This window comes from Diceros bicornis, chromosome 3, assembly GCF_020826845.1.
Source record: "Diceros bicornis minor isolate mBicDic1 chromosome 3, mDicBic1.mat.cur, whole genome shotgun sequence".
Classification (NCBI taxonomy): domain Eukaryota; kingdom Metazoa; phylum Chordata; class Mammalia; order Perissodactyla; family Rhinocerotidae; genus Diceros; species Diceros bicornis.
Genome location: NC_080742.1, coordinates 48,946,228 through 49,234,585, shown reverse-complemented (window position 1 = coordinate 49,234,585; position 288,358 = coordinate 48,946,228). Strand labels below are relative to the sequence as shown.

Genomic DNA, 288,358 nt, shown 5'->3' with positions numbered 1-288,358 from the left:
GCACACATTCACACACACACACACATTAAAATAACTGTATAATAGGGAGGAAAACACCATCAAGATAGAGAGATCACTGACAAAATAAAAATCACATGTGGCCACACTCAAAGTAAACATGCTAAATATTGTAAAGATCTCTGTCTGGAAAAGTCTTAAGTGTGATCAATCTGGGAGGCCTGACGTTAGTTGTTAGACTTGGTGAAGTGGGTAAATTCTAGGGCATATGTATCAGAGCATGAATATAGTAGGTGAGATTATTGGGCTTGGATCCCAGATGAAACTAGGGACATTTCTTTCTCCTAGCTTTACTAAGCAAGGTCCATAGCCTTAAAGATAGACATTTTGGGGGGCCGGCCCGGTGGCACAAGTGATTAAGTGCACACGCTCCACTGTGGCCGCCCGGGGTTCGCCGGTTCGGATCCTGTGCGTGCACCAACACACTGCAATGTGGAGGCGTCCCATATAAAGTAGAGGAAGATGGGCATGGATGTTAGCCCAGGGCCAGTCTTTCTCAGCAAAAAGAGGAGGATTGGCAGATGTTAGCTCAGGGCTGATCTTCCTCACAAAAAACAAAAGATAGATATTTTGGTACAAAAGTATTTTCGGTATCATTTTCTGTATTTTTCTATATGTTTCAAATATTTCCTAATTTTTTAAATGAAAATAACTATTATTGTATTATCGGCAAGAATGCTACAATACAGACTTTCATGTTGTGCTGATGGGAACGTATATTGGGAAGCAATGTGGTAATATTTATTAAAAGCTTCAAAAGTACTGATACTGTTTATTTAGCGCACTAATTACATTTTGAGGAAATCTATCCTTAAGAAGAAAAATGTAATCAAAGGAAAAATGTAGTCAATATATTTATTGGAACATCATTTATAATAGTAAAAGTGGGAAACAACCAAAATTCAAAAATAAAAGAACCATTACTTAACTCAGAAATTGGCAAACCATGACAGCCCATGGACCAAATCCAATCCACTGTCTGTTTTTGTAAATAAAGTTTTATTGGAATACACCCATGCCCATTTGTTTACATATTGTCTATGGTTTCTTTCAAGCTAAAAGAAAGAGTTGAGCATAGTTGAGTAGTATCAATAGAGACCATATGGCCCACAAAGCCAAAAATATTTACTATCAGGCCCTTTATAGAAAACGTTTGCCAGCCCCTTACTTAAATTATGGTATATCCATATAAGACAATATTGCAGCCATTTAAAATTGTGTTTGTTAGAGAAATTTTCATGACATGAGAAAATATTTAGAATATAATATTAAGTTAAAAATGTATGTGCACCATGACTTCAACCATGGAAAACAATATGCATATAGTTCATTTATATCTTCAGGAAATATTTATTGAATATCCACTATGCATCAGAGATTCTGCCACGTTTTAGAAACACAACTGTTGGGGGAAAGAGTCTCTGAATACAGACAAGTAAACAGACAATTATAATGCAGTGTCACAAATGCTTGAGAAGTTGAATCAGAGGACATATGAGTGTACATAGGAAGGTGTCTAACCAGTGTTTGGGACCAGGGAAGGTATTTGGGAGGAAGTGGTATTATTCCTAAATCTAAAGGAAAAGAGTCAGCTAAAGGGAGGTGGGGGATAAAAGGTCCCAGGCAGACAAAGCTGCAAACCAGGGCTTAACACAGACAAAACTAAAGCCCGAGAGCAAGAGTGGCTATGACACGAGGAAATCTAAAAGTAGTCCACGTTGACCAAACTACAGACTCTAAAGGAATACCAAAGAAATCCTATTCCTGAATGCTGAGATTATGGACCAGCTTCTAAGGATATCAGGATAAAATTTAACATTAATATTCACAGCCCCCCACCATCACCACCATCCCTTTGTCACTCAGCGCCTTCCTCTCCATCCTCAAAAAGAGAATTTTATGCACAGTTGAGTCACTGTACATAAGGAGAAGATGGGAACAAAAGGGAGAGAGACATAAATCTGTGTGTTAGCAGAGAATTGGAGGGAGTGGGCAGTTGTGAAGTGATCACACACACCTTTGCTTTTCCATGAGAGAAACAAAATATTTTAGTTATTTTTAAAATTTCTATTGATTATTGGACTGTATTTCCTTAACAAGGACACTGGGGCTAAAACAACCTCGGTCCCTGGAATTATAAAGATCAAGTATGCTACGAAGAGTGAACATTATATTTATCATCATACAAAAAGGCTTTTTTTAAAAGATGGGATTTATTTCTATAAATGGCAAACTCTTTGTCTCATAAATCCTTTTACAGACTTTAAAGTTAGATATTCTTTCTTGAGGAATAATTTCTCTAAATGTAATTTGGCTGGATAAGCCACTCTACTATTTACTTAGCATCTAATTATGAATCACCTTGATGTGTCACTAATATCTGAACTGGTGGACCTAATCCCATAGGCCCTCCTCATTTGTCCTTGTTCCTATGTTGCACCTAACTATGGGGACGATAATTTCCTCACGTAATCTTGCTTAAGTACTTCTATCTATCTCATTGTAAAGTCTCATCTAATTGTTAAAAGAAGTAGTCAGAGAGTTGTGGTTTCATTTTTCTAAGAACAATCTCTAGAGGATTGCTGTTCCCATTATTAGATTTAAACTTTGGCACTGAGTGTCCCAAATCTGGCACAGGTTGTAAATGATGATGCCATAAATTCTTCCAGATTCACACTTGCTAAAGTCATCATCCCTCTGTGTATGTGAGTGTGTGTGTATGCATATTTCACCTTGTATCACATCACAATTAGATGACTGCAGTCACCTGCTAAGTTATTTACTTGCTCTTACCTATCTTACACATCTTTCAAAAACATCCTTTCTTCAATCAGTCCTTTGTCTTGAAAACCTTCAATGGTTTCCCATTAGCCATGGGATAAACTCCAAACTCCTTACCCTAGTACTTCAATGTTCTTCAAAATCAGATTGCAATCTATCTGCAAATCCTTATTTTTCACTTGCCCCATTACTATAACAAAACCAGACTACTCAGACTCCTTTATGCTTTCCTATACTCCTTACCTCCTACTGCCTAGAATGCCCCTACTTCTATTCTTCCATCTGAATCCAACCCAGAATCCAAGGCCAGGCAAGACCCTTGGCCACACTGAAACACAGGGATCTTAGTCTTCGTCATCTGTTACTCCATCACTCTCTTGGCACATTTCACATTCTGACATATTATCAAATTTCTTTTTCATGTGTACTAGTCTTATCTCCCCAGCTAGATCTTAAATTCCTTACGAACTGAACGATGACTCATTCAACTTGGACCAAGTGCTCAAAAAATACAACTAGCAGGGGGCCAGCCCCGTGGCCTAGTGGTTAAGTTTGGTGCACTCCGCTTTGGCAGCCCAGGTTCGGTCCCTGGGCGCAGACCTACATCACTCATTGGTGGCCATGCTGTGGTGGCAACCCATATACAAAATAGAGGAAGATTGGCACAGATGTTAGCTCAGGGCCAATCTTCATCAAGCAAAAAAAAAGAAGAAGATTGGCAACAGATGTTAGCTCAGGGCGAATCTTCCTCACCAAAAAAACAAAACAAAACAAACAAACAAACAAACCTGGCAATAGATCATTCATTTTATAATGGAAACATTCAAATTTGACCCACCCTTAGCATGGAGGATGGCCTTCTTTGTACTGCTGTTTCCCAAAGCTGCAAGAGCCTCATGACCGGGCTTTCCCCAGGCTGCTACTGAGGCAAGGTTAATGCATTCCATTTCTGCCTGAGCTACTCACTCTACCTCAGGACTGAGAGGACATCTGGTGCTGACTGGCTAAGAGCTGAGAAGCAGTAAACATAGTATGCTCAACTTCAATTTGGGAGAAAATGTATTTAACTTTGAAAGACTGATATTTACCATGAAACTGAAAAAAAATTGCTAATTATTGAACTCTTATCATATGCTTATATTCAAGACACTGAACTAAGTACTTTATATACATTAATTTACTTAATTCTTATAACAGCCCTCTAAAATAGGCATTATGGGCCCCATCTTATAGATAGAGAAACCGAGTTTCAGAGAGGTTAAACAGTTTGCTCAAAGGCACATAAATAGAAAATGGAAAAGCTGGAACTCAAATCCAGGTCATTTTGACTCCAAATCTAAGGTCACTTTGACTCCAAATCTCTATCAACCACTACATGATATTGCCTCCCAATCATAGTCTGGTCTTCCCTCTTCTACCTCTCTTTCTTTCTGATGAAGATGTGGTTCCCAAAGATCCATATAAACTATTAGAGTCTCACTTTATGTCAGATATGGTCAGATCTGCTAAGCTGGAAATCAAGCACTTCTTAGCAGGGTCATAACCTAGGATATCTGTGCTATTTTATAGCATTTATAATCCCTTACATTTGTGATCTTCTGGACTGAAGGCAAATTAAAGGAGGCAACATCATGGAGTGTGTCACCTTCCCCTGTCTTCATGTCTCTCACATGGACATGAGTGATTATGATGATATGTTGGAGAGGTATAAAATATGTAGGTAGGGGATTGGGAAGTGTCTTATTGCTGAAAGTCACAAGATCTTTGCAAAAGCTTGTCTCTGAGGCAGGCTTGGCCCAGCATACTGCTTGATTCCTAGGGCTTGAGGTTGACCATGAAGCCAATAAAAATGGTTAAGAGTCTGCCAACCAATGTAAGCCTCCCATTTTCTTATTTTTTTCCCCAAGGACTTTAGAGGCCATAGATACAGATGCATTTTGTGATGCTGAGTGGAAAGGAATCCAGCTAGCTATAAAAATGTGTGCATAAATATAGCTGAAAAAAGTGATGTTTGTCCCAAGTCTACTCCATGAGCCAGGGAGTGACATCATCAAGATGGTGTCATAGGTCATTCCCAACTTCAGTCCTCCTCACAAGAAGGCCAAGTAGCCACCATCCATAGACAAGAGACCATTGTGAAAATCCCAGAACCCAAGGGTGAAGCTGAAGTACCCCCCGGGACCACAGAGACCAAGAAGGACCACATTAGAAGGGTAAGAAGAGTGACCACATTCTGACTACATCACCTCTCCCCCAGGCTGGCACAGCTGTGCACCAAGAAGGGGCCCCTGTGCCTATGGTTTCTCCTGTGGGAAAAAGAGAGCCCCAGGTGGACATCTAGCTCCCTCAGCATTGCAGGATGCTTCCAGGGAGGCCAGCTTGAGTCTCATCTCATGGGGATCACTGGGAAAATCTTCAGGGCTTGACAACTGGAAATCAGATACAGATGAAGAAGGGGGTGGGCCTTACAACAGTCAGTGCTCAGATCTTGACAGACTACATTCCTGCTGCAACACCTGAGCAGAGATCCCAGCCAATGGCCCTGCTCATCTGCAGAGCTGAGCTGGGGGCCTCATTGGTCAGGGAGCTTGGTTGGCAATTCTGCCCTACATGGGTCCCCAGCCAACAAGCTATACTGGCCAAGGAGCTTGTTCTATCGTCCTGCCTAGGCAGGGAAGCAAATTTACAGCCCTGTCCACCTGCTGAGTATAGCTTCCAGTCCCATCCAACTAGGATGCCTGGCCAGAGAACAGTCCCACCCAACCAGGATGCCTGGCCAGAGAACCTGGGTAGCTATGGAGTCCATCCTACAGCCCCACTTGGTCAGGGAGCCAAGCCAGCATCTCTGCCCAACTGTTAAGTATAGCCTCTGGCCCCACATAACCAGGGAGCATGAATAATAACCCTGGGCAGACTTGGAGCCGAGCCATGGTACCACCCAGCCACAAAGCCCAGGCTACAGCCCTGTCAAATTGCTGAACACAGTCTGCAGCCTCACCCAGGCAGGAAGCCCAATCTTCCTAATTGCAGAGCATAGCCAAGAAGGGAGCCCAGACAACAAGCCTGGAACATAGTCTCTAGCCCCACCCAACTACAAGATACAGCTGGAGGCCCCTCCCAACAACAGAACCAAGACAGTGGTCTTGCCTAGCAGCAGGGCACAGCCAGTAGCCTATGGTTTTGTGAAGCCCAGCATGCAGCCCTGCCAACTTTGGGGCATATCTTGTAGCCCCCCCGATCACAGAGCATAGCCTGAGGCTCTGTTCAACCATAAAGTCATGCCTGCAGCCCCAACTGAACATGGAGTCCAACCAGCAGCACCATCTGGTTGGGGATCACAGCCTGAGACCCAACTTGACCAGGAGTGATTACAGAGCCCAACTTATAGCCCTGCCTGATCATGGAGTCCAACCAGTGGCACCACCCTACTGGGGAACACAGCCTATGACCTCACCCAACCAGAGGTCATTGCAGAAACCACTTAATGGCCCTGCCTAACTACAGAGCATAGTCAGCAGCCTCGCCTAATCAGGGAGGCCGTCCAGTAGCCTCACTTGAACATGGATCCCAGTCAGCAGGCCCACCCAACCACAGAGCTCAATGAACAACACCACCTTGTCTTCAAAGTATGGGCAGTGGTCACACCCAAAGAGAGACCTCGATAGTAGCCAACCTATCCAATACTCCAAGCTGAGCTGACTGGTGATGGACTTTCTCTGCTGAAGCAAACCTGTAAAGTCCAGAAGAGGAGACTACTTACTCAAATGTGCAGACACTGACACAAGAAATCAAGGATCATAAAGAATAAGGTAAACACAACATCACCAAAGGCAACTAATAAAGCTCTAATAACTGACCCTAAAGAAATGGAGATCCATGAACTGCCTGACAAAGAATTCAAAATAATTCTCTTTAAAAAATTCAATGAACTACAAGAACACAGAGACATACAACTAAACAAAATTAGAAAAACAGGGTATGAACAAAATGAAGACTTCAACAAAGAAACAGAAACCATCAAAAACAAAAATAAACAAATCCTAGAGCTGAAGAATACAATGACTGCACTGAAGAATTCAATAGAGAGTTTTAACAGTAGAATCAACTAAGCAGAAGAAAGAATCAGTGAACTAGAAGATAGGTCATTTGAAATTATCCAGTCAGAGGAGCAAAAAGAAAAATGAATGAAAAAGAGTGAAGAAAGCCTATGGGATTTATGGGGTACCATCAAAAGAAACAATATATGCATTATATGACCCCCAGAAGGAGACAAGAAAGAAAAAGGGACAGAAAGCCTATTTAAACCAATAATGGCTGAAAATTTCCCAAATGTGGGAAGAGAAATGGACATTCAGATTCATGAGGCCCAAAAGTTCCCAAATAGCTTGAACCCAAAAAGGGCTACACCAAGACACATTATAATTAAATTTTCAAAAGTCAAAGACAAAGAGAGGATTCTGAAAGCAACAAGAGAAAAGTGACTTGTCACATATGAAGGAGCCCCATTAAACTAGGCAAACTTCTCAACAGAAACTTTGCAGGCCAGTAAAATGTGGGATTATATATTCAAAATATTAAAAGGAAAAAAACGTGAACCAAGAATACTATACCCAGCAAAGCTGTCCTTCAGAAATGAAGGAGAGATAAAGACTTTCCCAAACAAACAAAAACTGAGGGAATTCATCATCACTAGACCTGCCTTAGAAGAAATGATAAAGGGTATTTTTTAAACAGAAATAGAAGGAAGCTAATTAACACAGTAAAAACATATGAATGTGTAAAACTTATTGATAATGATAAATATATATAGTCAAAGTCGGATTCTCTAATATTGAAATAGTAGTGCATAATGCATTGACAACTCTAGTTTTACGTTAAAAAGCAAATGTACTGGGGCCAGCCTGGTGGCATAGCTGTTAAGTTCATGTGCTCCACATCAGAGGCCTGGGGTTCACAGGTTCGGATCCCTGGCGTGGACCAATGCATCACTTGTCAAGCCATGCTGTGTTGGCGTCCCATATAAAGCAGAGAAAGATGGGCACAGATGTTAGCTCAGGGCCAATCTTACTCAGCAAAAAGAGGAGGATTGGCAACAGATGTTAGCTCAGGGCTAACCTCCCTCACACACACACATAAAAATGTACTAAAAATAACCATAACTGCAATAATTTGTTATTGGATACACAATATAAAAATATGCAAATTGTAAATAACTTAATATGTGAGTGGGGGAGAAGTAGAAGTATAAACTTTCTGTACGCTATTGAGAAGTAAAGTTGTTCTCAGCTTAATATAGGATGCTATAAACCTATTTTATATAAGCATCATGGTGATCAAAAAGGAAAAACCTGTAGTAGATACACAAAAGGTTATGATAAAGGAGTCAAAGCATACCACCATAAAAAGTCATCAAGTCACAAAGGAAAACAGCAAGAGATGAGGCAAGGAAAAAATAATCTACAAAATAGTCAGAAAACAATTAACAAAATGGAAGTAGTAAGTTCATACCTATCAATAATTAATTTAAACATAAATGGATTAAATTTTCCAATCAAAAGACACAGAATGGTTGAATGAATTAAAAAAAGAAAACAAGACCCAACAATATGCTATCTACAAGAGACTCATTTTAGCTTTAAGGACACACATAGACTGAGAGTAAGGGATGGAAAAAGATATTTCAAGCAAAAGGTAACTAAGAGAAAGCAAGAGTAGCTATACTTACATCAGACAAAATAGACTTTAAGCTAAAAATGGTCAAAAGAAACAAATAAGATCATTATATAATGATAAAGTGGTAAATCCATTAAGAAGATATAACAATTGTAAATATTTATGCACCAACATCAGAGCACCTAAATATATAAAGCAAATACTAACAGAACTAAAATAAACAGAAATACAACAATAGTTGGGGACTTTAATACCCCACTGTCAACAATGGATAGATCATCCAGACAGATAATCAATAAAGAAACAATGGATTTGAACAACACTATAAACCAAATGGACCTAACAGTCATATACAGCATATTGCATTCAACAGCAGCAGAATATACATTGTTCTCCATTGTGCATGGAACATTTTCTAGGATAGATCATATATTAGGCCACAAAACAAGTCTCAACAAATTCAAGAAGATAGAAATTATATCAAGTATCATTTCTGACCACAATGGTGTGAAAATAGAAATCAATGACAGAAGGAAAGCTGGAAAATTCACAAATATGTGGAAACTAAACAACACATCCCTGAACAACCAATGGATCAAGGAAGAAATCAAAAAAGAAAATAAAAATATCTTGAGACAAATGAAAATAGAAACACAACATACCAAAACTTATGGGATGCAGCAAAAGCAGTTCTAAGAGGAAAGTATATAGTGATAAGTGGATACATGAAGAAAAAAGAAAGATATCAGATAAACAACCTAACTTTATATAGCAGGGAACTAGAAAAAGATGAACAAACTAAGCCCATGTTAGCAGAAGGAAGGAATTAATAAACGTTAGAACAGAAATAAATGAAATAGGGAATAGGAAAAAAACAGAAAAGATTTAAAAAACTAAGAGTTGGTTCTTTGAAAACATAAATAAAATTGACAAACCTTTAGCTAGACTAACCAAGAAAAAAGAGAAAGGAACCAAGTAAATAAAATTATAAATGAAAGAATATTACAAGTGATAATACAGAAATACAAAGGATCATAAAAGACTACTATGAACAACAGTATACCAACAAACTGGACAATCTGGGAGAAATAGATAAATTCCTAGAAACATACAACCTACCAAGACTGATCAGGAAGAAATAGAAAATCTGAACAGATCAATAATGAGTAAGGATATTGAATCAGTAATCAAAAACCTCCCAAGAAAGAAAAGCTCAAGACCAGATGGTTTCACTGGTGAATTCCACCAAACATTTAAAGAAGAATTAATGCCAATCCTTCTCAAACTCTTCCAAAAAATTAAAGAGAAGAGAACACTCCCAAACTCATTTTACAAGGCCAGCATTATTTTGATACCAAAGCCAGATAAGGACACTACAAGAAAACCACAGACCAGTATCCCTGATGAATATAGATGCAAAAATTCTCAAGTAGGATTCACCCATGGAAACAAGGATTGTTCAACATAGGTACACCACATTAATAGAATGAAAAATAAAATTCATATGATCATCTCAAAAGATGCAGAAAAAGCATTCAACAAAATTCAACATCCATTCATAATGAAAACATTCAACAAACTGCAAGGAATAGACCTCAGCATAATAAAGGCCATATATGACAATCCCACAGCTAATATCATACTCAATGGTGAAAGGTTGAAAACTTTTCCTCTAAGATCAGGAACAAGACAAGGGTTGTCTTGTTCTCCTCACTCCTATTCAACATAGTACTGGAAGTCCTAGCCAGGGAAATAAGGGAATAAAATGAAAAAAAAGGCAGCCAAATTGGAAAGGAAAAAGTAAATTATCTCTTTTTGTAGATAATGTGATCTTGTATGTAGAAAATCCTAAAGACTCCACTGAAAAACTGTTAGAACTAATGAACAAATTCAGTAAAGTTGCAGGATACAAAAACAACATACAGAAATCAGTTGAATTTCTATACACTAACAACAAAACTGAAAGAGAAATTTTTTTTAAATCCCATTTACCATAGCATCAAAAACAATAAAATACTTACCAATAAATTTAACCAAGGTGGTGAAAGTTTTATACACTGAAAACTATAAGACACTGATGAAAGAGATTGAAAGAGGAAACAAATAAATGGAAAGATATCCTATGTTCATGGATTGGAAGAATTAATATTGTTAAAATGTCCATACTACCCAAAGGCATCTATAGATTCAATAAAATCTCTATCAAGATTCAAACGGCACTTTTTACGGAAGTAGAAAAAAAATCCTAAAATTCGTAAGGAACCATAAAAGACCCCAAATAGGCAAAGCAATCTTGAGAAAGAAGCACAAAGCTGGAGATGTCACACTTCCTGATTTCAAACTATATTACAAAGCTATAGAAAGTAAAACAGTATGGTACTGGCATAGAAACAGACACATAGAATAATGGAACTAAATTGAGAGCCCAGAAATAAACCCATGCATATACAATCAATTAATATTTGACAAGAGAGGCAAGAATACTCAATGGAGAAAAGATGGTCTCTTCAAAAAATGGTGTTGGAAAAACACCATTTATTCACATGCAAAAGAATGAAACTGGACCCCTATCTTACACCACCAACCAAAATTACTCAAAATGGATTAAAGACTTCAATGTGACACCTGAAATCATAAAACTTCTAGAAGGAAGCAAAGGAAAAAGCTCTTTGACATGGGTCTGGGCAATGATTTTTTGGATATAACACCAAAAGCACAAGCAACAAAAGCAAAAATAAGTGAAACTACATAAAACTAAAAAGCTTCTGCACAGCAAAAGAAATTTTCAACAAAATGAAAAGGCAACCTACCAAATGGGAGAAAATATTTGCAAACCACATATCTGATAAGGGGTTAATATCCAAAATATATAAAGAACTCATACAACTCAATATCAAATATACTAATAATCCAATTAAAAAATGGGCAAATTGAATAGAAATTTTTCCAAAGAAGATATTCAAATGGCCAACAGGTACATGAAAAGGTGCTCAATATCACTAATCATCAAAGAAATGCAAATCAAAACCACAAGATATCACCTCACACCTGTTAGGATGTCTATTATCAAAAAGAGAAAACAAGTGCTGGCCAGGTTGTGGAGAAAAGGGAGCCCTTGTACAGTGTTGGTGGGAATGCAAGTTGGTACAGCCTCTATGGAAAACAGTATAGAGTTTCCTTAAAAAATTAAAAATTGAACTACTATATGATCCTGCAATTCCACATCTGGGTATATACCTGAAGGAAATGAAATCCCTATCTTGAAGAGATATTTGCACCCCCATGTTAATTGCAGCACTGTTTACAACAATCGAGTCATGGAAACAACCTAGGTGTCCATCAACAGATGAATAGATAAAGAATATGTGGAATGGAACATTATTCAGCCACAAAAAGAAAGAAATTCCGCCATCTGCAACAACATGGATGAACCTTGAGGGTATTATGCTAAGTGAAATAAGTCAGACAGAGAAAGACAGATACGATATCATCTCACTTATATGTGGAATCTAAAAAAATCAAACTCATATAGACAGAGAGCAGATTGGTAGTTGCCGGGGGCGGGGGACAAGTAAGGGGACGGGGTGAGTGGGAGAAATGGGTGAAGGTGGTCAAAGGGTACAAACTTCCAGTTATAAATTGAATAAGTTCTGGGGATATAATGTACAGCATGGTGACTATAGCTAACAACACCATACTGTATATTTGAAAGTTGCTAAGAGAATAGATCTTAAAAGTTCTCACAAAAAAATTGTGAGGTAATGAATATGTTAACTAACCTTATTGTTGTATTTATCTCACAGTATATATGTATATCAAATCATTATGTTGTACACCTTGAACTTACACAATGTTATATGTCAATTATATCTCAATAAAGCTAGAATAAATAATCCATGAGCCACATTCCACAGGGACTATAACTTTGCAGCTCTTTTTCTTACCTCCTATGAGACATGACAGATTTGCCAATAAGGAGACGCATGACTTTTGAACACTGGTTTCTTGACTCTAGTCACTTCTTCAGTCTTCTGTGAAGTAAAAATTCTTCAACCCACTTTGCAAGCAGCTGCCTCACCTCTTGGAAAATTTAAGGACATCAATTCCTTATAAGTACGTCGAAATCAGTACAGTTGAGTTATAGTGTCCCCGAAAATTAGAACAAGACAGAAAAAACAGATGCAGTCAGACCAAACCTACCTCATCTTGCCACTTGAAACTCCATAAACTTTCCTGCATTCATTTTTTATTGTAGTAAAATATACATAACATAAAATTTACCATTTTAACCATTTTTAAGTGTACAGTTCAGTGGTATTAAGTAGATTCACATTGTTATGCAACCATCACCACTATCCATCTCCAGAACTTTTTCATCTGCATTTATTTTTTTAAAGGAAATAATAGTATCTAACTTTTATTGACTATTTGCTATTTGCCAAGCACTGCTCTGAATAATTTAAATGCATGAACTCATTTAATGCTCACAAACCCTACCCCGTGAGGTAGTTATCACTTTCTCCATTTTACAGAGCTAAAATTAAGGCACACAAAATTTGAGTAAAAACCTGACGGCACATAGTTAATAATTGTTAATAGTCACATATTCTGTCTCTCCTCCTGTACCAATGGATAAACTGTCTGCGCTCCCATCTAAGGTGATCCCTGTACCTGTATCCTGGATCTCATCACTTCTCATCTCCTCAAGGACTTTACTCAGCCTCTGTATTCTTTCTTTTACTTCATCAGTTTCTTCTTTCCTATTGCATGTTGCCTGTTGGCATACAAATATGCCTACTGCTTCCATCTTGAACAACAAAAGAAAAGTCCTCCCTTGACCCTACACCCTCCTCCAACTACTGCCCTGGTCTTCTGCTAATTTTCACAGTAGAAATCCTTGAAAAAGTTGTCTGTACTTGTCTTCACTTCTTTTCATTCCATTATTTCCTCAACTCACTTCAATTTTGGTTTTCTCTACCGACATAAACATGAGACAAATTTATTAGTGATTACTTTTACACTTTTCAAAAACATTCCTAAATCTGTATTTATCTAGCTATTAAAGATCACAAGTCAAACAACTTTTGTTCCCTACTATATAGAAGGCAAGAAATTGAGAACTTTTACTTTGTGTTCTTTACAATTTTCAGATCTTCATTAACTTAATTTGGGGTTTTAAACCCCATCATCATTGTTCTCTTTAACATGGTCTTTTATGATTCTTTAAAATTGTTACATTCAACCTTGCAACCATTTTCACACCAGTTATCACACTTATTTCTGCATATTTAGTAATTGCCAATTCTCCCTACTACATCTTTTTTTCTATTAGCACTCCTCACAATTTAATATGGGTTCATCTCTCATTGAACTGATGGATGATTACAAATATATTTTTTCAGAAAGAATACCTATATGGTACATTTTCTAAAAATCTTAAAGATATGGGAATGACATTCTGTTGCTTTCACCTAAAAATTGGGGTGGGCTTAGAATTTTTGTGTTGCAATCTTTTTTCCTGACAAATTCTGTATAACAGCAGACATCAAAACTAAGTGATTCTACTTCCAGGTTTGATCTGTCTAGGATGAGGATTACTCATCTGTGATTTTTAAAAAGCCCCAAAAATGATTCTGATGAGAAGACAGTGTTAAAAAGCATTGTCATAGGCATTCCTCCAATTATTCTGGTGTCCTGGATTGCCAAAAAGTCTAAGAACGACCTGAAATTGTTCCCTTCTTAGGTAACTTGTTTTATCTTTTTGCATGCCTGGGTTTAAATCTAAACTGTACTACTTAGTGTTACAGCGGTATGATGCGGAGAAGGTTATATGTAACTTCTCAGAGCCCCAGTTTCATCATCTCGTTGCTGAATAAAGGTATACTTATGTCTTATACCATTCTTGTAGAGAATGATAATATTTAGTGTATAGCACATAATAAATGATCAATAATTTTGCTTACCCTTGAAATTCATAAATTTCATCAAGATATATCCAATCATAGATCTCTTAATCTTGCCTGGAATGCAAGAAATTTCTGAATCTTTAGATTCAGACTTGTTTGTTTGTTTATATAAGGAATTTTCTTCTATTACAACTTGCATTACAAATTAATTCTACCTTAATTAATCATGCAGTCTCCTCCAGGAATATCTATTATTCATGGGCTAGATCTTTGTGGTCATTCTCCCATATCTTCCATCTGTCATCATTTTCAACTTTTAATTATGTATTCCAGGAGTACCTTCTCAATTTTATCCTCTACCTCAGTGGTTTTTAGTGTTCTAGAGAAACTTCAGCGGAAGTTATAGAGAACTCTTTTAGGATCCACTGTTTGGGTCAAGGATGAAAGTATAGTAGATGGGGCTCTACGACCCTACCTGCACTTCAACCAGAAACTCATTCATCACCTTTACGTGGTGAGAGTTTATATGCTTTCATTAAAGAAAGAGATGGACAGCTTTTTAAGAACATTTAAAACTGCTGTTATAAAGTACTTATTCAATTTTCCCTACTGATGAATTTGTTCATCAAATATACAAGAGTATATTCATAAATATAATATTCATAAATATTCATAAAATAAAATTCATAATATTCATAAATAAAAACCATCAAACAAATATCTTGTAAAATTTTCTTCTAATTCTTATAGTAAATCTCACTTATGTTTCATGTTTTTCTTCTGTCTTTAAAACATTGCCTCCTTTCTTTGATGTTGTATGGGCTGCTCTTTTAGTTTTTTATTTATTTATTAACCAGGAAGACCCATCCAAGCCCCATAGTGAAGAACAGACTATGCAGGTGTGCTCTCCATAATTTACTTACTATCTCCTCTGCAGCCAGAAGAATCATCCATCAAATATAACACCACGAGCAAGTTGATGTGCACAGCTCTGAGCCCAGTCCAAATAGGTCAGTCAACCAGGGGCCTTCACCAAACTGAACAGCAGACCACCCTCATCATTTCCCTAGTCATGAGAGAAAAAAATGCAGTTCCTAGGGAAACTGAAGCCATTTGTGGTCCAGTCCTCTTTAATGAGAAAAGCGATGAAAGGAGGAGTTATATCTTTTAACATCCCCACTCTTGAGAGTTCTCAACGTGTGCCTCTGGAGCTTCATGTCTAAAGGATGTGATGCTTCATTTCCATCGCCCTCCATCTCCAGCCACATTACATCTGGAAACCGTAGCCTGAAATGAAGAGCTGCTACTTATAGTACAGACATCATACCTTCCTGTTTTATGACTCCGTGTTTTTACACATGCATTATGTGCTGGCTGGACTGCCCTTTCATACATGAGCCATCTAGAAAACTCTAGATTATTCTCCAAACTTCTGCTCAGTGTTCCCCTCCTCTGTTAAGGCTTTCCTAGCTAACCTTTCATTCAAACAGAACTAATCTGTACTACCTCTTTCCATGTACATACTTCTACTCTATTTACTAGTTTAAATATGTCTCCTCTACTAGGCTGTCTCTAGAGGTTGAGACTCAATACCTAGTAGAGTGCCTAATTAGTAGTAGATAATTACTAAGTGTTCAGCTAAAAGGCTATGGTACAGAGACACATTCCAGTCACCTCTAAAGCTGGCTTTCTAGTTTCTAGAGCTTTCATGAGGATGACCAGGAGTGGTCACCTCTGAATGATCCATGGTAATCTGCTTTAGTATAGAAGCAGCCATGCCAGAGATAGTATGGCTGAAGTTTCTTAACCCAGTCCCACCATCAAAGAAAATAGCAAAAATTCCTCCTGGATAATGGAATATGGTCAACTCTCAACCTTAATTTCGAGACAAATCACAGATTAGATCAGGAGCAACTTGAAGGAAGGGACAGTATTAAATATCTGCATCTCTAAAAACTGGCATAGGGCTTTGCAGTTCACAGGAACACAGATTTCAATGAATTAAATAATTAGATCAAGCACGTGTTTTTGTAGATGTTTAATGGGGATTTGGGACGAGTCTACTCAGGATGAATAACATTGCAACAATTTTTTTAAAAAACTGAATTTCAGGTAGAAGGTTTAGTGTAAATAAAGGCAAAGAGTCATACAGAAACTGCTTTCAAATATAAGACCATTTAAAACCTTTTATCACTACCTAAAGAACTGCTCAGAACTAGAAGTGCTTTTGTTCTTGTTGTTATCTGCATTAAAAAATATTCCATCCATAAACTAAATATTCTTGGCATTAATTCTTGGCTACCTAGTTAATTATTTCCAACAGGGAAAAGGCCAGACATATTTAAGCTACCCTAGTACAAAATCACCAATGATCTGAATTTTCGTGATAGAGAATCTATCACAATAAGGCAAGCTTTTACCATAGGTATGGAATCAAATTTATCTAAATCAAAAGCCATTTTGTATGTAATTAATGTTCTTTGTAATTTTTAGGAGCTTATGAATTTATACTATTAAGGTAGATAGACGCTCTTCATTTGTCCATGCAGGACAAACAACTGAAAATAATTTTTGGTGTTTATTAATATATCTTAAAATGGTGTCTTTCTTGGTCTTCTGGCTGAATCCAGCCTCAGTGAGCTCTTATTATTAAAGTTAGCACAGGCCAGCTTCTCTTTTGAGACAATATTTAAGATATCATATAAGGATTCTAATCAATACCCAGTTGATATATGGAATTCCTCTCCTCGGGTTACCTCTGAGCCCTCATGTTGGTTGCTATGTCCAACTTTTCCACACTCTTAGAGGATGCTGGTGAGGGAACTTTTATCATTCTCTGTGGTTCCTTCTCATTCCCTGATGCCCACAGGCCAAAGATGACTTATCTGGTTTGTAGAATAGGGACAAACATTACTGCTCACGCTCCACTTCCTTCCTACCATACAGAAGCAGACCAGGCAAAACTCTTTAGCTGTATTAGTCAGGGTTCTCCAGAGAAAAAGAACCAACAGGAGATATACAGAGTACATATTTAATATATATTATACACTTATTATATACTATATATTTTTATATATATAAACAGATTTATTATAAGGAATTGGCTGACGCAATTATGAAGGCTTACAAGTCCCAACACCCGTAGTCGGCAAGCTAGATCACCAGGAAAGCCAGTGGCGTAGTTCCAGTTCAAGTCCAAAGGCCTGAAAACTAAAAGAGCCAATGGTAAAAGTTCAAGTCCGAGTCTGAGTCCAAAAGTAGGAGAAGATTGATGTCCCAGGTCGAAGACAGTAAAGCCAAGAGAAAGAATTCTTGCTTACTCATCCTTTTATTCTATCCAGACCTTCAACGGATTGGATGAGGGCCAAGTAATTAAGGAAGGCAATCTGCATTACTTAGTCTACCAATTCAAAGGTTAATCTCATGTAAAAACACCCTCACAGACATACCCAGAATGATGTTTGATCAAATATCTGGGCACTCCATGGCCCAGTCAAGTTGACACATAAAATTAACCATCACAGAAGCTAAGTCATTTCAGTTCAGGGGGAGTATTGTATAGAGAGCTCCATTTCCACCTGCAGTACAAACCACCTTCTCTAATCCAGCTTTCCTAGTAAAGCTCAAAGTAGAATAATATGGCTGACACTCCACTTTTATCTTCACATGAGAACTGTGTCTCTAAAGTTGGTCAAAACCCATGGTAGAGGAGGGTTTGCTTAACTGTCAAGCAGTCTTATATGACAGTTACTGATGTTTATTTTTCCTAATTTCTTCTGATCCTTCCCTCCCACTTTCTGACTAGAGGGCTCAAGAGAGGCTTCCCTGTTTGCTCTGATTTTCTGTTGGTTTCCAGCCCACTTTGAAATTTGTCCAGCCCTCTGTGGCCCAGTTAGAATCTAGCTACATTTTCTGCAGTTAGTCTGGGGATAAACAGACACCCAAACAATAAAATGCCCATCCAATGATGTTCTATCAGCCACCATCTTGCTTTCTAAACCTGAGAGAGTGTAACAAGAGACATTGGCCTTCTATTTGGTAATTTTCTGTACTAAAATGAGTCCAATACCACAGAATATCTCTTTGACTTCAGGCACTGAATATATGCCCACTTTCCCTCAAAACTTAAAAAAAAAATCCTTAAAAGAACTGACGCTATACAATAAAAAAAATACACATCATCTATTAAATATTCTCATCAAAAGTTTTTTATGTTAATCTATTAGTTAAACCTCTAGTCTTAACTTCCAGCTTGCAGGAAATAACAAGGACTAGAGGAACAAGTTAGATCTTCCATGAGAAAATAGTTAGACAAATCAAGAATCTATAAGACAATCAGGCTGGACTCTTCAAAGAGTTGAAGTGCTGAAAAACTAATAAGACATAACAACCAAATGCAATGTGTGAATTTAGCCTGGAAACCGATTCAAAAAAAAAGAAAAGAAAAGAAGTAATAGGTTCCTTTATAGGCTTCATTTTGGGATAATAGTGGAAATTTGTATATGAACTATAGGTTAAACGTATAGTATTGTATATAAACTATAGGTTAAATAAAGATATTATGAAATCACTGTTAACTTTGCAAGGTAAGATAATTATATAGAGAAAGTCCTTATTCTTAGGAGAAATATGCAGAACTATTTAGGGCCAAAGTGTTAAAAAATTTACAAATTACCTTCAAATTGCATGCCCCCCCCAAAAAAAATACATAAATATAAAATAAATATGGCAAAATCTTAGTTAGCAATTGTTGAATCTACATGCAAGATCTATAGGTGTTCAATATACTGTTCTTCAAACTTCTGTATGTTTGAAATTTTTCATAATAAAAAATTGAAAAAATACTTAGAAGGAGCCCAGTTTTTATCTGAATGTTCTGGCCACCTACACACTGAATTGGAACAAAACAGTTTAGCAGGGTATTTAGTAGTAATAATACAAATACATGGAGCTTCCATACTCTAGTCTTGGTGAAGCTTCACACAGGGAGCTCACTCTCCTTCCTGTTGGGTCCACAGCACATTGCTTCTATCTCTTCCCAGCCCTGATGTGATCCTGCCCTGTGAACAAGGGGATGTTTACACAGCTATCCCTCATAGAATCTCCAGTCACCTTTGGATGGAAGCTCTCCCATTCATCTTCGATTCTCCCATAGCTTAGCCCATAGTCAGAGGTGCTCAATAAATAGCTGTCAGATGAGTCAGGAAGTGCTTATCCCTTCTTTCAACATGTTGAAATGCCGAATGGGGGCAAGAACAGAGGCTCATTATGACATGGTAGTATAAATTCAGCCCCTTTCCTAACTTTTCAAAATAAAATTTATGAAGATCCTCCTCATCTCACAACCAACATCTTATGAACTGAATGTTTGTGTCTCCCCCAAATTCACAAGTTGAAATCCTAACCCCTAAGATAATGGTATTAGGAGGTGGGGCCTATGGGAGGTGATTAGGTCCTGAGGGTAGAGCTCTCATGAATGGGATTAGTGCCCTTATAAGATGTCCCAGAGAGCTGCCTCTCCCCTTCTGCCATGTGAAGACACAGTCGTTTAAGAACCATAAAGCAGACCCTCAACAGACACTGAATCTGCCAGAACCTTGATCTTGGAGGTCCCAGTCTCCAAAACTGTGAGAAATAAATGTTTGTTGATTAAGCCACGCAGTCTATGTATTTTTGTTACAGCAGCCTGAATTGACTAAGACATAACCCAATATTCTGCCCAGAGCATTATCACCTCCATCCTAGTTTTTGAGACCATCTGGAGGAACTGAGAAAGCAGAATATGGAGTCTACTAGGAAATACCATGATCCATGTATTATTTTCCCCTCAGCATTTTAAATTGGACCATCATATCCACAAACTAACCCCAGAGCAGTGTTTTCCAAAGTGCAGTCTCGATTGAAACTTACAGATTTCTTAGTTCCTTACTCAGTGATTCTGACTCAGTCTGGAGTGGGACCTGGATATCTCTTTCTCTTAACTTTTCCCAGGTGATTCTGATGTGTAGCCAGGTTTAAGAACTACTGTCCCAAATAGCAAACATTTGTTCTAGGTGATCACTCATACACCAACACACACACACAGAGTTTCCTTCTGATTTGATTATGCTTACTTCCCCCTCCCCGGTCTCATTTTTGCTTCGTGACTCAATTTTGACACCACCCAACTCTTTGGGTCATCCTCCTGCCTGCCCTTCCTTGTTGGACCTTGGGCACGTCTGTGCATTTGGTAGCTTTTCTCACTCCTCTGTTTCTCCCCCAGGGCCTTGGAAACTCCCCACTCTGCCTTCTTGGCTCTGTAAAGCAATTCAGGTCCCAAACACCCCTCCTATACCCCAAGGAGAGGAAGGAATTCAGGTAGAGCCCATTAATGGCCTAACCAAAACTACAATGCCAAAGCACAGGACTACAGGCAAGCCTGAGAGAGCAGGGGGCAGAGAGCTACCTCCTGCTACTTTCTATGAAGCCCAAGGGGCCCCTCCCACCACTCTTCAGTAGTTTAAACACAATCCCAGTTTGATTTTTTATTTATTACACAGGTAATACATGAATGTAATCTCACAGTGCAATAATTTAAAACAACACTGATAAGCTAAAGCCTAAACACCCCATTTCCAGTCCCCTCTCAGAAGTAACTGATAACAAAGCAGTTTGGTGTACATTTTTTCACATCTTTTTGCACATACGTATGTTAAGTTAAATAAGTGCTTCTCACGTCAGAGGATTTTGCCCCCCAGAGAACATCTGGCAATATCTGGAGATATGTTTGGTTATCACAACTGGGAAATGACACCAGCACCTAGTGGTTAGAGGTCAGTAATGCTGCTCAACATCCTGTTAACGCATGGGACAGCCTCTCACAACAAAGCATTATCTGGCCCAATATCTCACTAGTGCCATGCTTGAGAAACCCTGAGTTAAACTACATGAAACTGCCCGTGTCCAATCAATTCTGACCTTTAAAAAGGCAATTTTGTATGGTACAACCTAATGTATTTATACACATGTGGAAACATATAGTTTTGTTTGTGGCTGTTTTACATAAATGCATTAGACCATATGTCTTATTCTGCAACTATCTTTTTTCCTTTAACAATATGCCTAGAAGATTCTCCATGTCAGGAAGGAGAGCTCCATCTGATTCTTTTCTAGCTGCTGTAAGATATTTATAACTGAGAAGGCTCCGTGTGGTCCTTTAACCACTCCTTTTCAGAGGGGTGTTGGATATTTCCCGTTCTTCGCTGTTATAAACCATGCTGCAGCAAGTACCCTGACTCATTCTCTTCTCCCCACATTGGCCAGGTCTCAGGTCTGGCTGAGAACGGGGGACACCAAGGACCAGAGAGGAAGGGGCTGGGCTTCGGGGGAGGGCAGGGATCATGCTCTTCTGGAGGTGCTGCTTCCTCCCTTGGCCCTCCTCAAGACTAGTTGCCACCAGCTCACAAAAATGCCTGCTCCCTGCACAGCAGTGGCCATTTCATGCCATGAGTGTTTACAACGGAGCAGTGTGAATTCTGAAACCTGTTTGTTAGACTTTCCACTCTGTTACATTCTCATGGGGTGAGTAAAGGGCTCAGGGAGTGATTTACACCATTTGCTTGCCCTCCAGTCCTCTCCCAGGGCTGCTAGGAGTTTCTGTCACACCTCTTTGAAATCTACTCAAATGTCAACACATCACTCAGCAAAACAAATCCCCCATATTTTCTAAGCATGTAGCATCATTATATCCAAAGAACAAGAGCCAGAAGAAACTTTTGCTTTTCCACAAATGGTTTAAGAGCATTAATTATGATGGAAAACTACATACGGACTGTTCAGAGACAAAAAGACACCCCTCCCCACGTGTTCCAAGAGAATAGGGTATTGTCATCTGAAAGAGTAATTTATTTCCACATAATTGGCTCTATAAAGGGCATCTTTGGTGTCTAATTCCCTAAATAACTCAGGGCCTACTGTTGCCAGAACTGACCCCACATGGGAAGGAGAGGTGTAATTAATTGACTCATTTATGATTAATGCATACCAGCTTTCCTTTGCTGCCACTCTTCCAGGAGAAAATTGGCCAGCCCTGTGACTCTATTTCCGAGGACCTACTTCATTTAAAATAAATAAAGAAATCTGGATGACAAGCAAGAAGTTGGTAGTTAACGGAAGACCCCTAGAGGCCACACCTTTGCTGTGTGTTCTGTCCATCTCAGAAGACTGTCTGAGAGAGGAACTTTGCTCGTCTCTCAGCAGTAAGGGCTGTAATACACAGTAGTAGATGTCTGCTTTTGTGTGTGTGTGAGGAAGACCAGCCCTGGGCTAACATCCAATGCCAATCATCCCCTTTTTTTGCTGAGGAAGATTGGCCCTGGGGTAATATCCATGCCCATCTTCCTCTACTTTATATGGGACGCTGCCACAGCATGGCCTGACAGGCGGTGCCTCAATGCGCGAACAAGATGCAAACCTGCGAACCCCGGGCCGCTGAAGCAGAGTGCGTGCACTTAACCGCTGCGCCACTGGGCCGGCCCCTGCTTTTTTTTTTTTTTTTAGTTTCCTTGTTTATTTAATGACTTAGGTACCCAACAGAGTAGGTAGGAAGGGAAGAGGGGAGGGAGTAATGGAAGGGAAGAAAAGAAAACCCATAAAAGCACTTTAAGTGGCCCTACCCCTCCACGTGGTATAAAGGCTACCTATCTTAGATCACAACCAACCAATGTGTTTTAATGAGCAAAGACTATGATATAACACAAGCTGCAAACATTTTTTTCTGGTTATTTGTGAACATCCTATTGTGTCCTTTTAGTTGTTATCGAGATCAAATTCATGGACAAGAGTAACTCAATAACTTAGGAACCAAGTTCTTCATTCATCCCACACCATTTTTTTAAGCAAGGTTAGATACCAGGCACTCCCTCATTTTCCTCTTTTTCCCTGTTTCTCTGTCAAAACCATCCTGTCTTTTGTGCCCCATTCTCTCAGCCTTGTAGACAATTGAATTCACATTTAGAAAATTGTGCTGCCCATACATTCTATGGATGAATTATATTCACCAATTCCAAGTTATATTATTCCAAGGGGGGCATATATTGGTGTCTTTAACAAGACACACTGGTAAATCCTTTATTATTATCCTGTTATTCTATTTCCAAAGTCATCGTTCTATTCCCCTCACAACTCTGACTTTCTCAGGTCCATGATGACTGGGTTGAACTTTTAGCTTTTATGCATTTCCTTACGTATTCTGGAAAATCCCAGCGTGATCTCAGGATCTCCAGAAGCAGCAGATGGGGTCTTCAATGTAAAGATTATAACTAGAACTTTTCAGGACCTTCTAAAATAATGACAACCTCCAACGACGAGCCTCCAGATGAATAGTAGTTCGTGTCTCAGTTGATACCTACAGTAACCCAATGAGAAAAATGTCCATGGAGAGGTCATTCACAACCTGCTTCAAGAAGTTTACTTAGATGTATTATTATTTACACTCTATAGATGAGAAAATTGGGGGTCAGGGGTAAGTATCCACATTCATGCAACCCCATCAATGACACAAATGCTCACTGAGCACCAAATTTACAATTCTTTTTTGTCAATACTGATTCAGTTCAAAAGATGTGCAATTTGAGGAATCAAGGAGGTAAGGAAGTAAGGCATGCATGAGCTGCACGTCAGTGCATTCAGTTCCAATTGATGATAATGCTCTGGAAACCCATACAGTTGGGTTTCAAGGGTTCTTGGGTGCTCACCTTGGCAAGATCTCCAACCCTCAATGGTTTCAAAGACCTGGACTCTTAGCAGATGCCCCAAATCCTTGATATAGCCATCATTATCTCTCTATAGCAAAAGCTCGCAAACGTGGGCTGCACATGAGGATCACCTTGGGAGCTTACAACAAATAGAAATGTCCAGTTCCCAAGAGATTCTTCTTTAGTTAATCTGGAGTAGGGCCCTGGCATCAGTATCAGTTAAAAGCCCCTCAGGTGATTCTCATGGTCAGCCAGGGCTGAGAACCATTGGCCTACAGGCCTCCTCGGCCTACAACTGCCATTAATGGTCAGGAATGCTCCTACTCTCTCTTCTCTGCCTCTTCTGGGACCTATCCTCTCAAGTTCCCTCTGACAATTCCTTCTATGAAGGCCTTTCAAAACTGTCCTCTCAACATCCTTTCCAGCTAACAAATAGGAGCTTTTTCACAGGGAGCAGGGAGTAGCGAGAGGACTGTGGACAAAGGGAAATTCTGAATTATTATTTATTACTGAAAATTTATTTAGTACCCACAATGTGCTGAAATAAAGGATTCTGAGATTGCCTTATCTGTTTTTCAGCTGCTATGAACACAGTTAGTCATGGGGTTTTATATTTCTCTATTTAACTGTCTGTGAAGTTAATAGGTAGGTGCAATGCTGGAGTTGAGCTGGTTCAACTCTGAACTCAATATACAGCTTCTAAAGAAAAGAGCAGTTGTTGCCTCTAAGATTGCAAAAATCCAATTAAGCATCACTTTCCCCTGCTGCTAGATAGACTTAGACCCTGAAAGTAATGTTGACAACACCACATGAACATCCAGGACAATCACCATGCCCCTCTTACTGAAATCGCACCCCAGCCAGCAATTAAACAAAATGCAAGAATTTTAATGCAACCTCCGGGCTTTTCGTTGTCAAACAAAATACTATGAGAGGCAGGGGGTGATGAGGGCCAGACAATAAATCAGAAAAGAAAAATGTACCATTATTCTGTTTTCTTTTGCAAAGAAGAAGCATTCAAGGTCAGCAAAACAGATTACACAGATGTTTTCCCAAAAGATGTGTCTTTTGGGATCCACTGCCCCAGCCCATGTGCCCCTCTATGCTTTCTCCACTGTAATTAAGATATATGTGCTTTTCTGGGCTTTGGGAGTTGCTGACAGACAGCTCAGCTGCCAACAAAATGTAAATTGCCAAAGGCAGATGCTCAATGTTAGATGGTGCCCCGGGCAATGCCAGGCTGTGCAGCTATACCTGGGACCTAGGCAGACTACAAAGCAGGGTGTTAAATTAGATAGTTTTAAGACACATAAAAACTGGTGTTTGATTTAAACTGCTGTCTTTCCTTTAAAAGATAGGCATGAAAGGGTATTCCCAAGACTAAGCAACTTCATCTAGTTCTTGCCACTTGCCCCACCAAGCCCTAAGAGTCAAACCCCCAAACCTCCTCTGGGAACTCTTTCCTCTACAGACTGATTTAGGATGGGCCTGGTTCCTTTTCTGCTTCAAAGCATAAGCCTGACTCCTCACATTGTGAGTAAAAGAAGACAGAGTGGCCGTGATGGGCTGAATTAGGTTCTTCCAAAATTTGTATGTTGAAGCCATACATATGTTGAAGCCCAGTACCTCAGAAAGGATTGTGTTTAGAGATACGGCCTGTAAAGAAGTAGTTACACTAAAATGAAGCCATTAGAGTGGGCCCTAACCCAATCTGACTAGTGTCCTTATAAGAAGAGGAAATTTGGACACACAAAAGAGACACCAGGGATACACGCATATAGAGGAAAGGCTACGTGAGGACACAGTGAGAAGCGAGCCCCCTGGAAGCCAAGGAGAGAGGCATCAGGAGAAACCCAACCTTGATCTTGGACTTCTAGCCTTGAGAATTGTGAGAAAATAAATTTCTGTTGTTTAAGCCATCCAGTTCGTGGTATTTTGTTATGGCAGCCCTAGCAAACTAATACTGTGGCCCCTATACTTACGTAATTGAACATTGTATTGACATACGAATCAGAGAATATTAATCTTTTGTTGTTGTTGTGGAAAACTGAGTGAGTCCTCTCCACCTGACCACTCTGAACTATGCAAACAGCATTGAGCTTTGGCATCTAAGCCAAGGAAAAACTTCAAGAGTGTTGGCTACGAGGCGAGCTGGCATTCCCACAATGAATTCTTGAGTCACACCTGCTCATAAATATCATAAAGAATCCCAGCTAGCCTTGGAAAGTATTCTTCGGTGTTTGCTAGACCTTGAAGGATCCAAGCTTCATCATGAAAGTGACAGCTATTTCACAGACCAGGGCAATGCTCCATTTGGGCTAGTTGGGGCTGGGGAGGAGTCCCATAATCCTCATCTTATCAGTAGTTAAAAGTGAGACATAGCCGATTGTTTCTGAGAACTTTAAGATGAAGTTCCCTCAGAAGAGTCTGTTGTCATCCCTTGAACTCAAGAACAGCTGGGGGAGTGGGCAGTTGCAGCCCAGTGCTGTGGAGGACTGGCACCCAGCACACACGTGACCAGGGGGCCTGAGGGAGAAATCTCCCAGAGACCTGTTGCACATAAGTCCATCCAGACCCTGTCTCCAGAAGGGGTACCTCACCTCAGACCCTAAAGTCACTTCTGCAATACTAAAATTTCTTACAGGGGCCGGCCTGGTGGCATAGCGGTTAAGTTTGTGCACTCTGCTTCAGCGGCCTAGTTCGCCAGTTCGGATTCTGGGCATGGACATACACATGGTTCATCAAGCCATGCTGAGGCAGTGTCCCACACAGAGCAACTAGAAGGATGTACATCTATGACATACAACTATCTACTGGGGCTTTGGGGAGAAAAAAGGAAAAACGGAGGAAGATTGGGAACAGATGTTAGCTCAGGGCCAATCTTCCTCAAAATAAAAATAGATAAAAGTTTCTTATAAAACTATTATCTTGTAGGACAAAGCCACAAGTGATAGAAGGTGCCATCTGACTCAAACTTGTCTATATTTAACAACCAGAAAGTATCTGCCAGTCAAATGTAAGTTCTAGTGACCTCTGCTCCAGCGCTGGAGTGGGATAAGAAGGGAGTGGTGGGAGTGTTGAGGGGGTCCTACATCAGCCTGAGTGAGGCACACACAGCTCACCAGAGAGTCATTACCATATTTAATCTCCCAAAGTATTACTTCACCAGATTTTCACAAAAGCTCCCTGACTCCCTATAATGAACTTCTTTGATGCTACAAGTCACAAAACAAAGAATTCACCACATTCACAGCTAAGCCAACTTCCTGCCATTCATGGTCCCTTGGGGGTCTCTTATATAAGCTACCTTCTCCACCTGTCAGGGACTTCTTTTCAATTTAAACAACTTCTACTGCTTAGAGTTTTCTACATTAAATTACAGTAAAATACAAGCTGGCCTCATTCTGTTCTCCAATTTCTCTCTTCACTTTTCCTTGGATTTCCATTATAGCTTTAAATATTATTATTCTTAGTTTTAACCAGTCTTCAATTTGTCATCACTTCTAAACTCTAGTTTTCAGTTTCTGGACTCCACATTTCTGGCTACCCCTTAGAAAGAGAAAAATGAACCTTTAAATGCATCAAAGAGGTCCTATTTGAAGGATCCTTGGAGATCACCTTAAAAGGTCATTTTGTGCTGTGCACATTCGCTCACACACACAACTATACGTGCCCTATTTGCCAACTTTGAAAATTGGCTTCTCTGTATACAAGGGTTCTTTAAAGAAGAACCCCTTTGTATTATTTTCTGTGAAGAAAAAGTGTTTTCCTCTTTAGCCTTCTTGGAAATCAGTTCTTCTGAGAACACTTAACTGGGGGAGGGGGTACAGCTAAATTCTTTGAAACACTTTTTTACTGGTTTATCATTTCTTTTTGATTCAAGTTCCCTTTGTTTGCTTGTTGATTCTCCACTACTATACACTTTCATAATTACTAGCATAGAGTATGGCAGTGGCAAAGAGAGAAATATCTCTACTGTCAAGCAAATGTATTTCATCACCCACTTGATTGGATTTAATCTTATGTCACTTAAGCAGCCTGACAAATCCTTGTCAAAGTTGGATGGTTTTTCTTAGAAGATACATCCTTGGTTTCTAAGAATCTCTGTCCCTTGATCTCCCCAATAAACCATCTTCCTTCCCAAACAAAGCTGTATCATCCAAAATATACCTTGTCGGTATAACTAGACATACATAAAAATATATGTATTTTATTTCCTGGACTTTATCACGTTAGTAAGGAACAGCTTTCCTATTTATCTGAAATATGCAAAATCTTCACTCTGCTTTTCCTAAACATTTCATGGTAGTGATAATTCAAATAAATGGCAAGATTTATCTCACTTGAGAATTACAAAAAAAGCCAGTGGGAGAAGTACTATTATGATCATTCTATATTAAGTAACTGAGGGGTCAAAAAAGGGAATTCACTTTCCCAGGATAGTGAAGTCAGAATCCAAATCCAAGCAGTGGCACCAAAGCCTGCATTCTCTAATTCTGGCTTGAACACCATGATTGTGGAGGGCAGGATGTTTAAGTGATCAGATCAACCAACTACTGATAGAAGCTTAGCGGTTGTCTGAACACCCAACACAACATCCACTCAAGGCAACCCAAAAGAAGCATGACTGGAGGGTAACTGGACAAAGAAACTGAAACTCAGTAATTGCATCGAGCTCTGTGAAGAAAGAATACGCTGACAAAAAGAGGGCTGTCACGTCTGCTCTTTATCTATAAAAAGAAGTCCAAAAGAAAAACATTATCAGTGTGTAGCCAGCACTATCCAGAGGAGAGATTGCCCAGACCAGGCCTAGATCCCCAAGAGTTTATGAACATCAGCATGGCAGGCAGATTCCATAGTGGAAATGGGAACAGGCAGATGCCTCCAGACCAGCCTGGGAGCACGTCACACCAGATATGACCACCCTAGCACCATCCCAGAGACAGGCAGGGATGCTCCTGGAGGAGTGAAATCCCCCTCAGGAAACCAAGGCCAGGAGTGGTTGGGTGAGTATCCCAGGTGCTGTGAGAAGCACTAGGCACATATTATCTCATTTAATCATTTCGACAACCTGATGAAGTATTATTATCCCCAAACTAGGGTGTACCTACCTAAGTTCACACAGGTAAGAAATGGCTGCAACTCTGTACTTGAGGTAAATGTATTGACTTTTTGGGTGGATTGTTTGTGTGTATCTATAGGCAGAGAAATAGAGAATCCTGTGCCCCCAAATCTGCTTGTTTGAGAGAATCCTGCAGAATCCTGCAGTATTCAAGAAACTCAGCCCAGGACTCCCTGCTCAGTTCTACAGGGGATCAACGTGAGACTTAGTCTCCAGAAGAAGCCAGAGAAGTTCGTATTCTACAAAAAAGAGACTTAACAGAAAGACCAACCTGACTTAAGTCACCTTTGTGCTGATCTAGACCTTTCTGTAGATGATTTGGGAAGTTTTAAAAATACTGAGGTCTGCCCCCACCAACCAGAGATTCTAATTTAATTGATGCAGGGTGTGGTCAGAGCATGGGGGATGTATTAAAGCTCCCCTGCGGTTCTAATGTGCCCCTATGGGTGAGAAATGCAAGGAGTCATTCAGATTCCTTCATCAAGGACAAGATAGGCCTCCAGAAGCTGAGAGACAATGTCCTTAGCTGAGGGGCTCCAGCAGCTGGAAGGGGAGAGAATGGGATAGGGCAGGGAGCTAAGCTGGTCAAGAATGAAAGGTTCATACCCCAGAGCTCTTATTTTCCTTCCCTCCAAAAATCTTAACAGGTGTGGCAAGAAATATTGATTAAGCAGAGATATGTTTGCCTACCAAATTGACAAAGCTGTATGATACTATCCATTGACATTGGTGAGAAAACAGTGGTGAGGGCCCCCTCATTTACTGCATGTTGAAGTCAAACTCTACAGCCTTTAGGGAAGGAGACTTGCCAACCCATATCAAGAGCCTTAACAATGCCTGTAGCCTTTATGTATGCATAAAAAAGAGGTAAGGAAAGATATGCACCAAATTAACAGTGGTTTTCTCCGGGTTGTAGCATTTCAGGTGAATTTTATTTCCTTCTATATTCATATATCTCTATGTTTTCTGTCTTTTACACAATGAGCATGTATTGCTTTTGAGGAAAAAAATGTAAAAATAACATTTTATTAAAAGTTTGACATCTATGACATGAATTTTATATTCATGTATTTCCCACCATTTCTTCCCCACCTCTCCAATTTTGCTTCTTTGGGCTTATAAATCATATCCCGCCAGACATAACTGTATATTAATCCCTGTAGAACTAAGCTTGGAGCCCTGGGCTATGTTTCTCAAATACTGCAAGATTCTCTCAAACAAACAGATTTGGGGACACAGAATTTCTCCATTTCTCTGCCTACAGATACACATACAAAAATAGAAAGAAAAAAAAGTCAGCACATTTCAAAACGCCTTGTTCAAAAGGATTGCTTCATTCTTAAGTCCAAACATTCACTAAGAGCATGAGCTCTGGAGTCAGAAGTTTTGTTGGAATCCAAGCGGTGTGAACTTAGGCAAATTAATATCTTTGTGCCTCAGTTTCCTAAAATGTAAAGTGAGATTGAGAAGAAAAGCTACCCCAGGGGCCAGAGATGATTTGCGTTGAGTTTAGTGAGTTTCAGCCCTTGTTCTGCCACTTGAGAGCTGTGTGACCTGGGACACGCCTCAGTCTCTCTGAGCTTCAGATTCCTCATTAATAAAATCAAGATGACAATAATAAACCTGCTACTCCCACCTTAGTGTGAGCACCAACTGAAACCTTGTATGAAAACTGTAGAGGGCTGTGCAAATGTCAATTATTTTTACAGAAGTTTCTATTTCATTCTGTCACATCTGATCCGATCGCCCCCCTCCCGTGACTGTATGAGAGCTGAGAACAGGGCTGTGCTGCTTGCGTTGTTAGGAAAGCAAAGAGGCCCAGAGCCTTCAACTCCCCCTCATCACTGTCAAAACAAAGGAGTGACTCTGGCAGCATTTCAACCCCATGATGTCTGCTGTGCCCCAGGAACCTGGCAAGGCACCGCCATCCAGTCACGCCCCTGGGGTGACTGCTGAACTTTGTGGATTTTAAATAGAAACCCACGTGGTTCTGCCAAGACAAGACACGCCACCATAGCAGGCATGGATATAACTCTGCAACACTTGAGATTTTTTAAATGTCACATTTCTCTAGCTTTCTAAATCAAATATAAACTGCTCTGAATGCTCACCCACCAGGTGCTGGCAGGAATTCAATCTCAGTCACTATAGCATTGCCCTACTGCCCTCTCTGGGATCTTACAAGATTCTCCAACTAACAGGGAACCCAATGCAAAGGTCATGGGCCTCTGCCCCCTGAAGCTGCAGTCAAGCCCTAGACCTCTAAAGCTTTGAGCTGGATTCTGTTCTACATGGATTCAGGGAGACTCCTGGCCTAGGTGTTGTGGAATATAAGACCACAGACTCAGCATTGTAAACAAACTGTCATTTTTTCAAAGATCGCTGTGCAGAAAGGCAAGAAGATCAGCAGACCTCACAGCCAGCAGCTGGGCAACCACCACACTCAGTTCCTTAACAGAGCAAAATTATAGACTTTCTCTTGCATCATGGTACCAGCCTAATATCTGCTGAAGAATTGCCTGTAGTCAGCAGAGGAAGAGCTTGGCCACTCAAGTGAGAGGAAGGTGACAAGATACTCAGATGAGGGGAAGAGGTGCCTTCTGATCATACCTCAGTAACCTATAAAAGGGCTATTTGTAAGGGGTGCTGATAGCGTGAATTTGAAGGAGGACACAGTGTTTGTCCAGTAAGACATTCAGGATCCGCCATTTTATTGAAACTAACATTTTCTCTATCAGTTTATGTAACAAGAGGTTTTGTCTACAGGGAGTGGAACAAAAATCCTCTAACGGTCAGTTCCTGAAGGAAACTTCATAATATTTCCCCAGATTCAAGAGGGCATAATTAAGTTGTGCCAAAGTGGAGATTTGAGTTATGTACTGGCCTCCTGTTTCCCTGACTTTCTTTCTCATCAGCCACCTTCCCCAAGCAGCTACAAATCAGACTATGCTACTATCCTACTTAAAACCTACCAGTGCGGGCTGGCCCCGTAGCTTAGCGGTTAAGTGTGCGCACTCCACTGCTGGTGGCCCGGGTTCAGATCCCGGGTGCGCACCGACGCACCGCTTCTCCGGCCATGCTGAGGCCGCGTCCCACATACAGCAACTAGCAGGATGTGCAACTATGACATACAACTATCTACTGGGGCTTTGTGGGGACAAAAAGGAGGAGGATTGGCAATAGATGTTAGCTCAGAGCCGGTCTTCCTCAGCAAAAAGAGGAGGATTAGCATGGATGTTAGCTCAGGGCTGATCTTTCTCACAGAAAAAAAAAAAAAAAAAACCCTACCAGTGGTCTCCCACACGGTTATAATAAAATCCAAATCTTTTCCATGAGGTGGTCCCTGTTACCTCTCTGAGTTTATCTCCTATTGTTCTCTTTCCCTCAACCCCATTCACTTTGTTCCAGATACTCCTCCCTCCTTGCTGTTCCTACAACACCCAGGCATATGCTGCCTCAGGGCCTTTGGATCTGTTGTGCCCTCTGCCTAGAATGTTCTTCCCCCAGATATCTGCATGGTTTCTACCTTACTTCAGTCAGATCTTTATTCAAATGTGACCTTCTCAGTAAGGACTTCCCTCATCACCCTTTTTAAAATATCAACCAACACAGACACGCATGCATATATATACTCTCTAACCCCCTTCCACACTTTATGTCTCCACAAGGTGCTTACCACTGACTAACATACTATATATCCTACTTATGAATCTTTTTTGTTGTCTATTTTGTTTACTATTATATTCTCAGTACCTACCATAGTACCTAGCATATAGTAGGTGCTTAACAAATATTTATCACATGAATGAATGACTTCGTGTGACTGTCTCCTCACCATTCAGGTCTCAACTCCAAGGTTGTCTCCTCTAAGAGTTATTCCCAACCATGCCTACTTAAAGATGCTCAACCTACCCACATACACTATTTTGTATTCTTTTTAGCACTTATCAGAACCTGGATTATCTTGTTTGTTTGCTTACAGGTTTATAGTCTGTATCTCAACCTTAAAATGGGAGCTTCCTGAGGACGGGGCTCTGTCTATCTTGTTTACAGCTATCTCCTTGGCACCTAGAATAATTCTGGGCATGTTGGAATGCTCAATAAATATATTAGGAATGAATGAATGAATGGCCAAATGAAAAAGACCTGAGCAGCTGAACAAATTGGCCTTCCAAATGAAGTTGTTGGATGTAAACCAATACACTTTTAGGAGAACAAAATTTCATAGTCACATTTCAATTATATTCATAGCAAATTTATAAATTAAGAAATGGAAGGTTCCCCTCCATGGGCTCCATTCCTCTAATAAGTAAATTTCAGTAATTGGACTATATATGGAATGATAGACCCTTCTGGTTTAAACAAAAATAAAAACCCTCATGGACCTTATATTATAGCGAAGAAGATAGACAGTAAGCAAATAACCACGTGTGGTGAATATGTGCATGGGGCTTATAAGCATACAACATAGGGCTCAATTGGGTTGGGAGGCAGGTGTGGTTGTAGTAGACATCCCTTTGAAAGAGATATTTTAAATATTTGTGCTGAGACCTGGAGTAGCTGTTAAGGGGAATTGCGGAAGAGGGTTGGGAAAAGAACGTTGCCAGCAGAGGGGGCAGCATGCAAAGCCCTGGGGAGGGAGAGAGCCCTCCATGTTAGATTCAGAGGGCAGCAGGTGCAGCAGGAGAGGTAGGCAGGGCTGCATCATGCAGGGCCTTGTTGGTTATGGCAAGGATTTGAGATGTTATCCAATATACAATGGGAAGCCTCTGGAGGGATTTAAATAGAAGAGTGTCGATAAAAGATCATCTACCTGCAGGAAAGATTGAGAATGGATGGGAAGAGGGTAACACTGAGGTCAGCAGTTAGGAGGCTGAGGCAGTGATCTAGGAGGAGGACAACCCTGGACAAGGACTGCAGCAGTGGGACGGAGAGAAACAGGGAGATTCAAGAGATATTTTAGAAAAAAAATGAACAGAACTTGGTGACTGACAGGTGATAGAAAGTAAAGAGAATAAAGGGGCAAAGAAGACTTGACATTTCTTCCTTGTGCAACATGGTGGGTGTTGTTATTTACTGAGATCAGGATACTGGGAGGAGAATCAGATTTGAAGGAATATATGGTAAACTCAATTTGGGCCAAGTTTGTAAGGCATCCAAGTAGAGAAGCCAAATATGCAGTTGGATAAACAGGGTTGGAGCTCAGATAAAAGTCTGAGCTCAGGGACGGCCCGGTGGCGCAAGCGGTTAGGTGCGTTGCGCTCCGCTGCGGCAGCCTGGGATCGCTGGTTCGGATCCTGGGCATGCACCAACGCACCGCTTGGCAAGCCATGCTGTGGTGGTGTCCCATATAAAGTGGAGGAAGGTGGGCATGGATGTTAGCCCAGGGCCTTCCTCAGCAAAAAGAGGAGGATTGGCAGATGTTAGCTCAGGGCCAATCTTCCTCACCAAAAAAAAAAAAAAAAAGTCTGGGCTCTGTTGTCTCCTAGATGGCAAGATTAAGCTTAATAGATTCTAAGTGCCAGTATTAATCCAACAATCAGTAACTTGGCCTTTAGCTCATGATGGAAAGTGCCATAAGCTTTCCTAAAAGCAAAGAGGCTTAAAGTCCTTAACATGTCCTCCCATGTGCCTCATGACAATCAGGCAATGATCTATCCTGGGTTCTCTAACAGTAGAGATAATTCCTTAGCAAACCAAAGATCAACAGGTTGTTGTGGAATAATAGCAGCTTCTATTTATTGAACCAATATTATGTGACATGCCCTATGCATTTGTAATATGGGGATAATTACTTTTAGTAGTTGTTGATATAGCTCTCAGATGGTGTTACCTACCTTTTTGTTGTTGTTGTTGTGCATGATCTCACTCAGTCCTCAAGACAACACTGAAGTACTCATGATGATCATCCTTATTTTACACGTAAAGAAACTAAATTTCAGAAAAGTGAAGGATTCACCCAAGATCATTCAACGAGGGAATGCAAATGCCGTGACCCAAAACCAGCCTTGTCCGACCCCAAGGCCCTGCTCCTAATCCCGGCAACAAGTTTCCAGAACGTTAACCGAACAGATGGTCTTTTTCTTTCCCCGAGGCTTAGGAAACAATTTCAGAGGCAAAAGAACTAATCGTTTGGTTAAGCCTCTGATTATCCTGTCCATACTGCCATTTCATACTGAGAAGTGAGGTCTGGGGAAATGCCATTAGCAGAAAAAGGTCTACTTCACCATTATAGGATGGAATTGCCAAAAATCAAAGTTCTCCAGCCCACCACAGCATATGGTCCTATGGAGCTCAGGGCCAAAAACAAGTCCGTTTATCACTTATGTTGTCAAACCCTTCCACACCTAGAGCTAGCCCTGGTGGTCTAGTGGTTCAGATTCTGAACTCTCGATGCCGCCTGGGTTCGTTTCCTGGTCAGGGAACCACACCACCCGTCTGTCAGTTGTCATACTGTGATGGCTGCATGTTGCTGTGATGCTGAAAACTATGCCACTGGTATTTCAAATACCAGCAGAGTCACCCATGGTAGACAGGTTTCAGCAGAGCATCTAGACTAAGAGAGACTAGGAAAAAGGACCTGGCCATCCACTTCCAAAAAAGTTGGCCATGAAAACCCTATGAATAGCAGCAGAGCATTGTCTGATACAGCGCTGGAAGGTGAGAGGATGGTGCCAAAACATCAGGCAGGGTTCTGCTCTACTCTACACAGGCTCACTAAGAGTTGGAATCGACTCAACAGCACTAACAACCCACACCTAGAGACATTATAGGCTGACAGAAAATATTCTCCATTCCTCATCACAGCAGTGGGAGAGAGTGTCACTTCCTTGGTAGGTAACCTTGAGCAAGTGACTTATTTTAACCTTTGTTTTACTCATGTGTTCAATAGGGCTAACAGTGGTATTACTTCATATCAATAATGGCTAACCATTATATAGGGCTTGATATAGATCAGGCACTGCTCTAAGCACAACCCCGTGGGAGAGGCTCAGTAGGACCTATTATTACCCTCACATTACAGAAGAGTAAATGAGGCACAGAGAATTAAGTAACTTACCCAAGGTCACACGGCTTGTTATAACAGAACTAAGACTCAAACCCAAGCAATCTGAGAATGTCTCACCACCAAGTCATACAGATTCCTCATGCTGTGAGGACTAAATGAGATGATGCATATAAAGGATTTCTAGCACAGCACCTGGTACATAGTAAGTGCTTAGTTAATGCTTTGCCATTAGTTTTATTGTAATCATCATCATCATTTAAACACTGAAGAAGACAGCATTTAAAACTGAGGCATAATAGCACAACTCAAAAGAGCAGACTTCCAACCATTTTAGAATTGTCTTATAAAAAAAGAAACACTATTTGCAAGACAGGATCTTAAAGCCCATCCTAGAGTGATAGCACTTTTTTAAGCGTCCCATTTACGCAAGCAGTTCGATAAATGCCAGGGAAGCTGAATAGCACTACAGACCAACCGTTGAGGGAATACTCCCACAAAAGCCCCCAAAATCATTTGGAACACAGTCAGCAGGGGATCATCAGTGCACTCATCCTTGCGATCTCTGCCTCCGGACCTGACGAAATTACCACATCCTTTTTAAAAAGGAGAAGAAAATAAAAGTAATTAGAAAAGCCTTACATTGCAATGAGAAGCCTGCCTTAAATGCTAAACTCAGTCGGAAGTGGTAAGAAGGAGTGTGAGGCTGTGAGTGGAGGTTTTGATGCTCTTCCCACAGCAGTCTCCTCCTCAAAACCTAATGAAACCATCTCAGAGGGGCATCCCCCGACAACCCCATTTAAAGCAAGTCCCCCACTCATCCTGTTTTCCTCCATCATGCAATGCAATCCATGATGTAATTATATCATGTAACTTGTTTGCTTCTTGTCACACACACCTCTGTAGAAAAGCCCATATCCCCAGCGTCTACTAGATGTTCAATAAATGTTTGCTGGATAAAGGAGATAGAAATTCCAATCTCTGTTCACACCTCATCTCTGAAAAACATTTAAGGGTGTCTAAATATACAATCCACAGCAATCACTACAAAAATTCCCTTTCCTCTCCTACTCTCTAGCACAGTGTTGTCCAATAGAAATATACTGCTAGCCACTTGTGTAATTTCTTTCTTTCTTTTTTTTTTTTTGGTGAGGAAGATTGGCCCTGAGCTAACATCTGTGCCAATCGTCCTCTACTTTGTATATGGGACGCCACCACAGCATGGCTTGATGAGCAGTGTGTAGGTCTGTGCCCGGAATCCAAACCCACAAACCCCGGGCCACTGAAGCAGAGCGTGCACACTTAACTACTACACCACTGGGCCGGCCGCCCACTCATGTAATTTCAAATTTTCTAGTAGTCACATTTAAAAAGGAAACAAACAAAGTTAACTTTAATAATGTATTTTATTTAACTTAATATATCCTAAATATTACCAATAAATAATCAATATTTAAAAGTTATTAATGAGATCTTCCACATTCTTCTCTTTGATACTAAGTCTTCAAAATCCAATGTATAGTTTATCTTCACAGCACACCTCAATTTGGACTAGCCACATTTCAAGTGTTCCGTAGGCACACGTGGTCAGCGGCTGCCATATTGGACACTGCAGCTCTAGTACCTTAAAACTCTCAAGAGCCTCTCTTTCTTATCTCAGGAAAGCTCTCTCTCTCTCTGCACTTGCTGTTCCCTCTGCCTGGAAATTTTCCTCCTCCCCCAATAGGCACCTTCTCATTGTTCAGATCTTCAACCTGATTATTTATTACCTATCTGTTGTTTAATAGCTGTCACTTTCCATTAGAATATAATCCCCATGAGGCAAGGACCTGATGGTACCCCCAGAGGCTAACACAGTGCCTGACATATTATAGGCCCTCAATGAGTATCTGTGAATGAATGAATGAACGAATAAATCCATTAGGTCCCATCCCTTCCCTCCTTTGCACCAAGCCTTCCTAGAGGACACAGACTGACCCTACTCTAGTGTTCCCCTGGGGAATGTGAATCATGTTAGGCCCCAGCTGCTTTTGTGAAGGGTCTTAATCATTTTTGGGCCATGAACCCTTCGGCAGTCTGTGACACCCATGGACCCTGTCTCAAAATAAGGTTTTTAAATGCATTAAATAAAATTCACAGAATTACAAAGGAAACTAATTATATGTAATTACAGTTGGCAATTTTTTCTTAAAATTATGTATGGTAATATAGCACTCTATAATGCATAAAATAGCAAGATGTAGCAGTGAGTAATATCTTCCCTAATTTTGAAGCAGTAGTAAGTGTACATGCTATATTGAGAGATCTGTCAAACTATAATGTGACGCGAAAACATTTGTAATTCTGTGGCTGACAAAGTGTTAGGTGCTGCTGTATTACTCTATTCCTAATTGAAGAAAATGCTACCCTTCAGTTAGAAGTTAGGGAAAATAGAGAGGAATTTTTTTCCCATCCAAGTTCACAGACACCTTCGAATTCTATTCACTTAGTACCCATCGACCCCAGGTTAAGGGCCCTTATTTTAGTGTAAGAATCCAATCTCTCAACTTTGTCCTTTTTTTCCTCAGAGTGAAGAATTGAAAAGATAATTACAAAATGTTTCAGTGCTCCTTTTCCACTGCAGCCTGGGGGCAGGGGACGGGGGTAGGGGGTGCTGATGCATTAAAAATAAAAACATTCTGTCCAGGCATCATACACACTAGTCAGAAGCATGAACTTTAGACTCACACTAGCCTGACTCTGTCACTGCCGAACTCTGTGGCCCAGGGCAAATAGCCTCTCTGACTCTCAGTTGCTTCACCTATAAGACAGGTGAGACTTTCTACTCACAGGATGGGCAGCAGGATGAAATACAATAATGAACTTACCAAAAACCAGGCACCACGTGTGCATTCAGTGGATGTTACCTGGAGTGTTGTTGCTGCTTCTATTGGCCCATCTCTGCCTCACTCCTTTTCTCTAATAACAGCTCCGGTGTCCAGCAGATCCTCCACGCTAAGTTTCCCGAGGTTGTCTAATCAGCACCGCCTGCCATCTTTGCTCTGCATTCAGGTCAGGCTTCTTCATTGGCTCCTGTCATGCTGCATGCTCTGGTGGAAAGGGACTGGAATTATCCAGGCCTGAACTAGCATCTTGGAAGTCTGTAGATCGGTGAGGTTGGTCAAGTTATTTTACCCGTAAGGGCCTCACATTAACACGGTAAGTAATAGGGCTCCCTCACAGAGCCACAATGAGGATTAAGTGAACGCACAGTTTTGCTTAACAAATGTTAGTCGTCTTTCTTAGACATTTCTTCAAATGGAAATTAAGTACTAAGAGGAGCATTCAGGTAGAGCAAAAGTTGTTGAGAGAAGGAAATAGAACAAGAAAATAGGCTTTCACAAAAAGTTCATTTCATTTTCATTAATTCTAATCTTTTTTCTGACTCTAAGTTTCCTAGCCACAAGCCTCCAACCAAACACCTACATTTGAAAAGATGAGATTCTCCAATAAGAAGATAAGCAGCCCTCTGTCCCTACCCCAGATATGATGAGGGCCAGATTGTGCCGCTGGCAAGTGGAATAGTGGCTTTGTTATAGGGGAGAAAGAGGGAACTCCTGTTGCTCCTACATGTGGCCAGAAACATCCCCATGAGCAATGTGACCCACCCTGAGCTGTCCTGTAACCCAGAGATTTTTTAAGGGTTTCCGTGTAGAAGATGGGAGAGTATAAATTGAGGCTGGCTCTTAGGGGCCAATTTCAGTACTGTGAGCATTCCCCAACTATAACCACTACCTCCCCACCCCACCTCTCCATCCCCAAAGTATTGGGAGAAACAACGCGTTCTTGGGACAAGTGTGGGCTTGGAATGAGACAGGCCTGGATTTATATCCCAGGTTAGTCCCTTACCACCTGGATGGACTTCAGCAAGTCAATTTTTCTCCAAGCCTCAATCCTCCTCATCCATGAAATAGAGAAAATACCGCTGTTATGGAGGTACTGTGAGGGCTACAGAGTCCATAGATAAAGCACCTGGCACACAGTAGGTGTTCAGGAAACAGCAAACACTATAATGTGGTATAAACCACAAGAGTTGAAAAGAGGAGCACAGTCTGAAAATGGAGGTGAGAGAAATTAAAATATAAGGAAAGGAAGCAAGAAATCAAATGAGAGACCTGATTGCTGAAGGAATTTAGGCTTGTTCAGTGCTGCTGTGAAATAAATGATAATGTAAGGATGATTAGAATGTAACTTTAAGTAATACAAAAACGACTTATCCATGAGCACAGCACAGAGGAAGAGCTGAGAAGTGATGTGCGCAGGAGGTCAATCATGGATATCATTCCCAGCCTCTGAACAGGTCTCCTGCACACATCACATCTCACGACAGGCCAGTCTCGCCCTCCCTGTGCACATCCTTGCTCGCCAAGAGACTTGGGAGGGAAAGTCCCTCTGCTTCACAAAGTGATGACAACAATCAAAATGTAAGAAAAAAAATGACTGAATTGTCACTATTTCTTTGGCGACCAGGTTATTTTTAACTTTTCAATTTCCCTTCCTTGACACTTGGGATCCTTGTAACCAGTGACAGTCGAAAGCCCTAAGCATACATGAAATTCATTAATTGCTTATTACTTAATTCCACTTCCAAGTTCTCTTTTCCCTTGGAGATAGAAATAGGAAGATATCAGTGCCAAATGGCAAAGAGAAGGCTTGATTTTGCTGTCATATTCCACCCAGAGTCCAGGAAGCTCTCTGTTCTCAATGAATAATATTTCTTCTTTCTTCCTTTTTTTGCCTACTCCCTACCTCATCCCTATCCCTTCAGTCACACTCCCTACTCTCCTCCCAAGACAGGTATGTCTGTCCAAGATATGTCACCTTTCAGGATTCTGTGAAGGAGAACCAGGCCTAGGACCCACAGTAACAAAAAAAGGGAAGACAGAGAGGTGACATCAGCTCCTGCCATGTGCAAGGCATCATCCTAGACGCTAGGGGAAATGATACTGATGGCCCACCAGATACTTGCAGTCTACTTGTTCTACACAATGAAGTCAAATGTCTTTGCTTAACTCAGAACACAAGGCCCCCATAATCTGCCCCCAACCCTCACTTCTAGCCCCATCTTTCACCTCTTTTGCCACGACCACGCAGACTAACTAGTCACTCACCACTAACTCCAGGTCCTGGTCCTTTACATGGAACTACATTTGAAAATATGGGATGAAGCTGAGTTCGAACCCAGCACGACCATGTAAAGCTGTGTGACTTGGGCAAATTTCTTAACCTCTCTGGACCTTGGTTTCCATATTTGCAAAATGTGGATGATAATACATTTTTTATAGGATCACAAGAAGATTAAATGAGATGACACATGGCAAGTGCCTGATACGTGAATGACAGAAAATTCCCACCGGATGCCCACCCCTCCCCACTAGACTAGATTTGGGTAGGAACAAGGGAGGAAGAAAGAAGCTCCCTGTCGAAAAAGTTTTTCTCCCATTTAATATACCAATAAGAGGTTCACTTGTGTCAACAATCTCTCATTACAAATGCAAATCACCTCTGTGAGCATTAAGCTTATCGAGTCTCATCTTTGTATAAATTATTTAAATCAGATCAGTACCTTCCAGAGTTTGAGATTTCAATGTTGTGATTACGATGCAGAAGATCAAGGTTATTTTAAAAACCTTTTTAGGAAGGAAAAGGATGGTAAGGAAGAACTTTGGACACTCAGAACACAGAAAGTGGGTGGCTGAAGGTCAGGGTTGTGTTGAGGGAAAGGAAAATAGAAGAATAGTAGAGGGTAGAAGAAGGACAAGGATCCTGAAAGGGAAGCAGAAGGCCATTACATACAAATTTGTCCCACATTGTCACTGTGCCTTCGGCTCTGGTGGCAGCTGGAATGTCACTGACAATCATCCAGCTGCTGCCTTTGGCATACTCGCAGTGGATTGAGACATCAAGAGGCATTTGTCAGGCTGCCTTGTCAGCTTGCCTCAGTTCAGCCAGACTTCTTAGTACATTCTCTTTCCGCTCCTGTCCAACCCAGGTATCTCCCACACAAAACCCTTCCCTCTCCCCTGGCTGAGATGATCAAGAAAGGATGGGAAGAGAAATGAGGGAAAGGACGGAAAGGGATGAACAGACATAAAAGTAGATCAGGGGGCCGGCCCGGTGGCGCAAGCGGTTAAGTGCGCGCGCTCCGCTGCGGCGGCCCGGGGTTCGCTGGTTCGGATCCCGGGCGCACACCGATGCACTGCTTGGTAAGCCATGCTGTGGCGGCGTCCCATATAAAGTGGAGGAAGATGGGCACCGATGTTAGCCCAGGGTCATCTTCCTCAGCAAAAAAAAAAAAAAAAAAGAGGAGGATTGGCAGATGTTAGCTCAGGGCTGATCTCCTCACAAAAAAAAAAAAAAAAAAAAAGTAGATCAGAATCCTGCTTCCTCTACCACTCCTCCTGCATGAGTACAATACTTCCAACCAAAGGACTGCAAGAATTTGTTCCTCGCCACTGCCCACATTCTCCACAGCATCTTACACATATACGGCATTTCATATGTTTTCAAACCATTTGATTTTCATAACAGATGTGTGAACAGATTGTGAGCAGAGCAGGTAGGAGTATCCCCATTTAAAATAATGAGGAGACTATGGTCCAAAAATGTTGGCCTTTCCCCAAATTCCAATTGCCAGTTAGGAAACAGGCCACTTTGGGACCAGAGTCTCTTGACTCTACCCTCCAAGACAGTGGGTCAGGACTCAAATTTTACACTAGGCCTTTAAATCACTATGTCACGGGAACCAGGGTGGGACATCTTGGCTGTGTGAGGCCGTGGGCAGGAACGGAAGAGCTGCAAGTTTCAAACCCTGCCTCTACCAGTGACTACCCATGAGACTTTTAAGACCTTCACTATTCAGTCCTTGATTTTTCTCATCTGTCAAATGAGGCAGTGTGGACAACCATCTGACCCTCAAGTATACGTAGGATAAATACTTTTATCTATTTCACAACTGTGCCTTTGTACAATCTCCTTCATCGACCATATATGACATCCTATCAAATGTTCTGAGACTCTGCAAGAGCTAAAATAACCTTAAATATGGGCAGCATTGCTAGAAACCCACAGTGAGGCCCATCTGCCTTGTCGTCCCATACAGGGCTCTGTCTCACAGCCACCACCCACCATCACCTCTAAAGAGGCAGGGAATTTTGGGTCTCAGATGCCATAACAAGGTCTAGAAAACGGGCATGCTCTAGGTGAGCACGTCCATTTAGCCCTGCAGGGAGAAATGTTGCAAGAGGGCCAGACTGGGGCCTCTAAAGCATAGGCCCAGGACAGCGGCCCAATGGTTCAGGTCTAAGGGCAGTTTTGCCTATCATTATTCACCCTTCTCCTCTTCCAAATACCTGCTCCCCATTCCTGTTGCTGGCAAAGCCCATTCATTAAGACTTCTTCACTTGTAATGCAGATAAGGATAAAGAAGGCACTTTGTGTCCTATTGTAATGATTCTCAACCTGGCTTTCATAGGAATTCTCTCATTACCTTGAAGGGAAAGGCATGGAATTCTCAAAAATCATTTTTACCACTTAAAATTAATCTTAACTTAAAAGATAAAATGCTTATTCACAATAGCCAAAAGGTGAAAATAACCCAAATGTCCACCAACAGATGAATGGATAAACAAAATGTGGTATATACATACAATGGAATATTATTTAGCCATAAAAAGGAATGAAATTTTGATACATGCTACAACATGGATGAATCTTGAAGACATCATGCTAAGCGAAATAAACTAGACACAAAAGGATAAACATTGTATGATTCCACTTATAGGAAGTACTCAGACTAAGTAAATTCATAGAGACAGAAAGTAGAATAATGGTTATCAGGGGCTAGGAGGAGGGGGAATGTAGAGTTATTGTTTAATGTGTATAGAGTTTCTGCTTGGGATGATGAAAAAGTTCTAGAAATGCATAGTGGTGATGGTAGCATAACAGTGTGAATGTACTTAATGCTACTGAATTGTACACTTTAAATGGTCAAACGGTAAATATTATGTTATGTATATTTTGTCACAATAAAAAAAAAAAAAAAGATAAAATGCTACTGAGCACCCTCAAGGTTTTCTGGAGGGGAACGATAAAGAAGAAAGAATAGAGAGCCCGAAATCAAATTTCCAAAAACAGTGTCATCTCCAAAAAGACTGGGGATAGTTCTCTAAGGGAAGCTGTATATTTCAACATCACCAAGTGTCACAATTGTTCTTTGCCCTCTTCACTTGTACCTTGTCTTTTATCAGAGGAGTTTGCATTTAAATAAATTGGTTCTTCCTCCTTAGCTGTTCTGTACAACACCCAGATTAAAAACCACCCCAATGCCCATGCTAAACTCAACATTGTTGCTAAATCAATCCTAGACTACAGAGCCAAAACTCTTCACCAACACACTTCGTTAGAATTATCCATGGGGTGGGGTTCTTACTAATTTTCAGCTTTTATGGCTTTTAAAATTAAACGAACCCTGTGTACCCACGCTCATTCTCAATAGGTACAGAAATTTCCACTGGCACTCAGAAAATGATGACACATTACAGATGCGACTGCTGAAGCAATTCTCCCTTTGTTACTTTAAAATGGCCACACACCATTTTTAGCCAGGTCTTTATTGCTAGAGTGGGAAACGAGGCCATTGTCTAATAATTTTTATCTCAATTATCTGGGCAGCTGCCTGAATTCTTATCTTCCCTTTGTCAGTGGAAATATGACATGATTGGAGGAGTTAGATATGACAAGAATTGGTTCAGAAAACTTTCATAAAACTGTCTGATTTCTCTCTTCCATAAGCACCTCATGCCCATCTCTCCTCTATATTCACTGTCTTAAACTTTTCCTCAAGGTGTGGCTCACAGACCTGAAACAGCATCACCCAGGAGCCTTGTTAGAAATGCAGCCACATCTAGGGCACCCCAGACCCGTTGAATAAGATTCCCTGTTGCACCACGTTTCCTAAGGTCTTCATACACACGATAAAGTTTAAAAAGCCCTGGGCTGTTTTCCTGTAACTACTGTAACAGATTACCACAAACTTGGTTGCTTAAAACAACTAATTTAATCTCTCCCAGTTCTGGAGGCCAGATGTCCAAAATCTGTTTCACTGGGCTGAAATCAAGTTGTTGGCAGGGCCACGCTCCCTCCAGAGGCTCAGGGAAGAATCGGTTCCTTGCTTCTTCCAGCTTCTGGTGGCTGCTGGCGTTCCTTGGCTGTGGCCAATCTCTGCCTCCATCTTCTCACCACTTTCTCCTCTATGTGCATGTCAAACCTCTCTCTGCTCTGACTCTTATAAGGACGTTTGTGACGGCATAATCCACAATAATCTCCTCATCTCAGGATCCTTAATTTAAATCACATCTGCAAAGACCCTTTTCCAAATAAACTAACATTTACAGGTTCCAGGCATTAGGATGTGGATATCTTTTGGGGAGTAATTTTCCCATCTGTCACAGCCCTACATCTACAAAGTTTTATTTTCACATGCTAATTGGGATATGACCAAACTACATAAGTGATCTGTATAAATACCATCTATAAATATAAATTTAACAAAAGACCATCCTTCAAAACCTATTTTCAGCAAAGAAGCATTGAAGTTGCAAAGACTGCTCTGTGAGCCAAACCCAAGGACTCTGACGTTTCCGCCTATTAGCAACTCACAAACATAGCGCTTACCCACCTGGGAAGCCTGTCAAACACTCGAATTTCTCTGCTCCACCCCAGGCCTGTGGGATCCAAGTCACCAAGGAAGGGTCTGGGAATTTGTATTTTTAACAGGCACACTCTGGTAATTCTACCAGTAATTCTAACCATCAGACACATTTGAGAAACACTGCTTAGACCAGCAGTCCTCATCCCTCATTGCACATTACAACCATTTGGGGAAATTTTTAAAAATACTAAGTCCCAGGTCCACCCAAACCAATTCAATCTGATTCTCTTGAGGTGGGTATTTTCCAAAGCTCCCTAGATGATTCTAAATGTGCAGCCAGGCTTAAGAACCACTGATTTTACCTCTCCAGGGGAAGTTAAATGAGTAAGAGAGAATTTAACAGACCCAGGCAAGCCACCCATTAAACTAAGCCTATCTGGGCTGCTGCCTTTTTCAGAAGATACGCTGAAGGGCCCCTCTTCACATGATGGGCCATGCCTGTGAAGCACTAGGCAATTATGAAGGTGCTTCAGAAAATCAGCGCCACAGGAGTTCCCACCCCAGCCCTGAGAGCCCATGCACAAATGACATTCGCCACGCACTCATGAGCACTCTGCAACAGAGAATAAAGGCATGCCAAAGCAATCCTCTCACTCACCCCAAATCTCATCCTTCTTTATGAAGAGGAGCTTATTTTCTTCTCTCTTCTCCACCTCCTTTCCCAATCTCCACCACCCCACACACGCTTTCTTCTAGCCCCATAATACCAAAGTAATAAGGTTAAAGAAAAAAATTTTAATGTTTAATAAATCAAAATGTTCCCTACTCCCATGGCTTTAAATATCTGAACAGTTTACATTTTTGGTCTTTCCCACAGAGGGGTGTTATGTAGCTGAAGAGCCCAGAGGTGAAAAGGCAACAATTCAAGCCAACAGTTCTGCAAGAAACTAGCAGAACAGGGAACAGGGCACCAGAAGGAGAGAGTAGCTCTTGCTATAGGGAAGAATTTGTGCTCATTGAAAAACTGTGCATTTTCTGTAACTCTTCTGCATTATCTGATTCTGATTTTATGGGAACTAGTCTTCAACTCTGTACCGTGTAGAGAACTGATAGCAAAGCAAAATAATCCTTGTCTATACACAAGCAAATTCTGTCCTATCCAGTAGAGGTTCAATTGACTTGCCTCCCCTCTCAGTGGAAAAAAGTTTTGCCTCCATTTGCACATTCATATCAACTTTCCTTTATTCCATATAAATTTGTGCTTTTTAACTTTTTCTTTGAATCAGTTATAGCATCGTGAATTCAATAAAATCTTCAATGTATGTTCATTTTTATAGCTCTATAAGAGTCACGATTTTACCCTTTTTTGAAAATTATCTTTTAACACTGCTCATGACCATTTTAGATACCAAGGAGGACAAGACCCACCGAGACTGCTGAAGCTTTTAGATTAACCCTAAAACAATCAGGTGAGGGTCAAGAGAGCTTGCCTTTGGGAGTGAGCCTTCCAGAGTATTCCAGGCACCTAGGCCCCAAACTAATCCTCTCCTGGTTCCTTCTTATCCAGCCAAGGGAGAAATTAACCACCTAGGACTGTATGCTGTTCTCCACCTATGAGGCTGAATTTGGGTGCAGAACGCATCAGAGTGAGGGATTCTTTTCCCTGGGTCTCTGAGAAGAAATTCTGACTTCTCAAACTCAAATTCTGACCTCTCCCACAAGGGGCTGTGGAGCTATTTATAGGTGACCACCCCAATGTGTGCGTTTAGAAAGGGCATCAGGAACAATTGTCAGTGGTGTTTTCTCCAAGTCCCCAAGAATAGTAAAGGTAATGTGAGGGTGGAAAGTTTTCCCAACTGAAAGAAAACTAGCTATGGGGAAAATTATAGAACTATCCTAAGTGCATGACGTTACCTAGGTAAGTTGTGATATTTAAGCATGGTTCTATTTATCTTGTGACGGTCAAAATTGCAAATATTTCATCAAGATAGAAAATTTTAAACCACCTTTACCTTGTCCAAATAATCTGTGCCCCCACAACATTTTAGTAATGATATATCTATAGTTGCTTTGACCTCGATTCTCCCAAAGTCTCTGAAGTTAATTTTGCTGCTTTCACCACGATTCTCTACCCTGGGCCTGGCCATCACCCCAATTATCTTTACCTCCAAAGTCAGTATTTCAATCATCTAGCTCTACAACAACAATCTCTGTTTCTAGTTGGTTAAAATACTCCCCCAACACTTTTTCTTCAACCTCATTGGTATAACTACTATCTAGTCCTTCATCTTCTCCCTATCCATTGGGACATCCCTCTGTCTTTCCCTAACTGTTACCTCACTCCTGTCTTCTCTTTCCTCCCTGTGTGTCTTTGATTCCATTACCCATTATTTTAAATAATATTTTTGCAAATATCATATACTTCCTTGCCCCTTTGTCTTTAAATCCCGCTTATCTGGGAAAACCCACAACCCAGATGAAACCAACTAGCACTTTCTCCAGGCCAGCACTTGGGTATCTGAGGGCTGCTGGGGAAACCCTACAGCAAGACCAATTGGTTCTACTATAAATTATTTAAGGCCAACCTCAACCAGATCCTCAACTTGACCCCATAACCTCATTACATGGCTATAGAAATTTCCCTTCCCTGTCACACAGCTATTTCAAACATTCTCTCTTCTCCTCTCACCTCTGACTCCATCAAATCCCTCCCTTCCTCTCAGCAAAGAATCCAATGTTACAGAAGAAACAGGATTCTTCAGATGGGAATGCCCTCAACCTCCTGCTATAAACCTTTATACTCACTACAGCTTCATGTATCCTCTACTCCTGTCAGTGGAGGCTAGTCGTTCTGCTCTGGATCCGTCCCCTCCTGCCTCCTTAGGGACTGCATACAGTCAGCCACTGCTCTGCTCATCCTTATCTTTGGCCTCTCCAAATCTACTGGATCCTTCTCATCCACGGGTAAATATTCTTAAGTTTCTCCATTATTTAAAAACAGATATAAAACCTTCATCAATTTACATTTCCCTCTCCAGATACTACTCTCTCCTTCTCCTCTTCACAGCCAAACTTCTTCCAACCCTCTCTTCCTTTGACTTACCCCAGACTCCTAATTTATCTACTGTGTTTATGCTCCTTCTCAGCTCACTTAGCTCCTCACCCTTCTTTTCTCAGCCTTTAACTGTAGAACTTCCTCAAGGCTTGGTCTCCTGCAGCCTTCTCTCCTCGCTCTATATTCTGTCTATGCCCATGACTCTAGGTGCCAACTACATGTGGATGACTTCCTAATTTGGACCTCCAGCCCTGCCCCCACATGAGCTCAAACCCCAAAATCAAACTCTGTATCATCCCTCTTCAAAAATTCGGTCATCTTCCAGTGTTCCTTATCTCAATGACTGGTACCACTACCAATTTGGTTAGAGCCATCCCTGATATCTCCTTCCCTTTCAGCCTACCTATCCATTTCATCACCAAGTCCTGCATTTTTATTTCCTCTTTACATGTCAAATGAGTCCATATCTTTTCTTATCTATTGCCATCTCTAGTCCAAGCTGCCACCATGCCTTGCTTGGACTCCTGCTTGATGACCAAGCACTCCCTACAATATAAGCGGCTCATGGACAGGCACTTTTGAAGTAAATCGCTCAAATGTGAAAGGCCTAAACGAAAGAAGTCTTGATGGATTGACCACTGTAAAAAAAAGTCTATTTTTTCAACAAATACTTTCGTCTTTCTACTCTGGCCTAGGCATTGTGTTACGTAATAGAGACAAGATGATCAGAGAGTCCCTCCTCAAAAAGTTCACAATCTAGAAGGTGGTGGAAGCACTCAGTGAACGACAATAATACAAAACAGAATACAAAAATTTCCATGAGTAAAATGGTCGTCCTCCCTGCCCCACATGGCAGGCGTATTTCAAAGAAGGGAGAAATCACATTCAGTTGGACGTTTAGGAGATGCTTCATGAAGGAGATGGTGTCAACATATGGAGACAGGGTGTACGGGCAGTAAGCAAATTCTAGGAGGAGGTAACCTTCTAAGTAAAGAAATAGAAGCCAGAAAGTACAGGAAAAAATAATCCATCCTGGCTAAGCACAGACTAATGAGAGATGGAGCTGGAATGGAAGAGTCCCTGGAAGTCCACTGTGAGAAATTCATTGGGATATGGGAAAAGCTTCAAATACAGAATGCCTCTTCCTAAGTGGCTTTGCTTTAGTTGAAACTTACTTTTTTAGTTACTTACCCAAGACGAAGCAAAGCTTTAGGTCTACACCACTCCATGCAGATTAAGAATGAATAGAGAAGAATCTTGTTGATGACATATATGCAATTAGTTCCCCATAGTTCCTCACAGTGTGCTTAAAAAGAACATGTGCCTGCAACTTCTGCATTCTGAGTTAGATCTACACAGTATTTGTACTGGTCCCCAAGAATCCAATTATAACGCCTAACAGGTCAACATTGCCCACTCCTTCACATAAATAACTGTGATTGGCCTCTACCATTGCTCTTTCTCAGAGGAAAGAAAATACATTAAACTTCTCCTTTAAAGGAGCCTCAGGAACATGGACTGATGTAGTGTCCGAGTCATCTATATTCAGAATAGAAGAGACACCCACAGCAATCAGGACAGAATAGAGCAGTATATTTGAGTATCCCGGGTAGTATTTCTTATTATTCTAATCCCTGGTCCAAAAAAAGGGGCTGGGGGATGCATACAAAGAAATAAATTATGGTACAGTAGAGAGAGAAGTGGGGGAGGTAGGCAACTAGAGAGCAATGTGCCACCACATCCCCTCCCTCACCAGTGGCAGACATAACAAATCAGTCATAACATTCTTTTCCACAGAACCCAGCAATAATTCAAATTATTTCTGAACTTTCACTCCAAGTAATAACTATTAAACAATCCAAGTTGGTCCACAAAAAGAAATCTTCTATTCTCAGAATAGTGGAAAAGAAATTAGAGTCTGTAGACCTAGGTTCAAGCCTGAATTCAGACTATTACCAGTTATGTGACTGTGGGCAAATCCACAACTCTCTAAACCACAATTTTCTGCAACTTTGAATAGAGATAACGACTTTGCCAGGGTTGTGGCAAGACTCAAAGTGCCAATGTGACAAAAAGCACTTTGAACACTATAGGGCTCTTTAGAGGTGAGACGTTCTCCAGATGGGAGATGTTACTACTCGCCACTTCCAGAACACTTCATGTGTCCAGAGCACATTCCTCGGCATTGGTCAGCTGTCTGCAGGGTCATACGTGAAAAGAAGCCAGCAGGAGTAACTCAGTAACTCTCTATTGTTCTTTTTGTTCTTTTCATCTGTCCTTCCCGGTCCCAAGCAGACAGCATGTGGACCAGCCAGATTTCTGTCTTTAGTACAATTATCCTGACAGTCCAGAATGGCTCCTGTCCAGCCCTACAGTTCACGGACCTAAGGTCTTGTAGCCTGCCTGCCCAAAGCTTCTGGCACTGCCCACACAGGTGTTAGCCAGTCAGTCCTTAGGGATTTGTAACACAAATGCAAATTGCAACCACAGCTGTAACTAAAGAAAACCATTTACAACAGATTAAACAATTAGCTCCTGAGTAAAAATTTTTATATGGTTTTATTTTGCATTTTGTGATGACACAGAGCAATCAAGGTGCTCTGTGCAGATGGGACCCTGCTAAGTTAATAAGGGACAGGGTTCATCTGAAAAGGACAATGTGGCTGGAAGTCCTGGAGGTTTACTCAGTAGCCTAGAGTTAGATGCCATCAAAAGCTAGAAGTTGGAATAACGATGTCCTTGTAGAGACAGAAACACCATGAAGGATATGCCAAGAGCATCCAAGGAGCAACAACCACAAATGTAGGAGTCCTGTTCATGTTCCCAGTATGGGCAACACACAGTTTCTTGCCATTTTTATTCTGTGATGTGGAGAATGAATTATAAGTGCAACTGAGGATGCAGAGAGACTGATTTAGGAGATTATTGGAATAATCCAGATGCAAGATGATGGTAGTTTGCACCAGGGCAGGGTAGGGGAGAGGTGTCTGGAATGGAGATTACTTCAGAAGTAGAATTGGCCAGAATTGTTGATGGATCAGATGGAGGGGATGAATGAAAGGAAGAAACTGAGAATTGAGAACAGCTCCAATGTTTTTGGCTTGAGCAACTGGGTGAGCGGAAGCGGCCTTTTTTTTTTTTTTTTTTTGTGGGGAAGATCAGCCCTGAGCTAACATCCATGCTGATCCTCCTGTTTTTTTTGCTGAGGAAGACCGGCTCTGAGCTAACATCTATTGCCAATCCTCCTCCCTTCCCCCCCGCCATAGCCCCAGTAGACAGTTGTATGTCATAGTTGCACATCTTTCTAATTGCTGTATGTGGGACACGGCCTCAGCATGGCCGGAGAAGTGGTGCATTGGTGCGCGCCTGGGATCCGAACCCGGGCCACCAGTAGCCGAGCGTGTGTACTTAACCGCTAAGCCACGGGGCCGGCCCGCAGCCTTTCCTGAAATAGGGAAGAACAGGGCGGGTGGGACTGATAATCTACAGTTCTATCCTGGGCACTGAGAAGTCTTTTTCTTTCTGACACCAAGTATGTGATGTCTTTTCCAACACCACTTCTCCAACTCTCCGACACCAAGTAGGTGTCCTACAATTCATTTTAATTCTGACAGTAATTACCCAGAGTTAGCTTCAGACTCCACGGGGCTCAGTCCCACAAGACTGCCTTCACTTCAGATACCAGTCCCAGGTATCAGGTCACCTATACTTCTGACCAACCAGCTATAAATCAAGGGTTCCCACCACCTCCTCCTCAGGTTCAATAATTTGCTAAAACAGCTCACAGAACACAGGAAGCCACTTTACTTACAATTATTAGCTTATTATAAAGGGTACAAATAAGCAGCCAGATGAGGAGGTACATAGGGCAAAGTCTGGAAGAGTTCCAAGCCTAGGAGTTTCTGTCCCCACGGAGTTGGGATATGCCACCCTCCCAGCACATGGACATGTTTACCAACTTAGAAGCTCTCCTAATTCCATTATTTAGGAGTTTTTATGCAGGTTTCATTAAGTAGGCGTGATTGATTAAATCACTGACCATTGATGGTCACCTCAATCTCCAGCCCCTCGCCCCTCCCTGGAGGTTTGGAGGTGGGGCTGAAAGTGCCAAACTTCTGATCAATGTTTGTCTTTCTGGTGACCAGATCCCATCCTGAAGCTATTTAAGGACCCACCAGGAGTTGCCTCATTACAACAAAAGACTCTCCTAACACCCTTATTACTCAGGAAATTTCAAAGGTTATAGGAGCAAAAAAAAAATCTTTCAAAACCACAGGCACGTAAGTTTCACAGGGTGTCTCTACCATCCCACCAGGCAGGAAGTCATATACAAACCTGCGCTCAGGGAGAAATCAGAGGCCAGATTCGAATCCTGTCTCTGCCACTTATTAGCTTCTGTGACTGCGGACAGGTATCTAGCCTCTCCCTGTCTTAGCTTCTTCATCTCTAAAATGCAAATAATAACCAGTTTACAGGGTTCTATAAAAATAAGAGAGCATGTAAAGTTACTATTCATTCAACAAATATGTAATATTGAGTCTCTACTGTGTGCCAGGATCTATTGTAGGGGCTGGAGATAGAGCATGGGACAAAACAAACAAAAATCCAGCCCTCATGAATCTACATTCCAGTGGAGAAGACAGACAATAAACAAATAAATGAGAAAACACATACTATGCAGTTGATGGTAAGTGCTATAGAAAAAAATTCAGCAGAAAAGGATAGGGAGTAGGGGGTAGGCAACGTTGTCATCTTAAACAGAATAGTCAGAAAAGGCCTCATTGAGAAGGGGATATGTGAGCAGAGCCCTGAGGAGGTGAGGGAGAGAATCAGGCAGACATCTGGGGAAGAGCATTCCGCGCAGTGAGAAAAGCAAGTGCAAAGAGCCCTGAGGCGGAAACTTGCCTGGGGTGTGGCGCATGCCAGGCCCAGCAAGGAGGCCAGAGTGACCAGAGGTGACCCACTGAGAAGTGATAGCCTCTGCTCAGAATTCCAGCGATGGCCATTGTTGGGATGGCCCGTTTGGCCTGCATCCTAAGCTACTGCTTTTCAGATGTATATTGTTTTAATTCCCCAGCTGTATTCTAATTACTTATCTGCTAATTAACTCATTGGGAGCAAAGCCCAGAATATTTTTGTACTGCCATTCCAGTCCCAACCAAGGGCCTCAGAGATGGAAGGGCAATTGTCATCTAGAACCTGACCAGACGCCCAAACGCACACACAAATAAGTAGATTGTCAATTTGTCCAACTTACTGAAATATTAGTCTCTTGCCCAAGTTTCCTCATCTCCACAATATGACTAAATTATTTGAAATTTATTTGCATTGAGCAGTGTTTACTCTTGGGAATTCACTTTTAACATGGCAATCTCTACCAAGCTTGGCTTTTCTGAAATTCCTTCAATGAGGATACTGCTTCCATTGGCTGCATCAACAGCTAACCTGACCCTGGCAAGCACGAACCTAAATCTCATGCACCTGAATGCTTTAGCATGCAGCATGCTTTATTAGCAACACATGTTTTCTCTGCAGATCATAAACACCTGCTGTTCCAAGGACCATAATTTGAGGAGCAGGCTTCCAGAGGGCTAGAAATACATGTGGAGCAAGTTAGAGAAAAATCATTAGTCTTCATAATTGCTCTGTGAACAAAGAATAGGCACTTCAGTGACAATAATCACTACCATGTATTGAGCATTTACTGTCAGCCGTGTACTGTACTAAGTGCTTCACTTACCTCAGCTGATTAAGTTAAAGCTTCACAATATCCTGCAAGGTAGATATTAGCCCCATATTACAGATGAAGAAAAGCCATCTCAGAGAAGTTAAGTCATTGGCCCAAGGTCACACAGCTACTGAGGGGTAGAGCTAAAATTTGAACCCAGACCAACCAGTAGTGAAAACAGCACACCAAATCTATATGCAACAAAGATCCAACAAGTGATTTCATTCTGAGACTCAAGGCAAAGTTCTTTTTGCAGAAGTAGAAGGTTTGTCCTCACTGACAGCCATGAAAAGCTAGAGCTCTCTAATCCCCAAGACGAGAGAGAGGCATGCTGAGCACCTGGACTCTTCCACAGGAGCGAATTGACAGACAAGTTGCATTTGGTCCTCAGTGCTGGAGCCTTTCCCCACAAATTAGCTGTGGGTGCTCAGTGTTGATGGCTGAGAGCAATTACACCACATACAGCAGATGGGAGCATACGGTGCCAGCCAAAATGAATCGATGTGTCACTGCAGCAAGGTTCTTGGATAAGATTTAGAAAATGTTGTCAAACAATGATTATAATATTATCAGGGAAATGGGGCCAGCAATTACATCTTTCAGCCAATAATTTATAGCACTTTTTTTTTTTTTACCCTTATCCAGTGGCCATTGTTTTGGCTCCAGTTTACAGCTGGAGAAATAGAGGTACAAAGAACGTAGTTTGCCCCAATTTACAAAGTAAGTCATTACATAAGGCAGAACTTGTGTTTTGAGAGAGCATAATATATTCCCTTTTCCTGCCTGGGTCTTGAACCAATTAAGAAATAAAATAGAGGCAGAGATGGAGCACAAAATACCATCTTTATTACAGATAAAGCTAGTTCGGAAGACAAATGGCCTGGCTAACTCCCTCACAATCAACTCAAGGACAGACAACCTGAGGGGAAGGCAAAGCTGGCTGACTCCCTGACCCTCCAGTGGCATGGACAGAGGAGGAAGGAAAAATTCCCTGCTCTCAAAACATTGGCTAGATAGATTAGCTCCCCAGTTGAAAAATACGGACCAGAGGCTTATGTCAGCCAACCAGGTAACTCACTTCATCCACATGGGAGTCAGTCTATTTAAGGGTGTCACTCCCCCCTGTGATTTTTCTCATCAAGGTCTCTGGGTCCAACTATATTGCTGTAACTGGGAGAAGGGCTTCCTCTGAAGGGAATAGATGTTACCATTGCCAATCATCCTGGGAAAAGGTTGACCCAGGCAAGAAATTAGGATTCAGGGAGACAAGCCCTAGGTTGAGATGAGGACAAAAATCCCTGCTTTCTAGGGCTGGAGGTGGTATCAGAGCAAAAGGTCCTGTCTCCAGGGATGACACAAAAGAAAGTGTACATACTGCCACCTTGGCTTACTCCTTGGACTCAGGTTTCCAGGCCACTCTTTGTCAAAGCTGCCTGTCTCTGCATAGGCATAGGCCCACCCTCAGCACCCAAGCAAGAACAGTAAACAAAAATCTCCCCGAGTGCTGGGCAGTACAAAAGGCCGTTACAACACTGAGGAGATACCGGCAGCCTGAACATCACATTTGGCTGCCACAGGTCCACAGGCCAAGCCTCACCAGCTCTGAGCGCCACCCTTTCTCTTTAGTCTCTGACCCTCAGCCTGTTGCCAAGTCCCCAGCCAAGAGCTCACATCCCAAATCTCCTTCTCCGGGATCCTTTCAAAGGAAAAAACATTTTATGTTTCCCTCCCAATCAAAATATTCTGCTATCTCACCCAACTGAAGATGGCATTCATTTTCACAGTTTACTTGAGACATTTACTGTAAACAGAAGCAGTTTAGCTTCTGGCTGCATTCAATTTTTCCACTCCAGAATAGGTTCTTGCCTTTATCTTACATAACCAGATGGCCTACTGAAGTGTTACTTTGTTGTTAAAAGAGCAATCTGGGGGGCCGGACCCGTGGCTTAGGGGTTAAGTGCGTGCACTCCACTACTGGCAGCCCGGGTTCAGATCCCAGGCGCGCGCACCTACGCACCGCTTGTCCGGCCATGCTGAGGCCGCGTCCCACACACAGCAACTAGAAGGATGTGCAACTATGACATACAACTATCTACTGGGGCTTTGGGGAGAAAAAGGGGAAAAAAAAAAAAAAGGAGGAGGATTGGCATGGATGTTAGCTCAGGGCTGATCTTCCTCACAAAAAAAAAAAAAAAAGAGCAATCTGCCCTCAAAAGTCAAGTTAGACTTCCATCTCTAGAAAAACAGAAAAATTGCTGGCAATTTTTAAATAGTTATTGCCCAGTTCCATCCCAGCTACTGCTTCTAGCCCTCAAGGTTTCAAAACATATTGGGAGTCCTACCTAGTGCCATTACAAAAATTCCGGTGCTGGGGCCGGCCCGGTGGCGCAAGCGGTTAAGTGCGCGCGCTCCGCTGCGGCGGCCCGGGGTTCGCTGGTTCGGATCCCGGGCGCACACCGACGCACTGCTTGGTAAGCCATGCTGTGGCGGCGTCCCATATAAAGTGGAGGAAGATGGGCACCGATGTTAGCCCAGGGCCGTCTTCCTCACCAAAAAAAGAGGAGGATTGGCGGATGTTAGCTCAGGGCTGATCTCCTCACAAAAAAAAAAAAAAAAAAAAAAATTCCAGTGCTATATCAAAGTAGAGTACAGACACAGATGTTTTCCTGTTTCCCTCCGACTTTAACAGAATCTTCATATTTTTAGAGCTCTATCTGTCAACATTTTTTTCTGCCCCAATACACCCAAGGAAAATAATAAACTCTGTCAGTAACAGCACCTCACAGACTCTAGCAATGATTCTTATTTTGGGGGTGGAGTACACAGACCTTATAGAAACATAGCAAAATCTTTGAGAAGAGAACGTTTATGTAGTTGGAAAAGGTAATTATAATACCCCTCCCCCAAATAAGAATAAATTCTTCAGAGGCACTAATTTACCTATTTGTTTTTCCCCTCAGCCATTCTTTAACTCAGCTGGATGTGTTTATTACAAACCTCTTCACTCCTTCAAAAGTCTAAGTCCTTGGGTCACATTAATGTCTGCTTTCATTTTTCCTTATTCTCTGCCCAACAAGTTGTTAATATCTAAGGTCAAGCAGGAGCCGTAAGGAGAATCCTAATGCTCATCTCATTAAAACTGAATTTTATATGTGTTAAGAGCAGAAACACTGCCTCAAAACACAATGATATCTGATTCCTTCTACATTCTCCTTAGCCTTACAGGTGTCCTAAAAAATAGCGTGCATTTGTTAAGAACTTGGAAGAGTGCTGCCCTACCAAATTTACTGCCAACTTAAAGCCTCCCTGTGGGTTTTCACCTTTGGTTTTCACAATGATACAGTTGTACCAGGAGTACTCCTTCTTTAAGCAAGACCAATACATGGAAATTTTATTACATAAAAGAAAAATGAATGTATATTCACTTTATAAAATAATTTACCCATTGAGTTTCTTTACTAGCAAGTTTCCCTGGTGCTTTTGAAAATGATTCAATTTATTTGAAATTTTGATTTAAACACACTTGGGGAGATAGCCTTATAACGTAAAGGGAGATATACCTACACCCATAAAGAAAATTCTTCCTCACAAATTCACCACCAATTCTCTATGCATTCTATATATTTATTTACATATTTGTTATAGTCATGTATATCCCAATAGACACAGAACATGAATAACTGCACAAACATAATTGCTGGCTGTTAGTTGGGTGCTTGCTGCAACAAAACCTCTGTTTCTCACATCACATCGGAAAAGACAGAGCTGAAATGACAGTTTTCAGAATAAACACTTTTAAGTGTCTGATTAGGTGAGTTAGGAGTTAGGCATCTCAGGTGCCAGAAGGTTCTGCCCTAACATTTACTCACTCCTAGAGAAAACAACTGTGTTGAGTCACAGGCAGAAAGATAAGAAACACACTTTAAGTCTGCAAATTAAGTTAGTCTCTCGTTTTGCAACTGTGTTCACTTCTGACAGCCTTGATAGACAAATATTTCAGGGGAAACTGTACATAAAGAAAATAAATTGCCATTTGGCACTTTTCATGCCTGGCACCCTTGAAGAAAAAACAACCCCATCCTTATTCTGCACACAGCACTCCCTGCTGCTTTGTTCTTTATTTAGTTCTCTTTAAAGTTCAGCAGCATTTTAATTCTTTCTCAAATTCTCCAAAATTCTAAACCACTTCATACGTGACAGAATTTTGAATAAATCCTCAAGTTCTCAAAATATAAATAACATCCTGAACCACAACTGAAAGCAGCAGCCGGGGCTTTGTCAGGATCCCTTTCTCCTCTGGCCCAACTTGATACCCCTGGCCCCCACCATCCCTCCTTCCCCACTGACCACAGCCGCCTGCTACCTCACATACACTTGGGGCCTCCCAGTCACATGACCCAGGTCTCTATTGCTTCTCTTGTCGTGGCATGCATATTAGCCTCGTCACCCTCTCCTCCTTCCCAACAGAATCTTCACTTTTTTTTCAAGTATCCACGCCTCCACACAATCATGTGCTTCAAGAAAGCTAACCCCATGCCCTGCTGCAGAGGGTGGATCTGGTTAGTCTGAGCAAATCAGGACATAGCGCTCTCCTGGCAACCACTGTGATGTAAGTTGGTCCAATCAGACTAAAGGGAAAGACTTGTAGCTCATGGTTGGAAAATAAGTTCTCTCACTCTCCCTTCCCTCTTTCGGACATGAATAAGGAAACAGGAGGCCCTGTTTGACAGTGGCAGCCGTCTTGTGACCATAAGGAGAAACCATCTTTAATATGAAATTGATGTGGAAATATCTGGAATGGATTCTTGATGTCATCATTGAGCCACTAATCATGCCTCCCCTGGAGACCACCTGACTTCTGAACTTCTTTCTTGCAGGACTTCTCAGAGGCTTTAATATTCCAAAATACACTGTAATCTTTCAAGAAGGGACTGTGGTATACTGTCTTTTCCAAATATATTTGAACACATAGCCCTATCTCTCTCAAAGACTAGTGTTCAATGGAACCCAGCTTGGGAAACATGCACTATAGTCATTTTAGGGTTCTCTGGGGCCAAAAATGTCTCCTGAGGAGTTAGAAATCACCAACCACTGAAGAGCTGGGGGTAAAAAACACACAGCATAAACCTTTAAACCCAAGATTCTCTGCTTGAGATACACACTCTGTGTTGGCCGTTTGGACACAATCATCTAATAATTTCTTTCTTTTTCCAAATCAAGTCAATATGCATTTATTAAAATATATATTTACTTCATCCACAAATATTTTATATGGCATGATTCCTCTGCCTAAGACACTAAAATGCCAACTACAACAAGCCTTCTTTCTTCTGCCTGACTTTCAAAGTCATCCTGATCTGACCCTTCCCTAGTTGCCCATTTCTCACAACTCTCCAATCTAGCCTGCAGCCCAGGCTCATTACCCACTCCCATCCTGAGTCGTCACCTCAGATCCCAATCACAGCAGCCTTATCCTTCTCCCACTCCTTTTCAGGACTAGAATTTCAGATGAAATTTAATTACACATTTAATTATATAAGCAATACATTAATACACTCTCCTTTAAAAACTTAAATTCTAGGCTAACATCTTCTTCGATAGCCCCAATTCTGGTTCTTCTCCTGCCTCTCCAGAGGTTATCATGGAGTTGATGTACAACTTTCCAGATCTTTTCCTGGGCATTTATATATATATGTGTATATGAACTCACAGAACATATGGAGCCATATTACATTCTACTCCCACCCTCTGTCCTCACTCTGATTACTGACAGCTTTAGGATCCTGGAAGCTAGGAGAGCTATTAGCTACCAGAAACTGAGAACAGGGAGAAGAAAAGTATAACCTAACCTCTCAGAAAAAACTGATGGTACACAGCACCCACTGTTCCACAGAAAATGCCATGTTCTCAGAAAGGCAAAAACCAGACAGCAGGGCCTTCTCACAAGCAGACATAGAGGAGAAGAGAAAAGGAGCTATGGGATATTAGGAGCAAGGCTGTCAGGCTCCCTGAAGAAGCCTTACTACCTCCATCAGACATCACATAGCAGCAATGGCTTGAGGTAGACAACACTCCAACCCTCACCAACACCATGCAGGCCAGCTCTTCACTGGGATCCTCTTCTCACAGTTGGGAGGCCCAAGCCACGCTCTCCTCCACCAGCTCCTCTCCACTTCCCACCCCTTCTGTCTGAGAAGCTGGAAGGGCTGCCATTTTGGATTTGGACAGCTACTTCCCAAAAGTTTAAGCCATGGGAGAGTAGTGTAAAAAAAGAGGACCCACTCACGTTTAAAGTGGGTTTGCCTGTTCCTAGCCTGCTCTTCATCAGGATAGCCAAGACTGTTCTCTTCTGAGTTTGACAGAAACACACAAAGGACAAGCATGTTAGCAGTGGCATGTTCTTCCCCAGGATCTAAGAGAGAACATAACTGGAGCCTGAGGTGGCAGGGACCCCACTGTGAAGTGGCAGTACAAGAGGAGAGGGGACTGAGCAGGACTTAGACATACATCTGCAATCTCACTGGGTTCCTGTCACCTCCCTCCCCTGCCCGTCCACTCCACTTTCCCCCTCATTTCCAAAACTGGGCCTTTGGTTACGGAACCTCTTTTGTTAATATCCACTAGATTGACTTGAATAAAATAATAAAATGTCCAGATATAAACCTAAACATTCCAATGAAGATGACCTCACTGGATTCACATCTCATTCAGAGCGGCAAATCCCTGTGTGAAGCCAGCAGGGTGGGTGAGAGGGAGCTTCACCTGGTTCAGGAGGTGCTTTCAATTGACTGTAATCCTTAACCCTGGCTCATGCCCCAGATAGAGGCATGGCTCCTCTCTTCTGGTCGTCTATGATCTCTTCTTTTTCATACAGAAAAATGCAGGGCGAATAATAATACATTATATGTTTGGAATTATGCCCAGCATAATCTCTGCCTTCCCTCCTGACTTCACATCATCCCTCTTTTCTCTCACCCACTCTGCCCCCTCTCTGTTCCACCAACAGGCCATACTCCATCCCATCTTAGGCCCTTGCACATGCTGTTCCCTCTGCCTAGAATGCTCTTGCCCCTGGTCTCTGTATGGCTGTCACTGTCATTCATCTTAAATGTCTTGTCTTGCCCTAAATGTTACCTCCTAAGAGAAGCCTTCTTTGAACATCTAATCCAATGTAGTCACATCTTCCTATCTTAGTTTTCTACATAGCATTTATCAATATCTAATGTTTTTCTTTTCTTTTCTTTTTTCTTTTGTCCTTTTGTTTTTTAACTGTCTGTCTTCTAGACTGGAATGGGAATGGGGTACCATCTTTTCTGTCCTAGCATCCCAGATACCTGAAAACAGTGCCTAGCATATAGAAGTGCCCAATAAATAAATATTAAATGAATAAATCCTCATACCTGCAACTTGACATATAAGCCCCTACATGCTCCTCCCTCTCTCTCTAAGCTTGTTTCCCATCCTTCCCTCCAATTCATGCTTTGTTCCAACCAGACTCATCTACTTAACGTTCTCCATTCATCCATGCTGTTCCGTCTTCCACTTCTTTCCACATACTGTTCCCTCCCCTGCTGTTCCCACCCCTAGCCTCAAATCCTACCTTTTCCACCTAGCCAAATCCTCCCTGACCTTCAACTGTTGGGCAAAGCATCACTTTCTTCAGAAAGAGTCCTCACCTACCTCCTACCACCCTCAGCCAGGCCACAAGTTCCTCCTCTGTGCTGGGAATTCTGTGCTTGCGTCTATCAAAATATTTCTATCACTGTTCTGGTTATGTGCCTGCTCACCCTCATTTACTCCCTTGGATGTTGAGGTCGTGAATTGGGAACATGTTAGTTTCTATACGCCTGCAGCCTACCTACAGGTGGGTACTCAATAAATGGCTGCTAAGTGAATGAATAGGAAATATCCAAATATTTCTAAAAGGAAGGAAAGAAGAACAATAGGAAGAAAGTTAGAAGGAGGGAATGAGGAATCAATTCTAGATGTGGTTAAGTATATTTACAGAGTAGACACTGATACTCCCATCCATCTGGCTAGAGTTTTACATATATGTAAATTAGACAACCCTAACATTGCTCCTAATAAGACGTGGTACTTTCTTTCACTGGACACAGGCAGCTCTTGTAGGTTAGTATGATAATGGACTGAGACCAGAGCTGGGGCTTAGAATTATAATTCACACATATACACAAACACACACATTGGAAGCTATAACCTACATTATATAATTTCCTTCTCTTAAAGAGAGAAGTATGCATACGATCCATTTCATTCTACTCATAAAATTTATAAAGGGAGCAAAAGGATTTGTGAGGTTCCTTCCCAGGTCTGTGATACCTTACACAGGTTCTAACCAAAGCTGTTTCCTTTCTATCCTCTTTTATTTCCTGGCGGTATGAAGGATATGGGCTGGGGTGGAGAAAAAGGGTCTCCCAACGTCAAGCTCTGCTCCTATGACACAAGTTCCCTATACTTGACCCTCTGAAACTTATAATTAGCCCAATTTTTCTTCTGCGTGTCCTAGGAGAAAAAAAGGGAATTATAAATTACATTTATATAAAAAAGGAAATTATAATTTATAAGTTACAGGTTTATAGTCCCATAGAAAACAACATCTTTCAAAGAAGATGGGATTAATACTGATGCAACACTTAGCCGCATGAGAGGAATATAAAGCAAGGAGACAGATTTCCCAAGATTCATACAGCCCTATTAGTTTCATTTCTGAAATCATACCTCATATGTCAAAAGTCTCCAGCAGGGAGAACTGGTCACCTAGAGGCAGAATATCCTCACTTCTCAAATAACCAAACACTTGAGGGGCCGGCCCCGTGGCTTAGTGGTTAAGTGCACGCACTCCGCTGCTGGCGGCCCGGGTGCTGACGGCCCGGGTTCGGATCCCGGGCACGCACCGACACACCGCTTCTCCGGCCATGCTGAGGCCGCGTCCCACGTACAGCAACTAGAAGGATGTGCATCTATGACATACAACTATCTACTGGGGCTTTGGGGGAAAAAAATAAATAAATAAAATAAAATACTTGCATTCACTATGGCAAGAAAGTATACCATGTACCGGGCATCCCTTTCCCCTAGAGCTATCCGGTGGTGGGACATGGGGAGGTCAGGAGGAGCACCAAGTCGAAGCGTAAATAGGGCACATCTTCCTAAAGTTCAGTTTTACTGAGAGATTTGGAGGGGGAAGTGATGTGAAAGAATGGAAAGTAATTTAGAACATAATTTGGTATAAAAATAAAGTTGAAAATATTATAATGCCTAATGTAAAGTGTCCATGAGTTTTAAAGATTAAACGAAAAACAAAAAAAAATTGCTGCAGGCAATTTCAGGTTCTGACTTCAGCCCCCATTTTCCCCATCCCCAACCCAGCTGGTGGTCACTCGCCTTTGCCTTGGGGTATTTTACAGTGAAAAAGTTTAAGAGGCAATGAATCTCTATAGACTTTCAGAATATTGGATAGGGGATGAAACTAAAAGGGATGTTCATGTATACTTTAAGCATATAGAAAATTCATCTAATCAGGACATAGCATCTCTCCATTCTAGTCTGTCCTACTTTTTTTCTGCTGTACCACAGTACCCGCCCCACCCCCCACAAAAAAGAAACCCATGCACATATTCTCACTTCCCCCAAGCAGTCTCAATCAGCAAAGCTTTATTTGCACTGATAATAATGAACATTACACATGGACATATTTATCTATCCCCACATCTAACAATCACTGGGCTGGGCACCTCTGAAGATACGAAGATGAGTGCGATGATATCCCTATCCTGGAGAAATTCACAAGCATGTGAGGGATCTAGAAATCAATTTTTAAAGGACTTTAGAATGTGATAACTCCATTAAGAAAGCCACCAAGTGCTGCAGGAGCAAAGAGAGAAGAGATTCTCTGCTCCTCACAGGAAGGATTGTCAGGGAAGATTTCTCAGATGAAGCAGCATTCAGGGCTCCACACTTAGGGCCTTTGCAGCAGCAAAGTGAGACTCCATCTGCGTGGAATCTAGATGTGCTCTGGAAACTCCTCTGTCCAGCTGGCTTCTTCCTCACACCTCTCCCGCACCCCCGCCCTAAGTGTCTACATTGCCGCACTTCACACAACAGCCCAAAGATACTTTCCTACTCTTTAAAGTATATTATCATTGCACCATTGGTTGAGCACCTGTCTTATGAAAGGCTGCCCTTGCGTAGCTTTTATCTAACGTTTAATATTCCCAACAACCATATTTTGTTATTCCTACTTCACTCAGAGGAGATTGAAGCTCAAAGAGGTTGTTTCAAATCTAGATCAGTCTATATTCTCTAACGCACCCACTATCTCCCTTGGTTATAAAGCCTCCCTTGACTGCAGGTATTTGACATGGCTATTTTTATGAGTGAAATACCTGTATCAAGCCTGGCTAGTAAAAAGTTTCAGGAAGGTGGGGCCAGCCCGGTGGCAAAGTGATTAAGTTCACGCATTTCACTTCGGCGGCTCAGGGTTCACAGATTCGGATCCCAGGCACAGACCTACACACCACTTATCAAGCCATGCTGTGGCAGTGTCCCATATAAAGTAGAGGAAGATGGGCATGGATGTTAGCCCAGGGCCAATCTTCCTCAGCAAAAAGAGGAGGATTGGCAACAGATGTTAACTCAGGGCTAATCTTCCTCACACACAAAAAAAAAGTTTCAGGAAGGAGAGGGTCATTTTTTGATGACAAAATTATGGATTTTTTTAAAATTTTCTTTTAAATGTTTCAAAAAAAATGTTGTTTTAGTCTGAGCTTATATTACTTATAAAATGGAAATTACGCATTATTTATTTATTTCTACTGAAAGGAGAAATGCCATGCTTAAGAAGATAACAGAGAAACCCAATTACAAGATGGGTGGGGAGGGGGAGACACAGAATAAGAGAAAGAAAAATGAGCAGCCAGAGACGTGAAGTGAGGAAGCTTAGAGGAAAAGGTTACACAGTCCAATCTCGATGTCCTTTGAAATTTTAAAGGCCCAGAAACATTGTCTGGAAAATACTGATCTAAAATCAGGAGGCATCAGACTGCAAACTGAGCCTGGGAAAAGTCAGAGAAGCAAGGCTCTCAGGTCCTATATGCAAAAGGCTCAACCAAGCAACCTCTGGTAAACAGAGCTCCCGTGTTCACAACACACAGTTGTGCCCAAGAGGGAGGCCAGCAAGGGGGTCCTGCTCCATAATCAGATGCGGGTAAAGAGCTTTCACTTGTGTTGTCAGCTCCCCTGAGCTTGGATGCAAAGCCAAACTGACAATATGATGCCCCAAACCCTGCCAGGCACAGGGTGAGATTCGCACTGCCCGCAGAGCTAGGATCTGTGCCCAGGCCAAACTGGGGTGCCAGAAGTCAATAAGCCAGGGAGAAAAACATAAAAACACCCTCCCCTTGTCAAATCCCTGCCTTCCCTAGGGTGCCCTGAGGATGATAAGGGGCAGCACTTCCACTGCCACTTTGTCAAGGAGCATTTCTCAGAGCGGCTCTGTCAAGAGGCTGAGACAGAGCTTTCTGCCAGAGTCCTCCTCCTCCTGACCCAAGTGGCTGCAAGAAAGCATCTCAAGCTAAAGACTCATCAACAAGGAAGCTAAATTTGACATCGTCAACTCCTCTTTGATTTCCACTCTACTTCTGTGAGGTCTTTTTTAAAATTCATGTGGGTTTGTTAAATGCTCGCTTAGATCTATTACACATTGAAGATGAAAAAATCAGTAACCCAAACAGGCCTCATCATTTCTTTTTTCTGTAGCTGTCACATCAAAGGGCTGGTGAATTTGGTCATAGGTGCCATTTTCCAGGAGCTGGTTATCACAAAGGAAAAGGATTTTATTTAAGGTGAAAAAATACAAGCCAGCAAATAGACCAATTTATATTTCTTGGAAGCAGCGAATGCCAGGAGCTGGATGCAAATAAGATTATGTGAACTAAAAGTGTAGCAGGGATAGCCTATCTCCCAGCCCATTTCTAATATTCCATTTAGTGATAAAGAATTGCCAATTAAAGAAAACCTCAACCTTGTGTCTGTCAAAAGCATGAGTCAGTAGTCACACTGAAAAACTCAGATGAGAGGTATCAGCAACATTCCAGGAAGCAAAGTGAGAGAAAAAGAATTATATATATATGTGTATAAATATATATATGGTATCAGAGGGGTAGTCCTGCTAGTAAAAACCATTGCAGAACTCTGAGGTATAATTAATCCCTGCTCCTGTAACCTCAGCAAAACAATGACTGTTCTCCACCCAAACCCTGAAGAGCCTATCAAAATGAGATAGGAAAAAAAAGATCTAGTTCTCCTGGTCAGGTGTTAGATGCGGATGGAGAAGAGAGACATGCCACAGATGCAGAGTTCTCCTGCACTGCAAGGGGGTCCTCTACCCCTTGCAGCTTTCTGATCATCCCTTTGGTGGCAGTTACATAGGAACGTTTTCATGTTTCTAGGAACGCTTCTTATACAGAAGGTGAAATGCGTCCTTCTCGACAGTCATGGCCCTGGGAAAACGAGCCTTTGCTGTCAGATCTGCCCATGAACTGGGATCCTTTGCACTGTCACTCTGCCCAGGGTCCTGCATATGGCCTGCATCTCTCTCCTTACACTCTAAGTGACTCTCCCTGTACTAGTCACTGCTTCCCAGGGAACAGTCAGTTGTATTCTCTTCTCTTTTTCTGTATGCTTCTATCTAGCTCACTTTCCCACCTCTCACAAAGGATGCACTACAGGAATGCGATAGTACAAAAAAACCTCACTGCAACCCAGCATTTCCCCCAAGAAGTAGTTATTCTAGAACATAGGTAGGGCCACCTTTGCCCACAATATAGTGGAAGTTGCCTATGTGGTATAATTTTGAGGTTGTAGCTGTGTTAACTCAAACTAGCCTAGCATGGAGTCTAAAATTCTACCATAAGTGATTAATTTCTACAATACAACATAGTCAAATGTACCCTTATAAAATTCCACAAATAGAGAACGCTCAAAGCATTATCAGTGTGCAGCAATTGATTTTCTCAGCTATGCTGGATGACTATGTGGGAATCTGGCAGAGGAAGAACCAGGAACCTCTTAGAACTTCTACTGCAACCCAGTAAATCCCTGGTCCAGCCCAGCCCCTTCTGATTGGTCTGCCCTGGTACTCAGAGGTCCATGAGATAAAGCTGTAAATCTGATGCAACGTCAACTTTTTTTAAGTTTTATCTTTAAATACAATACTAAATTCTCTTCAGCTTTGCATGCCCATTGTTGTTCATTACCGGGCTTTAGCTCCCAACCATTTCCCATCTAAAACCAGTGGTGCCCTTCCTGGAAAACTTCATTCTCCTTCCAGCCACTTCCTAACAAGTATTTTTACTCTTTCTTGTCTCTCTTCCCCTCTTCTTCCCAACCTGTGCCCCTCCTTCCTTCTACTACCCATCCCCTAAACTTCCCCCGCTTTATTTGACAGGACAGGGATGAGTTAAATTGTCACACATACCATGTGAAGCTTCATCCCAAATGGATTTCCAGTGCGTTAAGAGAAACTTGGAGTTAACACTTCTTGTGATTGAGCTGATGAAAACCCAGATTTTAAGAGTCTGGAAACGTGGCAGATTATAAGACTGTAGCAATTTACTGACTGCAAAAGGATTGCATCGAACCCTTCTGGTAAGGAGATATAGTGGAAAGAGCACAAGCTTTGGAGGCTGCTGGACCTGGGAGACAGAAACAACTAGATTCAAATCCTGGCTCCACCACTTAATAGCTATACAACTTTGGGCATATTGTTCAATCTTTCTGAGTCTCATTTTTCTCATCTCTAAAATGGGAATAACAAAATCTCTTTCAGAGTTGTGAATATCAAATGAGGCAATAAATGTAAAGGAATGTAATAAATGTAAGTGGAAGCTTTTTTAAAAAATTCACTCTCTTCTTCCTAATCAAAGCATCAGTGGTTTCTTTTGATTTTGAGAGTGGAGAGCTTAGTTTCCAATTCCATTTCTAGGATCCTGCGACTTCGGTTGAAAATGTAGCTTACTATATGGACACTGGTATCGCATGCTGTAATCAGCTGAAATCAATGTCAAATGAAAAATCAGATGAAAATTCCTGCTCAGGCTCTGTATCACACCTCTCCCTATCTCTATTTCGAGAAAAGTCTACTTGAGTGATTAAAACCACCTAAAAATCACCTCCTCTCTGAAGCCATTCAAAGATTGTAATGGAATGCCCTTTGTCCTCACTAGGCAATGTGGATAAAACAGTGAGCAAAACAGATATGAGCACTGCCCTCCAGGAGTAATTACATATTTACCAATATGCCTCTTCCATTAGACTCCAGAGTTAAAGCCAAATATTCTTTATTCCAAGCTTGGCATATAGGTGTTCAAAAAAAAAATTTGTTGAATGAATGAATGATTGGTTGAATTCAACAATTTATAAAAGTTATGCTTTTTTTAAAGAGAAGTCAAGTATAGTTTAACTATGTTTTTTTAATTTTAAAAATTAGTATGTTTATCCCTAATATATCTCTAGTTGATTGGCTACTGTCTTAGTCTGCTCGGACTGTCATAACAAAATACCATAGACTGAGTGGCTTAAACTACAGGAATTTATTTCTCACAGCTTTGGAGGATGATTAGACCAAGAGCAAGGTGCAGCCAACTCAGTTCCCTGGTGAAGGATCTCTTCCTTTTGCAGATGGCCACCTCTGGCTGTGTCCTCACATGGCAGGAGAGAGAAAGAGAGCTCTGGTCTCACTTCCTCTTCTTATAAGGACACTAATCCCATCACGGAGGGGCCCATCCTTATGACCTCATCTAAACCTAATTACCTCCCAAAGGCTCCACCTCCAAATACCATCACATTGGGGGTTTGGCCCTCAACATATGAATTTGGAGGGAGACACAAATATTCAGTCCATAACAGCGGCAATCTTTCATAATTTACCCAATAGAGGACAAATGAAGTTTCCAGGGGAGCTATTTTTCAAAATATTAGTTTGTTTTAAATAAGTTTTTAAAAGAAAGAAAGGTTCCCAGGGGCAAAAATCACATTTCACGGAAAAAAACAGTCCGTGAAATAGGAATGGTGGATCCTAACACCAGCTCTATAACAAATTATGTTGGACTTTGATTAAGACACTTCACCTCCTTGTTCCTAAGAGGGAAGGAGCTGGACTGAGTAATCCTTGGGTCCCTCTCCAGTTCTGCCATGCTAGGAATCTCATGGTAGTAGCCACCTTAAACATTACTTTTTAATTTGAGAGTCCCTACTGTTGCCTCTCGTCACCAATCTCTGATACAGATCAAACAGAATCTCACAAATGAAAATGATAGCTGTTTTCACTCAAGACTGTGCCATCCATCAGAGAAGAAATTGCCCTCCATTTCCCCTCCCCAACATGTGTTGCCAGGTCTCTGATTAAAGCACCCCGAGTTCTACAGAGGCAATCTGCGCTCACCTATTTGGTGAAAAGACAAAAACAGAAACCAAATGGAAATTCTTTCAGAGGGTACCTTCAACTTGCAAAAAACACCTAATTCCGGGGGCCGGCCCGGTGGCGCAAGCGGTTAAGTGCGCGCGCTCCGCTGCGGCGGCCCGGGGTTCGCTGGTTCGGATCCCGGGCGCGCACCGACGCACTGCTTGGTAAGCCATGCTGTGGCGGCGTCCCACATAAAGTGGAGGAAGATGGGCACCGATGTTAGCCCAGGGCCATCTTCCTCAGCAAAAAAAAAAAAAAAAAAAGAGGAGGATTGGCGGATGTTAGCTCAGGGCTGATCTCCTCACAAAAAAAAAAAAAAAAAAAAAAACACGTAATTCCTCTTACAATAAGAGATACTCCTTAGGAGTTTGTAAATGCCTATATTCAAGCCTAGTATATTAAAAAACAACACCACCACCAAAACCATATAACATCTGAATTTTTAAAAAGGCTGAGGCTGATGTAGTGCTGCTATGGACATGCACTGTATTTTCTATTTTGATTTCTGCAAATCTATAATTGTGGTCAAAAAAGATGTACCCACAGAATCCTCAAAGAACAGAAAGCTCCAGTTGAGGACCTACTATATAGAATGTTCGAGAGGAAGTCAAGATGGCGGCGTAGGCAGACTCTGAACTCACCTCCTCCTGCGGACACAGCCAATTTACAACTACTCGTGGAAAAATTACCCCTGAGACAGAACTGAAAACTGGATAAGAGGAACTCCCGCAACAACGGACAATCCTCATTGAGGTAGAAGAGGTAGAAACTCCCTTCTGGAGAGGAAAAACACTGCCTTCACAAGGCGCAGTGCCTCACGGCCGCCCGGGAGCAGCCCAAAGGTACGAAGCCCTCCCTGGAGGAGCAGGCCCTGAGCCAGGGAGCGCCCCCGCTGGGGGCATTCTGTGGACCAAGCACAATGGAGAGGAGTGGCATAATATCTGACTTTGCCTGCTACTAAAACATTGGGGAGTACCCCCAGAAAAGCTGGTTCACAAAGAAATTAAAACTGGCTCTTAAGGGGCACACGCAAACTCACCCGTTTCAGAAAGCAACCTAAAATCACCAGAAAGAAAGGTGCACAGTGCTTTGGTGAAAAGAGACTCACCTAATAGGCCCTGCGTGCATCTCGGTGAGAGGTGAGACCTCTCCAGGGACTGGGACATTGGAAGCGGCCATTGTTGTGGCCTGGTGTGGGCATGCTGACACAGACGCCATTGGAGTTGTCCCTGTGGCCTGCTAGCCCAGGTCTGCCCACCCACTAGAGCACTGATTTAATCCAGCTCAGCCAGGGCAGGCAGCCCATCCTAGAGACTGGCCCCACCTAACAACAAGCCCTCAGGCAACTTGTGGGCCTGCATAGATTGGTGACTGGATTTTCTGCAGCCTGGCAACTGAGCTGATTTCAGTGGGGCAGGGCATGCACAAGGAGCGGGTGGAGAGTGTGGGGCGGTGGTGGAGTGTGTGGGGCTCCCACCTGGAGAGACTGGGTCGGCTTCGGGAGGTCGGAGCACACACACGGGGCAGGACTGTGTTGACTGTGTGTGTGGACCTGCGGGCGGCAGGGCTTGTCAGCTGCAGAAGACTTGTGCTTCTCAAAGACCCACATAGGGGGTTTGCCCCACCTTCCAAAGCCTGAAACAATTGGGTGCTCCCATGCCTGAGGCCAGCCCCACCCAGCTGCAATCCTGAGAGAGCTGACAAGAGACCTAAAGGCTGGAGGCTTATAGCAATTGTAAGGCCCTGAGCCTAACAACCTGCCACACTGGGGGCCTACTCACTTAAAAGAAATACTGCAACACAAATGTGGTATTAGAACTTGCAGCCAACTGTGCTGGGGCTCCCCACACCTGATAAAGAGACTGAAGGGCCCACAACAACTACAAGAAGGTGAGCATTACAACAGCTGGCCAGGAGCATAACTCAGTCTCCCTGGGCACATATAGGGAGAGCAAACAGGCCACAACAGAAGGACACACATAGTCCACATAGGGGTCACCCCTGGAACATTGAGAACTGAGGGAAGCACACTGCAGGCCTCCTAAGCCATCACTTACATAAGGTCACCTATCCAAGAGCAGGAGACGTAGCTGACCTACCTAATACGTAGACACAAGCACAGGGAAAAGGCAAAATGAGGAGGCAAAGGAATATATTCCAATTAAGGGAACAGGACAAAACCCCAGAAAAGGAAATAAGTGAAACAGAAATGAGCAACCTACCCAACAGAGAGTTCAAACTAAGAGTGGTAAGGATGCGCACTGATCTGGGGAGAAGAATAGATGAACTCAGTGAGAATGTCAACAAAGAAGTGGAAGATATAAAAAAGAACCAATCAGAAATGAAGAACACAATACTGGAAATGAAAAATTCACTAGAGGGACTCAAAAGCAGAGTAGAGGATACAGAAGAATGGATCTGTGAACTGGACGAAAGACTAGAAGAAATTACCCAAGCTGAACAGGTAAAAGAGAAAAGAATTAAAAAGAGTAAGGACAGTCTAAGGGACCTCTGGGACAACATCAAGCGCACTAACATCCGTGTTATAGGTGTCCCGGAAAGAGAAGAGCGAGACAAAGAGACAGATAATCTATTTCAAGAAATAATAGATGAAAACTTCCCTAACCTAAGGAAGGAAACAGACATCCAGGTACAGGAAGCACAGAGAGCCCCAAACAAGATAAACCCAAAGAGGCCCACACCAAGACACATAATAATCAAAATGTCTAGAATTAAAGATAAAGAGAGAATCCTAAAAGCCACAAGACAAAGTGAAGTTACACACAAAGGAAACCCCATAAGCCTATCAGCTGACTTCTCAGCAGAAACCTTATAGGCTAGAAGAGAATGGCATGATATATTTAAAGTGCTAAAAGGAAAAATCTTACAGCCAAGAATACTCTACCCAGCAAGGTTATCATTCAAAATGGAAGGAGAGATCAAAAATTTCCCAGACACGCAAAAATTAAAGGAGTTTGTCACCAAGAAACCCGTGCTACAAGAAATGTTAAAGGGACTGATTTAAGGGGAAAAGAGAAGATCACAAATAGGAAAAATTATCTATTTCCATGATAAGAACGTAATGGATACAAATGCACAAAAAAGAGGTTGGATATGATATCAAAAACATAAGAGGAGGGAGGAGGGGAGTTAAAGAGTAGAGCTTTCAGACAGAGGTCACACTAAAGAGACCATCAATTCTGTATAGAAGAAGAAAAGAACAGAGAAGGACTACTAAAACACTGAGAAAAGAAAGCTAAAAAATGGTAGTAAGTACATACTTATCAATAGCTACTTTAAACGTCAATGGACTAAATGCTCCAATTAAAAGGCATAGGGTGGCTGATTGGATAAAAAAACAAGACCCATATATATGCTGCATACAAGAGACACACTTCGGACCTAAAGACACTCATAAACTGAAAGTGAAGGGATGGAAAAAGATACTCCACGCAAATGGCAATGAAAAGAAAGCTGGGGTAGCAGTACTCATATCAGACAAAATAGACTTTAAAACAAAAACTGTAAAAAGAGACAAAGAAGGGCATTACATAATGATCAAGGGAACAATCCAACAGGAGGATATAACACTTGTAAATATCTATGCACCCAAGGTAGGTGCACCTAAATATATAAAGCAATTATTAACAGACATAAAAACAGAAATAAATAGTAACACAATAATAGTAGGGGACTTTAACACTCCACTTACACCATGGATAGATCATCCAAACAGAAGATCAATAAGGAAACATTGGCCTTAAATGACACAATAGAACAGATGGACCTAGTAGATAGATACAGAGTATTCCATCCAAAAACCGAAGAATACACGTTCTTTTCAAATGCACATGGAACATTCTCCAGGATTGATCACATATTAGGCCACAAAACAAGTCTCCATAAATTTAAGAAGATTTAAATAATACCAAACATCTTTTCTGACCACAACGGTATGAAACTGGAAATCAACTATAGGAAGAAAATCAGAAAAGCCACAAATACGTGCAGATTAAACAAAATGCTACTGAACAATGACTGGGTCAATGAAGAAATCAAAGAAGAAATCAAAAAATACCTGGAGATAAATGAAAATGAAAATACAACATGACAGAATTTATGGGATACAGCAAAAGCGGTTCTAAGAGGGAAGTTTATAGCAATACAGGCCTATCTCAACAAACAAGAAAAATCTCAAATAAACAATCTAACAATGCACCTAAAGGAAATGGAAAAAGAAGAAGAAACCAAGCCTAAAATCAGTAGAAGAAGGGAAATAATAAAAATCATGGCAGAAATAAATGAAATAGAGACCAAAAAAAAAAAAATAGAAATATTAATAAAACCAAGAGCTGGTTCTTTGAAAAGATAAACAAAATTGACAAACCTTTAACTAGACTCACCAAGAAAAAAAGAAAGAAGGCACAAACAAGTAAAATCAGAAATGAAAGAGGAGAAATTACAACAGACACCTCAGAAATACAAAAGATTATAAGAGAATACTATGAAAAGCTATATGCCAACCAATTTGACAATCTGGAAGAAATGGATAAATTCTGAGAATCATACAACTTTCCAAAACTGGAGCAAGAAGAAGTAGAGAATTTGAATAGACCAATCACCAGTGAGGAGATCAAAACAGTAATCAAAAATAAAAGTCCAGGACCAGACGGCTTCCCTGGTGAATTCTACCAAACATTCAAAGAAGACTTAATACTTACCCTTCTCAAACTCTTCCAAAAAATTGAGGAGGGGGGGAAGCTCCCTAACTCATTCTACGAAGCCAACATTACCATGATACAAAAACCGGACAAGGACAACACAAAAAAAAGAAAATTATAGGCCAGTATCACTGATGAACATTGATGCAAAAATCCTCAACAAAATAGTAGCAAATCGCATACAACAATATGTTAAAAAGATTAAACACCATGATCAAGTGGGATTTATTCCCGGTATGCACGGATGGTTCAACATTCGCAGATCAATAAACGTAATAAACCACATTAATAAAATGAAGAATAAAAATCACATGATCATCTCAATAGATGCAGAGAAAGCATTTGACAAGATACAGCATTCATTTATGATAAAAACTCTGAATAAAATGGGTATAGAAGGAAAGTACCTCAACATAATAAAGGTCATATATGACAAACGCACAGCTAATATCATCCTCAATGGTGAAAAACTGAAAGCTATTCCTTTAAGAACAGGAACCAGACAAGGATGCCCCCTCTCGCCACTCCTATTTAACATAGTACTGGAAGTCCTAGCCAGAGCAATCAGCCAAGAAAAAGAAATAAAAGGGATCTAAATTGGAAAGGAAGAAGTGAAACTCTCACTATTTGCAGATGACATGATTTTACATAGAGAAAACCCTAAAGAATCCACCAAAAATCTTTTAGAAGTAATAAACGAATACAGTAAAGTTGCATGATACAAAATCAACATACAAAAATCAGTTGCATTTCTATACACTAACAACAAAGTAGCAGAAAGAGAAATTAAGAATACCATCCCATTTACAATTGCAACAAAAAGAATAAAATACCTAGGAATAAACTTAACTAAAGAGGTGAAAGAGCTGTACATGGAAAACTATAAAACATTCCTGAAAGAAATTGAAGAAGACACAAAGAAATGGAAAGATATTCCATACTCTTGGATTGGAAGAATTAACATAGTTAAGATGTCCATGCTTCCTAAAGCAATCTATAGATTCAATGCAATCCCTATCAAAGTTCCAACAACATTTTTCACAGAAATAGAACAAAGAATCCTAAAATTTATATGGAACAACAAAAGACCCCCAATAGCTAAAGGAATCCTGAGAAAAAAGAACAAAGCTGGAGGTATCACACTCCCTGATTTCAAAATATACTACAAAGCTATAGTAACCAAAACAGCATGGTACTGGCACAAAAACAGACACACAGATCAATGGAATAGAATCAAAAGCCCTGAAGTAAACCCACACATCTATGGACAGCTAATCTTGGACAAAGGAGCCAAGAACATACAATGGAGAAAAGAAAGTCTCTTCAACAAATGGCATTGGGAAAACTGGATAGCCACATGCAAAAAAGTGAAAGTAGACCCTTACCTTACACCATACACAAAAATTAACTCCAAATGGATTAAAGATTTGAATGTAAGACCTGAAACTATGAAACTTCTAGCAGAAAACATAAGCAGTATGCTCTTCGACATGGGTCTTAGCAACATATTTTCAAGCACCATGTCTGACCGGGCAAGAGAAACAATAGAAAAAATAAACAAATGGGACTATATCAAACTAAAAAGCTTCTGCACAGCAAAGGAAACCATCAACAGAACGAAAAGACAACCTAACAATTGGGAGGAGATATTTGCAAACCATACATCTGATAAGGGCTTAATCTCCAAAATATATAAAGAACTCACGCATCTCAACAACAAAAAAACTACCAACCCAATTAAAAAATGGGCAAAAGACCTGAACAGATATTTCTCCAAAGAAGATATACAGACGGCCAACAGATACATGAAAAGATGTTCAAAAGCATTAACTATCAGGGAAATGCAAATCAAAACTACAATGAGATATCACCTCACGCCCGTCAGAATGGCTATAATTAACAAGATAGGAAACAACATGTGTTGGAGAGGATGTGGAGAGAAGGGAACTCTCATACACTGCTGGTGGGAGTGCAAACTGGTGCAGCCACTATGGAAAACAGTATGGAGATTTCTCAAAAAATCAAGGATAGAACTACCATATGATCCAGCTATTCCTCTGCTGGGTATTTATCCAAAGAACTTGAAAACATCAATGCGTAAAGATACATGCACCCCTGTGTTCATTGCAGCGTTATTCATGATAGCCAAGACTTGGAAGCAACCTAAGTGCCCATCAAGGGACGAATGGATAAAGAAGATGTGGTATATATACACAATGGAATACTACTCAACCATAAGAAACGATGAAATCCAAACATTTGTGACAACATGGATGGACATTGAGGGTATTATGCAAAGTGAAATAAGTCAGAGGGAGAAGGTCAAATATCGTATGATTTCCTTCATTGTGTAGCAGATAATAACAACAATAAACAAACACATAGAGACAGAGATTGGATTGGTGGTTACCAGAGGGGAAGGAGGGAGGGAGGAGGGCTAAAGGGATAATTTGGCACATGTGTGTGGTGATGGTTTGTAATTAGCATTTGGGTGGTGAACATGATGTAATCTATGCAGAAATAGAAGTATAATGATGTACACCTGAAATTTATACAATGTTATAAACCAATGTTACTGCAATAAACAAAAACTTAAAAAAATAATAATAAAAAAATAAAAAATAATTATGCTTCTAAAAAAAAATCATGTCATCTACAAATAGAAACAAAATACTTCTTCCTTTCCAATTCTGTTGCCTTTTATTTCTTTTTCTTGTCCAATTACTCTGGCTAAGAGTCCCCATACTATGTTGAATAGGAGTGGTGAGAGTGGGCACCCTTGTCTTTTCCTGACCTTAGAGGAAAAGTTTTCAGCCTTTCACCATTGAGTATGATGTTATCTGTGAGCTTGTCATATATAACCTCTATTATGTTCAAGTATGTTCCTTCTATATCTAATTTAAGAGTTTTTATCATGAATGGATGTTGAGTTTTGTCCAATGCTTTTCCTGTGTCTATTGAGATGATCACATGATTTCTTTCTTTCATTCTACTAATGTGATGATGTATCACATTTATTGATTTGTGTATGTTGAACTATCCTTGCATCCCAGGGTTAAATCACACTTGATCATGGTGAATGATCCTTTTAATGTGCTGCCGTATTCAGTTTGCCAGTATTTTTTTTTCAGAGTTTTTGCATCTATATTCATCAGGGATAATGGTCTATAATTTTCTTTTCTTGTAATGTTCTTATCTGGTTTCGATATGAGGATAATGCTGGCCCCATAAAATGAATTTGGGAGTGTCCCCGCCTCTTCAATTTTTTGGAAAAGTTTAGGGAGGATTGGCATTAATTCTTCTTTAAATGTTTGGTAACATTCACCAGTGATGCCATCTATTCCTGGGCTTTTCTTCATTGGGATATTGTTAATTATTGATTCAATCTCCTTACTGATAATTGGTCTCTTCAGATTTTCTATTTCTCCCTGATTCAGTCTGGATAGGTTGTATATTTCTAGGAATTTTTCCATTTCTTCTAGGTTATCTGGTTTGTTGGCATATAGTTGGTCATAGTAGCCTCTTGTTATCCTTTCTATTTCTGTGGTATCAGTTGTAATGTTATGGAGATATTCTACACATTTAAAAGCGTATATGTATGTATATATTTTTTATTCTTTTCCTTACAGAAATGGTAATATACTATAAATGCTCTTCTGCTTCTTGATTTTAACTTAACAAATTAACTTGAAGGTCAATCAACATCAATACATAAACAGTATCCTCACTTTTTTCAGATGTTCATCGTTTTCCATTGCATGGATATATCATAATTATTTACCCAGTCCCTTCTTGTACAATTAGGTTGTTTGCAGGCTTTTTCTGTTACAAACAAAGCTGCAGTGAATAGCCTTGTGCATGCATTATTTCATACATGCAACACTTACCTATTTTTGTCCATTGCACAGGCATGACATTTGCACATTACAGAATTTGTTCTTGGGCCTTCAGAATGAATCCTACTTTTAAACAATTCTCTCCATGTGCCTACTTTCTTGGCATTCCATTATTTTTATTCTTTGCTTTCATCTCTGTTCTAATCACTTGCCTCTTTTAACTAGCATTGTCAACATTCTGTTTTGCAATTAAGAAACATGATGAGGTTAATAATGTTCATATGTGACCTCAAAAGTAGGTGCAAACACAGCAAACATGCTGAAGACTGACAAGTAACGTAGTGACTGCACATGACCACTGCTGCCATCATCTCTTTGTTGAAGGAGGGCAGAGATGATATGTTTTGGTTCTGGAGTGTAGCTTTGTTCCTGATCTGTGACTTTGGGTAAAACTGTGGGTAAAGGAGCATTACAGCAATAACAAAGACCATGAATTCTTCATGATAGAGCCTCTAAATCCTCAGAGGCTATCTATGTTTGGCTTATAGGTGATTTTAATGAATAAAGTCCTCTCGGTTCTCTCCCCAGAAGATTAAGCATAACACATAATAAAGCTAGAACTAAACAATAATAACAGCCAGACTGATGCTTTATAGTGAAGGTGAGGCATCTAAACTATAAAAACGTAAAATAACATTCTAAGACCATTTAATGTAGAAGAAATAGCCCTATATAAGTAAACTGATCCTGAGGGCGCCATTTACCATATTAGAACACAAGTAGCTGATGAACTAGAGTCACTAAAATACTAAATTATGGTTACTCTGTTCTTTTTAAGAAAGCAGAAAAAAAGGGGAGGGTTGTCTACATATAAAAAGGTAGGGAATATCTTGAGAAAGATTTTCATATTACATATCTCATTTAATCACCAATCACTTTGGGGTAGCCATTATCATTATCATGTTACAGATGAGATTGAGAGAAGCTAAGTAATTTACCCAGGGTTGCCCAACTACTCAAATTCAGGTCTAACCGATTCCAAAGTCTTTGTTTTTTACACTGTATCACCACGTCTCTCTTGCTGTGCTCACTGTTACATTGAGGATTAAAGGGCTGTGAGCCAACCCAGGAACCCAATCCCTGTTCATAACATCATTTCTGTGGGAAGAATGGGTGACCAGTGTAAAGCAACCTACATGTGAGTTTTAAAAACCTAACTTATTCATTCCTTGGGTTCTTCCTATAGTACGTTTGTTACCACCTAAAGTCCTACCTAGCACAATGCAGGTAAGAGAAAAGATTCCATAAATATTTGTTGGGTCTTAAGCCAATTTCCTATGACTTAATATTGTCCATTTAGATTCGTATTTTAGGTAAATCCTTATAATTTTCTAATATTTGGTGGAAATGTTCTTTTTTATGGAAATAAGACATCTTTGTCAATTATGTATTGTACACAGTGGATAAAAGCATTTTCTTTCGCACATCTATTGGCAGAAGTTTCTCTCCTAGAATAGTGCCAGATACATAGTAGGTGCTTAAAAAATTGCCAGTGAATGAATGAATAAATTAATGAATTCATGTGTGGCTTACAAAAGGCAACTCAACTTTGCCAATTTGGTTTGCCAGGGGGATCAGAATCTGGAAGTAGACCACTTTCCTAAAAATCAATTCATTGAATGAGCAATTTGCCAATGTTACAGCAAAACTGAAACAAACTGGTGAATTGATTATCTGACAAATTAATCATTTGGTAAATTGATGTTGGCAAACTAGTTAATAGGTAAATTAAATTGACAAATTGTTTTTAAAGCACTTCTTGAGCAACAACTGAGCCTTGCATTTTAAAAACAGGGATCTAGCCTGGACTGTCTCTGTGGCAATATATACCTGATCAAGTATTTGTCAAAGTCCATCTAAGTTCTCCTCTCCCTCACCTAGGTGACCCTTCCCTTTTCCTTTTTGTGTCCTTTTACACCTCTAGCTACTGCCTCCTGTCACAATAAATTTCCTTCTCTCTTATCTCTGGCATATGCTTCCATCATTCCCATCAAGCCTACAGCTCTGGGCACAATGGTGAATGTTTTTTTTCCTTTCTGCTTTTACTCCTTCTCACTCTAGTTCTACCCTAATCCTCCATCCACATTGTGGCCTATTTGAGGCAAAAATTTGGTAAGAAAAAAAAATGTGTGTTTCAGTAGAAAACTATGCATTGTCTAGAAGATATCCCTCCAGGACATGTGATTCTAGCCTTCCATTGTTAAGTACTGTCTACATACAGCGTGCTCTGCCCGATTATCTGATTCTAGGCCTGTGCTTTGTCTTTATTTTACAACTCTGTATAAATATGTCTGTTCTTTGAATTCCCTTTTGAACTGGTTATGACATCTGCCTACTTCTCTCACTGAATGAGTTAAATAAAATCTTTAACATACATTCATTTTTGTATGTATACGAGAACCATGATTTTATCTTTTTTTTTTTGAAAATTTTCTGTTAACATATTCCTTTTTCCACTAGCTTACTTACATTTACACAGTATTAAGAGTATCATCACTGAAATGGGAATAGGGGGTAAAACCTGTGTGCTATTGTCTATGGTCTTGAATAGCCATTACAAGACAAAGTACCTTGGTTCACTGGTGACCTTTGACCAATTACTCTTAGTGTTCATGGTGTCTTCTTTGCCTTTACTTTTTTTTTTTCTTTTGGTAAGGAAGATTGGCCCTGGGCTAACATCTGTTGCCAACCTTCCTCTTTTTGCTTGAGGAAGATTGTCGCTGAGCTAACATCTGTGCCAATCCTCCTCTATTTTGCATGTAGGATGCCACCACAGCATGGGTTGATGAGCAGTGTGTAGGTCCACGCCTGGTATCTGAACCCGCAAACCCCGGGCCACAGAAGCGGAGTGCTCAAACTTAAGCACTACACCAGCAGGCTGGCCTCTGCCTTTACTTTTTACCATAATGAAAATATTTGCAAATAGTCGAATCGTTGAATAGTTACTTTTAACAGCTTTGTTGATACAGAATTTATATACCATAAAGTTCATCCACTTAAAATATATAATTCAATGGTTTTTTAGCACATTCACAGAGTTATACAACCATCACCACAAACAATTTTAGAACATTCTCATCACTCCATGTGAATTATCAGTCACTCCCCATTTATCCACAACTCCTCGAGCCCCTGGCAACCACTAACCTACTTTCTATCTCTATGGATTTCTCTATTCCAGCATTTCATATGAATGGAATCATACAATATTTAGTCTTTTGTAACTGGCTTCTTTCACTTAGCATAATGTTTTCAAGGTTAGTCCACATTGTAGCAGGTATCAGTACTTCATTTCTTTTTATAAACAAATTACCAAATCATATTCCATTATATGGATATACCACATTTTATATATCCATTCAGTAGTTGATGGACATTTGGGTTGTTCTTCTTTTTAGCAGTTATGAATAATGCTAATATGAACATTCTGTACAAGCTTTTATGTGGACATGTGTTTTTATTTTTCTTGGGTATTTGCCTAGGCTGGGTCATATAGTAACTCTGTGTTGAACCTTGTTAGGAACTGCCAGACTGTTTTCCAAGGTGGCTGCACCATTGTACATCCCTACCAGCAATGTACAAGGGTTCCAATTTCTCCACATCTCTGTCAACACTTGTTATTGTCTTTTGTACTGTAACGACTCTGGTAGGTATGCCATGATTTATGTTTTACAATTTACATAATTGATTTAATTTTCTTGTGACCATTTTTTTAATTGTGACTACAATTTTTTAAATCCCCTCTGGGAATTTTTTGGGGAGAGAGTAGAATATACGTGCTATGGTACTCATTCATGACTACTCATCCTCCTATCTCTCCTACTCCCTTCCTGGTTATCCATGAAGATATTACCATTCTCCACTACCATTATCTGTGGAGGCTCCATGTTATATAACTTAATGTAAGAGGGTGAGAGAAGGGAGTTGGTCTTATGCTCATTCTTAACACCATTTTGGAACCATATAATTGTCACATATATTTGATTTCTTTGCATAGAAGCCATTCTTGTGTATCGTCTTCATCAAATCACTGCTGCTATTGCTTACCACCATGTGGGAAATACTGTTAGTTATACACGTGTATCCATTCTTTCTTACTTCCTTTATTAATAGAATACTCAGTTTCAGCTGGACACATGATCACCAGGTAAAGAACACACTCTCAGTCTCCCTTGCTGCTGGGTATGGCCATGTGACTAGAGGTTATGTGTACAACTTTTGAAATATTCTCTTAAAAGGAAAGGATATATGCTTCCCTTTTCTTTTTTCCCTCTTCCTCACATGTGAACCTGGGGGTAGTGAGCCATCTTTGAATGTATAGATGAACATGCTTAGTCTAGGGATGGCTAAGCAGCAAGAGAGGAGTTTGAGTCCCTGACACTATGGAACTACTATGCTAGCTCTAAACTATTTATGTTCAGACTGCTATGTCAGAGAGAACAAACTTTTGTCCTATTTAAATCATTGTTACTTTGGTCTATTTTATGGCAGCCACATCTGGACCCCAAGTAATATATGCTATTACCATAACTCCCCCAACCACTTCCTGGCCCACTTCTAAACTTCCTAGGTAATGGTTTTGCTCACCATACCATCCTTTATAGACATCTCTAGTGATCACACATCCACCCCTGTTGATGAGATCCTTTAACATTGAGATTTCTCAGCCTCTCTTATTCAAAATAACCTGCCTTTCATATCAGTACAGTAGCAGTGTATGCCAACCTTGATCAGATCCTCAGTACTTCTTATATTGTTTTTATTTCTGTCTTCTTTAGCATACTCCTGAAAACAGCATTTCCCCTTTTGTGATAGGTTGTTTTTCTCTCTTTTTTCACTCTTAAATTTCTCAAAAGAGCAACCTACAAATGATATCCCCATTTCTCTCAGTATGTTCTCTATATTAGTCATGGCTCTTCAGAGAAACAGTATATATTTTTTTTCCTCAGAGAAACAGAATAAATATTTACATATATACACACATATACATAAATATATCCATACAGAGAATGAGATTTTCAAGAATTGGCTCACACAAAAGCTGGCAAGTCCTAAATCTGCAGGGTATGCTGGCAGGTTGGAGACCCAGGTAAGAGTTGATGCTGCAGTTTGAGTCTGAAGACAGTCAGCCAGCAGAATTCTCTCTTCTTCCGAGGATGGTCAGCCTTTTTTAAATTAAGGCCTCCAAGTGATTAGATGAGGCTGTCCCACATTACAGAAAGTAATCTGCATTACTTAACGTCTACTGATTTAAATGTTAACCTCACCTAAAAAATAACTTCACAGAAACATCTACAATGACATTTGACCAAATATCTGGGTACCATGGCCTAGCCAATTTGACACAAAATTAATCATCACACTCTACCCCCTTATTTCCATGAAATCTCACTTCTGCTCCTTCAGCTCTACATAAATTGTGCCCCTAATCCTAGAATTAAGTTGCAGACTATGAATCCTAAATGCATCCAAAGTTTTAGGTGTTTGCCATGTTATCTTTTTTCTGGTGAGAGAGTCCATCAAATTCTCGAGAGATGAAAAACCACCATCCTAATCACTAAACCCCATGGTCTTTCCCACTCCTCTCCCTCGATCTCTCTGTGACCTCTTGCCCTGCCCATGGTTGTTTAAGAAGCTAACAAAACCTTCAATTTGATTTCTGTCACTTGCAACCAAAAAAGTCCTGACTAACCCTCCTAGGCTTAGTTCTTAGTCCACTGATCCTCTTGCTACACATTTTCTCTGAGAGATTTTATCTACTCTCATAGCTATAATATCTCTGGGGTAGTAGTTTAGAAAGATCTTGGGTATGGAAGCTTTTGGACCTCAGTTTAAGCCCAACTCTGCTAATTAGCACCTGGGCAAATTTACTTTACCTCTCTGAGTCCCCAGTTTCCTCATCTATAAAACAGGGCAATAAAATATACTTCGAGTAAATCAACAGACTTAAGTGAGTCTAGAACATGGTAAGCTTGCAATAAATAATGGTTCTCTCTCCACCTCCCTTTTCTAAGCAAATGACTCCCAAGACCAGCCCTTTAGCTCTCATTTCTCTATCCACTCTCAAGTTCAGCCTCTCTCTCTGCCTGTCAATTATTTTCATTAATACATTATGCCATTACAATATGTTGAACCCACTTAAAGGTGAGACCATGCCCTCCTCAAAATCACTTCCTCCTCCTGATCTTACTATCTCTCACCATGGTATCACTGTTCTCCAGAGTGAACTTGGATTCCTCTCTCTCTCTCAACTTCCTGATCAACCAGATACCACGATCTCTCATTCTGTACTTTGGAATGTGTCCCTTACCTTTCATTTCCATGACACCATCATAATTTACATCCTAATCACCTCAAGCCTGAACTGTTATCTCTTGAGTCTTTTCCGTGCCTCTAGACTGTCTCCACTCCAATCTATCAAAGGCCAGGTTATACTTTCTTTGACCACGTTGCTACTCCTTTAAAATGGGACCTCAAAGACTGTGGGATAAAGAACAGACTCCCAAGCCTGGTATTTAAGACATGCATGATCTGATTCCAACTCATAATCTTCCTTCACAAACCTTCTACTTTAATCAAATTGGTTTTTAACATATCCCTAAACACATCTGGCGTTCTCCACCTCTCCACACTGCAATACTGTTCCTATCATTCCAACCTTCACGAACACTTCCCACTACTATTTATCCACCCCACCTCTATCCTTTGAAACCCATCTAAAATACAATCTATGCAGGGGAGTGATGTCAGCCTCATTGCAGAGTGAGTTTTTCCCTTTGTCTGTCCCCTCTAAGTTACAACTAAACAAACATTCATTAACCAACAGAGGATTCCCTACACATCATAAAAGGACACTTGAGAGATCCACACAGCCATACATCTGAAGATAAGTGGACTGGATCCCCAGGAAGAAGTGGAACTAGGTGAGTGGTCCCCTCCCCCTCCCTGGCAGCAGCGATCTAGGGCGTGGATTCTCACACAGTGGCCAGTGCAACTGTAAGTGGAGGCAGGGGCAGCCAGGCCATGTGGGAATGCTTTCAGCGTGGTAGCCCAGTCCGCAGGAGTGTCTACTGTGCTGGGGTGGCCCCCACTCATGGGAACACTTCCCACCAAGTAGCAGTAGCTCAGCCCCCTCAGAGGCACCCCCCGAACTGCCCACGAGCACAGCACCAGCTCATGAGAAAAAAAAAGTGCCCCTCCTGCCTAGTGCAGCAACTCAGCCAGTCCCTGCTGAGCACAGCAGCCCCATCTGCATGAGAGTGACCCACCTGAGCACAGAGACCTTGCCCACATGAACGCAACCTGGCAAGCAGCTGCGGCTAGTCCACAGAAATGCAGAGTGGCCCTACCAGCATAACTACCAGCAAACAGGGCGAGATCAGAAAACACAGTTCCTCCCCCACCACACCAGTGGTGGCAGGTAGAATCTGTGACCTGATACTACCACAAATGTGCTGGCAAAGGATCAATTCATCAAACACCATGAAGAACTACAGTAGCACTTCAGAGCAGAAAGAAAATGATGATTGTCCAGAAACCAATCCCGAAGTCACAGAAGTTTACAATTTAAATGACAGAGAATCCAAAATAGTTGTCATAAAGAAATTCAATGAGCTACAATAAAACTCAGAGAGACAATTCAAGGAGCTCAGGAATAAAATTAATGAGCAGAAGGAATACCTCACCAAAGAGATTGAAGCCCTTAAAAAAAAACTATACAGAAATTCCGGATGTGAAGAACACAATTAATGAGATAAAAAATAATCTAGAAACCATAAAAAGTAGAGCTGACCTTATGGATGACAGAATTAGTGAATTAAAAGATAGAAATATAGAAATGCTTAAGGTTGAGGAGGAGAGAGAATTGAGATTTTTAAAGAATGAAGAAATTCTTTGAGAAATACCCAATTCAATTAGGAAAAGCAACATAAGGATTATAGGTATTCCAGAGGGAGAAGAGAGGGAGAAAAGAGCAGGGAGCTTGTTCAAAAAAATCATAGTTGAGAACTTCCCAACCCTGGGGAAGGACCTGGACTTACAGGTACATGAAACAACATCTTCTCCTACTTACTCCTAATTACTTCAATGCAAAAAAGACCTTCTCCAAGGCATATAATAGTAAAACTGGCAAAAGTTAATGACAAAGAAAAAATACTAAGAGCAGCAAGGCAGAAGAAAATGACTCACAAAGAAACCCCTATCAGGCTTTGAGCAGATTTCTCAGCAGAAACCCTACAAGGCTAGGAGAGAGTGGAATGATATATTCAAAATACTGAAAGACAAAAACATGCAACCAAGAATACTCTATCCAGCAAAACCATCCTTCAGATATGATGGAGAAATAAAAACTTCCCCAGATAAACAAAAGCTGAGAGAGTTCATTGCCACTAGATGTGGCACTTATGAGAAATCATTGCCACTTACAAGAAATGATGAAGGAAGCCCTCCTACCTGAAACAAAAAGGCAAAGATTTACAAAGCTTTGAGCAAGGAGATAAATAGACAGACAAATTGCAGCTCTCTATCAGAACAGGTTAGCAAACACTTAATCATAAGATAAAAGATAAAGGGAAAGAAAGAATCAAAAATAACTATAAACACTTCAATTTAGTCACAAACTCACAACACAAAAAAGAACAATTTGTGACAACAATAACTCAGAAGGGGAAGAGGAAAGGGATGGAATCTGCTTTGGCTAAGGAGATAAGAGACTATCAGAAAATGGACTATCTCATCTACGAGATCTCTTATACACACCTCACAGTAACCACTGAACAAAAATCAGAATAAAGACACAAATGATAAATAATGAGAAAACCATCATAGAAAATCACCAAACTGAAATGGCAGTCAGAAATACATGGGATGAAAAACAAGAGAAATATAGAACAACTGGAAAATAAAAGTAAAATGGCAGTATTAAGCCTTCATATATCAATGATCACTCTAAATGTAAATGGATTGAATTGTCCAATCAAAAGACACAGAGTGGCTGGGTGGATTAAAAAACAAGACCCAACAATATGCTGCCTCCAGGAAACATATCTCGGCTCTAAAGACAAACACAGGATCAGAGTGAAGGGATGGAATACAATACTCCAAGCAAATGGCAAACAAGAGAAAGCAGGTGTTGCCATACTTACATCATACAAAGCCAACTTCAAGATAAAAAAGGGAATGAGAGACAAAGAGGGGCAGTATATAATGAAAAAAGTGACATTCCACTGAGAGGACATGATATTTATGAATATATATGCACCTAACACAGGAGCACCAAAGTACATAAAGCAACTATTAACAGACCTAAAGGGAGAAATTAACAGCAACACTATAATAGTAGGGGACCTCAACATCCCACTTACATCAATGGATAGATCATCCAAACAGAAAGTCAACAAGGAAACAGTGGAATTAAAGGAAAAACTAGACCAGATGGGCTTAATAGATACACATAGAACACTTCATCCAAAAACAGCAGAATACACATTCTTCTCAAGTGCACATGGAACATTTTCAAAGACAGACCATATGTCAGGAAACAAGGCAAGCCTCAATAAATTTAAGGAGACTGAAATCATATCAAGCATCTTTTCTGACCATAATGCTATAAAACTAGAAATCAGCTACAGGAAAAAAGCTGAGAAAGTCACAAATATGTGCAGAAAGGAAAGTCTCTTCAATAAATGACATTGGGAAAACTGGACAGCCACACGCAAAAGAACAAAAGCAGACCATTATCTTACACCATACACAAGAATTAACTCAAAATGGATTAAAGACTTGTATGTAAGACCTGAAACCATAAAACTCCAAGAAGAAAATATAAGCAGTACACTCTTTGACATTGGTCTTAGGAGCATCTTTTCAAGTACCATGTCTACTCAGGCAAGGGAAACAAAAGAAAAAAAAATGGAAATGCATCAGACTAAACAGCTTCTGCAAGGCAAAGGAAACCATCCACAAAATGAAAAGACAACCCATCAACTGGGAGAAAATATTTGCAAATCATATATCCAACAAGGGCTTAATCTCTAAAACATATAAAGAACTCATACAACTCAACAACAAAAAAAGAAACAACTCGACGGAAAAATGGGCAGAGGATATGAACAGACATTCTTCCAGAGAAGATATACAGATGGCCAACAGGCACATGAAAAGATGCTCAATGTCACTAATTATTAGGGAAATGCAAATCAAAACTACAATGAGATATCACCTTACACCTATCAGAATGGCTATAATTAACAAAACAAAAAATAACAAATGTTGGAGAGGATGTAGAGAAAAGGGAACCCTCATACTCTGCTGGTAGGAATGCAAACTGGTGCAGCCACTATGGAAAACAGTATGGAGATTTCTCAAAAAATTAAAAATAGAAATACCACACAACCTAGCTAACCCACCACTGGGTATTTATCCAAGGAACATGAAATCAACAATTCAAACAGATTTATGCACCCCTATGTTCACTGCAGTATTATCCATAATACCCAAGACAAGGAAGCAACCCAAGTGCCCTTCAGCTGATGAATGGATAAAGAAGCTGTGGAACATATATACAATGGAATACTACCCAGCCATAAAAAAAGACAAAGTTTTGCCATTTACAACAACATGGATGAAACTTGAGGATATTATGTTAAGTGAAATAAGCCAGACAGAGAAAGACAAACACTGTATGATTTCACGCATACGTGGAAGATAAACAAACACATGGATAAGGAGAACAGATTAGTGGTTACCAGAGGGGAAGGGGGTAAGGGGGTGGGCAAAAAGGGTAAAGGGGCACATACGTATGGTGACAGATAAAAACTAGGCTACTGGTGGTGAGCACAATGCAGTCTATACAGAAACTGATATATAATAATGTACACTTGAAATTACACAATGTTATAAACCAATATGACCTCAATAATTTTTAAAAATAAATAAATAAAAATAAAATACAATCTACTCTGTAGAGGCATCCTGGATGACCCAACACAAAGTAATCTCTTAATCCTCTAAAGTCCATTTAGCCTCATCTTAATTGTATTCATCAAGGGTCCAGCAGGAAACAGATGACACATTATAATTAGGAAAATTTGAAGAGAGTTTAATTAAAGAACTAATTAGGAAAACAAATCAACAGTCAAGAGTCAAGACCTTCATGTTGAGGAATATAGCCAGTCACAAGCACCCATGCAGGGAGGAAGACTGGTAGAGTAATAACCCAAACTTACTCTCCTTCCTCCCTCTGATTCCTACCAGTGCTCTCCATAGTTTGAACTAAACCAGAAACCAGAGGTTAGGGAAGCCCATTTATACAGTCAACTTCCATGGCACAGAGCAAGGGGTGGAAGAGTGGAGAGTGAATCTGAAGGAATAAAGACAAGATAATTAGTGTAGTAGACTACAAATTTTCTAGTCCCTCGTATGAAATTATAGCAAAAGTATTTTTAAACAATACTTTGAAATGCATCAAAAAACAAAATGGATTAGAGGGATGGATAGATAAAGCAAGTGTAGTAACATGTCAATTGTAAAATTTAGAGTTGGGCATATTGGTGTTTACTGCAAAATTCAACTTTATTGTATGATTGAAATTTTTCATAATTAAATATTAGGGGTAAAAAGGGAAAAATGGTTTAAAAAAAGCAGTGAAACTTTCCTACTACAGTCATGTGCTACATAATGATGTTTTGGTTAACGATAGACTGCGTATATGGTGGTCCCATAAGATTAGTACCATATAGCCTAGGTGTGTAGTAGGCTATACCATCTAGGTTTGTGTAAGTACACTGATGTTCACACAACAACAAAATCACCTAATGACACATTTCTTAGAACATATCCGCATCATTAAGCAATGCATGACTGTATACACTCAACTATCTTTTACCTCCATACTCTTTATATTTTAAGTGTAGCTTCATATTTCAGCTTGTCATAACCAGGCTACTGAAATCTCATGAGTAAAGTAATTTTCAAAGGGTCAAGAAACAAAATGTTCCGCATGTTGTTGTTGTTGTCACTGTTGTTGCTTTTTAACATTATATTTTAAATGTGTAAATGCTTCTTCCATAATGGATATTCTGTCTCAATTGCATTAGCTTTCCTCTAGTCTTCAGGAGAGAGAAAGAGATAAGAGAGAGAGAAAAATCATCTAAAAAAGAGTGGTCTGAGGGTGAACAAGAATTCAGAACATAGACTACTCATAAGATGGAGTTTGGCATTACGAGTTGCCTTTCACCCTCAATGTTTGCAAAGTTATCACCATCAAAAATCAATTATTAGGGGCCAGCCCGGTGGTATAGTGGTTAAGTTCACATGCTCCACTTCGGTGGCCCAGGGTTCGTGGGTTTGGATCCCGGGTGTGGACCTATGCACCACTTATGAAGCCATGCTGTGGCAGGCGTCCCACATATAAAGTAGAGGAAGATGGGCACTGATGTTAGCCCAGGGCCAATCTTCCTCAGCAAAAAGAGGAGGATTGGCAACAGATGCTAGCTCAGAGCTAATCTTCCTCACCAAAAAAAAAAAAAAAATCAATTATTAAATGCTTTTATGCCCCCTCAAGGCCAGTGTCTAGAAAAGACTGATAGTCTATGAAAATCCAATAGCTATTTTCTACTGCATAGATGTCCATTTTGCAATTCCAAGTAGTATTACAGCACAGATTGTAGGGAAAAAATGTTAAAGAGATCACTCCTTGCCTTCCTCTTTCATGTCAGGGCAAAAAAAGATATTGGTTTTGCATAATACTGTGGTCACAATACATTTATGTCTCTAATGAGGAAATAATTTTATGTGTTGCTACTTGTCTGTCCTCTCCAATGAGGACAAGAACCATGCACATCCTGTTCTACTTAGTGTCTCCAGCATCTGCATACTGAGAGGCACATGGTAGGGAGATGCCTTATAAATCTTTTGGGATGTATTTGAATACACAAGACCCCAAAGACAGGGAGAGGCAGCATGGTGCAATGGAGAATGGGGAAATTAAGGAAAAATCTCACTAGGCATGCACAGGGAGTAGTGTGTCCCCTGTGAGGCCAGCTGTCTTACCAACCAGCTAACCAGGCAGCATTCTCTCCATACTGGCTGACTAAGCCTCTTTCTGTTTGACATATCTGGTTTTAAGAGAGATTAAAACAGTCAATCAAATTATAGTCAACCATTTCAGACCTAGGAGCCATTCTGTCTCTTAGATGACAGCACTCATTTCTGCTCTGGTCTAGTATATTTTAAACTTGAACTTTAACCTCAGGGGGCAATATTTTCCCTTAGTTTCTAAGTTTTTGTGTAGAAACTATTTTATCAGTTATGTGGCCACAGGAGATGACTTCCCCCGGTTTTACTTCTTCATTTGTAAAACAAGGATTATTATATTACATCACTGGGTTATTGTCTGAGTTTAATAGAGATAATATATTAAAAAGGCTCTCCACATATGTCAGGGATTTTTATCTTTATGACCTTCAGATTTTTCACCCACTTCTGCTCCAATGCCCCTTCTTTAAACCCCACAGGAAATATCAGAGTATGTCTCTCCTCTTTGACAGAGGTGGGAAAATTGGGCCATCTGCCCTGAAGGGCCTTAGGTCTCTGACATCCATTCCTCATGTTCATCTCTGTGCTACCTATAATCCAGATGCATTTCACACACACCTTTAGTTATGGCCATAAGTGGATATCCCCAATTTCTCGTGTGAAGTGAAGAATTTGTAACTATGAAAAACATGATAGAACTGTCAAAAGTGTACTAACTCAGCTACATAAATTGTGAAATATAATGAGTTGTATCTGTTCTAAGACTGCCTAAAAATCAAAAGTTTTTCATTAATATAAGAGAAAAACAAATACTACAAATGTTTAAATTGTTCTGCTTCTCAAAGTCTTACCACAACCATTTCTAAGGACTGTCTCCAGTAGCTCATGCAGTGTGGTTAGGGAGAGGAGCACTGTAGAATGCAGGAGATACTCAGGTCCTGGGATGTGGGAGTAACTTGGAGAGCACAAAATAGCTTTTTTGTTGTGCTTATTAAATAAGCATTTCCAATTCCTATCATAAACAAAGTGAAAATTTCTCTAATATATAATGAGCTACTAAAAATCAAAGAGAAAAAGACCAATAACATCCAATCAAAAAAATGGGCAAAGGATATGAACAGACTGTTCGCAGAAAAAGAAATGTAAATGGCCTTTAAACATGTGTATGTGTGTGTGTATGTGTATGTGTAAGGCTCAGCCTCATTTATAGTAACACAAATGAAATGCAAATTAAAACAGTTCTCATATATCAGATTGAGAAAAATATAAAAGTCTGACTACACTGTTGGTGAAGCCGTAGGGAAATGGGAACAACCCTTAAGAATGGAATTGGGCAATATCTAACCAAATTATAGATGTATTTAACTTTTGACCAAGAAATCCCACTTCTAGGAATTTATCCTATACACATATACCAGCATGAGTATAAAATGACACAAAAACAAGGGGTTTTTTTCTCTCCAGAGAAAAAATTCTCATCTCTTGCCTAGGGCAAAGAATCCTCCAGAAGAGAGTTTTCTGCTCAGAGGTAGTAAGTCAACAATTCTACATACTGACTTCAAACCAGTCCCCCAACCTCCTTTCCGCCCTGCTTCACCCCTGCCCCCCATAACATCTCCCACTTCTGCCACTATTCAGGGTTCTAGGCGGCAAAGCAGCTCTCTTATTGTATCTTCACATGGAGCACTTCAGGTTGTGGCTCTCTCTCTCTGCTAAGTGTCACCACTGCTTCATCTACTTTTTTTCTTTTAATTTATGGGAACTCAAGAACACAGAATTAGGTTCATCATAATCTTTGGGTCATGATACACTGTCATCATTGATCTAAGAATGGCCTTTTTTTTTTTAGGAATACAGTGAGCACCTGTGAACCTACCGTTCCACCAAAGAACTAGAACATTAGCAATAAATTACACCTACCTATATGATCCTCCCCATCTCAGCCCCTTGACTCCTTCCCAGAGATAATGACTATCTTGAATTTGTGTTTATCATTTGTTGCTATTTTAAAAGTTATGTCTAATACATATGCAGGCCTGAACAATATATTGTTTGTGTTCAGTTGCCCTGTTTTTAAACTTTGTTTAAAAAAAATAGTATCAAACCGATATAGTCTTCTGGAACATGCTTTTTAAATTCAGAGTCACGTAACTAAGTTCATTTATAGTTTTGCATGTACCTGAAGTTCATTAATTTTTATTGCTTTATTATACGCCATTGTGTGACTGTACCACAATTTATTTGTCCATTTGCCTGTCAATGGGCATTTAGGTTTTTTCTAGTACCGATATAAATATTCTTGAACACGTCTCCAACATTTAATGTTATCAGACTTCTTCACATTTTGCCAGTTGAATGGTTTAAAACAGTTTCTCATTCTGTCTCAATTTACATTTCCTTGATTACTCACGTGGCTGAATAGAAATATAGACCATATGTATTTCCTCTTCTATGAAATGCCTTTTGCCCATTTTTCTGTTGGGTTGTTTTTCCTTTTCTTATTGATTTTAGGCATTCTCTCCATATATTCTTAATTCTAATCCTTTGCCATTTATAGAAGTCACAAATATCCTGTCATAACTTGCCATTTCATTTTCTATAAGGTGGTTTTTGAGAGAGGTTTTACATTTTTTTCAGGTAGTCATAGCCATCAATCTAATCCTAATAACTAGCACTTTTTGTATCTTGTTTAACAAATCATTCCAAACCTATATTTTCTACAAAGCGTTTTAAAGTTTTATTTTCTATTTTTAAGTTCTTACTGTGTCTGGAGTTCATTTTTGTGTGAGATGTGAAGTAGAGACTAAATTTCATTTTTTTCCTTATGGTTAAATAACTTTTCCAGTTCTATTTAATAAAAAGTCCCTCCTTTATCCACTGATCTTAAATACCATCTTTCTTTTATCAAAGTTCCATATTTGCATGGGTCTTTTTCTGAGCTCTCTTCTCTTCCATTGGCCAATATATGCATCCAGGCACTGATATCCACTGAAATAACTCATAATAAGTCCTGACAACTGGTAGGACAAGAGTCTCATCCTAATTTTTTTTTTTGTCAGAAGTTCATTAGCTACTTGTGGCCCTTCATTCTTCAATATAAATTTCAGAATTAATTTTTCAAGGTACACATACAAAAAAATATCTATTGTAATTTTAACTGGAGTTAAAGAAAATCTATAACTCTATTTGGGGAGAATTGGTATCTCTAAAATATTAAATCTTCCTATATATAAATAGTGTATATCTCTCCATTAATTTAAGTCTTCAACATCTTTCAGTAAATTTTTACACAAACAGGTCTCCCACATCTTTTTTTTTTAAGATTTTATTTATTTATTTATTTTTCCCCCCAAAGCCCCAGCAGATTGTTGTATGTCATAGATGCACATCCTTCTAGTTGCTGTATGTTGGACGCGGCCTCAGCATGGCCGGAGAAGTGGTGTGTCGGTGCGCGCCTGGGATCCGAACCCGGGCCGCCAGCAGCGGAGCACGCGCACTTAACCGCTAAGCCACAGGGCCGGCCCTCCCACATCTTTTGTTACATTTATTCTTGTGTTTCGTTATAAATATTTTTTGCTATTTGTTGATAGTGTAGAAAAAATGCAATTGACATTTATAGGTTTCCTTTTTCTAATTTACCTCAATGCATCCATTTTAAGTTTACAGTTTAATGAATTTTGACAAGTTTATACAGTTTTATATATTTTTGAGTTTTAACAAATAAATACAGAATGTATTGTACTACCAACACATTCAAGATACAGAGAATATCCATCACCAAAAATTCCCTTGTGCCCCTTGCCAACCAATCCCCACTCTCCCCACCCTAGCCAACTAGTGATATGCTTTCTACCATATAAATTAAATTTGTGATTTCTAGAGTTTCAAATAAATGGAATCATATAGTATTTATTCTGTTGTGTCTGGCTTCTTTCAATCAGCATAATTTTTTAGATTAATCCATGTTGTTGTGTTACAGGAGTTCTTTAATTTTTTTAAAAATTATTATTACCACTGAATTGTATTCCATTCTATGGAATATAATACAACAAAGTGTAGATTCATTCACCTGTTGATGGACATTTCTGTTGTTTTCAATATTTGGCTATTATGAATAAAGCAGTTAGGAGCATTCTTGTAAAAATCTTTCCTGGGTATTTTTTTCCCATTTCTATCCAGTAAATATCTAGGAGTTCATGGTTTGTATGGTAAGTGTATGTGTAACTATATAAGAAACTGCTAGCCTATTTTTCAAAGAGGCTGCAAAATTGTACATTCCCAGCAGCTCCACATCCTTGCCAGTATGTTGTATTGCCAGTCTTTTGAATTAGAATCCTTTCTAATTGATGTATAACAGTATCTCACTGTGGTTTTAATTTGCATTTCCCTGATGACTAACGATACTGAGCATCTTTCTGGTGCGTAGATCTCATTTGTCTATTTTCTTTTGTGAAATATCTTTGTAACTATTTTGCCCCTTTTAAAAAATTTCTGGGTTGTCTTATCTTCTTAACATTGAGTTGTAATTGTTCTTTGTATATTTTGGATACAAGTCATTTTCAGGTAGATGTATTGTGAATATTTTCTCCTAGTATGTGGTTTGCCTTTTACTTTTCTTAATGTTATCTTTCAAAGAGAAGTTTTTTAACGTGATGAAGTCCATTTTATCAATATTTTTAATAGTCCATGCTTTTTCATGTTCTACCTAAGAAATTTTTGCATGTCCCAAGGTTATAGGATGAAAGATTTTCTATGTTTTCCACCAGAAGTTTTAGAGTTTTCACTTTTATATTTGTCTGTGATTCCTTGAGTTAATTTTGGTGTGTGGCAAGAGATAATGGTTAAGGTTCATTTTTTTTCCCCAAATGATATCCAATTGTTCCAGCACCACTTTTTGAAAAGATTGCCTTGCCTGATACAGTTACCTTGGCACTTCTATAAAAAGACAATTGACCAAAATGTGAGTCTCTTTCTACACTCTTATTGTAGTAATTTTGAATAGAATTAAAATCAATTTGGAAATAATGGACATCATAACAATATTGACTCTTCAGATCCACAATCATGGCATCTCTCTCCATTATTTAGGTATATTAAAAATCCTCTAATCAGTACTGTATAGTTTTCAAGTGTACAGGTTCTGCACATCTTTTAAGTATTGTAAGTTTTTGATACCATTATAAGTAGTATTGTTTAATTTGAATTTCCCATTGTTGATAGTATATAGAAATATCATTAATTTTTGCCTGTTGACCTTTGATCCTGAAACTTCAATAAACTCATTAGTTCTAGTAGCTTTTTCTGTAGATGTCACCACATTTTTGACATAGACAATCATGTTGTCTCTAATTAAAGATAATTTTACTTCTTTCACAATGTGTAAGCCTTCTATATCTTTTCTTGTCTTATTGCACTAGATAGAACTTCCAGTGTAATGTGAAATAGAAGTGGTGACAGTAGACATCTTTGTTTTGCTCCCAAACTCAGAAGCAAAATATTCATCAAGAATGCTTTTCTAGGGGCCAGCCCTGTGGTGTAGCAGTTAAGCGTGCGTGCTCCGCTGCTGGCGGCCCGGGTTTGGATCCCAGGCGCTCACCGATGCACTGCTTGTCAGGCCATGTTGTGGTGGCGTCCCATATAAAGTGGAGGAAGATAGGCACAGATGTTAGTCCAGGGCCAGTCTTCCTCAGCAAAAAGAGGAGGATTGGTATGGATGTTAGCTCAGGGCTGATCTTTGTCACAAAAAAAAAAAAAAAGAATGCTTTTCTAATGCCCTTAACCTGATTGAAGAAGTCCATTTCTAATCCTAGTATGCCATAAGTTATTATGAATGGATGTTGAATTGGGTCAAGGAATTTTTTTTCTGTATCTACTGATGATCATATGGTTTTCCTTTTTGAGTCAGTTAATATGGCTAATTATGTTGATAGATTTTCAAATGTTAAACCAACCTAGAGTTCCTGTGATAATCGCCACTTGGTCATGATACATTATCCTTTTTATATATTGCTGGATTTGATTTGCTAGTATTTTGTTAAAGATTTTTTTTTTTAAGTTTTCTTTTCCCCCCCAAAGCCCCAGTAGATAGTTGTATGTTATGGCTGCACATCCTTCTAGTTGCTGTATGTGGGACGTGGCCTCAGCACGGCCAGAGAAGCGGTGCGTCGGTGCGCACCTGGGATCCGAACCCAGGCCGCCAGCAGCAGAGCGCATGCACTTAACCGCTAAGCCACTGGGCCGGCCCATTTTGTTAAAGATTTTTGAATCTATGTTCCTGAGGGTTACTGGTCTGTAGTTTTCATTGATTCTACTTCATTGATTTCCACTCTTTATTATATCCTTCCTTCTACTTCTTTTGGGGTTATTTGTCCTTCTTTTCCTAGATTCTTAAAGTGGAAGCTTAGATCACTGATTTTAGACACTTCTTCTTTTCTAATATAGGCATTTAAAGCTGTAAATTTCCCTGTGAACACTGCTTTAGCTGCATTCTGCAAATTTTGACAATACGTTTTCATTCAGTTCAAAATACTTTCTAATTTCCCTTGTGATTTCTTCTTTGAAGTGTAGATTATTTGAAAGTGTATTAATTTCTCAATATTAAGGGAATTTTCCAGATAGTTGTGTATTTTTATTCCTAATTCAACTTAATCATGGGCAGAAAATATATTCTGTATGATTTTAATTTCATTTCTTTAAATTTTTTAAATTGTTAATCTTTTCAAAAAGACAGCTCTTGGTTTCATTGAGCTTTTCTGTTGTCTTTTTAGTCTCTATTTCATTTATTTTCACCCTGATCTTTGGTATTTCCTTCCTTTACTAACTTTGGGCTTAGTTTGTTCTTCTTTGTCTAGTTCCTTGAGATGTCAAGTTAGGTTGTTTGAGATCTTTCTTGTCTCTTATTGTAGGCATTTATCACTATGAACTTTCTTCTTAGGACTGCTTTTGCTGCAGGCCATATGTTTTGGTATGTTGTACTTCCATTTTCATTTGTCTCAAGATATTTTTTAATTTTTCTTTTGATTTCTTTTTTGACCCATTGGTTGTTCAGTAGCATGTTTTAACCTCCACATATGTGTGAGTTTTCCAGTTTTCTTCTTATCATTGATTTCTAGTTGCATACCATGTGGACAAACTTGTCTATTTCTTTCCATTTGATCTGCTTCTGCTTTGTGTTTTTTGAATCTCTGTTATTAGGTGCATACACATTTAGAATTGTTAGGCCTTCTTGGTGAATAAAGTCCTTTATCATTATATAATGTTCCTTTTTATCCTTTGTAATATTCCTTATTCTGAAATCTACTTTGTCTTATATTAAAATAATCAATCTAGCTTTCTTTTGATTAGAATTTGTATGATATGTTTTTTTCCATCCTTTCACTTTTTATCTATCTATGTCTTCATATTTAAAATGCATTTCCTGTAAACAGCATATAGTTGGTTTCACGGCTCTGATAATTTCTGCCTTTTAATGGGAATGTTTACACCACTTACATTTAGTGTTAAAAAAGGAACATATTACAATATCAGTATGGTATATTTAAACCAATCATCTTATTAAGTCTAAAAATCTTATTTTTTTAATTTGTTCATCCCTTTTTTACTATTTTCCTGTCCTTTTTTGGAATATTTTTTATGATCTATTTTATCTCTACTATTGGCTTATTATCTACCCTACCACCTACTTTTGTAAATAAAATTTTATGGAAACACAGTCATGCCCATTCATTTACATATTGTGTGTGGCTGTTTTCATGCTCTCTTCCTCCTTACTCCCTCTATCCCTCCTTCCCCTCAATCTTACCTTTTTACTCTATTTTTAAGATAAATTTTACAAGGTAAAGTTACTTCCTATCTCTCCTGCAGCATCTCCTAGATCTTCTTCTTTCCTTGAGTACTTCCATCAAAAGCGTTTTCAATGCAGTGCTTCATGTGGCAAATTCTATATATGAATAAAAATTTGCATAGAAGTAATAGTCTAGGTTCAAATTCTTTTACCTCAATACTTTAAAAATATAACTCCATTGTCTCCTTGCCTTCAGTGTTGCTGTTAAGACACCAGAAGCCAATTTGACTTTTATTAATTTGTAGATGAGTTGGCTTCCTTTTCTCAGAAAATCTTAAAAAAAATTTTAACCTTAAATTTCTTTTTCTTTTTTTTTTTTTTGCTGAGGAAGACTGGCCCCGAGCCAACATCCATGACCATCTTCCTCCACTTTATATGGGACGCTGCCACAGCATGGCCTGAGAAGCGGTGCATCGGTGCACGCCCGGGATCCAAACCAGCGAACCCCGGGCCGCCGCAGCGGAGCGCATGCACTCAACCACTTGCATCACCGGGCCAGCCCCTTAAATTTCTTAAATCTAGATATGCTCTTTTCCTTCTCCTGATTGGTACTCTATGGGCATTTTTGATGTGACGTAATTCGGGTTTCGTTTTGTTTTTGAATTCTGAGAAATATATTTTCACTAATTCCTCAACTGTTTCCTCCTATCCATTTTTATTTCTGTTTCTGAAACTCCATTATTGACACTAGCATTTTCACCTCCCATATCTCAAGTTTTCCTTCTAGGAGTGTCCCTCGATCTAACCCTATTACTTACCAATTCATTCTTTAGCTCTACCCCCTTTTTACTTATCCCATCTATTGTGTTATTTCAACTATTTACACTTCTTATACCTTATACATCTAGATACTTCTTTCAGGAAGATGCAGCATTTAGGAGAAAGCCACTTTCCTTGATTATAACATTTATTTAATGTTCACTTTGTATTTTTAAATACTCTTCAAAACTTGAAAGCATTTGCTTTTGCTTTACACCATTCCAAAACTTCCATAATAGCTTACATCTGTGTAGCAAAATACCAAGCACTTTCAAAGACACTATCATAATTCCTTCAATAGGCCTGAAAGGCAAATATTATTTTATCTCAATTGAACAGGTAAGGAAGTGGAAACCCAGATAGAAAAAGTACTTATTATAAATTGTCATTTATAATGAGAAATACATATACTTGGTCTTTGTCCCATTTCTGACACAGAGCTCCTAAAACCCTTGGAATTTCCTAATAAGAGCCATAAAGGTGATTTGATATCATAACCTTTTTCAGCCACACCAAAGTTTATGTTAATGAGGTAACTTCTAGAAAGTCAGGGGAACTAACCATGAGGTTGGAGGGTTGGAACTTTCCATCCCAGCCCCCTGACCTCCCAGCAGAGGAGAGGGGCTGGAGTTCAATTGATGGTCAATGGCCAAAGATTTAATCAATCACGCCTATGTAACGAAGCCTCCATAAAAACCCAAAAAGACTGGGTTCAGAGAGCTTCCAGGTTGATGAACATGTGGAGATTTGGGGAGAGTGGTGCACTTGGAGAGAGCATGGAAGCTCTGCAGCCACTTCCCACATACTTTGCCCTATGCATCTCTTCCACCTGGCTGTTCCTGAGTTATCCTTTTACAATAAACTGGTAATCTAGTAAGTAAACTGGTTTCCTGAGTTCTGTGAGCTGCTCTAGCAAATTAATCAAACCCAAGGAGAGGATCATGGGAACCTCTGATTTATAGCCAGTTGGTTAGAAGCACAGGTAACAACCTGGACTTGCGATTGTCATCTGAAGTGGGGGCAGTCTTGTGGGATGGAACCATTAACCTGTAGAATCTGATGCTATCTCGAGGTAGATAGTGTCAGAATTGAGTTGAACTGTAGGACACCTAACTGGTGTCAGATAATTGCTTGGTGTTGTGGGGAAAAAAAAACACACATTGGAATTGGAACCAGAATCATACATAGTAATGGAGTAGTTTGGCCTGAAACCCAACTCCTGTGACCCCAAATCCAGTGCTAATTCAGATACATGCATCTGAAATACTAATTATCTATCACAAATCTTTGGTTTAGAATTCATTATGATAATTGATATTCTTTAAATTTTGAATACTTTTTAAGTTATTTTTTATTTTTTGTGAGGAAGATTAGCCCTGAGCTAACATCCATGCCAATCCTCCTCTTTTTGCTGAGGAAGACTGGCCCTGGGCTAACATCTGTGCCTATCTTCCTCCACTTTATATGGGACACCGCCACAGCATGGCCTGACAAGCGGTGCGTCAGTGCGCGCCTGGGATCCAAACCCGGGCCGCCAGCAGTGGAGCACGCGCACTTAACCGCTACGCCACGGGGCCGGCCCCTAAGTTATTTTAATTATAACAGTAAATATAATCATACTACAGAAAATATAGAAACTTAAGTAAAAGAAAAAATTACTATTAAAATCATTATCCTAATACAACCTTATCATTTTCCCTTTAACACTGTATTACAATACAGAGAGACTTCTTGAATACACTTAGAGAAAATACATTTAGCAAATAAGTACAAGACAGTCAGTAGGAAAATCATCTTTACCCCCAGTTCAAATTCCTATGTTCTGATTACTGATGCTATCTGGCTCTCTCTGCTCCTGAGCTCTAGATCTTTGTATCTTCTCTTTGACAAATTAGATCTGTTTGTTTTTATTTCTAATCTCAGATTCTTGGTTTTCACCTAGAAACTGAATATCTTAAATCTCTAGCCTGTGATGGCAAAAGTACTTGGGCTCATGGGAAAGAATGCCATGTTATACTAAAGGATCTGCCATGGAGCAAGAGGGTAGCATTATAGTCTTTGCTAATCTTGTCCTGGACCTTGATATTTAAGTTGCCTCTAATTTGAGTAATTTTGGATTTTGAACTTTTAAGTTAATGATTAGACTTCTGTTCCACCTTCTAAGCCCAGTCTACCCAAGTAACTTAACCCGGTTATCTCTTCCTACTTTCCAGAGTGAACTAAACAAACAATATTCATGAACTTAAGTGACCCCTGGTATATTTACTTAAAAGAATACTTTAAAGCCATTTTTTAAAAAGGTTTGTGCACACTTTATAATAATATGAACAAGTAGTTTTGGTATAATTTTAACCAGACAAAAATATTTGCAATTTGCTTTTTTGGAGAGGACTGTCACTGTGCTTTGGTGTTGCTTGTGTGTGCTGGAGATTTCAAATAACTTGATTTGGGGAGAGAAGAACCTCACCAAACTTTTTGGCAGTTGATGCTTAATGCTTTTAGATCCTTTATTTGGCAGAGAGAGTTGGTAAAGTGATTAATATACTATTTTTGGAAGACAAGCATGGACAATATGAAAATCTTTTAAGTTTGGGAGGGTTTGGCTCCTTTAAAAACTGCCCTTTAGAGTAAATCAGAGGGGAACAGGAGGTTAAAAAGGCAAATTCTAATGTGTAGCCCCAGAACCAAACCTTAAGAACTGGTAGAGTAATAGTGTTTTCCATTGGCCAGGTGCCCATTGAAATTTATGACTTCCGGAAGACACTGAGTATGGGCAGGTCTGTTAAGACAGTGTGGTCTTTTGACCTAGGAGCCCCAGAGACCCTAAGACCCATTCAGAGTGCCTGTGAGTTGAAAACTTGTTGTAATGACAAAGATATTACTTGACCTTTTTTACCTTTCTCAAGAAAAGTAGATTTTATAACTATATAACTGAACAGAAAGCAGAAGCCCATGGGAAAGATGTCTTTTATTTAAGAAATCCATGTCAGTTTCTAATGTATTTATGAAATATAATAAAGATGATTATGCAAAAAAAAAAGGGCCGGCCCCGTGGCTTAGTGGTTAAGTGCGTGCGCTCCACTGCTGGCAGGCCGGGTTCGGATCCCGGGCGCGCACCGACACACCGCTTCTCCGGCCATGCTGAGGCCGCGTCCCACGCACAGCAACTAGGAGGATGTGCAGCTATGACATACAACTATCTACTGGGGCTTTGGGGGGAAAAATAAATAAATAAAATTATAAAAAAAAATATATATATAGTTGCAATTTTTGCATATTTGCATATTTATGCAAATATCTGCATAATATTGCATAAAAATATGCAATATTATGATAGATTTTTTTTAAGCCTGTGCATGGAGAAAAAAATGGAATGGAAAACACTAAAATGTGAAAAACTATTTTTTTAAGTGGATGAAATATGGTATTTCATTTCCTCTTATTTCTACTTTTCTGTGTTTTCCAATGTGTGTATATATTTAGTAATAAAAAATAAACATTATGAAAAATATAACTTTAAGAAGCAACAAACAATTCTAAGGTATAATTTAATACCTCTCATTTATTAATTTTTAAAAAGAAATACATAAATAATTAAAGTTTCCTTTGTCAATTCAGACAAAATCCTAACATTGTCAAAAGTTCTACCCAGAAGTTGATTCTCAACTTCCAGGTTGCCATGGTCTTCAAAGGTCCTTAATTTTCTTAATTCCTAGAGGCCAGTTGTCTTTTCGTCTCGGCACCAATTGGTCTCTTTACCCTTGCTGTGTAGGCAATATTATCTTACTATAGAACACAGCTTATTAGCGTACCACAAAACCTTCACAGGTGTGTCACCATACATACAAACCTTATTTTTGCTACAAGAATACATACTGTTACAATAATGTGTATTAGCCTTATGGGTTATGTGAGAGATTAGTACAGAGAAAATACAACTGGTTGTAAAATTACTTGTAAGAGACATGATGGAGCATCTAGCCAGTGCCAAAAAAACTTCATGATTTGCTAGAACATGTAAGAACTGAATGCCTCAGAGTATGCAAAAGAACGTAGACAAAAAAGTCAACACTCTCCAATAGCAACAGTGAAGAATACAATAATTGTGAAATGCATTTTCTATTTCCCAAAACTTTTTTAAGAAAAAAAAGACATCCATCTTCTAAATCCCTGAAATGATCTGCCAAAACTTCTACCCTTCAAACGTATATCACACACAAAAAGTTTGGGAACACTGAGGTGCGTAACACTTCTTTCTAATTTCTCCACATGTAATGCCTCTGTTCCTTTTCTCTCAAACTGATAATAAAGAATGAAAGCAAAAACTATTTAGCATATCTACTGTGTCTGTTTTCCCTCAAATTGAGAGAGATTTCCTTCAGATCGGTGTGAGAGTTAATAAACTCACTTTAGTTTCTTACTCAAACCAGAACTGGCAATTTTGTATTCTATATAACAGTTACTTATTTGCTCTATATTGATGGTACCTGGCAATGGCTTTTGCCTGAAAAATGAGCTTCAATTGCAATCTCTTCTATTAAAGAGATCATATCTCCTAGAATAGAGGATTTTGATTAAAAAAAAAATTAAACATACACAGAAATGAAAACTTACTTCTTAACATGCCGAGTGAATCTTTCTGCCAGTCATTCAAGAAAATATTTACACTTGAAAATAACAAGCTTCTAATTTACTAAAGTACTTAATAATTTATGGTTTGATACCTAAGATGAGAACATTTTATTTCCTATACAGAAGCTATCCTTCCCTCTCACTTCAAGAAAATAATCAGAAGAAATACATTTTAACTCTCTCAAGAATGTAAGGGCAGTAAAAAGACTCATGCAAAAATAGTGGAGTTGCACGTCACTTATGACGCTTCTACCAGGAAAGAGTCTTAGTCGGTTTGCTGACCCCAAGACTGATTCACTTTTGCTGGGAGACACCACTTTAAGGATGAAAGGCACTTAACAAGCGAGTTTATCACATTTTTTTCACAGATATGCCTTGTCTCAACAACCATACTAAAGACTTTATAGAACAAAGACTCAGACCTTTTAGTGTCTTCAGCATCTATCCTGGTGTTCCACACATAATTTCATGATGATAAAGGTGATCCTTGCCAAAAAGCTAATCTCTCATGCCTCACTTTCCTTCCTCCTCTGTAAAAGAGGAATAATACTTGTACTTTATAGGGTTGTTGTGAAGATTAAGTGAGATAATGTAGATGAAATGCCTAGCACCCACTCCATCTCGTGCACTGTGGCAACTGATTCTACATAGCCTTTAATTATGAAACAAAATAACATTTCCAGACTTCAGAAATTTTTAACACAAAAGGAAGTGTGAATTGAAAGCAGTAGATTAACAACCAAAGTACATTTTAATATCAACTGTTTTACCAGGCTCTGAGGGTTTACTTAACTACATTAAAGTCATCTATGGCTACACTGGCTCAGATTTTTACTCCGAATGTGCTACCCTTATGTTAGAACAAACCACATCCCTTCCCAACTTCAAAAAATACAATGAAATAATTTTGTCAAGCTCATTAATTAGTAAAAAATCAAATTTAAAACAATCTCAAAGCATGACATTAAACTCTATGAAACAGAAAGAAAAAGATCATTTGATCATTTAGTGGGGCATAAAGTTTATTGCTTGCTTTAAAGAAAAAGCTGAAAATTCTTATAGCAACCCAAAAGAAATTATCCAGGTTTTCGTACTAAAGTAAATTGTCATCACATATTTATCTGCTATGGCTGATACTCATGTTGGGGTTGAAAAGGATATAGTGGAAATAAAATTTTGTGAATTATACATCAGATTGCAGAAGATGATGCAAGCCATGACTCAGGCAACTACAATAATCATGATCAAAATTATGCTTGCATTTTTCATATACAGTTTGTCACAGCAAGTGTAATTTGCAGTTACCAGTTGATTACCATAAACGGAGCTGATATCAAATAAAAACGAATCATGATATTCAAGGAAAAGGAAACAAATGTTAAAAAATTAATCTGCATATTTTTGGCCAGTTATAAAAACATGATGGTAATAACCTAAGTCTGTACCTTAGCATGAAGTTGTTGAAGAATATTTTATGTTCCCAGAATATCTGTTGTAAATAGCAATTTAATTCTTTCAGCAGTAACTAATCTTTCTCTAAATGAACTAGCAATGGTTTAAAAAGGGGAGGAGGAAAGAGGAGAGAGGAGAGAAAGCAGGAGGGAGAAGGTATGCAAGACAGATATGCAATATAGACATTACTTACCTTTCAAGGAAATGAAGGACAATAAAGGCCTTCGAAGTTCCAGCCTGGGCTAATATATAATGGCTCTTTCTTGTCAAGTACAATTGAAAGAATAAATGTAAAAGCAGATACAGTGGTGATAAAACAAAACGTCTGTCAATAATTTAATTCTTAAGCTACGTAATTTTGTGGTCATGTTTCTCTGGAATTTGCCCTTCCTGTAAATAAGAGTTCTTCAAAAAACAATAACTCTGATGTTTGTTCTTGTCTTCTCCCTTGATGAATCTTTCCACCATCCTATCAGAAATTCAAAAGCATGACACTTAATTCTTTGAGAAAGACATTTCTTTTACCTATACTAAAATTCTCCCAAGAACTTTTACTCTCAATAGCTTCATTTTATGAAAAAAACTATGTTTCATAGACAGCTTATCAGCTCTCCTTAGAAAAAAAAAAAAAAAAGACTTTAAATTGGAAAATCCTTCCCCCTGGTTATTCCAGTAGACAGTTTAATTTACTTGAACATACTATTGAATTCTTGCTTCCATGATTTTATTCTCTGGTATGTAGAAACAAATTGATAGTTGATGACATCTAATGTAGAGAGAAACTGAGGATTCCTTTTAGGAGACGAAGAGAAAGTTTATCGGTTAAAATGGATTTCTACATAGTTAGGCTCCATTTTCCTTTAAAAATGACTATATTCTTCTTTGCAACTAAAAATAGAAAAGTATTTTCACCTAGGAGCAATTTTAAAACTGCAAGATATTTAAAGTTGATCCTTTTATCATTAAAAGAAAAGAAAAATGGAACAAGCATACTTCTTAAAGAGTAGATTTACCAATTCCTACAAAATAGCCTACAGTAAAAGTTTCAGGTCATTCTTTACATTTATTCATTCAACAAATATTTACTGAATGTCTGTCATTGTGCTACCCAAACCTTAGGGAGTTCATGTTTAAAGAAATACAGATATTAATCAAATAATTATACTAAAGAAAAATTATAGTTGTGATGAGTTCTCACTTTACCAAAAAAGTCTGAACATTTCCATTTCCATGACTAATTTAAACTTTCTTAAAATTATTTGAAACAGCTGGTAACATAAACATATTTGCTGTATAAGCCCAAACTTTTGATCTGGAGGCTGTGGAGTAAGAAAGTCAAGTTCCAGGTAAGAGAAATGGTGGCAAAGACTTTTTGGACAATAAAATAGATATATAACCTAAATTACTTTAGATCTTAATGACAGAAATTTACTGTACCCTCACCCAAATAAACAAAACAAGTCTGATTGCATTTAGAAGTTACCTTTCCTAAAACCTTCCTATTCCATGCTTATCTCAGTATGCTATGGGTCCAGAGCTACACCTGGTGGCCATACACAAACTTACAAGAAACTGTTCAAACCTTTTAACGGAAATTTAAGTTACTCCTCTGTTAATCAAAAATAAGCATCTCTCAAGAAATGGCACCTGATTACTTGATAGCTGAGGGAATTTTAAACTTTTAATGAAAAACAAATATAAAAAGACTAAGGTAGATAGTTATAAAGTATAACAACATGCTAATGGTAGAATTTAAGTAATGATATACGGATATTCACTATAAAATTCTTTTAACTTTGCTGTACGTTGGGAAATGTTCATAATAAAAAGTTGAAAAATGAAGGATTTTAAAAAATGTTTCATCACCCATATTTTTACCACAAACAACTTTTTAGGGATTATTTCCCTTATGTATGAACACGTGTATCTTCATCATTCATGCTTGTCTAACGGTCTATTCATTGATGTACAATGAATTATAAAACAACTTACTTGTTCCACATTTATTCCAGTTGAGCATTTACATAAGTGTATTCTTGTTTCTGTTAAATGATGTTCCTAAGACATATTTTTAAGACTGATACCATTAGGATCAAAGAAGATAATCATTTTTATAGCTTTTGAGACATATGATCAAACTGCTTTCTACCAACTTCACACTGCTTTCGTAAATGGAAACCTGCACCAATTTACCCAATATCACAGGATCTAGCCATTTGAAAATTTTGCTGCTTTACAAGCATGAAAATATTATCCAGAGGTAATTCATACTTTGAATTTTGAAAAAAATTTTACATATTTAGTTTTGCTTTTATCTACTGGAATCTTAATAATTTTCTTGTAAATTTGAATAATCACTTTATATGTTATAACTATTAACCCATTGTCTCCTAAACTCATGCAAATTTTTCTGGTCAGCTGTCATCCTTTAGTTATTTTCATTGTGGTGATTTTTATATATTCTAATCTGTCAATCTCGCCTTTCATGATTTCTTCAATGCATTCAAAATCAAGAAATATTCTATTTCTCCACAAACATGACAAATATTCTAAATTTTTTTTTGTTTTAATCTATACACATTCAATTCAGAGAGTAAGGCTCCCTTTAAGAAGATTAGAGGGAAATAAATAACAAAAATGTGACTGGTAAAATTGAGACTTCATTCTCCCAGAGCACTATTTCTAAATGTGGTCCTTCCAGAAAAGCTGCATCAGAGATACTTAAGGGTACGGTACTTATTATAAATGTAGATTCCCAAGTCCCATCTCTGATGTACTGAGGCAGAATCTCTTGGTATGGACACTGGGAAACTTATATTTATAAAAAGACAACCAGGTTTATGCAGATTTAGGCTTGAAAATAACAAACCAGGAGAAAGACTTTAGGCGAGTCACATACAGTGGAATTAGTAGAAGATAAGAGAGCAACATAAGATGCGTGACGGTCAGGAGTCACTCAAATATTTACTGAACGAATACAGACGTGTTTTTTCCTTATAGAAGAGCTTTTTGAGGTATAATTCACATACTAAAAAATTAACCCTTTTAAAAAGCAAACAAGGGGCCAGGCCAGCGGCATAGCATTTAAGTTCACGCATTCCCCTTCAGCGGCCCAGAGCTCCCCGGTTCCGACCCTGGGCGCAGACCTACTCACCACTCACCAAGCCATGCTGAGGTGGCATTCCACACAGAAGAGCTACAACTCTACAACTATGATAAACAACTATGTACTGGGGCTTTGGGGAGAAAAAAGAAAAAGATGAGTATTGGCAACAGATGTTAACTCAGGGCCAATCTTCCTCAAAAAAAAAAAAAAGCAAACAATTCAGTGGTTTTAGTATATTCCGAGTCGTGAAACCATCACCACTATCTAATTAGAGAACATTTCCATCACAGCAAAAAGAAATCCCACATCCCTTAGCAGTCATACCCCCTACCCGCTACCCCCAGCCCCCGGCAATCACTAATCTACTTTCTATCTCTATAACAGATTTACCCATTCTGGACATTTCATAATGCCCAAATATGAAATGTTCAGATAAATGAAATCATACAGTATGCAGTCTTTTGTGACTGACTTCTTTTGCTTAGCATACTGTTTTCAAGGTTGATCCGTGTTGTAGCATATATTAGTACTTCATTCTTTTTTATTGCCAAATAACATTCCATTGTAGGGATATACCACATTATGTTTATCCATTCATCAGCAGATGGACATTTGGATTGTTTCCACTTTTTGGCTATTATGAACATGCTGCTATGAATATTCATGTATAAGGTTTTTGTGTGAATCTAAGTTTTCATGACTATTGGGTAATTAGCCAGGAGTTAAACTGCCAGGTCATCTGGTAACTCCATGTTTAACATTTTAAGGAACTGCCAAAGTGTTTTCTAAAGCAGCTGCACCATTATACATTTCCACCAGCAGTTGACAATTTCTCCTCATTCTCCCCATTTGTCATTATAAATTGTAGCCATCCTAGTGGGTGTGAAGTGTTATTTCATTGTAGTTTTAATTTGCATTTCCCTAATGTCTAATGATGTTGAGCATTTTCTCATGTGTTTATTGGCCATTTGCATATCTTCTTTGGAGAAATGTCTCTTCAGAGCCTTTGCCCATTTTTAAATTGGTTTGTCCTTTTCATTATTGTGTTGTAAGAGTTCTTTATACTAAATACAAGTCCTTTAGCAGATACATGATTTGAAAATATTTCTCCCATTCTGTGGGTTGTCTTCTTACTTTCTTGAGCGTCCTTTGAAGCACAAAAATTTGTAATCTAATAAATTCCATTATATCTAATTTTTCTTCTCTTGCTTATGCTTTTGGCATCATTTCTAAAAAAACTTTGCCTAACCCAAGCTCACAGAGATTTTTTCCTGTTTTCCTCTGAGTTTTTATAGTATCAGCTTTACATTTAGGTCTATGAACCATTTTGAGTTAATTTTTGATATGGTGTGAGACAGGGGTCCAACTTCATTCTTTTACATGTGAATATCCAGTTGTCCCAGGATCATTGACTTCTTTCTTTACTGAATTGTCCTGGTACCCTTGTCAAAAATCAACTGACTATATATGTAAGGATTTATTTACATATGTGTAAATAAAAATAAAACAGGAACTCTAAATCCTATTCCATGGATCTATATTTCTATCCTTATACTAGCACCCATACTGTCTTGATTATCATTGCTTTATAATAAGTTTTGAAATTAGGAGTGTGAGTCCTCCTATTTTGTTCTCATTGAATATTCTTTTGGCTATTCTGTGTCCATTCCATTTCCACATGAATTTTAGGATCAGCTTGTCAATTTCTGTAAAAACAGAAGCAGAGATTTTGATAGAGATTGTGTTGAAATCTCTAAATGATTGGGGAAAATTACCATCTTAACAATATTAAGTCTTCCAATCCATTAACATTTCTTTCAATTTACTTAGGTTGTCTTTACTTCCTTTCACCAATGTTTTGTAGCTTTAGTGTACAAGTCTTACACTTCTTTTGTTAAATTTATTCCTCATTATTTTATTTTTGATGCTACTGTAAATGGAATTGCTCTCAATTTTGTTATAGAAATTCCTAGGGTATAGAAATGCAATTTATTTTTGTGTAATGATCTTTTATCTGCAACCATGCTGAACTTAGTTCTAAAAGTTTTTTAACAGGTTTCTTAAGGTTTTCTATACACAAGATCATGTCATCTGCAAAAAGACAGGTTTACATCTTCTTTTCCAATTTGGATGCCTTTTATTTCTTTTTCTCATCTAATTGCCCTGGCTAGAACCAATAGTACAATATTGAATAGAAGTGCCAGGAGTGGACATCCTTGTCTTATTCCTTATCTTAAGGGAAAGCACTCATTTACCATTAAGCATGATGTTAGCTGTGGGTTATTTACATACTGTTTATCAGGTTGAGGAATTTCCTAAGAATAGTTTGTTGAGTGTTCTTATCATGAAAGGATTTTGGATTTTGTCAAATGCTTTTTTTCTGCATCTCCTTATTCTACTAATACAGTATACTACATTATTTTCAAATATTAAGCCAGGTTTGCATTCATAAATCCCAGTTGTTCATGGTATAACCCTTTTTAAATGTTGCTAGATTTGGTTTGCTAGTATTTTGCTGAGGAATTTTGCATTTATATTCATAAGAGATATTAATCTATAGTTTTCTTTTATTGTGATGTCTTTGTCTGTCCTTGGTATCAGGGTAATACTGGCCTCATAGAATTAGTTGGGAAACATTCCTTCCTCTTCTACTTTTGGAAGAACTTGTGAAGGAACAGTATTTACCTCTTCTTTAAACGTTTGGTAGAATTCACCAAGTCATCTTAACCTCAGTTTTTCTTTGTAAGAATTTTCTAATTACAAATTCTCTCTTTCCTCATTATAGGTCTATCTGGATTTTCTACTTCTTCTTGTGTTGGTTTCTTTCTTTTTTTTTTTTTAATGAAATATGATCTTTAAAGATTTTATTTATTTATTTTTCCCCCCAAAGCCCCAGTAGATAGTTGTATGTCATAGCTGCACATCCTTCCAGTTGCCGTATGTGGGATGTGGCCCCAGCATGGCCAGAGAAGCGGTGCGCACCCGGGATCCGAACCCGGGCTGCCAGCAGCGGAGCGCGTGCACTTAACCGCTAAGCCACGGGGCCGACCCCTTGTGTTGGTTTCATAGGTTTGTGTCTTTCAGGGAACTTGTCCATCTTGTCTAGATTATCTAATTTGCTGGCATACAGTTGTTCATAGTATTCCCTTACAATGCTTTTTAATTCTGTAAGGTCTGTAGTGAAGTCCTTCTCTCATTCCTGATTTTAATAATTGGAGTCTTCTTTTTTTCTTGGTCAGTCTAGCTGAAGTTTCTCAATTTTGTTGATGTTTTCAAAGAATCAACTTTTGGTCTCCCTGATTTTCTCCATTGTTTTTCTATTCTTTATTTCTATTCTCAACTTATTTCCTTCCGTCTGCTTGCTTTGGCTTTAATTTGCTCATCTGTTTCTGGTTTCTTAACTAGATAAAAACTACGAGTAGGTAGGTTATTGATTGACATCTTCCTTCTTTTTTAATATAGGCATTTACAGCTATAAATTTCCCTCTAAACACTCCTTTGGCTGCATCCTGTAAGTTTTGGTATGTTGTGTTTTCATTTTCATTCACTTCAAAGTATTTTCTAATTTATGCTATTTCCTTCTTTGACCCATTGGCTATTTAGGAATGTGTTTTTTTAATTTCTATATATTTGTGAATTTTCTAAATTTCCTTCTGATGTTGATTTCCAATTTCATTCCGTTGTGGTTGGGAAACATACTTCTTATGATTTAAACCCTTATAAATTTCTGGAGGCTTGTTTTATGACTTCACATATGGTTTATCCTGGAGAATGTTCCATGTGCACTTGAGAAGAATGTGTATTCTGCTGTTTCGGGGTATAGTGTTCTACAGATGACCCTTGAGTTAACAACACTATTCATGTCTTCTATATGCTTGTTGATCTGTCAACCTAGCTGTTATATCCAATATTAGACATGAGGTAATAAAATTTCCAACTGTTATTGTTGAATTGTCTATTTCTCCCTTCAATTCTGTCAGTTTTTGCTCCATGTATTTGGGACTCTGTTCTTAGGTGAATACATGCACTCATCTTCCTGATGGAGTGACCCTTTTGTCACTATAAAATGTTGTTCTTTATCTTACTAATAATTTTTGTCTTAAATTCTATTTTGTCTGATATTAGCCTACCCACTACAGTTCTTTTGGGTACTGTTTGCATGGTATATCATGTTTTCCCATCTCTATACTTTCAAGCTATTTGTATCTTTGAACTTAAATTGGGTCTCTCTCTTTTTTTTAATTCTCATTATTTAATCAACATGCAAAACATATATATGGGTAAAATAATATTGATAATCAGTATATGCAGTTTTCCACCTCAGGTACAGGAAAGGAAAAGCATACACTTTTCATAGGATTTAAGTCTGTTGGTTAAAAAAGCAAAGAATAAAGCCAGGTTTCCATTCTGACAAAACGACAACAAAAACACACATAGAAGTAGATCCAGTAGTTCAAAGGACTCCAAACCTTAGAAGGTTCACATGTAGTAGTGCTAAACTACACTGATAGACAAAGAAATATGTGCTCATTGTTAATATTGACCCATTTAATTTAGTGTGAAACTTAGGATCTTGCCTGATTTCTTTTTTCTTTTAATCAAGGGAACTCTACCCACTAAGTGTATAATGTCTTAAGAAGAGAGCATGACACTTGAACTTATTCATTTTTACCAGTCATATTTGCATCAGAAACTTTGCCCTGCTTCCTCACAATCTTTCTCTGGGTCTGCCAAATATTCCCTGGCCTCTGAGAACTCTCATGCCATCTCTGATGTGCCAACATAAAAACACTCTCTTTGCATATATGAGGTCAAACTTGTGGTCCAGGAGGGCTCAGGCCTCCACATTTGCTGTGGTGCTGCTCAGCATGCAGACAGCTCACTGGACTTTAGCCAGGTCCACTCTTGGCATCACTGTGGGTTCTGCTTGTTGATGCCCACCTTGAAACCAGGTGGAAACCTATCTACAAACTGAACTGAGTTCCTTGGTTTCATGACTGCAATTGCTGCATTCATATCCTTAGGGACCACATCCTCTCTGTATAGTAGGCAGCAGACCATGTACTTCCCAAGTTAAGGATCACACTTTACCAGATGGTTGGAGAACTCAAAGCAAGCAGTGGTGATGTCTGACACGGAGAGCTGTTCGTGGTAGGTTTTGTCAGCAGAGATGAGGGTAAAGGTTGTCATAGGGAAATGTATCTTCAGATAAGGTACTAAGTTGGTCTGGAATTCAATCCATATTCAAGGGCCCTTCAAACCAGAGGGAAGCAGTAATGGAAGACCTATCAGCCTATTAATGCTGGCTTAAGCGGGGCATTCTATACCAAGTATACCGTGGCTTATGTGATAGATGGCCTCGTTGTCCACCATGAACATACAGTCCGAGTGCTCTATGGTGCAATGGATGGTAACAAGGGAGTTGTAAGGCTCTATTACAGCAGTGGAGATTCTGGGGGCTGGGCATACAGAGAACTCTAATTTAGTCTTCCTGCTATATTCTATCAAGGGCCACTCCATTAAGAGAGATGTAAATCCTGATTAAACGCCTCCTCCAAAGCTTCAAATAATCAAAAATCCTGAAGTCCATGAAGTTCTTCTGCCAGCTTTCAGATCATCTCTAGTTCAAGGTCAACAATCTCTGACCCCCCAGCATATTGACCTCAGGTATAGTTGTTTGCAGTATGCTCTGTCCTGCTAACAAGCTGCTCTGGATGGAAGAATGAATGGTACTTTCCTGTATGAATCTCATTTACAACAGTTGGTTGTAGGTCTGGGAAGAGTGCTCTGGGCACACACTTCCCAGCTCTTGTCTCACAAAAGAAAGTATCGAAAGATGCCTTCATACACTCTATTTTAGCATTTTCCAACTGATCCTTTTTACTGTTAAGAATGATGCCATCTGGCTGGATTTCATATTCCAGGAATAGAGTTTCCAGGAAGCATCCCCAATCTGGATGCCAGCTTGGCCAATGTGAACGGAAAGGCACTCCCTTATGCTGATCTGAAGGCATCAACATAGCCCTGTGGTAATGACTCTAAATTGTGTCTCTTATAGGTAGCTGTCTTGACATGAAAACTCCATGTTTGGCCGCTCCATTGACCTACAGCCACCAGCACAAAAAAGAAATATAAAAGCTGCTTTCTGTGTGGTGGGAACTGGCCTTTTCCCGGGAACTGGCCTTTCTCCCACGGAGAGAGTTGCAAGTTGTAACATTTCAAGGCTCTTGGAGCGTCGTAGCACGGGATGGACTGGCCATCTGTGCCGGGCTAGGACGATAACCAAAGAGAACAATACACGTACACAACTATTGGGCTGGGACGTTAGCCAGGGGGTTCAGTGCACGTACGCCACTGATAACCATTTTGTGCATGGGAACACTAAATGCTTGCTCTGCAAACTCTGTGATTGCTTACTCTGAAAATTACTGATGGTATAAAAACTGCTGGAGACTGAGACCCAGGGAGAGTTCCACCTGTGGAAGGGACACCTTGCCCAGGACATGTGATCCTTGCCCACCCGCGTCGATTGACAGGGCTCTCCCGGCAGTGGGGCGTGGATGTTGTGAGTAACTGATTTGATGTGAAGTAATTGATTTGATATGAAGTAATTGATTTGATGTGTTCTCTTTTCGGTCAACTTGGTGTTTCTCTTGCCGGTTGATTTGTGTCATTTCTCTTCAGCCGATGTGGGTGTTTTCCCTTTCCAGTCGGGCTGATGTTTTTTCCCTCTTAATATTTGATCTGTTTGCAGACTGTCGCCTTTACTATCCTCTATGTAATAAAATATACCTTCAGTCCATTTGTTTGGAGTGGAAAGTGTCTTTTACGTCTCCGATCGAATCCCCGAACCTCTCATAACAGTAGCACATAATTTGATATTTTTAAATATATTTTTCCAGTTTCTATCCTTTGAGTGGTAAGTTTAATACATTTGTATTTAATATAATTACTACAGTAGGATTTACATCTTTCATTTTGCTATTTCTTTCCTGTCTGTTGGACATCTTTTTTGTCTCTCTGTATCTCCATTACTGTCTTTAGTATTAGATATTTCTAGTGTACCATTTCCTTGATGTTTCCTTTACCATATTTTTTATTTCCTTAATGGTTGCCCTGGTAATTAAAATATTAACTTAAAACAATCTAGTTTGGATTAATACCAACTTAATTTTAAAGGCAAACAAAAACTTTGCCCCAATATATCTCCATTTGCTCCCCTCTCCTTTGTGCTATTATTGTCATACAAATTGTATCTTTATACATTATAAGCCTAATATAGTTCTATAATGTTTTATGCAGTTTCCTTTTAAATCAGATAGAAAAGAGTTACAAACTAAAATACATTTATACTGCCTTTTGCATTTACCTATATACTTACCTTTGTCAGTGCTCTTTATTTTTTTGTGTGGATTAAAGTTACTGTCTAATGTGCTTTGATTTCAGCCTGAAAGACCCCCCTTGACTGTTTTTTTGTAGGGCAGGTGTTCTCATAACAAATTCTCCCAGATTTTGCTTATCTAGGAATGTCTTAATGTCATGAATTAAAGTCTTAATATCTCCTTCATTTTTGCTAGATATAGAATTCTTGATTGACAGGGTTGTTTTTCCCTTTCAGCACTCTGAATACGTCATCCAACTGAATTCTAGCCTCCATTACCTCTGATGAAAAATCAAGCTGTTAATCTTATTGAGGATGCCTTGTACTCAATGAGTCATCTCTCTCTTGCTACTGTCAAAATTCCCTCTTGGGCTTTAGCTTTCAATAGTTTGATTATGATGTGTCTAGTTATGGATCTCTTTGAGTTTATCCTACTTGGAGTTTGCTGAGTTTCTTGAATACGCAGATTCATGTTTTTCATCAAATTTGAAAATTTTTTCAGCCATTATTTCTGCAAATATTCTTTCTGCCCCTTTCTCTCCTCTCCTTCTGGGACTCGCATTATACTGTTGGAATGCTTGATGGTGTCCCACAGGCCTCTTAGTCGTTTCAGTTTTCTTCTTTTTTTTTTTTCTGTTCCTCAATCTAGATAATCTCAATTGACCTATCTTTAAGTTCACCAATCTTATTTTTGTCAATTCAAATCTGCTGTTGAACCCCTCGAATGAATTTTTCACTTCAGTTATTATACTTTTAAGTTCCCTAATTTCTATTTGGTTCTTTCTTATAAATTTTCTTTGTTGACATTCTCTATTTGGTGAGACACTATTCTCATACTTTCCTGTAATTCTTTAGTTATGGTTGCCTTTAGTTTTTGAACATATTTACAATAGTTGATATAAAGTCTTTGTGTACTAAGTTCAACTTCTAGGCTTCCTCTGGGACAGTTTTTATTGATTGCTTATTTTTTCTTGCATATGGACCTTACTTTCCTGTTTCTTTGCACGTCTCACTCTTTTTGTTTGTTTTGCTCAAAACTAGGCATTTTAAATAGAACAATTCCCAACTTTCAAAATCAGACTTCCCCCTCTCAACCCAGAGTTTGTTGTTACTGCTAGTTGTTGTTGCTGATGATGATGATGTTTGCTTAGGGACTTTCCTGGACTAATTCTGTGAAGTCTGTACTCTTCTCATGCACAGCTTAGCTTAGTTGTCAGCTAATAATTGGACAGATGTAACCTAAAACGCCTGGAACCGGTCTCCCAACCTTTGCTAAGAAGCTGTGTGTATCTGGGGGCATACCTTCAACGCTCTAGCAGTTTACAACTCTAGCCCTCACATTCTGTTTTTCAGAACCTTCAAGTCAACCAGTGAAAGATTAGGGCCCTTGCACGTCTTTCCTGGGCATGCACACAGCCCTGAATATGTGCATGGCCTTCTATAACCCCTGTGAACACTATGCACTCTATGAACATCATTCCCAGATTTTCCTATTAAACTGTTTTCCCCAACAGGTATCGCCACATCAGGCAGTTGCAATGTAAAACAACTGCCATGATTTTTTTCAACAAATCCCCTGGGGAAAGAGTTTTTCCCACTGAGCAAGCTCTGAGTCAGGTCAAATAAAGACAGGCCCTATGAATGGGGCTTTTCCAGCAAGCTGTCAAGCAAGTCAAATAGTGACAATTCTCTGGCAATGGGGCTTTTTGAGGAGCTCAAAACATTCTGCCACTTCCACTGGCTGTTAGGCTACTGGTTTTCACAGCTAACATGACTGTGAGGCTGCTGGTTTACAAGGCCCACTGCAGAGCTGGAGAGAGAGATGGGAGTAAGAAAAGTTAAAACACGACAAAGCTTGCAAGTCTTACCAAGATGCAGCTGTTTTTCTAGAATAAATGCTCTTCAAATTGCTGCAAGTCCTTGGTTAATTCCCCAGAGTTCTGAAAAAGCTAATTTTGACAATTTTTGCCAATGTTCTCGTTGCTTTTATGGCAGAGTAGGTTTTCAGAGGTCCTTACTTTGCCATTCCAGAACTGCTTCCAAATGTAGTTTTTTAAATAATTTTATTTATTTATTTATTTTCCCCCAAAGCCCTCGCAGATAGTTGTATGTCACAGCTGCACATCCTTCTAGTTGCTGTATGTGGGACGCGGCCTCAGCATGGCCGGAGAAGCGGTGCGTCGGTGCGCGCCCAGGATCCGAACCCGGGCCGCCAGCAGCGGAGCGTGCGCACTTAACCACTAACCCACGGAGCCAGCCCCAAATGTAGTTTTAATGGAAAAAGATACGGGTATACCAAGAACTAAGAAAAGATAAAGCGAGAGAAGTCAAGATGGCAGTGTAAGCAGACTCTGAACTCACCTCCTCCTGCAGACACAGCTAGTTTACAACTACTCGTGGAAAAATTACCCGAGACAGAACTGAAAACTGGATAAGAGGAACTCCTGCAACAAAGGACAATCCTAATTGAGGTGGAAGAGACAGAAACTCCCTTCTGGAGAGAAAAAAACGCTGCCTTCACAAGCCGCAGTGCTTCACAGCTGCCCGGGAGCAGCCCAAAGGTGTGCAGCCCTCCCTGGAAGAGCAGGGCCCTGAGCCGGGGAGCACCCCCACTGTAGGCATATTGTGGACCCAGCACAATCGAGACTAGTGGCATAATATCTGACTTTGCCTGCTACTAAAACATTGGTGAGTACCCCCAGAAAAGCTGGTTCACAAAGAAATTAAAGCCGGCTCATAAAGGGCCCACGCCCAAACTCACCTGTTTTCAGAAAGCAACCTAAAATCACCATAAATGATAAAGCATGTCATTTTCTGAGTTAAAAGAGAAATGCTAAGGGAAACTTAACAAATGTTGACATTTAAACACACACTGAAATGACTTAGCACTGATACTATGAAATGGACCAGAGGCTTCCCATAAATTTCATTAAAGAAACAGTTTATACTCTTAATTCTCTCTTTTCCAATACCCTGATCTAAAACAGGACAATTTTCTTTGCCTCAATTATTTTAGTGAAATGTGCCATCCTTGACTATTTCCTTACCTTATTTCCCTGCCCAAATCATCCTCTCTAGTTAGCTATTTTATTCTAAAACAAACAAGACTGCATGATTCAGCTGCTCATATGATTATAATAGAGTCCCCTCTTATACAGCAACTCATGATCCTCTATGATCTGTCCCTAAAATACTTTTCCAAGCTTATTTCTCAGCTCCCCTATGAATGTCCTATACATCAGCCAAATTCTAGCTCTTTCCCAAATATATATCCTTTGAGCTCTCTTAATTTCCTTGGCCTGGAATATCTCTTAGTTCCCAACAAGTGGAATTCTACTGTTCCTTTAAAATGGGCCCAATGTCTATTCCTCAGCCTCATCATTCCTCTCTTCCCTTCCTCTTCTTTGTGGTGACATACATTATTTCTCTTCTTATAGCTTATTACATACTTCATCATTTTTAGAGTGTCCAGGGCGCAGTGAACACATTTGTTTGCCTTTGCATTCCCCTTACGTATACACATATTTCAAGAAACATTTGTGGCATTGAAGAGATACTTAGGAATTTGTCTCTTTTCACTATACATTAATATTTGCCATTTTAAAGCAAGAAATAAAAATAAATACTATCTTAGTATGTCACAAAATCTGATTCTCATCCTAGTTTCACAAGACAGAAGTTGCTAGGTATTATGTGAAAAAAGGGTCTCATTATCAATTTTGGCAAATGCTGGGCTAAATAAAACTAAACAGGTTTCTTTTCTAGAGAACTTTTTAGAATCTTCACCATCTAATATGCATGATCAATCTCCAATTTAGCATTCATTATTTTACAAACAACTAATTGCAGAATTATTTTTGTGCTGAACATGCCAAGGGAGAAGTGTTCAGCAGAACACATTTGGAAAATGCTGGTCTAATTCTTTATTTAAAATAGTGAATATAAATAAAGTAATTCCCTTTAATTATTCAAATTCACTTTAAACCTAACTGCTGTGTCTTTATTACTTAATCAGCTGAAGTTAAGTTCTACTATAAAACAGGAAACCTAAAACGTAACAATGGCTTAAATGTGTGGCAATGGTTCTCTTTAGAATGCATTAGAATGACTTAAAGCACTTGTTAAAACACAGATTGCCAGGCTCCATCCTCAGAGATTCTTATTTAAGTAAGCCTGGTGTGGAGCCAATAATTTGCATTTCTCATAAGTTCCCAGGTGATGCTGAGGCTGCTGGTACAGAGATCACACTGTGATGTGATGGTTTAGTCTCTCAAATGACCCTCAAATAATCTCTCAAATAATGAAATCTTGAAACTAGTACAGAAGCTCCAGAATGATTAGGGACACCAGCTCCTTCTAATTTGCTGCTCCATCACACTAGTTCATAGGTTTCATCCTCAAGGTCTCCTCACGAACCAAGGAGGCTGCTCAATTTCTTTCATGTTAGTTTCCAGGCAAAAGAAAAGGGCTAAAGGCAAAAGGGCACGTCTCCTAGCTAAGTCAGCTCCTTTTAAGGAGTTTATTTGCAAGAACTTAGTCAAAAGACCTCAACCAACAGAGAAAATGGCAAACGTAGTCTTTTAGCCAAGTACACTGCCACCTCAAATAGAATTGGAATCTATCACTAAGGAAGAAAGAAAGACTGGATTTTGAACAGGCAACTAGAGACTCTCTACCATACTACTTTAGTCTACATATACTTCAATCACCAAGTCCAACTGATTTGTCTCCTAATTATTTCATAAATTCGTCCCATATGTTTCATCACTATTTCTACTTCCCTAGATCTTGTTTTCATCATTTCTCATCTACTTTACTATATTAGCCTTCTAACCAGTCTCCCTTCCTCCTATCCTGGTGGTAAGTGGAAGATGCATTTTGAGGGAGCTAAAGCTGTTTATAATTCTTCAATGACTCCACATTTCCTAAAAAATTTTTAGGTATCACCATTTTATTATTTCATACAAAGCCCTCATCTACCTACATGACTATTCTCCGCCTCCTATTAAACACAGCAAACTGTTTCTCCCTTCAGCGCTTTCATCATGCTTTCTTTGCTAATTAAGATACTCTTGCCCCTCCTTCACTCCTTTACCTTTACTACTTATCTTTTAAGATTTAACTAAGGTAGCACCTCCCCCAGAAAGCTTTCCCTGACACCCCTCTTCTACAGGATGAGTATCCCTCCTGTGTAATCCCATAAAGCTCTGTCCAGAGCTATCAACAGGTATTCTATATTATATTATGAAGATCTGTTTATATCTCTTTCTCAATAGACGGTGTGCTTTGCAAGTATAAGGATCATGTTTTATTTATCTTTATATCCCCAGAACTGGGTACAAAGCAGATGCCAACAATCATTTGTTCACCAAAAAGTATCACCCTTCATCATCAGCTGGTCAACGTACTGAAAATCTGTATAAGATCTGTCCAACAATCTAATAACCTTTTCTATTACAAGTATCATAGCCTAATTATGCAACTTCAAAAAGTAACTATAGACAGAAAATCCTTCCTTAACAACTCCAGTTAAATGAAATTTCAAAGTATACAATTTTTTGCATAGCCAAACATCTTTTATTTTTCACAAGTGGAATACCAAAGATACAACCCAACTAGCTCCAGAAAATTTCCAGATTTTTTTCTGTCTATTTAACTAAACTAAACAAAGTTTTCAAAAGGAACATCTGCAACAACAAAAGAATACTAATCTATCAATCAAAGTTGGCTTCACTATTTGTCGTCTTTTCCTTATATTTATCCAAGTTCTTCACCTTGAATTCTTCTTCCTCTTTATATTGAGTATATTCAGTATCTTCTTCTGGGTTTGGAGCTGCTTTCCCCTTTGGTAACAAGAAACATTCAGCATTCAAAACTTGCTCAGCAGTCACTGAACTTCTACAATAGATCAAGCTACAGAGGAGGGATTTGACATTATCATCCTACAAGGAAAAAAAGATGTTACAAAACAAAAATAAAATCAAAACAAACAGAAGGACAAACCTATAACAAGGAAGGAGGATCCAAATTCAAAAACACTTTTAATCAATGATACAGAGTTAAAATCAACTTTTCCTATTTAGATTTTTAAAGATTTCTACAAAATTCAATTAGTTTTTGTTAAAATTTCAGTAACAAAAAAAATGGATTTGAATTACGGGGAAAAAATGTAAAAGGAAAAAGAATAACAGCTGAACTACCTCAAAAACTACAAGTGAAATTCCAGAAAAGGACATTTCATGACTTCCCCTTTTCCCTCTTTTTTAGGGCACTAGTCAGAATTTGACAATATGAAAATTTTACACTGAATCTCCTGTCTGGAAGGGTAAGCTCCTTCTGTTTCTGGTTTCAGTTTTGAAATAATCTCCTCGACCACTATCATCATCATTATAGGAGCCGGTATTTATTATATGCCACTATTTCAAAGAACGTTATTTGTATTATCATACTTAAACAACACTATATAATGTTGCTCTTCCATTATTTCCACCTCCCAAAGCAACTGGGTATGCCTTTTTTTGGTCCCCCATGATCTGACTCCAATCAGAGAACATTTCACATTTAATAAATTTCACCTGTATATTGCTAGTATTCTCATAAGAATCTAAGATGCTTAAGATCAGAAATATTAGTTTATAAAAAATAATAATAATAAAATAAAACTGTATTCATTTACCAAAAAAAGAAATATTAGTTTATCACTTCATCCCCCAAAACTAGCATAGTATCAGGGATATATAGCAGATATTCGGTAAATATTTGCTAAATGAATAAATTCTCACGTCCATACTGCACTCTACAGAGTATGTTTTTAAAAACAGTTAAAGGTAGTACCTTCAGTAGGTATAAACTTAACTAAAAAATGCAAAATCTAAATGAGAAAAAATAGCACATGCTCTTGAAAACCACAAAAGTAGATTTAGAACAAGCAGAAGATCATACCATGTTCTTGGACTCTCATCATAAATGTGTCAATTTTCCCTAAGTTAATACACAAATTTTTCATGATTCCTACAAAATACAGTTTTTTTCCCTCTTCGAACTAGATAACTTTACTGTAAAGATCTTTCAGAAGAATAACAAGCAAGAAGACACATGAAGGCTCTGATAAAAAAATAGCAATGAGAAAGGAACTAGCTCTTCCAAGTATTAAAATATACTATAATAAGTCTGTTAATTAAAAGAATATGGCATTGGAACATGAATAGATAAACTACTGGAACAAAATAGGAAAATTAAAAATATACTCCTGCATAAATGAAATTTTAGTACACGAAATGGTAGCATTTACGATGGAGGGAGGGGATAACTTGTTATTTTATTTTATTTTACTTTTGTGAGGAAGATCAGCCCTGAGCTAACATCCATGCTAATCCTCCTCTTTTTGCTGAGGAAGACCGGCTCTGGGCTAACATCTATTGCCAATCCTCCTCCTCTTTTTTTTTTCCCTAAAGCCCCAGTAGATAGTTGTATGTCATAGTTGCACATCCTTCTAGTTGCTGTATGTGGGACGCAGCCTCACCATGGCCGGAGAAGTGGTGCATTGGTGCGCGCCCGGGACCTGAACCCGGGCCACCAGTAACGGAGCGTGCGCACTTAACTGCTAAGCCACAGTGCCAGCCCGGGGATAAATTTTTAATAAAAAGTATTGGGACAAATGGATACCCAGTGGAAAAAGATAAGATCAGATCTATCCCTCACACCAAATACCAAGATAATTGCAAATCTATCAAAAATCTAGATGTAAAAAAAAAAAAGTACTAGGAAAAAACAGTTTAATTACTCAATAACCAAAACTAACTTTAGACAAAAAAATTCTCCCTTAAGCTTTTCCCTCTTGTCGATTATAAAATTTTACAAAACCATAAAACACAGTTAAGAAACAAATAGAAAAGTAATCTCTAAAAGTAATCTCTAAAAAACTAAAATGAAACAAATGAACTTAACTATCAGGTGACATAATCACATAGAAAATAATTATTACAAGTGACTTTAAAACAAGTATTTCTGAGTGTACAATCTTAGTGTGATAAAGATCTAGTGAGATATATCCCAAAGTCAAAAAGAAATACCTTCAAAGAATTGTTAAACTGCATTCAATAACCCTACTGTTTCTAATAATATCATTGTTATTTTCAAGTTACATTTTATTTCAAAATTACCTTTATTGTAGGATAAAGCAATTATGTAATTGTTAATATCATAAAAACTAAGATTATTAGTGTAAAAAGGAAGAGAAGATTTGAATATAAAATTAAGTAAAAGCCTCTAATCTTGAATTTGGATTTGGAAATACCTATATAATGTCTGTATTCATTTTTCTTTTTCTAAAAAAAAGAATGCACTTCCTATCGAAAAGACCCAGTAACAATGAGCAACCTTTGCACCCATATCTTTATCTCTAAATTTCCTACTAGGGGCTGGCACGGTGGCGTAGCAGTTAAGTTCGCACGTTTCCACTTTGGTGGCCCGGGGTTCGCCAGTTCAGATCCTAGGCACGGCCCTACTCACCGCTCATCAAGCCATGCAGAGGTGGCGTCCCATATAGAAGAGCTACAACTCTACAACTATGATATACAACTATGTACTGGGGCTTTGGGGAGATAAAAGAAAAAAAAAGAGGAAGATCAGCAACAGATATTAGCACAGGGCCAATCTTCCTCAAAAAAAATAAATATGTAAATCAGAAGAGACATGAGAGATATATTAATCCAATACATGTGGATCTTGCTGAGATCCTGATTTGAAAAAAATACATATAAAAATATATTTGAAGGGCCAGCCCAGTGGCATAGTGGTTAAGTCTGCATGCTCCACTTTGGTGGCCCAGGGTTCACAGGTTTGGATCCCGGGTGTGGACTTACGCTCCACTTATCAAGCCAAATATAAAGTGGAGGAGGATGGGCACAGATGTCAGCCCAGGGCCAATCTTCTCCAGCAAAAAGAGGAGTACTGGCAAAAGATGTTAGCTCAGGGCTAATCTTCCTCACACACACACACAAAAAAATATATATATATTTGAGAAGATTAGGAAACTTAAACATGACATTAAAAGAACTGTTGGGAATGTAAAGTGGTGCAGCCACTATGGAAAACAATATGGAGTTTCCGCAAAAAATTGAAAACAGAACTACCATATGATCCAGCAATTCCACTTCTGGGTATTTATCCAAAGAAAACAAAAACAACTGGCTCAAAAAGATATATGAACCCCCATGTTCATTTCAGTATTATTTACAACAGCCAAGATATGGAAACAACCTAACTGTCCACAGATGGATGAATGAATAAAGAAAATGTGGTATACATACACAATGGAGTACTACTCAGCCATGAAAAAGAATTAAATCTTGCTATTTGCAACAACACGGATGGACCTTGAGGGCATTATGCTAAGCAAAATAAGTCAAAGACAGTGCTGCACAATCTCACCTATATGTGGAATCCAAATAAATAAATAAAAACCTAGCTCATAGAATCAGAGAACAGATTGGTAGTTGCCAAAGGCAGGGGACAGGGGGTGGAAGAAACGGGTGACGGGGGTGAAAAGGTACAAACTTCCAGTTATAAAATAAGTCATGAGGATGTAATGTACAACATGGTGACTATAGTTAATAACACTGTATTGCATATTTGAAAATTGCTGAGAGTAGATCTCCAAAGTTCTCACCCCAAGAAAAGAAATTTTTTTGTAACAATGTATGGTGACAGATGTTAACAAGACTTATTGTGGCGATCATTTCACAATGTATACAAATATCAAATCATTATGCTGTACACCCGAAACCAATATAATGATATATGTCAATTATACCTCAATAAAAAAATTGTTAATTGTGTAAGGTGTGATGATGGCATAATAATTTAAATGCAAACTAAACCTAAAACAAGTAGAAGGAAGTTTATAACAAAGATTAGAAAGTAATGAAATAGAGAATAGAATAACAATAGAGAAAATCAATGAAACCAAAAGCTGGTTCTCCGGGAAAAAAAGTAACAAAATTGACAAAACTTACCTAGATTAACCAAGAAAAAAAAGATTGAAGATTCAAGTTACTAGAATCTAAAATGAAAGAGGGACATTACTACTGACTTGACAGAAATAAAAAATGATTATAAAGGAAAATATGAGCAATTGTATCCCAACAAATTAAATAACTTACATGAAATGGAGAAAGTCTTTAAAAGACACAAACTACTATTTTTTGGCTCAATAAGAAACAGATGATCTGAATGGACTTATAAAAAATGAGAAGAGTGAATTCATGATCAAAAAACTACCCAGAAAGAAAAGCCTAGGTCCACACGGCTTCACTGCTTAACTCTACCAAATATTTAATGAACAATTAATACCAATTCTTCAAAAACTCTTCCGAAAAAAAGAAGAGAAGAGAATACTTCCTAAATCATTACATGAAGCCAGTATTAACCTGAAATGAAAACCAGACAAAGATATCACAAAAAAAATAAAACTACAGACCAATATCCATTATGAATATAAATTCAGAATCCTTAACAAAATACTAGCAAACTGAATCCAGCAACATTTTTAAAAGATTATACACCATGACCTCATGAGATTTATCCCAGGAATGCAACATCGTAAAGTTAGTTAATGTACTATATCGTATCAATAGGATGAAAAACAAAAATCATATGATCACGTAAATTGATGTAGAAAAAATCCAACACACTTTCATCAGTAAAAATTAAATTTAAAAAAAAACACTTAACAAACATAATGGAAAAGAACAGAATGTGATGGAATAGAGGAAAATATTCTTAACCTAATAAAGCGTATCTATGCAAAACCTATAGCTAACAAAGCATTTAATGGTGAAAGACTGGATGATTTCCTCCTAAGATCTGGAACAAGGAAAGGATGTCCACTCTCCCACTTCTATTTAACATTGTACAGGAGGTTCCAGCCACTTAGGCAAGAAAAATAAATGAAAGGCATCCAGACTGAAAATGAAGAAGTAAAACTATCTCTATTTGCAGATGACATGATCTTACACACAGAAAACTCTAAGGAATCCACTAAAAAACTCTTAGAACTAATAAACAACTTCAGCAAGGTTGCAGAATACAACATCTATGTACAAAAATCAACTGTATTTTTATAAACTTGCAATGAACAATATAAAAATGAAATTAAGAAAATATTCCATTCACGATAGCATCAGAAACAATAAAATACTTAGGAATAAATTTAAAAGTGCAAAACCTACACTCTGAAAACCAAAAATTATGCTTGAAAGAAATTAAATATCTAAATAAATGGAAAAAATATTCCATGTTCATGGATCAGAAGACTTAACATTGCCAAGATAGCAATAAATACTCCCCAAACTGATCTACAGATTGAACGCAATCCTTATCAGAATCTGACATGAGGGCCGGTCCCATGGCTTAACAGTTAAGTGAGCGCACTCTGCTGCTGGTGGCCTGGGTTCGGATCCCGGGCGTGCACTGACGCGCTGCTTCTCTGGCCATGCTGGGGCCGTGTCCCACATACAGCAACTGGAAGGACGTGCAGCTATGACATACAACTATCTACTGGGGCTTTGGGGGAAAATAAATAAATAAATAAAATTTAAAAAAAAAAAAAAAGAAGAAGAATCTGACATGAATTCTTTGTAAAATTCACAAGCTGATACTAAAATTCATATGGAGGAAAGTGACATCAGCAATATGGCAGAATAGGAGGTCCTAGCCCTCGTCCACCTACAAAAACATTGATTTAACCAACCATTCACAGATGAAAATACCTTTATGGGAGCTCTAAAATTCAGTTGAGAAGTTAAAGCACCCTAGTAGAGCACAAAATCTGAGAACAGTGGCATGGAAAATGGTAAGAACAGTTCCACTTTACCAGTCACCTCTCCCCCAAGCTGGCACAGCTCAGGGCAAAGAGAGCCCCCCTCAGTCTGATTTCTCTCAAGGCAAAGAGAGTGAAGTAAGCATCCAGATTCCCCAGCCTTTCAGGGTGCTGCCCAAAAGGCCCTCTTCTCTCTTGACTCACCCAGAAAGCTGAGGGAATCAGCGTGGCTGGATCACCTAGGGGTAGCTAAGAACAAAGAAAAGGCACAGGGGCTCTTAGCAAATGGTGCATGGATCTCAACAACCAGCCCAAGGACCCTGCCAGCTGGCCCACCCGACAGACCCCACCAGCCAGCTGGCCCACACACAGACCCCGCAAACTGGCCAACACATGCACAAACTCTGCCAGCCAGCCCACTCATGGACCCCCACCAGCCACCCAGCTGGCCTGACCACAGTCCTGACAGCTAAGCCAACTGTGAACTCTGGAAGCTGGCCCATGTGTGTCCCTACAGATGGCGCCCTGTATGCCCTCACAGACAGCACAGATCTCAGCAGCTAGCTCAACTCTGCAGAATTGGGAGAAGGCAACTCTGAGACTACTCCATCAGGAGGGAGGGAGAGTCGTGGCGCTTACACCTATCATATTGGCACACCGGTACACTGGCCTAAGGAAAAGGAGCAGGCAACTCTCAATATTCGGCATGGCTCTGCTGAGTAGGGAGAAGGTATACACTCAGACATCTTCAGGAAGGAGGGAGAGAAGTGGAGTTTTCATCCAATGCCCTGGCATTTCAGGACACTGTGCTAGGAAAAAGGAGCAGGCAAATCTCAGCACGTGACATGGCTCTGTGGGATCAAGAGAAAGCACATAACCCTAAGACTTCTAACTCCAGGAGCAACCATGAGGATTGAGCAGGCACATCATAGAAAAGAACTGAGAGACCCCCTAGAATCTCTAGCCAGGCTGAGTGGTAAAGATCTTTCCTTCCCAAAGCCAGTCGAAAAACACTGGAAAATATGATCGCTTCTTCAAATACACAGACACTAACATAAAGCTACGAGAAACAGGAAGAATCAGAGAAATAAGAAAACACCAAAGGAATAAAATAAACCTTCAGTAACTTGCTCCAAAGAAACAGAGATGTATGAACTGCCTGACAAAGAAATCGAAATAATCATCTTAAAGAAGCTCAGTGAGCTAAAAGAGAAGACGGACAAATAAATAAATCAGGAAACCAATACACCAACAAATGACAAATTCAACAAACAGACAAAAACCAAAAAACAAAATGACAAATTCTGAAACTGAAGACTACAAAGACCAAAATACAAGAATTTCAACAGAAAGCTTCAACAACAAACTCAATTTAGCAGAATAATCAGAGAATATGAAGATAGATCACTTGAAATTATCCAGTCAGGGGGGAAAAAAAGAAAAAAGAATGAAGAAAGTCAATGGGACTTATGGTACACCATCAAAAAACCCAATATACACATTATGGGAATCCTAGAAAGTTAGCAAAGAAAGTGAAAGAAACAGAAAGCTTATTTATAGAAATAACGGCTGAAAATTCCCAAATCTGCTGGAGAGAGAAATGTAAATCCAGATTTACAAAAGCTCAAAGGACCCCAAATAAGCTGAACCAAGAAAAGACTATAACAAGACACATTATAATCAAATCGTCAAAAGTTAAGGACAAAGAGAGCATTTTAAAAGCATCAAGAGAAAAGCAACTTGTCAAATACACGGGAACCCCCATAAGACTATCAAGATATTTCTTACCAGAAACCTTGCAGGTCATGAGAGAAGGGGATAATACATTCAAAGCGCTGAAAGAAAAAAACTTCCAACCAAGAATGCTATATCTGACAAAATGGTCCTTTAAAAATGAAGGAGAGATAAACATTTACCCAGACAAATAAAAACTGAGGGAGTTCATCACCACTAGACCTACCCTAGAAGAAGTGCTAATAAGCATTCTTCAAGTTGAAACGAAAGGACACTAAACAAAAACACAAAGGCTATGGAAGTATAAATCTCACTGGAAAAGGTAAATATATAGACCCTAAATACAGAATAATGTAATATTGTAAAGGTGTTGCATTAATCACTTTTAACCTTACCATAAAAGTCAAAAGACAAAACTATTAAAAACAACTATGAGACTGACATCAGCATCATGGCAGAGTGAGTTGTTCCCATTGTCTCTCCCCTGTAAGTTACAACAAATTGGACATTCACTGACGAAAAAAGGACTCCCTACAAAGCACAACAGAACACTAGTGACAGATCCATACATCTATACATCTGAAGGTGGGTGGTCTGGACCTTCAGGAAGCAGTGGAACTAGGGGAGCAGCCCAACCTCCCTCACTCCAAAACACAGATCCTCACATCATTGCACAGTGGCGGCAATCTGAAACGTGGATCCTCACACTGGCACACATGCCAGCGAACAGAGGCTGCAGGGGTAGACAGAGCACTCACAGCTTAGCCCCTGCCCCTCCACCATGGACGTGGGTGGCACACACGTCCTGAGGATTCAGGACACAGAACGGAGCTGGTGACCCAGCCCCCTCCTCCGCCCCTGCCAGTGGCATCACTCTTTCCAGCAAGGGGGACAGCATCCAAAACGCAGATTTCCCCAGCAGGGACAGGGTGCCCCAGCCTGAGATTCCAATAAGTACAATGGCACATGCCAGCAACCAGACGCTGCAGAACCAGCAACAACATTCGTGGCTTATCCCCTGGCCCTCCCCCCGCAGTGGCAGGACCCACCTTCAACCTGAGGTTTCAGGGACCACAGCAGAACCAGTGACCCAAGCCCCAGTGGTGGCACCCCTAACACCAGCCCTACCAGCAGCATGAGTTGCATACAAGACCCTGGGCCCCAGCAGCAAGAGAGACACCTGTGACCCAGTGCCCCTGGCAGCAGTGCTGCCAGCACCCCCAGATAATATGGGAGCAGCAGCACAGGTGGTGCATGGGGCAGCAGCACCTAAGCCCAAGGAGAGCCAGTGCGGGAACACAAGAACCAGGCTACCCTGGAAGCAGCAGAGGTGCTCACAGCCTGGTGACGCTCGTGGCAACACCTGAGACTGTAGTGACATCATAAGAAGCAAGGCACCATCAATCTCAGAGGCACAAGCAGCACAAGGAGGGCACTGACGATGCCCTAACAGAGGCAATGGAGGGTGAAAAGCGTAGGCTCTCAAATACAACCATAAGCAGCTCAGAATCAAAGTAACTAATCCTCATCCAAATAAGAAATGTGTTTACTACCATAAATGCACCAGCAAAGAATCAATTCATCAAGTATCATGAAGGACTACAGTTAACACTGCAGAACAGAAAGAAAATGACAACTCACCAGAAACCAAAATGAAACTCACAGAAGATTACGACCTAACTGACAGAGCATTCAAAATAGTTGTCATGAAGAAACTCAACACCTTACAAGAAAACTCAAAAACACAGTTCAATGAGCTCAAGAATAAAATTAATGAACAGGAGTACTACACAAAAGAGCTCGAAACTCTAAAAAAAAAACCCAAAAATTCTAGAGATGAATAACACAATGAGATGAAAAATAAAATAGCATTGAAAATAGAGCAGACTGTATGGAAGAGAAAATTAGTGAGTTTGAAGATAGAAATCTAGAAATGATTCAGGTGGAAGAGGAGAGCACTAAGATTTTTTAAAAACAAAGAAACTCTAAAAGAAATACCTGACAAGTAGGAAAAGCAACATGAGGATAATAGGTACTCTAGAAGTAGAAGAGAGGGAGAAAAGAGCAGAGAGCTTATTGAAAGAAATAATAGCTGAGAAATTCCCAAACCTGGGGAAGGAACTGGTTGAAGTTAACAGAACTCCTAATTACCTCAATGCAAAAAGACCTTCTCCAAGGATTATATTAAAACTGTCAAAAGTCGATGACAAAGAACGAATATTCAGGGCAGGCAGAGAGAAAAAAATAACTTACAAAAGAACCCCCATCAGTCTATCAGCAGATTTCTCAGCAGAAACTCTACAGGCTAAGAGAGTGTGGAATGATATATTCAAAGTATCAAAAGACAAAAACTATCAGCCAATAATACTCTATCCAGCAAAGTCATCCTTCAGATATGAAGGAGAAATAAAGGCTTTCCCAGACAAACAACAGCTGAAGGAGTTCATCCCACTAGACCAGCCTTACAAGAAATGCTGAAAAGAGCCCTCCAACCTGAAACAAAAAGGCAAAGGTATACAAAGCTGTAAGCAAGGTGATAAATAAGCAGACAGAATCAGAAAATTCAAACTCTATATCAGAATAGATTAGTAAACATTAAATTATAACATAAAGGCTAAAGAAAAAGAAAGCATCAAAAATAACTATAATCACTTCATGTTGGTAACAAACACACAATACAAAGAAGGATAATTTGTGACAACAAAAACATAGAAGGGGAAGAGGCAAGGGATGGAACCTGCATAGGCTAATGGAGATAAGATGCTATCTGTAGAAAAAGGACTATCTCATCTATGAGATCTTTTATACAAACCTCATGGTAACCACAAAACAAAAAATCAGAGCAGTGTCAAAAAACATTAAAAAAGAGGAAACTGAGAAAAACATCACAGAAAACCACCAAACTGAAATGGCAGAAAGAAATACAAGGAAAATGAAATGATGGAAACATAGAACAACCAGAAAACAAAAGATAAAATGGCAGTATTAAGCCCTCATATGTCAATAATCATCTGAATGTAAATGGACTGAATTCTCCAATCAAAAGACACAGAGTGGCTGGATGGATTACAAGACAAGACCCAACAATATGCTACCTCCAAGAGACCCATCTCAGCTCTAAAGACAAACAGGCTCAGAGTTAAGAAATAGGAGATGATACTCCAAACAAATGGCAACCAAAAGAAAGTGAGTATAACCATACATATATCAGACAAAAGACTTCCAGCAAAAAAAGATAAACAAGGGGCAAAGACAGATATTACATAATGACAAAAGGTATATTCCACCAATAAGACATAACACTTATTAATATACATGCACCTAACATAGGAGCACCAAAGTACATAAAGCAACTATTAACAGACCTAAAGGGAGAAACTGACAGCAACACAATAATAGTACAGGACTTTAACAACCCACTTACATCGATGGACAGATCATCCAGACAGAGTCAACAAGGAAATGGTAGCCTTAAATGAAACACTAGACGAGATGGACTTAATAGATATATACAGAACACTCCATCCAAAAGCAGCAGAATACACATTCTCCTTATGTGCACATGGAACATTCTCAAAGATGCACCACATGTTGGGCAACAAAACAAGCCTCAATAAAGCTTAGAAGATTGAAATAATTCAAGCATCTTTTCTGATCACAATGATATGAAACTAGAAATCAACTACAAGAAAAAAGCTGGGAAAGTCACAAATATGTGGAGATTAAACAACATGCTACTGAACAACTACTGGATCAATGAAGAAATCAAAGGAGAAATAAAAAAACACCTGGAGACAAATGAAAATGAAAACATAACACACCAAAACGTATGGGATGCAGCAAAGAGGTACTAAGAGGGAAGTTTATAGCAATACAGGCCTACCTCAACAAACAAGAAAAATCTCAAATAAACAATCTAACACTATACCTAAAAGAACTAGAAAAAGAAGAACAAAGTCCAAAGTCAGTAGAAGGAAGGAAATACTAAAAATCAGAGCATAAATAAATGAAATACAGACTAAAAAAACAATAGAAAGGATCAATGAAACTAAGAACTGGTTCTTTGAAAAGATGAACAAAACCAACAAACCCTCAGCCAGACTTACTAAGAAAAAAAGAGAGGACTCAAATAAATAAATCAGAAGAGAAAGAGGAGAAATTACAATGGATACCACAGAAATACAAAAGATTATAAGAGAATACTATGAAAAGCTATACACCAACAAACTGGATAACCTAGAAAAAATAGATAAATTCTTAGAATCATATAATCTCCCAAAACTGAATCAAGAAGAAAGAGAGAATCTGAACAGACCAATCACAAGTAAAGATGCTGAAACAGTAATCAAAAACCTTCCAAAAAACACAAGTCCAGGACCAGATGACTTCTCTGGGGAATTCTATCAAAACTTCAAAGAAGATTTAATATCTATCCTTCTCAAACTCTTCCAAAAAACTGAAGAGGATGGGACCTTCCTAACTCATTCTATGAGGCCAACATTACCCTGATACCAAAACCAGACAAGGATGACACTAAAAAAGAAAATTACAGGCCAATAACACCGATGAACATAGATGCAAAAATCCTAACATATTAGCAAATAGAATACAATACAAGGAAAGGATCATTCACCACAATCAAGTGTGATTCATTACAGGGAAGCAGGGATGCTTCAACATCCACAGATCAATCAATGTGCTATACTACATTAACAAAATGAAGAATAAAAATCACAAGATCATCTCAAAAGACACCGAGAAAGCATGTGACAAGATTCAACGTCCATTTATGATAAAAACTCTCAATAAAATGGGTGTAGAAGGAAAGTACCTCAACATAATAAAGGCCATATATGACAAATCCACACCTAACATCATACTCCATGGTGAAAAGCTGAAAGCTATCCCTCTAAGAACAGGAACAAGACAAGGACGCCCACTCTCATAGTATTCAACATAACACTGGAAGTCCTAGCCAGAGCAATTATGCAAGAAAAACAAATAAAAGGGATCCAAATTGGAAAGAAAGAAGTAAAACTGTCACTATTTGCAGATGACATGATTTTAAATAGAGAAAACTGTAAAGAATCCACCAAAAAACTATTAGAAATAATAAACAAATACAGTAAAGTTGCCAGGTACAAAATCAACATATAAAAATCAGCTGCATTTCTATACACTAACAATAAACTACAAGAAAGAGAAATGAAGAATACAATCCTATTTACAATCATAACAAAAAGAACAGAGTACCTAGGAATAAATTTAACCAAGGAGGTGAAAGATATGTACACTGAAAACCATAAAACACTGTTGAAAGAAATCAAAGACGACACAAAGAAATGCAAAGATATTCCTTGCTCATGGACTGGAAGAATTAACATAGTTAAAATGTCCATACTTCCTATGGGACTACATCAAACTAAAAAGCTTCTGCACAGCAAAGGAAACCATCAACAAAACGAAAAGACAACCTAACAATTGGGAGAAGATATTTGCAAACCATACATCTGATAAGGGCTTAATCTCCTAAATATACAAAGAACTGATGCATCTCAACAACAAAAAAACTAACAACCCAATTAAAAAATGGGCAAAAGACCTGAACAGATATTTCTCCAAAGAAGATATACAGATGGCCAACAGATACATGAAAAGATGTTCAAAATCATTAACTATCAGGGAAATGCAAATCAAAACTACAATGAGATATCATCTCACGCCTGTCAGACTGGCTATAATTAACAAGACAGGAAACAACATGTGTTGGAGAGGATGTGAAGAGAAGGGAACTCTCATACACTGCTGGTGGGAGTGCAAACTGGTGCAGCCACTATGGAAAACAGTATGGAGATTCCTCAAAAAATCAAGCATAGAACTACCATATCATCCAGCTATTCCACTGCTGGGTATTTATCCAAAGAACGTGAAAACATCAATGCATAAAGATACATGCACCCTTGTGTTCACTGCAGCGTTATTCACAATAGCCAAGACTTGGAAGCAACCTAAGTGCCCGTCAAGGGACGAATGGATAAAGAAGATGTGGTATATATACACAATGGACTACTACTCAGCCATAAGAAACGATGAAATCCAGGCATTTGTGACAACATGGATGGACATTGAGGGTATAATGCAAAGTGAAATAAGTCAGAGGGAGAAGGTCAAATACCGTATGATTTCTTTCATTAAGTAGTAGATAATAACAACAATAAACAAACACATAGAGACAGCGATTGGATTGGTGGTTACCAGAGGGGAAGGGGGGAGGGAGAAGGGCGAAAGGGATAATTTGGTGTGCTGATGGGTTGTAATTAGTATTTTGATGGTGAACATGATGTAATCTTTGCAGAAATAGAAGTATAATGATGTACACCTGAAATTTATACAATGTTATAAACCAATGTTACTGCAATAAACAAAGAATTAAAAAAAAAATGTCCATACTTTCTAAAGCAATCTACAGATTCAGTGCAATCCCTATCAAAGTTCCAATGACATTTTTCATGGAAATTAAATACAGAATCCTAAAATTTATATGGAACAACAAAAGACCCCAAAAAGCCAAAGCAACTCTGAGAAAAATCAACAAAGCTGGAGGTATCACACTCCCAGAATTCAAAATATACTACAAAGCTATAGTAATTAAAACAGCATAGTACTCGCAGAAAAACAGACACATAGATCAATGGAGTGGAACTGAAAGCCCAGAAATAAACTCACACATCTATGGACAGTTAATTTTCAACACAATAGCCAAGAACATATAACGGAGAAAGTAAAGTCTCTTCAATAAATGGTGTTAGGAAAACATGACAGCCACATGCAAAACAATGAAAGTAGACCATTATCTTACCCCATAATCCATAAAAATTAACTCAAAATGGATTAAAGACTTGAATGTAAGAACTGAACCAATAAAACTCGTAGAAGAAAACACAGGCAGTATGCTCTTTGACACCAGTCTAGCAGTATCTTTTTTAAAACAATGTAAATAAACAAATAAACAATTCAAATAAATAAACAAATGGGACTATATCAAACTAAAAAGCTTCTGCATGACAAAGGAAATATCAACAAAACGAAAAGACAACCCATCAACTGGGAGAAAACATTTGAAAATCATATATCCAATAAGGGGTTAATTTCCAAAATACATAAAGAACTTATACAACTCAACAACAAACAAAACGAACAACTCGATCAAAAAATGGGCAGAGGATATGAACAGATATTCTTCCAAAGAAGATATACAGAAGGTCAACAAGTACACGAAAAGATGTTCAACATCACTAGGTATCAGGGAAATGCAAATCAAAATTACAATGAGATATCACCTCACATGCATCAGAGTGGCTATTACTAAAAAGCCAAGAAATAACAAGTGTTGGACAGGATGTGGAGAAAAGGGAACCCTCATACACTGCTGGTGGGAATGTAAACTGATGCAGCCACTTATGAAAACAGTATGGAGCTTCCTCAAAAAGATTAAAAATAGAAATACCATATGATTCAGCTATCCCACTACTGGGTATTTATCCAAAGAACTTGAAATCAATAATCCAAAGAGATTTATGCATCCCTCTGTTCATCGCAACATTATTCACAATAGTCAAGACATGGAAGCAACCCAAGTACTCACCAATGAATGAACGGATAAAGATGGGCTATATACAGACAATGGAATACTACTCAGTGATAAAAAAGTCAAAATCATGCCATTTGTGACAACATGGATGGACCTTGAGGCCATAAGTCTTAAGAAAGGAGGAAATTCTGCCATTTGCAACAACATGGATAAACCTGGAGTACACTATGGTAAGTGAAATAAGCCAGACACAGAACAACCAATACTGTATGATCCTACTTTATGAGGAACCTAAAATAATCAAACTCATAGAAGCAGAGAGTAGAATGGTGGTTACCAGGGACTGAGGGGATGAGGAAACGGGAAGTACTGGTATAAGGGATGAAAGTTTCAGTTATGCAAAATGAATAAGTTCTACAGATCTACCGTACAGCACAGTGCCTACAGTTAACAATACTTTGTGTACAGTCATGTGTCACTTAACGACGAGTTTACATTCTGAGAAATGCACCATTAGGTGATTTCATCACTGTGCAAACATCACAGAATGTACTTACACAAACCTAGATCTTATAGTCTAGTACACACCCAGGCAATATGGTACTAATCTTATGAGGCCACTGTCCTATATGTGGTCCATTGTTGACCAAAAAGTTGTTATGCAGCACATAACTGTTTTTAAATATTACTAAGAGGGTAGATCTTATGTTCCCTGCAGGACATTTGGTCCTGTCCAAAACGTTCATCAGACTTTTGGTCCATAACATAAAGCCTTATGTTAAGGGTGCTTATCAAATACATAAATAAATAAATAAAAATAAGGCAACAGGGAAAAAAATTCATATAGAATTGCAAGAGACAGAGAATAGCCAAAATAATCCTGAAAAAAACAGAACAAATCAAGAGAACTCACATTTCCCAATTTCAAATCTTAATATGAAGCAACAGTAATCAAGACTGTGGTGCCAGCACAAGGACAGGCATATATATCAATGGAATACAATTGAGAATCCAGAAATAAACCTACGTATTTATAGTCATCTGATTTCAATAAAGGTGCCAACACCATTCAACAGAGAAAGAACAGGCTTTTCAACAAATGGTACTGGGATAACTGGATGACCACACGCAAAGGAATGAATTTGAAATCTTACCTCACAAAACATACAAAATTTAACTCCAAAGAACTAAATATAAGAGTCGTAACTATAAAATTTCTTCTCTTAGAAGAAAACACAGGGGTAAATCTTCGTGACTTTGAATTTAGCAAAGAACTCTTAGAAATGACACCAAAACTAAGGAACTATGGAAAAAATAGATAAATTGGACTTCATCAAAATTAAAAACTTTTGTGCTTCAAAGGACACCATCAAGAAAGTAAAAATGCAACCCACAGAATGGGAGAAAATATTTGTAAATCATGTATCTAATAAAGGACTTGCATCTAGAAAAAAGGAAATCTTACAACTCAATAATATAAAAACAACCCAATTTAAAAGTGAGCAAAGGTTATGAATAGACATTTCTCCAAGGAAGATATACAAATGGTCAATTAGCAAATGAAAGACGTTCAACATCATTAGTCATCACGGAAATGCAAATCAAAACTACAGTGAGATACCACTTCACACCCACTAGGATGGCTACAATCAAAGCTAGGTAACAACAAGTTTTTGGAGAAGATAAGCAGCACTTGGAACCTTGACAAACTGCTGGGGGAAATGTAAATGGTGCAGCCACGCTGGGAAACAGTCTAGGAGTTCCTCAAACAGCTAAACACAGAGCTACTATTTGATCCAGTAATTCCACTCCTAGGTACATACCCAAGAGAAATGAAATACATGTCCACACAAATACTTGTATACACATATTTATAGCAGCATTATTCATAATAGCTAAAAGGTAGAAACAATCAACAGAAGAAAGGATAAGTAAAATGTGGTAAATCCATACAATGGAATATTATTTTGTCATAAAAAGGAATGAGATACTGATACATGTTACAACTTGGATGAATCTTGAAAACATTATGCTAAGTGAAAAAGCCAGTCATAAAAGTTTACATATTATATGATTCTATTAATATGAATGTCCAGAGTAAGGAAATCCAGAGAGACAGAAAGCAGATTAGTGGTGTTTAGGACTGAGGTGGGGGGATAAGGACATAGAGGGGTAATAGCTAAAAAGTATGGAGTTTTTTTTTGAGGTGATGAAAATGTTCTAAAACTGACAGTAGTGATGGTTGCACATTATCTGTGAACACACTAAAAACCGTTGAATTGTATACTTTAAAAGGGTGAATTGTAAGGTATTTATTTCTCAATGAAGCTGTTTAAAAATGATTCTAAAACTTTACTGAAAGACATGTCATATTTCTTATAATGTAACACATTAAAACACTAAGGAATTAAAATACAGCCAATAAAACTATGAACCATGATAAAAAGACTTCAATTGTAAGAAACATCCCAATTTCAGAGATAATAAATTATTAAAAATCACAATAATACTGTACTTCATATTTGAAAGTTGCTGAGAGTAGATCTTAAAAGTTCTCATCAGAAGACAAAAAAACTGTGTTACTATATATGGTGATAGATGTTAACTAGACTTATTGTGGTGATCATTTTGCAATGTCAATTATACCTCAATTAAAAAAATTAAAAAGTCAAGTTTTGCTACATGATATATGTACCTTTGAATATAATGAAAACAACTCATAAAATTGCTTAAAACAAAAATAATAAAATCTATGTCATAATCAATGCAATATAATAAAAAGTAAAATAATAATAATATCCTAAATAAATGGAAAGGTATTATTTTCCCAACCATAAAAATAGTGTATCATTAAGACAGCAATTCTCCTTCAAATTAACCTATAAATTCAATATACTTCCAAAGTCTCAACAATGTCTTTCAGAGGATTTAACAAGTTGTTGCTAAAATTCATATGGAAGAATAAAGTGACAAGAATAGCCAAGACAAAGGTGAAGAAAAACATAAGGGAGGAAAGCCAAAGCTCTCTATAAAGATACAGTATTTAAAACAGTGTAGTGCCAGCACAGGGATCAATAAACAAGAGAAAGAAACAGAATAGAGCCCAAAACAGATTCATGAGTACATGGAAACTTTGCATAGCATACAGCAGCATTATTAATCAGTGGGGAAAGACTATCGAATAAATGATGCTGTGTCAACCTGTCTACATATAAAAAGATAAAATTAGATCCTTACTCTATATCATACACAAAAATGGATTCCAGAGGAATTAAAAACATAGGAGGAAAGTGGAAGAAAAAGGCAGGTCCAAAAAATGGCAAATGAGGAACACTCAGAAAAAATATAATAAAGCAAAATTCATTCATTCATTCAAAAATATTTATTAAGGTCCTATTATGTGTCAAGCACTGCTACAGACACTGGGAATCAATAATGCATAACACAAAGTCCCTGTCCTTATTGAGCTTATGAACCAAATATAAATTTAAAAAAAAAAACAATGAAACAGTCTATTTTTAAAAAAAAGGATAGATACATACATAGACTTTTCTGGAAAGATTCACAAGAAAATAGCAATAATACTGGAATAAACTTTGGGAGATGAGGGACACACTGATAAAGAGATTACTTTTTACACTATGTGCTTCCGTTTGTAACTTCTGAATTTTGCATCATACATATTTTTTTTTTTTTTTTTTTTTTTGTGAGGAGATCAGCCCTGAGCTAACATCCGCCAATCCTCCTCTTTTTTTCGCTGAGGAAGACGGCCCTGGGCTAACGTCGGTGCCTATCTTCCTCCACTTTATATGGGACGCCGCCACAGCATGGCTTACCAAGCAGTGCGTCGGTGCATGCCCGGGATCCGAACCAGCGAACCCCGGGCCGCCGCAGCGGAGCGCGCGCACTTAACCGCTTGCGCCACCGGGCCGGCCCCTTGCATCATACATATTTTATGTAAAAGAACACCTATTTGTAGGAACTAATCTTAGAATAAACATAAGAGTTGTACAATAGTGAAATGGGTTGCTCTGAACTTAAAGGTCCTTATGCAGAGGCTGAAGGCCATCTGTTGGAGATGTTACTGAAGAAATTCTTCTGAGGGCTAGAGACCAGTGAACTAATTATCCCCTATACCTCTTTCAATTGCATGTTTCTGTAATTCCTCTCTCTTTGTGGTATGGCCCCTGTAATGCCCAGACGATAGTTCCCTCATTTGTTCGATAACTATGTGTGATCACAAAATGTAGGTAAAGACAACTCCATTCCCAGCATTAATGGCTGCCTCAGATAACAGAAGCTAATACTACACAAGCCAAGCATTCTTCTAATTTGATGTCCACAAGTAGCTACTTACATTAAATAGGCTCTTCTCGTATTTATTCACCTTCCTTATACATACACCCAGCACAGTGCCTAGCACATAGCTGACAGATTACAACCTGCAGTAAGCAGACTTCTAAGATGTCCCCCAGTGATCCCTACTTCCTAGTATGCATGTCCTATGTAATCCCTTCCCCTTGAGTGTGGGCTTAACCTAGTGAAATGCTTCTAACAAAGATAAAAAGCGATAGGATGTCACTTCTGTGAGTTGATTATGAAAAACTGTGACTTCTGTCTAGCTAAGAGACTTTCTGTTGCCTCCTCCTGTTTATACACTTTGATGACACAAGCTGCCATGCTAGAAATATGGCAAAGAATTGAGGGCAACCTCTGGGCAACAACTAGAGAGGAACTGAATTCTGCAAACAATCATGTGAGCTTGGAAGCAGATCCTCAGTCAAGCTTTAAGATGACTACAGCCCAGCTGACAACTTGATTGCAGCCTGTGAAAGACTCTAAAGCAGAGGACCCCAATACGCTGTGCCCAGATTCCTGACTCACGAACTATAAAACAATAAACGTGTTAAATCACTAAATTTCAAGGTAATTTGTTACTGGATAATTTTTCTATCAAACTTGAAAGAGAAGGGTGTCCGGTGTTCACTTTGGGTAAAGGTGTAACCTCTAATGCGGCAGTACTGGCATTTTTCTAATGGCAAGAAATTTGTATCATATGCTTTTCAAAAGTGTAGAACATTATCAATCTTCTTTGTTATCCCATTCTACAGAAATAACCATTAAGTGTAATGAACAGTTCCATAATCTCCCAAAGCTGTCTCCAATGTTTTTTACTATTACCCAAGAAGTGCAGCAAACCTTCTTAATAATCATTTCTAATGTGTGTTTCTTAAAAACTAATTTCAGGGGATATTAGTAGATATAAAATATTTCTGCAGCCAAGTAAGTAAAGGGACTATAGAGTTAAAAACTATATGTGTTCCTTCACTGCAGTCCAAACTATCAAAATGGCATGAGATCATGTCACCAGGAAGGAAGAAATAAAAACTATCTTTGTTCATGCATGACATGAATATCTATGTAGAAAATCTGAAAGCACTAGGAAAAAAACTCCTGGAACTAATAAGTGATTATAGCAAGGTTGCAGGATATAAGATTAATATACAAAAGTCAACCACTTTCCTATATACTAGCAATGAACAAATGGAACTTGAATTTAAAAACACAATACATTAGCACCACAAAAAATGAAATACTAAGGTATAAATCTAACAAAATATGTACAAGATCTATATGAGGAAAACTACAAAACTCTGATGAAAGAAATTAAAGAATTAAATAAATTCCATGTTCATGGATAAGAAGACTCAATATTGGCAAGATATCAATTCTTCCCAGCTTGATCTACAGATTCAGTGCAATCCCAATCAAAATCCCAGCAAGTTATTTTGTGGATATCAACAAACTGATTCTAAAGTTTACAGAGAGAGGCAAAAGACTCAGAATAGCCAACACAATATTGAAGGAGAAGAACAAGGTTGGAGGACTGACACTACCCAATTTCAAGACTTACTATAAAAATACAGTAATCAAGATTGTATGGTATTGGTAATAAACAAATAGGTCAATGGAACAAAACAGACCCACATAAATATAATCAACTGATCTTCGACAAAGGGGAAAAAGAAATACAATGGAGAAGATGGTCTTTTCAACAAATGGTGCTGGAACAACTGGACATCCACACGCAAAAAAAATGAATCTAGATGCAGACCTTACACCCTTCACAAAAATTAACTCAAAATGCATCACAGATCTAAATGTAAAACGCAAAACCATAAAACTCCTACAAGATAACACAGGAGAAAATCTAGATGAACCAGGGTTTGGTGATGACTATCTAGATACGACACCAAAGGCACAATCCATGAAAGAAAGAACTGATGATGGACTTCATAAAAATTAAAAATTCCTGCTCTGCAAAAGACCCCGTCCAGAAAATAAAAAGACAAGCAACAGATTGTGAGAAAATATTTGCAAAAGACATATCTGATAAAGGACTGTTATTCAAAATATACAAAGAACTCTTAAAACTCAACAATAAGAAAACAACATGATTAAAAAATGGGCCAAAGACCTTGCCAGACACCTCACCAAAGGAGATATACAGATGGCAAATAAGCATGTGAAAAGATGCTCCACATCACATGTCAGCAGGGAAATGGAAATTAAAACAACAATGAGATACCACCTCACATCTAATGGATGGCCAAAAACCAGAACACTGACAATACCGAATGCTGGCAAGAATGTGGAGCAACAGCAACTCTCATTCACCGTCAGTGGCAATGCAAAATGGTACAGCCACTTTGGAAAACAGTTTAGCAGTTTCTTACAAAACTAAACATACTCTTATCATACAATCTATCAACTGTGCTCCTTGGTATTGACCCAAGGAAATGAAAACTTACGTCCACACAAAAACCTAAACATGGATGTTTACTGGAGCTTTATTCATAATTGCCAAAACCTGGAAGCAACCAAAATGTCCTTGGTTGGATAAATAATGGATAAATAAACTGTGGTACATGCACATAATGGAATATTATTCAACACTAAAAAAAAGAAAAATGAGCTATCAAGACACGAAAAGACATGAAGGAATCTTAGACGCATATTACAAAGTGGGAAAAAAGTCAATCTGAAAAGGTTACATACTGTATGATTCCAAATATCTGACATTCTGGAAAAGGCAACACTATGGAGACAATAAACAGATCAGTAGTTACCAGGAGTTTGGGGAAGATGAGATGAATAGGCAGAGCACAGAGGATTTTTAGGGCAGTGAAAATACTATGTATGATACTATAATGGTAGACACATGTCATCATACTTTTGTCCAAACCCATAAGAATGTACAACACCAAGAGAGAACCCTAATGTAAACTATCTGGACTTCAGACGATAATGAAGTGTCAATGTAGGTTCATCAATTGTAACAAATGTACCACTATGGTGAGGGATGCTGACAACAGATAGACTATGCATATGTGTGGGATGGAATATATGGGAAATTTCTGTACCTTCCTCTCAATTTTGCTGTGAACCTAAAACCGCTCTAAGAAAAATAAAGTCACAAAAACAGTTGTAAAATATAAAATATTTTCTTTTCAAAAAAATGAGAACTTTTAGAGCCTGATTATTATACTTTTATAGACTCATTTATTGCCATATTTGACCTCATAATATTTAGTCATACCAGACTATTCCATTTCTAAAGAATTTAATATTTTCATGTCTTAGTGCAGGCTATTGTCTTTACCTGAAATGCTCATCAACTCATTTTAACTCTCGTAAATTCCTAATTCCATCTGGAAGATTCACCTCAAATAACTACTTGGTGGCATTTTCGACCTTCCTCTTCCCTCCTCCTTTCTCTGCAGAATTAAAAACTAGCTTCCTCCAAAGTATTTTCTTAATACTCTATTTATAGATCTTGGTTGTTTACTTGTTCACATTTCTAAATTATTAATTTCTTCAATGCTGCAATTCTAATAACCCAGCATCTAGTTCAATTCCTGGTATAGAATAGGTACTCAAAATATGTTGGCTGAATACACATATGAATGGCAAAGCAATCTGAATGACATAAATGTATGACAAAGAAAAGATACAGCTAGGTACTTACAAAAAATAGTAAAACGTGAATTTTAGTATAATATGACCTTGGAAGATACAGCAAATATGATTTTTCCTTAATTATTACATAGATTATTTATATAATTGTGTGACAAACATACAATCCAGCAGTATTCTCTAGCAGTAATTCTCGCAGTGGTGTAAGTAGGGTACTTGAATTTTTTTCAATACTTCTTTATTGTGAATGCTATTTTGCATTCTTACCAAAATTAGAGGACATTTTCAGTCAAATATTTAAGTTTTATATTACTGCCCCACACCTATATCACGTTTCCATCAGTAAACGACAAAAAAGTCACATACCAAATGAAACTGATCCACTTTCGGGATTCCATCTTCATTTGTCTCAAATTCCTGATTTTGAACAGTGAGCTGTTAAAGAAAATAAGAATGAATAAATTTCCAATGTACCAAAGTATCAATCCTATAGCAGAGTCAAATCTGGAACTCTTCAGATTCTAGTGAGAAGAACTTACTCAAAGAAAGCACATTAGCTCCTGCAAGACAAAAACACTTTCAGAATAATAACTACTTGTTTACAAGCAACCAAAAGAGCTCCTGGGGCTCCTACAGTATCAATCCGAGTTGATACACACACTATAACCACTTTTAATACTTCTTCGCCTTACAAGAAAATATATTTAAAACTTAGTAGCTTACATTATGTTGCTTTCACCAATACTCATATGTTAAGTACAAAGAAAATAAATTAGGCAAGTTGGCTTCCTCCCTAATACCTAACCTGTGTCCAAGAAATACATGTTAAACTTTTAAAAACTATTAAATATGGAGAGTTCTTACATACACAAAGATATTCTGAATCCCACATATTCATCACCCAGCCCCAACAATCATCAACCAATGACCACTCTTGCCCTGTGCACAAACCCATATATATTATTTTTGAGACAAATACTATACATCTCATAATCTTCTCTGTAAATATTTTAGTACATATTTCTAAAAGATAAAGTTTTTTTATTTTTGACACAATCACAGTATCACACTAAAAAATTAATTATTCTTTAATATAAAATATCCAGTTTTCAAATTTTTCAACATCTCATAAATATCATAAATTATTTTACTTTTATATAGTTTATTTAAATCCAGATCCAAATACGTTCCACACACTGTAATTAAAAACTGAGCAGAAGGACTTCTGGTCTCTTTCTGCTCCTCACCACTAAGTACAACTATGAAGTTTGGAAATGACATAAAAGACAACCAAAGGAGATCTCTGAAAGGCCAAAGACGAAGGCAAGCTGGTTAGAGATCCCAGGACTAGAAGAACAACACAGTGACAGGGTGTCTTATGATGCACCCTCATCCAAAAAAGAAAGTGATCCAAACAGAATAAAGTCAAAGAAATTAATGAAAATTCTGAAAACTAAAAACAAAGGAAAAATCTTGAAAGTAACCAAGGAGAAGCAAAACGGTACCCACAGAGGAATACCAATTTCAATAACAGAGGATTTCTCACGTGAAACCACAGAGATCAGAAGGAAAGGGCACAACATTTTTCAACTGATGAAAGAAAAGAACTTTCAACCACAAATTCTATAGCCAGTGACACTATCCATCAGAATGAAGGTGAAATCAGGATGCTCTCATGAAGGAAAACTAAAAGAGTCTGTCACTAGAAGACATACTCTTAAAGAATTGCTAAAGGAAGCACTTCAAACAAAAAGGAAACGAATAATAAAGGAGCTTTGGAGCATCAAGAAGGAAGAAACAACAATGTAAAGAATAGAGGTATAAGTAAATACCAAAAACTATCCTTCTCATCATGAGCTTCCTAAATCACATGCAATGACTGACACAAAAGTTATAACACTATCTGATGCTCAAGACAATAATATTTAAAAATGCGAGGGTAAAGGAACCTAAATGGAAGGCTTCTACGTGTCACTCAAAGTGTTAAAACAATAAGTAGAAGGTGATGAAACACATATGTTTATTCTAAAACCCAGACCAAGCACTAAGAAAACTACAGAGGAGAGGAAGTCAAGATGGTGGCGTAGGCAGACACAGAACTCACCTCCTCCAGTGGACACAGCCAATTTACAACTACTCATGGAAAAATTACCCCTGAGACAGAACTGAAAACTGGATAAGAGGAACTCCTGCAACAACGGACAATCCTAATTGAGGTAGAAGAGGCAGAAACTCCCTTCTGGAGAGGAAAAACGCCGCCTTCACAAGCAGCAGCACCTCACTGCCGCCAGGGGAAAAGCCCAAAGGTACACAGCCCTCCCAGGAGGCGCGGAACCCTGAGCCGGGGAGCGCCCCCGCTGTGGGCATTTGATGGACCCAGCACAATCGAGAGGAGTGGCATAAGGTGTGACTTTGCCTGGTACTAAAACATTGGGGAGTACCCCCAGAAAAGCTGGTTTAAAAAGAAATTAAAACTGGCTCCGAAAGGGCCCACGTGCAAACTCACCCGTTTCAGAAGGCAACCTAAAATCACCAGAAAGAAAGGTGCACAGTGCGTTGGTGAAAAGAGACTCACCTGATAGGCCCTGAGTGCATCTCGGTGAGAGATGAGACCTCTCCAGGGACTGGGACATTGGCGGCGGCCATTGTTGTGGCCTGGTATGGGTGTGCTGACACAGACGCCATTGGAGTTCTCCCTGTGGCCTGCAGGCCCAGGTCTGCCCCACCCACTAGAGCACCGATTTAATCCAGCTCAGCCAGGGCAGGCAGCCCAACCTAGAGACTGGCCCACCCAACAACAAGCCCTCAGGCAACTTGTGGGCCTGCACAGATTGGTGACTAGATTCTCTGCAGCCTGGCAACTGAGCCGACTTCAGTGGGCCAGGTCGTGCACAAGGAGCGGGTGGAGAGTGTAGGGTGGTGGTGGAGCATGTGGGGCTCAGGCGTGGAGAGACTGGGTCCGCTTCGGGAGGTCGGGGCACGCACACGGGGCAGGAGTGTGTTGACTGTGTGTGTGGACCTGTGGGCAGCAGGGCTTGTCAGCTGCAGAAGACTTGTGCTTCTCAAAGACCCACATAGGGGGTTTGCCCCACCTTCCAAAGCCTGAAACAACTGGATGCTCCCGTGCCTGAGGCCAGCCCCACCCAGCTGCAATTCTCAGAGAGCTGACAAGAGACCTAAAGGCTGGAGGCTTATAGCAACTGTAAGGCCCTGAGCCTAACAACCTGCCACGCTGGGGGTCCACTCACTTAAAAGAAATACTGCAACACAAATGTGGTATTAGAACTTGCAGCCAACTGTGCTGGGGCTCCCCACACCTGATAAAGAGACTGAAGGGCCCACAACAACTACAAGCAGCTGAGCATTACAACAGCTGGCCAGGAGCATAACTCGGCCTCCCTGGGCGCCTACAGGGAGAGCAAACAGGCCACAACAGAAGGACACACGTAGCCCACATAGGGGTCACCCCTGGAACATTGAGAACTGAGGGGAGCACACTGCAGGCCTCCTAAGCCATCACTTACATAAGGTCACCTGTCCAAGAGCAGGAGACGTAGCTAACCTACCTAATACGTAGACACAAGCACAGGGAAAGAGGCAAAATGAGGAGGCAAGGGAATATATTCCAAGTAAGGAAACAGGACAAAACCCCAGAAAAGGAACTAAGTGAAACAGAAATGAGCACCTACCTGACACAGAGTTCAAACAAAGAGTGTTAAGGATGCTCACTGATCTGGGGAGAACAGATGAACTCAGTGAGAATGTCAACAAAGAAATGGAAGATAAGATCCAATCAGAAATGAAGAATACAATACTGGAAATGAAAAATTCACTAGAGGGACTCAAGCAGAGTAGAGGATACAGAAGAACGGATCTGTGAGCTAGACGAAAGACTAGAAGAAATTACCCAAGGTGAACAGGTAAAAGAAAAAAGAATTAAAAAGAGTGAGGACAATCTAAGGGACCTCTGGGACAACATCAAGCGCACTAACATCCGTGTTATAGGTGTCCTGGAAGGAGAAGAGCGAGACAAAGGGGCAGAGAATCTATTTCAAGAAATAATAGATGAAAACTTCCCTAATCTAAGGAAGGAAACAGACATCCAGCTACAGGAAGCACAGAGAGCCCCAAATAAGATAAACCCAAAGAAGCCCACACCAAGACACATCATAATCAAAATGTCCAGAATTAAAGATAAAGAGAGAATCCTAAAAGCCACAAGAGAAAGTCAAGTTACGTACAAAGGAAACCCCATAAGGTTATCAGCTGACTTCTCAGCAGAAACCTTACAGGCTAGAAGAGAACGGCATGATATATTTAAAGTGCTAAAAGGAAAAATCTTACAGCCAAGAATACTCTACCCAACAAGGTTATCATTCAAAATGGAAGGAGAGATCAAAAATTTCCCAGACAAGCAAAAATTAAAGGAGTCTGTCACCAAGAAACCCGTGCTACAAGAAATGTTAAAGGGACTGATTTAAGGGGAAAAGAGAAGACCACAAATAGGAAAAATTATCTATTTCCATGATAAGAGGGTAATGGATACAAATGCACAAAAAAGAGGTCAGATATGATATCAAAAACATAAAAGGAAGGAGGAGGGGAGTTAAAGAGTAGAGCTTTCAGACAGAGGTCAAACTAAAGAGACCATCAATTCTGTATAGTAGAAGAAACGAACAGAGAAGAACTACTAAAACACTGAGGAAAAAAATTAATAAATGGCAGTAAGTACATACTTATCAATAGTTACTTTAAACGTCAATGGACTAAATGCTCCAATTAAAAGGCATACGGTGGCTGACTGGATCAAAAAACAAGACCCATATATATGCTGCATACAAGAGACACACTTCAGACCTAAAGACCCTCACAAACTGAAAGTGAAGGGATGGAAAAAGATACTCCACGCAAATGGCAATGAAAAGAAAGCTGGGGTAGCAGTACTCATACCAGACAAAATAGACTTTAAAACAAAAACTGTAAAAAGAGACAAAGATGAGCATTACATAATGATCAAGGGAACAATCCAACAAGAGGATAAAACACTTGTAAATATCTACGCACTCAATGTAGGTGCACCTAAATATATAAAGCAATTATTAACAGACATAAAAACAGAAATAGCCAGTAACACAATAATAGTAGGAGACTTTAACACTCCACATACACCAACGGATAGATCATCCAAACAGAAGATAAATAAGGAAACACTGGCCTTAAATGATACACTAGAACAGATGGACCTAGTAGATATATACAGAGCATTCCATCCAAAAACCAAAGTATGCATGTTCTTTTCAAATGCACATGGAACATTCTCCAGGACTGATCACATATTAGGCCACAAAACAAGTCTCCATAAATTTAAGAAGATTAAAATAATACCAAGCATTTTTCTGACCACAACGGTATGAAACTGGAAATCAACTATAGGAAGAAAATCGGAAAAGCCACAAATACGTGCAGATTAAACAAAATGCTACTGAACAACGACTGGGTCAACAAAGAAATCAAAGAAGAAATCAAAAAATACCTGGAGAAGAATGAAAATGAAAATACGACATGCCACAATTTATGGGATACAGCAAAAGCAGTTCTAAGAGGGAAGTTTATAGCAATACACGCCTATCTCAACAAACAAGAAAAATCTCAAATAAACAATCTAACAATGCACCTAAAGGAACTGGAAAAAGAAGAAGAAACCAAGCCCAAAATCAGTAGAAGAGGGGAAATAATAAAAATCAGAGCAGAAATAAATGAAACAGAGACCAAAAAAGCAATAGAAAAAATTAATAAAACCAAGAGCTGGTTCTTTGAAAAGATCAACAAAATTGACAAACCTTTAGCTCGACTCACCAAGAAAAAAAGAGAGAAGGCACAAGTAAGTAAAATCAGAAATGAAAGAGGAGAAATTACAACAGACACCTCAGAAATACAAAAGACTATAAGAGAATACTATGAAAAGCTATATGCCAACAAATTCGACAATCTGGAAGAAATGGATAAATTCTTAGAATCATACAACCTTCCAAAACTGGATCAATAAGTAGAGAATTTGAACAGATCAATCACCAATAAGGAGATCGAAACAGTAATCAAAAATCTCCCCAAAAATAAAAGTCCAGGACCAGACGGCTTCCCTGGTGAATTCTACCAAACATTAAAAGAAGACTTAATACCTATCCTTCTCAAACTCTTCCAAAAAATTGAGGAAGGGAGAAAGCTCCCTAACTCATTCTACGAAGCTGACATTACCCTGATACCAAAATCAGACAAGGACAACACAAAAAAAGAAAATTACAGGCCAATATCACTGATGAACATCGATGCAAAAATTCTCAACAAAATACTAGCAAATCACATACAACAATACATTAAAAAGATTAAACACCATGATCAAGTAGGATTTATTCCTGGTGTGCACGGATGGTTCAACATCTGCAAATCAATAAACGTAATAAATCACATTAATAAAATGAAGAATAAAAATCACATGATCATCTCAATAGATGCAGAGAAAGCATTTGACAAGATACAGCATCCATTTACGATAAAAACTCTGAATAAAATGGGTATAGAAGGAAAGCCTAAAGAATCCACCAAAAAACTTTTAGAAGTAATAAACGAATATGGTAAAGTTGCAGGATACAAAATCAACATACAAAAATCAGTTGCACTTCTATACACTAACAACGAAGTAGCAGAAAGAGAAATTAAGAATACCATCCCATTTACAATTGCAACAAAAAGAATAAAATACCTAGGAATAAACTTAACCAAAGACATGAAAGAGCTGTACACGGAAAACTATAAAACATTGCTGAAAGAAATTGAAGAAGACACAAAGAAACGGAAAGATATTCCGTGCTCTTGGATTGGGACAATTAACATAGTTAATATGTCCATAATTCCTAGAGCAATCTATAGATTCAATGCAATCTCTATCAAAGTTCCAACAACATTTTTCACAGAAATAGAACAAAGAATCCTAAAATTTATATGGAACAACAAAAGACCCCCAATAGCTAAAGGAATCCTGAGAAAAAAGAACAAAGCTGGAGGTATCACACTCCCTGATTTCAAAATATACTACAAAGCTATAGTAACCAAAACAGCATGGTACTGGCACAAAAACAGACACACAGATCAATGGAATAGAATCCAAAGCCCTGAAGTAAACCCACACATCTATGGACAGCTAATCTTCGACAAAGGAGCCAAGAACATACAATGGAGAAAAGAAAGTCTCTTCAACAAATGGTGTTGGGAAAACTGGATAGCCACATGCAAGAAAATGAAAGTAGACCTTCACCTTACACCATACACAAAAATTAACTCCGAATGGATTAAAGACTTGAATGTAAGACCTGAAACTATGAAACTTCTAGAAGAAAACATAGGCAGTACGCTCTTCGACATCGGTCTCAGCAACATATTTTCAAGCACCATGTCTAACCAGGCAAGAGAAACAATAGAAAAAATAAACAAATGGGACTACATCAAACTAAAAAGCTTCTGCACAGCAAAGGAAACCATCAACAAAACGAAAAGACAACCTAACAATTGGGAGAAGATATTTGCAAACCATACATCTGATAAGGGCTTAATCTCCTAAATATATAAAGAACTCATGCATCTCAACAACAAAAAAACTAACAACCCAATTAAAAAATGGGCAAAAGACCTGAACAGACATTTCTCCAATGAAGATATACAGATGGCCAACAGATACATGAAAAGATGTTCAAAATCATTAACTATCAGGGAAATGCAAATCAAAACTACAATGAGATATCACCTTACACCCGTCAGAATGGCTATAATTAACAAGACAGGAAACAACATATGTTGGAGAGGATGCGGAGAGAAGGGAACTCTCATACACTGCTGGTGGGAGTGCAAACTGGTGCAGCCACTATGGAAAACAGTATGGAGATTCCTCAAAAAATCAAGGATAGAACTACCACATCATTCAGCTATTCCACAGCTGGGTATTTATCCAAAGAACTTGAAACACCAATGCATAAAGATACATGCACCCCTGTGTTCATTGCAGCGTTATTCATGATAGCCAAGACTTGGAAGCAACCTAAGTGCCCATCGAGGGACGAATGGATAAAGAAGATGTGGTATATATACACAATGGAATACTACTCAGCCATAAGAAATGATGAAATCCAGCCATTTGTGACAACATGGATGGATGTTGAGGGTGTTATGCAAAGTGAAATAAGTCAGAGGGAGAAGGTCAAATACCGTAAGATCTCCCTCATTAAGTAGTAGTAGATAACAACAAACAAACACATAGAGACAGCGATTGGATTGGTGGTTACCAGAGGGGAAGGGGGGAGGGAGGAGGGCAAAAGGGATAATTCTGCACACGTGTGTGGTGCTGGGTTGTAATTAGGTTTTGGGTGGTGAACATGATGTAATCTATGCAGAACTAGAAGTATAATGATGCACACCTGAAATTTATACAATGTTATAAACCAATGTTACTGCAATAAACAAAAAATTTTTTTAAAAAACCACATAAAGCATTTATGACAGAAAAGAAAAAAAACTACAGAAAGCAATACACTCAAATACACTATAAATAAACCAAGATGGACTCAAAAAACGTTCAAGTAACCCAAAGGAAGGCAAGAAAAGAGAAATAAATGAACAAGAAACAGAAGAAACAAATAATAAAATGGTAGACTTAAACCTATCAATAAACACCTTAAGTGTAAATGGTCTAAATACCCCAGTTAAAAAGCAAAGATTAGCAGAGTGAAGAAAAAACACAATGAAACCATATGCCGTTTATAAGAAACAGACTTCAAATTCAACAACATAGCTTTAAAGTAAATGGATGGTAAAAAAAAACATACCATTCAAGCTTTTTTTAAAAACACAGGAATGGCTGTATTAATATCAGAGAAAGTACATGTCAGAGCAAAGAAAATTAGTACAAAGAGGAAGATTACATAATAATAAAAGGATCAAATACACCAGAAAGACAATATGTACACACCAAACAAGGCCTTAAGACACAATAAGCAAAAAAGAATAGAGCTGAAAAGAGAAACAGACAAATTTACAATTATAGTTAGGAATCTCTATAGTTAGCCCTCTCTCAGCAACTGATAAAACTACTAGAAAGAAAATCAGTAGGGTTAAAGAAGATATGAAGAACACAATTAACCAAGAAGATCTAACTTATATATATAGAAAACTCCACCCAACAACAGCAGAATAAACATTTTTTTCAAGATCCCATGGAACATTCACCAACATAGACCATGTGCTAGCAATAAAACAAACCTCAACAAATGTGCAAGGACGACATCATACAGAATATGTTCTCTGGCCATAGTTCAATCAAACTAGAAATCAATACAGAACTACAACAAGAAAATCTCTAAACACATGGAAATTAAACATCACAGGTCTAAATAATTCATGGATCAAGGAGAAAGTCTCAAAGACCAATTAAAACAAAGAACAGAATGAAATGGTAGGTAGGGTAAATCTAATTCTTGCGATTCCCAGCAGCATCCAGACAAACTCTTAAGAACCATCTGCTTCAAGTGTTACAGGCTGAAATAGACAACCGTTTCCCTAATATTTGTTACCCCATACCTTCCAATGTATGTGAAAGCTTTAAATTCCCATATTAAAACCCTTGATAAGTACAATACATAGAGTGTGGCTTCCATTTTCCTGATTGAACCCTGACTAATAGAGTCCTCAAAACTATGTCTATCCTTCATCAAAGCCTTATCTTCTAAGCTTATGTTCTATAAGCTTCCTACTGACAAGCCAGTAAGAGATAAGATACTGAACTAGTACAAGAGTTCAAGAGAGAGAAGAGAAATTTAAAAATTCATAAAATAGTAAAAATGGCAAGACTAGTGATTAACTAGGGAGGGATGAGGGAGATGGAAGAGTCAAAGACTATAAGGTTCTTGGCTCACGTGACCAGAAAAGACTAGAGAAGGCTGGGAGAAATAGTATAGTGGTAAAAAATGAGCGCTCTGGAGGCAGACTAACTAGGTTTTAACCCTGGTTCTACCTCTTACCAGCCATGGGATCCTGAACAAATCACCTTATTTCTCTTTGTCTCAGTTTCCTCACCTATAAGGATACTGTAAGAATTAAACTGGTTACATATTTGCCAAGTAACTGATCCCTAGGAAGAATTCAATAAGTGTTATCTATTTTTTTTTTAAATTTCAGGTAACTTGGACATATGGTTAGCAATGTGAATGCTATCTTTTTTTTTATTTTTTATCGAGGTAATATTGATTCATAACATGATACATCATATCATACATAACATGAACATCATACTTGGACTTCTGTATGTAGTACATGGGTTTCACCACCAAAAGTCTAGTTGCCATCTCTCACTGTATAAATGTGCCGTTTTTACTCTTTTCACCCTCTCCCCTCTCCTCTTCCCCTCTGGTAAGCACCAATCTATTCTCTGTGTCTGTGTTTGTTGTTGTTGTTGTTATCTTCCACATGAGTAAAATCACACAGTATTTGGCATTCTCTGTCTGACTTATTTCGCTTAGCATAATACCCTCAAGGTCCATCCATGTTGTCACAAATGGCATGATTTCATCTTATTTTATGGCTGAGGAGTATTTCAGTGTGTATATACACCACATCTTCTTTATCCATTCATCCACCGATGAGCACTTAGGTTGTTTCCAAGTGTTGGCTATTATGAGTAACACTACAATGAACATAGGGGTGCATACCTTTTCGAATTAGCGTTTTCAAGTTCTTTAGATAAACCCAGACGCAGAATAGCTAAATCATATGGTAGCTCTACTTCTAAATTTTTGAGGAATCTCCAGACTGTTTTCCACAGTGGCTACATCACTGTACTTTCCCACCAGCAGTATATAAGGGTTCCCTTTTCTCCACATCCTCTCCAACACTTGTCATTCCTTGTCTTTTTAATAACAGCCATTCTGATGGGCATGAGATGATATATCATTGTGGTTTTGATTTGCATTTTCCTAACAATTATTGCTGTTGAACATCTTTTGTGTGCCTGTTGGCCCTCTGTATGTCTTCTTTGGAAAAATGTCTCTTCAGATCCTCTGCCCACTTTTTGATTGACTTGTTCATTTTTTGTTTTGAATTGTATGCGTTTTTATATATTTTGTAAATTAACCCCTTATTGGAGATATGATTTGTGAATATTTCCTCCCAATTGTTAGATTGTCTTTTTGTTTTGTTGATGGTTTCCTTTGTCACACAGAAGTTTTTTAGTTTAATGTAGTCCCATTTGCTTGTTTTTTCTTTTGTTTCCCTTGCCTGAGAAGACATGATATTCAAAAAGATACTGCTAAGATCAATGTCAAAGAGTGTACTGCCTATGTTTTCTTCCAGGAGTTTTATGGCTTCAGGTCTTACATTCAAGTCTTTAATCCATTTTGAGTTAATTTTTGTGTATTATGGGGTAAGATACCAGTCTACTTTCATTCTTTTGCATGTGGCTGTCTAGTTTTCCCAACACCATTTATCGAAGATACTTTCTTTCCTCCATCGTATGTTCTTGGCTATTGTGTCAAAAATTAGCTGTCCATAGATGTGTGGGTTTATTTCTAGGCTCTCAATTCTGTTCCATTGATTTGTGTGTCTGTTTTTCTGCCAATACTATGCTGTTTTAGTTACTACAGCTCTGTAGTATATTTTGAAATCAGGGAGTGTGATACCTCCAGCTTTGTTCTTTTTTCTCAGCATTGCTTTGGCTATTTGGGGTCTTTTCTTATTCCACATAAATTTTAGAATTCTTTGTTCTACTTCCATGAAACATGTTGTTGGAACTGTGATACGGATTGCACTGAATCTGTAGATTGCTTTAGGAATTAAGAACATTTAAACTACGTTAATTATTCCAGCCCATGAGCACGGAATATCTTTCCATTTCTTTGTGTCTTAGCTTTCAACAATGTTTCATGGTTTTCAGTGTATAGGTCGTTCACTTCCTTGGTTAAATTTATTCCTAGGTATTCTATTCTTTTTGTTATGACTGTAAATGGGATTGTATTCTTTATTTCTCTTTCTGCTAACTTGTTGCCAGTGTAAAGAAACACAACTGACTTCTGTACGTTGATTTTGTACCCCAAAACTTCACTGTTTTTATTATTTCTAATAGTTTTTTGGTGGATTCTTCATGGTTTTCTATATTTAAGACCATATCATCTGCAAATAGTGACAGTTTTACTTCTTCCTTTCCAATTTGTATTCCTTTTCTTTCTTTTTCTTGCCTAATTGTTCTGGCTAGGACTTCCAATACTATGTTAAATAAGAGCGGTGAAAGTGGGCATCCTTGTCTTGTTCCCGTTCTTAAGGGATAGCTTTCAGTTTTTCACCATTCAGTATGATGTTAAGAGTTTGTCACATATGGTCTTTATTATGTTGAAGCACTTTCCTTCTATATCCATTTTATTGAGAGATTTTTTATCATAAATGGATGCTGTATCTTGTTGAATGCTTTCTCTGCATCTATTGAGATGATCATGTGATTTTATTCTTCACTGTTAATGTGGCATCTCACACTGACTGATTTGCAGATGTTGAAGTATCCTTGCATCCCTGGAATAAATCCCACTTGATCATGGTGTGTGATCCTCTTAATGTATTGTTGTATTTGATTTGCTAATATTTTGTTGAAAATTTTCCATCTATGTTCATCAGTGATATTGGCCTGTAATCTTTTCGTATTGTTCTTTTCTGGTTTTGGTATCAGGATAATGTTGGCCTGGCCTCACAGAATGAGTTAGAAAGCATCCCCTCCTCTTCAATTTTCTGGAAGAGTTTCAGAAAGACAGGTACTAAATCTTCTTTGAATGTTTGGTAGAATTCACTGGGCAAGCCATCAGGTCCTAGGCTTGCGTGTTTTGAGGTTTTTGATTATTGTTTCAATGTCTTTACTACTGATGGGTCTATTGAGATGCTCTATTTCTTCTTGATCCAGTTTTGGAGGTTGTATAATTCTAAGAATTTATCCATTTCTTCTCTATTACTCCAGTTTGTTGGCATAATACATTTTCATAGTATTCTCTTATAATTCTTTGTATTTCTGTGGTATCCACTGTAATTTCTTCTCTTTCGTTTCTGAATTTTTATTTGAGTCTTCTCTCTTTTTCTCTTGGTGAATCTAGCTAAAGCTTTGCCAATTTTGTTTACCTTTTCAAAAAACCAGCTCTTGTTTCATTGATCCTTTCTATTATCTTTTTAGTCTCTATTTCATTTATTTTCACTCTTATTATTTCCCTCCTTCTACTAATTTTGAGCTTCAATTGTTCTTTTTCTAGTACTTCTAGTTGTAATATTATATTGAGACTTTTCTGGTTTCTTGAGGTAGGCCTGTATTGCTATAAACTGCCCTATTAGTACCACTTTTATTGTATACCATAGATTTGGATATGCTGTATTTTCATTTGTCTCTAGGTGTTTTCTGATTTCTCCTTTGATTTTTTTCATTGACCCAATAGTTGTTTAGTAGCATGTTGTTTAATCTCCACATATTTGTGACTTTTCCAGTTTTCTTCTTGTGGTTGATTTCTAGTTTCATACTGTTGTGGTCAGACAAAATGCTTCACATTATTTCAATCTTCTTAAATATACTGAGACTTGTTTTGTGGCCTAATATATGATCTATCCTGGAGAATGTTTCCTATGCATTTGAAAAGAATGCATATTCTGCAGTTTTGGGATAGAATGTCCTGTACATATCTATTAAGTCCATCTAGTCTAAGGTGTCATTTAAGGCCAATGTTTCCTTATCGATCTTGTGTCTGGATGATCTCTCCATTGATGTAAGTGGAGTGTTCAAGTCCCCTGCTATTATTGTTACTGCAATTTCTCCTTTTATGTCTTTTTAATATTTGTTTTATGTATTTAGGTGCTCCTATGTTGGGCACATAGATATTTGCAAGGGTTATGTCCTCTTGTTGGACTGTTCCCTTTATCATTACGTAATGCCCTTCTTTGTCTCGTTACAATTTTTGTAATAAACAAAAAAATACAATTTTTAAAGTCTATTTTGTCTCATGTAAGTATTGCTACCCCTGCTTTCTTTCCATTTCCATTTGCATGGAATGTCTTTTTGCATCTCCACTTACAGTTTGTGGGTGTCTTGAGGTCTTAAGTTTCTCTCTTGTATACAGCATATATATGGGTCTTGCTTTTTGATCCACTCAGCCACACTACATCTTTTGATTGGAGCATTTAGTCCATTTACATTTACATTAACTATTGATAAGTATGTACTTATTGCCATCTTGTTACTTTTTTTCTGGATGTTTTGTAGCTCTTTTTTGTTCCTTTCTTCTCTTGCTCTCGTCCCTTGTGATGGCTTTCTTTAGTGTTATGTTTGGATTCCTTTTTCTCTATTTTTCACGTATTTATTACAGGTTTTTGGTTTGCAATCTATATTAAGTTGATGGTCTCTTACATTTGACCTTTTACTAAAAGCCCTTCACTTTTACTCTCTCCACCTAGTTTCATATTTTTGACATCATATTTTATCTCTTTCATTTTTGTGTATCCTTTAACCTCTTATCATAGATATAGATGACTAGTACTTTTGCCTTTTGACCTTCATACTAGCTTTATAGATAGTTCATCCACTACCTTTACTATGCATTTGCCTTTACCAGTGGTATTTTTTTCTTTGATAATTATCTTATTCCTATTTGTGGCCTTTTCTTGTCCACTTAAATAAGTCCCTTTAACATTTCTTGTAAGGCCAGTTTAGTGGTGGTTAACTCATTTAGTTTTTGCTTGTCTGGAAAATTCTTTACCTCTCCTTCCATTCTGAATGATAACCTTGCCGGGTAGGTTGTAGGTTTTTTCCTTTCAGCAGTTTGAATATATCATGCCACTCCCTTCTGGCCTGTAAGGTTTCTGCTGAAAAGTCAGCTGATAGCTTATGGGGTTTCCTTTTTATGTAACTTGTTGCTTTTCTCTTGCTGCTCTTAGGATTCTTTTTTTTTTTTTTTTATAATTTTATTTATTTTTTTTTTCCCCAAAGCCCCAGTGGACAGTTGTACGTCATAGTTGCACCTCCTTCTAGTTGCTGTATGTGGGACGCGGTCTCAGCATGGCCCGACAAGCGGTGCGTCAGTGCACGCCCGGGATCCAAACCCGAGCCGCCAGCAGCGGAGTGCACACACTTAACCGCTAAGCCACGGGGCCGGCCCTCTCTATCTTTAATTCCTGACATTTTAGTTAAAATGTGTCTTGGTGTGGGCCTCTTTGGATTCATCTTGTTTGGTTCTCTCTGTGCTTCCTGTACATGGATATCCATTTCCTTCCCCAGGTTAGGGAAATTTTCAGCTGTTGTTTCTTCAAATAAGTTCTATGCCCCTTTGTCTTTCTCCTTTCCTTCTGGGACACATACAATGCAAATATTTGTACACTTGATGTTGTCCTAGAGATATCTGAGACTGTCCTCTTTCTTTTTAATTCTTTTCTCTGTTCAGCTTGGGTGATTTCCCCTACTCTTTCGTCTAGATCATTAACCCATTCTTCTGTGTCATCTACCCCGCTGTTGATTCCCTCTAGTGAATTTTTCATTTCCATTATTGTATTCTTCAGCTCTTACTGGTTCTTTTTTATACTTTCTTTTTTGAAGTTCTGTGTTCATCTCTTCTCCTCCCCAGTTCAGTGAGCATCCTTATGACCAGTTTCTACTCTTTATCAGGTGGATTATCTGTTTCATCTGGTTCTTTTTCTGAGAGTTTGTCCTGTTCTTTTACTTGGAACATATTCCTTTGTCTCCTCACGTTTGCCTACTTCTCTGTGCTTATTTCTACGTATTAGATAGATCGGCTACATCTCCCAATCTTGGAAATGTGGCCTTATGTAAACGTCTTATGGGGCCCAGCATGTGCTCCCCTCTCGTCACCCATGCCAAATGCTCCAGGGGCATTCCCTGTATGGGCTGCATGTGCCCCTCTGTTGTGGTGAGATTGCTATTGCTACAAGTGCACAGGTAGGCTGGGCTGGCCCCCAGGCTGGCTGGCAGTGAGGCCCAGCCATGTGTGGCTGGTATGGGCATGTTATTAGGCAGTGCAAGGCCCCAGCACGGCTGACTGCAAGGTCTGATATCACAACTACTCAGTTTTGCTGGTGAGTCAGGCCCCCAGTGCAGCTGGTTGCTGCGCCTGGGGGCACACAATTGCTGTAGACCCCCAGTGTGGCTGGCTGCATGGGATGCAGTAGTGGGCACAGCAGACTTCCTGTGAGGCTAGCTTCACAGCGTGCGGCTGTTGGCAGCTTGCTTTTGGGCGGGGTAGGCCTTGGGCAAGAACTGGCTATGCAGCCCTGAGGTGCATAGCTGCCTCAAGAGCACCAATGAGCTGAGCAGGCCCCAGGCACACCAACCCTTTCAGGCACTGGTAGGTGGGGACAGATCCCCTGTGTGGCTGATTCTGAGGCCCAGCAGCACAAGTCTGCTGTGGCTCACTGGTGGGCAGAGTTGGTCCTTGGGGCAGGCTGCCTGTTGCCTGGCTGTGCTCAATTGCTTCAGGTGCTCTAGTGGGCAGGGAAGACTCCTGCACTAACAAGCTAGAGGAAGCATTCCAGTGGTACCTGCCAGCATCCATGGCAGAACAGCTGAACTAGGTCAGAAGAATGGCTGCCACCAGTGTCTCAGTCCCTAGGGGTGGGCCCATCTGCCTCCTGCCTTTCCAGGATGTGCTCTGAGCTTAGTGAATGAGTGGCTTTTACCAATGGACTACGCACTTTCCTATCGGGTGTTTTTGTGCTGGTTTCCAGGTTGAGTGAGTCTATGCATAGGCCCTTTAAGAGCAAATTTTCTTTTCCCTTAAGTTATGTAGTTTTACGGGGCATATTCCCTGTTAGTTTTCAAAGTCAGGTATTATGAGATCTCTCTTGTGCTGGATCTAAGGGCTAAGGTGCCTAATGTGGAGCTCGAATCCCCCACTCCTCCAGGAAAAGCTCCGTATCTTTGAGATTGCTCCCAATCATGAAGCGCCATGGCTAGGGTGTGGTTTTTTCCTAGCAGGGCTGTATCTCTGCCTCTTCCACCGCTATGTGTGTTGTCCCTTGTTGTAAAGGTTCTTTTTATCCAGTTTACAGATCTCTCTTAGAGGAAATTGTTCCACAGGTAGTTGTGGGTTTGTTGTTTCCATGGAAAGAGGGGAGTTCAGGATGCTCCTACGCCGCCATCCTCCAAATTCTCCTGTGAATGCTATCTTTACAAGGGCCCCTAATCTTATTACCAAGAATAGCTGTAATTAAATGTTGACAATACTTGAATCTGGTTAAAAAGTATAAGTGGTTTTATCATTTGTTTTGGTGTAAAACGTTCCACAACAACAATTAAGGCAATAGCTGTGTTTGTCCTAATTGGCCTGCTTTTATCTCAGGGATAATGGTTTCTATAACAGATTCGATTTCCTTTCTTATAATGGCTGGAAGAAATATTAGAGCTACCCCAGTGGCTCATTCACAGAAAATATATTCATCAGAGATGGGAAATAGGCTTGTTTTTACATACCAACTCTGATCAATCAGTATGGGTGCTGTTTTGAGGTCATACCTGAGCTCAATAAACCTTACCACGATCATTTTGCAGTGTCTGCTATAAGAAGGAATGGCAACACACACGTTGTGTGTTAGCAGCTCTAAACAGGTTTTTGTGGCATGCATTTTATAGTACTCTCACTCATGGTTCTACTTTATGTCCCCACCTTTTCTTTCTTTTCATATATTGTCAATTTATCATGTCTTGCTCTGTTTTAAAGTACCCCTATGAATTGCCTTATATCCTTTCTGGAACAAGACAAGGTATCTAATAAATTAAGGTAAAGTTAGCCAGCAGGAAGGTATGCATATACAAGGCAGCAACTCTGGCAAGAGAAATGGGTTACTGTCATAAATGTGGGAGCCGCCAACAAATAGGTGGTACTAGAAACTATGATAGTAAATAAGAACACCCAAGAAAAGGCTGTACAGTGAAAACTTTAGTAGGATGTGGGCAAAATCCTCAGGGACACTAACACTGAATGGATATATAGTACAGAGGACTAAAAGAAATGCCCAATCACAAAGGGAAAAGAGCTTAGAAGGTGTTGTGTCATAGAAAACAATGACTAAAGGAACTACTGTGGATTTTTTTGTTTTGGTTTGGTTTTTCGATACACCAGAATTAACCAGACTTTTAGGGTGAAGAAAGGTGCAGAATAAAAAGAAATATACCAAAGATAGAATCAAGATAGAAGAATGTTTTGTAAAAGTGAGGTAGTAGAATAGAAGAGAGAATGGGGTCAGGGCCACATGTAGATGGCTTGCACTGGGGAAGGAAGGAACACTTTAATTCTCTGAGATAGGTAGAAGACAGAAGACTGGGTAAAAAGATGACTAGTTTGTAAATAGAAGCACTGAAATTTTATGGAAAGCAGATATGATCTCAGTTTTTTCAAGAAAATAAGAGGAAAAATCTATTGAAAAGAATGGTGATAGGATATAGGCAGGGGCTTGAGGAAAGCAGTAAAAGGTTTAAAGTAATTGTTGAGCGGAATATGAGAACGAGCTGACCATGGGTAAGTAAAAGGACTAAAAGAAAGCACTAAAGACCCAACAGAAATGAGACTGATGTGGTGGTGACATTCTGCAAAAGCCTTCAGCTCCCAAGGTATAAAAGCATTCAAGGGGTTCCAGCCGAAATGGAGTAGTCAATCCTAGTCCACACCAGTCTTCCTTCTTACAAAATCTGGACATAATAAAACAAAAAAACAAACAAAAGACTCTGAAAATTAGAAAGAAGAAGGTGAAGTGGCTAGGAACCTTGAGACTTGAGAAATGACACAATGCTGAATTCCCTACATTTTCTTTTTGACTCTCCTATATCCCAGATGGGGTGTCAGAGAAGCCTGCAACCCAAAAACGTCAAGAGCCACAGACCAAAAAAGCCCCAAGAAAGTTCTGCTCCCTCTTAGCCAAAGGACTGAGAACATGGTGGTCTAGCAGAACACAAAACCTTTTTGGTAATATCCCCTATTCGGTCAAATACCAAAGAAAAATTGCCCCCATTCCACCCATAGTGTCAGTGGGGCTGAGCAGGGAGCTGGACTTCCACCCCACCCATCAACAAAAAGGCAAAACAAAGCAGTGCAAGGTGGTACCAGGCTGGTACTCTACCAAATGGGATACTGCCTGTGGGACCATGGGGGCTAACTTCCACTTGCACCCAGTGGCAACAAAGTGGAATAAAGTGGTGGGAGGCAGTACAAGTCAGCATTCTGTTTTTCCTTCTCCACTCCCTAAGTGTTAGCAGGACTGAGTGAGGAATGGAACTTCTACCCTTACCAGGTAGCAACAAGGCACAAGGAGGTGGAATAAGGTGATGGTGAAGCAGTAATAGTTCAACACTTTGCTCCTGCTGCTCCCCATTGTTAACAGTACTCATTGGAGAGATGAATTTCCACCCCTACTCACCAGCAACGAGAAGAGGCAAGGCAGTACAAGTCAGCATTCTGTTTTTGCTGGGGTGATGTCAGGAGAGACCAGTGGAGAGCTGAACATCTAACCCCATCTGAAACTTTACACTAAACCTAAACATGGTGACTGTCCACAAAAAATGAAGATTAAATTACATGTAGAGTCTCAGAACGTAATACCCAAAATGTTCAGGGTACAGCAGAAAGTCACATGTCAAACTATGAACCAAGAAAATCTCAACTTGAATGAGAACGAGACAATCAGAAGACACAGATGTAGAAATTATCTCACAAGGATTTTAAAGGAGCCATCATAACAATGCTTAGAGATAAATTATAAACACACATGAAACGAACAAAAAACAGAAAGCCTCAGCAAAGAAAAAGAAGACAGAAGACACAGAGAAAACCAAATGGAAATTTTAAAACTGAAAAATAACAGAAATTAAAAAAACTCATTGGATTGGCTCAATGGCAGAATGAATATGACACAGGAAAGCACCAATGAAACTGAAGATAGAAAATACCCAACTTGAACCCAGGAACCCATGTGACAATAACAAAAGAGCCCAAATTTGTATTATCAGAGTCCCAGGAAAAAAAGGAGAAAGAGTATAGGGCTAACAAAATATTTGAAAAAATAACTGCTGAACCAAATTTCACCCATTTGGTGAAACATACATACCTACAAATTGAAGAAGCTGAGTAAACCCTGAAGAGAGTAAACCCAAAGAAATCTGTGCAAAGACACATCATAATCAAACTTCAGAAAACTAAAGACAAAGAAAAATCTTGAAAACAGCTAGAGAGAAACATCACACTACCTGTAGAGGAAAACAGTAGCCAGCCTCTCTTATCCAGGGTTTCATTTTCCACAGTTTTAGTTACCCACAGTCAACTGTGGTCCAGAAGTAGATGATCTTCCTTCTGACATCGTCAGAAGGTCAATAGTAGCCTGACACTACATCACAATGCCTACCAATGCCTACATCATTCACCTCACTTCATCTCATCATGTAGGCACTTTATCATCTCACATCACCACGAGAAGAAGGATGAGAACGGTACAATAACATATTTTGAGAGTGAGAGACCACATTCACATAACTTTTACTACAGTATATTGTTATGATTGTTCTATTTTATTATTAGTTAGTGTTGTTAATCTCTTACTATGCCTAATTTATAAACTGTAAGTATGTATGTATAGGAAAAAACATAGTATATATAGGGTTTGGTACCATCTGTGGTTTCAGGTATCCACTAGGAGTCTTGGAACATATCCTCTGTGGATAAGGGGTGACTACTATGATTCAAACGATTCAAATGACAGTGGATTTCTCATAGAAACCAGGAAGGTCCAAACAAGTGGCACAACATATTTCTAGTGCTGAAAGAAAAATAACTGTAAACCAAGAATTCTATATCTAGCAAATATATCCTTTGAAAATGAAGGTGAAATCAAGATGCTCTCAGATGAATGGAAACTAAGAATTTGTCACCAACAGACTTATCTTAAAAGAATGGCTAAAGAAAGTTCTTAAAACAGAAAGGAAATGATAAAATGAAAAAAGAACAATGAAAAGAGTAAAAATATGGGTAAATATAATCAACTATCCTCAAAGATAACACACTTTCCGGGCCGGCCGGGTGGCGCAAACAGTTAAGTGCGCGCACTCTGCTGCAGCGGCCCGGGGTTCGCCGGTTCGGATCCTGGGCGCGCACCGTCACACTGCTTGGCAACCCATGCTGTGGCAGCATCCCACACAGAAAGGAGGAAGATGGGCATGGATGTTAGCCCAGGGTCAGTCTTCCTCAGCAAAAAGAGGAGGATTGGCAGATGTTAGCTCAGGGCTGATCTTCCTCACAAAAAAATAAAAAAATAAAAATCTTAAAAAAAAAAAGAATGCTGGGGATCCAGCATCTATTAAAAAAAAAATAACACACTTTCAGGGGCCAGCCCAGTGGTGCAAGTGGTTAAGTACGCACGTTCCGCTGCAGCGGCCCGGGGTTTGCCAGTTCGGATCCCGGGCGCACACTGATGCACCGCTTGTCAGGCCATGCTGTGGTGGCATCCCATATAAAGCAGAGGAAGATGGGCATGGATGTTAGCCCAGGGCCAGTCTTCCTCAGCAAAAAAAGAGGAGGATTGGCAGATGTTAGCTCAGGGCTGATCTTCCTCACAAAAAGAAAAAAAATAACACACTTTCAAAGCTGAACTCCTCCAAGTTCTCTGCACTTGGATCCAATAAGAAAGGAATGATGAGTCTGTGGTTCTTGATTGGGTCTCAAAGCAAGTCCATACATGGATTTCCTACACAGAGGAAGGCAGTAGAGATGTTATCACCATGTTATAAAAAGACATAATAATGTCCTTAAATTAATAAATATAATGTTTGGTCACACTTTTGAGAAAAATCAACTATATATGTCATTTATAAAAGTTATTTACACATAGAAATAAAACCTTAAAAAAAAGAAAATGGGGGAAAAAATTTTTTAAATGCATATAAAGCAGGTCATAAAACATATCTAGAATTGAGGTTTGCCTCAAGAGGTTAAAAAGAAGAATAAGAGTAAAAGGGAATACAGGGTAGTCTGGATGTTCTATGTTAGGGTACAAGACTGAGTAAGGAAGGAAGAGAAGCTAGGAGGTTGCCGATAGACTGGGGCAAAAAGGGAGACAGTGGACAAAATATATTGGAGATTTAAGAGAAGTTATAGTAAAACAAGAAAACAGGAAGTTCTGTCCAGATAAAAATACACTGGATTGGATTCTATTTCTTTTGTAAAATAAAAATTACAGGGAATCATGAAATCCTGGTTTTAGAAGGTAAGTGAAATTGCCTGAAGGTATAGGTCTCAAGTTGTTAAGGAGGTCCAGAAAATGCAATGTTAGGTTGTTCAATGGGTGATCAATGTGACCACTAACATCTCTTAGAAATATATATATTAAGAGCTGGAATAAAAAGAAAAACCTTCAAGCAGCGTTCCAGAGAAATGTACAAGGGGCCATCAATGAGAGATCAGTAGATGAACTCACCAGGGAAATATGGCACTCTTTATTGAAAAGAAAAAAAAAAAAGCCTAAAGACTTCAGCACATAATTGTGGCTAAAATTTAAATGTTCATTCTGATACCATAAAAGCATGCATTCACTCAATTAATATTTGAGTGCCTACTCTGCACCAGGCTCAGTTCTAGGCATTGAGGATACTGTAGCAAATAAGACAGAGAGACTGCCCCCAAGGAGCTTACATTCTATTGGCAGAAGCAGACAATACTAAAGATGAATAAAATAAATGTATAGTATGTTAAGAGAAAATTAAAGCAGAGAAAGGGTTGCATTTTGGAGAAGGCCATGCTGAAAAAGTGTTATTTGAATAAAATAAAGGAGCCATTTACTTCTATTTTAAAATTATTCAGTTTCCTCACAGCAGCACCCACACACAAACACAATTTTTTTCAATGTAACATCAGAACTGCTCTAATTTTAAAACAATGGCTTCTAGAAAAGCCTTTAAGAATTTCATTATAACCTTAAAAAAAACTAAAGAATCTTAAAACAAATGCCTTTGACATAAAATTACCTTCCAAATGTACCAATTAAAAGATATGGTTTATTGGGGCCGGCCTAGTGGCGTAGCAGTTAAGTTCACACACTCCACTTCAGTGGCCCAGGGTTCTCAGATGCAGATCCCGGGCATGGATTGACGCACTGCTTATCAAGCCATGCTCTGGCCAGGTCCCATATAAAATAGAGGAAGATAGGCACGGATGTTAGCCCAGGGCCAGTCTTCCTCAGCAAAAAGAGGAGGACTGGCAACGGATGTTAGCTCAGGGCTAATCTTCCTCACACACACAAAAAAAGATACAGTTTATTGCTGGAGGTGGAAGGATCACCAACACCTCAACACCAGAATTTTCTGTAGTTGAAGGCAGTCTTCAGAATATTTCTATCATTTAATCTGAGTCTCACAACAAAAATGATCTAAAATCAAAATATCTTACGATATTCGTATTCTAGAGTTTTAATACCAAATAAGCTGTTATTCTTATTTCTGATAATTCTAAAACTTTTAAAAGCCATAAAGTGACAGAAATCCATTCAGAGCCCTGGAAATAAGATCCTCTGATAATGGTTCCAGTTTAACTCTGAATACTGCCTTTTCAAGCATAGCCCTTGGGGTCTTGACTTTTTGCCATTTTATATATTTTATACTATGTGTTTTTGTTGTAACTTGCCTAATTCTTTGAGGAGAAAGATCAAAGTTTACATAACCTTTTGGACTAAACTAACTTTCTTATCAATAAAATAATTGTTTTTAGAACTTGAACAACTAAAATACTTAGGTATAAAGTAGGTATAAAGTATTTAACAACAGATACATAGGATCTGTAAGCTCAAAGTAACAAAATGCTGATAAAAGAAATCAAAGAAGACCTAAATAAATGGAGTTCACGGATTAAAAAGACTCAACATAGTAAAGATGTCAATTCTCCACAAATAGATCTACAGATTAATGCAGTTTCAATCAAAATCACAGCAGCGTTTTTTTATATATATAGACAAGCTATTTCTAAAATGTATACGGAAAAGCCAAGATACTCGAATAGCTAAAACAATTTGAAAAAGAAGAATCATACCAATCATACTGCTCAATTTTAAGACCTACTATAAAGATACAGTAATCAAGACAGTGTGGTATTGGTAAACTGATAGATACATAGAACAATGGAACAGAATAAAAAGTCCAGAAACAGACTCACACAAATATGACCAACTCATTTTTTACAAAGGTGCAAAGGAAATTCAGTAGAGAATACAGTCTTTTTAACAAATGGTGTTGGAACAATTAATTGGACGTCCATATGCAGAAAACATGGAACTCAACATAAACCTCACTCCTTACACGAAAACTACATAAAAATAGATCCTAGTCGAAACGTAAAGCACCTAACTATAAAGCTTTCAGAAGAAAATATAAGAGAAAATCTTCAGGACCTAGGGTTAGGCAAAGACTTCTTAGATACAATACCAAAAGCATGATCCATAAAAAAATAAATAAATAAACTGAATTTCACCAAAATTAAAACCTTTTACTCTGCAAAAGACACTTTTAGGAGAATGTAAAGACAACCTACAGACGAGGAAAAATATTTGCAAATGACATCAGACAAGGGATCTGTATCTAGAGTATATTTTTAAATATTTTCAACACTATAGTAAGAAATCAAATTTAAAAATGTGCACAAGACTTGAACAGACACTTCACCAAAGAAGATATATGGACGGCAAGTAATAAACAAATAAAAAGATACTCAACGTCATTATCCATTAGAGAAATTTAAATTAATCACAATGAAACACTACTACAGAACTAAGAGAATGGCTAAAATAGAAAACAATGGCAATATGAGGTCTTAACAACAATGCAGAGCATCTAAAACTCTCATACATTGCTGGTGGGAACAGCCACTATGAAAAACAGTTTGGCAGTTCTTTATAAAGTTACACTATACAATTATAATCTGGGTATTTATTCTAGAGAAATAAAAACATATATTCACACACAAATCTACAAACAAATGTTCATAGCAGCTTTATTTGTAGTAGACAAAATCTGGATACAACCCAGATGTCCTTCAACAGGTAAAAAGATAAACTTGGTACATCTATACAGCAGAATACTGCTCAGCAACAAAAAGGAATGAACTTTAATATATTAATTGACTTGGATGAATCTCAAAGGCACTATGCTGAGAGAAAAAGATGGTCTCAAAAGGTTACATATGGGGGCCGGCCCCATGGCATAGTGGTTAACTCTGACACGTTCCACTTCAGCAGCCCAGGTTCATAGGTTCATACCTAAACCACTTGTCAGCCACGCTGTGGCGGCAACCCATATATAAAGTAGAGGAAGACTGGCATGGATGTTAACTCAAGGCTAATCTTCCTCAGCAAAAAAAAAAAAAAAGGTTACATATGTATACCATTTACATGACATTCTTGAAAAGACAAAACTATAGTGATAGAGAAAAGATCAGCAGTTGCCAAGGGTTAAGCATTAGGGGGAGGATGTGTCTACAAAGTGAAAGCACACAGGATTTTTTTTTGAGTTATGGAACTATGCTGTATCCTAATTGTGGTGATAATTATACTAATCTATACATATGTTAAAATTCATAGGACTGTATACCAAAAAACAGTAAACTGCACTACATGTTAAATTAAAAATTAAATTTTAAAAAGACCTTAATCAACATTCAAGAAGAGCAGGAATTCAGCATAACAATAGTATATTTACTCATAGAGCTCCTTACTACGATTTGATGAAGAAAGGAAATAGGTGGAATAAGACTATTCCCATACTTAAATGATATTTTATGATAGTTCTGAGGATCATCAGAGTATCTGGGACGTTTACTTTCATCTCCCTGATAAAGAATAGATAACTGACGCAATAATGAAAATGATGCCAATTAAATCATTTCTATAGCTATGATGGTTCTATAAAACCAAACAACTTTAAATACACATGCCAGCATAAGGCTAAAACTTGTGAATAATTCATTAGGGGGTGGGGTTCCCATTGATTACCACTTGGGTAGGTATACTTTTTTTTCTAACAGCTTTATTGAGGTACAACTGATGTACAATAAACTACATATATTTAAAATATGTAGCATGATTAGTTTTGATATATGTATACACCTATAAAATCATCACCACAATCAAACTAATGAACATAGTGATCACGTCAAAATATTTGCTCATGCCCCTTTGTAATACATCCCTCCCTTCCCTCCTACTCTGAAACCCCAGAGCATTGATGATCTCCTTTCTGTCATTAAAGATGAGTTTGCATTTTTTTAGAATTTCACATAAATAGAACCATAAAGTATGTACTCTTTGTTTCCTCTGGCTTCTTTCACTTGGCAGAATTATTTTAAGATTCCTTCCTATTATCATGTGTATTAATAGTTAATTCCTTTTTATTGCTGGGTAGTATTCCAGTGGATATACAGCAGGCTGTTTATCCATTCAGCTATTGATGGACATTTGGGTTGTTCCTAGTTTTTGGCTATTACAAATAAAATATCTTTGAATATCTGTGTATAAGTCTTTTTGTGAACAGATGCTTTCGTTTCTCTTGGCTAAACACCTAGGAATAAAATGGCTGGGTCATATGATAGGTATATGTTTAACCTTTTAACAAATTGCCAAACTGTTTTCCAAAGTGGCGGCTCCATTTACACTCCCTTCAGCAATATATCAGAGTTCTAGTTGCTATACATCTTAGCCAATACTTGGTATGGTCAGTCTTTTTACTTTTTGACATTATAGTGGGTGTGTAGTAGTATCTCGTTCTGGTTTTAAATTTGCATTTCCCTAGTGACTAACGATGTTGAGAGCATCTTTTCACATGCTTATTTGCCATCTGGCCATCTAATTTGGTCAACTGCCTATTTAAATATTCACCCATTTCTTTAATTGGGTTGTCTTCTTCATATTGAGTTGTAAGAGTTCTCTGAGATCTGGATATAAATCTTTTGTGGATATATGTTTTGCAAATATTTTCTCCGAATCTGCGGGTGACTTTCATTTTCATAAGTATGTCTTTTGAAAAGCAAAGTTTTAAATTTTGATGAAATCCAAATTTATTGATTTCTTCTTTTATACTTGATGCTTTCTGTGTTCTATTACAGGAAATCTTTACCCAACTCAAAGTCAATAAGATTTTCTCCAGTGTTTTATTCTAGAGTTTCAGAAACTTAGGTTTTACATTTACATCTAATACACATTTAATTTTTATACATTGTGCAAGGAATAAATCAACATATAGGCATCCAACTGTTATAGTATCATTTGTTGAAGACTATCTTTTCCCTCACAGAATTGCCTCGGCACTTCTGTCAAAACGCAGTTGACCACACGGGGGGGCCGGCCCGGTGGCATAGTGGTTAAGTTCGCACGCTCCGCTTCAGTGGCCCAGGGTTCGTGGGTTCAGATCTCGAGCATGGACTTACACACCACTCATCAAGCCAAGCTGTGGCGGTGTCCCATATATAAAATAAAGGAAGACTGGCAACAGAGCTTAGCTCAGGGACCACCTTTCTCACCAAAAAAAAAAAACAGCAGTTGACCATAAATGAATTGGTCTACTTCTATTGTCTCTATTCTGTTCCATTGACCTGTATTATCTAACCTTACACCAACATCACACTGTCTTGATTAACTGCAATTTTATTAAATTTAAAAATTAGGTAGTTTAAGTCCTCCAATTTTATTCTTTTTCAAAATTATTTAGCTATCCCAGACCCTATGTATTTTCACATAAACTACAGAATCTGATTGTGAATTATTGCAAAAAAAAAAAAAAAAGCCTAGAAGCATTTTTGTTGAAAATGTATTGCATCTATAGACCCACTGGAGAAGAACTCATACCCACACAACACTGAGTATTCCAGTCCATGAACATGGTGCACCTCTCCATTTACTTATGACCTCTTTAATTTCTCTCAACAATATTTTGTAGGTATCAGTGTATAGGTGTTGCACATCTTTTGTTAAATTTATCCCTTTTAATTCCTTTTTTTTTTTTTGTGAGGAGGATTGGCCCTGAGCTAACATCTGCCAATCCTCCTTTTTTTGCTGAGGAAGACTGGCCCTGGGCTAACATCCATGCCCATCTTCCTCCACTTTATATGGGACGCCGCCACAGCATAGCTCGACAAGTGGTGCGTCAGTGCGTGCCCGGGATTCGAACCAGCGAACCCCGGGCCACCACAGCAGAGCGCACGCACTTAACGGCTTGTGCCACCAGGCCGGCCCCAAAAATTCCGCATTTTTGATATTTTCATAATTTTTTATTTCAATTTCCTATTGTTTGTTGCTAGTATATAGAAAATTAATTATTATGCTGATTTTGTATCCTGCAACCTTGCTAAACTTACTTGTTAGTTCTAGCTCTTATGTACATTCCTAAAGATTTTCTACATAATTAATCACATCACCTGCAAATAAAGACAGCTTTACTTTTTTTTTCTTTTTTGGTAAGGAAGATCAGCCCTGAGCTAACATCCATGCTAATCCTCCTCTTTTTGCCGAGGAAGACCAGCCCTAAGCTAACATCTATTGCCAATCCTGCTCATTTTTTTGCCTTTTGCTCCCCCAAAGGCCCAGTAGATAGTTGTATGTCACAGTTGCACATTCTTCTAGTTGCTGTATGTGGGACGCCGACTCAGCATGGCCAGACAAGCAGTGTGTCAGCGCACACCCAGGATCCGAAGCTGGGCCGCCAGTAGCGGAGCACGCGCACTTAACCACTAAGACATGGGGCCAGCCCCCACAGCTTTACTTCTTTATTTTCAAACTGTATGCCTTTTATTTCTTTTTGTTGCCTTATTACACTGGCTAGAACTGGGATCACCAAACTATGGCCTGCATGCCAATTCCATCCCACTGCTTATTTTTGTACAGCCTGCAAGCCAAGAGTGGTTTTCACATTTTTAAATGTTCAAAAGAAAACTATTTTGTATCAATATTATTTCATAATACACGAAAATTACATGAAATTCAAATTTCAATGTCCATAAATAAAGGTTTATTGGAAGACAGCCACCCATTCATTTTGATATTGTCTATGGCTGCTTTCACGCTACAGCAGCAGAGACCATATGGCCCCCAAAGCCTAAAATATTTACCATCTAGCCTTTTATAGAGAATTTTGCTAACCCCTTGGCTAGAACCTCCAGCACAAAGTTAAGCAGAAGTAAGAACAGATATCCTTTCCTTGTTCATACTTAATCCCTCATAATTCACAGGAAGAACGAGTTTAAACCAGGGATAAGAAATACCTATTTGGTTTACACTGAAAGCAGGAACACTTACTCAAGGCTCATTTAACATTTATTTTCGACACATGCATGAAATACTTCCAGATTAATATACGACAAAATCATCTTCACTGTTAATCTTGACTTTAATAAAACTAAGACAACAGCATAATATGTAAAATATATATCACGCCAATTTGTAGAAAGTGTGTAACAGGTGATAAGTATATCAACAGTTTATGATAACACTTAAAAAAGAGGGGGGGGGGAACCAATTTTCTACTAAAAATCTACCACTGCTTTTCATCCAGAGTAATATGTTGAGGAAAACCACTATAAAATCATCACTTATATACTGTAATATATCTATAATGACTGACGTGTTTCAATAAAAAAATAACTTACCCACAATAAAAGGCAGCCATAAGCATACAAGTCAGAACTTGGTGAAGCAGGTTTTCCCATTTTCAATTCAGGTGACATCAAACTCAAGTCACCTACCATCATGTTCACTGAGGCTCGCTGACTCTACAAAAACAATAGGTTAAATATTTTAGTGGCAACACAGTCGACGCGGCCTTCTGTGAAGTACTCTGCATTTAATCAACACAAAAAACAAATTCATTTGAAATATTTCACTCTCTCTTGCTTCCAAATAATTTTACCTAATTTCTGTTATTATAAATTGCTCTTAAAATCAGTCTCATAAAATTAACAGTGACACTTTGGTTACATTTCACATTGTAGACTCAAGCAGATTCAAAGCTAAAAACCACTGATTCTTTAAACATTTGGTACAATTTTTTTCTTTAAATAAATTTCATAACGGCAAGAGGCAGTGCTATTTTCCAATTCTCAAAATTCTAAATAACTTTTTTTTTTGTGGTGAAGAAGACTGGCGCTGAGCTAACATCTGTTACCAATCTTCCTCTTTTTTGCTTGAGGAAGACTATCGCTGAGCTACCATCTGTGCCAATCTTCCTCTATTTTGTATGTAGGAACCCACCACAGCATAGCTTGATGGGCAGTGTTTAGGTCCGTGCCCAGGATCCAAACCCGAGAACCGTGGGGCTGCTGAAGTGGAGCGTGTGAACTTAACCACTATATCCCTACGCCAACTCCCTAAACAACTTTTTAAAAAACTGAAAGTCTACAAAGTACCTTCTTTCCTTACTGACCGTATTTTAAGCACACATTTCTATGTGTCAAAAGATGATCAGTGACAAGAACACGAACCCGGGATTCAGACAGACCTTGGCTACAATTCCCACTCTCCCACTTATTTGCTATGTGACCTTGGGCTTTAACTTCTTTGAGCCTAAATTAATTAATTTGTAAAACGGAAATAATATCTACGTACAGAGTTATTGTAAAGATAAAGGTAATTAGCACAATAATTTCCTAGCACATATCAGTAAGTGTTAATTATCTCTTCTCCTCCTACTATCTTTATCCTTGCTTCTCAGAGTGTGGTCCAAAGACCAGTAGCTACAGCATTACCTGGGAGCTTGTTAGAAATGCAGAAGCTCCATCCCAGAAACGCTGAATAAAAATTTGCATTTTAATAAGATCCCCAGGTGAATCATGTGCAGTATAAAGTCTGAAAAGCAATGGTCTTGACTAAAGACTACTTCTCAAATTTGTCTTCCAAGCTAATAATTTAATCTGAAAGTCACATGAAAAATGGAGCAAAAGGTAAGTTTAACCAATGTTTCAGAGTAAATAATCTTTTTTTTTCTTTTTTTTTTTTGTGAGGAAGATTAGCCCTGAGCTAACATCCAATGCCAATCCTCCTCTTTTTTGCTGAGGAAGATTATTGGCCCTGGGCTAACATCCGTGCCCACCTTCCTCTACTTTATATGGGACGCTGCCACAGCATGGCTTCACAGGCAATGTTTCTGTGCATGCCCGGGATCCAAACCTGCAAACTCCGGGCCTCCGAAGCAGAGCGCGCACGCTTAACCACTGTGCCACCGGGCCCGCCCCGCAACGTAAATAATTTTAAATGAAGATTAAAACAATGTTTTGGGGGATAATAACAGCTGACAAATTAGTATAAAAGAGGAAGAATAAGTCTTGAAATAGTCATGATATCTATAGTTGTACAAATGGCATGCTCAAAAGGAAACTAACCAGGATCCCTAAGAGTTGAGAATGTTTTAAAACTCATAATTTAGTTATTTTTCTTAGGAGACTATCTTAATTTTCAGATAAATTAATATGATAAAATAAATGTCTCAGCAAATCTACTTTGTATAAATCCTTCATAATTCAACATTTCATTACAGTTTTACATTTTCATTTTCTCATCTTTTTGAGGTACCATATGAAAACCACTGAGACTAGATATACACAAGTGGCATTAGCCTATGACTCGTAGATGACGAAAGTATAAAGCATTACAACTTATATTAGTCAAAAGGGAACTGCTCAGACAATAAAACGTTAGCAAGAATGTAGAGAAATTGGAATCCTCATACACTGCTGATGAAAACATAAAATGGTACAACCACTTTGGAAAACAGTTTGGTTCCTCAAAAAGTGAAACAGAATTATTATATAACCCAACAATTCCACTCCCAAGAGAAAACATATGTCTACACAAAAACTTGTACACTAATGGTCATAGCAGCATTATTCACAATAATCAAAAAATGGAAACCACTCAAGTGTCCATCAACAGATGAATGTAAAAACAAAATACGGTACATCCATACAATGAAATATTTGGGCATTTTTAAAAAGGAATGAAGTTCAGATGCATGCTACATAGATGAACGTTGAAAATTATGCTAAGTGAAATAAGCCAATCACAAAAGGCCACATATTGTATGATTTCATTTACAGGAAATGCCCAGATTAGGCAAATCCATAGAGACACAAAGTGGATTAGTGGTTTCCAAGGGGCTGAGTAGAGGAAGAAATGGGGAGTAAATCGGTATGGGGTTGCTTTCTAGTTTTTAATATTAAAAACTACTATTGAATTATACACATCATGATATGTGAATTATATCTCAATAAAGCTATTTTAAAAAAAAGAATTGCTCCCTTGTGATCATGTATATTTTGAGACTGCTCATTCTACCAAAAAGGAAAAAAAAGATCACAATACGCTCTTTAACAGCCTCATGTTTGCTATCTCTACAAACTGCCTGTTCTGAGGTAATACAGCACCAAATTAACAGCCAACACAGTTGAACTAGCACTTAAACTAAATAGAAAAGTCCAAGTTCCCAGGTGTCTGAAAATGCTCATTCATCAAAAAATAGCAAAGTACATATATCTAAATTTAACCTACTGGAGGGGAGGGTACCAGCAGAAGGGGAGAGAGGAGATGGCCACCTAGTTTTCCTTGTGTATTTCCTAGTAATTAAATGTTTCTTGATAATGATTAAATAATTAATTAATGATTGTTATCAATGCCATTGACTGTAATGTCAGGTTGCTCCTAAGACTTATGGTTAAAAAACATAATGCACAAATTTAGTAACTCTTGTTCCAGCACCTAGCTGATAACAGAGAATTGCTTACACTACATGACACACCTTAACTGAAGGCAAAGACCTTATAATAAATTACCATATCATGTAAAAGTGCTGAACTACTGCCTAATAATATTAAATGAAGTCTAGAACCTATTTGTAAAACCACAAAATTTTACCACAGATTTGGTGAAGTCAAAATCTCCAACAATTCCTTGTTCACGGTTTAAAGCAAATACATTGTTCTGATGAAGTGATCCATGAATTATGTCAGCCTTGTGCAACGTATGCAGGCCCTGGGCAACACCTTTCATGACCTTTAAAGCTTCCTATAGATAAGTACACACAAAAGAAATCAGGAAGTAGGCAAATCATTTTAATACCTGAACCTTTTCTTTAATTAAAAGACTTTTCAAAAAGTGAGTAAAACTTCATCCAAATGAATCTTTAATAAGAATAGAGCATAGAGAAAGAATTAAAGGTCAGAAGCCCTGACTACGTTAACTGGTGACATATATGACTTAGAGACTGTAGTCTCTAAGAAGACTTAGATTACAAATAATGACCACATACAGCACTGAAACAGTGTTACTGGTAAGAAGAATCAGAGCGTCTTTTATTGTTATTACTAATTCAAATTTACAAAAGAAATTAAAGCTGTCACTTAAGCACTTATAATACCAAGCGCTAGACTATGTAATTTACATACACCATAGCTTAACAGTTATAAGCATGGGCTTTGGTACCAAAAAGACCTAATTTCAAGTCCCAACTCTGCCTCTGGCTAAGGAACCCCGTGCAAGTCACCTAACCTCTGTAAGCCTCATTTTTCTCCTCTGTATATAAGAGGATAACATATCATAGGGTTGACGTCACAACTAAATACAATAAAATGAGTCAAAATTTTACATAGTATAAAGAATATAGTATGCCCTCAATAAACATCAGGTGTTATTTTCTCACTTAATATCTCTATGGAAATACTGTTTTTTACTTACTTCTGAAGTTAAAGGCATACTGACTTGAATAGCACTCAGGTTTGCTCTAGGATAGTACGGGACCATCAGATAAGCCATAGGATCGGACTAAGAAGCAAAACAGAGAATGAGACTCAAAGTGAAAAATTCCTCAATACATTTTAGATTGTATAGGATAACTTTTCTTTTTTATTTTTTCAGTGAGAAAGATTGGCCCTGAGCTAACATCTGCTGCCAATCTTCCTCTTTTTGCTTGAGGAAGATTGTCGCTGAGTAACATCTGTGCCAATCTTCCTCTATTCTGTATGTGGGAAGTCGCCACAGAGTGGCCTGATGAGCAGTGTGTAGGTCCACGCCCAGGATCCAAACTCGTGAACCCCGGGCCACCAAAGCAGAGCTTACAAACTTAACCACTACGCCACCGGGCCAGCCCCTGGGATAACTTTTTCTTTATGTTAAAAGGGATGAGGGGCCGGCCCCGTGGCTTGGCGGTTGGATGCGCGTGCTCCGCTGCTGGCAGCCCGGGTTCGGATCCCGGGTGCACACCGACGCACCGCTTCTCCGGCCATGCTGAGGCCACGTCCCACATACAGCAACTGGAGGGCTGTGCAGCTATGACATGCAGCTATCTACTGGGGCTTTGGGGAAAATAAATAAATAAATAAATAAAGGGATGAGTTACTTCTCTAAAACTTGGAGCTAAAACTTATTTTAAATAAAATGTTTTCTGTAAGAGATTAGCATAAGAACTTTACCTTACACAAAAATAAGAATATTAATGGTAGTAACCCAGACTCTTCTTTAGCTTCTCTCCAAGCTCGGTGATAGGCGGCTGCTCTCTGAATCACCCTGGCTTCTGTGTCAACATCCACAGAATACCCCTGTACCAAAAAAAGATGCATTGGTAATTCCAAGATTAAAAATCCCACTCTAATTATACATCATTCCAATTTAAACATAATGATTTTTATATACATTAAATTATATCTACTTTTATTTTTTAATTGTGTAAGTACCTTTTCCATCTGCTTTGAATGCTATAACTTACACAGGAGAGAACAATTCTACCCATAGCTTAATAAACATTCTACAACAGGAAACTACTAAGGCCAAAATAATAATCCTATTATCATGATTAACAGTTTCCCAGATTAATGAAAAGAAGAAATAAAAGAATAGAAGACTGTGTTGGCAAAACAGTTGAGATTTCAAATAGAAATGTAAGAAAAACAAGAATTTTAAAAGGTTATTGGATAGAACGTAATAAGATAAGGTCACCTGAAGAAAGGAAAACAAGTATATCCTATTAAAGACATACATTATTTAGGGAAATGAGGGAAACTTTAAATTCAAAATTAAATCTGGCCACAAACTGGAAGCATAATCATCATGCCAGTCAACTCTTATAAAACAGTGGGTTTTCACTCTCCTGAAAAGTAACACCACCACTCCCCTTTCTATTTCTGAATCAACTACAAGTCAGAAGAACTTAAACTTACCTTTAAAAGAATTATCTGCCCATGAACCTCAGAACATACCAAAGGACGCTTGCTGCTAAGTTCCTTCATGGGCTCAGCGTCAAGAATATCCCGCTCCAAGCTCATAGTAAGAAGACCATCAGAGTTCTAGGCACAAGTTTTTGTTACAGTTGAAGAATCCAAACAATCCCAGAACTTTATTTATTTATTTTTTGTGAGGAAGATAAGCCCTGAACTAACATCCGATGCCAATCCTCCTCTTTTTGCTGAGGAAGATTGGCCCTGGGCTAACATTCATGCCCATCTTCCTCTACTTTATACGGGACACTGCCACGGCATGGCTTCAGAAGCGGTGCATCAGTGCGTGCCTGGGATCTGAACCCGCGAGCCCCGGGCCACCAAAGCTGAGTGTGCGCACTTAACGGCTATGCCACCGGGCCGGCCCCTTATCCTAGCACTATTAAATCATCAACATAATTAGTTACATACTATTAGATGAATTGGACATCATCAAGCCTACTGGAAAAACCAATAAAATTAAAATATTTAAAGTTTCATAACTTTTTCTAGTTCCTAGCTCTTGAACTCCTCCCACTCGAAGTGTAATCACCATACATTTAATCACTGCTACAGTTCTAGAACAAATTCTGAAGATGACTAGGATTAACCAGACATGCTTCCAAGGAACCTTAATATTACTTGGAAAACTTCATGTGTTTCCTAAAAATATTAAAATGATGACAAATAAAAAGGAGGTTGCAGAATGGGAATGAGAAGTCTAAAAATTATGACTACCATGAAGCAATTCTAATACCTCTGCCTCTGTTTGAAGTGGAATCCTCAAAAGTGAAAATGGCTTTCAAATATTTTAATGGTACTAGATATTTCTGCCTTTTAAAAGAAATCATTTTTTGCACTAAAACCTGACTATCAACATTTTAGATCAAGCTAAGTTTTATGGTGGTGTAGTTTTAGTAAGAGGGGCTGTTAAATTGTTTTCTGGCTCTTTATTTTTTAAGTGTTGTCAGTATATTTAAGTAATCCACAATATATAATCAACCTACAGGGGTTTCCTAAGCATACATTCCAGTTAAACATCTTAAATTAAAGGCGTCCATAAGCCATGATTCAAACCTTTTATCATCTTCCACAATAAAATACATTAGCATATTTTTTAAAATTAATTTCAAGTCCCATATAGCACCACAAATTCACTCAGCCATCCTACATGAAAGAGTCTCTAATCTAGAGTTAAATAATTGCAAAGAAAACCCCATATTATCTTAAAGTCTAGTCTGGGAAGATTTTACAGTAATTGCTGTAACAATTTAAGGGACTTGAATCTTACATATTTATGAGCTCATAAGTCTATGTGAACATTTCTTTCTGTACTAGATTTAATATATTATCATGAACTTGATAATCTTAAAACATAAATATCTCAATCTAATCCCTCATACCTAGCAGGCAATATAAAACACAGAGCTAACAGATTCTGCCCTGAGAGTCAGAATTTACCAATCTTGCTCTATACTACCCTTCTGTCTAATACACTGATCTTCCTGGCTTGAATCCTGCCTGCCTAGAAAACTACTCATGTCAACATCTCTACTTTAACCAACTTCTCCAGAACTTTTTCCCAGCCTGCTTTAACTTAAAAGATACATTCTACTTAAATTCCTCACGACTAGCAATGTACTGCTTTTGTTCTAACTCTTGGAACAGCTAAAACTGCTTTATCATTTCAAAAAATAAATACCTGTAATTCAAATAAATGCTATGCAATGTATTGAATGGGTATGAGGAAAACAGAACACAGAGAAAAACATGCAAATTAATACAAAAATTAAAACACACTATGTCAGTACTAAAGATAGTCTTGAGAAAAAGTTCTAATAATACTCAGAAACTACTCATCAGGAACATTTTTATAGTAAGGATATTATAAATTTAACACTGACATACAATTTTAACATCATCACTTTTCCACACTCTCTGCAGAGTAGTAATTCTCAGGGGAAACAAAGCTTACCATGTACTTAAGTAATCCTATTTCAGGATGAAGCAGAGGCAGCTCAGGGAACCATTTCTGTACCAAGTTATTCAGCTTCTCCTAAATTTTAAAAATATATTTTTATTGCAGATCAATATACGTTCAATTGTGACAGGCTGGACTTCAGGAAAAAATAACATACCAGTATCTCCCTTATTATATATCTAACAAGACATATAATCTAATGAGATATATAACAAGATAAATAATCACTGATTTTGTCTTCTACTACAAGAAATATCAAATGAAAACCAAGAGTCATCTTGAATCTAAATTACCACCTTACTAAGAAAAACTAAATTACCAATTTTAAGCTTGGTATACATATATAAGCATAAAATCTTGCCTAAGAAGGTCAAAGTCCACACTCACTTCCAACCTAAATTGAAAAAGTGTGATGATACACCAATTTTAATCGTCAAATTGACATTATTCCTCAAAATATTAAGAACACAGTGACATTTTAAAATAACGGTTATTTCATCTAGGAAGGAAAAAATCATAAAATCCTTGAAAGAAAAAATAAATATGTAGCTTTACAAACGCCACTTCGAAGCAAATGTGAAAACTGAAGATCCTAGAAAAGTCATTTATCATGTTTATTAAGTAAAACTTCTAGCCACTTGTCAAGTCACTTACTGCAAGATAGCTATTTTATCCAAGATTCATAAGGTGAATAATGAAGTACACACAATCAGATGAGTTTGCTAAATAAAGCTTAACACTTAAAATGTCTATTATTCTCATAGTATTGTTATTTTTCAAAGCATTTTTTCCTTACGGTACTTCTTCCCCACAACATTCTTAAAACATAAAATACAATATTCTTTCCATTTTAAAAAGAAAATATGCTGTTTCTCCCAAGGCCACAAAATTAGTGGTAGAATGGAGACTTAAACAAATAACTTCCCCCAAAAACCAGGTAGTTTTATTTTGTGATATTCTTCAACTAAATTATGCTTCCCCGTTAATGTTTTCTTCACAGTATTATGGTAAAATGATGTTCATATACATTTTAACAAAGGAAAAAATCTTTAAGCTTTATGTTAAACAGAAAACAAGCAGTATGCAAAAGTGTATTTGTGCTATAATCTCAATTCTTGTAGAAACAAGCAGAAAGAAGACTAAAAAGAAGTTAAGTCAAAAGTTAACAGTAGTTACTACTGTTACCACCAAGTGGGAAAGTTAGATTTTTTTCTTCTTTATAATTTTCTGTAATTTCCACATTTGGTACATTAGTTATAAATTATTTTTGATATCAGAAATCAATTTCTAAATTCACATAAACATTACTATGCCAATGTAACTATGCCAATATAATCTCTAGTTTAGTGATTATAGTCCACTTCATAAAATGGATATTTGAATTCATTATCTAGAGTAAAAACTAATTCAAAACTTCAAAGAATCAAATACTTACATATTCCTCCTGCTCATGATAAATTTCCTGAAAGACACTATTGCGCAATTGAGTTATTTCTTGTTTTATTTTCTCAATTTCAGATCCATCATGGTCATCAGACTTTAATCAGAAAGAAAAAAGTGACCTTACAGGCTTATTAAAGTAGACTAACAAGTCTTCTTAGTAAGAATTAATGCAACTTCTATAGCAAATCACTCTGTCTGATTTCTATGTATCCTTCTGTAACCAGTACATAATAGACCCTCATGACACTTGTTGAATTAATATTTATTAGTTTATTCTAACACTGACTTTTCCAAAACCTACAAAAAGTAATTACAAAAAATAAAGACAAAATCAATTACATAGATTTTTCTTGTCTCTTAATTTGCTGTAGATTTTCTCTAAGATAAAGATGACCAACTGCCATCATAAAGTAAATTTCAAGAATAGGAACCAGAACTCAATTAAATTCTATGGAATTGTTTTCTACAGGAGATTTGGTTAAAAAAAAAAATGAGTAAATATGTGACGTGTCTACTACAGGAAAGACAAGGTAGGCCTCACAAAGACTCCATAAGACTCCAATGATATAAGTCACCATTAAAAATACCTATGTTTTCAAAGTTAGATATATTTCTCCAAAAGATAAAAAATTAAACTAAAAACGACTCCATTCCCCACAGCCCAGAATAGGATAAAACTAGAAAAATCTTCAACTATTAAATTAGTTCCACTCTATGTCCAGTTAAAGTGCTCCAAAGAGGAAGAAAGTTAATTTAAGTTGGATTAAAACATAATGTAGATTCCCTCTGTACGTAAACTGAACGCTCAAGAGAACACAAAGAGTTACCAGTTTATTCACAAAGGTTTAAGCCTAAAGAAGGAGGTTAGTCCAGATAAGAGTGTCCTAATTCTTCCAGTTCTGTTATTATATGAAAACAACTTAAAATACTTGCAAGAAATAGTATGCCCAGCCATTTAAAAGAGAGTTAACAAAGACATCATGATCTTAAAAATACTTTATGACTGGAGGCCGGCCCAGCGGCATAGTGGTTAAGTTTACACATTCCGCTTTGGTGGTCCAGGGGTTTTGGAACCCTAGGCGCGGACCTACACACTGCTCATCGAGCCATGCTGTGGCAGCATCCCATATACACAATGGAGAAAGATAGGCGGAGACATTAACTCAGGGCTAGTCTTCCTCAGCAAAAAGAGAAGGATTGGCAACAGACGTTAGCTCAGGGCCAATCTTCCTCACAAAAAAAATACTTTATGACAAAATTCTACCTTTGGAGGAGCACTCCATCACCTTGTATGTAGTAGGCTTGTATTATGATAAACATTATAATAGTCCAAACCAAAAGTTTTCAAAATTTCTCTAAAATGTTTATTCTAAAAGCCAAAGCAGCCATGTAAAATGAAAGAATACTTAATGACGTAGGAAAATGTTTATACTATTAACGTAATAACTTTATTTACATATACAGATAAAATACGAATAATGGTTCTTCTAGTTGAAAGAGTGTATTTATGTATTACTTTTATGAAGCAGAGCCCAAGTAAAATAAGGTACACACATAGAGTTCAATAAGAACTGTTTCCTTACTTCTTCCAAATTATTCTTTTCAACCAATTTCCATCTCAGTTGAGCTTTTAAGCTTTTCAGCGTCTTTTTAATGAACAGCAAGTGATCCACATTGGGGCTCTTATTTAAATATTCGATAATCTGCTTCTTAAACTGAGAGAAAGAGTTATCATATTTTCAAAACATAGACAATAACATTTATTGAACACTTACTGACCATTTATCATTTCTCTACTAAGATTCAACTAGTATTTACTGAGTTTAATCAAAAAAAATTCTACAATTTTCAACAAGATGATTCTACCAATTGATTTCTTAATTATCCACATTTCTATTTAGAATATCAGTTCCAGCAAAGTAGAAAAGGTAAAATAAATATTTCAAGCTGAGATGTACAGTGAGACATACTTTGCTAGAGACGATGCAAACTGGAATTTCTAGTGAGGATATAAACTGAAATTACCTTTCCCAAAAGTAGTTTGATAATACCTATCAAATTTTAAGAATGTTCATTCCTCTTAACTTAGGTAATTAACAATTTTTGGGACTCTGAGGAAATACACACATAAAATTATACACAAAAATTATGTATAGTATTATTTATGGTAAAAACAAAAATGGAAGTAACCTTAACGTCTAACACAGATGAAGGTTAAACTATGCTGTATACAACTATACAAGGGATGATGTTTTAGTCACTCAAAACGACACAATAGAAGAATCATTAATTGTATAGGAAAACATTCATAATACACCATTAAATGAAGAAAACATTTTCAAGATAGCTTACAAAACGATGCAATGCACATAATATACATACATACATATACAAGTCACCATCCAAAAAGAAATATTCTGAAACTAGCAGTATCTCTTAGGCTAAGGGGACTATAATCAATGTTTTTATTTCTTCTTCTTATCTTTCCATATATAGCAAATTTTCTACTATAAACTTGTATAGGCAGAAATAAAATGATGATAAAAGTTTATGTTTTAAAGGACATAAGAAAATCAAAAATTTAGACAATCAAAAAACTCAATATATTTATATCAACAAAATCGCCTTTTCCACTGTAGGGTGAATTTAATTATATACCAGTCAACAATGGTCATAGTGTTTTTCTAGCAATAAATAATTTACCTCATCAGTGGTATTAAACTACTTGAGAAAAGTTTAAGTATTAAAAAACTCAAAGCATCAATATATGAGACCAATAAAATAAAGCATAATCCAACCTCAATACTATCCTGGTACTTGGATTGTACTGTGGCAATAAGCCTTTCCTCTGAACGGATCTTTTGTAGTACTTGACTATATGTATTTAAAATGATTTCCTTGTCTGCATCACCTTGCTCCTAAATGAAATCACACACATGTAATTATACACAAAGGAGTATCCAAAATAGTTAAAACCTTCAGTAACAATGGATAAACTTTAAAATGATGACTTGAACAAATTTCTCTATCCATTTCAATATATTTCTTAAACATTAATCTTTTTCTAGACAGAAGAGAGACTGATGTCAAAGATGTTCGTATGGGAAATTTTACTCCCATTACACTATTATTCCTAAAGCTGTTAGGAGTACAGCATTGAAGGAAATCAGCGATACAACTATGCTAAACGTAAGAACTCAACAACAAACAGAACACTTTATTTTTAGAAATCACCTATTAACAACTACTTCTAAAATCAACTCTACAAAGCCATTTAAATAAGGACTATTTGACAACAGGGTAATACAGTAATGCATATCTGTATTTTTTAATGCCAATCTCAGCACTGTGAGGAAAATCACAAAAGGTAAAAAGAAACAAGTAAAATGACGAACATAACCACTGAGACTTTTTGGTAAGCAGCTTAAAAACTAGGAAAGAGTCCCAGTGAGAATACTGACATTATAAAATACTCTTTCAGGGAGCTACACTAATTTTTAACTTGACACAGCAATAGAGAATATACACAATAGAGAAAGGGAACTACTAATCAATCTTGTGATTCCGCTTCCAGAGCTCTCCTCGATTTTATTTCAAGTTTTCACAAACTCTCAAGAGTCTTTTCTTATCGGGTATGATGGACTCAAGAATCAAATGATATAGAAAGCTGATACACTCAGATTAAGAGGGGTTTTCCTAGAATTAAACATTAGATTTTATTTTTTTTAATGTGAAATGTCCTATTAAAATGAAAATACCACCCTGTGGAAGAATAAAACTCTGCTTTGTGTTTGGATTAGAACTTGACAGTGTTACTATTTCAAACAGACCTATAAGAGGAAAGTTAAGACCAATCTTAATACTTTCTAACTAGCAAGAGAAACCATATTGCTTCAAAGGAAGCAATAATAAAGAATATCAATACTCACAACCAGAGACATCTCCAGCTCTTTGCAGACACTTGACTCAGTCTTCTCTAGGATTTCATCAATACTACCAATTGTGTCTTCAGAAGTCAGTGGTTCTTCCGCAGACAGATCAAAAGCCTGATTTGCAAAAATAAAAACGTGAAGTATCTCATTTAATTATTTCAATTAGTATTGTGTCCTTATACCCGGAGCAGGGCATTAGCCTACACATTAGGCGATGTGGGGGAAATAAGGATACACAAGAAAGATAAAGGACAACCCTCTTATGCACCAGAAAAGAAAAGGTACACATACATTACACACCTAAAGAAAAGACAGATTTTTTTTTTAAACGTAATTAGTGGTTAAGAGAGGTAAGAGGGCAATACAGAGGAAAAGTACGAGAAAAACCAGGGACAAGACCAAGATGTTTTTTGGGAATAGTAAAAGAGGCAGTCTGACTAAAAGCTGTAAAGAACGTTGAATGCTCAGGTGGCAAGTTTCTATCTGTTAGTTATTAGGCTGACAATGTCAGCTCTTGAACAAGTAAGGGATATGATTATATCTGGTACTTACTGATGACCTACCAGTATTTAGGAACCTGGAGATTAAAAGTTAAACCCAGATGGTCTCCATCTCATTAGGAAAACCAAGATATTTTCTATCAGGAAATAGAAATAGACTTTATCTTAAGCTGTTAAATAGAATGAAATCAGGGGCCCAGATTACAATACAGAACACAAAGGTCACAAGCAGTCACTTTGATTTCAGAGATTCAGATTTGTGATTACGGAGATCTCGATTGGGGAAGCAGATATGGAAATGAAAGAAAAGGAAAACTGATAACCTAAATAGAAAGACAATTATGATCAATAATAAAAGAAGACAAAGAAATAACTTAGTTATGTTAATGTACCCGTAAGAAAGTACCAAAAATAAAGAGTTCTGGAAACAGCTGGAGATTAAATATTTTTTCTTTCCAAAACAAAACTAGAAATGCATATTTGGAAATCATTCACAGAGTTAAAATAAATGATACCATGGATGTCCCTGCCCTTGCTGAGAAAGTTGTAAAGTAGATAGCACAGAGAATCAACATCAAAATTAGGCCAAAATTTACTTAGGGTTCTAAATACACTATACTAAACCACATGCCCCCAAGCCTTTTGGAAAATTACACAGTGTTTTTACAATGATAAATAAGAACTAAAAAGAATGATATACAAAACATCTTTTCTAATATCTAATATCAACTGAGACTAATATTCCCCATTTATCTTTAAGATATCTAAAACTTAAAAGACTTAAACACTGTCAAACAACAATTCATTTTAAGCATGACTGCTTAGCCAACTAATGTTAAAACACATATATATGTCTTGCTAAAACAGAAAACAAAAAGAGGAAAGCTCTACTACCCTCTAAAGCACATGTATATATACATATCCTTATCTCTCTACACTATAGCTGTAAAATATACACTACACTCACAATAAACTCCAGTGATATTATCCTATACCTACAGCTTGATTGAAGTTCTTTTCATATACATCCTAAATAGAGAATATAAATATGTAAATCTCTCACTCCTCCATCTCATTCATTCTCATTCATTTTCATTCTTATTTTCTCTCAGAAAAGAAGTAAATTTTACTTGTGGAAAAGTTTTTTGAAAAAACATTCCCTGGTTTATGCTACAACACCACTGGGCAAGAGCTCTTATTACCTTTACGGTGCTCTGGAACCATGCTACAAGACATTGCAGAGAAACCTCTGTTTCACTTCTAACACTGGTGAACTCCTCTCTTTTATCAAACTTCCAGTCATAAAATTTCTTAAGTATTTCTTCAGAGTTTGTCCCTTCTTTGGCCTGTCCATATACTGCTTCTAAAGAGGTTGACAAATCCTGCAGAGATATATTTCTGTTTATTAAAATTTATTAACTTTATATTAGCATTCAAGCACTGTATTAGAATCCGAGACAGAAAAGTAGTATGCTGAACTCATATTCTTGTGAATTTTCTAAATAAAACTTAGAATAATTAGACAGACATGAAAGCATAAAACTACCTAGAAGGTGACTTATTTGGACTATAATAGTAAAAGTTTATTAAGTTAATTAAGGTTACAAATAGAAAGCTTTATATTCTTAGGTTTTTAATTAGGTAGAAATTACTCTCCTTTCTCTGACTATGAATAAGAATTACTAATGTTTTGTCCTGACATGGAAGTTTCCAAGTTCTATTGCTACATACAAATAAACTACACATCAAAATACACAAATAATTCCAATTAAGGAAAAACACTAAACATATAAATGTACTTAAAAGCATTTTAAAAAGGACTGGAAGAGACAAGAGACATGAGAGCCCACTGGCTCTCTCCAGGAATCAGACTCTAGAAACGTCACAGAGACAAGAGGAAAACTTAATGATCTCAGAAATTTTTATCACAAAACTCTGAGAAACTCTTAGAAAGACAGAGGATGGTTGGTGTTTATCACTGAATGAATACAGTCACTGCAACTGGGAGAAGGCCTGTACCACAGCAGAGAATAACCTGTGGGAAAGAGAACTTTCTTCATATGCCTTTCTCTCTCCCTCACATTAGGCAGGAAAGCAGCAGGACGAGCAAGAGGCAACGGGTTTATACAAATACAATAGGAACCTAGATGAGGCAAAAACTGATATCCAGTACAGAAAAGCTAGATAGCCCCTAAGCGTTCTCTTTTCTTCCCTTTTCCCCTGAATACCTGGTAGCATTTATACTCAAGTGTGGTAAGTCCCTGGAAGAGAACAGTAGCTGAGGTAGAAGGACTGGGAGGTCCACTAAAGAGTAAGACACATAGAACAGTAGCCAACAGGGAGTAGTTGAGCCCAGACTACAACCCCAGAAGCTTGGAGAAACAACTCCATCCTATTCCCTAAACTCATCTGAAGTTTTTGAAGTTATGGTCCAGGCTTTCACTCCTCCCTAGGCCCCTCTACCACACTATCCCATACCTACACAACAGCACAGACTAAGACAGCTTATAGTTCTCCCAGGAAATATGAGATCCTGAAGAGAGGTATGGGGGATGATGACATGTGTGAATAATGTAAGCACTCTGAAAGAAATACAACAAACTAGGCCACCTTATAAAAAGGAAACAAAATCAGTGGTCAGGTAACAGTAAGAACTCAAAATAAGCATAACAAACATTCTCAACTAAAAGAAATAATATTGGAAACACAAAGCATAACCAAGTAGTTATAAAAAATAACCAAGTGAAGTTATGAAATACAAAAGAAATAATCTTTGAAATAAAGAGCACAATGGATTGGCTAAATGGCAGAAAGGATACAGCTAGAGAACCAATTAGTGAGCTACATAGTAAAATCAAAGATCCCTCCAAAAAGATAAAGAAAGGGATAAAAAGATAGAAAAAAAAATGGATGAACAATTAAAATACATAGACAAATAGAAGTTGTTTAAATATCCATCTAACAGAAGTTCCAGAAAGAGAGAAAAAGTAAATGGGGTAGGGGTCATGGAACAGTATCTTAAGAAATAATTATCAAATATTTCCTAGAGTTAAAGAAAAATATAAAACCTCAGACTGAATTGACTCAGATTAAATCTAAACTTAAATACATTTCACTGCAATTTAGGAACAAAGTCAAGAGAAAACGTTAAAGCTTTCAGGGGGAAAAAAGATCACAGAAGAACAAAAACCAGACTAATATCAACAACTATGGAAATAAGATGACAATGTATTATTATTGTCAAAGGTGTGAAGGAAAAATGGCCTTTGAATCTAATATTTTATAACCATCTAAACAACTGTTTAAAGTGTTTAAATGTAAGCAACTGTTTAAATGTTTAAATTGTTTAAATAAGAGAGCCTGAGATTTAATACCTCACAAAGTCAACGACACAAAGATCTCTTTGAAAGGACTCTTAGAAAAAATACTCCAGTACACAGAGAAAAACCAAAAGATATCCAATACCTTATGAAATAATAATGAAAAAATAACTCTATAAATTTTGTTATTTGAGTTATGATATACAATATCCGTAACAATTTGTGACTAAAATCCTAGACAACAATTGTGGTTATTTGGTTAATTGGTTTTTGGGAGGGAGACAGAGACAAAGAAGGAAGAAACACCAAAGGCAAGTGAGAACATTCTAAGATGTTAGATAGGTAGAAAAGGAGAAAAAAGAAACCATGACAAACAAAAACACAAAATAATCACAGAAATAAGTTCTAATAAAACAATAATTATAGAGGCCAGCCCAGTGGCACAGTGGTTAAGTTTGCATGCTCCACTTCTGCTGCTTGGGGTTCGCAGGTTTGGATCCCAGGCACAGACCTACACACTGCTCATCAAGCCATGCTGTGGTGGCGTCCCACATACAAAATAGAGGAAAACTGGCACAGATGTTAACTCAGGGACAGTCTTTCTCAAGCAAAAAGAGGAAGACTGGCAACAAGTGTTAGCTCAGGACCAATCTTCCTCACCAAAAAAAAACCCAAAAAACAAAAACAAAAGAAAACAATAATTATAAATATATAAATCAATTATGTTACCCCTCAAAAGACAGATTTACAGGTTGGATTCTTTTTCAAAATGATCCATTAGTGTGTTGTCTGAGAAAGACATTTAAAATAAAGGGGGGGGGAAGATATACAAAGGAAATATTAACCAAAAACACAGGTGGGATAGGAATTTTAAAAGGAAACAAAATAAAATTTTATCCCAAAACACCTTAAGGGAAAAATAAGGTTACACAGTGGTTAAAGAAAACCCACAGTTTAAAATACTTAACACGGATGTTAGCCCAGGGCCAGTCTTCCTCAGCAAAAAGAGGGGGATTGGCAGATGTTAGCTCAGGGCTGGTCTTCCTCACAAAAAAAAATAAATAAATAAATAAAAATAAAATAAAATAAAATATTTAACAATCGTGAATACATTAACACCCAACAATACAGCACTGAAATATTTTGAACAACAATTTAAACAACTAGAATATACAACAAAATATATTAACTAGAATATGTAACAAAAATATCTCAAAACTGATAAACTGATCAGACCAAAAATGAAGCAAAGATATAGAAGATTACAGGTTAAAATAATAGCTGTATATCAGGAATTGGAAACCAAGAAAACCAGAATATACTTTCTTTTTAAACTTATAAGGAACAGTCATGAAAAATCAACCATGTATTGTACGTCACGAAGTCTCCATAAATGCTGAGGAAACCAGCAATCATGAGCTTTTATTTCTTTGACTGACATTCATTATTGAAGTATAAGTTATATTTCTAAAGTCTGTACAGAATATAAATAAAAGTAAAACTATTTCTCAGCAAAATAAAGGGAAGTTGAAAGAATATTCTGGTGACCTAGGGTAACAGTAGAAAGGGAGACAAACCAGATATGGCAAAAAGTCTTTTAAGATTAAACTTTAAAAAGAACTTTAAAGATGATGTTAGTTGCAGACCCTTAACCAATGTTTACTAACAGTTAATGAGAAGAAATAAACCTTTACAGGGTAAAGTGGAAGTTGCATTGTAGACAGGTACACTCTTCCTACACTGCTGCCCTTTTACATGCAGGGCTTGCTTCATCATTCTGGAAGCACTTATACTATTTATGCAATTCCATTTAAGAAAATGTTTCAAACCAGGACTCTAATGGTTCCTGAACCATACGCAGTACCATCAAAACTACTACTTCATCCAGGTGGACAGAAATAGACAGTGCCCAGATGCCCCTGAATATCCTTTTCTCCAACTCTCTACCAAGCTCACTCCCTGCAGTCCAAAACAAGATAAGGATACCAGCTTAACACAGCTACTATTCAACTTAGTACTAGAGATACTGACTAAAGCAGTAAAAATTCAAAGGTACATAAAAGGTAGAAGGAGTAGAAGAGGGTTATTTTCAAATGATAGCACCACACAGAAAGCTCAAAGACTATCAACAGACAAATGAGAACTAAAAAGAGTTCAACAGAGTTGCCAGAGAGACATCAATATATAAAAATCAACAGTATTCTTCTACACCATTGAAAATAACTAGGAAATGGAAAATAAGATAATATTCACAAAAGCAACCAAAAGTATAAATATCTTAGAGTTAAACGAAGAAAACGCATAAGGCCTTTTAGAGCAAAATTTTAAACATCATTAAAGGACAGTGGAAAAAAAAAGAACTGAATAAGTAGAGAGAAATATTATGTTAATAGGTGGAATGACAATACTGTCATGCTCATTTACTCCAAATTAAAGTCATTGCTGAGATGGCAAGATAGGGCTGAAGACAACGTTCTATAACATGGTGTAGCTATTGTACTCAAGCTCCTGATCACGGATCTTAAAAGCCCTATAATTCAAGGATCAGGGTCCCTCTCCCTAACTCTGACATGTGGCCCTACCAGATTTTCCACTAGAATGCAATGGGAAACAGGGACTCATATGCCTGCTACTGCTCCTATCTCTATGAATCTTTCCAATGAACACCGCTCTAGCAAGCCTGACGCGTCTGATCATTTTATCTTGTTTGCAGAATAGACACACTATAACACATTAAATATATTAACATAAAATTTTAATTCCATTCAAAAGAGATCAGAATTCTTCAAAGAGAAGAAAAATTTTGCAGCCATCAGTACTATCTGAAGTTTCAAAGTAAATGCTAATTTCACCTCTCAAATGATAAACATATTTTCAAATGATAAAAATATTTTCATGTATATTTAATATTGTTTTAAATTCCAACCTGCAATGTTTTCAAGCGTTTATTAAGAGGTAGCTCATCTACTTCCAGAATAAAATCTTCTACTGCCCTGCACAGCTTCTGTTGCACTTCATTTCTTTTGGCAATCAAAATATTTCCTTCATTCTGCAAGAAAGAAAAAAAGAATAGCCATCATTAACACATCAGGTGTTTTTTTTTTACACATTGACTTATACAAAAAAATTGATCTCTTTAAATTAGTACAATTTAACATTATATTCTCCAAACATAGTAGCATTTAGAAGAAATATCTCTCTCCTTAGATTACCAAACTGACGAAGAGCTTTCTTTCCCTTAATTAGAAATAAGACATTTAAATTCAACAATCCTGCACTGCTAATCTTTATTTTTTTCCCATTATTTCTGCAACAATAAAATTTTTGCTTTTCTTAAGAAAACTATACAAGTTTCTATTATTAATTACCATTGCCTCCCTCCTACTCCCATCCCACCCTCAATGCCTTCACCTACTTATCCTTCAAGATTCAGTTAAAGTCCACCAGGATAACACCTTCAATTCACCCAAGAGGCTATGTTTGGAAATAACAATAGCTCCCCTTATCTGTGGTTTCACTTTCCGCAGTTTCATCTACCCATGATCAACCACTGTCCAGAAGCAAACGATCCTTCTTCTGACTTATTGTCAGAAGGCCAACAGTAGCCTAATGCTACGTCACAGTGCTTACATCACTCACCTCACTTCATCTCATCACCTAGGCATTTTATCATCTCATATCATCACAAGAAGAAAGGTGAGTATAGTATAATAAAATATTTTTAGAGAGAGAGAGACTACATTCACATAGCTTTTATTACAGTATACTGTTATAATTGTTCTATTATTAGTTATTGCTGCTAATAATCTCTTACTGTGCCTAATGTATACATTAAATTTTATCATAGGTATGTATGTATAGGAAAAAACACAGTATATACAGGGTTCAGTACTATCTGTGGTCTCAGGCATCTATGGAATGTATCCCCCATAGATAAGGAGGGCCTACTATAGGTATGTGAGAGATATCCAAGAATCCTATGCATTATCTCTATTATAGTACTTACCAAACTATATTGAAACTATCTATTTATATATCCAGCTTGTATGCAAGAAAAATAGAGCGACAGGATCACGACTTAAACAAATTTGTGTCTCCACTACCTATAACAGTGTCTGGCACATACATTTAATAGCTTGAATTTTAGGATATTCTTTTTTCTGCAAGCTCAACCAGCCCATTTTATAACTATAAAGACAAAAGAAAATAATCTCTTTCACTAAAAATATATATGGCAATAAAGTTAAGGAACTGTGTAAAATACATAAATGAAATAATACTACTAAGACCCGAATTAAGTACAATAAGGGACATAAAATGGCAACTCTGAGTGGCAATTATAACTCTGAATTTATCCAATAACCTACTCTTCAGTCTGTCAAATGAACTAGGGCAATGAAGCCTAAATGTAAGTTCTTAAACATCAGCAGTAGCAGAAACAAATATTCACTTTTAAAAAAATCACATTTCTTCTACTAGAATACCAAGCCCTACAGCTGCATTAAGTCCTCTCCCTCTCTGTCCTGAATCACTTCCCTATGCTCAAACTACAAACACAAAACAAAACAAAAATTAAAAAGCAGTTCTTTTTCATCTTATTACATGAAAATACATTATGAAGTATTGTAGTGTTGGCAGTACAGTTTAAATGGAAAGACAATACACTTTGCAGTCAGACCTAGGTTCAAATTCCATAGTAACATTTGAAACGATGTAATCTTGAGCACTTTCCTTAAACTCTGTGGGCCTGTTTCCTCATTTATAAAATGGATGCAAAAAGGCCCATTTTAAAAATTAGTGTAAAAAAGTTTATTAAGTACCTATAACATTGCCTGTGTTTCAAAGCAATTCAGAAATTATTACTTCTGTCACTTTTTCTCTTCCATAATCAGAAGTGACCAGATACAGTCCAATATGTAAAATAACGCAAATCTAATCCCTCTCCAAATTAAACATTCCTGGCATTTCCAAAGGCCAAGTTATCCTGTTCATTTTTCTCATTCAGAGCCAGTTAGGCTGCCAACTGGCCAACCCAGGTATGAATAGGGAATAAGACTTTCAGACAATCCCCAGAGGCAGAAACCACCAATACATAAAATGAGACAACTCCAAACACAAGCAGAGAGCTCACAGGTACTACGGAAAGCTATGACTGTCGTGAAACTTCATATGAAAACAAGGGATCTGTTCAGTTCAATATAATAAACTACAGAAAACTGTAAGAGGAAATAAATATGCTTGTACATATGCTAATAAAAAATTCATATGAAATATTCCATTCTTCATACCCCTCCCCTAACCACAAATAACCACCTCTCAACAATGAGTGGCTTAGATAACATTTAATGGTAAGGCAGAGTCCAATATTGCAGCATAAAAGACACCACTCAGACAAGAAGACAAGATCCACATTAGCAGATGTGCGAGTCACCCTGGCTTACAAGAGTCCTCACCAAGTACTTGTAGTTTATAGTTCCTCCCAATCCAGATATAATTTACCAATTAGGGTTTTATTTACCTAAACAATGTTGCCTAATAATATGGCTAAAATATCATTTTATCAAATTACCAAGGGAATTAACCAAAGGTCAAACTGTCATGTGAAAGGGGAGAAGATTTTAACTCTTTATCCACAATCACTATTTACCTATCCTACCTTTCTTACAAGGCAATAAAAGGAATCAAATCATTAATAGAAGATACTGTAAAAGTTAAAGGTTTCATGCAACGTATCGTTACAATATCTGCAGTCCCTCTGCTTTCTCGAAAGAGAATATCTCCTTCTGTACAACAGACAAAAACTGTAATAGAGAAAAATTCTTGACCCACCGCATTTTGACAAGTTTGAATCTTCTCCTGAGCCAGATAGTATTCTGCCCAAAGTATCTCTAATTCATTCAAAGAAGATGGAGTAGTAAAGCACTCTTCATCCAATACCTGTATAGCATCTGAAAGGTCATTTCCAAAACGAACATTGATGCTAACACGTCTATTTAAAAAAAAATGGCAAAAAGGAAAAGATCAAGACATTTGTAAGTTTGGTGTGAGAAAAAGTTACACTGAAATAGTAATGGTCTAAAGTTACTATTTACAAAACTGGTGCTATGAAAAGGTTCTTTTTAAAATTTTATATAAAATCGTAAATAACTGGAGCGACGTCAGCATCATGGCAGAGTGAGCTTCCCCCACTGAACTCTCCCCATCTAAGACACAACAAAAAGGACATTCATATTCCAACAGAAGCTATTCACACAACACGGGACGTCTGCGGCACCCAGGCAGCCGTACTTCCAAGGACTGAGGTGCTGGAATCCCCAGAGTAAGTGGAAGGAGGTAAGAGGAGCTCCCTTCCTTCCCCAAGGACTGCGACCCAGAGACTGAGACCACGCGGCTCTCAGAAGAGGGGGAGGGGGCGGCTCGCCGCATGAAAAACAGCACTCTCCAAGACCCCTCACAGCCCAAGGGGATCCCCCTACGGAGCGAGTGGAACTATTGCAAGGGTAGTTTCAACAAGCTAGCCCCTTGGGAGAGCAGAGAGTGACAGCAAGGCGAGAAACCTCTGAGATTGGGCAGGGGAAGGCAGGCGTCCCTCCCCGACCAGGCTCGCCTGCCTGATGCCTCAGCACAGTGGCGTTTCAGCTTGGCCCCGTCCCCTGAGGCAGCGGCTCCCAGACCCCCAGGCCCCACCAGCGGGGGCAGCGTGACCGCGCCCCACCCTGACAGGCAACAGCCCCCAGGTGCCCGGGCCCCACCAGCAGCAGGGAAAGCCTGTGCCCCCACATCAGAGGCAGCGGCAGCTCAGGCCCCACTGCGCCACAGCCCGAGCTGCTCCAGCTGGACCACGCCACAACCCCAGCTTCCCCGGCTCCACCGTGCCACAGCCCCAGCTCCTTCACCTGGACCGTGCCCCATGCCCAGCTCCTTCGGCTGAACCGTCCCCCCCTCCCCCTGACTCCAGCTGCTTCAGTTTGGCCTGTGCTCAGGCTCCAGGTGACTTGGCACCAGCAACTTCAGCCCACTGCACTCCAGTTCCAGCTTCTTCGGCCCAGCGGCACTCCAGCTCTCCCTCCTTCAGATCAGCGCACACCAGTTCCAGCTTCTTTGGCCCAGTCGCGCTCCAGCTCTTCCTTCTCTGGCCCAGCGGCACTTCAGCTGCAGCTGCTTCAACCCACCCGCACTCGAGACCCAGCTGCTTCGGCCTAGCTGCGCCCCAATCCCAGCTGTTTCCATGCTTCCCCCCCAGCAGCCTCCACTCAGCCACGCCTCAGATCAGCCAGGGGCCGATGAGAGTGCCCAGAGATAGAGGCAGGCCAGAATACACAGCCCTTGACCCCCATCCAGTGGCAGCAAGAGGAAACTTCAACCATATATTTTCACTATGAGGAAAGGTAAGCCAACAACAACAGGCACCACGCAAAAATATATTAAATCTCCAGACCAAAAGGAAAATTACAAGCACCCAGAAGTCAACCCGGAAAACACAGAAATGTATAACCTTAATGACAGAGAATTCAAAATAGCCATCATAAAAAACCTTAATGACATACAAGAAAACACAGACAGACAATTCAGGAGTTTCTTCACAAAAGAGATTGAAACTATAAAAAAAACAAATCAGAAATCATAGAGATGAAAAACACAATAGAGGAGATAAAGACAAATCTGGAAGCCTTAAGCATCAGAGCTGACAATATGGAGGAAAGAATTAGCAATATTGAGGACAGCAATGCAGAAATGCTCCAGATGGAGGAGGAAAGAGAACTAAGACTAAAAAGAAATGAAGAAACTCTCCAAGAAATAGCCAACTCAATTAGGAAATCCAACATAAGGATTATAGGTATTCCAGAGGGAGAAGAGAGGGAAAAAGGAGCAGAGAACTTGTTCAAAGAAATAATATCTGAGAACTTCCCAAACCTGGTGAAGGAGCTGGAAATACCAGTGAATGAAATCAATAGATCTCCTAAGTATATCAACACGAAAAGACCCTCTTCAAGGCATATAGTAGTAAAGCTGGCAAAAGTCAATGACAAAGAAAAAATATCAAGGGCACCTAGACAAAAAAAAATAAAATATAAAGGATTTCCTATCAGGATCTCAGCCGATTTCTCGACAGAAACTTTACAGGCTAGGAGAGAGTGGAACGATATATTCAAAATTCTGAAGGACAAAAACTTCCAGCCAAGAATACTCTATCTAGCAAAAAGATCCTTCAGATATGATGGAGAAATAATAACTATCCCAGATAAACAAAAGCTAAGGGAGTTCATTGCCACAAGACCTCCACTACAAGAAGTGCTCAAGAAGGCCCTCATCCCTAAGGAAAAAAAGAGAAAGGGGATTCAAAGTTTTGAACAAGGAGGAAAACAGGTTGACAAAACCACAAAAATTACAGTCCTCTATCAAAATAGGTTAGCAAACACTTAATTATAAAACCAAAGATCAAGGGAAGGTAAGCACCAAGAAAAAACATAACCTCATCATGTTAAACAAGAACTCACAATACAAGAAGGAGTAAGATGTGACAACAATAACTTAGAAGGGGAAGAAGAAAGGGATCGAATCGACTTAGTCTAAGGGAATAAGAGGCCATCAAAAAATGGACTATCACATCCACGAGATTTATCATAAAACCTCATGGGTAACCACTAACCAAATAATCAGAACAGAGTCACACACTATAAAGAAAGAGAAAACTAAGAGAACCCCCATACAGAACTACGAAACTGAACTGGTAGTCCGAAACACACAGGACGAGAAACAAAAGAAATGCAAAAGAACCAGAAAAAGAGGGATAAAATAACAACAAGCCCCCATATATCAATAATTACCCTAAATGTAAATGGACTGAACTCTCCAATCAAAAGACACAGAGTGGTGGGATGGATTAAAAAACAAGACCTAACAATATGCTGCCGCAAGGAAACACATCTCAGCTCCAAAGACAAACACAAGCTCAGAGTGAAAGGATGGAAGACAATACACCAAGCTAATGGCAAAGAAAAGACAGCAGGTGTGGCCATGCTTATATCAGACAAAGTTGACTTCAAGATAAAACAGGTAAAGAGGGACAATATATAATGATAAAAGGGACACTCCACCAAGAAGACATATCACTTTTAAATATATATGCACCCAATACAGGAGCATCAAAGTACATAAAGCAACTATTAACAAACCTAAAAGAAGATATTAACAACAACACAATAATAGTAGGGGATCTTAACATCCCACTCTCATCAATGGACAGATCATCCAGACAGAAAATCAATAAGGAAATAATGGACTTAAATGAAAAACTTGATGAGATGGACTTAACAGACACATATAGAGCACTCCATCCAAACACAGCAGATTACACATTCTTCTCAAGCACGCATGGAACATTCTCAAGAATAGACCATATGTTGGCAAACAAGGCATGCTTCTATAAATTTAAGAAGACTGAAATCATAACAAGCATCTTTTCCAACCATAATGCCATGAAGCCAGAAATCAACTACAAGAAAAAAACCAGGAAAGTGACAAAGCTGTGGAGACTCAACAACATGCTACTAAACAACCAATGGATCACTGATGAAATTAAAAGAGAAATCAAGGCATATCTGGAGACAAATGAAAATGAAAATACACCATACCAACTCATATGAGATGCAGCAAAAGCGGTCCCGAGAGGGAAACTCACAGCAATACAGGCCCACCTTAACAAACAAGAAAAAGCCCAAATAAGCAACCTCAAACTACACCTAACAGAATTAGAAAAAGAACAAACAAAGCCTAAAGTCAGCAGAAGGAGGGAAACAATAAAAATCAGAGCAGAAATAAATGAAATTGAAATCAAAAAAACAGTAGAAAGGATCAATGAAACAAAGAGCTGGTTCTTTGAGAAGATAAACAAAATTGACAAACCCTTAGCCAGACTCACCAAGAAAAAAAGAGAGAAGGCTCAAATAAATAAAATTAGAAAGGAAAAAGGAGAAATTACAACAGATACCACAGAAATACACAAGATTATAAAAGAATACTATGAATAACTGTATGCCAACAAATTGGACAATCTAGAAGAAATGGATAAATTCTTAGACTCATACAACCTCCCCAAACTAAATCAAGAAGAAATAGAGAATCTAAATAGACCAATCACAAGTAAAGAGATTGAAAAAGTAATCAACAACCTCTCAAAAAATAAAAGTCCAGAACCAGATGGCTTCTCTGAAGAATTTTACCAAACATTCAAAGAAGACTTAATATCTATCCTTCTCAAACTATTCCAAAAAAGAGAGGAAGATGGAACACTACCCAACACATTCTACAAGGCCAACATCACCCTGATACCAAAGCCAGACAAAGACAATACTAAGAAGGAAAACTACAGAACAATATCCCTGATGAACATAGATGCAAAAATTCTCAACAAAATATTGGCAAACCAAATACAGCAATACATTAAAAAAGATCACACACCATGATCAAGTGGGATTTATACCTGGGACACAGGGATGGTTCAACATCCTCAAATCAATCCATGTGATATACCACATTAACAAAACGAGGAATAAAAACCATATGATCGTCTCAATAGATGCAGAGAAGGCTTTTGACAAGATCCAATATCCATTTATGATAAAAATGCTCAACAAAATGGGTACAGAAGCAAAGTTCCTTAACATAATAAAAGCCACATATGACAAACCCACAGCCAACATCATACGCAATGGGGAAAAACTGAAAGCCATCCCTCTGAAAACAGGAACAAGACAAGGGTGCCCACTCTCGCCACTCTTATTCAACACAGGTTGAATAAGGTTCTGGTTCTGAACCAGGTTCTGGCCAGAGCAATTAGGGAAGAAAAAGGAATAAAAGAAAACCAAATAGGCAACGAAGAAGTGAAACGCTCACTGTCTGCAGATGACATGGTCTTATATATAGAAAACTCTCAAGAATCCACTGGAAAACTATTAGAAATAATCAACAACTACAGCCAAGTGGCAGGGTACAGAATCAACTTACAGAAATCAGTTGCATCTCTATAAACCAACAATGAACTAACAGAAAGAGAATTCAAGAAGACAATCCCATTTACAATTGCAACAAAAAGAATAAAATATCTAGGAATAAATTTAACCAAGGAAGTGAAAGACCTAAACAATGAAAACTATAAGACATTACTGAGTGAAATCAGTGATGACATAAAGAAATGGAAAAATATTCCATGCACTTGGATTGGAAGAAGAAACATAGTTAAAATGTCTATATTACCTAAAGCAATCTACAGATTCAATGCAATCCTAATCAGAACCCCAAGGACATTCTTCACAGAAATAGAACAAAGAATACTAACATTCATACGGGGCAACAAAAGATCCCGAATAGCTAAAGCAGCCCTGAGAAAGAAGAACAAAGCTAGAGGCATCACAATCCCTGACTTCAAAACATACTACAAACAGCATGGTACTGGTACAAAAACAGACGCACAGATCAATGGAACAGAATTGAAAGTCCAGAAATAAAACCTCAAATCTACGGGCAGCTAATCTTTGACAAAGGAGCTAAGGACATACAGTGGAGAAAGGAAAGTCTCTTCATTCAATGGTATTGGGAAATCTGGACAGCCACTTGCAAAAGAATGAAAGAAGACCATCTTCTTTTGCCACACACAAAAATTGACTCAAAATGGATCAAAGACCTGAAGGTGAGACCTGAAACTATAAAACTCCTGGAGGAAAATATAGGTAGTACACTACTCGCCATCAGCTATAAAGGGATCTTTTCGAATTCCATGTCTACTCAGACAAGGGAAATAAAAGAAAAAACAAACAAGTGGGACTTTATCAGATTAAAGAGCTTCTGCAAGGCAAATGAAACCAGGATCAAAATGAACAGGGAAGCCACCCGCTGGGAAAAAATATCTGCAAACCATATATCCGACAAGGGATTAATCTCTATAATATACAAAGAACTCACAAAACTGAACAACAAACAACCCGATCAAAAAATGGGCAGAGGAAATGAACAGACACTTCTCCAAAGAAGATATACTGATGGCCAATAGGCACATGAAAAGACACTCAACCTCACCAATCATCAGCGAAATGCAAATCAAAACCACACTATCATCTTACACCCGTCAGAATGGCTATAATCACCAAGACAAAAAACAACAAATGTTGGAGAGGCTATGGAGAAATGGGAACCCTAATCCACTGCTGGTGGGAACGCAAACTGGTGCAGCCTCTATGGAAAACAATATGGAGATTCCTCAAAAAATTAAAAATATAAATATCTTACAATCCAGCTACCCCACTGCTGGGTATCTACCCAATGAACCTGAAATCAACAATCCAAAGAGGCTTATGCACCCCTATGTTCATCGCAGCATTATTCACTATAGCCAAGACATGGAAGCAACCCAAGTGTCCCTCGACTGATGATTGGATAAAGAAGATGTGGTATATATATACCACGGAATACTACTCAGCCATAAAAAAAGACAAAATTGTCCCATTTGCAACAACACGGATGTACCTGGAGTGTATTATGTTAAGCGAAATAAGCCAGAAAGAGAAAGACAGACAGTGCATGATTTCACTCATATGCGGAAAAAAAACCAACACACGGACAGACAGAACTGTTTGGTGGTTACCAGGGGCTGGGGGGTGCAGGGTGGGCACAAGGGGTGGAGGGATGCACTTATATGGTGACTGACAACAATAATGTACAACAAAAATTTCACAATAAAAAAAAATCATAAACAACTGATACAAATTTGAATTAAAAAATATATGATTGAAAAAAATTTAAGTATTTTTTTAAAAACTTCATATAAAAGGACAACTTCAAAATTCTGCAGAATTTAAAATGATGTCAAGTAGACCTTCAATTCTGGTCTACAATTAGATTTGTAAATATTTCTTTAAAAATTTTAGACGTAGCCAATCTTGCTTATCAAGACTACAGGCATATAGTCCTTGTACCCTAACAAGCAGACGAGCATTTGCAGAGTTTAAAAAAGAAATCCAAAAAAACATAAAAGCAAATAGAGAGGCAGACCAATTAGCAAAACCAACAAGGTCCATCCATATTTTTTTTCTAGCTTCCAACTAGACTGCCACCATGCTAACAGCACATTATATAAATGTGGATTAAAACACATTGGACTGGAGAGTGACGTCAGCATCATGGCGGAGTGAGCTTTCCCGTGAATTCTTCCCCCACAAAATACAACAAAAGTAACAGCCACAGACAAACAACGGAATCCCAGACAGTCAAAAGCTGGAGCGGAGGGATCCACACTGCCGCACATCTGAGAGCGGAACGTGCTGGGCCCCCGGAGGAAGTGGGGAGAGGTAAGGAGAACTCCGCTCCCTCCCCATCAGATCAGCGATCCGGTCCGCGCGGCTCCCAGAGAGGGGGGAGGGGCGGCCCTCGGCGGGAAACTGCAGCTCTTCGGGCGCTCTCAGCCAGTGGGAAACTCCCGCACAGAGGGCTCAGAGGAGCCACAGGGCTACCATCAACATCTGAGCAACCCAGAGAGCGGATAAAGAGGGGCAAACGAGAAGCCTCCCACGTCAGGGACCCAGAGGGCAAAAGAGAGAGCTCCCCCCTCCCCACAACCCGGAGTCTGCAGCTCGACCAGATCTAGCGGTCCGAGGCAGACCTGAATAAATTGGACTGGACCCGTGGATCGCAGTGGGGAAAAGAAACAAAACAAAACAAAACAAAACTGCGGATCGCAGCAGAAAAACTGGGGCAGAGCGCAGGGGGCTTAGACTACACAGCCCTTCACCACCACACAGTGGCGGCAGGTGGAAAGTGCAACCAGAGACTTCCAGGATGAGGAAAACCAAAACCAACACAGGAACCACAATGCAAAAATATATGAAATCACCAGACCAGAAACAAAATGACAAGCAACCAGAAATCAACCCCGAAGACACAGAAATACATAAACTAAATGACAGAGATTTCAAAATAGCTATCATAAAAACACTCAACGAAATACGAGACAACACAGACAAACAATTCAATGAGATTAGGAGTTTCTTCACAAAAGAGATTGAAATCATAAAGAAAAACCTATCAGGGCTGATGGAGATGAAGAACACAATGGAGGAGATAAAGGAGAATCTGGAATCTTTAAAGAACAGAGCTGACAATATGGAGGAAAGAATTAGTACTTTAGAGGATAGGAATACAGATATACTCCAGATGGAAGAAGAGAGAGAACTAAGACTAAAAAGAAATGAAGAAAGACTCCGAGAAATATCGGACTCTATTAGAAAATGTAACATAAGAATTATAGGTATTCCTGAGGGAGAGGAGAGGGAAAGAGGAACAGAGAGCCTATTCAAGGAAATAATAGCTGAAAATTTCCCAAATCTGGGGAAGGAGCAGGAAATACCAGTAAGCGAAGCCAACAGGACCCCTATATATATTAACAGACAAAGGCCTTCACCACGACACCTAGTGGTAAGGCTAGCCAGGGTCAACGACAAAGAAACAATATTAAGGGCAGCTAGACAAAAACAAAAAATAACGTACAAAGGAACTCCCATCAGGCTCTCAGCGGATTTCTCAACAGAAACTTTTCAGGCTAGAAGAGACTGGAATGATATATTCAAAATACTAAAAGACAAAAACTTTCAGCCAAGAATACTCTATCCAGCAAAAATATCCTTCAAATATGATGGAGAAATAGTAACTCTCCCAGATAAACAAAAGCTAAGGGAGTTCATGGCCACGAGACCGCCACTACAAGAAATACTCAAGAAGGCCCTCAGGCCTGAAAACAAGAAGAGAAAGGGAACACAAAGCTTGGAGTAAGGAGAAAAGTAGGCAGACAAAATCAGAGAAATAGTAGATCTTTACCGGAATAGGTTAGCAACCACTTAAATGCTAAACTCAAAGATCAAAGGAAGAAATTCACCAAAAATAAATTTAACCTCATCACTGTAAACACACAGCCACAACACAAGATAGAATAAGGTATAACAAGAGCAACTTAGAAGGGGAAGAGGAAAGTGACTGAATTGACTTAGTATAAGGAAATAGGAGGCTATCAGATAATGGACTATCTCATACAGAAGATTTTTTGCCCAAACCTCAAGGTAACCACTAAACAAATAATCAAATTAAAACCACATATGATAAACAAAGAGAAAACTAGAAGAATCATAAGACAGAACAACCAAACTGAATTGGCAGTCCAAAACAAATGGGACAAGAAACAAAGGAAATGCAAAAGAACCAGAAAATAAGTGACAAAACAGCAACATTCAACCCTCATATTTCAATAATTACCCTAAATGTAAATGGATTGAACTCTCCAATCAAAAGATACAGAGTGGCAGGATGGATTAAAAAGCAAGACCCAACAATATGCTGCCTTCAGGAAACACATCTTAGCACTAAAGACAAGCACAGGCTCAGAGTGAAAGGATGGAAGACAATACTCCAAGCTAATGGCAAACAAAAGAAAGCAGGTGTTGCCATACTCATATCAGACAAAGTAGACTTCAAGATAAAACAGGTTAAGAAAGACAAAGAAGGGAAATATATAATGATAAAAGGGACACTCCATCAAGAAGACATATCACTTATAAATATATATGCACCCAACATAGGAGCACCAATGTACATAAAACAACTATTAACAAACCTAAAAGGAGAAATCAACAACAACACAATAATAGTAGGGGATCTTAACACCCCACTTACAGCAATGGATAGATCATCCAGACAAAAAGTTAATAAAGAAATATTAGACTTAAATGAAAAACTGGACGAGATGGACCTAGTAGACATATACAGAGCACTCCACCCAAAAACAGCTGACTACACATTCTTCTCAAGCGCGCATGGAACATTCTCTAGGATAGACCATATGTTGGGAAACAAAGCAAGCCTCAATAAATTTAAGAGGATTGAAATCATAACAAGCATCTTTTCAGACCATAAGGCTATGAAACTGGAAATGAACCAGGAAAAAAAAACTGGGAAAGTGACAAAAATGTAGAGATTAAACAACATGCTACTGAACAACCAATGGATCATTGATGAAATTAAAGGAGAAATCAAAAACTATCTGGAAACAAACGAAAATGATAACATGCCATATCAAACCATATGGGACGCAGCAAAAGCGGTCCTGAGAGGGAAACTCATAGCGATACAAGCCCACCTTAACAAACAAGAAAAAGCCCTAATAGGCAACCTTAAATTACACCTAACAGAACTAGAAAAAGAAGAACAAACAAAGCCCAAAGCCAGCAGAAGGAGAGAAATAATAAAAATCAGAGCAGAAATAAATGATATTGAGACCAAAAAAACAGTAGAAAGGATTAATGAAACAAAGAGTTGGTTCTTCGAGAAGATAAACAAAATAGACAAACCCTTAGCCAGGCTAACTAAGAAAAAAAGAGAAAAGGCTCAAGTAAATAAAATTAGAAATGAAAGAGGAGAAATTACAACGGATACCATGGAAATACAGAGGATTATAAGAGAATACTATGAGAAATTATATGCCAACAAATTGGACAATCTAGAAGAAATGGATAAATTCTTAGACTTATACAACCTCCCAAAATTGAACCAAGAAGAAATGGAGAATCTGAATAGACCAATCACAAGTAAAGAGATTGAAATAGTAATCAAAAACCTCCCAAAAAATAAAAGTCCAGGACCAGATGGCTTCTCCAGTGAATTTTACCAAACATTCAAAGAAGATTTAATACCCATCCTCCTCAAACTATTCCAAAAAATAGAGGAAGATGGAACACTTCCTGAATCATTCTACGAGGCCAACATCACCCTGATACCAAAACCAGACAAAGACAATACAAAGAAAGAAAATTACAGGCCAATATCGCTGATGAACATTGATGCAAAAATCCTCAACAAAATATTGGCAAACCGAATACAACAATATATTAAAAAGATCATACACCATGATCAAGTGGGATTTATACCAGAGACGCAGGGATGGTTCAACATCCGCAAATCAATCAACGTGATACATCACATCAACAAAACAAAGAATAAAAACCACATGATCGTCTCAATAGACGCAGAGAAGGCATTTGACAAGATACAACATCCATTTATGATAAAAACTCTCAATAAAATGGGAATAGAAGGAAAGTACCTCAACATAATAAAGGCCATATATGACAAACCCACAGCTAACATCATACTCAACGGGGAAAGACTGAAAGCCATTCCTCTGAGAACAGGAACGAGGCAGGGCTGCCCACTCTCACCACTCCTGTTCAACATAGTACTGGAGGTTTTGGCCAGAGCAATTAGGCAAGAAAAAGGAATAAAAGGAATCCAAATAGGTAACGAAGAAGTGAAACTCTCACTATTTGCAGATGACATGATTGTATATATAGAAAACCCTAAAGAATCTGTTGGAAAACTGTTAGAAACAATCAACAACTACAGCAAAGTTGCAGGGTACAAAATCAATCTACAAAAATCAGTTGCATTTCTATATGCTAATAATGAACTAACAGAAAGAGAGCTCAAAAAGATAATACCATTTACAATTGCATCAAAAAGAATAAAATACCTAGGAATAAATCTTACCAAGGAGGTGAAGGACCTATACAATGAGAACTACAAGACATTATTGAGGGAAATCCACGATGACATAAAGAAATGGAAAGATATCCCATGCACGTGGATTGGAAGAATAAACATAGTTAAAATGTCTATATTACCTAAAGCAATCTACAGATTCAATGCAATCCCAATCAGAATCCCAATGACATTCTTCACAGAAATAGAAAAAAGAATACTAAAATTTATATGGGGCAACAAAAGACCCCGAATAGCTAAAGAAATCCTAAAGAAAAAGAACAAAGCAGGAGGCATCACAATTCCTGACTTCAAAACATACTACAAAGCAATAGTAATCAAAACAGCATGGTACTGGTACAAAAACAGACACACAGATCAATGGAACAGAATTGAAAGCCCAGAAATAAAACCACACATATACGGACAGCTAATTTTCGACAAAGGTGCTAAGGACATGCAATGGAGAAAGGAAAGTCTCTTCAATAAATGGTGTTGGGAAAACTGGACATCCACATGCAAAAGAATGAAAGTGGACCATGTGCTATCGCCATACACAAAAATTAACTCAAAATGGATCAAAGACCTGAAGGTGAGACCTGAAACTATAAAACTCATAGAAGAAAATATAGGCAACACACTATTTGACATTGGGTTTAAAGGAATCTTTTCGGATGACATGCCTACCCAGACTAGGGAAACTAAAGAAAAAATAAACAAGTGGGACTTTATCAGACTAAAGAGCTTTTATAAGACAAATGAAATCAGAATCAAGATGAACAAACAACCAACCAGCTGGGAGAGAATATTTGCAAAACATACATCTGACAAGGGGTTGATCTCCATAATATATAAAGAACTCACACAATTGAACAACAAAAAAACAAACAACCCGATCAAAAAATGGGCAGAGGAAATGAACAGACACTTCTCCAAGGAAGATATACAGATGGCCAATAGGCACATGAAAAGATGCTCAACATCACTAATCATCAGGGAAATGCAAATCAAAACAACACTAAGATACCACCTCACGCCCGTTAGAATGGCTATAATCACCAAGACAAAAAACAACAAATGTTGGAGAGGATGTGGAGAAACAGGAACCCTCATACACAGCTGGTGGGAATGCAAATTGGTGCAGCCTCTATGGAAAACGGTATGGAGATTCCTCAAAGAATTAAAAATAGAGATGCCCTATGATCCAGCCATCCCACTACTGGGAATCTATCCAACGCACCTGAAATCAACAATCCAAAGAGGCTTATGCACCCCTATGTTCATTGCAGCATTATTCACCATAGCCAAGAAGTGGAAGCAACCTAAGTGTCCCTCGACTGACGATTGGATTAAGAAAATGTGGTATATATATACAATGGAATACTACTCAGCCATAAAAAAAGACAAAATCGTCCCATTTGCAACAACATGGATGGGCCTGGAGCGTATTATGTTAAGTGAAATAAGCCAGAAAGAGAAAGACAAACACTGTATGATCTCACTCATATGTGGAATATAAACCAACACATGGACAGAGAAAACTGGACTGTGGTTACCCGGGAAGTGGGGGTGGGGGGTGGGCACAAGGGGTGAAGGGAGTCATATATGGGGTGAAGGACAAACAAAAATGTACAACCCAAAATCTCACAATGTTAGAAACCATTAAAATATCAATAAAAATGTAAAAAAAAAAAAAAAAAAAAAAAAAAAACACATTGGACTGTTTTGGTCCAAAGTCTGTCTCACAGCTTTGCCCGTGTTTTTGTTAGAGCATCAAAAGTTGGTCAGGCTCTAGAGGGACCAAATTATTCAAACTATTTAGAGACTTATAAACCAGAAGCCAACTGATGGATTTACACTGAAGAATATAAATTTCCACTGGACAAAAGACCAACATGCAGTATTAATTCAGGGCAACATCTTAGTATTCCAACGTACATGAAAAAATGAACTACTGGTTTAAGTTCTATGTGTAGCATGAAAAGGGAACCAGGTTGTTTTGAGAACTGTTTTTTCCACATTCCAGAAAAAGGTGACAAATTATCCCTAACCAATAATAAAGCAATCCTCTATTAAGATAAATATCTACAAAATTCATATACAGAGTGTGAGAAACGCTGAATAAACTCTGCAGGAGACTTGCTAACCAATTTCTTCTCTTTTTTCCTGAATCCATGAAGACCACTTTTCTTCTGACTCTATGAAGACCACATTTTTCTTTCTTTAGATAGAGTATAAGTCATTTAGATTACTAAAATCTTTAGTTTTGGTAAAGGCCTGAAAATAATCCCAAGCAAAACAACTGGACAGAGTAGTTTCCCATCAAACTACCATTTAGAAGTTGTGTTGATTTTTTTTTTTTTTTTTAAGATTTTATTTATTTTATTTTTTCCCCCCAAAGCCCCAGTGGATATTTGTGCGTCATAGCTGCACATCCTCCTAGTCGCTGCATGTGGGACTCGGCCTCAGGATGAACGGAGAAGTGGTGCCTCGATGCGCACCCGGGATCCGAACCCGGGCCACCAGCATCGCAGCGCGTGCACTTAACCACCAAGCCACGGGGCCGGCCCATGTTGATTTTTTAATTTCACTCTCATAGGTGACTTTAGGACACTGTAACTCCATGCAGTGACAACAGAATACCGACAAAAACACTGCAAAATCTGTCTCAGGAGTAACTATTTTTAGTTTCTCTCTTTAAAGTCATAAAAATACAAAGATTAAGTTTCAAAGCAAAAATGGTGGGCATACAACTTAAACAAAGCACAAACAATCAGCAATTATTTTAAATTATCCACCTCAAAAATACAGTTTTACCTACCTAATTGCTTTCAATATTTCAACCTTAGCCGCCAGATTTTTCATTCTGGTACCTACACAAGTCTTCAGAGTGCTTTCTAAATGTTTAGTCAAATCCATGGTAGTTGCTTTCTCTTGCTGAAACAAAGAACAAGCACATCCTAGACAAGATCCAAATAGGAAACTCTATTTCTACTGTCATTTAAGTGACTTTTAGGCATAATTAAAATTTTAACAGTTAAAAAATGTTAGACCACAGGATAACAAACACTGATTTCCCTACTAGTTGAGATCTGAGAAGATAATCTACTCTAGTCTTCTGCCTTTACACAGATTAAAGACTCTTACATTTCATCTTAACAAAAAGCCAAATAGAAACAAAATTTCACATATTATATGTCTTAATACTTAGACTTTAAAAAGATAAATAAAAGATCCCCATAGAGACCAAATGATTATCAATGATAATTTGTTTTCTGATGACATCTTATGTCATTCTGCATTACAAAAGAATCAAAAACATCATTTCCTTGACCCAAATTAGATTTAACTCCTCAATTTTGACTGATATCTCAAATATATGTTTACCATAATTATCCAAAATAATGTATGGAGTAGTAATTATTTAGAAAGACCTGATAATTTTATTCCAATTATACTAAAAACCAGATATTACATAGCTAAACATGGAACTTACATTCAGTATTTAAACAATAGTCCTCATATTCTCTCCAATCCCTCAGTTAAATAGAGAGAGAGAACCAGTGTACACTTAAAGCTTATTAATACTAGGCTACACTCAGGCATGCTCATACCCTTCCGCTCCCATTTGTTGAGTAGGATGACCAGGAAAAATCAGTTATGTTTGTTCTTAAATCTGTTTATATCCACTATAATAGTGATGATAATTACTCCAAAAATTACATAAATCTAAATAGGATGAGAAAACAAAAAGTTGTTGAATCTTTGAAAATATGTTTAATGCTTTGCAAAGACTCCATAAAAGAAAATCTTTAATACAAACTGCTAATGAATGACATGTGGATGAGAACTATAAAATATTAAGGAAAAGAATTATTTAAATCTAAAAGAATTAAGAATTTAGATTGTTTCTCAAATGTCTTATTATTAATCCACTTGTAAAAAAAATGGAAATCAGATGACAAATAACGAATATAGTTTTTAAGACAAATAGAAAAGACAGCAAACTTAAACCCAACCTACATCAATAATTACATTAAATGAAAATTAGCTAAACACTCCAAATAAAAGATATGAGATTATCAATCTGGATGAAAAAGCTTAGACTCAACTATACATTGCTTATAAGAAACACTTATTAGATATAAAGAGAAAGATTAAAATTAAAGGATGGAAAAGATACGCCACGTAAACATGGCTACATTAATATCAGGCAAAGTGGACTTCAGCATAGGGAGCACTCTCAGTGATATATAGAGATATTTATTTCATATTTCATAAAGATAAATGAGACAATTCATCAAGAAGACACACAATTCTAAATGTGTATACACTTAATAACAAAGCTTCAAAATCACCAAGTAAAACCTGACAGAACAAAAGGAAGAAACAGACAAAACCAAATAATAATTGGAGATTTCAACACTCCTCTCTCAGTAACTGATGGAACAAGTAAACAGAAAATCAGTCAGACACAAAAGACTTGAACAACATTATCAACTAATTCTATTTAGCAATTATAAAACACCCCACCCAACAACTGTGGAATACACATAATTTTTAAAAGCACATGGAACTTTTCCAAAGATGAACCATATGCTGGGTAATAAAACACACCTCAATAAATTTAAAAAGAGGGATACTATACAGAGTATGCTCTCTGATACCAAGAAAATTAAATTAAAAATCAAGAACAAAAATATACTGGGTGAAAATCCCAAATATGTGGAAATAAGGCAACACACTTCTAAACAGCTCATGATTCAAAAAAAAAAAAATCACAGCGGAGTGCTTAAAATATGTTTAATTAAATAATAAAAACACATCAAAATTTGTAGGTTACAAATAAAGCAATGCTTAAATATTATAAAAGAACAAGAGATTAAAAACAATGATATCAATTTCCATCTAAAAAAGCCAGAAGAGCAAATTAAACAAAGTAGAAGGAAGAAAATCATAAAGATAAGAAATCAATAAAGTAGAAAAGAGACAAACAATAAAGAAAAAAATCAACAGAGGCAAAAATCCGTTCTTTGAAAACATTAAGGACTCTGGCTTCCAGTCCAGCATGTAAGAAGCTTAGAAGTTGCCACTCCATCCTAACAAGTAAAAAGCTGAACTACCTGAAAAATCAACAACTCTTCTTAGATCATTAAGACAGGTGAGGTCACAGGGCAATTGGGAGAGACAGACAGGCAGAGGCAAATCACAACTTACTGGAGCAGCAACCACTGAGGGAAATAGTTGGGAGTAGGGACACCTCAACTGTAACTGACAAATTGCTGGAGGCTCAGTATGAACAACTCTGAGAGTTAAAAACTCCTGGGGGACCCAGTGATCAGGATGCCCCACCTTATGGTGAATTTTACCTCCTGGATCTCTACCAGGTTCTCACAGTAAATATCAAAGAAAAATCTCAAGCTTTCAGCAGCCAGAGGGGGAAAGGAATCATTTTGAAATATGCCATAGCATTCTATTCTTCTTAACAAGATCTGCCCTCAGGAGAAACTATGTAAATAGAGCCTAACCTGCTGGGGTCTTACTAGAACCTAACTAACCTGGGGGAAGGATAATACCCAATTCTAGCCCACTCTAGCCATCCTGTCCTACCTAAGGCGGGGTGGGGGGGAGGGACAACTGAGAAGCATGTGTGAAGTTCATAGTCCAGAGGCACAGGCTCACTAAAAGACTCAGTCTTTTAGGACTATAAAACGCTTCTCCTCCCCCCACACCTTACCACATTACTAAAGGCCTATTTATAGCAGTTCCTTTTATCCAGTGCATCATGCCCAGCTATCAAGAAAAAATTACAAGACATATTAAAACACAAAAAGGACAGCTGGAAGAGACAAAGCAAGTTATCAGAATCAGACTCAGATATGGCAGGAAGGCTGGAATTATCAGACCAGGAATTGAAAATATGATATGATTAATATGCTAAGGGCTCTAACAGATAAAGTAGACAGCATGCAAGAACAGACAGGCACTGTAAGGAGAAAGACGGAAATTCTTAGAAAGAAACAAAAAGAAATGCTAGAAATCAAAAACACTGTAGCAGAAATAAACAATTTTGTGTGTGTGTGTGTGAGGAAGATAAGCCCTGAGCTAACATCTGTCGCCAAGTCTCCTCTTTTTTTGCTGAGGAAGACCGGCCCTGGGCTAACATCCGTGCCCATCTTCCTCCACTTTATACGGGACGCCACCACAGCATGGCTTGACAAGCAGTGCGTCGGTGCACGCCCGGGATCCGAACCCCGGGCCCCCACAGCGGAGCGCGTGCACTTAACCACTACGCCAGCAGGCTGGCCCCTAAACAATGTTTTTGATGGGCTTATCAGTAGACTGGACATGGCTGAGGAAAGAATCTCTATAATCCAAGACACATGAATTTGTATGTCCAAAAAAAGACTTGTACAAGAATATTCACAGTGGCTTTATTCACAATTGCCAAAAACTGGAAACAACCTAAATGCCCATCAACAGGAGAACGGGTAAACAAATAGTGGTAAATTGATACAAAGAATACCACTCAGCAATAAAAATGAACAAACTACTGATATACACAACAGATAAATCTCACAACAGATAAATCTCACAGACATTATGTTAAGTGAATGAAGCAAGACACAATAGAATATATATCAGAAGATTCCATTTATATGAAGTACATGACCAGGAAAACTAAACTATGGTGATATAAATCAGAAATAGTGTTTGCCCTGGGTGGGAAGAAACGGGCACCAAGGAACTTTCTGGGCTTGAAGGAAATGTTTTACATCTTTAATAGGTAAAGCAGATGGCCTGTAATCCACTTATTCTCTTCATGGAAGGGAACTGGGGAACACTCCTAGAGAAAAGAATAAAAGGCAGGTGACTAAGTCTAATCTCCTTGTCAACTAGACCTCTAATGAAAATAGACTATATTCTAAGAGGAAGAGATTTTATCTGTGAAATGCCCTTAGCAGGAGTCCCTGGCTAAAGGGCTAATTATAGTGGATAGAACCCAAGATTTAGGGATTTATGAAGCAGATTCCCCTGCAAAATAAGGGCTGAAGATTGAGTTCAATTACCAATGGTCAGTGATTTAATTCATCAGGCCTATGTAATGAAATGTTGATTTAAAAAAAAACCTCAGAAGGATGAGGTTCGAAATTGACGACAAATCCATGTGCTGGGAGAGTAGCAGGCCAAGAGACTCCCCTACCCCACCTCCAGGCCCACCATAACTTTCCCTATGCATCTCTTCCTTTTATTTGGCTGTTCATGAGTTATATCCTTTAAATAAGACTATAATCATAAGTTTTATGCACTTTTCAGCACAAGCACTTTCCTGAGTTCTGTGAGTTGTTTTAGTGAATTACTGAACCTCGGGGCAGGTGGGATCACAAGAACCCTTGAATTTATAGTCGACCAGGCAGAAGTGTGGGTAGCCAGAGGACCTGATTTGCAGCTACTGTCTGAAGCGGGGGAAGTCTTGTGGAACTGAGTCCTTAACTGGTGGAGTCTGAGCTAATTCCCAGTATTTAGCATCAAAAATGAACTGCAGGACATCCAGTTGGTGTTGGAGAACCGGAAAATTAATGTTGGAATAACGCATTTGGTGTCAAAAAAAAAACCACACACTTGAAAACCACACAGTATTCTTGGGAGGGAAAAAACTGCCCTGAATCTGAACAAACCTTGAGATCTAATTACCATAAAAAGAAATACATGGAGATAAAGGAGCCTGTTAAACAACCCAAGGATGCTGATTAAGCAATTTAAGAGATTTATCAACCAAAATGCAAAATGTATGGGCTTAATTGGGATCCTGATTAGAAGAAACCAATCATAAAAGGACCTTCATGGGGGCCGGCCCCGTGACTTAGCAGTTAAGTGCTCGCGCTCCGCTACTGGTGGCCCGGGTTCGGATCCCAGGCGCGCACCGACGCACCGCTTCTCCAGCCATGCTGAGGCTGCGTCCCACATACAGCAACTAGAAGGATGTGCAACTATGATATACAACTATCTACTGGGGCTTTGGGTAAAAAAAAAAAAAAGGAGGAGGATTGGCAATAGATGTTAGCTCAGAGCCCATCTTCCTCAGCAAAAAGAGGAGGATTAGCATGGGTGTTAGCTCAGGGCTGATCTTCCTCACAAATAAATAAATAAATAAATAGAACTGTTTATAACAAAAAAAAAAGGACATTCATGGAACAATATGGGAAATCTGAACACTGACTGGATATTAAATTATATTAAGGAATTATTGTTAATTTCTAAGTATGAATAATATTACGATTATGTCTTTTCTGAAGTTCTTTTCTATTAGAGATACATACTAAAGCGTATACAGTAAAATACTGTGAATGGGATTTGTTTTAAAATACTCAGGAGGTATAGATTTAAAAAGAGATTGCCCATGTGTCTAATAATTATAAAAACTGGGTGACGGGTACATAGAATTAATTATTCAATACTCTCTCCTTTTGGAGTGTTTGAAAATTTCCATAATTAAAAGTTTTTTAAAGAACATAAAAGGAAATGTAAATGAGAAATTATTAATCTTTCAAACATCCAATGAAATCCAATGATGATTAGTTTGGAGTATAAGAAAAAATTTCATCTATAAACAAATATAAAGAAAGAAAGAGAGAATGCGGGCAGGGGTTAGGGGGCGGGAAGAAAAAGAGAAGGGATGGGAAAATGACAGAAAATCAAACAAACAAATAACAGCAGATTAATATACAGATTTCCCAGTTGGTCATTTTTCACCTTAAGCAAATGAACGTATATACCATACCTGCAGCTCCTGGGCAGTCTGTTCTACTTTCAATTCTAACGCCTTATAACTTTCAAGGAGAACCTCCTTCTCTCTTTTAAGCTTTTCATTTTCTTCAATCAGTTTCTGGTCCTGCTTAATTTTTGCCAGGCTGACATTAGACCCTAAATTAAAGTCACCAACAGCCAAACTTTCCCTATTAAAAACAAATTCACTCATTTTAAAAACCAAACCATATAAGGCTGACAGAGATCAGAAATCTTGGGCTTTTTACACCATAATATATCTTATTAAAGTTAACTTTGGAAATTAATGTAAAACCTTTACCTAGTTCAACAATAAAAAAATATTTTATGCAAACTCAATTTAAAATAACTGAAGTCATACTTCAAAAACAATGCCTCCATCTCAAAGAAAACATATTCCAACCCCCTCATAGCACTACCAACTCCAGCCAATACAGCAAAAAGCATTTCTATGTCAGTTTCTTCCACTCCCTCCTCTCTCCATCCTCCCCAAGCCATTAGACAGTTGAGTTCCTAAAGCATTGGTAAGATCCAAAAAACAACTACACCACCCAAGACATGGCAGCATGGCTTGGATCATTATACAAAAGCATATGAATGGTTTGGTACTTATAAACATCAAATCTGGCTTCCTGCTTCAAGTTTATATTTCAACATTATCTAAAAAGTGAACTCCTTTTGTAATCAAATTCCATCACAGTAAGTTTTCACAGGAAGAACACACAGCCTCTCTTTTGTTAAAAAGAAAAGGTAGGCCCTGGCATAGTGGTTAAGTACGCGTCCTCCGCTCCGGGTTCGGATCCCGGGCACGCACACACGCACCACTCGTCAGGCCATGCTGTGGCCACGTCCCATGTAAAGTGAAGGAAGATGGGCATGGATGCTAGCCCAGGGCCAGTCTTCCTCAGCCAAAAAAGAGGAGGATTGCCATGGATGTTAGCTCAGGGCTGATCTTCCTCACAAAAAAAAAAAGAAAAGGTAATTCCCGGAAACTCATTAAAATATTCTTAAAGCCATAGGAAAAACTTCAAAGCTGATTTGAAACTCTGGCTCTGCCTGAATAATTCAGATTTAGGGGTAGATTTTTATTTTTGATAAATGTATTCCAAATGTATTCCAACTCTTGCATCAAGAGTTGGTATGTGAACTTTAAACAATTCAAGAATGATTTTTTTTTCAAAATGGCTTTTAATGAAAATATTCCTGCTAAAGCAGAGACGAATACATGTTTGAGAAAAATAGAAATAATCAGTATCATCCCTCAAAATCACTGACATAGTTAAGGACTCCAAAAGCATAAGCCTTGACTTTTATTCTACTATGACAGGGGCTTCTACCATGAATTAGAAATTAAGTAAGACTAAAAACCCGACCCACAGTCTTACTTTGGAAATGTCACATGATTTCCTGCATCATTTTCATTCTTCAAGTCAAGAGTCGGCCTCCCACTTAAGCGCCCCTTTGGCCTGCTGAAGGCTGACTGGTTTGATCTATGCCCCCACAAGGGAATGGGGCTTTTGAGGTTCCTGAGGACAAGTTGACCAGGATCTGATTTTTTTTCCTCACAGACATTAGTGCTGGAAGTGAGTTTGCATTTTTCTGCAAATCCTTTCTTAGCCACCTCTTCCCCTATATCCACACTGCCATACTCAGCCTGAGCAATAACTGTTCCATCTTGATAGGTTGCTTTAATTCTCATTTTTATTTCCTTTTCAAAAATCAAGCTCCCCAAAAAGGTTCTGCCCTAAGAAAGACAGGAAAAAAGAAGACATAAACCAACTACGCCATGTTTTTCTTCACTTATTTTGTTTCTAGCCAGTTTTTCCAACGATCATATTTCTTCACTCTGAAATCTCTATAACAGTGGTCTTACCTTGTTGTTGACTATATGCAAATACACTTCTGCATGTGTATGACTATATTCCAATTACACAATTGCTAAAATCTTCCTTTCCAGAAGTAGAGCTAATACCTGTATAGGCAGCTTTATAAATTTTAAAATGTGTACCAATTAAATAATTCTTTTAGAATAATTTTTTTAAACCAAGAAGACTGTGTTGAGCATTCTGGCCCCAACTAAATATAATGGTGTCCTGAGGAGCTACAGCACATAAAAATGAATTTTGGGGAGTTGGCCTGGTGGCGTAGTGGTTAAGTCTGCGTGCTCCACTTTGGCGGCCCCAGGGTTCACAGGTTCGGATCCTGGGCACAGACCCATGCACTGCTCATCAAGCCATGCCACGGGAGGCGTCCCACATATAAAGTAGAGAAAGATGGGCAGAGATGTTAGCCCAGGGCCAATCTTCCTCAGAAGAAAGAGGAAGATTGGCAACGGATGTTAGCTCAAGGCTAAACTTCCTCACCAAAAAAAAAAAAAAAAAAGAATTTTGGTATCTAGACAAGGTGCTGAAATTCAACAAAACTTTAACAATAGTTTTAAAGGCAGAATCAGTTACTCTGGTTTTAAATTAAGACAAGAGCAGAGGAAAAAAACAGAAACTCAAAGCACAAGACATCTACAAATTTTTTAAAAATCAACAAATGAAAATTAAGAAATATTGGATGTTAGAAATTCCTAAATTCAAAACCCTCTTAAATATAATTTTGTTTAAAAGGAGCAACAACTGTAAAACTGGCATATGAGAAGTCATATGAGTAATTAGGTATTTACTAACTTTAATTATTGATTATCCATCCATAGCACTAAGCACAGATAAACTTAAAACATATTCGGGATTAGAAGATATCTTGAGATTTAATTTTAATAAGAACTTGCTTACACCTCAAGAAAACTGAAATTCCTAAACTTACTCTGATATGATCTAATTTGACAATTATTCTACTCTTCCCAAATTTCTGTAAGTTCCTTACCTAATTTTTACCTTGTACTATAGAGGAAATGAATCAGTTCTCAGAATATAGAAAAGCATAAATATGAAACAAAAATAGGCACTGCTCAAATTTATTGGTCCATATCTTACTTGGAATAGGGACTTGATGTAATTAACCTTTATCTCTCTTATAGGGAGGAGCTTTATTTTTAGCTATATTGCCACCAGATAAATGTGAAAAACAATATAGTTTATGCAAATAAAGCAAACCAAATAGGAAATCATACCAACAATAATTCAAGTAACAATAGTGTAAAGACCAAACTAAAAACTAGAAAATACAAGCTGGCCACAATTGAGAGAGAGAGAGAGAGAAGAAGACAAAGAAAAAGAAAAAAATTTTCAAGGTCTAAGAAACTAAGTAATACTAGTAGGGAGGAACTATTTTTCCTTTTTTAACTACATAGTAGTACAGAGAGTAGAAGTGGGACCTATGTAGGACTTCTTTAACATTTTCTGTGCCATGGGTTCCTTTATCAGTCTGGTAAATTCTTTGGAATCCTTCTCAGAAAAATGTTTTTAAATGCATAAAATACTTAGACTTACATAGAAAATTATTTCACTGTGATACATTTTAACCACAAGTTAAGAACCCCTGGGCCTAGAAGGAGATTCAAACTACAAATGCTCAAGGATTATCAACAATCACTACCCCTGTCCTCCAAAAAAAAGAAAGAAAAAATAATTTTTTTAATCCAGAAACCAAAATGACAAGGTATTTTAAGCTAACAAAACACAGGTTTTATAAATTTTTCAAATCATAAAATTTAAAAATACACACACATTGAGAGGCTTGAATTCACCAAGAATATCAATATAGATAGCAAAGATGGTCCAGAAGGTATCACCAACAAATGAAATCACGCAGGCAAAGCTAACTAACTCAAAATTTAAGTCATTGAAATATATCAAATTAAGATTTCGATCAATCCAAATGTAGTTTTTAGTTAATCTCTTTCATACAAAAATCCTTGCTTTCAACCCTTAATGTTGAAAGTCTATCTAAAATTCAAGTACAACTTTCATCCCTAACCAAGTGTCCGAAAATTATTGCTGGAATATGTAGAATTCCTAATATTTGAAGAAACTCTGTCTTTGGGCAACATATGACATTTAAATGGAAATAACCTACTTTCTACAAAAGTTCCTATTACCTACAGCTGAATGTTCTAAAGGTATACACTACTTCTCACTTAGAAGTTTTTAGGCAGAAATCTGATGTTTATACTTTTCTCTGAAGTCAAATTCCTTTTACTTATGGTCACCAATCACAATCAGTACAAAACTGTTCAATCAGATTCTCCCTGAATCATATATAACCACAAAGACACAATCCTGACCTTGGAATAAAATCTGAGTTTTCCTCAGTTCTAACTAACAAAAAGAATGACACAGTAGATGATACTGGGGTATTTTAATATTTTAGTTTATTACTTTATCATAAATATATGTTCTACTATATGTTCTACATATTCTTTTTTAAATGTCAAATATTTAATTTTTAATTTTTACAGCCATTAACTCTTGTGTACTGGAGGGAGGGAGGGAGAGAAATGTATTAAACATATTTAGGAATTGAAAAGGTATAAAATTAACCTTTAATAGAATACAGAGCTTTCAATCATTAAAAAAAGATAACGTCATTTTTCTAAGATATTTATTGTGTTTTCCAAACTGGTAAGCTTAATTCAGAAATAAGTATCATTTGCTTTCTAGTTTAGTCTACTTAATCTTTTTTTTTTTCTCATTTTTTAGCAGAGTTTTATTCATTCATTGATCCAATATTTACAGGGACCAGATGGGTCAGGCTGTGCTCAGCAGAGAGAGAGGCAGCTGCCATGCCTGCCAGCAGTCCCCTGCCCCCCACCCGTCACTATGTAGTCTATCTCATCTTGTCTGGATATATTAGAAAATAGGCTAAAAAGCCTTTAAACTGTTAAATCCAAATTCCAGTCTCTAGCACTCATTCCCTGATTCTACATAAAATTTTTAAAGAAAGAAAGCCATTTAAGACATAATTTAATCTTCGTTTGATCTTCATCAATTTGTAACCACCATTCTGAGTATTAATTTCAACTGTGCTACAGCATGGGTGTGAGAGTATTAGTTTAAAAAATGTACTAAAGGTATTTCAGTACCCAAGACACTCTCTGGGAACTATCTCATTTTTTTCTTAAACTGAACCCCTACTATTCCTTCATTCTTTCAAATGCTAGATAAATTGGATGCTCATCTAACACTTTACAGGCAAATCTCCCTGTAGCAAAAAGGAATAAAACACCTGTCTCTACCAAGACAGTATTGTCTCTACCAAGCTCATGATCTGTGAGGGAGGAAAAAACGACAACTCTACATGCCTTACACACTGAGTGACTAAAACAGCTGCAAGGGAATGGATGGTGGGTATCAGCAAAGGCTTCATATAGAAAATTACATTTGAGCCTTGTGCTGAAAATTAATGGCTAAACATGGGCTTTCCAAGCAGATACACTCAAGAATAACTATTTTTTTTCCAGAAAACATTCAGTTTGCTACTTAGTTCAACTCCAATCAATAGTCTTTTTACTGAACTCAAGCATGCAAATACAAATAGTATCACCTATTAACAACCTATGAAGCATACAAAACTTTCTCAGTAACTAAAATTTACTCCTTTAGTTCCAAAACTGACTTTTAAAAATGACATTTTTGAGGGCCAGCCCGGTGGCGCAAGTGGTTAAGAGCACGCGCTCTGCTGCGGCAGCCCAGGGTTCACTGGTTCGGATCCCAGGCGCACACCGACACACTGCTTGTCAAGCCACGCTGTGGCGGCATCCCATATAAAGTGGAGGAAGATGGGCACGGATGTTAACCCAGGGCCAGTCTTCCTCAGCAAAAAGAGGAGGATTGGCAGATGTTAGCTCAGGGCTGATCTTCCACACAGAAAAAAAAAAAAAAGGATGACTTTTTTTTCTTGATTCGTGTTTGTTTCAATCAACATAAACTTTATATCATCTTACTATGAGAATAGCAATGGACATGAGTTCTAGCCCTAGCTCAGCCCTATTTAGCTTTATGACTTTAAATGTCATGTAAATGTTCTAGACCCAATTTCTTTATTTGTAAAATAATAAGGTGAGAGCAGACAAATTCTAAGGTCTGTAAATTTAACATTGTAGGGTTCTACACATGCAAGAAATTCAGTGAGCCTCTACCTTGGTCAAAATATTTATATTAAAGAAAAAAGTAATAAACTTTAGATTTTAAACCAAAAATTTAGGATGTAATTTTACAATACAGTGCAGACAAAACTATACCCAACAACCTCCAAGATTCTCAAAACAAAACAGAGGCAAACAGAAGTTATTCAAATTTTACTCTTCCTCATAGTACTGATTAAATCATATTTTCACATAAGTCATTTGAGCTGCTAAATAAAACAATACAATTCTGGTTATTTTGTAATGTAATACCCTCTCAACAGTAGTAACACCCACCAAAAGAATATCATTATTGCACAGTAGATTTAAAAGGCGGAATTCCTGTAAGACTACCACTGAAATTATCAGATGTCTTCCATAATTAGGTTACTAACTCCAAATTTAATAGAAATGAATACAAACTAGAATCTAGATTAGCAGAACAGTACCACCAATTATTACATCAGTGTGAGCCTCTGCCAAAATGATAAAATCTGATTAACTTACAGCTCCATTAATCTCAAATTTGTGATATTTAATGGCCAGGGCTAGGTTAAAGATCACTTTTATTTAATAAATACTTTCTCAAGAGCAACACATAACAGAATAATTATTTTCATAATTGTCTCATCATATAAGAGATAATCTTTTAAGGTTTCACATCAGAAGAAACTATTTGCATTTATTATATAAATATATACATACACATATATATGTATCATGCTTATCTGATCAAGAATGTTTACCTAGCACAGATGAGCACAAATATATTACTATATAATTGCTTTTGAATTATTCCATAACTCATATTTTTAATTTATACAGGCTTTTATACTAAAGAAAATTAGTGGGATTTAACTATACTTATATTTTGTTTTAAGCACTTTGTTTTACTTTCATTAACAAAAATATTTAAAATGTGTGACTTGCCTGATCAAACTGGGTAACTTCTTGGCCAGAAGGAATCTGTAGTCCCCAAAGTCTATACTTTTTGGCAACACTAGAAAATTGCAGATCCAAAGGAATCTCAACTATATCAGATCGATTTAGAATTTCAGTATTTCCATAGTCAATGTATCTCACTAGACACTAGGAAGAAAGGAAACAAATACTAATACTGAACTTAGATTAAATATCTCCAAAGAAACCACCAATTTGCTGCTTTCTCTTAATTACCTATAAATCAAGACAGCATTTTACCTCAAATGGACAACATGCACTCAGAAACAAGAGCTCCAGCAATAGCCTCAAAATAAAGAAAATCTATAGTCCATGAGGTCCCGGTGATTTCCGTATTTAGTACTAGCTAGTACCAAACAGTACTATTTCCAATAGCACCATTTCTCATTTTGGCTCTGTTTTTTTAACAGTTGGTATTTAAATAAACATAAATCTATGAACCTTATGGCCCTCTCCTATCTCAAATGTTAAAATCTATCAACATTCTTAAATTCAAGTTGGAAACAATAAAATCTGAAAAGAAAGGGAAAGTTATCAATCTTCCTTTGATAAAATTAAACCCACTCCAACTATTAGACCTTGGAAATGATTCAAATTCACCCTCACCTCCAACTCAGTATCTGCTTAAAAGTACAAAAGAAAAATAGTTTATCACAGGATCAAAAGTCACCTTGTTACTTAATTTAAAAAATTAAAGCCAAACCAAAAGCAAATGCAAAATATTATCTCCAGTTGTCAAACTGTAGGGAAAAGGTCTATTAGAAAGGTCTATTTCACTAAGATAAACCATTACCTAAAAAAAAAGTGATTCAGAAGATTACTCAAATTGTTTCATCTTATCATCTCCTTAATATTATGTAGCATGAAAAATATTTACAGAATATATATACTATAAAATATTTTAAGTTCAGGAAAGCAGACATTGAAAAAACAACACAGGAAAGCCTACAGAGACGCTTTTACACAGCCTGCAATGTGCAACTGCCACCAAATAGCTATTCAGAATCTCATCTCCCCATATCCCCTTAAAAATGTCCCCAAAGTTTACAATGCAAAAAATAAAACAGCTAAATACAAAGAAAATTCATCACATTTAGGCATGAGAAAGTGGCAAGCCAACCTTCATTATTAACAATATGCACATTAACTAAGTAAAAGACAAACATAACTTCAGGATCAAATGTTCATTTCCTACTCAATCTTAATAGAATGAACTTTTAAAAGTTAGCAAGAGCCAAATATAATTATTAAGAACTGAGGTACAAAGAAGCAACCGGTCACCAAAGATAATCTACAAATTATGTAATCTGGACAACCTAGGGTGGTTATATGACAACTTAAATTCAGAAGAATATTCCTGAATTTGACCTGGATTTCTTTAAGCATTTTATTTCTTTTGTGTTCACTAGGAAAAAAATATGTTTTAATCAATTAATAAATTCATTGAACCAGATTTTATTACTACTATGAACAAGCAATGAAAGGCTAAATAAGCATCAAATTTTGGAACCAGAATAAGTATTCCTCAGGGCAAAAAAACTGAACACTTGTTCCTGCCTTTTCATCACTGATGATTTTCAGCACTTTGCATCTGTACCAACATTTATCTTCAGAAAATAATCCACCATAAATCTACAAAGAGAAAAGAAACTAAAATTACTTCACATTTTAATGAATCAAAGCATGCAGATCAGAATAATGGTTAGTATTTATTAAGCACTTACTATATGTCAATAAACACATATATATATAATAATTTATTTTATTCTCACAATGACCCTATGAGGCACATACTTTGTTTTCGCCATTATATGCTCAAAGTCAGAATGGTTAGTATTTATTAAGCACTTACTATATGTCAATAAACACATATATATATAATAATTTATTTTATTCTCACAACGACCCTATGAGGCACATACTTTGTTTTCACCTTTATATGCCCAAAGTCATAAGCTAGTAAGCAACAGAACCAGGATTCAAACTGAGGCAATCTGACTGCAGAGTCCATTATGATATTCTGTCTCTCCAAAAAAAAAAAAAAAAAGAGGGGGAAGAGGAAAGACACAGAAATCACAAAACTCAAGAAAAAAGGCACAAGCATCAAAGACCTAAGAAATCATGCTGTTTTAATGTCTAAAGATATAACTGGCATAATTAAATATTCTTTTCTTTTTGTCTTTTATTTTTTTATTTATTTATTTTTTAACCTATTTTATTGAAGTCACAATTGTGCTTAAAACATAAACATCCCAAGTACATGCCACTTAAGTCTAATTCTCAACTATGATGGGATCCATATGTCCTACCAGCCAGGAAAGATTTTCAGACTTTTACTTTATATATAAGGACTTTGGTACTTTAAGTGGATAAAATTAAATTAGATAATATCCTTAATACTGAACTTTCATTTATTTTAAATTTATATTTCAATTTAATTATGTTTAAAAAAAGAATAATCAGAAAAATTTACATACTTTATAAGTCAATTTCTCAACCTCAGCACTACTGACATTTGAGACTGGATAATTCTTGGAGGAGGGGGCTGTCCTCTGTCCTGTGCATTGTAGGATGTTTAGCAGCAGCCCCCAGCATCTACTTACAAGATGCCAGTAGCACCCCCTTCAGTTGTGAAACCAAAAATGTCTTCAGACATTGCCAAATGTCTCCTGGGGGTGGGAGTGGGGGATACAAAATCATTCCAGGTTGATAATCACTTTAAATCATACATTCTCAGAGCTTCCAGGTTGGTAAGTGCGTGGAGATATGGGGAGAATAGCACACCTGGAGAGAGCATGGAAGTTCTGAACCCGTTCCCACATACCTTTCCCTATGCATCTCTTCCATGTGGCTGTTCCTGAATTATATCCCTTTACAATAAACTGGTAATCTAGGGTTCACCCCTCAGAGCCAAGAGCCCAGGCCACTGTCACCCCTCAAAGACAGAGCCTGGGCCAGAGTTTCTCCCAGCAAAACACCATGCCTGAAGAGCTACTGAAAGCAGCTGCATCTCTGGAAATAATGTTTGAATTTGTGAAAAAGAACTTCAAGATATGCCTGGCATTTATTGGAAATGTCTGTTTAAAGATACATGATTTAGCAGGGACTGTCTGTGCAGACTACAAGGAGATGCTGGAGTTCTGGAAGAATTTGTACTTGCCAGACCCTGAGAAGATGGAAGTTCTTGGCATCGTGCCTAATTTCCCTTGTCTGGCACCTGAAAAACAACTGGTCATCTTGGTTGGGGAACATGGAGCTGTTTTTGCCTTTGAAGAGGAAGATTTGTACAAAGTCAACAGTGATGTAGAAGACTTCATTAACACTGGCCTCCATCAGTTTGGCCAAAAGGTTAACAAGCTGAAGAAGGAGCCCTCAGAATCAAAGAGCAAAGAGGAGCTGATGAAGAACTCATATATAAAGAAGCCAATGGAGGACAACAGGAACTTCATCAACAGTACAGCTGATGAATGAATCATCACTGGAATATCCTTTGGTCAAAGTGATTCTTGGCTTAGAGCTGCCAAACTCCTGGAATTCCCCGAATTTTGTATGATCATTAGGACTCAGAGTGGGAGAGTTCCAGACAGTTTCACATGAAAAATCTGTATCATATACACACAGAAAGTATGTTAAGATTGGGAAAAAAAATCATACATTTTCAATGGGGGAAATATTATCCCTGAGGGAGTGAATATTATTCTTGAGTGGTGGGGGGAAATCTTAGATATTACAATGGTTTGTAGCCCTCCAAAGTTCAACCCTACTTGACAACACAAACAGATATACAGTGCATCTGTGGTGTTAAAATGTCTTGGGAGGAGGTCTCCCTTTAGGGAAAAAATGCCTTAGAAGGACATAACGAAAAAAAGGCTGAGGAACACTGCTTTAGGTGATGGAGTATAAATTAATTTTAAGTGTATTACCCTGAACTAGGACAAATTCACAGATTTTTAAAGGAAAAGGAATATACAGCATGAAATGTAAAAATCCTCAACTCCTCAAAGAAACCAAGTACAAATCAATTCAGACACACAAATGGATATCTAACAAAGCAAAAGCTACAAAGGATAGTTGTGTTCAATTAGCACTTAACTCTGATTCCCTTCGCTAACACTCAACAACTGGAGGGCAAGAGAGAGTACAAATGGCATGGTACCCTCTCCCAATCATCTTAATTTTTCAGCAAGCAAACCGGCTTAGCAGCAGAAATAGCTGAAAATCAATAGTCCTATCTAATTTCAAACTCTGCAAAAGGTCACATTATGTTTAGTTAAGACTTTGTAATAATATAACAGTATCATTAACAATTCAATATAAGGCAAGTGACAGAAATGGTGTGTCACTGCTACCCAGTCTAGGGAGGGGTAGCAACACTTGTATCCAGGAATAGAGCTAGGACCCAACCAAGTTAAGGACTCTGAAATTCTTGACTCTGTCAGTGTGAATAATCACAGCAACAATCATAAATACAAGTCTATCCCAAATAGAGATACTTGTCTTTAGAACACAGAACTATATATTCACTCCTTCTGTGCCTGGTCCGAATGTTCTCCTCTCACAACTCCACTATTCATAGCCCATGACCTGCCTACACGGTGAGGGAGAGAACCATGCAATCACTAAGGAAAATTTACAAAGTATAACCCATTCATGGATAATCCGAGGTGGCTGAGTAATTATTTATAATGAGAAGTCTATTATCAAAACTAGTTTGAATTTTTTGTAAATCAAGCAATTTATTTTGCATTCAACAGAGGAAAAGCAGGTACATCTTAATTTATAACACTATTAAACTACAAAGATGCTAAAAAAAACACTAAAAGCTTCACAAATTACATTCCTTATCCATTCTGATGCTTAGCTCCAAGCTACATTCCTCCTTCCTTCCTCCTAAATTTCTTCTTTTTACACATTTTTATATATGCCATTGGGGTTTTAATTATCTTAAAATAAAACTAATAGAGGCACATTATTAAAAGAAAAGTATATCAAAAGAAATAAATAGTAAGACTTCCTTCCCAACATTCTTCAACATGCACCTCCTGAAAATAATTTTACATTTACACTAATTTTATGTATACACTAGGATCTATGTTTATGTTTTTTTATTTACACAAATGGGCTCATTTTACATACACTATTTTGCACCTAATTCCATATTGAAATACAGAGATCCACCTCTCTCATTTAAATAATCAGGGCTTGGAGCTGGGTGAGGCAAGCAAAGCACTGAGGACACAAAATTTCAAGAGGCACTCACTCTGAGGTACAACCCTGCACTTGCATAAGTGCCTCCTTCAATTTTGTACTTACCTTCCCCTATATCAGCCCCCAAAATGATTACTTAGTATTCTAAAGTAAGAATCTACCACAATTCAGTAATTATTCCAATACAGGGTATAGGTTAACAGTTGGGTTCTGTGAGTCTGAATACTTAATCCACCATTAACTAGCTGTTGACTTTCATAGTTATCCTAGCTGTGCCTCAATTTCCAAAAAAAGTATAAAATAACATCTGCCTCATAGGGCTGCTCACAGGGTTGCTGTGAGGATTAAATGAGTTAGTACACGCAAAGTGCTTAGAATATTGCCTCGCAAAGGGTAAGACTCAATAAATACTAGCTATCATTATTATTATTACTATGACTACTATTGTAATATATTGAAGGATATTTAGTTAATCTCTACTTTTGATTATTACAAATACAGTAATGCACCGCATAATAACATTTCAGTCAACAACAGACTGCACACACAAGAATGGTCCCATAAAATTAGTACCATATAGCCTAGGTGTGTAGTAGTACACAAACCATCTAGGTTTGTGTAAGTACACTCTATGATGTTTGCACAACGACAAAATTGCCTAACAACACATTTCTCAGAACATAGTCCCATCATTAAGCAATGCATGACTGTAATGCTGCAATGAATATTTTTGTATAAATATCTTTGTATACTTATAAAAATGTCCAAAGGGTAAATTCTTGGCAGAGAAACTGATGCATCCAAGATTATAGGCATTTATTGTTTTGAAAAAGATGGTTACTGCTCATATACAGTCACCTGATTTAAAACAAAGATTCCAATACAATGCAATAAAGAAAGAATGGTCATTTCAATTAATGGTGCTTGGCATAATTGGATATCCATATGGAAAAAGTTAAATTTGACCTCCACTCGCATCACAATGAAAAATTTACTGGAGGTAAACCATAGCCCTAAATGCAAAAGGTAAAAGCTTCTACGGGGGAAAAAAACATAGAATATATTCATGACCATGGGGTGAGTAAAAATATCTTAAATAGGAAACAGAAAGCACATACCAAAAAAAACAAAAAAATTAATATATTAGACTTCAAACGATATCCAGAAAGTGAGTAGGGAAGCCATAAACTAGAAGACGACATTAGCAATACACATATAAGACAAAGGACTCATATCCAGAATATATAAAAAATATATACAGAACTTCCTAAAAACCACTCAAGACAAACAATCTTGAAAATGGGGTAAAGATTTGAATTGGCACTTCATAAAAGAGGATATTCAAATGGATAATAAAACTATGAAAACATCCTTAAGCTCAGTACTCATCAGGAAACTAAATTAAAATCACAAAATAACACTACACACCCACCAAAATGGCTAAAATTAAAAAGACTGACAATGCAGAGGGTTGCCGAGGACATGGAGGAACTGGAACTCTCATACTTTGCTGGTAAGGATGCAAATTGGTTCAATACTTTTGCCAAACGGTTTGGCCAATACCTACTAAAGTGAAACATGCCTACTCTATGACTCAGCAATTCTACTCCTAGGTATATTATTCAAAAGAAATAAGTTAACACATCCAGCAGAAGGCTTGCATAAAGATTTCACAGTAGTTTCATTCACAGTAGGCAAAAACCACAAACAATTCAAACGCCCATCAAAGGAGAACAGATGAATTGTGCTATATTTATATAATAAAATACCACACCCCTTGAAAAAGAACAAAGTACCAATACACCAATACACACAATTATAATTCTGATGAATCTTAGAAATTATGTTGAACAAAGGAAGCCAGATATATTACAAAAGAGTACATATTGTATGATTTAAGAACAGGCAAATGAATCCATGGTGATAGAAGTCAAAATAATGATTACCTCTATTAGAGAAACTACTAACCAAGAACTGACTGAGAAGGGGCCTGAAGGAATTTTCGGGGATGACAGAACTGTATCTTGATCTGGGTGGTGATTACACAGATGCATATATATGTAAAAATTCATCAGGCTGTATACTTAAAAGATATGCACTTTACTGTATGTAAGTTATACCTCAATTAAAAAAAGGAAAAAAAAAGATCATCAAACTGTTCTCCATAAAGATATCTCCTACAGATTTTTTCTGAATCAGTGTGAAAGGCAAAGATTCTATTCTGTTCACCATTGTATACTCAATACTTAACACACTGCCTACTACACAGCAGGTAGTCCATAAGTATTTCTGGAAGAATAAATTTATGATGGCTGTAGTTTACACAAATTTTAGAAATTTGCTTCTTCCTTTCAAATATATTAAATATTCCAAAACCTATAAAATCTAAGACATAGGAAAGCTAACAGGAGAGACGGAATGAGTATATCCAAGAATATGGCTCACCTTCTTTGGATCAAGACTCCCAAAAACTGAATTAGCATGGGGACAAACTTCAGACAGTGAGCAACCAATCTTCATAATATCCTTATTTCTACTGATACTCTAGAAGGAAAAACAGATATAAGATTCAGTAAAATATTCTTTGACAGTGTTACACAATTGAGAGTTCTAGTAAACATAATACTTAAAAAAGATTTTAAAGCATAAGAAATTAAACCAAATTCTTATGTCAATATTTTTTCATAATTCAAAGGAGTTCTTGATAAGAAATGGGACTAGGCTATAGAAAATTTTTACTTCCCAATGAGTTCAAATTATTTGGAATTCAAACTAAGATACCAAATATTATTAAATCATATGAAGAGGTAATTTTAAACAAGTGTCTCTGGATTTTACTTTAGATCAAATTCTAATTGCTCAAAATGGATACCATATTTTGGTCAAATGACATAGGTCTTCTCACATACTTGTTGTTGTGTAAAGGAAACAGATGTAAAAGCAATTTCAAAATGTATACGTTCCTCAACACAAATACTGTAATCTAGTTAGTAAATTAATCTCTTACAGGAGCATAGGTTAACAACTCTGAAACTACTTTAGGTATACACCAGGACTGAACAAACAAGTAAATATATTGTAGATAATGAGAGCAGTGAGAGAGAAATTATGAATAAGGCAGGCAGGCTAGAATGAACTTGCAGTGTTAGATTAGAATTGGAAGGTATTCGTATGAACCCTCAGTATGTATATGTATGTGCATGCATGTGTGTGTGTATACGTACACGTTTGTGTGTACATATACTCAAATCAAAGAGAAACATACACAGAGAGAGAGAAATACAGATGTGTGGGTTTTTACACATATATATACTTCCTAGTTCTGTCTGCTGAGAGGGACAAGAAGCAATAACACTTCAGTAGCAATAAGCACACCTAGTGCCCAGATCTTGATTTCTAACCATCATTCTCCAATAAAAGGAACTAGCGTTCCTTGGAATGTGGTTAATTTCAGGGCTAGGAAAGGGAAATAAAAGATGATCCTTGAATATCTGGTGATGCCAGAAAGTAAAGAAGTCCTCAAAAAAGGAATGGGGATATGTATAAAGGACACAGTAGCCAATGTGAACAATCTCCTAATGGCCAAAGCTGGAACAATTTAAACAACAAAATAAATAATGACACTATTGGATTATAACCCATGAAATAAATATCCATTTGTCTATATTATACAAATAATTGACTAAATGGTGGAGAAGAGACAGCTCTTTCTTACTGGAGAATTCCAATTAATAAATGAGGAAGGAATGAAGGGAATAGAAAATCATCAATAGACAAGCACCATAGTAATACATAACAAAATTTTAGGGTGAAAAGTTGAAGAGAAACAAGACTAGATAGTCTCAATGTATCTCCCTCTAAAACACTTATTAATTACAAAAGGAAAAACAGTAACTTTACAGTGAAGAAACCCACTGCCACCTTAACCAAGTGGATCAAGGTTAACATCATCAATAATGAGATATATCAACATCATGAATCCCCAACATGATGCACTGAATAGGACACAACATCACTTCTGTGGTATTACTCTCAATACAAGAAATCACCAAACAAATCCAAGCTGAGGGATACTCTATAAAATAACTGAACAGTACTCATCAAAATGTGAAAGTCATGAAAGATAAGGTTAAATAAAGGAACTATCAAAGGGTGGAGGAGCCTAAGGATACATGACAACTAAATATAATGTGGGATCTTGAATTGGATCCTGGAACAGAAAGAAGACAATGAGAAAACTGGTGCAATTTGAGTAAGGACTGTAGCTAATAGTTAATAGCACTGTACCAATGTTAATTTCCTGACTTTGATAACTGCACTGTGGTTATGTAAAATGTTAGCATTAAGGGAAGTTAGGTGAAGGATATAAAGAAAGCCTCTGTACTAATTTTATAACTTTCCTGTAAGTCTAAAGTTATTTCAAAATAAACAGTTAAATATATACGTTCTTAAAAAATGTATCAAGGAAATATTCAGTAAGGCTTGAAAGAACAGGATTATCTCTAATGATTGAAAAGAAACTCTGACAGAGCAGTTCCAAAGATATCATGACGAATATCAATATCACTATCCAGTACAAAGGGGAGCTGAATTTAAACTGACCCCAAGACACATCTGAAACAGCCTTTGTAAATAAACCCCTGGAATTAGCACTCTAAGTTCAAAATACACCAAAATATTCTACGTAATCAGATTTTGTAGCTATATGGACTAAAATAAGTGGAAGTTCACTCTTTCAAATAAAGGTGGAAGTCAAATACTTAAGATTCCTTCAGCTGCCACTGATCCAACTGGGCCTACCAATAATTCTGAAGTGTTCTCATGTAAGTGGCTTATATAGCAGAAATCCATAGTGGCGGACCAACAGAGAATATACGTGAGCAGATCTTCATCTTGACCTGCCTCCACATATTTCTAAATTTCTATTTACTCTTCATCTACATCCCATCCCAAACCCAATCAAACTTTACTATTTGCTTCTTGAAATAATCATTCAATTCATACAGATGCCATTAGTAGTTTTAACTCTTAATCTTTTCATCCATTTAAGACATGTTTCCTAACTTTTTCAAATGTGTTTCAATTTCTACAGGAGCCTCAATTTCATGGCTGAAATCAGAAGTTGGCAAATTATGGCCTCTGCCACTCGTTTTGGTAAATAAAGTTTTAAAGGATCACAGTTAAATGTATCTCTTTATATACTGTCTATGGCTGCCTTTGCACTACAATGGCAGAGTTGATAGAGTTCAACAGTTGTGAAAAAAACTATATGGCCCACAAACCTTAAAATATTTACTATCTAATCTTTTACAGAAAAAGTTGGCTGACCCCTAGTTTAAATCATAGCTCCAAATTCAGTCGACAACTTCACATAAGGGTCAATAAAAATCAAAATTTAGAGCTGCACCGACCAATACAATAGCCAAAGCCCACTTGAAACGTGGCTAGACTTATTTGAAATGTGCTGCAAGTCTAAAATACACACCAGATTTCAAAAACTTAATGCGAAAAAAGAAAAATAAAATATCTTGTTAATATATTTGTGCTGATTACATTTGAAATGATATTTTGGATATATTGAGCTAAATAAAATATACTTACTAAAATTGATTTCACCTGTTTCTTTTCACTTTTTTATGTGTCTGCTAAATTTTAAATTACTTATGTAGCCACATTACATTTCTACTGGATAGCGCTGGTCTAGAAATCTTATTTAAGCTAATAAATGTTGTTCCTATATAACGAGCTTAAACATAAAATTTATCATCCAACCTAGGACACTGTCGAGAGTGACACATGGTATTAATGAGATAATGGGCATAGATCCAGAGCATGTGGGCACCCTTTAGAAAATATGTGCATAAGCAGAGACACAAATTTGTCACATATGAATATCACCCTTCTACAATATGTTTTCTATACAGAATTAAGAACTCTGGGTTAACCATATTCTTCTATAACTTTTCTTCTCATAAATTCTATTTCCCATATTGCCAATCCACTCCACTCCCACAAAAAGACATTCTCATACTGTAGGAAGTATAGAGAAATGTCATTCTCTTCCCTCACATATCATGTGTAGCTCACAAAATTAAAAATTATTAATTGTGGGCATTAGAGGGATTCAACTTCTTAAATTCCGGAATATAAGCACTTTGGTGCTTTGCTTTGTATTTTAAACTGAGTAAACTTATCTGATTTGAAGCCTGCCGACAGAAAATTAGAAATGTTCCATTAGTGCTTTCAATTTTATAATGAGAAAGATATTGTATCTCAAATTCAAAATTAAGCTAATAGAAAAAATGACTGAGATTTAAAAATTTAGTACCTTTCAAGAACCAATCTTATAAAAGACCCCTAGATGGGGCCGCAACTTCACAAATACAACAGTTTCTCAGAATCTTCAGTAATTTATGCAGCCTAGACTGTTGGTGTTACATTGAGTAATTCTGAAACTACAATGATAATCTTACTGTTTTCTTTTTTCTCTATTTTAACTCAGTGTATTACGAGCATACTACTCATAACTCAGGTCAAGTCCTAGCTATAGCCATTTGTCTTCCAATAATGCCTCGTGTTGAATAATATTCAATAAAAATTAGCATTGAAAATGACAATGATATACATATTCTGGGGTTTTTATTTTGTTTTTGTTAGAGGACCTGGGTTAGTGGAGGAAGGGGTGGGAGAGGAAATCAACTAGGCTGTTATTTACCTGGGCCCAAAATGTTACTGCATCTTCCACATGACTTCCAACCACATCTTCAACTAAAACCAAATCACAATGCAAAGAAAATTAGAAATTAATCATGATCATCTACCTCTCACATCCAAAAATAATTTTTAGTGTCAGTACCTTTATTGTAATGTGTGTCTTCATCCATTTGGACAATTCCTGAAAAACTAAAACAATTCAATACCTTGAATTAGGTTCTAATAATCTGCCCATAAACAGTGAACAAAGTCTAAACCATATAATGTTCAAATTCCTAAAAGTATGTTTTGTCCTAAATAAAGCTGTTAAATAAACAAATAAAATCAAAATTCAATCTCTATATTAAAAACCACCTCAAAGATATTTTTTCAATAACTTTATTTCTTTTGAGTATATTGCATTTTGTAATTTCATCATATACAATCTCTATCTCTGAAATTATCTCTTTAGCCAAACTTTTACAAATTGACACTGAAGTAGATAATTCACGTACATTTTGATCAGTTACATACATCAATACTTTGGAACAATATGCATATTCTTTTAAAATAATTGATGCCCTCCCAAAACAAGAGTAGGATTTCCATAACTTAAAAAGCAACACTAGAAATATATATATAACAAATGCTTCAGACTGGTAATCAATTTTTATTTAAAAGGCACAGTGGTTTCTGCTTCTGAAGATACCCTGCAATTAAACACTGCAAAATGAATCAAATTTTGCCCATTACTTCAAAATAATTTTCATTACATAATATCATACTTTCCCAAATGAAAAATATTTCTAAATAAATGTCTACTAGTCTATAATTTTATACTTAATACTCTAGAATACTGCACTTCACATGCATAAGCGTTAGTTCTTCGAAGGAAACTGAAAATGTAGCTTTTTTAAGACCTTTAGAAGTTATCTAAAAACATCGCTATACCAAAGTTTCGAATGCTCTCTCAACTATGTACAGAGAAAAGTTAACTCTGTGACACGGGGGGTAAAAACAGGTAATAAAAAATTTTTAACTTTATTCTTCTGATTTTTGTTACAGCTTAAAAAATTTTTTTTCACATACACTAAGTAGCACCAAAACATCTTCAAACCAAGGCTTCTTCCTCCAATACTGGTCAAAAAATAATTTTTAAACTGAGCAAAAAGCTGTAAAACCAAGCTGGTATCTGTTTAGGGAGACTATATTTCTCTGGAAGACACCGACATAAACTTAGTAAAACTTAAAATGTTTATTTCGGAAATCCCACTACACATTCTAAGAAGCTATTTCTAGAGTAATTTTAAACTCTTACTTTAAAAGGGGTCAAAAACACTTTTCCCGGATAGATTATGAAAGAACTGATGCTACACCCACTTTCTGCAAACCTGGCACTTCCAGATCTCCAATTCACAGCGAGAATTTGGAATAACGGAGTCCAGGTTGCTCCTTGACACTTAATTTTATGAGGGCCTTTGAAGTTTAAATGGCACAGAATCTGCGGGGAGACAGAATTCCATCCCACAGCAGGCCTGCGTGCCCCCGTCTCGGCCGAAGACACTCAGGCCCCAGTTTCACCTTCCGGCCCCACTCAGAGGCTGGGGGGCCCGCCACCTTCAGAAGAAGGCGGCGGCTCCAAGGAGAAGCAAGGCCAGGAAGTGGGCCTCATCAGCCCATACTGGGAAAAGTAAACGGCAACTAGTGTTGAAAATACGGTCCTTGAAGCGGCCACCATAGAATCTACCAAAAGGACTACTACTGACCTCACACTTTCCGCCTCAAAAGCTTTAGAAAAGTGCCCCTGGCCCCACATGCTGGGCCCTCGGCCCTCCGCCCGCCACCGCGGCTCACCGTTAGCCCGCCGTAGCGCACGTGCAGAGACTTACCGCGCGTGCCTCGGCCGCTGGGGCTCCACACTGCGCTTGCGCACACGGCGCTGCGCCATCATCCGGGCTTCGCCAGAGCCGCCGCCTCGCTCACGTGGCCGTCAAAGCGTGGGGCCTGGGACAGGGCGCGCTGGGCGGGGCCACGCACACGGAGAGCCGCGCTCAGAGGCGCAGTGGGCGCGGGACCTACGCGTCTGCAGGCTAATGGCTGATGAGTGGTTCTTTTTATATGGCCTCAAATAACGGCGTAAGATAGTGGCGTGGATTTCGTGATCTTTACTAATTTGTTCACGCTAATTTAAATTTTACAACAGCCAAATTAGAAGGCTCTCAACATACTTTTTACAAGATGGAAAGGAGAAAATGACTTTGGTAAGTGAAAATGTGGTTTTTCAGATTAGTAGCTTTACAAGCATTTCCCAGCCCAACCTTGGCGTCGGATCTCCTGTGTCACAGCTTTTTCACAACCTTAGGGAGGAAAAATTAATATAGCTCAGCTATCGGGTTATATGCTGATATTACACTTAGTGGCAAAACTTGCACAGCAGTTGAAAATTATCTCCATTAATTTTTAACAGCTTGATTGAGGTATTAACATAACAATAAACTGCAGGTATTAAAAGTGCACAATTTGATAAGAGCAAACATGTATACATTCTTGAAATTATTCACATAATCGAGATAACAATCATTTCCTTAACCCACCAAAGGTTTCTTCATGCCCCTTTGTAATAGTTGGCTCCCCCCACCTACTTCAAGTGACAGATTCTGCTTTCTCTTAGTTTGCATTTTCTAGAATTTGATGTTAATGAAATCATAGTACGTACATTTTGTTTGGTTTCTTTCACTCAGCATAGTTATTTTGAGATTTGTCCATTTTGTCACAGTATCAATAGTTTCTTGCTCTTCATTGCTGAGTACTATTCCATTGCATGAGTATAACACAATTTATTTACCTTTTGATAGACTTTTGGAATGTTTCCAGTTTGTGATTGTTCAAATAAAACTCTATGAACAAAACTCTATAACAGTCATATGCAAGTCTTTGTATGCATATGCTTTCATTTCCCTTTGGTTAATACCTAGGAATAGAATGGTTAGGTCATATAGTTGTGTGGTGTAACTTTTTAAGAACCTACCAGACTGTTTTACAAAGTAGTTTTACTATTTTATATTCCTACCAGCAGTGTTTAAGAGTTCTAGTTGCTCCATATCCTCACCATTGTTTTATATGGTTGGTGTTTTTAAGTTTAGACATTTAAGTATAGTGGTATCTCCTTGTGGTTTTAATTTGTATGTCTCTGTTGACTAAAAATGTTGAGCATCTTTTCATGTTTATTTTCCATCCATTATAACTTCTTAGATGAAGTGTCTGTTCAAACTTTTTCCCCTTTTTCAACTCAATTGTTGGTTATCTTACTGAGTTTTGCAGTTCTTTATATACTCTGGCTACAACTCGTTCAGATTTGCAAATCTTTTCTGTTTTTTTCATTCTCTAAAAAGGATATTTTAAAGAGCCAAAGTTCTTAATTTTGATGAAGTCTGCTCTCTCAGTTTTGACTTTTATGAATAGTGCTCTTGTGTTGTATTTAAGAAATCTCTGGCTAACCCAGTTCACAGAAGTTTTCTCCTATATTTTCTTCTAGAAGTTTTATATGTTTAGGCTTTAGAGTTAGATCTATAATTGTTTTGAGTTAATTTTTGTATAATTTTATATTGTATATATATAATTGTATATAATTTTGAGTTATATAATTTGTATAAATCAAAGTTTATTTTTGTGCATATGGATATGAATTTTCCAGCACCATTTGTTGAAAATGCTATCATTTCTCTATTGAATTGCCTTTACACCATTGTCAAAAATCAATTGGCCATATATATGCAAGTCTGTTTCTGGATTCTCTGTTCTGTTACATTGATCTATTTGCTTTCTTTAGACTAATACCACACCATCTTAATTACTGTAGTTTTATAAGTCTTGAAGACAGGTATTGTAAGCCTTCCAATCTTGTTCTTTTTCAGAGTTGTTTTAGCTTTGCAGTTCTGTGTGAATTTTAGAATTAACTTGTCAATGTCTGCCACACACACACACACACACACACACACACACACAAAGTCTGCTGAGATTTTTATTGGAATTATATTGAATCTATAGATCAATTTGAGAATTGACATCTTAACAATATTGTCTTATGATCTGTGATCACAGTATGGAGATCACAGATCTCCATTTATTTAGACCTTCTTTTATTTCTCTGAGCAATGTTTTGTATTTTTCAATGTAAAGGTTTTGTATCTTTTAATTTATCCCTAAGGATTTCTTGTTTTATGCTATTATAAATAGTATTATTGTCTCAATTTCAATTTCTGGTTGTTTTGTTGCTAGTATATAGAAATATAATTTTTGTATATTGATCTTGTTTACTGCATCCTTGCTAAATTCACTTATTATTTCTAGTGATAACCTTTTTTTTCAGTAGATTTAATATAATTATCTACATAGATGATCATGTCATATGCAAAGACCGTTTTACTTTTTCCTTTCCAGTCTGGATATCTTTTATTTCTTTTATCTTGCCTTATTGCAGTGGCTAGAACCTCCAGAATGTTGAATAGAAGTGCTGAGAGCAGTCAACCTTGCCATGTTCCTAATCTTAGGAGGAAAGCTTTTGCCCTCCAGTGTTAAGAATGATGTTAGCTGTGGGTTTTCAGTAAATACCCTCTATAGATTGAAAAAATTACCTTCTCAGTTTTCTGAGAGTTTTTATCATGAATGTGTGTTGAATTTTGTCAAATGCTCCCACATCTATTGAGATGATCGTGTGGTTCTTTTTTAGTTTGTTAATATGATGAATTACACTGATTAATCATCAAATGTTAAACCAACCTTGCATTCCTTGGATAAAACCCACATGGTCATGATGTATTATCCTTTTTAATATTCTCATATTAGATTTGCTAAAATTGTTAAGAATGTTTGCATCTACGTTCAAGAGGGATATTGGTCTGAACTCTTCTTTTCTTGTAATGTCTTTGTCTGGTTTTGATAGCAGAGTAATGCTAGTCACACAGAATGAGTTATAAAGAATTCCCAACTTCAATTTTCTGGAAAAGTCTGTAGAGAATTGGTAATATTTGTTCCATAAATATTTGGTAAAATTCACAGTGCAGCTATCTGGCCCTGGAATTTTCTTTGTGATGTTGATGAAAAATAACCAATAACCAACTATAGATAAGAGAAATAAGGTGAGTTTACTGGAGCCAGAGTGAGGATTATAACCCAGGAAGGCCTTAGAAAGCAAGAATCATGGTGTTCAGTATAGTCATATCTTTTTAGAACAAAGAACATATATTAACCACACCCAGGATACATTTTCATCAAAATTTCAAAAGTATTCAGGTACTCAGTTGCAAATTAGCAGGTCAACATGACCGTGATGTCAGGAAAGGGACTAATCTGGGCGTTAGCAATAGGGCGTTAGCAATAGGGCGTTAGCAATAGGGTGTTACCAATAGGGTGTAGGAGGGGAAGTATGCATTCTTATCTTAAGAGAGTGCATTCTTTAATGGTTAAGCAGATGTACAATGTAGGTACTGAATCCCACAGTACCTGAATAGCTGAATCCCACAAATATTGTTTGATGTGCCATAAGTCAGGCTTTTTAGTTCATGCCGAATCAGTTTTGAACCCAAATAGTTACCCCATATACCTCAATATGTGAGAATCTCTTGTCAGTGAGAAGGTTTTTAACTACAAATTCAGTTTCTTTAATTAATATATGGGCTAAGCAGCATATAATAGATATAAGGCTAATCAGATTATCTATTTATTATTGAATGAGCTTCATAGTTTGTGTCTTTGAAGGAATTTATCCATTTCCTATAAGTTGTCAAATTCATTGGTATAAAGTTATTACATTGTCTTATTATCCTTTTAATATTTGTAAAATCTATAATGATGTCACCACTCTCATTCCTAACACTGGTGATTTGCATGTTCTCTTTCTCTCTGTCTCTTTCTGTCTTTTGCTGATCAGTCTAGCTAGATACAAGTTTATTACTTTTATTGGTCTTCTCAAAAAAAGTGGTTTCATTCATTTTCTCTATTGATTTTCTGTTTTCTATGTCTATTTCTGCTCTGATCTTTATTATTTCCTTTTTTCTATTTATTTTAGTTTTCATTTACTCTTCTTTCTCTAGTTCCTTAAGGTAAAAGATGAGGTCACTGATTTGAGATCTTTTTTATTTTCTGAAATAGGCATTAGGTGCTATAAATTTCCCTCTAAGTACTGCCTTAGCTGAATCCCACAAATATTGTTATGTTTTCCTCATTCATTTCATTTCATTCAATTAAAAGTACTTTGAGGGGCCGGCCCGGTGGTGCAAGCGGTTGGGTGCGCGCGCTCCGCTGCGGTGGCCCGGGGTTCGCTGGTTCGGATCCCACCGACACACTGCTTGGTAAGCCATGCTGTGGCGGCGTCCCATATAAAGTGGAGGAAGATAGGCACCGATGTTAGCCCAGGGCCGTCTTCCTCAGCAAAAAAAGAGAAGGATTGGCAGATGTTAGCTCAGGGCTGATCTCCTCACAAAAAAAAAAAAAAAAAGTACTTTGATTCCTCTTTTGGTTTTTTCTTTGACCCATGGATTATTTAGACATGTGTTATATAACTTTCAAATATTTGGTGATTTCCCAGATATCTTTGTTACTAATTTCTAATTCAATTCCATTGTGATCAGAAGACCTACTTTATGATCTGAATCATCTTAAAAGTATTGAGACTTATTTTATGACCTAGAATATGGTCAGTTTTAGCAATGTTCCATGTACACTAAAAAAAAGAATGTGTATTCTGCTGTTATTGGGTCGAGTGTTCTATAAATGTCAATTAGATCAAATTGGTTAATAGTTGTTCAAGTCTTGTATATCTTTAGTGACTTTATGTCTACATAACCCAATGGTCATGGGAGGCCCCTAGGTCATTAACTCTGACCCAAGCCTGCAGCATTGGAGAAGCATCTTGGGGAAGAAGCAAGAGCTATCAGTGTAGGCCCAAGGATTCTATCAGCTTCTAAGTATATCCCAATTATATATCTCCCAATTATATATATTTAGAGACTGTAAAAATAAAGAGTGGGGGCACTCCCTGCACAAAATGCCCAGTGAAGCCACAGAAACTGTCCCTGCTACAGAGCAGGAGTTGCCACAGCCCCAAGCTGGGCAGGGTCCAGAACAGAATCTGACAGTGATGAATTAGTATCAGAGCTCGAGGAACAGGATTCCACACAGGCAACCACACAACAAGCCCAGCTGGCGGCAGCAGCTGAAATTGATGAAGAACCAGTCAGTAAAGCAAAACAGAGCCAGAGTGAAAAGAAGGCACGGAAGGCTATGTCCAAACTGGGTCTTCGACGGTTACAAGAGTTACTACAGTCACTATCCAGAAATCTAGGAATATCCTTTTTGTCATCACAAAATCAGATGTCTACAAGAGTCCAGCTTCAGATATCTACATAGTTTTGGGGGAAATTGAGATTGAGGATTTATCTCAGCAAGCACAGCTAGCAGCTGCAGAGACATTCAAAGTTCAAGGTGAGACTGTGTCAAACATTCAAGAAAACACAGACTCCAACTGTACAAGAGGAGAGTGAAGAGGAACAGGTTGAAGAAACAGGTGTGGAAGTTAAGAATATAGAATTGGTCATTTCACAAGCAAATGAGTCAAGAGCAAAGGCAGTCCGAGCCATGAAGAACAACAGTAATGATACTGTAAATGCTATTATGGAATTAACAATCTAACCACCTGAAAACGAGGACCTTTTTTTGGTGTTTCAAAAGAGTATCTGCAGCTTGGTTTGAAATTTGTACTGTTTCTATCATTAATAAAGTTATGGCTTCTTGTTGGATGAAAAAAATAATAATAAAATAAATAAAGAATGGGGCAAGACCCATTGAGATGGACTTTGATCAGGACTCCATTTATCACTGAGCTTCCATAAAACCAGAGGACCACAATGGTTTTTGGTTCTTTGGGATCCATATCAGCTCAGACCCTATATCCAACAGTCCTTGGTTGAAAAATCACAGTATTCCTCTTTCTCCACTGCAAAGTTACCCTGGTAGATGGTAATTGCCCCTTTGGGGAAGGGTCAAGGGGATATTTATCATATATACTTGAGGATCTTTCCTTAAGGGGATCTGGGCTTTCCCTTCCATCAATGGGCTCTAGATCTGAACTGCCTTACAAAATGGAAACTGGGTGAGGGACCACGGTGATACAAGTCAAATAACATCCTAATCAGCTGTCCTTCTATCTTGCCCCTTGGAATATCATGATCTTAACCTTCTTCACAGATCCCTGCCTTGGTACCCATTAATTATGTCCACTGGGCCTCTGACAGTTAAGTTCCACAACTCGGCCTTCAACATTTCTGCATCCCACCATCTACACTAATATCAAGGAGCCCAGTATCACGGCAGCATCTTCTACCATCAGTTCTAGCCTGTAGAGGTCATCATACTGCCAAGTTTCTCGAAGTTGCCAGTATACTCTTCACGATTACATTTCTTATAGCCTTCCTTATGAGCGTCATCTGAGCCTTCCCAGGGAAAATAGTCAAGCGGTAGCTTCTCCAGTTTCAAACAACAAATCCATTCTAACATTGCCACTTCCCTGAGCTTTCTGACCCCTTCTTCAATACTGTGGCAAATAACTTCTGGCATTTCCACCATATCTTCCATATGCCATCCTAGCAGTGTAGTAGGACCAACTCCAGATATCCTTGCCAGGGCATTAAAGCCTGAGTCATGAGTAACTGCTACCAGGTCACTCTCACCTTTCAAGCCAAACATTCCACCCCCTGATCGAACATCCTCAAGATCCACTCCCAAATATGTTTCCTGGGTTCCTGCCAATACACCTGAACCAGAACCTACAGTTCATTTAGATTGTAACCTATCCTCCTACAGAAAGGACTGTATTTCCCCACTTAAGAGTATGCAAAGACCTGATCGTAGTTCTAAGTTTGGGAGTCAATGAGAGGTAGCAGGGATGAGTCTTAAGGAGGACAAGTGTCATCTTACAGTGCAAGTGCCTTAGATAAAGTCTTTGCAGGATCTCCAGGCAAGCACAGGCTGCTCTCTTCTAGCAAAGTGGAGGAGGCTGCTTCTGCAAGCTCAAAGTTTCAAGGAAACCTGAGGGTTCAAGATTCTCAGGCTCACCAACACAAACATCCCCATCCAATGATCCAGGGTTTCAATCTTTTCTTGTCAGGATGCTGACTTTGTTGGAGAAGATGATCGAGGCTGTGCATTCAGTCCTTTGCAGCCTTGCCACCTTTACTATTAGATTTGGGCCAGATTGTCAGCACAGATTGCCTGCATCTGCCGGAGATGAGATTTTCCTTAAATAGTGCTATTGAGGCACTCTGGTTTGCACAGTGTGCCTTGACTTAAGCAGCTAACATGAACTTATGTCATTTTTTTTTCAAGGTCTCTAAAGTAGTTAACAATAGCTAAACAACACCTCCATCTTTATAATTTCCATTAGTCTCATTCCACTGTAATGTCACAGCTACTATACAACCTAACACTTCACCTTCTACCTGTACTTCACCCAAATCCACTACAGTAACTGTGATACATCTACATGCAAGGAGTTATCAATACCCAACTTACCACCAGCTATGTGGTCTTTATTGTCATACATCCAGTGAATGATCCAGTCACAGAATCCCATTCTGAGGGTTTGCTTTCTGAGGCCTTTCCTGGTACCTATCTTAGCCTCAGTTATCCCCCCACCCATAAGCAAACCCTAAAACAAATGTTCACATACAGGTAATTTATTTGGGAAGTGATCTGAGGGAACCAGAGGGAACGACCAGGTAGTGGAAAAGGGAAAAAAAGCAAGCTAACATGAGGATGTATTATGGAATTGGCCAATGCTATGAGTGAGTGGTGCTCAATCTTACAGGATTTTCTGAAGAAGCTTATGAAAGGCATCTCAGAACTGTCTTCCCAGCAGACAGAAGGGGGAGCATTTATCTATTGGCTTCCACCTCCCATTAGTCAAGGGTAGTCCTAAGATCAACTCCCCCATCATACATGTATGATGCAGAGGGCTTCCAGTGGACATCCCAAGCCACAGTGTCAGAGGATCCCTGCAGTAGAAAGCAAGAGAGTCATGACATGGTCTCAAGACAAATGGCTTCGACATGAAGCTGTCAGAAGTCCCCTTGGAAGTGTTTCACAACAGTACTGGGGTAAGAAATGGGGCCAAGAGGATTTGAAGTAGCACACAAGAAGGGTCAATACAGATATGTACGATGCATAGTTAACAAAACAACTTAAAAATCAGTAGACACTGCTAGAAAATGATTATATAATTTTTTTTAATTTTTTTTTTGTGAGGAAGATCAGCCCTGAGCTAACATCCAATGCCAATCTTCCTCTTTTTTTTTTTTTGCTGAAGAAGATTGGCCCTGAGCTAACATCCATGCCCATCTTCCTCTACTTTATATGGGACGCTGCCACAGCATAGCCTGACAAGTGGTCCATCGGTGCATGCCCAGGATCCGAACCCACAAACCCTGGGCTGCCGCAGAGGAGCGTGGGAACTTAACTGCTTGCGCCACCGGGCAGCCCCTATTATATAATTTTAAAATAAAGTTTTTTATTTAAAAACATAAATCAACATTACAAAATTTTTTTAAAAAATTAAGGATTGTAACTTAACTATTTTGAATGAAACAATGGCCCTTATATGTTTGTTCAAAACCCTCAATAACAGCTTTAATTTTTAAATATCCTGAAAAAGTTAAATTATGATAGACTAAAAATATTTACTGTACTGTCAGGTTTTGACTAATATGAAAATAACCTTATATGTTAGCAGAGAGAAAAAGTATATACAAAGTAGTAAATCATGAATTTTGACAAAAGTAATATAAACTATTTTCACTTATTTAAATAAAGGAAGGAAACACCCAAAAAGACATTTTTACACAGTAAAAGTAGTAAATAAATTGAGATAAACTATATTATCATATTTAAATAAACACAAGAAAGACATATTTAGATGATGGTTTTAATTTCCCCAGTAGTCTTCATGAAGGTTTTGTAGTTGATGGCAATGGTGCTTTTCCTTTCAGCTTAGCAGCCTTTTCCATTTTTATCTGAAAATTTAAAATATTTGTTGATATAATAATTTGTAAAATATTCTAAAGAAAAAATGGGTGCAGATACCTCATTTGGATTTGTCTTATTTATCACAGCCATTTCACACAGTTATTTAGCAGTTATTAAGCTGCTAAATACCAAAGCCAAAATCTGATAGTTGAAGGGACCTAATTGTATTTTTAAAATATGGCTTGATTTCAACTTCACAGAAGCATTTTAATAAAAATAACATATAGTGAATATTGCTTTGGAGAAAATGAATAAATTGCCACTAAAACTTAAAAAAAAAAAAACAAAAAAAGCTGAAATGCCTAACCTTATATCCAGCCCATATGCACATTCCCTACAGGGTTACAGAATATACCCAATCCAGCTGGATTATCTCTGAACATGGACTGCTTTAAGGACCGTTTCCTATAATTCTGGTTTCTACATTTCCACAGTTACCTTCCTGAAGGTTGTCCTTCTCCATTGTAACTGAAGCAAAGAAGCAGCTAACATAGCCTAAGCAGCAGCCTTCTGATCTTTTAGAAACATAAAAACCTTTCCATGGGAAAAAACCCCAGAGAACACAAAGCCCACCCGCCTCTGCCTCACTACCACTCACACTCACGCACACCAGTGCCCAGAGGCAGCACTGCTGCCTCACCCCTGCAGAGAAGAGGAGAGAAGATATGCGGCACAGTAGTGGAGGCAGAGCCTCCTCCATCTAAGGTGATGGAATAACATCAAGAAACCAGAGGAACCCAGTAAAACCAGTCTACCCAATCTCATCAAACTGCAAATAATAACTTTCCAATAATAAAACAGGATGAATCTCACCTCTGTCTCTTCCCCATTTTTTTCCCTCTCTCTCCTCTTTGAGCTATTTGGGAACCTCCTTCAGAAATCATATACTCTAATCATTCCTGCACACTGTTATCAGTCAACACGTCCTCTGAAGGGCCCCCAAAGAACTCCCTATTCTAGGGCAAAGATTATAGGCTCTGGAGTCAGAGAGAAGAGTATTTGAATCCTGCATCTACCATTTATTTAAGGCAAGTTATTTAACCAAGTTTTCTCATTTGTAAAAAAGGTCATAGTAATAGGTACTTCTCAGGGTTGTCCTAAAGGTATAAATAAGATCATATATATAAAGATCTAGGCACTTAATAAGCACACAACAAATGCTAGTCCCCTTTCCCCTCTCATTTAGGGCAAAGTGTTAGATTTGTAGTAACATCAAAAAAGAGCAAAGATGCTAAGGAAACAAAAAGCCAAAGCATTTGCTCATTTGAAATAGTATTTAGCAAATACATCCATCTAGTGCCCACAGAGCAGATACCTTCTCCTGTTCCTCCTTTTCTTCTTCTTTCTTTTTTTTTTTTTAATTTCCTGGTACTAACACAATGCCTTGCCCTAGTTGACCTTTGATAAATGTTTTCTTAATAAAATTCTCCTTTCTTGGGGAAACAAGACCAGGGTCATCCACAGCGGAAGAAAATAATTTGACCTGATATATAAAAGAAGCAACTCTTAATAATATCTAAAAGTAGTTAGTAAACTATGTTACCATGAAGTCTTTAATTACCAAAGCCAACTCACAGTAATCATAGGTTCTTCCCCACACCAAGTGCTACAATGATTAGCAAAGGATACAAGCAAAAACCAGATACAGACATAGCACTGCTGTCTAAGGGGGCCCTGAACCTATCACATTCAGCTTCCCAATCATCCCTTTTCCCTCAGTGGTACGCGTCTTGGTTTTCTGGAGTAAAAGATGACTACTAACAATGTGTATGGTACATGTAAGCTCAGAGTAAGTTGTTTAGGTTTGAGCTTCTTAGTTTTTATACTCCATTAACCACATGTGCTGGAGAGTTTACAAGCTGCATCTCATAAATCCATAAATCGCACAGGCCAGAGAGTTGTAAAGAACATCTCATAAATCCATAAATTCTAGGTCTATTTATAATAAGCAGTCTGGATGGGCCAGGTATGTCCTCTAAAACATTCACAAATAAGAACTCCCCCTATTATCTTCCCACAAGCAAATACCACTGGCATGTTTTCAATGTAGTCAACTACCCAGGCTTTTGGAGGAGGGAAGGAAGGAGTTCGAGAACCCTGTCCCTCATCAGCCTATGAGGAAAAACAAATTCAGCTGTGAATTCCAAGAACAGAGACTGATTTTATTAAAAGTCTATCCTTGGGGCCGGCCCGGTGGCGCAAGCGGTTAAGTGCGCGCGCTCCGCTGCGGCGGCCCGGGGTTCGCTGGTTCGGATCCCGGGCGCGCACCGACGCACTGCTTGGTAAGCCATGCTGTGGCGGCGTCCCATATAAAGTGGAGGAAGATAGGCACAGATGTTAGCCCAGGGCCGTCTTCCTCAGCAAAAAAAGAGGAGGATTGGCGGATGTTAGCTCAGGGCTGATCTCCTCACAAAAAAAAAAAAAAAAAAAAAGTCTATCCTTAACGATGCTGCAAAAATAGCCTTTTCTTTCCTCACTCTGACCATTTCATCTCCCTCCTGAGATCCTACTAACACCTCTTTCCCTTAGACCAGAGCTTTCCAAAAGAACTTTCTGCACTGTCCAATAAGGTAGCCACTAGCCACATTTGACTACTGAGCACTTGAAATGTGGCTACTGTGACTCAGGGAATTAATTTTAAATTTTAATTTATTAAAATTTAGACTTCTAGAGTCACATATGATGAACGGCTACAGCACAGATATAGAACATTGCCATCACTGCAGAAAGTTCTATTTTCTAGCTCTGCCTAAAATCATATCCAGGACTCTCCCCATCTACTCCAAAATTCTTCATTAGGAAAACCAAGTTAAACTCTCTGTCCCCTACTCACTCCCTCTGCTCTTGGATGGTGAATTTATTTAATGGTCACCTTTTTCCACACCTTCAGTTACTCAACAAGCTCTTGTCTAAGAGTTGTAGAGAATACAATAAAAAGTGACAAGAGTGCCTTTACTTTCACGGCACTTATTACCTAGTTAGACAATAAAACCCACAAAGGGGAATGTACCATATGGCTGGATACCATCCCCCATACCTCATCAAGCCAACAGCCTTTCATCTGGCGGTAAACAAAAACAAAACTCTCAAATATGAACACTGCAATGAGACACATCAAACGTTTAAGTAGATGACATGTATGAAAGCAAATGTCTACTATATCTGTGTTTATTTTTCAATTTTCCATAAATATTTATCGAAAATTTATTATGTACAAGGCACTATACTTAGTTATGGGGAAAATACAAAGAATAATAAAATACTACTTTTATCCCCAAAGAGTTTACAGTGTGATGGAGAACTGATGAAAATTATCAATACTGAAAGCTGGGAACACATCAATGTTGTAGTTGTTGAGCCCTGGAAATTGTTAAAATACATTTATGACTAGTGTTGTGTTTCTTAAAGGCTATTGGGCAATTTTAACTTGAGTCTAGATATGCCTAGAAGCCACTAAGAAGAAGAAATACTACATATTAAGAATTCAAGAAACACATAATTTATGAATCTGCTGATGGTTGATGTTTATTATTGACTATTATATTTGTATATTTAGTCAATCTTTATGACCTCCGTAAATTAACAGTGTATTACATATCATATTATTCATTAGTCCTGTTTCTCTCTGAATTGTTCTAAATAAGTCTCAAGGCCTAACACTAGCTATAAGTAAAGACTTTATGAATTATTTTTAATGATGATCCACAATCAATAATCATTCTATAGTGTCTTTGTTACAAGTAAATGCTTAATGTAAGCAGATTTCCCCACAGACTTACCCTTTCCTGGTACCGTCTTTCAAAGAAAGCCATATCGTCCTCTTCAGGTCTCCTTAAGGAAGAAACCTGACTACTTGTACCTACTAACAAGGCAAAAAAATTCTAAGTAATATATTTATATAATTATAAATTCTCTTGAAATAAAAAACAGAAAGAAAACTTTCCTCCTACCTGGTAATAATTTTTTAGTTTTCAAACCAGAAATGGTCTAAATGGATAATCAATCCTACTACCTAAATCCTTTTCTAGAAAGCAGAGCTTCATAAGACAAAAGTAATTTTCATTGGCAAACATTCTTCAAATATTCAACTGGTTCATATTATATAACACTATATAGCTATTTCATATAAGAGCACACTGAGCTTTGTTCAACTACATTTTACATTTTATAGATGAAGTAGAAATTCATGTAACACTGTAAAAGATAATGCACAGAAGTAATTATACAAGGTTTGTGCTATGGTCTGAATGCTTGTGTCCCCCCCCAAATTCATATGCTGAAATCCTAATGCCCAATATGATGGTCTTAGGAGGCGAGGCCTATGGTGATGATTAGCTCACGATGGTGGAGCCTCCTGAATGGGATTAGTGTTCTCATAAGAAAGACCCCAGAGGGCCGGCCCCATGGCTTAGCGGTTAAGTGTGCGCGCTCCACTACTGGCGGCCCGGGTTCGGATTCTGGGCGTGCACCGATGCACCGCTTCTCCGGCCATGCTGAGGCTGCGTCCCACATACAGCAACTAGAAGGATGTGCAACTTTGACATACAGCTATCTACTGGGGCTTTGGGGGGAAAAAAAAAAAAGGAGGAGGATTGGCAATAGATGTTAGCTCAGAGCCAGTCTTCCTCAGCGAAAAGAGGAGGATTAGCATGGATGTTAGCTCAGGGCTGATCTTCCTCACAAAAAAAAAAAAAGAAAGACCCCAGAGTGTCTTGTTTGGGTCCCTCCACATCCAAAACAGAATATCAACCTGAATACCTGTCTAGTTTTTAAAGGATATGAATTCACCCTCAACCAGCAACACAAAAATCACATAACTCCATACAATCACCACAGAGTATAACCACACTCTGTCAACTATGTAACAAAAGTCTTGTTGAGAAAAATTGCTTTGAATACATGCTATCTATCCATTCATCTGAAAACTCTGATTCTTTCCCTGGATCACATTGGACCATTTGAGCCAAGCCTCTTGCAGAATCACTTCATTGAGTTGCATTTTAATGGTATGCTACCATTTATCTGGTAAAATGGTATATTACCATTTTTGGTGACTATCAGGAATGAGCAACCATATGCTGCATTTGCTGAAAAAAAGTTTTTAAGGACCTTGGGCCACTGCATCATTGAGGGTCACTCCATAGACGTCTTTAAAATCCGGCATTGGCATAACTTTGGTTAGCACTGAGGAACTCACGTTTCCTCCTTTCTAATAATGAAAAGTATTTAATTGATGGCACCCTCCTTTGTGCCCTGCCTGCCACTACACTCAGTCAAAACTGAAGCTTAATGCAGCAATTACATCAACCTCGAAAGCTGACACAATTGTGTCCTTTTTCTTGGTTTTGATTTCTTACATCTATCTATATTTTATCATTACTTCATCGTGTGCCATTTTCATAAACTGCCTTAGAATCTCTCGTGGAGAAAGTCAGAGTATCTAGAAAGGCTGTATGAAAATACAAATAAATCAAAGAAAATCCTCCTTTTAAAATATTTTTAAATCTTAAATACCTAATTAATCATACAAATTCCTTCTTCAATTTTTTTTTTTTGAGGAAGATCAGCCTTGAGCTAACATCCATGCTAATCCTCCTCTTTTTGCTGAGCTAACATCTATTGCCAATCCTCCTCCATTTTATTTTTCCCCAAAGCCCCAGTAGATAGTTGTATGTCATAGCTGCACATCCTTCTAGTTGCTGTATGTGGGACGTGGCCTCAGCATGGCCGGAGAAGTGGTGCGTCGGTGCGCGCCCGGGATCTGAACCCGGGCTGCCAGCAGCAGAGCACGCGCACTTAACTGTTAAGCCACGGGGCCAGCCCCTCTTCTTCAATGTTTTTATTCTTGTTTTCAATAAAGGAATAGAATATTAGTGCTCAGAATGAATTCTATTCATTTTTATGTATAATTTATAAGTGATAAAACCTTGCTAACCGACAGTTATCACTGGATTACATCCTGTTTGAGATAACCTAGAGGATTAAGGCAATTAGTCCACTAGAGGGCTCTCTTATTCAGACATCAAAGCAATAACAGGGACCACAATACGGTTTTAAAACTTCAAATTACTGTATTATCAGAATCTTCATAATTCCCAGACTTAGCAATTTTTCCAAATAAAATATGAAGTTTCTTGCTTTTTCTCAGTGCCTGGCCAATATAAAAACAAAATGACAATCAAATTGTGGTAATACTGGAAGAAAAGAGAGATATCTAGAAAATGAATCAATCTATATTCTTATTTACTACAACCAAAAATATTCCTCAATTTAATTTCATTACCATCTGTTAGTGTTTCTGGAGAAGAACTAGATGATGCTTGAAATGCTTTTAGAAATGGGTGGTCCCTGGCTGTAACTGGAGAGTCTAAAAATTCAACTGAAGGTGCACCTGAGAACAAAATATTTGAAGAAGGAAAATTAAATTTCTATTTGTTCAGATACAAAGAAGTTATTTCAAATGTGAATTAAATTACAACCTCAGCAGAATCTGTAAAAAGGAAATTTTTATTTAGATTTTTATTTACCACATAAAGTAAAGGCAAATGGGTAAAAGTATTTTTGCATTTCTCAGAGACCTTTTTCACAGAAAAAAAATATTATGCACAAACATAATTGTATCTCAGCAAAGAAGCACAAAACCTTAATATAGTTAGAAAACACTATCAAAAGCAGGATATTTACAATAAAAACTATCTAGGTGAATAAGGCAGATGAAGTATATTTTCACTCTATTCCTCACTGGGAAACCAACTAAAAAGAAAGTATGAAAAATAAAGAAAACTTCTTCATTGAAATGAGGAAACATCTACAACCCCAAACCATCAACTACAAAGACCAACTGCTAAATACATTGACTTCTGGACCAAAAAGAAGGAAGCTGCAGAGAAAATTTACAAGTGTTCTATTTTCTTCACAAACCACACCTCCCCCACATCCCTATCCCCATACCGCAGGTAGAGGGAAGGAAATAAACTTTTAGTCCTATTTGGTTTTAAAAGTTAGTCCTTTTTCATAACGTAAACAGTGTGGGACAATTGCTCAGTCTTGCAGATTCCTGCCCCCCTCCCTCCCCAGCTCTGCTCCCATGTGGCTTGAGGGAATATAAGAGAAGGGGCTCAGGTCCAGTCAGATCCTTGTGCTGTCCTCTGGTTGCTGTGTGTACTACTGATCCCAAATGCTCAAGGCTGGTGTAAACTGTAATTTAGTCTCAGCTTGGCAGAGCCTGGTAGCCTCACACTTGCTCTCACTAGAAGTACAGACCCCTCAATGTCTGCCACTCCCTCTATTGAATCCCCCAGAGCTCAGGGGACCCACCTCTAGCTCTGCTCTAGGGTCACCTTTGCCCCTTGCCATGACAGATGACATGGCAGACCCGTTGCCTTACAGCTCAGCTGCAGTCCATGCACCGCTAAGAGCTGAGAATTATGGACTCCTTCCGTGTCATAAAGGAACCAGATTCCAGCAGGAGGTCATCTCTGTCCAGAACTCTACGTGGCTAAAAGAGCAGACATCCCTCTGCCCCAAGCACCCTCACATCTGAAATCAAGACAAAAATATCTTATTTTTCCTCTCCTCACTCTCATCATTCTTCACCCCACCTTCCCTCGGCCCAGAATGAGGAGGTTTTCTTTCTTTATATTATTAAGATGCTTAAGTGATAAAATACTAGAAGTCACAAAAAGGCAAAGATGCCGGCTACTACCACTATTACTTAGCATTATTCTGAAAGTACCAGCCATCTTTATTAGTCAAGAGGAAGAAGAGTCATAAACATTGGAAAGGAAGAGGCAAAAATATCATTATTTGTAAAATCATCTAAACATTTATTTAAAACTCTAAGATTAAGTAATAATGACTAGTAACAAAAGCAGCATAAAACATTTGCTTTTATATAAATGAACAATACTCAGCTAGAAAATATAAAGGAAGAAAAAAACCCCTGTATGATAGCTATTAAAAAAAAAGATGAAATACCTAGAAATAGAATTAAAAATTGTGCAGAACTTTAATGAAGACAACTTCAGAATTCCACTTAGCTACACAGAAGAAGATGAATAAATGAAGAGGCTCAGTATTTTAAAATATCAATTCTTCCTACATTAATCTATACATTCAACGTGATATCAACTAAAACAATACAATGTTTTTATAATAGAATGTTTTGTAATAATCAAATGTTTCCAAAAAATGATGCCAAAGTTCTGAAAGAATTAGAAGTTAAGAATAGGTCAGGAAAATTCTGAAGTAATAAAATGAAGTCATAAATATTAATTTATTATAAAGCTGTAGTAGTGAAAACAATATGGCAGCTGCACAGAAACAGACAACAATGAGGCAGACCACTGAGCCCAGAACAATTTCTGGGTTGAACCCAACCCTAACACTTACTAGCTGACTAACACAGAACAAGATGTTGTACTTCTCGGGCCGGCCCCATGGCTTAGGGGTTAAGTGTGCGCGCTCCGCTGCCGGCGGCCCGGGTTCGGATCCCGGGTGCGCACCGACGCACCACTCCTCCGGCCATGCTGAGGCCGCGTCCCACATGCAGCAACTAGAAGGATGTGCAGCTATGACAGACAACTATCTACTGGGGCTTTGGGGGAAAAATAAATAAATAAAATCTTTTAAAAAAAAAAAAAAAGATGTTGTACTTCTCTCTGTGCTGAGTCTCCTCAGCTGTAAAGTAGGATTAATAATAGCACCTAACTCAAAGTTGTTATGAGGATTAAATGAGATAATAGATGTAAAGACGCTGGAACAACTCCTGGCAGTACAAAGCTGCAATCATGATCAACAACATCATTATCATCACTATTTCTTGCCACCAGTAATTAGTGCATGAACCTAATAAAATCGTGCACCCATGGAAACTGAAAAAAGATTTATTTATGGAACTTAACAAGACAGTTATAAAATTACCTAGAAGAGAAAATGCACAAACATATCAAGCCAATCTTGAAAAAAAGAACACAAAGAGGAGGAATTGACCATACCAAATATCAAAACACACTCTGAAGAAGAATAATTTAAAATACGTAATATTGGCATTGGATAGACAAATAGGGCAATGGCACAAAATAGAGAGTATGATAGAATATGATAAAAATGAAGTTTCAAATTATTTGGGAAAGAATGGTGTTTGGATAACTTGCCATCAATTTAGACAAAGACTGAAGCTATACACACCTCACACTTTCACAAAAAATAAATTCCAGATACATGAAAAAGCTAAACATAAAAACAAAAAAAAATAAGTATGAGAGTAAAATGAAGGAGAACGTATTTAGGAAATTAGAGTAGGGAAGGCATGCCTCCAAAATTTAAAAACTGTTAAAAAAAAAAAAAAAAAGACCAACAGACAAAATAACAGATTGGAAGAAAATATCTGCAAGATAAATAACAAAGGATTAGTACACAGAATATATAAGACTTCCTATAAATCAATGAGAAAAGATAAAAACAGAAAAATGAGCAAAGTGTATGAACAGAAACAGAAAGTAAGATGGCCAATAAATATGAGAAGACTCATATCACTAATACCAGGGAAATCAAATTGAAACAACAATAACATTTTCACACATCAGACTGGCAAAAAATTAAGTTGAATGATATCAATAATCAGCATAAATATGAGGAAATAGGTAAACTAAAACATCACCAGAGGAAGGATAAACAAGTACAGCACTATTGGACAACGATTTGATAGTATGTATTAATATTTCACATGTGCACACATTTCAACCCAACAATTCTACTTCTCTATATCTATCTTACAGTCAAATTCACATGGTACACAAGGAAACAAGTTCAAGGATTTTTTTGGCATGACTATTTGTAAAGGAAAAAAATGGAAACAATCTAAATGCCACAAAGAAAAAAATGGTTCAGATAAACTGATATATCTATAGTGTGGAATACTATGCAGCAGTTAAAAAGAATTAAGTACATTTGTGTGTCCTGACATAATAAGCCTTCAAAATTTTTCTAAGTTAAAAAAAAACTAAACTATAATAATGTATGTTAAAAAGAAAAATACAGGGGCCAGCCCAGTGGCATAATGGTTGGGTTTGTGTGCTCTGCTTTGGCGGCCTGGGGTTCGCGGGTTCAGATCCCAGGCACAAACATACACACTGCTCATTAGGCCATGCTGTGGCAGCGTCCTACATGCAAAGTGGAGGAGGACTGGCACGGATGTGGGCTCAGGGCCAGTCTTCCTCAAGCAAAAAGAGGAAGATTGGCAACGGATGTTAGCTCAGGGCCAATATTCCTCACCCAAAAAAAAAAAAAAAAGAAAAATACATACGACAGCAAATTACCCTCTGGGAAAGAATCTGGGGTAAAGAGAAGTGCTCAAAGGAGCCTTATACTTCATTTCTATTGTTTGAATCTTTCATAACAAGAAAATATTCATCTATATTTATGTAATTTTTGTAATAAAATACATGCTTGTAAAAAAAAATACACACACACACAAGTATTTAAAGTAGATAGGAATCATATCCTTCTTCTCAATCCCACTCAACTCAGAAAGATCCAGCTACCTTCAATAGTTTGAGATATAACCAATTAAACTTTTCCATACATTACTTAAAACTTTTATATGTGCAAGCATATGCATGTGTGTACATACATTTACAGACATACGTGCATGTGTGTACACATTATTATAGATGTGATAACATATATACACATGCATGTGCATATGCACACGTGGACATAAGCCCATCTTTCAAAAATGAGATGGTTATAATGGCAAAAATTGCATACAGTAGAGTAACAGTTTAGGTAAACTGTATTTTTATCAAATAAAAGAAATACCATTCAGCTATTACAAACAATGGAGTTGTGGGTTGGAATTTGGGTATGAGTACTGGGGTAGGAGTGATCTTTTCTCTTGTGTTTTCTAAATTTTCTATAATGACTATATATTGTATAGTGGCAATAAAACCTTTTTAAAAAAATAAAAATAAAATGAGAGAATGTTTTCTGAAAAAAACATGAAGACTATAAAGTGATAAACAAATATAAGGCTTCACTATTGTTAGCACACATAAAACAATATGACAAGCTTACATTTCAAATATCATCACTTACCAACTCCACTGTCATCTAATCGCATGTAGCCTTCTGCCAGTGAGCTGAAGCCAGTTAATCCTCCCATTGCTGCATAAGGAACATCCTGTCCCACCGGTTTTCCCTGAGCCAGTCTCTCTTGCTTAGTTTCCACTACTGTGTCATGGGCATATGCAGGCTGACCACAAGCACAAGTGAAGCAACTATGGAATCCTGAACACTTGGAACCTGAATCAAGATGTAAAGGGAAGTAAATGTTTTTAAATATAGGTACTGAGCTCTCTGCCCTAAAAATGCTTAGCTTAGCCAAAATCACCTGAATCTAGATCCCTCATACACTCTCCTCTGGCTGCTGTACCTATTACCTCCAGCCCCTGAACTCCCTCCCAGCCACAGATCATACTTCTGAAAGATACTAGAGTGGAAAAGGGGTATGTAGCAGAAAAAACATATTGGAAAAACCAACTAGGACTAAAAGAAATCAGGCTAAACACTGAGAGCCAGGAAATTCAGATCCTCTCCTCAAATACTGAGTTAAAAGCAGGTGTGGTGGGGACAGCCCAGTAGCCAGGACCAGGTAAAGAGAGAATGTGGAAACTTCCCTGTGGATCAATTCCCCATAAAAGCCATACTGGAGGTCAACCAACAGACACAGAAAGGATGCAATGGAATATTATTTAACAAAAAAAAGGAAAGAAGTACTGATACACGCTACAACATGGATGAATCATAAAAACATCACGCCAAGTGAAAGAAGCCAGTCACAAAAGACCAAATATTCTATGATTCTATTTATATGAAAGTCTAGAATAAGCAAATCCAGAGAAACAGAGAGTAGATTATTGGTTGCCTAGGGCTGGGGGTGGGGAGGAATAAGGAATAACTGCTAATGGATACAGAGTTTCTTTTTGGGGTGACAAAAATGTTCTAAAATTTATGATGGTGATGGTTGCACAACTCGGTGAATATATTAAAAACCATTAAAATTGTACCCTTGAAATGGAAGAGTTGTATGGTACATGAATTATATCTTAATAAAATTACTGTATATATTTTAAAAAACCATATTAAAATGGAGGCCAGAATACACCACTAACAAAATCTTTACACAATCACACTTCTGACAAATGTGTATGGGAATCAAGGCATGTAATAAATAAGTTTTATCCAACTGTTTCCATACTTAGCCAATGAAACACATTTATTCCTGCCATTGTCATTAAAAACATTTTATAACACATTTCATCATAAGATTTCAATTCAAAGTACTACAAAAGCAACTGGAATAACTATCTCCTGTAGAAAAATACTGGGCTAATATCCTACCTATTTCAAAGGGTTTTTAAAAGGAGGATTAAGCGAAAGGGATATGGGATGGGGGCTGGAATTTGCACACAGGTACTAAGTTAACAGTGCTACTGCATATCAAGTGTTAAAATTATCTTGTTACATTTTCCTTTTCCCATCAGCCTATGTTTTAGGCAATAACAATAATCTACTAGCAAATTATAAAATTTTTTTGACTTATAAAATCCTTGTTAAAAACCTGTAAATAGAACTTCGTTGATAAAACTCCCACTATTCAAAAATTTGCATCAGATCACATCTAGTGATTCTTTAAAATCTATTACTATTGGTTATTTGAATTACATAAGATTAGGACTTATGACTGCAAAGCATACAAGTAACTCTTAGTTTTTCCACAAAAATAAAATTTTAGAGTAGCTATCCATCAAATTTTTCTTAGTTGTTTAACACTGACTCTATGGCTGAATAAAACTGGCACAAAGACACATTAAATATTCAATAAAGAAATAAAAACATTCTGTTTGTGTGTTTATAATAATGCAACTCACAGGCATTGCATATAAAGCCAGGCGCAGCATTGTGCTGATCGGCAAAGTGTTTGCACCTGCAGCGAATGGGCTGCGCACCATTCAGAGGGACATAAAGGTAAGCTCCACACTGGCAGCCAGTCACTCGGCAAGGCAGACTAATGGGGCGCTGCTGTGGAATCGTTTCAAAGTCAGTTTTATGTTGTTTATACCTAAAAAGAATAAAATGGAAGAAATAAAAACACAATGCAAGTATTGCCATAAATTATAATTTCTATTCTGTTAAATGCAAAATGCTTTTTTATTTTTATTTTGGTTTTGTTGTTCTTGGTAGTAAGGTGAAAATAAACTCCCCTATATGCAGTACTTCTGTCAGCTATGTTGCTTTAGTCAGAGAAAACCGTCACTCTTTTATATTTTTATTTTCAGTTATTTAATAAGAATTTTCACAGCAATATACAAAGAAATATTGTATAATTCCCTTAAAATATTTACCACTATAGATTCTTTAATATGGAGGACAACCTAAGAGTATGAAAAAAGTTCTTTATAAAAATTCTTTTTACCAAAGTGCATTACTTAAATTTATTTTCACAGGTTTGCTATTTAAAATTGAAATAAGTTCTCAGGGCTGGCCCAGTGGCATAGTGGTTAAGTTCATGTGCTTCACTTTGGCAGCCCAGGGTTCACACGTTCGGATCCCGGGCACGGACCTATACACCGCTTATCAAGCCACGCTGTGGCAGGCATCCTATATATAAAGTAGAGGAAGATGGGCAGGGATGTTAGCCCAGGGCCAATCTTCCTCAGCAAAAGGAGGAGGATTGGTAACAGATGTTAGCTCAGGGCTGATCTTCCTCACCAAAAAAATAAAATATAAAATGAAATGAAATAAATGAAATGAAATAAAAAATTAAAAATTTTAAAAAAAATAAAATAAAAATAAAAAAATTGAAATGAGTTCAGTAGTCATATATTAATAGGACGTCATCATCGTGGCAGCATGAGAGGATTCTTTTGTCTCTTTACTCACTGTCTTCAATCTACAGTGAATAAAACATCCATAACCCAACAAAGGCTACAATGCCTAACACTCTAGAGAGCGTTACACACATCAGTACATACAAAGCTGGGTGGACTGGAGCACACAGAGGAGGTTAAAAGGGGGAACAGCAGAGGCAGAACCCAGGACCCTGGATCTCGGCCACAGCAGTTGAGCCAGCCATCCCCAACCCCAGAGAATTTGGTGGGCAGCAGCAAAGGCACGCGTGCAACTCCAGCCAGCCAGCTGCAGCAATACCTGCAGCCACAAGGAATGGAGCAGCAGTGGAGGCAGAGCCCCATGATTCCAGGCCCAGCTCAGACCCTGGTAGCAGCAGCAAAGATGTGCACAGGATTCGTATATCCCAACCGAAGTAGCACATACGACCACAAGGTAACAGGCAACAGCTGCGACACTGCCCTGTGTACCAGGCTCCCTCCCCACCATCCCCCTACCATGGCAGTGGAGCTTCCAACCCAGATGATCCCAGACATGGCTGAGGTGTCAGCCATTCCTGTGGCTCCAGCAGCAAAGCTAGCGACCACTGCGACACCAGCAACAGCAAGGCATCAGTGACCCCCAGAAGTGCAAGCAGCAATGATGAGAGTACCAGCAACTGCCCAAATAGAGGCAGTGGAGGGTAGAATGTGCAGATCCTCAAATACAGCCAGAGGCAGCTCAGGTAAGAGAAACCAAAAACTAGTGCTATAGGGCCCTCTAATGAAAAACAAAAGAAAGGCTTCTAATCTCTAAGCAGTTGAATCAAAACAAAACTATACCTAAATAAAAAACGTTTGCTATAAATGCACTGACAGAGGAATAATTTAGCAAGCACCATAAAAAGCCACGGTACCATGGCATTACAAAAAGAAAACAATTCTCTAGAAACTAAACATAAAGTCATAGAAGATAGTGATCCAACTGATAAAGAATTCAAAATAGCTGTCATGAAGAAACTCAACAAGCTACAAGAAAGCTCAGTAAGGCAGTTCAATGAGCTCAAGAATAAAATCAATGAACAGAAAGACTATTTTACCAAAGAGACTGAAACTCTAAAAAAGAACCAAACAGAAATTCTGGAGCTGAAGAACTCAATAAATGCGACGAAGAATGCATTATAAAGCACTGGAAATAGAGCAGATGGCACCAAAGAGAGAATTAGCGAGCTTGAAGATAGACACCTAGAAATGATGCAGGCAGAAAAGGAGAGAGAATGAAGAATCAAAAAGAAAAGGTAGAAACTCTACAAGAATTATGTGACTCCATTAGAAAGGGTAATGGATATCCCAAAAGAAGAAGAAGAGAGAGAAGAGAGCAGAGAGCCTATTTAAAGAAATAATAGCTAAGAACTTCCCAAACCTGCCCAAGGAACTGGATATAAAAATCCATGAAGCTAATAGAACACCCAATTATAGCAACACAAAAAGACCTTCTCCAAGATACAAGATAATAAAACCATCAAAAATCAATGACAAAGAAAGAATACTAAAAGCAGGCAGGGAGATAAAGAAAACAACCTACAAGTGAATCCCCATTAGGCTATAAGCAGATTTCTCATCAGAAACCCTACAGGCCAGGAGAGAGTGGAAAGATATATTCAAAATATTGAAAGACAAAAATTGTCAGCCAAGAATACTCTATCCAGCAAAGTTATCTTTCAGAAATAAAGGAGTGAAAGAGAAATAAATGCTTTCCCAGACAAACAAAAGCTGAGGGAGTTCACTGCCACTAGACCTGCCTTACAAGATGTGTTGAAAGGAGCTCTCCTACCTGAAACAAAAAGGCAAAGGTATATAAAGCTTTGAGCAACATGATATATAGAGAAAATGAGAAAATTGCAAATCTGTATCAGAATAAGATAGTGTACACTTAATTATAACATGAAGGTTAAAGGGAAAGGAAGTATTAAAAATATTAAAAGTATAAAAAAGTATTAAAAACTGGGGCCGGCCCCGTGGCTTAGCGGTTAAGTGCTCACACTCTGCTACTGGCGGCCCGGGTTTGGATCCCGGGCACGCACCGACGCACCACTTCTCTGGCCATGCTGAGGCAGCGTCCTACATAGAGCAACTAGAAGGATGTGCAACTATGACATATAACCATCTACTGGGGCTTTGGTGGAAAAAAGGAGGAGGATTGGCAATAGATGTTAGCTCAGAGCAGGTCTTCCTCAGCAAAAAGAGGAGGATTGGCATGGATGTTAGCTCAGGGCTGATCTTCCTCACAAAAAAAAAAAAAAGTATTAAAAACTATAATGACTTCAAACTCACAACACAAAAAGGGATAATCTGTGACAACAAAAACCTAGATGGGAAGAGAAAAGGACAGAATCTGCAAAGGCAAATTAAGATAAGAGGCTATCAGCAGAAAAAGGACTATCTTACCTACGAGAACTTTTACACAAACTTCATGATAACCACAAAACAAAAAATTCAGAACAGTCATAAAACATAAAAAAAGAGGAAACTGAGAAACACATCACAGAAAACCACCAAACTGAATGGCAGACAGAAACACGAGGAAAAAGAAACAATGGAAATGTAGAGCAACCAGAAAACAAAAGGGCAGTATTAAGCCATCATATATCAATAATCACCCTAAATGTAAATGGATTGAATTCACCAATCAAAAGACACAGAGTGGCTGAAGCAATTAAAAAACAAGACCCAACAATATGCTGCCTCCAGGAGACCTATCTCAGCTCTAAAGACAAACATAGGCTCAAAGTGAAGGGATGGAAGATGATACTACAAGCAAATGGCAACCAAAATAAAGTGAGTGTAGCCATACTCATATCAGACAAAATAGACTTCAAGCCAAAGAAGATAACAATAGACAGAGATAAATATTATATAATGATAAAGGGAAAAACCCATCAAGAAGACATAACATTTACTAATATATATGCACCTAACATAGGAGCACCAAACCGCAATTATTAACAGACCTAAAGGGAGAAATTGACAGCAACACAATAATAGTAGGAGACTTTAATACTCCACTTACACCAATGGATAGATCAGCCAGGCAGAAAGTCAACAAGGAAACACCAGCCTTAAATGAAAAATTAGACCCAATGAACTTAATACATATACATATATAGAATTTCATCCAAAAGCAGCAGAATACACATTCTTCTCAAGTGCACATGGAACATTCTCAAAGATAGACCACATGTTGGGAAACAAAACAAGTCTCGACAAATTTAAGAAGATTGAAATCATATCAAGCATCTTTTCCAACCACAGTGGTATGAAACTAGAAATCAACTACAATAAAAAAGCTGGGAAAGTCACAAATATGTGGAGACTAAACAACATGCTACTGAACAACTATTGGATCAATGAAGAAGTCAAAGGAGAAATCAAAAAATACCTGGAAACAAATGAAAATGAAAACACAACATACCAAAATCTATGGAATGCAGCAAAAGCAGTAGTAAGAGGGAAGTTTATAGCAATACAGGCCTATCTCAACAAACAAGAACAATCTCAAATAAACAATCTAACATCGCATCTAAAGGAACTAGAAAAAGAAGAACAAACACAGCACAAAATCAGTAGAAGGCGGGGAATAGTAAAAATCAGAGCAGAAATAAATGATATAGAGACTAAAAAAGACAATAGAAAAGATCAATGAAACTAATAATGGTTCTTTGAAAAGATAAACAAAATTAACAAACCTTTAGCTAGACTCACTAAGAAAAAAAGAAGGAAGGCTCAAATAAATAAAATCAGAAATGAAAGAGTAGAAATTACAATTTATATCACAGAAATACAAAGGATTATAAGAGAATACTATGAAAAGCTATATGCCAACAAACTGGATAACCTAGAAGAAAGGGATAAATTCCTAGAATCATGCAACTTCCCAAACTGAATCAAGAAGAAATAGAGAATCTGAATAGACCAATCACTAGTAAATACATTGAAACAGTAATAAAAAACCTCCCAGGGCCGGCCCCGTGGCTTAGCGGTTAAGTGCGTGCGCTCCACTGCTGGCGGCCCGGGTTCGGATCCCGGGCGTGCACCGACGCACTGCTTCTCCGGCCATGCTGAGGCCGCGTCCCACATACAGCAACTAGAGGGATGTGCAGCTATGACATACAACTATCCACTGGGGCTTTGGGGGAAAAAATAAATAAATAAAATTATTTTAAAAAAACCTCCCAAAAAACGAAAGTCCAGGACCAGACGCCTTCCCCAGTAAATTTTATCAAACATTCAAAGAAGATTTAATACTTCTCCTTCTCAAACTCTTCCAGGAAAATGAAGAGGACGGGACGCTTCTTAACTCATTTTACAAGGCCAATATTACCCTGATACCAAAACCAGACAAGGGTGACACAAAAGAAGAAAATTACAGGCCAATATCACTGATGAATGCAGATGCAAAAATCCTCAACAAAATATTAGCAAATCGAATACAGCAATACATTGAAAGGATTATACAACACGATCAAGTGGGACTTATTCTGGGGATGCAGGGATGGTTCAACATCCACAAGTCAATCAACATAATACACCACAATAACAAAATAAAGAATAAAAATCACATGATCATCTCAATAGATGCAGAGCAAGCATGTGACAAGATTCAGCATCCATTTATGATAAAAACTCTCAATAAAAGGGGTGTAGAAAGAAAATATCACAACCTAATTAAGGCCATATATGACAAACCCACAGCCTACATCATACTCAAGGGTGAAAAAGTGAAAGCTATCCCTCTAAGAACAGGAACAAGACGAGGATACCCACTCTCATAGTATTCAAGATAGTATCAGAAGTCCTAGCCAGAGCAATTAGACAAGAAAAGAAATAAAAGATATACAAATTGGAAAGGAAGAAATGAAACTGTCACTATTTGTGGATGACATGGTTCTTTATATAGAAAACTCTAAAGAATCCACCGAAAACTATCAGAAATAATAAATAAATACAGTAAAGTTGCAGGGTACAAAATCAACATACAAATATCAGTTGTGTTTTTATACACTAACAATGAACCAGCAGAAAGATCAAGAATACAATCCCAGGGCCGGCCCGGTGGCTTAGCAGTTAAGTGCGCGCGCTCCACTGCTGGCAGCCCGGGTTTGGATCCCAGGCGCGCACCGACGCACCGCTTCTCCGGCCATGCTGAGGCCGCATCCCACATACAGCAACTAGAATGAGGTGCAGCTATGACATACAACAATCTACTAGGGCTTTGGGGGGGAAAAAATAAAATCTTAAAAAAAAAAAAAGAATACAATCCCGTTTACAATCACAATAAAAAGAATAAAATACCTAGGAATAAACTTAACCAAGGAGGTGAAAGACCTGTACCCTGAAAACTATAAAACACTGTTGTGAGGGGCCGGCCCCGTGGCTTGGCAGTTAAGTGCGTGCGCTCTGCTACTGGCGGCCCGGGTTCAGATCCCGGACGTGCACCGATGCACCGCTTCTCCGGCCATGCTGAGGCCGTGTCCCACATACAGCAACTAGAAGGATGTGCAACTATGATGTACAACTATCTACTGGGGGGCTTTGGGGGAAAAAAAAAAGGAGGAGGATTGGCAATGGATGTTAGCTCAGAGCCGGTCTTCCTCAGCAAAAAGAGGAGGATTAGCACGGATGTTAGCTCAGGGCTGATCTTCCTCACAAAAAAAAAAAAAAAAAACACTGTTGAAAGAAATCAAAGAAGACACAAAGAAATGGAAGGGTATTTTGTGCTCATGGATTGGAAGAATTAACATAGTTAATATGTCCACATTACCTAAAGCAATCCACAGATAAAATGCAATCCCTATCAAAATCCCAGTAACATTTTTCACAGAAATAGAAGAATCCTAAAATTTATTTGGAACAACAAAAGATCCCAAATAGCCAAAGTAATCCTGAGAAAAAATTACCAAGCTGGAGGCATCACATTCCCTGATTTCAAAATATACCACAGGGCCAGCCCCGTGGCTTAGTGGTTGAGTGCGCACACTCCGCTGCTGGCAGCCCGGGTTCGATCCAGGCATGCACCGACGCACCGCTTCTCCGGCCATGCTGAGGCCGTGTCCCACATGCAGCAACTGGAAGGATGTGCAGCTATGACATACAACTATCTACTGAGGCTTTGGGGGAAAAAATAAATAAATAAAATTATTAAAAATATATATATATACCACAAAGCTATAGTAATCAAAACAGCATGGCACTGGCAGAAAAACAGACACACAGATCAACAGAACAAAATTGAGAGTCCAGAAGTAAACCCACACATCTACGGATAGCTAATTTTCGACAAGGGAGCCAAGAACATACAACAGTAAAAGGAAAGTCTCTTCAATAAATGGTGTTAGGAAAACTAGGCAGCCACATACCAAAGAATGAAAGTATCTTACTTTCTACTACTTTCTACAAATTTCCACTATCTTACACCATACACAAAAATTAACTCAAAGTGAATTAAAGACTTGAATGTAAGACCTGAAACCATAAAACTCGGAGAAGAAAACACAGACAATATGATCTTTGACGTCAGTCTCAGCAGTATCTTTTTGAATATTTCTCCTCAGGCAAGGGAAACAAAATAAAAAATAAACCAATGGGACTACATCAAGCTAAAAAGCTTCTGCTCAGCAAAGGAAACCATCAACAGAATGAAAAGACAACGTATAATTGGGAGAAGACATTTGTAAATCATACATCTGATAAAGGGTTAATATCCAAAATACATAAAGAAGTCATGTAACTCAATATCAAAAAAACAAACAACCCAATTAAAAAACAGGCAGAGGATCTGAACAGACATTTTTCCAAAGAAGATATACAGATGGCCAACAGGCACATGAAAAGATGTTCAACTTCACTAATTATTAGGGAAATGCAAATAAAAACCACAATGAGATATCACGTCATGCCCATCAGAATGGCTATTATTAAAAAGAAAAGAAATAATAAGTGTCAGAGAGGATGTGGAGAAAAGGAAACCCTCATACACTGCTGGTGGGAATGTAAATTGGTGCAACCACTATGGAAAACAGTATGAAGATTCCTCAAAAAATTAAAAATAAAACTACCATATTATCCAGCTATTCTACTTCTGGGTATTTATCCAAAGAACACAAAAACACTAATTCTAAAAGATATATGCACCCCTATGTTCACTGCGGCATTATTCACAATAGCCAAGACTAGGAAACAACCTAATGCCCATTGACAAATGAATGGATAAAGAAGATGTGGTATATATGTACAATGCAATACTAATCAGCCATAAGAAAGAATGAAATCTTGCCATTTGTGATAACATGGATGGACTCTGAGGGTATTATGCTAAATGAAATAAGTCAGATGGAGAAAGCCAAATACCACATGATTTCACTCATATGTGGAAGATAAACAAATGAAACACACAGATACAGAGAACAGATTGGTGGTTACCAGGGGGGAAGTGGAGGTAAAGGGAGGGTGAAAGGGGTAAAGGGGCACATGTGTATGGTGACAGATGGCAACTAGACTTTTGGTGGGGAACACAATGTAGTCTATACAGAAGGCAAAAGATAAAGATGTACACCTGAAATTTATACAGTGTTATAAATCAGTGTTACCTCAATTTAAAAAAGGCTTATTGCATGAATGAATTAAAAAAATTAAATGTAATCAAAATAAACTGAATTTCTAAAAATATATATTAATATAATTCATTTTAATATAATTTAATTTTTAACTTCAAAATAAATTATCAACATTTTTAAAAGACAAAGCTCTACATTAAAACACTGTTTAAGTAATTTTCTTAAATAGGCCTTCTTCTCACAAGGTGATACTCAGTAAAATAATATTAAATGTATTATTATCAATATTAATTTAGGTAATAGAATTTAAAATAACAATGAGATACCGCAAGAAGAGCCAAAGATTTTTAAACTATACATAATTCACAGTGCTGTCAAGAGTGTTACAAAAGAACCAATCTCAAAAAATCATGTTTTAGGAAACTTAAAAAGATCCATCCTTTAACCTAGACAGTTCATTTTTAGCAAAATATACCCTAAGAAAATAATTCCATGTATAAAAAGAGCTTTGTGCATAAAGATAGTATTAGCAACAGTATTTAAAATAGCAAAAATATCTATATACATACATTATACATATACATACACAACATCCTAATAATAAGGGAATGGACAGGTGAGTTACTAGACAACAATTTTCAAACTTTTTAGCAATGAAACCTTTCTTCAAATAAAATCTTCTACAGAACCGTAATGTATAAAACCGATAAAAGCAGAATTGGTTAAAGCAAGGCAAAGAGCCAGAATTGGACTCTGTCCTTCCCCTAACCTGCCCTTCCACCTGGTGCACCCTGAGACGCCCTCACCGCTCGACAACACACAGTGAACACCACTGGACTAGCTGAAACACCGAGCAGGTATTAAAAATCTTGTTTGCGATTACTACATAACAACGTGGAAACGTATTTCTGTGATTCTGTCATGAAAAATTAGTTCAATATTTATACACACACATATTTGACAACAACTAAATGAACGACATAAGGAAAAAATTTCATGAATATAGCAAAATGTATGAACAGCAGCTGGCTTTCGGCGGTGAGTCTTTTTTCTACTCTTCTGTATATTCCTCATTTTCCTTAATAACCATGTTTTGCTTTTATAATAGGGAAAAAAAATAGTTTAGGCAGAGATCTCACTGAGTGACTAGTACTAAAGAAAACTTTTCCATCGAAGTTGGGTTGAGTCCATTTTGAAGGTTAATTCCATGCTGTATAATTATACATAGATTAGAGACTGGCACTAAATTTGTACAAGAATAAATGATAAAACTAACACAATCTACCAAACTCCTCTGCAGTTTGGAAAGATATCAACGCAAACCTCATCCTCCATTCCTCCACAGTATTTTCCTTGGGGTTGCTATGTAAGTCTCAAGTCAATCTATATACAACATTACTCATCCTAGCAACTGCCTAACAACCTTTGGCAAACTGCAAGTCTGTAAACAGCAACTATACAAAGAGTCTCTCATCAAAGAGCCCCAGAAACTATTACAACAGGGCAGTTCTCCCTCCGTGGTTCCTTTGGAAAAGTTAAAGTTGTTAACTAAAAATACATTATAGGTTCAGTGATTTTTCCGTGAAGCAGCTTTGTCCCTTTGAGCTTTACAACTGTGACCTGTGACAATAGAATAATTTTAAGTAGAACATGACACATAACCAAATGCAACCCTCAGGTACAGGCAACACACGTCAACGACTGAAGCCTCGTGTATTCCTTTCTTCCATGTGCTTTCCCCGGAAAAGGACCATTTGTAATAAAAAGCTGTGTGCTTGTATTTTTGTTTGTTTAAAGAAAGGTATCGACACAACACATTTCTTAAAGTATAAAGGGAGATTAGTAAATTTGAGGAGAAATCCTTCTACTTGTAAATTGGTAACCTGTTCAGTGTAGGTCACTGAAGCAACTCTGCAGTCCTCTGCTATCTGTCCAGCGGTGGGAGAGGTAGACTCCACTCCCAGCCTAACCAAAAGACCCCCAGCAAAGCCACAGGGGCGCCATATCTTTCTTACCAATGGCAAGAGAAGAGATGCTTAAGGTGATGGACTCCATAATGAGTTCTAAAAGAATATAATAGAAATTTTTTAATTATAGCAAAAAAAACCTTTAGATTATTTCCAGGATATTATATAAAGGCCTATTTTTAAATGTTTCTCAGTTATCACAAATAATGTTATTTATAGAAGGAAGATAAGCTCTGCTACAGTTTTATAATTTCTAATCGCCAGAAAACTTAGGAATAAAGATCTTACCTATGTGTACAAAAACAGAGTGTCTCTGGCCCCACAAGTTTACAGTCCATTCCAGTTGGTGATCGCCAGCTCACGAATAATCTGTTCTGTAAGCGCATAGGTAAAACTTTTCTTTTATATTCTTCATATTCTTCAGGAGTAAAAAGTTTCCCTCCATCATCCTCACCGACAATTCTAGAAGGAAAAAAATACTTCTCTTAAGCCCTAATTATTTATTTTCCAGGTTAAAAATACTAAACTCTAAAATTAAACTATACTTGTATATGGGGCCAGCCTGGTGGCATAGCGGTTAAGTGCGCATGCTCTGCTTTGGTGGCACGGGGTTCGCAGGTTCAAATCCCGGGCACACACCGATGTGCTGCTTCTCAAGCCATGCTGTGGTGGCATCCCATATAAAATAGAGGAAGATGGGCACAGATGTTAGCCCCGGGCCAATCTTCCTCAGGAAAAATAGGAGGATTGGCATCGGCTGTTAGCTCAGGGCTAATCTTCCTCACAAAAAAAAAACTATACTTGTATAGTCAAAGGAAAGGCTGCTTCAGCTTTGAGTTTTTTTTACTTTAGGCTCAGTTAATAGCAAAATTACATACAATGGTAATAAAGCTTTTGCTTCCCATATAGAAGAAAATTATAAACAAGAAAGTCAATGAATTTATAACATCTGACTTGAATGATCACAGTTTACCACTGGAGAATTACCACACATGCATCCCAATTTCTCCTTTATTTCTGAAGCAAACATGCTCATTGTTCTCATTAAAAGCTGGAACCTCAACTGCTAAAAATTTTAACATTTTCCTCCTTTAAAAATAGTACAAAAAACATCACCAGAGAAGACAACATGACTAATGTCCGTACTCAACTCTAAACCCTGTCTAGGAGTTTAAACTAATGCAGGACCCACAAACACCCTTGGATCTGAACAAGCTCAAACCCACATGTGTGTTGAGCAATCAGGTGCATCATTGTTTAATCCCAGAAGCAAGACCTCAAAATTTTATGGGAAAAATTAATTCACCATTATTTCTTAATTTCTTAATAAATTAAGAGTTGGTTTCCCTGGAGAAAAAGGAAGCACAATTAAAAGAATTTGTTCAAAATTGAAGAAACTTCTCCGTGAAAATATCCCCCTTTAAAAATCATGAAAAGTGTTGTTTGCAGAATGCTATATAATTTTTTGTGCAATCCATACCTTTTTCCATATTTTCAAGCCTTTAGCTGAGGCGGATAAATAAAACCAATTCAGAAGCCATGAAATCATCACAACTTTCTTCCTTAAATAATTTAGATATACAAGTGTGAAAAAACAAAGAGAATTTTATTCTGAGATAAAGTTTTAAGCCATTTTGCTTTATTATAGCTACCAAAAAGTATACCGACAGGCACTAGAAAGACTTTAAGATCAATGCGGACCTTTAAAGAGATCATTTGTATTTAAATTCTAAACCAATGTAGTTCAAAAGATACTGTAGTTACAGAATCCCCAAGGGATCTAGTTCAAATGCAGATTCAGATTAATAGGTCTGGAGTGGGCCTGAGAGTCTGCATTTCTAACAAGCTCCCAGGTGATGCCTACACCGCTGGTCCATGATGGCTACACTTTGAGTAGCAAGGCTCTAATGTTTATAGCAAATTGTTCCAGGTTATTTATGTTTGCAAAAATAATTTCCCATCAGGCCCTAACATTTTCTGGGCCAGGCAAGAGACTACAGCTGGATGCCCACAATCCACATATCTAAACGTCTAAATATCTAAGTTATCAGTCAACATCAGAGCCCAGCAACTTGCTCCTAGGGAAAAGCCCGGGAGACTCAAGGGGCCATCTCTGCCTTGGGTGAGGGCTGGGTGGAAGCTGTTCTGACCACAGGACTCCTGGAGTTATCCGGACCCACCTGAACCCGGGATGAGGCCTGACCCACCAAGCTCTTCACCCTCACTTTTCTGGCTCAGAATTACCACGCATTTTTAAGCGTTACCCAAAACTATACCACCGACACAGTCAGAGGGAGTGCAGTCAACAAGGGAACTCCTGGGTGATCTGGGGTGACTACCTTTCAGGCAAGCAGCCTCTCTCACTCAGGTTTCCCAGGCAGGGCTGTGATTGTCTCAATTCCCCTTTATACACACACATTAACCCCGCCCCACCCCCCAGTATCCTCCTGCTTGTCCCTCTCCAGTAAATTCCCACTCACCCAGTTTTCCAACTGTCAAAAGCTTTCTTGAGAGACCTTAAAAAGAACAGGTCGCTGCAGGTGCATCAGCCTTTGTCAGGGCCCGGGGCAGTGAGCCGTGTCCTCAAGCCAAAGAGGCAGCTGCTTTTCTAGTTTCTGCAAAGGAGTTTCTCCAGAACCACGGAAACTACACCAGTCCGTGCTTTCTCCTAAAACCAGCACTTCGGGGTTGGGAGCATGTTTGGAATTTCACGACTTATCCTATTACTAAACTACCATGCAAACTCAACTACCATCTGCTAACTTTTATAGGCCCCGCGTATTCAATATGTAATTCTTGGACAGACATTTAGAAAAAACAATTGGACCTTTGCATAAAGCTAGAGTTAATAATCCTCCTGGGAAGCGGTCGGAGAGGAAGACCTCTTAGCCTCAGGAGAGACTTATTAGAATAGAACAGCGTGTCATTAAAATATTTAATTACAGAAAGACGAAACTTGAAATCACTGTAAGCCTCTCCCAACAGCCCGGGAAAGGATTCGGGGAGCCCCGGCGGGCCCCTGACCGCGCCCCCTGCGCTCCTCCCGGCCCGCCCGCCCCGCGGAGCCGCCGCCTCACCTCCGGTACTCCAGGTACTCGTCCACCGCCGCCGCGCCGCCGGGAGGCAACGTCAGTCGCTCCATGGCCGGCGGGGAAGAGCGATGCCGGCGCCGCGCGCCCGGAGCCCGCCCTGCGCGCGAGCCGACGGCGGAGGAGCCAGAGCGGGCCCCGCCCGGCGGCCGCGCCCCCTCCCGGCCGCCTCCGGATTGGCCCGGCCCCAAGACCGCCGTGCCGGCGCGGGGCGCGCGCGCTGCCGCCTGGCCGCCCACGCGGGGCGCGAGAAACCCGCTGTCTCCCAGCACAGCCCCGCCCGACAGGGGGCGCTGTTTACCGCCCTCCCCAAACCCTGCCTCTGACGCTTCCCTTCCCTGGTCTGGCAGGTGTCTTTGTAAAGTAACAAGTCACAAAGGAGTGCAATACTTCGCATATAATGGACGCACAAAACATGGCTTATTTCTTTGTACAGTGCTTTTCGCCGGTTTTGAGAAGGTTCTGGATAGTTTGAGGCCCACCTCCCCATAATCGCCGACAATGTCTTCAAAATTGGCGTTTACAAAAGTGTAACGTAAAATCAACAGTCCTGGATGTCTGGGTCCAGTTTGGGTGTCACTGAAGCAACATGTTCTTCAAAGGAAGTGAATAGCGGGTTTAAGCAGAAACAAATAGAAACGATTTAGTTAAGATTTTTTTTAAACCTTTGGAAATATTATCCACAAAATCTTTTTATAGTTGAATTACCGTGCGATTGGCGATTTGTCCATAATTTGGTTTAGCAACCTGGATCATCGTTACTCAGGAAACGCGGAGGCTCCCTAGAGATCGGCTTGAGCGCCCTCTGTAAATTATCTGGGAGGGAGAATCGGCAAACAATAAGGAAAATAATTCATTGAACTACAATACTTTATTTCAAAAGTACTTTCCTGAATATTTCAGGTCCAAAAAGCAAAATATTATGTAGACAAATTGTTTAGGTGCCCCTCCTACCTCCCTTTTCAGTGAGTGCCCTTTTTTCCCCTCTAAAGTCGGTCCTCCTCTCAGCCTGTTCCCATCCCCACTTTGACGTCCTCGCTGCTTTTTGTTAATTACTCTCCGCCAAAGTGTTATCTTGTAACTCAACCTTAGCCAATAAAGTTTGAAGCTTCCCAGACATATTTGCATTTTATAGGAACGTTTTAAGGTTAAAAAGCTGTCAACACGCAGATAAAGGAGTGATCCTGAAATGGGGTTATTTTAGGGGAAGGAGCCCCACTCAGTAGTCTCCCCAGTCACATCTTGTGGGCTGCGGCTACCAGTTTTCTCTTTATGAGCACCTAGCCCAGCTTTTAGGCAGCAGCTAGACTAACAAATATAAATAGCAGCAAGTGCTAAGCTATGCGAGCTTATAGAAAAGTGGCAGGGGAGTATTTATGTAGGCAAGTACAATTTAATAAATCTAGAGGGAAATAATTAAAATAGGCTTAGTGTAATTGTGGACTCTTCCAGGAAGATGCTGAAGTAGTAAACTCTTCTGACCAAAGAAGTCAACAAAAATATTAGGCATGACAAATAAGACTATGGAACAAATAGAAAATGTTATTCTAACCTTGTATAAAACTGACACCTTTGCTAATCAGAATATTGTATATGGTTTTGACTTCTGCTTTAATAAAAAAGTATAATGGGACTATAATTTCCTCCAAAAGGTAGCTACATTGATCTAGGAAGTAGGATAGACAGAAGAACTTGAAATTTGCCTAGGCAGGTGTTAGGTATTTTACATATGTAGTCTTCGTAAAATGAGATAGGTATTACCAGCATTTTGCAGTGATGTATAAGTTAGGAATGCTATCTTCTGCAAATAACAGAGTAATCCAGTTAACAGTGGCTTAATTAAACATAAGGTTTTTGTTACTTTAAAGAAGTGGAGGGATAGACAGTTGCTGGCATTGATTCAGGGCGTTTTCTCCATGGTTGGAAGAGCTCTAGAAATCATATCCAAATCAAGGAAGGAAGAAGGGGAGTAACCAACATCAGCTGTTCCTTTTGTCAAGTAAGAGTTTTCCTAGAAGCCCCTCTCCCGAAAGATTTTCACTTATGTATCACTGGCCAGAACTATGTCACATGGCCATCCTAGTTGTATGAAGGAAGCTAGGAAAGCAAGTACAATACTTAGGTTTTCCAGGCTCTGTGATAGAGGTGGTCAAGGAGAGGGTTAGAAATGTGTGTCTGGTTGGTCAATCCGTAGGGTCTGCCACAACTCACCTCTTGAACTGCTTAATACGCTTGCACACCTTTCTTCCCATAAAGACACTTTACATTGAATGCATTCATCAAACCCCTAAGGAAGGCAATCCTAAAGTCTCAGTCAGCTGCTGTACCCAGCTTGACGTCTGTAACCTGCAGTCTTCTCTATCAGTCATTAACTCTTAATGGTTTGGCAGTTGAGAACTACAACACAAGAAAGTTGTTTGCTCCCCCCAACCAACCCCTACCCAATACCCAATAGTACAGTGATGAGGATAGAATAGGATAATTAAAATAAAAACTCTAACTCAAAAAAGGGGAGAATGGGAAATACCCAGAAGACACTAGTCTATGGCACATACCAAATTCTGCTGGGCAGGAACAGTAATGACTCCAAGTTCCAACAGTGGAGAAAGTTCCTCGCACAACCAATCACATCAGGCAGCCTCAGATTCTGTTCTCTGGAAGGAGCTCCCCTATCCATCCCCTCCTAGCTCCTGGTGTACTTCTTTGGAAAATGTGTTTATTCCAAAGCCACCTGGCAGCATCTGATGTGGGCATTGAGGAAAAAGTCTTTTCTGGGGGAAATGTACAACTTTCACAATCTACTCCCTATTGGTGCAAATGCAGGATCCGGGGGATGGTAAGCATTGAAGAATCATGAGCTTTTCCAGGCAGTCTTGAGATGCAATATAGTTTCCTCAAAAATTTAGACTTCAAGTGTTTTTCTTCCTTTTGATCAGCAGTTTGTATGAGTGACCACAGACAAACACCTGTTTAGACAAAATCAATTTTTCTTATTTTTATTTGAACTCATGTTATATATGCAAAAGCACATATATAATATATATGCACAGTTTAGTTTTTTAATAATAAAATGAACAGCTGAGTAGTCACCATCCATCTTAAGAAATAGACCAATACTAATATTTTTTGCTAATCTTTCCCTTCTTTTTAATAGAAGATTTATCCCTACGTCCTATGTTTAATTTTGCATGCTTTTGGACTTCATAAGATTTGTTCTTCTGAAAATTACTGTTGAAATCATCTTTGTGTTTTTGCGATTCATCAATGTTGGTGTCAGTATTAGATCATCCTTCTTCATTTCTGAATAGTAGTCAAGCAATCATATAAAATTTACTTATCTTTTCTACTATAATGGACATTTGGGTCATTTCCAGTTTTTTGTTATTATAAACATTGCCATTATGAATGGTGCAAGTGTTTCTCCAGGGCACACTTAAAACGATTTTATATACCTCAATAAAGCTATAGAAAAATATGTCTTAAAAAAAGTTTCTCTAGGACAATCATTCTCAAACTTTAGTGTACATTAAAGTCATCAGACGGGCTTGTTAAAACAGATTGTTGACCCCGTCCTCAGATTTTCTGATTTAGAAAGTCTGGAGTGAGCTGAGAATTTTTATTTCTAATGCATATGCTGCTGGTCTGGAGACTCTTCTAGGGTATGTATATAGGTGTAGAATTGCTCAGTCATATGATATGTGCATGTTCTACTTTCTAGATAATGTCAAATTGTTTTCCAAATGATTGTGCTCCCAGCAGCAGTATAAAAACATTAAGATCGGGGGCCAGCATGGTGGCATAGTGGTTATGTTCTCACGCTCCGCTTCAGCGGCCTGGGGTTCACAGGTTCGGATCCTGGGCACCGACCTGCTCACCACTCATCAAGCCGTGCTGTGGTGGCATCCCACGTACAAAATAGAGGAAGATTGGCACAGATGTTAGCTTGGGGACGATCTGCCTCAAGCAAAAAGAGGAAGATTGGCACAGATGTTAGCTCAGGGCCAATCTTCCTCACCAAAAAAAAAAAAAAATTTCAGATTGCTCCATGTCCTCACCAACATTTAAAATTGTCAGACTTGGGACCGGTCCCATGACGTAGCAGTTAAGTGCGAGCACTCCACTGCTGGCTGCCCGGGTTCGGATCCCAGGCGCACACCGACGCACCACTTGTCAGGCCATGCTGTGGCGGCGTCCCACATACAGTGGAGGAATATCGGCAAGGATGTTAGCTCAGGGCCAGTCTTCCTCAGCAGAAAGAGGAGGATTGGCATGGATGTTAGCTCAGGGCTGATCTTCCTCACACAAAAATAAATAAATAAATAAATCTAGGGAAAAAAAGAGGAGTTATAAAATTGTCAGACTTGTTTTCATGTTTGCCAACATTGTTGTTTTAATTTGTATCTCCCTGATAATTAATGACATTGAGCACCTCTTTACTTTTATTAAGCATTTCTATTTTCTTTTCCATGAAATGCCTGTTTACAAATTTCTCCTATTTTTGATTGTTTCTTACATTGGTTTGTAGGAGTTCTTTACATATTCTGTATATAATCTTTTGTTGGATATATATGCTATAAATATCTTCTCCAGGTGGTAGCATAAATGAACAAAAATTATTTAATGTTGTCAAATTTATCCATCTTTTTGTTTTTGGTTTGTGCTTTTTGTGTCCTATTTCAGAAATCATTCCCTAACCAAAGGTCGTAAATATTGTCTTCTATATCGTTTTCTAAAAGGTTTACATTTGGAATGTCAATTCACCTAGAATTGACTTTTGTGTGTGGTATAAAGTTAAAGACCTAATTTCACTGTTTTCCCAATTTTCCAGCATGATTTATTGAAAATTTTCTTTGTTCCAGTGATACATCAAGTGTCCAAATAAGAATGGATTTCGTTATAGACTGCTTATTATGTTTCATGATCTATTTATCTATACTTTACCAAAATCATCCTGTATTATTGCAGCTTCAAAATAAGTACTAATATGTGGTAGTCTAAGCGCTACAAAGCTTCTTCAGGATTGTCTTGGGGCCGGCCTGGTGGCATAGAGGTTAAGTTTGCATGCTCCTCTTCAGCGGCCTGGGGTTCACAGGTTCGGATCCCAGGCGCGGACATGCACACCGCTCATCAACCCATGCTGTGGCAGTGTCCCACATACAAAACAAAGGAAGAATGGCACAGATGTGTTAGCTTAGCGACAATCTTCCTCACCAAAAAACACAATTGTCTTAACTAATTTGGGCTTGTCATACTTCCATATAAATTTTAGAATTGGCTTGTCAAATCCTACCAAAAATATATATATTGAAACTTCAATTGGGATAGTATTGAGTCCATAGATCAATTTAGGATTAATTGTTATCTCTGAGGTTTTTAGTCTTCCAATCCAAGAGTTTGTTTTATACATATACTTACATTTATTTAGGTTTTCTGTAATTTCTTTAATAAAGTTTTCTAATTTCCCTGAAAAATTTTGCATAGAGTTTTTCAGATTTATTCCTAGTATTATGTATTTCTGATCCTATTCCAAATATTATCCTTTAACATCAGATTTTCTGTTTGTTGCCAGTGAATTAACAATGCAGTTGGCTTTTATGTAATGATTTTGTATCCTGAGGCATTACTAAAATTACTCATTAATTTTAAATTAACTGCAAATTATTCTAAATTTTTTGCATAAACAATTATATTATCCATCTAAAATGACAGTGTTGTTTGTTTCTTTCCAGTCATTTTATTTTTCTTTTTATCTTATTTCAGTCATATTCCTTGTGACTTACATGTTATTTTTTCAACTATTTTAGTTTTTTTTTAACCCCCAGAATCTTGTTATTGTTTTAGCAAATGAGTGTTAGATTTACCCACAAATCTCCCACTTTCTTTGTGTTTCATTCCTTCTTGCACATCAGACTTTCCATATGGGATCATTTCCCTTCACCTTAAGTATATTTTTTAAGAATTTATTTTAATAAGGATTTGTGGTATTAAAGGCTTTTTTCTCAAAATACACATTTATTTTGTCCTCTCAACTTCATTTTCATATTTTCCATCTTTTTTACTCTGTTTGCTGCATTTTAGGTATTTTCTTCTGACCTATCCTTCAATGAACAAATTCTTTCTTTGACTATGTCTAACTTTCTGTTAAACCCATCCTTTGAGTTTTAAATTTTATTTTTTTCATTTCTAGAAATTTTACTTATTTTTTCCTCGTCTGCTAAGTCATTTTTATGTTTTCCTGTCTTCTGCTGATATTTTCAAGCTTTCATTTTATGTCTTTAAACATAGCATTTAACATTGTTGTTTCATAATCTGTATTGGGTAATTCCATTATCTAAAGCCTTTGCAGGCATGTTTCTGCTCAATAGTTACCGTTGATTCTCACTCATGGTACCATTGCCCTTAAAAACTATTTTTGAGGATTCTTAAAGGCCAGCTTGAAGTTGCTTTCTTCCAGAGATATTTTACATTTGCTTCTGCCATGTGCTTAGGAGAACTACCAGTCTGGAACCATTTCATTTTTTTTCTTTTTACAAATTTTTATTATGGAAATTTTAAAACCCACAAAAGTAGAGAGAACAGTAAAATGTACTCATCACTTAGCTTTAACAATTATCAACATTTTACCATTCTTATTTTATCTATCCTCCACCTAATATCTAAGTGTTTTGTAGCAAAATGTCAGATATCATATCTTTTTACCCATAAGTACTTTGGCATGTATCTCTAACAAATAATAAGTTTTTAAAAATCCACAATATCATTACAACACCTAATAAATTAAGCAATAATTTTTTGATATTATCTCATACCCAGTCCTTATTCAAATTTCCCTGATTTTGTTCTAATTAGAATCTAAGCAAGGTCCACACTTTGCATTTGGTTTATATGTCCTTAATATATAACAAGTCTGTGTAAATTCAAACAGTTCTCTTTCTTCCACTCTGATTTTTTTTTTGAGGTCATATTGGCTTATAACATTATGTAAATTTCAGTTGTACATTATTATATTTCAGTTTGTGTATAGACTGCATCATGTTCACCACCAATAGTCTAGTTTTTATCCATCACCATACATATGTGCCCCTTTATCCCTTTTGCCCTCCCCCCACCCCTTCCCCTCTGGTACCCACTAATCTGTTCTCCTTATCTATGTGTTTGTTTATCTTCCACATATGAGTGAAATCACACAGTGTTTGTCTTTCTCTGTCTGACTTACTTCACTTAGCATAATACCCTCAAGGTCCATCCATGTTGTCACAAATGGCACGATTTTGTCTTTTTTATGGCTGAGTAGTATTTCATTGTGTATATATACCACATCTTCTTTATCCATTCATCCATTAATGGGTACTTGAGTTGCTTCTGTGCCTTGGCTATTGTGAATAATGCTGTGATGAACAGAGGGAGGCATAAATCTCTTTGAATTGTTGATTTCATGTTCTTTGGATAAATACCCAGTAGTGGGATAGCTGGATCGTGTAGTATTTCTATTTTTAATTTTTTGAGCAATCGCCATACTGTTTTCCATAGTGGCTGCACCAGTTTGCATTCCCACCAGCCCACTCTGACTTTTTGTACCATTTATTTGTTGAAGAAACTGGGTCATTTTTCTTGTAGAATATCTTTCTGGAGTTGAATGTTTGCAAAAAGATGTCATTTAATATATTCTTCTAGCCCTTATATCTCCTGTAAATTGGTACATAAGTCTGAAAACTTGACTGGGTATTAGATTCAGGAGTAGTTCTTTTCAAAAGAGTACTTTATTGATGGTGCTATGTCCTGAATTCATGACTTGAAGTTTTGGGGACAGTCCAGGTGATGTGAATTTGAGCTGCAAATTATAATAAGGACCACAGAAGGTGGTGCTGCATACTTAAGAACCAGTTTATCCCTCCCTTCCTCATCCTTCAACCCAGCTCAGCACCAAGGCAATTTTCTCTGCAATCCTCTGTGGATGAGAGGGAGATGGTGAATATACCTCGTTCACCCTTACTCTGGGCCCTTTGAGGTCCCAGCTTAATGTGGAGAGGGTCTCCTATCAGACTCCCCACCTTGGGAAAGCCTTGGGCAAGCCTTGGGCTTTGACTTCAGTTCCCTCACTGAACTAAGCCATCAAAACCAGAGTGCAAGTTTACCTGGAACAGCTAACGTCCTCAGGCAAGAGCTGTTTTAGTGGTCTGCTTTCCTGTCTGAATTCCTGGGTTTTCTTAGATTTTTGCCAGGATTTGATGTTACGTAATGTTAGGAATTACTGTTAATTGTCTTAGCTGTTATAATGGTATTGTGGTTATATAGGAGAATGTTATAATTCTCAAGAGATGCATGCTGAAGTATTTAGGGTCAGGCGTCTTGATGTCAAGCAATTTACTTTCAAATGGTTCAACTGCTATTGAATCTAACTAGTGGGTATACAGGTGTTCATTATACTATAAACTTTTCTGTGTTTGAAGATTTTCATAAAATGATCCAGGAAAATAATGTTAGCATGATAATTCCTGAAACCTGACAACTCTTTGATGCTTTTAGGAAGATGAGTTGTGTGTTTCTTTAAAGTATTTTAGCCAACATTTTGTCAATTTCAGCAGGAGGATTGGCCCAAATAGCCTAACTAACCTGCCGTATTATTGGAAATAGAGCTTCTCTTTTATTTTCTTTGGGCTTTTCTGTTGTTCTTTTACTTCTTACATTGAATATTTAGCTCAGTAGTTTTCAGTATTTATTCTTGTCCCATATATACATTTAAGGCTATAAATTTCCATCTAATTATTGCTTCATCTGTATCTCACAAATTTTGTTATCTGGTACCTTCATTATTATACATTTCTGACTTGTACTTTCCATTATGATTTCTTTTTTGTTGTTGTTTTTTGTTTTTTGTGAGGAAGATCAGCCCTGAGCTAACATCTGTCGCCAATCCTCCTGTTTTTGCTGAGGAAGACTGGCCCTGGGCTAACATCTGTGCCCATCTTCCTCCACTTTATATGGGATGCCGCCATAGCATGCCCTGACAAGTGGTGCATCAGTGCGCACCCGGGATCCGAACTTGGGCTGCCAGCAGCAGAGCGCGTGCACTTAACCACTATGCCACGGGGCCGGCCCCTGTGATTTCTTTTTTGATGCATGACTTTTTTAGATGTGTTTTTATGTTTTCCAAATATACATTTTTAAAAACTTACCCTGCTATTATTGATTTCTAACAATTGCATTGTGGTCAGAAAATGTGATCTGAATGATTCTTATTGTTTGAAATTTGTTGAGATATGCATTATAGCCTAGTACATAGTCACTTTTTTGATATGATCCATATGTGCTTGAGAAGAATACATACTCTTCAGTTGTTTGGAGAAGTATTCTTTATATGTCCATTACAATAAGCTTGTTAATTGTTCAGATCTTCTATAAGTGTTACTGATTGTCTGATCCAGCAATTATTGAAAGAGGAGTATTGGAAGCTTTCATTCTGATGGTCTTGGCAATTTCTCCTGTAGTTACATCAATTTTTTTCCATTAATATTTAACTTTTGTTTTTTAATAATATTTCAGGGCCAGCCCCATGGCTTAGCGGTTAAGTGTGCACGCTCCACTGCTGACGGCCTGGGTGCGGATCCCGGGCATGCACCGACGCACTGCTTCTCTGGCCATGCTGAGGCCGTGTCCCACACACAGCAACTAGAAGGACATGCAGCTATGACATAGAACTATCTACTGGGGCTTTGGGGGAAAATAAATAAATAAATAAAAATTACTAAAAATAATAATAATATTTCAGTATGTACTTCTAAAAAATAAAGACACTTCTTTAGAATACCACTATACTATTATAATATCTGAAAAATAATAATGCCTAATGTCCTCAAATATCCAGTGTTCAGATTTCCCCAAATGTCTCAAATATGTTGTTTCATAATTGGCTAGAATCAGAATCCAAACAAGGTCCACGTATTGCATTTTGACAAATGTCCCTGTTTTGGATACCTCTTGTGTACCATTTCACATCCTCTTGGATCATATATCCCTTATTTCAGACACTGCTGCACTGGCCAGTTCTGTGGGGCCTCCAGCCAGCTCCACACAAGTGTAACCTGACAGGGCCAGGCCCTCAGCCCATGCTTCATGCCTTTCTCTCCCTGTCCCCAGAGCATTCTGTTCATAGTGCAGGAAACTGCTTGTTCTTCATGCATGGGCAAAAACCCAGAAGTGCCAGTTAATGCCCTGAGAGCAAACTTTGACCAATGGGGAATGTGAGCCAATAAGTATGTCCCTCTTTCTCCCCTACGGATATTTCTGAGATGCATTTTGTATCGCTCCTCAGAAGGTCCCACAAGATTGAGCAGTTTCCTGATCCATAACCTGTCCTTGCATTGACTCTTTCCTTCTCTGTTTTACTTCCTTAATCTCTGGGTTCACACTCCCACATAAAATATTCGCACTTTCGGAACCAGGTGAAGACAGCGTCCTAAATCTATTTTAATCTATAGGTTTATCCTTTTTTTCCCCCTTTAAATGTGTTTGTTGAGAACACTGAGCCCATTTTCCTGTAGAGTTTTCCACATTCTGGGTTTCACTGATTATATTTCCATGGTTATGCTTTGCCTGTTCCTCTGTACTCAGTATTTCCCATGAACTATCAAGAGCCTTGATCAGATTGAGGCTCAAATTTTTGGCAAGAATACCTCACAGGTGGTGGTGTACACTTCCATCTGGAATATACGTGTAAGGTTTGGTTCTCTCTTTTTGTCATGTTAAGATTGATCACTGGGTTCAGTTGTTGCCAGCCTGATCCATAATGTTCCCCTTCAGATCTTCACCTAACCACCTCCTTCACTTTTTGTTTTATACATTTTGAATTCTAAACTTGTATTACCTAGTACAACTTTAGAATTGTTATAATCGTTACATTTTCTGAGTTCATTAAACTGTGTATCAGTAGGAAGTAAATCCATTCCTAGTGGGGTTATTTTAGTTTAAGGTCTATTTTACTTGATATTAATAAAAACCACACCAACTTTATTTTGATTGTATATATTTTTCCATCCTTTTATTTTCAACAGCAAGAAATAGCCAACACACATCAAAAACCTGAGATTTTCCAAACATTTCCCCTAAAACTAGAGCCTTGTTATTGCTACATATTCGGGTCCCAAAACATAGCAGATGATAATTTGACCAATTTTTCCACTGTTATCAACAGCATAGGAAAGTTGTAGGTCCTCACTGCCTGCTATCCTAACCCCTCTACTCAGCCAATTCCATATTTTAGACTCTGTTACTTTTAGCATCCCATTTATGGTACTGAATTCTCTAGCATTAGGAACGCATTTTACTAAAAATAGTAGAAAACTTAAGTGGCTTAACAAAATGTGGCTAGCTCAGCAGCTAAATGATGTCATGGCTGACATCTCTGCAGGGTCCTTGGCCCTTCCTTCATCATCACAAAATGGTTAATGCAGCATCAGCCCTTCTCCCTGCCATTTCTGCATATCAAACTCTTGTCCTCAAGACTCAGCTCAAATTTCCCCTCCTCTGAAAAGGAGGTAACTCTATTTCCCTGCCCTGCAGTATTTGGCCCTTTAAAGACATTGAAATAGCTAATAGTGTGAAAAGTTTTCACTTATATTGAGATAATTTCAGATTTCTGGGTCTTATTGCTTATGCTGGCAATACTTTTGGAACACCCAACTTTCTCCTCCCTTGTACACTATGCAAATTCCTCCTCACCTTTAAAATTCAGGACAAGGGGCTGGCCCGGTGGCATAGTGGTTAAGTTCTCGCACTCCGCTTCAGAGGCCCAGGGTTTGTGGGTTTGAATCCTGGGCACGGACATACGCACCGCTAATCAAGCCATGCTGTGGCAGGCATCCCACATATACAGTAAAGGAAGATGGGCACAGATGTTAGCCTAGGGCCAGTTTTCCTCAGCAAAAAGAGGAGGATTGGCAACAGATGTTAGCTCAGGGCTAATTTTCCTCACCAAAAAAAAAAAAATTCAGGACAAGCATCTTGTCTTCTCTGAGGCCTTCCTTGATTCCCACTTCCCAAAGACTGTCCTTTCTCTGAACTCTCTATTATAGAACTTAGCACTTGACATTGTATGACTTGTCTCTCCCCTCTAGATGACAGATAAAGATGATAGAGATAGATGACAGAGGAAGACCCAGTGTTCTTCATGAGAACAAAAGAAGGTAAGCTTTGTATTTACAGCCACAGTTGAGGTCTCAGACTGGTCCACCCATGAGTTATTGGATCCCACTGACCTCTGATCTTCTGAACCAGCTCCCTGGAGCAAGGAATTTTTACTAAGTAAGAACTCCAAGGTGCCTCTAACCTCACCTTCCTTCCAGAAGGAGGCAAGTGGAAAACACCCTTCCAGACAAGCCTCGAGCAGTATGAACATATTGGAATATTATTTGGATTGTGAGATACCTTCCCTTCTTTTAAGCATTTTATGGCCTGCATCTTGGAGGACTATATACTGAAAGGTTATTGGGTACCTCAACACTACAGTCTTTTCTATCTGTCATGTCATGAGCCTCTGATGGCCTATTGTAGCATCACCTCCAAGTGAAACCTGGAGAATCATGTCTTTGAGAGCCCCAAGGTAAAGTTCCTGAGCCACTTCTACTCAGCTGAGGGTTCTAAAGAATGTATCAAGAGTTCTGTAGTAAAGCCTTGCCTTTCTCTAGTCTTTCAGGGACACTGAGCAGTTCCTGTAGATCCTTGACTATTACAAAGGCCTTCCAAGTTGGGGAAACCCCAGGCATGTTCCACCCAGGGCAGGTAGTAGGAGAGAGAGTGTGC

General features: G+C 38.1%; 2 protein-coding genes and 2 pseudogenes across 3 annotated transcripts; 1 reads left to right on the top strand and 3 right to left on the bottom strand.

The window, feature by feature from the left end:
- Positions 1 to 114,328: 114,328 nt before the first annotated feature.
- On the bottom strand, positions 114,329 to 117,299 carry LOC131399861 (tubulin alpha chain-like 3; annotated as a pseudogene).
- Positions 117,300 to 122,349: 5,050 nt separating this feature from the next.
- STK31 (serine/threonine kinase 31) lies at positions 122,350 to 240,511 on the bottom strand. The gene is made up of 24 exons (XM_058527276.1): positions 239,816 to 240,511; positions 238,090 to 238,136; positions 237,949 to 238,001; positions 233,679 to 233,777; positions 227,583 to 227,657; positions 225,996 to 226,154; positions 220,381 to 220,739; positions 218,991 to 219,165; positions 213,030 to 213,145; positions 198,464 to 198,623; positions 195,561 to 195,683; positions 190,517 to 190,696; positions 188,812 to 188,928; positions 187,681 to 187,800; positions 186,466 to 186,597; positions 184,875 to 184,976; positions 183,434 to 183,514; positions 181,423 to 181,548; positions 180,679 to 180,804; positions 179,945 to 180,031; positions 179,126 to 179,275; positions 175,870 to 175,992; positions 146,513 to 146,581; positions 122,350 to 122,965 (listed from the first exon to the last, which is right to left on the bottom strand). The coding sequence occupies exons 1-24, from the start codon at positions 239,875 to 239,877 to the stop codon at positions 122,738 to 122,740; spliced, it is 3,069 nt and encodes a 1,022-aa protein (XP_058383259.1). The 5' UTR covers positions 239,878 to 240,511; the 3' UTR covers positions 122,350 to 122,737.
- Positions 240,512 to 244,961: 4,450 nt separating this feature from the next.
- Positions 244,962 to 245,734, top strand: LOC131395359 (nascent polypeptide-associated complex subunit alpha-like; annotated as a pseudogene).
- A 2,816-nt stretch (positions 245,735 to 248,550) lies between these two features.
- FAM221A (family with sequence similarity 221 member A) lies at positions 248,551 to 275,621 on the bottom strand. Of its 2 annotated transcripts, XM_058527257.1 has the most exons (7): positions 275,549 to 275,621; positions 272,760 to 272,933; positions 261,935 to 262,125; positions 260,100 to 260,306; positions 255,286 to 255,393; positions 252,782 to 252,864; positions 248,551 to 248,989 (listed from the first exon to the last, which is right to left on the bottom strand). In XM_058527257.1, the coding sequence occupies exons 1-7, from the start codon at positions 275,611 to 275,613 to the stop codon at positions 248,921 to 248,923; spliced, it is 897 nt and encodes a 298-aa protein (XP_058383240.1). In that variant the 5' UTR covers positions 275,614 to 275,621; the 3' UTR covers positions 248,551 to 248,920. The 2 variants fall into 2 exon arrangements, with proteins under 2 accessions (XP_058383240.1, XP_058383247.1); XM_058527264.1 differs by lacking the exons at positions 248,551 to 248,989; positions 252,782 to 252,864 and adding an exon at positions 254,655 to 255,153.
- Positions 275,622 to 288,358: the final 12,737 nt, after the last annotated feature.

What these genes read in the sequence shown, in the direction of transcription:
- STK31 (XM_058527276.1), bottom strand. Translation starts at nt 239,877, where the DNA reads ATGATGGCGCAGCGCCGTGTGCGCAAGCGCAGTGTGGAGCCCCAGCGG. An exon ending in CAGCGGCCGAGGCACGCGCG is followed by an intron (nt 238,137 to 239,815) that starts GTAAGTCTCTGC and finishes GAATTGTTTTAG; the next exon opens with TTTTTCAGGAATTGTCCAAA. An exon ending in AGCTGGAGATGTCTCTGGTT is followed by an intron (nt 187,801 to 188,811) that starts GTGAGTATTGAT and finishes GATTTCATTTAG; the next exon opens with GAGCAAGGTGATGCAGACAA.
- FAM221A (XM_058527257.1), bottom strand. Translation starts at nt 275,613, where the DNA reads ATGGAGCGACTGACGTTGCCTCCCGGCGGCGCGGCGGCGGTGGACGAG. An exon ending in GAGTACCTGGAGTACCGGAG is followed by an intron (nt 272,934 to 275,548) that starts GTGAGGCGGCGG and finishes TTTTCCTTCTAG; the next exon opens with AATTGTCGGTGAGGATGATG. An exon ending in TGGCTTTATATGCAATGCCT is followed by an intron (nt 260,307 to 261,934) that starts GTGAGTTGCATT and finishes ATCTTGATTCAG; the next exon opens with GTTCCAAGTGTTCAGGATTC.